The 288358-nt window shown below is 44.0% G+C and overlaps 12 protein-coding genes and 1 long non-coding RNA gene across 19 annotated transcripts; 5 read left to right on the forward strand and 8 right to left on the reverse strand.

Moving 5' to 3' along the window:
- Window positions 1-7315: 7315 nt before the first annotated feature.
- On the forward strand, window positions 7316-12660 carry LOC115202435 (zinc finger protein 180-like). 3 transcript variants are annotated; one of them, XM_029766571.1, is made up of 6 exons: window positions 7316-7466; window positions 7645-7916; window positions 8257-8511; window positions 10286-10422; window positions 10841-10937; window positions 11371-12660. In XM_029766571.1, exons 3-6 carry the CDS (start codon window positions 8292-8294, stop codon window positions 12582-12584), a joined length of 1668 nt encoding a protein of 555 aa, XP_029622431.1. In that variant the 5' UTR covers window positions 7316-7466; window positions 7645-7916; window positions 8257-8291; the 3' UTR covers window positions 12585-12660. The 3 variants fall into 3 exon arrangements, with proteins under 3 accessions (XP_029622431.1, XP_029622429.1, XP_029622430.1); XM_029766569.1 differs by having other exon boundaries at window positions 7645-8511; XM_029766570.1 differs by lacking the exon at window positions 7316-7466 and having other exon boundaries at window positions 7568-8511.
- Window positions 12661-16355: 3695 nt separating this feature from the next.
- Window positions 16356-22461, reverse strand: LOC115202427 (uncharacterized). The gene is made up of 4 exons (XM_029766562.1): window positions 22067-22461; window positions 21450-21592; window positions 21106-21217; window positions 16356-20906 (listed from the first exon to the last, which is right to left on the reverse strand). Exons 1-4 carry the CDS (start codon window positions 22380-22382, stop codon window positions 18283-18285), a joined length of 3195 nt encoding a protein of 1064 aa, XP_029622422.1. The 5' UTR covers window positions 22383-22461; the 3' UTR covers window positions 16356-18282.
- Window positions 22462-26354: 3893 nt separating this feature from the next.
- Window positions 26355-26915, reverse strand: LOC115202437 (uncharacterized). Its single transcript, XR_003879970.1, has 2 exons — window positions 26579-26915; window positions 26355-26423 (listed from the first exon to the last, which is right to left on the reverse strand). It is a non-coding gene; the product is annotated as an uncharacterized LOC115202437 (long non-coding RNA).
- A 14074-nt stretch (window positions 26916-40989) lies between these two features.
- Window positions 40990-46806, reverse strand: LOC115202433 (zinc finger protein 628-like). 2 transcript variants are annotated; one of them, XM_029766566.1, is made up of 5 exons: window positions 46131-46806; window positions 45802-46045; window positions 42728-42864; window positions 42453-42549; window positions 40990-42250 (listed from the first exon to the last, which is right to left on the reverse strand). In XM_029766566.1, exons 2-5 carry the CDS (start codon window positions 46025-46027, stop codon window positions 41025-41027), a joined length of 1686 nt encoding a protein of 561 aa, XP_029622426.1. In that variant the 5' UTR covers window positions 46028-46045; window positions 46131-46806; the 3' UTR covers window positions 40990-41024. The 2 variants fall into 2 exon arrangements, with proteins under 2 accessions (XP_029622426.1, XP_029622425.1); XM_029766565.1 differs by having other exon boundaries at window positions 45802-46806.
- Window positions 46807-53197: 6391 nt separating this feature from the next.
- Window positions 53198-64510, forward strand: LOC115202428 (uncharacterized). Its single transcript, XM_029766563.1, has 4 exons — window positions 53198-53739; window positions 60487-60629; window positions 60984-61095; window positions 61295-64510. The coding sequence occupies exons 1-4, from the start codon at window positions 53463-53465 to the stop codon at window positions 63874-63876; spliced, it is 3114 nt and encodes a 1037-aa protein (XP_029622423.1). The 5' UTR covers window positions 53198-53462; the 3' UTR covers window positions 63877-64510.
- A 2257-nt stretch (window positions 64511-66767) lies between these two features.
- Window positions 66768-80890, reverse strand: LOC115202436 (sal-like protein 1). Its single transcript, XM_029766572.1, has 4 exons — window positions 80238-80890; window positions 68554-68693; window positions 68278-68374; window positions 66768-68084 (listed from the first exon to the last, which is right to left on the reverse strand). Exons 1-4 carry the CDS (start codon window positions 80518-80520, stop codon window positions 66901-66903), a joined length of 1704 nt encoding a protein of 567 aa, XP_029622432.1. The 5' UTR covers window positions 80521-80890; the 3' UTR covers window positions 66768-66900.
- A 4102-nt stretch (window positions 80891-84992) lies between these two features.
- On the reverse strand, window positions 84993-96377 carry LOC115202439 (zinc finger protein 180). Of its 3 annotated transcripts, XM_029766575.1 has the most exons (5): window positions 96285-96377; window positions 95036-95288; window positions 87042-87241; window positions 86603-86699; window positions 84993-86354 (listed from the first exon to the last, which is right to left on the reverse strand). In XM_029766575.1, the coding sequence occupies exons 2-5, from the start codon at window positions 95268-95270 to the stop codon at window positions 85141-85143; spliced, it is 1746 nt and encodes a 581-aa protein (XP_029622435.1). In that variant the 5' UTR covers window positions 95271-95288; window positions 96285-96377; the 3' UTR covers window positions 84993-85140. The 3 variants fall into 3 exon arrangements, with proteins under 3 accessions (XP_029622435.1, XP_029622436.1, XP_029622434.1); XM_029766576.1 differs by lacking the exon at window positions 96285-96377 and having other exon boundaries at window positions 87105-87241; window positions 95036-95658; XM_029766574.1 differs by lacking the exon at window positions 96285-96377 and having other exon boundaries at window positions 95036-95658.
- Window positions 96378-96393: 16 nt separating this feature from the next.
- Window positions 96394-101238, forward strand: LOC115202438 (uncharacterized). Its single transcript, XM_029766573.1, has 4 exons — window positions 96394-96702; window positions 97187-97329; window positions 97589-97700; window positions 97897-101238. Exons 1-4 carry the CDS (start codon window positions 96411-96413, stop codon window positions 100512-100514), a joined length of 3165 nt encoding a protein of 1054 aa, XP_029622433.1. The 5' UTR covers window positions 96394-96410; the 3' UTR covers window positions 100515-101238.
- Window positions 101239-116614: 15376 nt separating this feature from the next.
- LOC115202441 (von Willebrand factor A domain-containing protein 7-like) lies at window positions 116615-141816 on the reverse strand. Its single transcript, XM_029766579.1, has 18 exons — window positions 141719-141816; window positions 140410-140619; window positions 140068-140204; window positions 139550-139694; window positions 136146-136239; window positions 134431-134562; window positions 134090-134276; window positions 133516-133685; window positions 133224-133336; window positions 132986-133102; window positions 132568-132750; window positions 132196-132328; window positions 131768-131920; window positions 126391-126483; window positions 125657-125925; window positions 125164-125297; window positions 124743-124902; window positions 116615-117684 (listed from the first exon to the last, which is right to left on the reverse strand). Exons 2-18 carry the CDS (start codon window positions 140593-140595, stop codon window positions 117283-117285), a joined length of 2808 nt encoding a protein of 935 aa, XP_029622439.1. The 5' UTR covers window positions 140596-140619; window positions 141719-141816; the 3' UTR covers window positions 116615-117282.
- A 6522-nt stretch (window positions 141817-148338) lies between these two features.
- LOC115202440 (von Willebrand factor A domain-containing protein 7-like) lies at window positions 148339-177660 on the reverse strand. The gene is made up of 18 exons (XM_029766578.1): window positions 177569-177660; window positions 174827-175016; window positions 174462-174598; window positions 171640-171784; window positions 164077-164170; window positions 161381-161512; window positions 161040-161226; window positions 160318-160487; window positions 160062-160174; window positions 158897-159013; window positions 158503-158685; window positions 157834-157966; window positions 156833-156985; window positions 154248-154340; window positions 151284-151552; window positions 150973-151106; window positions 150605-150764; window positions 148339-150145 (listed from the first exon to the last, which is right to left on the reverse strand). Exons 2-18 carry the CDS (start codon window positions 175010-175012, stop codon window positions 149744-149746), a joined length of 2808 nt encoding a protein of 935 aa, XP_029622438.1. The 5' UTR covers window positions 175013-175016; window positions 177569-177660; the 3' UTR covers window positions 148339-149743.
- A 1029-nt stretch (window positions 177661-178689) lies between these two features.
- LOC115202018 (prostaglandin D2 receptor 2) lies at window positions 178690-196483 on the forward strand. Its single transcript, XM_029765875.1, has 5 exons — window positions 178690-178907; window positions 189759-189985; window positions 191023-191135; window positions 192791-192939; window positions 195581-196483. The coding sequence occupies exons 2-5, from the start codon at window positions 189807-189809 to the stop codon at window positions 196481-196483; spliced, it is 1344 nt and encodes a 447-aa protein (XP_029621735.1). The 5' UTR covers window positions 178690-178907; window positions 189759-189806.
- Window positions 196484-205332: 8849 nt separating this feature from the next.
- Window positions 205333-241148, forward strand: LOC115202442 (calcium-binding protein 2-like). 2 transcript variants are annotated; one of them, XM_029766580.1, is made up of 7 exons: window positions 205333-205594; window positions 207905-208087; window positions 236686-236716; window positions 237733-237867; window positions 238074-238183; window positions 238396-238543; window positions 240660-241148. In XM_029766580.1, exons 1-7 carry the CDS (start codon window positions 205532-205534, stop codon window positions 240683-240685), a joined length of 696 nt encoding a protein of 231 aa, XP_029622440.1. In that variant the 5' UTR covers window positions 205333-205531; the 3' UTR covers window positions 240686-241148. The 2 variants fall into 2 exon arrangements, with proteins under 2 accessions (XP_029622440.1, XP_029622441.1); XM_029766581.1 differs by lacking the exons at window positions 205333-205594; window positions 207905-208087 and adding exons at window positions 228199-228220; window positions 228778-228978.
- A 2434-nt stretch (window positions 241149-243582) lies between these two features.
- On the reverse strand, window positions 243583-265560 carry LOC115202446 (up-regulator of cell proliferation-like). Its single transcript, XM_029766592.1, has 8 exons — window positions 265466-265560; window positions 261690-262005; window positions 257512-257637; window positions 256628-256925; window positions 252620-252668; window positions 252187-252453; window positions 248581-248850; window positions 243583-247912 (listed from the first exon to the last, which is right to left on the reverse strand). The coding sequence occupies exons 2-8, from the start codon at window positions 261794-261796 to the stop codon at window positions 245328-245330; spliced, it is 3702 nt and encodes a 1233-aa protein (XP_029622452.1). The 5' UTR covers window positions 261797-262005; window positions 265466-265560; the 3' UTR covers window positions 243583-245327.
- Window positions 265561-288358: the final 22798 nt, after the last annotated feature.

Below are 288358 nucleotides of genomic sequence, written 5' to 3' on the forward strand. Positions count from 1 at the left end.
AGGGATATTTTCTACAGGAAGTCTATTCCATCTGCGATATTTTGTTGGGCTTCATCGTTTGATGTAAACTGGCGCCGTGCTTGGCTCACTCCACACAAATTTATGGTGACCAATAAAGTAAAGGAGATCTCCTTTAAGATAATCCATAGAGTCTATCCGTGTAATAGCTTGATTTCTAAATATATACTTGATGTTACCAGTGAATGCAGTTTTTGTGAACTACAAACTGAATCTATTGAACACTTATTCTGTAATTGTTTATATAGTGAAGTGTTCTGGACTGATGTAAAAATACATCTTGTCCTCAAATTGCATACAACCATTAAAATTTCTAAGTTTGACATTTTATTTTACTACACTGATTCCACAATTGAACATGAGTATGTCATAAATCTCTTTATTTTATTAGGAAAATATTTCATACACAAATCAATTTATGAAGAAAAATACCCTTTTCTTAATTCTTTTATCTGGTTTGGAAAACTATTTAGAGTCTTTAAAACGTATACAAAACAAAATGTCAAAAAAATGTATTCGCTATAAGGCTGTATTTGATTTGAAATAATGTGGAATAGTTTTTTTCTTTTTTTCTCACTTCTTTGGAATCCCTCTGGATGTTATGTTTATGTTTTGCATGTTACTGTTAAAAAAATATATATATATATAAATAGTTTCATAAAAAAAAAAAAAATACATATCTTCTGACAGTGACACAGTGCCCCCATGTGGACAGAAGCTGAACTTTACTGAACATTATAATTCACCCTGTTTAAAATTAGCAGTGTTGAGGTGGTAGAACTGACAAAATTAAATGAATCATAGTCTTATAACCTTTTCCATTCTACCAGCAAACATGTTTGGCTCATGTCTTATTTCCATACATTCCATACGTAACTATTTGTAAAAAAAAAAATATATATATATATATATATATATATATATATATATATATATATATTAGTATTACTATTTTTATTCAATTAGCTACATACTTGTTCTATTGTTCTTGCATTGTCGAGAGGTTAACCTGCAAGTCAGCATTTCATTGCACTGAGTATTCCATGTATGTGACAAATAAACAAACTTGAACTTGCTCTACGAATGACACTCTACTACTTTTCTCCTTTCCCCCCCTTCTGACACCCAGGTGGCGACACGCATCTCTGCGTGCCTGGCAGATATCTCAACTTGGATGTCAGCCCACCACGTCAAGCTCTACAAGATGGAACTGCTCTTCCTCCCGGTTGACAACTCCAAAGTGTCCCAAAGAACCCTGGCGTGACCCTGGACAACATCCTGTAGTTCTCTGCCAACATCAAAGCAGTGACCCGCTCCTGCAGGTTCCTGCTCTACAACATCCGTAGAGTATGACCCTACCTCACACAGGAAGCGGCGCAAGTCCTAATCCAGGCACTTGTCATCTCCCGTCTGCACTACTGCAACTCGCTGTTGGCTAGACTTCCCGCTTGTGCCATCAAACCCCTGCAACTTATCCAGAACACAGCAGCTCACCTGGTTTTCAACCTTCCAAAGTTCTCACGTCACCTCGCTCCTCTGCACACTTCAATGGCTTCCAGTCGAAGCTTGCATCCATTACAACACCATGGTGCTTACCTACAGCAAGAGGAACTGCCCCTCCCTACATTTAGGCTATGCTCAAACCCTACATCCCAACCCGAGCACTTTGTTCTGCCACCTCAGGTCTCTTGGCCCTCCCACCCCTACGGGAGGGCAGCTCCCGCTCAGCCCAGTCTATGCTCGACTCTTTCCTGGCACCCCAATGGTAATACCATCTTCCCCCTGAAGCTAGGACAACAGAGACCCTGCCCATCTTCCAAAAACATCTGAAACCCTCCCTCTTCAAACAGTATCTTAAATAATCCTCCTCCTCACCTCGACCCCCCACACCCCTTAAATGTTTTAAATAAAAACTTTACCTGAACTTGGTCATAAAGTCAGTCTCGTCCAAAACAGAGTTTTGTGAGACTTGTAGTCATGATTGTATCACAAAGTAAATTAAGCTTGGGTTTGTTTCAATCCTGCCCACAGTTGGCAGCACACAAGTTATCATCAATTCAGAGTGCAGCTGCATGCAACCCAATTGTAATGCCCGTGGTAGTTAAGTTAAGGACAATTGGTAAATTACATTTAAAATTAAAATTAAAATAGCTTAAAAACCTAGAATCAACTATAAATTGTTGAAATTCATATACAAATATTGAATGCATTTAATTAATTTATAGTCTCATTTAAATTGTGCAATTTATTGATGGTCCCTAACTAGCCCCGGAGATAGGATATCCAATGTCAAAGTCAGGTCGCACACCAACCGGCTGAAGCTAATTTGCAAAATAATTTGGCTAACTCTTCCCACTTGTGAACATACACACAATACACCCACATCAAACCATACCAAAGAGGATGATTTAGGTGACCCGGAAACATGCCCAAAACAAGTTAAGTTATCCCAGTATCTCCTTGACCGTTTTGGATTGCAAAACTAAAGAGACACACCAGACAATACACAGAGACAGCAACAGAAGAATAGGATTGGATGGAAAGAGACACCAGAAGAACAGAACAGGCCATAACAGAAGAGGATAGGCAAAGGAGACCGTAACAAATAAGAACCTGAGACAGCAACCGACCACACACAGACAGCAACAGACAAGACACAGAAAGTGACAGAAGAGGGCAGATGGAGAGAGAACAGAAGTAGGATGAGCACACAATAGACTGTATCACTTCAAGATGCACTATAGATTCTAATCAGTTTTATTTAATTACACAAAGTATAACAGGTTAAATATAGCCAGCGAAAAAGTAAAACATTGTTAACAAATAATTTGCTGGTGAGGTGAAAAGGCCTGTGAAATTACTATAAAAACAATTATTTACTTTTACACTTTTAACAACCATGACAGGACAAGAAATGGTTGACAAGAGACAGCAACATAGAATACTAAGAGACAGTAACATAGAATTCTAGATTTTGCTCGCCTGAAGTAGAGTATCTTGTCATAAAATGCAGACCACACTATCTGCCTAGAGAGTTCTCAGCTATACTTTTCGTGTCTGTTTATTTACCACCACAGACGGATGCTGGCACTAAGACCCCACTCAGTCAGCTGTATAAGGAAATAAGCAAACAGGAAACCACTCATCCAGAGGCGGCGCTCCTAGTGGCCGGAGACTTTAATGCAGGGAAACTTAAATCAGTTCTACCTCATTTCTATCAACATGTTAAATGTGCAACCAGAGGGGAAAAAAATTCTAGATTAGCTGTACTCCACACACAGAGACGCGTACAAAGCTCTCCCTCGCCCTCCATTTGGTAAATCCGACCACAATTCTATCATCCTGATTCCTGCTTACAAGCAAAAATGAAAGCAGGAAGCACCAGTGACTCGGTCTATAAAAAAGTGGCCAGATGAAGCAGATGCTAAACTACAGGCCTGTTTTGCTATCACAGACTGGAACATGTTCTCGGGATTCTTCCGATGGCATTGAGTAGTACACCACATCAGTCACTGGCTTTATCAATCAGTGCATCGAGGACGTTGTCCCCACATTGACTGTATGTACATACCCCAACCAGAAGCCATGGATTACAGGCAACATTCTCACTGAGCTAAAGGGTAGAGCTGCCGCTTTCAAGGTGCGGGACTCTAACCCGGAAGCTTATAAGAAATCCTGCTATGCCCTCCGAAGAAACCATCTAACAGGCAAAGCGTCATTACAGGGCTAAGATTGAATCGTACTACACCGGCTCCGACGCTCGTCTTATGTGGCAGGGCTTGCAAACTATTACAGACTACAAAGGGAAGCACAGCCGCGAGCTGCCCAGTGACACGAGCCTACCAGACGAGCTTCGAGGCAAGCAACACTGAGGCATGCATGAGAGCATCAGCTGTTCCGGACAACTGTGTGATCACGCTCTCCGTAGCCGACATGAGTAAGACCTTTAAACAGGCCAACATTCACAAGGCTGCGGGGCCAGACGGATTACCAGGACATGTGCTCCGGGCATGTGCTGACCAACTGGCAGGTGTCTTCACTGACATTTTCAACATGTCCCTCATTGAGTCTGTAATACCAACACGTTTCAAGCAGACCACCATTGTCCCTGTGCCCAAGAACATGAAGGCAACCTGCCTAAATGACTACAGACCCGTAGCACTCACGTCCGTAGACATGAAGTGCTTTGAAAGGCTGGTAATGGCTCACATCAACACCATTATCCCAGAAACCCTAGACCCGTTCCAACTTGCATACCGCCCAAACAGATCTACAGATGATGCAATCTCTATTGCACTCCACACTGCCCTTTCCCACCTGGACAAAAAGAACACCTATGTGAGAATGCTATTCATTGACTACAGCTCAGCGTTCAACACTATAGTACCCTCAAAGCTCATCACTAAGCTAATGATCCTGGGACTAAACACCCCCCTCTGCAACTGGATCCTGGACTTCCTGACGGGCCGCCCCAGGTGGTGAGGGTAGGTAGCAACACATCTGCCACGCTGATCCTCAACACGGGAACCCCCCAGGGGTGCGTGCTCAGTCCCCTCCTGTACTACCTGTTCACCCACGACTGCATGGCCAGGCACGACTCCAACACCATCATTAAGTTTGCAGACAACACAACAGCCTGATCACCGACAACGATGAGACAGCCTATAGGGAGGAGGTCAGAGACCTGGCCAGGTGGTGCCAGAATAACAACCTATCCCTCAACGTAACCAAGGGTAAGGAGATGATTGTGGACTACAGGAAAAGGAGGACCGAGCACGCCCCCATTCTCATCGATGGGGCTGTAGTGGAGCAGGTTGAGAGCTTCAAGTTCCTTGGTGTCCACACCACCCACCAACCCCTCTTCTATGCTACTGCTACTCTCTGTTTATCATATATGCATAGTCACTTTAACCATATCTACATGTACATACTACCTCAATCAGCCCGACTAACAGGTGCCTGTATATAGCCTCGCTACTGTTATAGCCTCGCTACTGTTTAACCTCGCTACTGTATATAGCCTCGCTACTGCTATTTTCACTGTCTTTTAACTGTTGTTTTTATTTCTTTACTTACCTATTGTTCACCTAATACCTTTTTTGCACTGTTGGTTAGAGCCTGTAAGTAAGCATTTCACTGTAAGGTCTACACCTGTTGTATTCGGCGCACATGACAAATAAAATTTGATTTGAGAATACTAAGAGACAGTAACATAGAATACTAAGAGACAGCAACATAGAATACTAAGCGATAATAACATAGAATACTAAGAGACAGCAACATAGAATACTAAGCGACAGCAACATAGAATACTAAGAGACAGCAACATAGAATACTAAGAGACAGCAACATAGAATACTAAGCGACAGCAACATAGAATACTAAGAGACAGCAACATAGAATACTAAGAGACAGCAGCATAGAATACTAAGCGACAGCAACATAGAATACTAAGCGATAATAACATAGAATACTAAGAGACAGCAACAGAAGAGGGCAGGCAAGAGATACCAACAGATGACACGGAGAAAGTGATGGAGAGAGGCAGAGGAGTGGTGAGCACAGTAGACTGTATCACTTAAAGCTGTTCTGTGCATTCTAATTTGTGTGTGTGTGTGTGTCTGTGTGTGTGTGTGTGTGTGTGTGTGTGTGTGTGTGTGTGTGTGTGTGTGTGTGTGTGTGTGTGTGTGAGTGTGAGTGTGTGAGAGAGAGACAGAGAGAGATAGTGTGTGAGAGAGAGAGGGTGATTGAGTACTGTGGGATTCTTTAATCAGTTTGGCTTATTGCACATATCAGAGTCTATGGTTGAAGTTGTTGAGTGGTTTTTGGCAATACACTATAGATGTACAGTACCGGTCAAAAGTTTGAACACACCTACTCATTCAGGGGGTTTTCTTAGTTTTTACTATTTTCTGATGATTGTGGAGGCCAGGTCTTCTGATGCAGCACTCCATCACTCACCATCTTGGACAAATAGCCCTTACAAAGCCTGGAGGTGTGTTGGGTCACTGTCCTGTTGAAAAACAAATGATAGTCGCACTAAGAGCAAACCAGATGGGATGGCATATTGCTGCAGAATGTGGTGGTAGCCATGCTGGTTAAGTGTGCCATGAATTCTAAATAAATCATTGACAGTGTTACCAGCAAAGCGCCCCCACACCATCACACCTCCTCCTCGATGCGTCACGGTGGGAATCACACATGCAGAGGTCATCTGTTCACCTACTCTGCGTCTCACAAAGACAGACGGCGGTTGGAACCAAAAATCTCACATTTGGACTCATCAGACCAAAGGACAGATTTCCACCAGTCTAATGTCCATTGCTCTTGTTTCTTGGCCCAATCAAGTTTCTTATTATTGTTGGTGTCCTTTCGTAGTGGTTTCTTTGCAGCAATTCGACCATGAAGGCCTGATTCACACAGTCTCCTCTGAACAGTTGATGTTGAGATGTGACTGTTACATGAACTCCGTGAAGCATTTATTTGGGCTGCAATTTCTGAGGCTGGTAACTCTAATGAACTTGTCCTCTGCAGCAGAGGTAACTCTGGGTCTTCCTTTTCTGTGGCGGTCCTAATGAGAGCCAGTTTCATCATAGCGCTTGATGGTTATGCGACTGCACCTGAAGAAACTTTCGAAGTTCTTGACATTTTCCAGATTGACTGACCTTCATGTCTTAAAGTATTGCTGGACTGTCATTTCTCTTTGCTTATTTGAGCTGTTCTTGCCATAATATGGTGTTGGCCTTCCCTGTGGCTCAGTTGGTTGAGCATGGTGTTTGCAACCCAGGGTTGTGGGTTCGATTCCCACGGGAGGCCAGTACAAAAAAAAAAAAAAATGCATGAAATGAAAATGTATGTATTCACTACTGTAAGTCGCTCTGGATAAGAGTGTCTGCTAAATGACTAAAATGTAAATGTCTTTTACCAAATAGGACTATCGTCTGTATACCCCACCTACTTTGTCTCAAACGCATTAAGAAGGAAAGAAATTCCACAAATTAACTTTTAAGAAGGCACACCTGTTAATTAAAATGCATTCCAGGTGACAACTTCATATAGTTGGTTGTGAGAATGCCAACAGTGTGCAAACTGTCATCAAGGCAAAGGGTGGCTACATTGAATAATCTCAAATATAAAATATATTTTGATTTGTTTAACACTTTTTGGGTTACTAAATGATTCCACATGTGTTATTTCATAGTTTTGATGTCTTCACTATTATTCTACAATGTAGAAAATAGTAAAAATAAAGAAAAACCCTTGAATGAGTAGGTGTGTCTAAACTTTTGACTGGTACTGCATGTGTTCCAGAGTAGAGAGTGTTCCAGAGTGGAGACTGTTCCAGAGGAGACTGTTCCAGAGGAGACTGTTCCAAAGGAGACTGTTCCACAGTAGAGAGACCCACAGTAGTAACTGTACTTGAATACTGGCAATGTCTGCTGTTGCAGGTGGGAAGATGCAAGTTAGTTACCTGAAAAATATTAAATCTCTCAGTGTTCATCTTAAAGTGCACCAAATTCATGCATTTAGCTGCTGATATTACTTTTTTGTTGGCAGCGGTTCTCTTCAACCCACACTTTCATATGAATCTACAATCGATTAATATATATATTTTTTTTATTACAGGATTGATCAGAATTGGCCTATGTTGGTGATATGACTTCTTCTTTTATGGACTCGTCGCACAGTGCTTTGTGTGACGCATTGAGTGATGGCTGAGATAAATTGCTTCCCGTGTACATTTCCTGACAATTTATACACAATAAATAAAGGTCGTCTTTTTTTAACTCGAATAAGGTAACGTTCCGATGAAGAATGTCCCACTACCCGACCCGTTGGTTTGTTTTCGGAAGTACATTCTTTGGGGTGGATGCTTATTGTGTTAACTGGCTAGCAAAGTAAGTGCCGAGCCAAATACCATAGCCTTGCTTTCTCTCAATACCACTGGTATTTGTATTTATTCGAATAGCCTCATATACAGTAAATGCTACATCTTATATCTCGAAATTATAAACAATTGCATTAGGTAGAGACCACAACATCCAACAATAACGTTTGCTAGCATGCTAACACAGACAAAAGTGGTTTAGTTACCTGTATCTTTGCTGCTAATTTTAGCGATTTTTCCTTTTGATATACGGAATCGTAACACTGACCAACCTGAACAAAAGTAGCTAAAAGTTACGATCTCATAACTGTAGCTAGCTGCTCATAGACACTTTGCCATGATGTCCGCAGCCATCATAACTTTCCAGTCTCAGCTCTCCGGAGTCATGGAGACGGTCCTTAAGTCAGCTATGTACGAGATCACCAGGCTGGTGGAGGATAGCTTCCTCAAGGAGGTGTCCCGGAGCCGGGAACAGGTCGAGTCACTGAAGACGCGGCTGCAGTGGTCGGAGAGGAACAGAGAGGGAGGCCAGAGGGGGAAGTGTTGGGACTGTGGGAGAGCTGGCAAGGAAGGTGAAGAGATAAGCTTAGGAACTTCACAGACAGGTGAGAAGAGAGACATCTAACGACACAGTACCAGTCAAAAGTTTGGACACACCTACTCATTCAAGGGTTTTTCTTTATTTTTACTATTTTCTACATTGTAGAATAATAGTGAAGACATCAAAACTATGAAATAACACATGGAATCATGTAGTAAGCCAAAAAGTGTTAAACAAATCAAAATATATTTTACATTTTAGATTCTTCAAACTAGCCGCTTTTAACAGCTTTGTGTAACCGATGTGAAATGGCTAGTTAGTTAGCGGTGGTGCGCGCTAATAGCGTTTCAATCACTGACGTCACTCGCTCTGAGACTTGAAGTAGGGTTTCCCCTTGTGTTGCAAGGGCCGCGGCTTTTGTGGCGCGATGGGTAACGATGCTTCGTGGGGTGTCAGTTGTTGATGTGTGCAAGGGTCCCTGGTTCGAGCCCGGGTTGGGGCGAAGAGAGGGACGGAACCTACATTACATTTGCACACACTTGGCATTCACTCTCAACCAGCTTCACCTGGAATGCTTTTCCAACAATCTTGAAGGAGTTTCCACAAATGCTGAGCACTTGTCGGCTGCATTTCCTTCACTCTCTGGTCCAACTCATCCCAAACCATCTCAATTGGGTTGACGTCAGGTGTTTGTGGAGGCCAGGTCATCTGATGCAGCACTCCATGACTCTCCTCCTTGGTCAAATAGCCCTGGAGGTGTGTTGGGTCATTGTCCTGTTGAAAAACCAATGATAGGCCCACTAAGCGCAAACCAGATGGGATGGCATATCGCTGCAGAACACTGTGTTAGCCACGCTGATTAAGTGTGCCTTGAATTCTAAATAAATCACATAGTGTCACCAGCAAAGCACCATTACACCTCCTGGATGCTTCCCGGTCGGAACCACAAATGTGGAGATCATCCGTTCACCTACTCTGCGTCTCACGAAGACATGGCAGTTGTAACCACAAGTCTCAAATTTGGACTCACAAGACCAAAGGAAAGATTTCCACCAGTCTAATGTCCATTGCTCGTGTTTCTTGGCCCAAGCAAGTCTCTTCTTATTGGTGTCCTTTTAGTAGTGGTTTCTTTGCAGCAATTCGACACACAGTCTCCTCTGAACAGTTGATGTTGAGATGTGTCTGTTACGTGAACTCTGTGAAGCATTTATTTGGGCTGCAATTTCTGAGGCTGGTAACTCTATTGAACTTGTCCTCTGCAGCAGAGGTAACTCTGGGTTTTGCGACTGCACTTAAAGAAACATGAAAAGTTCTTGAAATTTCCTGGATTGACTGACCTTCATGTCTTAAAGTAATAATTGACTGTCATTTCTCTTTGCTTATTTGAGCTGTTCTTGCCATAATATGAACTTGGTCTTTCACCAAAAAGGGCTGTCTTTTGTATACCTCCCCCACCTTGTCACAACACAACTGATAGGCTCAAACGCATTAAGAAGAAAATAAATTCCACAAATTAACGTTTAATAAGGCACATCCTGTTAATTGAAACCCGACTTCAACTGGAACGAGTAGGTGTGTCCAAACTTTTGACTGGTTTTATATACATATATATATATATATATATATGAGTGGCAGGCTGCTGTATTGTGTACCTTTCATACTTTGGTGATCACTGATCAGACAGTATTGGTTTAAGAAAAGAGTCAAAGTCATGGGTGGTGGTGGCATCTTAATAAGATGTTTCCTTTCCTTCATCTGATGTGAGGAGACTCCGTTATCCACAATGTTACTTTCCTTTTACTCCAAATTAAATGTTATCTTTGTTTACCTGTGGCCAGGTGTGGAGAGGGGGCGTGGCCTGAAGCAGGAGAAGGTACCAGGGGAGGAGTGGAGCAGCTGTGGGGGCGTGGCTGGGGAAACAACCTTCAATGATCTGGAGGAGGCTGAGGCCACCAGCCCTAGGAGAACCTCTGAGGTAGGTAGGGGACTGACTAAACTCATGGAGGCTGAGGCCACCAGCCCTAGGAGAACCTCTGAGGTAGGTAGAGGACTGAGTAAACTCATGGAGGCTGAGGCCACCACCCCTAGGAGAACCTCTTGTATCTAGGGGACTAAACACCTGTGAAGAGTGGAGTGTTACAGAAAGTTCAGTTAGAAATGTTATTTTAAAGGATATATTAGAACAGATCAGTCTGTGAGGAAGAATTGGGCAGCCTTCTTCAAACCTCTCCTCATATTTGAACTCTTCCAGTTCTGGGCTGCAGAAAAGTTGTGAGATGTCTGGGTGTCCCAGAGGAGAGTCCTGAATAGAGAACCATCATGTCAGCTCTATTCAGTCACTGTCAGTTTATCCATCATTTAGTCAGAATCAACTCATTCATTTCGTCTGGCAGTCCACAGAGGTCGCAGGTCAGAAGCTGGACAGCCTGCTGAAAGAGGAGGCTCTCCACAACACTGAGCTACGGGAGAGATGGGATTTCTGCCTGGATGGTGAGTTGAGGAGTTTACCACCAACATAACAGACAATTGCCTACCTTTTATGATGATGAGAATGATAACAAGAGTAACTTTTATAGTATGCTGTGTCATTTCAAATGTATTCATTATTACACATGTCAACTTGAAACTGTAAGTACACATTTAACATTCATGTTACTCTACTACTGTTTCTACTATTGCCAATGCCTTAAATCACGTGTCAAACTCATTCCACAGAGTGTCTGTGGGTTTCGCTCCTTCCTTGTACTTGATTGATGAATTAAGGCCACTATTTAGTAAGGAACTCCCCTCACCTGGTTGTCTAGGTCTTAATTGAAAAGGAAAATCAAAAACCAGCAGACACTAGGCCCTCTATGGAATGAGTTTAACACCCCTTTCTTAAATGTTAATGCTTCTAATGCCTCATGTACCCTGTGTTCTTCAGAGGCTGATGGTTCAGATGTCTCTGGGCCCAGTAAGAGTTTTATTCAGCAGGAGCTACAGCAGTGTCAGGATGAGTGGGGATCCAGTCTAGACCAGAGGCCTGAACCACCAGGCCCCGAGAGAGACCAAGGGAAACCCATTGACCCTCTCTACCGTCCCCACTACAGCATGGAGGAACTAGGGGGTGACTTTGAGAAGTCTGGTTATGGCAGTCCTAGTAGTGGAGGCCATCTTCTAGACATGGAAGGGCTGGATAGGCTTCCTGGTTCTCCGTCTCGTCTGGGGGCGCTGAGCTACGGAGCTGTGGGTCACTACCAAGTGAACCTGGGGGGGTCTGAGGGGGGAGACCATCACCATCGCTCCCACATGCCTGGCCCCCATCGGAGCCGGAGGAAGCAGGTGGGGTCGCCAACGCCATCACCCCACCCGGAGGTGGGAGACCTGAACTGCCTGTTGATCAACGAGGAAGGGTACCTGCAGGACTCCAGTGTCTTGTACCCTGAACACGGTGTCGCAGAGTCGGGTAACAGAGCTGGCCACAGGGGGCTAACCTCCATCTACTCTGGAAGCTCAGACCACAACAACACAGAGAGCCTGTATGATGCCGCTGATGACTTTGGACACTCTTTAAACCTCAGAGATCGTTCACAAGAGCAGGTAACAGGAGGAGCGGGGAGCCGTCATGCCTGCAATCAATGTACCATGAGCTTCCCAGACTCTGGTTCCCTCAAGGCCCACAAGCAGACACACAAAACGGGGAGAGGGTTGAGTTCATGGTCTGGGCCTCCGTACTCCTGCACCCAGTGCGGTAAGACCTTCACCCAGGCCTGTAACCTTAAGGTCCACCAGCGGGTCCACCAGGCAGAGGGACTCCACCTCTGCAGCCACTGCTCCAAGGGCTTCACCTCCTTCTCCGACCTGAAGAGGCACAAGTGCAGCCAGACGACAGACAAGCCCTACTGCTGCTCCGTCTGTGGGAACAAATTTAGCCGGCTCTGGAACCTTAAGCTGCATCAGCGCATTCACACGCAGGAGAAACCACACCGCTGCAATATGTGTGACAAGAGCTTCACGCGGGTGGACATTTTGAAGGTACACCAGCGCACTCACACTGGGGAGAGACCGTACTGCTGTGCTGTGTGTGGACTCTGCTTCAAACGACTGGCCCATCTAAAGTTACACCAGCACAAACACAGGCCGGATTTCCTGGCCTGAGCGGTGGTCTAGAACAGTGGTTTTCATATTGTGAGGCATGGGGTCCCCCAATTAATTTTTTATATATATATATATATACTACCATTCAAAAGTTTTGACACCTACTCATTCAAGGATTTTTATTTATTTTTACAATTTTCTACATTGTAGAATAATAGTGAAGACATCAAAACTATGAAATAACACATATGGAATCATTTTGTAACCAACAAAGTATTAAACATATAAAAGTATAATGATTTATTTTTCAATATAAATTTTGAAAGTTTCTTCAAGTGCAGTCGCAAAACTATCAATCGCTATGATGAAACTGAATCTCATGAGGAGCGCCACAGAAAAGGAAGACCCAGAGTTTCCTCTGCTGCAGAGAATAAGTTCATAAGAGTTACCTGCCTCAGAAATTGCAGCCCAAATAAATCAAGTAACAGACCCATCTCAACATCAACTGTTCAGAGGAGACTGCGTGAATCAGGCCGTCATGGTCGACATTAGATGGATTGGACATTAGACCGGTGGAAATCTGTCCTTTAGTCTGATGAGTCCAAATTTGAGGTTTTTGGTTCCAACCGCATGTGTGGGTCCCACCGTGAAGCATGGAGGAAGTGGTGTGATGGTGTGGTGGTGCTTTGCTGGTGACACTATGTGATTTATTTTGTATTCAAGGCACACTTAACCAGCATGGCTACCACCGCATTCTGCAGTGATATGCCATCCCATCTGGTTTGCGCTTAGTGGGACTATCATTTGTTTTTCAACAGGACAATGACCCAACACACCTCCAGGCTGTGTAAGGGCTATTTGACCAATAAGGAGAGTAATGGAGTGCTGCATCAGATGACCTGGCCTCCACAAACACGCGACCTGAACCCAATTGAGATGATTTGGGATGAGTTGGACCGCAGAGTGAAGGAAAAGAAGCCAACAAGTGCTCAGCATATGTGGGAACACCAAGACTGTTGGAAAAGCAAGCCAGGTGACGCTGGTTCAGAGAATGCCAAGAATATGCAAAGCTGTAATCAAGGCATAGGCTGGCTATTTGAAAAATCTCAAATATATTTTGATTTGTTTAACACTTTTTTTGGTCACTACATGATTCCATATGTGTTATTTCCTAATTATGTCTTCACTATTATTCCACAATGTAGAAAAAGAGTAAAAATAAAGAAAAACCCTTGATGTGTAGGTGTTCTAAAACTTTTGACTGGTAGTGTGTGTATGTACATACATACATACATACATACATACATACATACATACATACATACATACATACATACATACATACATACATACAGTGCCTTCGGAAAGTATTCAGACCTATTGACTTTTTCCACATTTTGTTACTTACAGCCTTATAAAATTGATTGTTTTTTTTCCTCATCAATCTACACACAATACCCCATAATGATGGGGAGTGTTGCTGCACAGCTATTTTCAGGTCTCTCCAGAGATGTTTGATCACGTTCAAGTCTTGTCTTGGCTGTGTGCTTCGGGTCGTTGTCCTGTTGGAAGGTGAAACTTCACCCCAGTCTGAGGTCCTGAGCGCTCGGGAGCAGGTTTACATTAAGGATTACTATGTACTTTGCTCCGTTCATCTTTCCCTCGATCCTGAAAAACATCCCCACAGCATGATGCTTCCACCACAATGCTTCACCATATGGATGGTGGCAGGTTTTTCTAGATGTGAAGCTTGGCTTTTTATTTTTTTTATTTCACCTTTATTTAACCAGGCAGGCCAGTTGAGAAGAAGTTCTCATTTACAACTGCGACCTGGCCAAGATAAAACAAAGCAGTGCGACAAAAACAACAACACAAAGTTACACATAAACAGACGTACAGTCAACAACACAATACAAAAATCTGTATACAGCGTGTGCAAATTTAGAAGAGTAGGGCGATAAGGCAATAAATAGGCCATAGTGGTGAAATTATTACAATTTAGCATTAACACTGGAGTGATAGATGTGCAGATGATGATGTGCAAGTAGAGATACTGGGGTGCAAAAGAGCAAGAGGATAAATAATATGGGGATGAGGTAGTTGGGTATGCTATTTACAGATTGCCTGTGTACAGCTACAGTGATCTGGCATTCAGGCCAGAGTTCAATCTTGGTTTCATTGGATAATATTGACTCTGAGAGTCTTTAGGTGCCTTTTGGCAAATTTCAAGCGGGCTGTCGTGCCTTTTACTGAGGAATGGCTTCTGTATGGCCACAACCATAAAGGCCTATTGGTGGAGTGCTGCAAAGATGGCTTCCCTTCTGGAATGTTCTCCCATCTCCACAGAGGAACTCTGGAGCTCTGTCAGAGTGACCATCAGGTTCTTGGTCATCTCCCTGACCAAGGCCCTTCTCACCCGATTGCTCAGTTTGGCCGGGCGGCCAGCTCTAGGAAGAATGATGTAGGCCACTGTGCTCATGTGGACCTTCAATGCTGCAGAAATGTTTTGGTACCCTTTCCCAGATCTGAGTCTCGACACAATCCTGTCTCGGAGCTCTACGGACAATTCCTTCGACCTCCATGGCTTGGTTTTTGCTCTGACATGCACTGTCAACTGTCGGACCTTATATAGACAGGTGTGTGCCTTTTCCAAATCATGTCCAATCAATTGAATTTACCACAGGTGGACTCCAATCAAGTTGTAGAAACATCTCAAGGATGATCAATGGAAACAGGATGCATCTGAGCTCAATTTCGAGTCTCATAGCAAATTGTCTGAATACAATTATTTTATTCATTTGCACAAATTTCTAAAAACTTATTTTCGGTTTGTCATTATGGGGTATTCTGTGTAGATTGCTGTGGATTTGTATTTATTTAATCAAGGCTGTAACGTAACAAATTTGGAAAAGTCAAGGGGTGTGAATCCTTTCCAAAGGCACTGTATATACTCAGTCCAGCTCTGAAAGTTGAAACAGTAGAATGCACAAGGTGCAATTTGGAAATTGGGTAGTGCATCATCAGTTCCTCTTGTCATGTCAGTCATTACATAACTCAGAGAGCTATTTATAACTTGTCAGAAATGTCCAGATCAACTAGCCCATGTCAACTAACCTGTTTTTCCATTTATACCTTACAAAAATATAAATAACATGCAACAATTTTACTGAGTTACAGTTCATATAAGGAAATCAGTCAATTGAAATAAATTCATTAAGCCCTGATCTATGGACTTCACATGACTGGGCAGGGGAGCAGCCATGGGTTGGCCTGGGAGGGCATAGGCCCACCCACTGGAAGCCAGGCCCAGCCCAACAGAATGAGCTTCTCCCCACAAAAGAGCTTTATTACAGACATAAATACTCCTCAGTTTCAACAACTGTCTGGGTGGCTGGTCTCAGACAATCCCGCAGGTGAAGAAGCCGGATGTTGAGGTCTTGGGCTGGCATGGTTACACTTGCGGTTGTGAAGCTAGTTGGATGTACTGCCAAACTCTTGAAAATGATGTTGGAGGTGGCTTATGGTAGAGAAATGAACAGTCAATTATCTGGCAACAGCTCTGGTGGACATTCCTGCAGTCAGCATGCCAATTACACGCTCCCTCAAAATCTGAGACATATGTAGCATTGTGACAAAACTGCACATTTTAGAGGCATTTTATTGTCCCCAGCTCAAGGTGCACCTGTGTAATGATCATGCTGTTTAATCAGCTTCTTGATATGCAACACCTGCCAGGTGGATGGATTATCTTGGCAAAAGAGAAATGCTCACTAACAGGGATGTAAACTAATTTGTATACAACATTTGAGAGAAGTAAGCTTTTTGTGTGAATGGAACATTTCTGGGATCTTTTATTTCAGCTCAAGAAACACGAGATCAACTCAGCATGTATTTACATTTTTTTTCAGTATAGGTTATTTAGCACAAAGATCTTGACAAGTTTGTCAGTCAAATAACACATGAATACACATTAGACATGGCCAAATGTATAGAATTGCAAGAAAATTAGCTTTAAAATGGCAACATTCTCTCCACCAACAAGAGCGGTGTGAACAGTTAGTGTCATGAACAGTGCTAGTGCCAATAGAAATAGACGTGTTAGATTCTGGGTTAAACTTGGAACATTGTTATACTCAGAAGGATAGTATCTAACAGTGTGGGACTGGTTTTTACATCAGAAGTTAATGGTTATCTGTAGGAGCCAGATGGCTTTGGTATGTGTAGGGGAGACGGGTGGAGATCTTAGAACCTAACCATGTCACTGAGGGAGAGAGGGTAATGTATAACTTTTACATTGCATCAGGGATCCTATGGAAGGGATCCTCTGGGAGAAGAGACACCGTCTATCAATCACTAATGACAGCCTTGAGTTGAGGAGACTCAGCCTAGGAGAAAGGGTTAAATATCAGTGCTTGTGTGAAATGTTGTCTGAATGCAGCTCTATGGACCCTTTGGGAAGAATTAAACTTGGTTAAGCTTTCCTAGTGTCCGTGGAGTCATTAACTCAAAGAATTAGAACCTAACATGTGGTACACGTTCCCCAATGCTGGAAGGGGGGGGCCCCCTGCGTGAAAAGATTTGGGATCCCTTGGTCTCGATTTTTATTTGACATTGAGAACAATTTTTTTGTGATCAATTGTTTATTAATAAGGACATTGAAAATATAAACTGTTGTAAACCTGACCATGTTTTGAATAAGAATATATGCCTTTTATATCAGGATTTCCCAAACTCTGTCCCCACGTTTTGTTTTTTTGCCATAGTGTAAAGGACGTCATGCTGCTTGCTAAGCGAGCACCACATCCTCCTGATTCGGCCCATACCGGTCTTGAACTCGGGACCTCTGCCTCCCAAACACACGTGACCGCCCTCAAGCGCCTTAGCCGATCGCACCACCTCAACAGTTAGCTAATGAGGCGATGCAAGCAGGACACTTTTAAGGCTGAGGGAGAAAAGTTTGGGAAACACTGCCGTAGATTAGACTGTCTAGGAATTGTCTGTCATGATCATGCCAACCTACCAAACATTTCAAAAGCACTTAAATGGCAGATTTACGACTTCCCACAAGCACATGAATGCCCCATATTCAAGTCTGACTAATTCTTCAACCAATAAGATTTTAGCTAGCTTGATTGCTAGCTAACTTTACTAATAATAGAATTAGCTAGTTTGCTTAACATTGACTATATGATAAAACTAGCGACATTATGCGCATTGATAAGTTTGTAATTGTCAAATTGATTTGTCATGTTTTGGAGGAAAATGTATATGGTCAGTGGTGAACTGTAACAACCTCCACAAGTAAAATTACGACTTCGACGGTTGTTCAAGTGAAACTTCCTATGCCAGACTAGATTTTTACTTACAAATAAAATGGAATAAACACATTTTAAAGCAACGACTTCAAACCCGCAGAACATAAAAAAGCATGATGTGTGACGTGAACACAGTACACCTACATTTAAACTTGGTTTTAGGCATCTAACTTTACTAATAAATAAAATAAAAAACAAATGACAACCAGAATTAGTTTTAATTAAATTAATCAACTCAATTCAAAAAAAATGTTTTTTTACATTTTGCTACATTCTCTCGCGGCATGATTCTTCCAAACAAAAGCGAATTCACAGCAAACAGAGAGAACTATTCCCTCATCACCATCTGACACCCTATTCCCTATATAGTGCTATATTTCTAGTCCAAAGTAGTGCACTATATAGGGAATAGGTTGTCATTTCAGACTCATCCCCTGTCCTCTCTATCTGTCTTTGTGTATTGTCTTCAGGTGTTTCTTCAGATGGCCAGTCTGTTTGAAGTGCTTGCCACACTCAGAGCAGGTGTAGGGTTTCTCCCCAGTGTGGACAAATTTGTGCCTCTTCAGATTATTGTAATCCAGAAAGCCCTTCCCGCAGTACGAGCACCAGTGTCTCTTCTCCCCGTTGTGCCACCTCAGGTGAACATTCAGCTCCACACGCCTCTTGAACCGCTTCACACAGAGGGAGCAGGCAAACGGTTTCTCTCCAGTGTGAACGCGGAGATGCGTTTCCATGTCGCGCCGGATGACGAAGCGTTTGTCACAGATTGGGCAGATGAACGGGCGCACGCCGCTGTGGACCATCTGCTCATGCTTAGTCAGGCCAAAGCGGTAGACAAAGGTCTTGTCGCACTTCGGACACTGGTGGCCACGCTGTTCACCATGGACGCGGGCGTGGCGGTTGAGGCCTTTGAGGTTGGGGAAGTCCTTGCCGCAGGTGGAGCAGGCAAACGGGCGCTTCCCCGTGTGCAGGGATGCGTGGCTCTCTAAAGCAGCGGCGCTGCTCAGGACGCGACCGCAGTCTGCACACTGGTTCTTGGTAAAACGTTTCCGTGGAGACTTGGGAGACTGTTGGAGCTGGAACGGTCCTGGCGGCGACCACATCGGTTGTGACTTGCGATACCGCTGCGCCTGCTGGAACGTCAGCGTGCATGGGGGGGACTTTTTGAATCCGGAGTGAGGGCTGACGGTGACAATGAAGGGGATAGGTTGAGGGGTGGAGGGAGAACGTTTCAAATTCAAAACCGCCGCGGCCGCCGAACGAGGTCTGCCGCGACGAGGGGTGGCGGAAATTACCTTGAACTGGTGAGGCTGTGGGTGAGGAGGGGTGGTAGGAGAAGGGTTCACATTCGCCCCCGTAGCCTGGTGTGGGCTGGGGGCACCGTGAGGGCTGGTGCAACGCGGGCTGGTGCGGCGTGGGCTGAGGCTTGAGGTAGACGCAGCATGAGGGCTGGGGCTGTACGACCGGTGGCGCTGTGGGGTGGAAGGCAGAAACGGTGTCTGTGTGACCAGACCTCTAAGCTCTGACCTCTGACCTCGCTGTGAGGTCTTAGTGACCTTCGACCTACTCCTCTTAGCCTGGGCTAGGGCCAAACCTCTCTGAGCCTGCACCCAGGTCATGCTTCTCTTCTTGGATTTGGACACACCTCCAACACCACCACCAATAGGTGACTGTCTGGTCAGAGAGGTCACATCAGTGTTAGCTCCTCCCTCTTCCTCACTGATGATGTGGTTACTACTTCCTTGTCCACTAGACTTGTCGTCAGCCGTCTCACCGTTAGCGGTGTCCTCTACTACATCCTGGTCAACGTGTGATTCCCTGGACTTTTCTCCTCTGTTCCACATCACCTTTGAGTAGTCATGGTCTAGAGGGGCGGTTCTCTCTCCTCTGGGTTTCTTAGCAACCACTGGAGATGGAGTACTGTCCTGGGGGCGGGGCCTTAAGCGGAGGCGGAGACCAGAGAGGATTGATTCGCGTCGACTCGACTTTCTGCCACCACCTACCTGGACAACAATCTCCTTTTTCTCACCGACAGGGGTCGTCTCCGTAGCAACAGACCTGGTCATCACAGCTTCCGTAGATGTGGCAGGGAGGGGGGAAAGCCTCTCCCCCTCATCTTCCTCCCACCCTTTTTCCTCCACCCTCGGTGGAGAGCGTCCTAGGGGTACTACTGACAACTGAGCTAAAAACGGTGTCTTAAACATCTGACAGGGGCCAGAGGGTGTGGTTACAGCAGGGGCTGACAGCTGTACAGGGGCTTCATCAGACGTCCTCTCTGGGACAGCAGGTGACTTCGGTCGTGGCACAGTGGGGGAGGGTTGCACATGCTCAGTGACCAACAACGCCTGCTTCTCAGGGGGGCCAGCAAGTTCTTCAGACAAAGTCAGCAACAGAGTGGACTGGACCGGCGTTGGCAGAGTTGCCGTGGCAACACCCGACTGCTCCAAAACTGTAGGCGATTGCGGTTGTGTTGGTGGTGCGGCCGGTGGTCCATCAGGTACAGCTGTAGGCCTAGCTGGTTGTGTTGAGGGCACTGCTATTGGACGAGCTACAGGTAGAACGTCTGTGTGAGACTGTGCTGATGATGGTCGAGGAGATCGGGGTGGAACGGGGCTGGGCTGTGTATCCTGAAGAGGGGTTCTGGGTAACCCGGAGAGGACAGGTGGCGGGCGCTCTGACGCTGCTGCTGTCAACTTTACCACTACAGTCGATTGGACCGCTGTGGTCGTTTGGACAGTTTCTTTTGACAGAGTAGTTACCGTGGACTGGGCCATTACAGTAGACAGGACAGTTGATGTAGAATGGATAGTGGCTGCTGATTGAGGAGATGCTGTCAGGTGTGATGTTGGAGACTCTGCTGCTGGTATTACCAGTGACTGCTGTTCTGCTCCAGGGGCCTGGCCTGCACTGCCACTGGTAACCTCTCTGGTCCTGGGCTGGGATGGGCTGAGAGCCTGGGGGACCTCCTGGGTGTCTTGATCTCCCTGGAGGGGGGCCTCTGCTGAGGTAGGCTGGGTGGTGGGAGGCCTGTTGACCAGGGCCCTGGCGGCTCCAGGTGGGACCAGGGCTACAGAGGGAGGGAGATTGACAGGAAGGAGAAAGGTAGAGGGGAAAGTTGAAAGGGAGAGACAGAAAGAACAAAAGACAGAGAGAATAACAGTGTAGAGATTATTATAGATATTAATAGAGCCTGGTTCTCATTCCAATACTGTTTATTACATTGTAATAAGATGTGTGATTCAGAAGCAGGTCTCCCTAGTTCCTACCTCTGCCTGGTAACTCTCTGAGAGGTTGTCTACGGACCAGAGTTGGGGGCTCTCCCCCCTCCTGCTTCAGCAGTATGTACCCGGGGGAGTAGTCATCAGAATAGTCTGCCTCCTGGGGGAGGGGGGGGGGGGGGGGGGGGGGGGTGAATGGGAAAGTCAACAAAAACTCTGACGAAGGCTGTGAGGTAAATATGTACGCTTTAATACACAAGTGATTCTAGGGAGAGCAGTGTTAAGGTTTTTCTTTTCACTGGGGCCGTCAATAACAGGTTGAGTTTAGAGGTAGATTAATTGGCAAGACAGCACCTACAGATCTGGGACTCAGGCTAGGAGCCCCGTCTTACCCAGTCCACCTCCTGTTTGATCAGTACAAAGGCCATCTGTGGGTTGTCCTCCTTGTTGTAGGCCCCACGGTGCAGCTCTGTCCACTGGTCCTCCTCACGCAGGTGCTGTTCCACAGACCGAGGCAAAGCTTGCACTGTCAGAACTGGAAATACCAGATTAGGAGAGAGTGGTTAGGAGATAAGGAAATCTAGAAATGTAGAGGTGAAGATTACAAACCAGCTGATGACATGACAACATCCTGTGTTGCAAAGTGACTAGCATTATTAAAGTTATCAGTAATTTACGAATGCATAATATAGGCTACACCTCTCAAACATGTTCTGTTTAATATTATAGTCTATTAAACATAGGTACATGAAGCACTTTTGTTAAATATTCTCAACTTTGAGCCTTCATATGCTCAGCTATATAGCTAGCTATCAGGATGTGTGATCACTTGAACGTAGCTTAGCTAGCTTGTCCAAAGGTGTATTCATTCCACCAATTCTGTTTCAAAACGTTTCTTGAAAGGGAGCAAACGAAACGGGAGGGACCTATCTGAATTTCTACAATATTTACTAATTTTAAACTCAAAACAAACTGTTTGGAGGGAACAAATAACCCGTTTTCTACTCACCACATTGGACACCAATGTCACGTTTGCCGATATGTGAGGTTGTTCTTTGACTCGGTCCAGGCTCTGCGGTTTGTCTTTCACTTTCACCCGTCGATTTCTTAGCCTTTTCAGGAGATCGAATTCTCGATTTGAGGTCCTCGTTCTCTTCTTTTATTCTAGATATTTCAGATCGCAGTTCCTCAATAGTTGTTTCGAAAAGTTGCGTTGTCTCCATGACTGCCGTCTTCAGCACCTTCTCCATAACAGAGGCGAATTGGGTTTGAAAACCTTCTTTCGCCATGTTAGCGGCGGCCATCTTCATCCCACACACACGCATATAAAATATCTTCTTCTATGGTATATTGGCGATCGCACAATTGAATCTGCATCCCGCCACCTGCTGTGCGGGATGGAAACAGAATTCCCAAAACGTGTAACAAACTACCAAACATAAAAAATTATTATAAAGATGTAAAATCCTTCAGTCCAAAAAACGTTTCGGTAGCAGCCACAATAATGTCCAGTTTCTTAGACCTCTTTGAGACTTGAGCAGCACAGTTTATAAGTGTGGCAATGAACGCCACAAAAAAAAAACATTTTTTCCACACACAGCATCTTTTGACTGGCAGCACACATTTACTACAGACTGTGGTGCTTCCACTATCATATCTCCACTAGCATCAATTGTTCTCAATTATATTAATTGCCTCCGCATAGGAGATTGATAACTTTTGCAACCTCAGTCTCCTTCACCCTGTATACAGGGCACTCGGGATCATGATCCCCACCACAAGTGCAACACCATCCTTCTACACACGTTGAAACATTGGCCAAATCCTTTACCATTCTTAGACTGCAGTGGTTTGGGGATGAAAGCTCTTACATAACCAAGCTTCACATGCATAGGTAGGTGTTCTTTATAAAAAAACAACAGTACTGACAGACTTTCTTCTTTTTCTCCATTCACCCAGCGGGTCAGACGCCGGGCACCAACCACACCAGGAATTCTCTTCAGGTATTCAACCTGAACATCTGTCGTCACCCGAAGTTTAAAGCACAAAATGTGTATTGTCCGGATTCATTTGAGGCCCACTGCAATCTTCCTCTGTTCTTCATAATTACAGTTAATCATAATAAGACCACTCTTGGTCACTCATAGGCCTACTTCACAATTTGTTACACCTCAAACGGGTCTCCCACATATACATCCTTACTAGAAGTGATTCAATATCACTCCAATATCACTCCAGTCCTCCACTCCAATTTTAGACCATTTCCTTTTTGTTCCAGTTTGACACTACTGTTATCTTTCACCCGTTGATTTCGGAACATTCATCTTCACCAACTTTGATTGATGCGCTGCTTGATTCGAACTCAGCATCCACTTCCGCCATCTTACTTATTTTAATTTTTTATTGCAATAATAATAATATTACACATCAATACAGGGACATTCCTGTGAATACAATTTTAAAAAATGAAATAATAAAACACCAGTCAAACCCCCCCAACAACAAAAAATAATCATTTGGAATTTGTGGCTGTGATAACTAGTGAAAACTGAAGCCATGTTCTGATCAATCCTGTCCATTATATTCAAAATAATAATATAGCTACAACAGACACAAAGTCAGAAGGCCAACCTACTCAAACCCGAACAAACAGATGCACAGCCTTTGGCAGGAAAAAAACCCTCAATTGGGAGTGTAGAAGTCTCCCATTCAATGGTGTTCCATTTCAAGATGTGGGCACAAAGACGTCTGAATGGCACCAGGGGAAAGAGGGACAAACAAAAGCCAAAGAGAAAAATGCTGCTGAAATGGCAGTAAATTCAAAGACAGATCATTATAATTTATACCATACCCTTTTCATGAATTTCATTTTAATACTGTACTATCGAAATAAAGAAAGTCGCAAACTCCATGTGTAATCTCCCAGCAATTTAATGGGTGTTACCAACGTTTCGGTATCACTGTGATGCCTCACCCTGAGGAAGGCACAGTGATGCCGAAACGTTGGTAAATACCCATTAAATTGCTGGGAGATTACAGGGAGTGTGCAACTTTATTTTGATAGTTTATTCACCATTAGTCAGCACCTCCACACAAACTATTATTCTGGGTGTGCGCCAGCTCATATTTTTTTTAAATACTGTACTAACAACAGAATGTTACTCAATAAAATTGAAGGTGGGACTTTAAACGGGTGGCCTAACTCTGTGGTCGCTAAAGATCCAACAGCACTTACCAGAGCACGTCATGATGAGTACCATTGTAGGTGTACTGTGTTTATCAAACTGTATTCCTATCAGTAACATGTATGTAAAGTGTATGAATAATGTATATTAAACAAAACATCTGTAAAAAAAATATATATAAATACTCATGTAAAATAGTTAATTTTGTGGATGGGAGGTGGATGGGACAATACAATAAGGTTAGGATGGTGTGTTCCCCTTAAACTGTTAAGAGCTTTGGGTGTCTAGAAAAGTGCTATGTAAGCCCAATCAATTATTATTATTAATAAATGTTTTGCCATCTTCTGTAGCTTGAAGACCAAGTAACATGGTTTAAGTGTTTATCTTAAATCAGCCATAAATCTGCCAATTTCAAACTTCAAACATTTACCTTCATCTGAGCATTTCTGTGAAACCGTGTACGTTTTACTTGTGGATTACGTGTTGGTTTTCATTCGTTTGCCTACATTCCATTTTAAAAACAATGCCGATATTGGAGTAAACCTATTATGGGTTAAGACATGACTCCAACACCATCACTAAGTTTGCCGACGACACAACAGCGGTAGGCCTGATCACTGACAAAAATGAGACAGCCTATAGGGAGGAGGTCCGAGACCTGGCAGTGTGGTGCCAGGATGTCACGAACCGGCTCAAAGTTCGTAACAAAAGGGAGACAACATGGAGACAAGGAATACCAAAATATAAATTTATTAAAGTAAACTAAGTACAATTAACAATGGTGTGTGTAATCAGTAGTGTAAGTGAGTGTTTTGCATGCATAAATGTGATAATGCAGGGTGTTGAAAGGTGCCAAAGCAAACAACCAAAAGGCCACAAAAATACCACAACAAAATCTATAAAGGTGTCTGCATGGAGAGAGTCTCTCCAATGAATAGAGAAGAGGTGCATTTATCCTGGGACACATCCGGGCCCAGGTGTTTCCCATGTCGCTGACGACCCTCCCAACTCCGCCCACCGGCATCCTAATAAGGAAACAAGATCAAAGAGAGAATATGGCAGACAGAGTGGGAGGGTCGTCACACAGGACAACAAGCTCTCCCTCAACATGATCAAGACAAAGGAGATGATTGTGGACTACAGAAAAAGGAGGACCGAGCACGCCCCCATTCTCATCGACGGGGCACGACAACGCCTATTCCCCCTCAGGAGTCTGAAAAGATTTGGCATGGGTCCTCAGATCCTCAAAAAGTTCTACAGCTGCAGCATCGAGACCATCCTGTGACTGGTTGCATCACCGCCTGATATGGCAACTGCTCGGCCTCCGACCGCAAAGCATTACAGAGGATAGTGCATACGGCCCAGTACATCACTGGGCCAAGCTTTTTACCATCCAGGATCTCTATACCAGGCCGTGGCAGACAGTCACCTAGACGAAGGTGTCTGACGGCCCCCCCCCCCCGCCCCCGAGGGGTCCCCGTGTTGAGGGTCAGTGTGGTAGATGTTGGTGCATACCTGGGCACCTGGGGGTGTCCCGTCAGGAAATCCAGGATCCAGTTGCAGAGGGAGATGTTCAGTCCCAGGGTCCTTAGTTTAGTGATGACCTTGGAGGGCACTATGGTGTTGAACACTGACCTGTAGTCAATGAACAGCATTCTAACATAGGTGTTCATCTTGTCCAGGTGGGAGAGGGTAGTGTGAAGTGCAATTGCTTCATCTGTGGATCTGTTGGGGCGGTATGCAAATTGGAGTAGGTCCAGGGTGTCTGGGACGATAGTGTTGATGTGAGCCGTGACCAGCCTTTCAACGCATTTCATGGCTACAGATGTGAGTGCTACGGGACAATAGTCATTTATACAGGTTACCTTGGCGTTCTGGTACAAATGAAACCCTTTGTTTGAGCCAAATTCTACATAAGTGTGGGAAAGCAAATTATTACTTCACTTCATCTAAGGTAAAACATATAGAGGTAATCTACAGAAATGGTTAAAAACCTATTTATTTACCAATGGAACTAATGATTTATATATTAACTGAAAACATGGGGAGTATAATACTTATTGTACAAAAATACCAACTGTAGCTCTCTTCACGACAACAGACACAGGTTGGTTCCTTGAAACGGGCGTTTATTGCATTGCACGTCTTTTTCTCCGATGCATCCACGTCACGCCGTGAGAACTATATGTTTGAATGAACACAGTAACGTTGATACAGTACTGAAACAAAGAAATACAAATGGCGCTCGGCGCAACAATACAAATGGCGCTTGGCGCGACAATACAAATGGAACTTGGCGCGACTATAAACAAAGTTCTATAGGTTGAACAAAATACCTCGTTGGCTGCTTGTCCTGAAAAGAGGTTCTTGAATCCTTAAAGTCCCTTGAAAGTCCCTTTACTGTCTTTCTTAGCCTGTGCCAGCAGCAATTATGACTCAGACTAAGCTTAAGTTAGATTGCACACAGTCAATTAACAAATTCCGTAGCAGTAACACAACAGAGAACGTTAGTTCCGGGATGGAACATAAAAACACAAACAATGGCCTAACTTTAATTTACATGTTACATCACATTTAAATTCTTATCTATACATCAATAAATCATTTATTTATTTACTACATCAAATAAACCTTGAATTATGTATTAATCATGCATCGTGAACACAGCATCTATGTAACAACACACCAACCATGAAACACAATTATGACAATTCAGGTAAGATTTTCCATTCAGTTAATATAAAGTATTACGTACAGTAAGAAAATGTATGGTTATAATATGGTGAGTAATTGGGGGAGAAAGCAAGCATGATGCTTGATGAACAGAAAAAAATACTTATTCTAGTTTGGTTGGTTGGCTTTAGCCTGACTACCCATACACATCACTCTGTCCAAGAGACACGCCCACTAACGTTTCTTCTGGAGCGATCATTAGAGCAGCAGAACTGAATTCAGGATGAGTCGTCTAATAATCAAGATTAGACAAAACTAGAGTCTGCAGAACTTGCTTTTTGGAGTGTGGTGTCAAAAAAGCAGAGCATCTCTTTATTACGGCTAGACCTCTCCCCATCTTTACAACCATTGTAAACTGTCATGGTTAAAACATATAGATTCAATCTAAGATACCACCAAGTAATTTAGTCTCCTCAACTTGTTCAAAAGCCACAACATTCATTACCAGATTCAGCTGAGGTCTAGCACTTGTCGTGGAAAATTGCAAGATTGTTATAATGCTTGTATTGTATTATAATGGTTGTTTTATTCGACATAATAGAGTATTCTGTTAACTATTGGTGTGTGTGTGTTCTACTGAGGATGGGCCTCTATGAGATAGCACTGACAGAGGAGATTTACGATGTCTTTGGGTGATAAAACCTAAAGAGCATTCCAGATAACATGAGGTAATGTTTTTGTGCTATGAAGTACCAGGAACGAGATTAGAACCTGGTTTTAGGGACCAAACTGAACGATAATTTATAGCGAATGCTATCTGGCTAAGGGATACTCCTTTCTCATTATAAAGTATTTTTTTGTGAACTGTTCCTAAGATCTGTTGTTCGTCATGTAGGTTGAGAGGGGTGTATCTTGGCTATAAAAGATCTTTGTACTTTTGTGTTGTCACTTTCAACGGTTCATTAGAAATGGCGAATCGTTGAAAGTCATTGCTAATGCAAAGCTCTTATTATTAAAAATGTAGTTTAAGTATAACTCTGACTGGTGTGTGAAGTTTGTTTCTCCTCATTTGTTAATGCAGAAATTAGCCACCACACACTTAAGGAATGATTTATACCAAATACAATGCTTTTAGTTTTAGAGATGATCAGGACCGGTTTATTACTGGCCACCCATTCCAAAACAGGCTGCAACTCTTTGTTAAAGGGTTTCAGTGACTTCATTAGCTGTGGCTGCTGATGCATATATGGTTGAATCATCAGCATACATGGACACACATGCTTTGTTTAATGCCAGTGGCAGGTCATTGGAAAAAATAGAAAAGAGTAGAGGGCCTAGAGAGCTGCCCTGCGGTACACCACACTTCTCATGGTTGACATTAGAGAAGCTTCCATTAAAGAAAACCCTTGGAGTTCTATTAGATAGATAGCTCGGCAGAAGTTTAAAAGCCATAGCACATATGTTTTTTCAGCAACAGGTTATGGTCAATAATATCAAAGGCTGCACTGAAATCTAACAGTACAGCTCCCACAATCTTCTTATTATCAATTTCTTTCAACCAATCATCAGTCATTTGTGTCAGTGCAGTACATGTTTAGTGCCCTTCTCTGTAAGCATGCTGAAAGTCTGTTGTTAATTTGTTTACAGAGAAATAGCATTGAATTTGGTCAAACAATTTTTTCCAACAGTTTGCTAAGAGCTGGCAGAAAGCTTATAGGTCTGCTGTTAGAACCACTAAAGGCCGCTTTACTACTCTTGGGTAGCATAATTACTTTGGCTTCCCTCCAGTCCTGAGGACAAAGACTTTCCTCTAGGCTCAGATTAAAAATATGACAGATAGGAGTGGCTATTGAGTCAGCTACCATCCTCAGTAGCTTTCCATCTAAATTGTCAATGCCAGGAGGTTTGTCATCATTGATCGATAACAACAATTTTTCCACCTCTGCCACACTAACTTTAAAAAATTCTAACTAGCACTGCTTTTCTTTTATTATTTGTTTTTTTATGCATGAATACAATTGTTCACTGTTTGTTGTAGGCATTTCCTGCCTAAGTTTGCCCACTTTGCCAATGAAATAATCATTAAAATAATTGGCAACATCAAATGGTTTTGTGATGAATAAACCATCTGATTCGATGAAAGATGGAGTTGAATGTCTTTCTGCCCATAATTTCATTTAAAGTACTCAAGTTTTTTTTTCATAATTCTTTTTATCATTGATCTTGGCTTCATAATTAAATACATTTTTGTTTTTGTTGAGTTTAGTCACCCATCTCTTTCAACCATACAGTTTTTCAATTCCTCATCAATACAGTCTTAACAGGTGCATGCTTATCAATAATTGGAAGAAGCAATTTCATAAATTCATCAAGTGCAGCGTCTGGATGCTCCTCATTAATCACATCAGACCAACAAATATTTTTAACATCATCCACATAAGAGTCACAGCACAATATTTTATATTATCTCTTATACACTATTTTAGGCCCAGCTGTGGGAACTTTCCTTTCCTGGCTTTCCTGGATATAGCCACTATACAGTGGATTGCAAAAGTATTCACCCCCTTGGCATTTTTCCTATTTTGTTGCCTTACAACCTGGAATTAAAATATTTTTGGGGGGTTTGTATCATTTGATTTACACAACATGCCTACCACTTTGAAGATGCAAAATATTGTTTATTGTGAAACGAACAAGAAATAACACAAAAAACAAAACTAGAGCGTGCATAACTATTCACCCCTCCCAAGGTCAATACCTTGTAGAGCCACCTTTTGCTGCAATTACAGATGCAAGTCTCTTGGGGTATGTCTCTATAAGCTTGGCACATCTAGCCAATGGGATATTTGCCCATTCTTCAAGGCAAAACTGCTTCAGCTCCTTCGAGTTGTATGGGTTCCACTGGTGTACAGAAACCTTTAAGTCATACCACAGATTCTCAATTGGATTGAGGTCTGGGATTTGACTAGGCCATTCCAAAACATTTAAATGTTTCCCCCTTAAACCACTCGAGCGTTGCTTTAGCAATATGCATAGGGTCATTGTCCTGCTCGAAGGTGAACCTCCGTCCCAGTCTCAAATATCTGGAAGACTGAAACAGGTTTCCCTCAAGAATTTCCTTGTATTTAGCGCCATCCATCATTCCTTCAATTCTGACCAGTTTTACAGTCCCTGTCGATAAAAAACATCCCCACAGCATGATGCTGCTACCACCATGCTTCACTGTGGGGATGGTGTTCTCAGGGTGATGAGAGATGTTCGGTTTGTGCCAGACATAACGTTCTCCTTGATGGCCAAATAGATACATTTTAGTCTCATCTGACCAGGGTACCTCCTTCCATATGTTTGGGGAGTCTCCCACATGCCTTTTGGGAAAACACCAAACGTGTTTGCTTATTTTTTTTTTAAGCAATGGCTTTTTTTCTGGCCACTCTTCCGTAAAGCCCAGCTCTGTGGAGTGTACAACTTAAAGTGGTCCTATGGACAGATACTCCAAACTCCGCTGTGGAGCTTTGCAGCTCCTTCAGGGTTATCTTTGATCTCTTTGTTGCCTCTCTGATTAATGCCCTCCTTGCCTGGTCCATGAGTTTTGGTCGGCGGCCCCTTCTTGGCAGGTTTGTTGTGGTGCCCTATTGTTTCCATTTTTTTATAATAGATTTAAATGGTGCTCTGTGGGATGTTCAAAGTTTCTGATATTTTTTTTTAACCCAACCCTGATCTGTAGTTCTCCACAACTTTGTCCCCAACCTGTTTGGAGAGCTCCTTGGTCTTCATGGTGCCGCTTGATTGGTGGCGCCCCTTGCTTAGTGGTGTTGCAGACTCTGGGACTCTTTCAGAACAGGTCTATATATACTGACACCATGTGACACTTAAATAAAGTCCACCGGTGTGCATTCTAACTAATTATGTGACTTTGAAGGTAATTGATTGCACCAGATCTTATTTAGGGCTTTCATAGCAAAAGGGGGTGAATACATATGCACGTACCACTTTTCTGTTTAATTATTATTATTTTTTTAAATCAAGTAATTTTTTTCATTTCACCAATTTGGACTATTTTGTGTATGTCCATTACATGAAATTCAAATAATAATCTATTTAAATTGCAGGTTGTAATGCAACAAAATAGGAAAAAAATACACCAAGGGGGATGAATACTTTTGCAAGGCACTGTATTGTGATCACGGCATCCAATGGGTACAGATATAGCTTTAGAACAAAGCTCTACAACCTTAGTAAAAATGTGATCGATTCATGTGGATGATCTTGTTCCTGTAGTGTTTGTAAACACCCTGGTAGGTTGATTAAAAACCTGAACCAGATTACAGGCACTGGTTACAGTAAGAAGCTTCCTTTTGAGCGGACAGCTTGATGAAAACCAGTCAATATTCAGGTCCCCAAGAAAGTAGACCTATCTGTTTACATCACATACACTATCAAGCATTTCACACATATTATTTAGATACTGACTGTTAGCACTTGGTGGCCTATAGCAACACCCCAAAAGAAAAGGCTTTAGATGTGCCAAGTGAACCTGCAACCACAACACAAAAGATCTTCTCTAAGCATTACAGGGATATGGCTCTGAATATATACAGCAACACCTCCCCCATAAGCATTTCTGTCTCTTCTATAAATGTTATATCCTTGTATTGCTACTGATGTATCATCAAATGAATTATCTAAGTGAGTCTCAGAAATGGCTAATATATGAATGTTATCTGATGTTTTGCAAGTTATTGATTTCATGAACCTTATTTCTAAGACTGCATATATTAATATTGGCTATTTTCAGCCCTTTCCTGGGTAGCTTATCAGAGATAGACATAATACTGAAAAGAGCAGACAAAGCAAGAGAAACAAATATACATTCAGCAGTCCATTAATCAATTGGTGTGTGTGTGTGTGTGTGTGTGTGTGTGTGTGTGTGTGTGCTGCGGGGTTGAGGCTACGAACCATAGGCTTGGCTCGCTCATCCCTTCCAGTCTTCTGGGAGGGAGGGTGGACAATGAGCCTGTCATAACGGATGTAAGCAATGTCCCCACGCGTTCTTGCCGCTTTCATGGCTGGGATCAGTTCTTTCCTCTTCTGGCGCACAGCTTCAGGATAGTCCTCATTGAGGAAGATGTACATTCCTCTCAAGTTCTTGGCTCTTTCCAGAACAGTTACCTTGTCCTTGAACCTCAGGAACTTGACCACTATCGGCCTGGGCCTATCACCTGGGCCGGTGGTGGGTTTTCCAGTCCTGTGGGTGCACTCCACCTTAATCTTCCTGTGGTCCATCTTAAATTCCTCAGAGATCATTTCCCTCACTTTGTCCTCAGACTCTGTCCAAGTCTCATGTGGAGATTCTGCAATTCCGTCCACAACCATGTTGTTCTGCCTTGATTTATCTGTCATTGCTATTATGGATTCACACACAGAACTGATGTCCTCTCTCAATGACTTACAGATTGCTGTCATTTTGCTGTTCTCCTGTTTCAACCCATCGAGCTGACCCTGGGAGAACTGTAAACTGTTCTTCAGGTCCTGGACCTTTCTGGTCAGGTCGTCCATTCTTTTATTAGTAGAATCCACGAGTATTTGGACAAAACATTTGAAACTATTTTCTTGTAACAACTGCTTGTAGGTCTCTTTTTGTTCGTTTAAAAGATCCTTCACGTGTGATTGAGAGACACCACTGTCTTCAACAGTACTCCTGCCGGCTTTGGTCTTTGTCATGGTAGCTAGCAACGTCTGTTACCCTGTTACTCCTCACAGTTTCAGACAGGGCAGGTCACGGGGAAAATTGAAAACAACAAACAGCAGGGATCTAGACAGCAATAAAAACCCGGGACAATCCGCAGTCCCAGCCACCATGGCTAACCGCATCGCGGGCTGCATTCAAGAGCACCTCGCTAGCTTGATATGCTGCTAGCTAGCAGCTAGGCTAGCTGTGACGCCAAATAGCTCCTCAGACCCGTCCTTTGTCGGCAGTATCACTGGAAAGAGACAAGCCAGCAACTGATGATGCCAACTGCTTCGTGGGGGATTCAAACGATTAAGCTAGGTCGCGACCAAGAACTTTCCAAAATACTTTCAAACAACAAACTTTCCAAACAAACAAAACCGAGCTCTTCCTCATTGAACAGGAAGTTACAGAGTAAGTATCTTTTATAAGTGTGCATGAAATCGATTGTAATTTTATAAGTTGTGACGGAAGTCCCGCCTTCGCGGGAATCCCATGTGGCTTTGGCCTTAGGGATAAGTGGCCCTAGTGGTGAATGTACACTAACATTTGAACTACTGGTTACACTTATGATAATCCAGACAATCTCAATTGATTGGATATCATCGCCTCATTCAATTTAATAAGTTAAATTGTCTAACATACCTTTTCAGGTTCTTCCAGGTAAATTAGACATTTTAACCTTTTCATATTAACCTATATGAAGCAAAACCTTCAGGTTAATCAAAGTTTAATTCCCAGATAGCCTATCCATGTATGATTAATCATTAGCATCAATGAATCAATAAAATTTGCTTTTGCAAATTCATTCACGTTCAACTCCCACATTACGGATACAGTAGTGATGGTTCATTAACGTCTACAAATAGATTAAATTGTTTTTGCAGCTTCCAACGAATTCCAAACCCAAACTTTGAAAAAAATAGGAACAGATTCTCTCAATTTTTTCAAATAATGTGCAAGCTATCAGAGGGGGTGGTCCCCACTCCCCCGCTAATTAGTGAACACTCACAAAGGATTGACTTCTGACCTCAGCAGCGATACCAACCCTAACTATGCCATTAGTGGAAAAACAGTAGAAATCGCTACAAGCGCTCTCCAAAATCAACCATCGGGCGCAGGCCTTGTAAAAGTTCTCTCCAGTTTAGCCCTGATGTCTTGCCATCCAAGATTGGCATCGGTCCAATACCGCAGTGCTCAGCCGAAGCACGAGCAGGAAACGATAGACATAAAAGGGACAGGTGGAGAGAACTGGGAAACTAATGGCAAAAGCAGAAAACGCAAAAATTCTGCTAGCTATGGAACTGCGTTGAAAACTGAACAATTAAATGTAATTGCTAAAAAACTTATGACGACGAACGAGCAAACTCTTCAACAAAATGTTCTTCTACAGAAAAAAAGTTTTCTACAGGAACAACTCGATTTAGCCAAAACTAAATACGACGATGTCCACGCCAAACTAGATAAATCTGACGAGTTATCTGTTAACAAGAGTGAGCAAATTGATAACATGCATGCAGTTTGGTTGAACGTTACTCAAAGTGACAATGTTCTACTCCAAATGCTGCAGGCCAAAGATGATCAGTTAAAGAACACAATGACTAAGTTGGATGACAAATTAGCAGAACTCATTGAAGTTGCTGACCTAATGAATGATGAGAGAACTCATGTGATGAAGATCGAAAGAGTGATTTCTAGACTAGCGGACGAAATCTCATCACTGAATCTCTCGCTCCATACTCAAGACCTCTATCTGCAAACCATGACAGATAAGTATGAGACCGAAAGGAGCAAGCGCGACACTCATGTGTCCAATATTAGTACTCTAAGTGCTCAAGTGGACTGCAATGCAGTAGAATTCCACCCGTAGGTACAATCTGGTGGAATTCCAGAACGGTCACATGCTACAATGTCACTACCCAACCAAGCAACCGTAGCCCGGTACTCAAAGGAGTGAAGACGATAGAAGGTTTCAAACTTTGCCTCCCTCATGTAGCCAACCCTCTCCGCCCACTTGGTGCGGAACGCCTTGACAAACTCATCAAGAATTTCCCCACCTTTGACCCCATTCCAGGACAGCCAAACGCTGAGACGTTCCTAGCTGACGCATTGGATGGCTACCCAAACGCTATGGGTTCTGACAGGGTTTACCTGTTGAAGCAAACGTCGAATAGACACGTGACGAGGTTAATTTGTCTACAACAGCAACACGTGCTAAAGGACTACGCTAAACTTGCCACAGCTTTGAAATTAGAATTCAGTGGTTCTGCGACTCACAAACACGATAGCTCACTGGCTAACACTGTCAATCAAGCTTGGAAAGAACACCCACAAGCTTACTGTCATAGGCTTCGTTCAGCTTACTTTGGCCTACTCACTGAAACAGGAATGGAAGAGCTGTTACCATTCAAACAAATGTTTCTGTTGAAAATGTATCCCACGTTCATTACCTACTTGGGCCCTACAGCCCACGTTAGCTTGCCCATCTTACAACTCAGAGAGCTTGAAGCACAGCTTTTGAAGCATCAAAAGCTCACCAAGCTAAGAGCCCTGACAACTCGGTTTTGAAGTTTGACCAGGAGCACTCACTCCAGTTAGAGGGTGCATTATCAGGTATTGGAGCATTGAGAGATGACGCACAACAACGGTTTCTACCACGAATCCAATAACCACCACGGTCGAAATAACTGTAAAGTACGTCGCCATCGAAAAGACTACAATCGGCCTGTTCGCTACGTTCCTGCACCCAACCCAAACAAAGTGTCAAAGCACGAGGGTAACAAAGAGTTAAAGGACGATCAAAAAGTAGACCAATGTTCTCTAGAAGCGCCACTATGTGAAGAACTAAAGCGAGATTTTTTTTTAGAAAAGGGTAAAAGATAGGTCACAAGGACTAGACGGGGAATTGCCGGACACCAGGTCTGCAGGAATTAACACCCTTAGCAAGTTAAACATTTCTCCCGCTCTCACTCGAGACCCTATCCAGGGCCCGCTTGATCAAGAAACAAGCCCACAGGCTTTGTCTATAGACTCTGATACAAAGGTTGCGAAGAAAAAGGTCAAAAGCTTCGCTAAAACAAAGCCCACTCAAAATCAGAAGTCGATCTGTTTTCACCTTGAACAGAAATGGCACATCACATCATTGTGAATGACCACTCCACTTTGTGGGGAATATGTCCACTAAACGTGACTCTAAACGACCTTACCTGGAAAGTCCTGGAGGACTGCTTAACTTGTCATGTGCTAATGGATTTGGGTGAGACAATATCACTCACCTCTCAAACATTGTTCAATGATCTCAAAATGGCTTTGAAGCCAAATAAACATTGGTTAAAATTGGAACGATCAGATACTACACTTCTAGGTTTCACTCAGACGACCTCACCTCTCACATTGAGAATCATGCTGAAACTAGACTTCCAGGATGTATCGCTTGTTCACCCTGTGTATGTTACCAGCCTCGAATCTGAACCCCTGCTACTCGGAGCAGATTTGATGGATCGATTACTCCCACTGATGGATTGGAAAACCAACCTTGTATGGTCACAAGTCACAGTGCCTTCTCCAGTGACCACACTGTCTTCCCTTAACGCAACTTGCAATGCAGTCATCCACGAGGGGTATCTGTCAAAAGCACACCTTGGTAAAAAGACGTTTAGAAATCTCTTGGTGTAGAATCCGACCCAAGGAGATATTACGATATCTCGACACATTCAATCAGCAAACCTGATTGACCATTCTTTTCATGGTTTTGAGCCAGCAGTCTCTGTGAATGAGCAACTTCCCTCCTCCTTGATGTTGTGCAATTCTGTAGTTGAGATAAACTTCTCTGGCCCTTCGGACACTTCTGCAAGCACTGCGGCTGTCTCAGCAAGTAAAACATCGACTCGCAGAGTGTACTCTGCTTCCGATGATACATATCAGATATCCTCGTCTCAGTCCGCAGGTACTGAAGAAGTTGCCACACGCGGACGCTGTGGTGACTGACAGGCCTTGACAGCCACAGAGTTTTGAAGCACAAACACCAGGAGATTTGGTTGAAAGGTTACAGCCATTCTCATAACAACGGGGAAGCTGACAACTCGTACAAAGGGTCCGAACATTTCCATTGTGCCTTGGACACCAATACCAACCGCTGGTGGGGGGGTCCCGAGACATGAAGGGGGGGAATGCTAGCCCAGACCCATGATAAGCCTCAGGCCGGTGGGGTGGGGGGGGTTGAGACTACGTGCAACACTGTACGAGGCCGCCAGAGCAGAAAACAAATCTAGTTGTAAACTTCCCCATGAGAACAGAGAGGAGTGGACAGGCCCCTTGATGGGAACACTCTTCTGATGTTTAACACACATGCCACTAAAAAATGGAGGGTTCTATTCAGGAGGAAAGTTATTAGAAGTCATGAACCATGATCACACTGCGTACGACTGATTCAGTGCTTAGAGAGTACTTCCGTCATGATGTTAGCTCCTCCGTGGATAACATAGCTATGAAATGGACTCCTTCATATCTATCACCACTACAATGGTGTAAGACACATTGACGTGTAGTAAAACTACTACAGGTCCACCTAAACCGGTCTTGAGTTCGACATCAATTCTTACTGACCTCCATGCATTGACCTGGAAATGATCTGATGACTTCAGACTAATTCTGAACAGGTTGCAGCCTACCCAGATACTTGGTTTCTTTCCCTTGGTATGTACGCTTGTGTAAGCACAAACGCACACCGGAACATTTAATGAGGATTTATGCTCGGATCGCTTAAGGGTCCGAAAAAAATACCAGCCTTAGTAAAGTTGAACATTTTGACTCTACAGCTACAGTACTCACCAGTTTCTCCACAGAGGTCCATAGGTCATCCAAGGTAGACTGCCCGAAGCTGGTGCCTTCCAGCTGTAGACTTATCATGTAGTTATCAACTTAGGATAGCGCCCTAAGCACCACATCGCAAATTAGGAACGCCCTAGATATGACATTAGACAATGCCATGATAGGGTCACTTTGCCAAGACCTTAGACATATATAGAATACAGTTCAATTAGATGACTTTGGTGTGATAACTATATTTTGTATATCTTTTGGTTATGCTTTAATTTCTTTTAGTTTTATTTCCGTTGACACTTATGAAGTTATAAACAAGTTCCCCACACAACCATCGCTTAGTGCCACAACACCGCTCATTTGGCAAGAAATGTAATTATGCATTTCATGAGTGTGTGCGTTGTTAACATCTGCCTAAGTTACTGCCTAGATCCACCAGCCTGGACGATCAGACGACGGGTCCGGAACTGCGACCCCAATCTGGACAGCCGCTGCCCATCCTTGTGGCGGCCTGCTCCATTTGCAGAAATCCTACGTGGGTCGACAACCAGAAGGGGACTGCAACGGCAATCACCAACTGGACATCCACTGCCCATCCTTGTGGTGGCCTGCTCCAGCTGCAGAAATCCTACCCCGGTCGACCACCAGAGGGGGACTGCAAAGGCAATCACCAACTGGACATCCACCTTGCGGTGGCCTGCTCCATTTGCAGAAATCCTACCTGGGTCGACCACCAGAGGGGGACTGCAACAGCGATCACCAACCAGACATCCACTGCCCATCCTTGTGGTGGACTGCTCCGCTCTCAGAGAGCCTACCAAGTTCAAACACCAGAGGGGAACTGCAACGATGATCCAGAACCAGGACATCACGTGGTTGTTATTTTTATGTTGGTTTGGAACTTGCAGGATAATCACAAGATTGAACCCACCAGAGGGGGACTGTCACGACGTGGCCCTTTTGGGTGTATATCGGGGCTCCCCCTATCCCTCTCCCACATCAGGTTTTACAACGTTCATAAATTCCTGGTAGAAACTCTCAGTATGAAGGGAGAGCCTATAGAGAACAAATACAATATCCATGCCAAAACTCCTATCCCAAAAATGGGAGAATTAAACAATATTTATATTTTTGAGAATATGTGAATGGTCCGTGGACACTTAAGGGACAGTCATGTCGAGTGTGTTTCATTTGGTGATCTCATGAAGGACAGGAAACACACATTACTGTGTCTTTGGTTGCATACAGTTCTCAATTATGGTGTTTACATCTAAATGTTGTGAAACGTATATGATTACATATTAATCTATTTGTGAAAAGATGAAATGTGATGTTAGCCTTCTAAATGAGAGTATGGGTTTTCAAATAAAGTTTAACTGGTCAGTGGCCGTGCCCCCGTGAGCACAGCCATGACACAGTGTCATGGAACGCCCCCTTTTCTACAGAGTACATGTTGAAATGGTTAAGAACTACAACTCTCCCAAAGGACAAGACCAGAGAACGTGGAGATCATTCCCACGTTGAAATGGCAACGAAATCTACAAACTAAAGAACAAAACATACACTCGGAAATATGTAAATTACAATTTTTTTTGAATGAGCGGTTGTTCATGTTCAAAGTATTAGCAATTTCTATGAGTGTAGTTATCCTCTATGAGTTTCCCGCTCTTGAGCGGTCCCCACCCCTTTCCTTTGTCTACCAAGCCGTCATATCGGTTTTGTCAGCTAGAGACTTTTTCTTTGTATCATCTAGTAACCAATGTGTGAACTATTTGGGTGTGTTTATGTAATTTTGTGATTGATTAAGTTAGTTAGTAAATAAATAATTAAGCCAAATTTGTATATCGCTTATTCATGATTCTATGCTAGGGTTTGTGCAGATATCCAAGGGTTTGCGACGTTCAGTAATGAGACTGAGGAGGTCAAAATTCATTAATAAGCAACTGTTTTGATAAGATATGAAAATATCTGAAGAGTTATAGTCGGGAAAATGAAACTCTATAAACAACATGTTCCTGTGGTGCCTCGACTTCCTAGTTAATTAAAGTTACATGTTTAGTTTAATCGCAAAATTAAATTACACAGAGAATTGATTTGATAATATACAGTCTTCACATTTAATGATAGTCAACGACACGACATACTCATTCAAGGGATTTTCTTTATTTTGACTATTTTCTACATTGTAGAATAATGATGAAGACATCAAAACTACGAAATGACACATATGGAATCATGGAGTAACCAAAAAAGTGTTAACATACCTTTAGATTTGTTTATCTTTGAGATTCAACGTAGCCACCCTTTACAATGAGGACAGCTTTGCACACTATTGGGATTCTGTCAACCAGCTTCATGGGGTAGTCACCTGGAATGCATTTCAATTAACAGGTGTGCCTTGTTAAAAGTTAATTTGGGGAATTTCTTTCCTTCTTAATGCATTTAAACCAATCAGCTGTGTTGTGACAAGGTGGGGGGTATACAGAAGATAGTCCTATTTGGTAAAAGACCAAGTCCATATTATGGCAAGAACAGCTCAAATAAGCAAAGAGAAACGACAGTTTATCATTACTTTAAGACATGAAGGTCAGTCAATCCGGCACATTTCAAGAACTTTGAAAGTTTCTTCAAGTGCAGTCACAAAAACCATCAAGCCCTATGATGAAACTGGCTCTCATGAGGACCACCACAGGAAAAAAAGACTCAGAGTTACATCTGCTTCAAAGGATAGGTTCATTAGAGTTACCAGCCTCAAAAATTGCAGCCCAAATAAATGCTTCACACAGTTCAAGTTACAGACTCATCTCAACATCAACTGTTCAGAAGAGACTGTGTGAATCAGGCCTTCATGGTCAAATTGCTGCAAAGAAACCACTACGAAAGGACACCAATAAGAACAAGAGACTTGCTTGGGCCAAGAAACACAAAAAATGGACATTAGAACGGTGGAAATCTGTCCGTCTTTGTGAGACACAGTAGGTGAACGGATGATCTCCGCATGAGTGGTTCCCACGTAAAGCATGGAGGAGGTGTGATGGTGCTTTGCTGGTGACACTGTATGTGATTTATTTTGAATTGAAGGCACACACTTAACCAGCATGGCTACCACAGCATTCTGCAGCGATACGCCATCCCATCTGGTTTACGCTTAGTGGGACTATCATTTGTTTTTCAAAAGGATAATGATCCAACACACCTCCAGGCTGTGTAAGGGCTATTTGACCAAGAAGGAGAGTGATGGAGTGCTGCATCAGATGACCTGGTCTCCACAATCACCTGACGTCAACGCAATTGAGACGGTTTGGGATGAGTTGGACCGCAGAGTGAAGGAAAAGCAGCCAACAAGTGCTCAGCATATGTGGGATCTCCTTCAAGACTGCTGGAAAAGCATTCCAGGTAAAGCTGGTTTGTTGCCAAATTATTCCATATGTGTTATTTCCTAGTTTTGATGTCTTCACTATAATTCTACAATGTAGAAAATAGTAAAAATGAATAAAACCCTTGAATGAGTAGGCGTGTCCAAACTTTTGACTGGTACTGTAAATATTTTTTAAACAAATTCATTTCAGGAGATCTGGCCTGTGTTTGCGCTGGTGCGACTTCAGATGGTCCAATTGTTTGAAGCGGAGTCCACATACAGAGCAGCAGTACGGTCTCTCCCCAGTGTGGATACGCTGGTGCACCTTCAAATTGTCTGCCCGTGTGAAGCGCTTGTCACACATAGTGCAGCGGTGAGGTTTCTCCTGTGTGTGAATGCGCTGATGCAGCTTGAGGTTCCAGAGCCGATTGAACTTGTTCCCACAGATGGAGCAGCAGTAGGGCTTGTCTGTCATCTGGCTGCACTTGTGCCTCTTCAGGTCAGAGAAGGAGGTGAAGCCCTTGCCACACTGGCTGCAGAGGTGGAGTCCCTCTGCCTGGTGGACCCGCTGGTGGACCTTGAGGTTACAGGCCTGGGTGAAGACCTTACCGCACTGGGTGCGCGAGTATGGAGGTCCAGACCCTGACCCTGTGCTCAACCCTCTACCCATTTCGTGTTTCTGCTTGTGGGCCTTGAGGGAAACGGAGTCTGGGAAGGTCTTGGTGCATTGATTGCAGGCGTGACACCTCCCCCCTCCTCCTTTTACGTGCTCTTGTGAATGATCTCTGAGGTTTAAAGAGTGTCCAAAGTCGTCAGCAGCACCATACAGGCTCTCTGTGGTGTTGTTGTTTTGGACTGAGTTTCCAGAGTGGATGGAGGTTAGCACCCTGTGGCCAGCTCTGTTACCCGACTCTGGGACACCGTGTTTAGGGTACAAGACACTGGAGTCCTGTAGGTACCCCTCCTCGTTGATCAACAGGCAGTTCCGGTCTCCCACCTCCGGGTGGGGGGATGGCGTTGGCGACCCCACCTGCTCCCTCCCACTCTGATGGGGGCGAGGCATGTTGGAGCGATGGTGATGGTCTCCCCCCTCAGACCCTCCCAGGTCCACCTGGTAGTGACCCACAGCTCCGTAGCTCAGTGCCCCCAGACGAGACGGAGAACCAGGAAACCTATCCAGCCCTTCTATGTCTACAAGATGGCCGCCACCACCACTACCGTCGCAACCAGACTTCTCAAAGCCGCCCACAAGTTCCTTCATGCTGTAACGAGGGCGGTAGAGAGGGTCGGTGGGGTCCCCTGCGTCTCCCTCCGGGCCCGGAGGTTTAGGCCCCTGGTCTAGAACAGGTCCCCAGTCAGCTTGGCACTGCTGCAGTGCTTGCTCACTGAAACTTTTACTGGGCCCCGAGACATCCGAACCGTCGGCCCCTGAAGAACACAGGAGACATGAGGCATTGGCAATAGTAGAAACTGTAGTAGAGTAACTAACGCTCAATTTGAACTTAAAGTTTCAAGTTGACTTGTTAAAATACCAATGACAACATATTAGAAGCTACTCTCCTTATCATTCTCATCATCATAAAAAGGTAGGCTATTGTCTGTTTTGTTTGTTGTAAACTCCTCAACTCACCGTCCAGGCAGAACTCCCATCTCTCCCGTAACTCGGTGTTGTGGAGAGGCTCCTCTTTCAGCAGGCTGTCCAGCTTCTGACCTCCCACCTCTGTGGACTGAAAGAGGAAATGAATGAGTCGATTCTGACTAAATGATGGATAAACTGACAGTGACTGAACAGAGCTGACATGATGGTCCTCCATTCTTCCTGACAATCAGTTCTAATCTGTTCTATACAATATAGTTCTAAATGAACATTCCGTAGCACTGGTGTTTAGTCAGTCCTCTACCTACCTCAGAGGTTCTCCTAGGGCTGGTGGCCTCAGCCTCCTCCAGATCATTGAAGGCTGTTTCCCCAGCCACGCCCCCACAGCTGCTCCACTCCTCCCCTGGTACCTTCTCCTGCTTCAGGCCATGCCCCCTCTCCACACCTGGCCACAGGTAAACAAAGAGAACATTTCATTTCAAGTAAAAGGAAAGGGCCTAGATTGAAACAACAGACTGAGCAGATCAGAGTGCGATGACGGGTAAGTGTAAAAATGTCTACTGAATAGAAACCAAGTAAAAGTATTTTGAGAACCATGAGTCAGTCAGCAGTAGTGAGCACTCTGAAGTTGAGCCAGACCAGGGTGAAGTAGCGCTCTGAAGTTGAGCCAGACCAGGGTGAAGTAGCGCTCTGAAGTTGAGCCAGACCAGGGTGAAGTAGCGCTCTGAAGTTGAGCCAGACCAGGGTGAAGTAGCGCTCTGAAGTTGAGCCAGACCAGGGTGAAGTAGCGCTCTGAAGTTGAGCCAGACCAGGGTGAAGTAGCGCTCTGAAGTTGAGCCAGACCAGGGTGAAGTAGCGCTCTGAAGTTGAGCCAGACCAGGGTGAAGTAGCGCTCTGAAGTTGAGCCGGACCAGGGTGAAGTACCTGCGATTACAGGTGTGGTAGACATTCAGAGATGATTTTGGACCGGTAGGAGCGCGATTTTTGGAAAAAGTGGATTCCTGCTTTTTGGTCGACCCGTACGCTGTGTCAGGTTGGGTAAAGGACAAACTGGGAGCAGTTACATCTGTGAAAGTTTCGAGAAGTGGAATTGTTTAGAGTTTTTGTGCATCCTTCACCCAAAGGCAGGGGGCGCTGCGCATCACGTTTCAACTTGTGTCGTGCTTTGCTCTCTGGAGCAGGACACCACTCAAAGGAGTGATCAGTAGGGTGGCGTTGAGTGCAGAGGTGGATCAGATGAAAAGGAATACTCCTAGTGTTTGTGACGCCCACCGTTTGGTGAGTTGTAGACCCGGTGGCAATGGCGAGACTGAGAATACCCTGTCTGTCTTGTTGAGCTTTGAAACAGAGTTTCTACCTGATAAAGGTCAGGTTAGGTTATATTTGATATTCTGTGAGGGCCCATGTTCCGAACATGCTATGGTGCTTTAGGTGTCAAGGATTTGGACATTGCAGCAGTGTGTAGAAGGGAGATCCCACGATGTGAGAAGTGTGCAGGAGGGTATAGTCAGACAGAGTGTAACGAAGGGATAGAGAAACACTGCGTGTCAACTCTGGGGACGCCCATGCAGCTTGGGATCCCAAGTGCCCTGTGAGAGAGACGGGTTGAGATTGCCAGCGTTCGAAAGGGACAGAATGTTTCCTATGCTGAGGCAGTGATGAGAGTAGAGGATAGCCCAAGGATCCCCCCTCCCCCATCCTCCCAGGCCGACAGAGAGTAGTGGGATGGGGTGGTGGGTTTCTGGAGACAGTGTATAGGTGCAGGGTTAGATGGTGGTGCAATTTAAGATATTCCCCTTCCTCTTTTCCCTTTTTTTTTGTGATCAAAATCTGCACGCCGACCTGCGAACGGCAGCAATCTAGTCTTCAGGAAAAACACACAAAGAAGTAGTAGTAAAAGGAAAGGAAAACAACATTGTGGATAACTCCTCACATCAGATAAAGGAAAGGAAACATGTTTATTAAGATGCCACCACCAATTAAACTGTCTGGTCAGTGATCACCAAATTATGGATGTTACACATTACAGCAGCCCCACTAGAGAGTGATTCTTTCATATATACACTTAAAGTACAAAACATTAGGAACACCTGATCCTTCTATGACCAGGTGACATTCCATACTTACAAAAAAAACATATTTCTCTCAAATTTTGTTAACAAATGTGTTTACGGTCTCTGATAGCGAGCATTTCCACCTGACAGGTGTGGCATATCAAGAAGCTGATTAAACAGCATGATCATTACATAAGTGCACATTGTGTTGGGGACAATAAAAGGCCACTACAATCTGCAGTTTTGTCACACAACACAATGCCACAGATTGGCATGCCAGGAATGTCCACCAGAGCTGTTGCCAGATAAATGTAATGTTAATTTCTCTACCATAAGTCATTTTTGAGAATTTGGCAGTACGTCCAACCGGCCTCACAACCACAGACCAGGCACCCTGACAGCTGATGAAACTGTGGGTATGCACAACCGAAGAATTTCTGAACAAATTGTCAGAAACCATCTCAGGGAATCTCATCTGCATGCTTGTCGTCCTCACTAGGGTCTTGACCTGACTACAGTTCGGCATCGTAACCGACTTCAGTGGGAAAATGCTCACCTTCGATGGCCACTGGCACACTGGAGAACCATCCTCTTTCAACTGTACTGGGCAGATGGCAGACAGCGTGCATGTCGTTGTGTGTTTTGCTGATGTCAACGTTGTGAACAGAGTTCACCATGGTGGCGGTGGGGTTATGGTATTGGCAGGCATAAGCTACGGACAACGAACACAATTGCATTTTATCGATGGCAATTTTAATGCAGAGATACCATGATGAGATTCTGAGGTCCATTGTTGTGCCATTCATCCGCTGCCGTCACTTCAAGTTCAGCATGATAATGCTCGGCCCCATGTCGCAAGGATCTGTACACAATTACTGAAAGCTGAAAATGTCCCAGTTCTTTCATGACCTGCATACTCAGATATGCCACCCATTGAGCATGTTTGGGATGCTCTGGATCGGCGTGTGTACGACATTGTGTTCCATTTCCCGCCAATATCCAGAGAATTCACACAGCCATTTTCTGAGGAGTGGGACAACATTCCACAGGCCACAATCAACAGCCTGATTAACTCTATGTGAAGGAGGTGTATCGCACTGCATGAGGCAAATGGTGGTCACACCATTTTTAATGGTATCTGTAACCAACAGATGCATATCTGTATTCCCAGTCATGTGAAATCCATAGATTAGTGCCTAATGAATTGATTTAGATTGACTGATTCCTTAAATTTACTGCAACTCAACAATATCTTTGAAATTGTTGCAGGTTGCCTTTATATTTTTGTTGAGTAGATATATTGTCTTTAAAAGTCTCTCACTCCTCACCTGTCTGTGAGGTTCCAGAGCTTGTCTCCACCTCAGCTCTGCCACAGTCCGCACACTTCCCCCTCTGGCCTCCCTCTCTATCCCTCTCCTTGCGACTGTTCTCCGACCACTGCAGCCGCTTCTTCAGCGACTCGACCTGCTCCCGGCTCCGGAACACCTCTTCCAGGAAGCTATCCTCCACCAGCCTGGTGATCTCGTATATGGCTGACTTTAGGACCGTCTCCATGACCCCGGAGAGCTGAGACTGGAAGGTTACGATGGCTTCAGACATCATGGCAAACTGTCTACGTGTAGCTAGCTACAGTTATGAAATCGTAAAGTTTACCTACTTTTGTTCAGGTTGGTCAGTGTTACGATCCAGTCTATCAAAATGATATGAAGCTAGCTAATTAGCTAACCTTAGCAGAAAAGATACTGGTTACTAAACCTCTTTTGCCTCCACCAATAACTGTCCTATTGCAATTGTTTTATCATTTTGAGATATAAGCTGTATCACTTACTGTATATGAGGCTATTCTAATAAATATAAATACCAGATGTATTGAGAGAAAGTAAGGCTATGGTAGTTGGCATGCTACTTAGCTAGACAGGCAACACAAAAAGCTTCCATAAAAACAGTCGAACTTCCGGAAACAAACCAACGGGTTGGGTAGTGGGACAATCTACATCGGGTCGCTACTTACTGGAGTAAAAAGACCTCTCTTTAAGCAATGGCTTTGTATGTTACACGTTTACTGTTGACGTTAAAATTATAATTCAGATATTATTATACATTAGGATACAGACACTTACAGTATTTATTGTGTACATTGTTATATATATATAGTTATTACATCACACGAACATTGTACAAAACCAAACAATATACACATATCACAAATCATTTTGACAAATACTGTGAACAGTTCTTTGACAAATTGCTATTTATACCTTTCAAGGATGATAAATAATATTCTAAATAAATTGGAAAAATATTGAACGTTCTTTTTACCCATGAACTTATTTTTATGGATGAAACATTTTCCCAATAAAATGAAAATATTCAAATTCATGTATGTAAAATATAAACGATCAAATGAGGTAATGTTTAAAGGTTTACCCATTTTATCGCTAATGTATATTTTCATATCTGCCCAAAATATTTCGCTATGCAAACAATCACAAAATAAATGCCCTATAGTCTAATTTTACAATTCACAAAAGCTACACTTTTTTTCTACATTAATTGCATATTTAGAAATAAGACTATCACAATGGTAACATCTGTGAAGAATCTTGTAAGAAACGTCTCTTACTTTATTAGTTATCAAATAACTATGTGGATTATGTGAAATGGGAACTCGGAAAAATACGACGTCAATTCATGCCGTCAGTGATCTTCAGGTCGGAGCTCTATAAAGAGGCCCGAGTTGGAATTCTGAGTTGAATGACCGTTCAAATCAATTTTTCAAAGTCGGAGCTCGTTTTTTATTTCTTCTTCGATGAGGTTTAACGGCGGTTGGCATCCAATATGTTGCATTACCGCCACTTACTAGACTGGAGTACAACTCCTTTATACTTAGCTTGAAAATAACAATAAAAAAACAACAACCCTACTCCACTATTTAAATCTATTTAGTCCTACCTCATGCCATCACCCTGAAAGGGACATCACCACTTAACACACCCTGTAACTCTTCTGATGTCAAGTCTCGCACACCCAAATGCTTCTCTGCAGCTGCCACCACAAACTCAATTTTCTGCGACTTACGTTCCATCCCTGCAGTACAGTTGATAACCATTGCTATAAATGCTAAATATCCAATCTTACTGAAACATATAATCACTTGTTGGTTTATCCCTCTGTACTGGTACAGGTCTACTACTACACCACTCCTCTCGGGATCCCTCCCTCTGTACTGGTACAGGTCTACTACTACACCACTCCTCTCAGGATCCCTCCCTCTGTACTGGTACAGATCTACTACTACACCACTCCTCTCAGGATCCCTCCCTCTGTACTGGTACAGATCTACTACTACACCACTCCTCTCAGGATCCCTCCCTCTGTACTGGTACAGATCTACTACTACACCACTCCTCTCAGGATCCCTCCCTCTGTACTGGTACAGATCTACTACTACACCACTCCTCTCAGGATCCCTCCCTCTGTACTGGTACAGATCTACTACTACACCACTCCTCTCAGGATCCCTCCCTCTGTACTGGTACAGATCTACTACTACACCACTCCTCTCAGGATCCCTCCCTCTGTACTGGTACAGATCTACTACTACACCACTCCTCTCAGGATCCCTCCCTCTGTACTGGTACAGATCTACTACTACACCACTCCTCTCAGGATCCCTCCCTCTGTACTGGTACAGATCTACTACTACACCACTCCTCTCAGGATCCCTCCCTCTGTTCTGGTACAGATCTACTACTACACCACTCCTCTCAGGATCCCTCCCTCTGTACTGGTACAGATCTACTACTACACCACTCCTCTCAGGATCCCTCCCTCTGTACTGGTACAGATCTACTACTACACCACTCCTCTCAGGATCCCTCCCTCTGTACTGGTACAGATCTACTACTACACCACTCCTCTCAGGATCCCTCCCTCTGTACTGGTACAGATCTACTACTACACCACTCCTCTCAGGATCCCTCCCTCTGTACTGGTACAGATCTACTACTACACCACTCCTCTCAGGATCCCTCCCTCTGTACTGGTACAGATCTACTACTACACCACTCCTCTCAGGATCCCTCCCTCTGTACTGGTACAGATCTACTACTACACCACTCCTCTCAGGATCCCTCCCTCTGTACTGGTACAGATCTACTACTACACCACTCCTCTCAGGATCCCTCCCTCTGTACTGGTACAGATCTACTACTACACCACTCCTCTCAGGATCCCTCCCTCTGTACTGGTACAGATCTACTACTACACCACTCCTCTCAGGATCCCTCCCTCTGTACTGGTACAGATCTACTACTACACCACTCCTCTCAGGATCCCTCCCTCTGTACTGGTACAGATCTACTACTACACCACTCCTCTCAGGATCCCTCCCTCTGTACTGGTACAGATCTACTACTACACCACTCCTCTCAGGATCCCTCCCTCTGTACTGGTACAGATCTACTACTACACCACTCCTCTCAGGATCCCTCCCTCTGTTCTGGTACAGATCTACTACTACACCACTCCTCTCAGGATCCCTCCCTCTGTACTGGTACAGATCTACTACTACACCACTCCTCTCAGGATCCCTCCCTCTGTACTGGTACAGATCTACTACTACACCACTCCTCTCAGGATCCCTCCCTCTGTACTGGTACAGATCTACTACTACACCACTCCTCTCAGGATCCCTCCCTCTGTACTGGTACAGATCTACTACTACACCACTCCTCTCAGGATCCCTCCCTCTGTACTGGTACAGATCTACTACTACACCACTCCTCTCAGGATCCCTCCCTCTGTACTGGTACAGATCTACTACTACACCACTCCTCTCAGGATCCCTCCCTCTGTACTGGTACAGATCTACTACTACACCACTCCTCTCAGGATCCCTCCCTCTGTACTGGTACAGATCTACTACTACACCACTCCTCTCAGGATCCCTCCCTCTGTACTGGTACAGATCTACTACTACACCACTCCTCTCAGGATCCCTCCCTCTGTACTGGTACAGATCTACTACTACACCACTCCTCTCAGGATCCCTCCCTCTGTACTGGTACAGATCTACTACTACACCACTCCTCTCAGGATCCCTCCCTCTGTACTGGTACAGATCTACTACTACACCACTCCTCTCAGGATCCCTCCCTCTGTACTGGTACAGATCTACTACTACACCACTCCTCTCAGGATCCCTCCCTCTGTACTGGTACAGATCTACTACTACACCACTCCTCTCAGGATCCCTCCCTCTGTACTGGTACAGATCTACTACTCACATCACTCCTCTCAGGATCCCTCCCTCTGTACTGGTACAGATCTACTACTCACACCACTCCTCTCAGGATCCCTCCCTCTGTACTGGTACAGATCTACTACTACACCACTCCTCTCAGGATCCCTCCCTCTGTACTGGTACAGATCTACTACTACACCACTCCTCTCAGGATCCCTCCCTCTGTACTGGTACAGATCTACTACTACACCACTCCTCTCAGGATCCCTCCCTCTGTACTGGTACAGATCTACTACTACACCACTCCTCTCAGGATCCCTCCCTCTGTACTGGTACAGATCTACTACTACACCACTCCTCTCAGGATCCCTCCCTCTGTACTGGTACAGATCTACTACTCACACCACTCCTCTCAGGATCCCTCCCTCTGTACTGGTACAGATCTACTACTACACCACTCCTCTCAGGATCCCTCCCTCTTGACCCATCTTCCTCTACTTTCTTCACTGCCTCAGCATACGACAACTTATGCACTACTCTAACCCTGGAAACCTCAACCTGAGTCTCTCGCACGGGACATTTCTGATTCCCAGCCCCATGGGCACCACTACAATTAACACATACCACTACTTTCCCCAATGCTACACATTCCTTTGTCTCATGCCCTTCTGCACACTTCTCACACCTAGGAACCTCTCTCCTACACACTGCTGCCACATGCCCATAAGCTTGAAACCTGTAACAACGTAATGTATTCGGTAAAAAAGCTCGTACAGGATAACTTGTATATCCTAACATCACTTTGTTGGGCAAAGACTTAACATCAAAACTCAAAAGAACAGACAATGACGCTTCTGTTTAGCCACTATCGCCACCCTGTCTGTGTCGCACCAAACAACGAGCATCACAAACACCGGGAATCTTCCCCTTCAGTTGGTCAACTTTTACATTTACTGCTACACCAGTAATCAGTCCTTTCAATGGCCCCCTTTTCTTGAGAGCGAAACAATTCAAATGTCTTGCCCCCATTCGTTTAATGCCGACCGCCTTCTCCCTCTGACCAACATAAACACAAACAATTATCACAAGACCACTTCTGGTTACCCTCACCGATTCCACAGTACCCGACTCTGTTTTCACCCACCCTGAAACCACAAATGGATCAGACAAAGGGGCAAGGGTCCACCTTTCCCCAAAACTTCACTCCTACTGTCACAGACTCATCTCTATCCTGACCCTCTGTGAAAGCCTCCTTTTTTTATTTTTTAAAATTTTTATTATTAACAGTAACATGCAAAACATAAACATAACAGCCAGAGGGATTCCAAAGAAATGATAATATTTTTTAAATAAAACTATTCCACATTATATCAAATCAAATACAGACATATAGCGACATTTTGTTTTGTATATGCTTTAAAGACTCTAAATAGTTTTCCACATCAGATAAAAAAATTAAGAAAAGGGGCTTTTTCTTCATAAATTTTGATTTGTGTATGAAACATTTTCCTAATAAAATAAAGAGATTTATGACATACTCATGTTCAATTGTGGAATCAGTGTAGTAAAAAAACATGTCAAACTTAGAAATTTCAATGGTTGTATGCAATTTGAGGACAAGATATAGTTTTACATCAGTCCAGAACACTTCACTATATAAACAATTACAGAATAAGTGTTCAATAGATTCAGTTTCTAGTTCACAAAAACTGCATTCACTGGTAACATCAAGTATATATTTAGAAATCAAACTATTACACGGATAGAATCTATGGATTATCTTAAAGGAGATCTCCTTTACTTTATTGGTCACCATAAATTTGTGTGGAGTGAGCCAAGCACGGCGCCAGTTTACATCAAACGATGAAGCCCAACAAAATATCGCAGATGGAATAGACTTCCTGTAGAAAATATCCCTTAATAAACGATTGATGAATTTCGTATCTAGTAGACCAATGCCATTCAACTGAACATTGCTTACAATCGGAGATATTCCAAAATATGTATTATTCTGAAGTAAAGTTTTTATCCCACTAGGTATAGCTTTAATAACAGTGTCATATTCCTTGCTTGAAACCTCAAAGTTGTATCTTTCCATAAATTCTCTCCGTGTAAATAGATTCCCACTAATACTAACTAATTGGCTGACAAGAACAATGTTTTTCGAGAACCATTTAACATCTTGTTTCTATGTAATATCGTTATTAATTATGTAATAACATTATTCCATATAAAACATTTATGAGGTGAAAAGTTGTGTTTATAGAGCAAAGCCCAGCACATTAAAGCCTGCTTGTGAAAACACGCCAATTTCACAGGAAGTTTACCCACAATATATGGACAGTGTAGTAAAAAATTAAGCCCTCCGAGCTTCTGAAAAACAAAATGAGGTATAATATTCCAGAAACTATGAGGATTTTTTATGTACCTTTTAGTCCAGTTAACCTTTGATATCTGATTGAAGAGAGTGAAATCTAAGACATTTAGACCGCCATCACAATCCCTGTTGGTGATAACATCTCTTTTTATTTCACGTGGCTTGTTTTTCCATATGAAGTTGTACAATAGTTTATCTAAGGTCCAGCAAGTGGATTTGGGAATGTCAATAGATGAAAAAAGATAGGATGCACGAGATAGCCCCTCAGCTTTGGATAAAAGCACCCTTCCTTGAAGACTTAAATCCCTCCCTAACCATGAGGATATTTTTTTTTTGACAGATTCAGTTACAGGGTTCAAATTAAGATCATTCACAGCCTTAAGATTTGTGGTAATCTTTACACCGAGGTAGGTTACAGTATCTTTTTCAGAGATGTTACAATCTGCTGGATTGACAGCTCCTTTCAAAACAAACATCTCACATTTGGAAAGATTTAAAACCAAACCTGAGATTTTGGAGAACTGCTTCACGATATCCAATGCTAATCTAGCTTGAGACACTTTTTTTTTTAAAGTGAGGTGTCATGCGCCAGTTGGGATATTTCATACACAAATCAAAATTTATAAAGAAAAAGCACCTTTTCTTAATTTTTTTTATCTGATGTGGAAAACTATTTAGAGTCTTTAAAACGTATACAAAACAAAATGTCAAAAAAATGTATTCGCTATATGTCTGTATTTGATTTGATATAATGTGGAATAGTTTTATTTTTATTTTTTTCTCATTTCTTTGGAATCCCTCTGGCTGTTATGTTTATGTTTTGCATGTTACTGTTAATAATAAATACAAATATATATATATTAAAAAAAAATGTTTGTCGCGGAGGCAGATTTGTTCCCCATCACTCACAGGCGAACATATTGGCCGTGTTCGAGAGGATCAAAACTGTAAAGTATCATGGATACATTTATTGACTAATCTACAAATCATAATTAGTCGTTATTTAAGATGCAAGGTGATTTGTAGATCACTCAGCCTGCAGTTACTTTGTGGCTCTCGAACACGGCTATCGTAGCTGCTCCCGATGAGTGCTAGCGCGCATGTGACGTTGGTCCGTATAAACCGGATGCAAACGGCCAACCCGGATATGGACCGTCCATGAGTCGGCGTATGCGAACGTGGGTAGATTACCTAAAACAACGGTCGGCCATCTTGCACTCAGTCTCCATTTAATATCACACCTCAGTGGTCCACAGAGGAAAGAGAAACCATGGTGTCACGGACGTAGGCCGCCAATTCTGATCAATCCTGTACATTACATTGGAAATAATAATCGAAAGTGTGGGGTGAAGCTGGTTGCCGCCAACATGTCGAAAGAATGTTTTCAAACCCAGTTCGCCTTTGTTATGGAGAGTGTATTGAAGACGGCAGTCACTGAGACAACGAAACTTTTTGAAACAACTATTGAGGAACTGCGAGCCGAAATATCTAGAATAAAAGAAGAGAACGAGGACCTCAAATCGAGGCTTCGATCCCTAGAAAATGTGAAGATATCGACGGGTGAAAGTGAACGCCAAACCGCAGAGCCTGGAACGAGTGAAAGAACATCACGTATCGGCAAACGTGACATTGGCGTTCAATGCGGTGAGTAGAACACGGGTGTATTCATTCCCCCACACAATTTATAATGGTTTTATATCAAATTCGTTTTTATTGAACAAATTCAGGTAGTTCCCGCCCCGTTTGTTTCCGAAACATTTTGGAACAGAATCGGCGGAATGAATACGCTACTGGACTAGTTAGCAAATCTACTTTCAAATGATCAAACATCCTAATAGCCTAGATATTTAGCTGAGCATGAAGGCTCAACGCTGAGAATATTTTCCCAAACTGCTTAATATATACGTTTAATTTGTATACACCTTTTTTTTGGAACGTAACCAGTAAACTCTACATCAGGCTAATAGCTTCCCTGGAGAACTCCACATGTCAGGTGTATGTTACAAGCAGAAATGAAGCCTAGTCAGTGTATGGAGAAGTTGTAGGCGTTTGTCGATAATCACGTAATAATAAGGAATTCCCCTCGACCGCAAATGGGTGGAACCCAACATTCGTCCCTACTGATCACTGCTGTGTTGTTCGATGTACATGTAGCCAGGTCAAAAATCCCGACCTACAGTTCACAAGGGGCGGCAGGTAGCCTAGCGGCTAAGAGCGTTGGGCCAGGAACCGAAATGTCGCTGTACAGTTCACAGGGGGCTGCTAAGAGCGTTGGACCAGGAACCGAAATGTCGCTGTACAGTTCACAGGGGGCTGCTAAGAGCGTTGGACCAGGAACCGAAATGTCGCTGTACAGTTGACAGGGGGCTGCTAAGAGCGTTGGACCAGGAACCGAAATGTCGCTGATTAGAATCCCCAACCCTGCAACGTGTTACAAATCTACCGTTTTTTTTCTTCTGCCCTTGAGCATGGCGCCGTTGATGTCGATTTAATCCTGCACCTCTGATTAAGAGGGGTTGGGTTAAATGCGGAAGACACATTTCAGTTGAGTGCATAAAGTTGCGCAACAGACTCCCTTTTGCTTCCCTTTCATTTTCCCAATGCTCTCACATAGGGAAATAGAGTTTGCGAGAAAGCCCTGTGGCTTCAGGCTAGTCGTTGTGGGGGCACGCGGTGTCCAAGTAGGCTACACATAGCTGTGTGTGTGGAAAACATTGAATCACAGGTCAGACGTTTAACTTGTTTAGTACTGTCCGTTTGGAACTCTACTTGCAGCTGTATAGTCCGTTTTGGTGTTGTTGGTCTTGGCTAGCATTATACTTAAAAAAAATAAAAAAAATAGACCAGAGCCTGTTATTTCCAATGGGAGCAAATTAATCAGAGTGGGCAGAACAATCAAGGAGGAGTGCAGAGCCTTGCACCAGCAAGTGAGATCCTATAGAGTCCCACAGTGGAGGTGTCAATGATGGACTGGCCATCTGGAGCACCAGGAGTTTTCCCAGTGGGTCCGCTTGACAATTGGGGCCGATGCAGTGTAAAATATAAATAGCCCCTGCTTAAATAAAGATAACTAAGTGCTGCGTGTCTGACTGGCCCAGGCGAGTGGGCTGCCGGGCCACTGCCACTGCGGTTGGGTATTACATCTGTCAGCCTCTCTCTCCCAGCCAAATACTTTTGGTCCAGTCCATTCTAACTTTACCTGGGCCCCGCCCCTTTCCCATCTCTGTTAACTGGTGACATTTGGATAAATAGTGCAGTGGAGCAAGATGGCCAAACAGAGAAAAAAACATAAAGGTGGTGCTGAAAAGCAGAGAGAGAAGAGGTTGAAGTCCCTTGAGGCTGATGAAGCCAAATCTTTTAAAGTAACAAATTATTCATTTGGCGCTGTTACCAGTCAATCATCTCAGCCTAGTTAGCCTGAAGGTACTGGCAGCAGAGATGAGAGAGCAGCCCATTGAGCCCAGCAATACCAGTTCAACTGTTAGTCAAGGGTTTGCAGCTGAATCAGTAACACCGAAGACAATAGGGATAAGAAAAGCAATGTTTGGCTAGCTGGCTATTTAGCTATATCGGGTGCCTTTTGTTGAAACAAGCGCTCGTCAATGTCACTTTTTGTGAACCGACCAATCACAGCCTGGATGGGGCGCCACATTAAAAAAAGGTTGCTGTTGAACTCATTGTTATGCATGAATGGTTATGATTATTGTCAAGTTAGTACTTAGCATTAACAAATTAGAGACTAACCACCAATGTAGACCATTTTTCTTGCACAAGGATTTAATGACGGAACAAAACCTACAAAAAGTATAAATGTTGGTTGTGTATTTTTTTTAAGCTGCTGTATTGTTCAATTGGAATTAATATTATACTAGTGGTATATAGTATACGATTATATGAAATGATGAATATACTAACATTATGCATTTAATATATTAATATTATACTAACATTGTACTATTATATTAACATTCTACTTTTTAATGTTTTTATATTGTACTAAATACTCATCCAGGTAGAGGATGGTGCATCTGCAGTGGACAGATGTAGATTGAGCCAGGATGCCACTGCCACCCTAATTTGTGATTTATTTTAAGAGGGTGAAGTCAGGGGACCTAAATGTTTTTTAGCTTCCACCCCCAACCAACAAAAGTGTGAAAAGTCTGTGGTGCAGAAGGTTTTCTTTTGTAAAGATGGGACCAACAGGAAGTGGCTGTCATACAGTGAAGAGAACTGTGCTTTATTCTGCTTCATTTGTTTGGCATTTGCAAAGCCCACCGAGTACAGCCCTTTCATGAATGGAATGGCTGACTGGGAGCAAATCCATCAGAGAGTGGAAGAGCATTATGCATAGAAGTTATGCTGAGGCCTACTTTCTAAGGTCCTCCAAAGGTAACATTGAGAGCCTGTTCCTCGGCAGTCAGATGTTTGCTCATCGAGAGCAAGTGCGCAGAAGGCAAGTGCTAGAGCGCATTATAGATGTTGTTAAAGGCAAGAGGGGTCTGAGCTACAGAGGCATGCAGTCTGAAGCAGGTTATACGCTGGATGACAGCAGCATTGACCATGACAACTTTTTAGAGATGATCATTCTGCTGGGAAAGTATGACATGTGTATGAAAGAGCATCTCACTGCCTGCGTAGAGAAAAGCAAAACTGCATAAGTCTGGGTCAAGAGGCGGCAGAGGCTCTCTAATCACTATTATCAAAGACTACCATCGATAACGTCATTACCACCACCCAACACAATGCAGGCCACCATAGCAAGTGAAACCCAGGAAGCTGGTATGTTTTCAGTCCAGATTGACATTACGCAGGATATTACAACACAAGATCAATGCTCTGTCATAGTCAGATATGTGACAAACGTCATCCATGGGAGGCTTGTGGCTGTGGTGAAATGCGAGGCATCCACTGGACAATAATTTGTCCAGGTACTGAGTGAAGTACTGGAAAACATGAAGCTTGACATCAGCAAGTGCATTGGCAATTCCACTGATGGGAGCCTCCAGTATGCAAGGCCAGTATAAAAGCTTCTCTGCCCAGCTCTCTGCAGGTCCACCAATCAAGTGCATGTGTGGTGCTATGCACACATTTTGAACATTGTTTTGGCAGACACAACAGAAAGTGTCTTGGCAAGTGTGTCAGGTTTCTCTCATTAACAACATAGCTGTGTTCTTCCGTGAATCCTACCAGAGGATGAACATTTGGGAGAAGGAGAGCAAGGACCCAAGACAGAGACGTCTTGCTCCAATTTGAGAGACGCTGGTGGGCTAAATACAGTGCCTTAAAGAAGGTCTCTGGAGCTTTTGGAAATCCAGATGAGTCTGTACGTTGATGTCCTTCTCACTCTTTCAACCATACAAGATCAGAAAAACATCAACACTACTGCACGGGTCAAGGCACAAGGATACTTTGAGGGGTTGCTGAAGTATGAAACAATACTTACAGCTCAGATATTCCTCAGAATATTTCAGGTCACCTCACCAGTCTCAAAATATCTTCAAACAAGTGGAATGGACATTCTGTCTGCGCATCGTATGGTTGTGTCTACAGGGGAGCAGCTGAAAGGAATGGCAAAGAGATTTTGAAAAAGTCAAGGCAGCTGCAGACACATTTGTTCAGTGGGCCAACGGGAAGTTTCAGGAACGGGATGAGAAAACAGAGCTGGAGTTAGGGACCACTCTGCCAACGAAAAGTGCTCGAAAGAAAACTATGCCTGGAGAGAGTGCACAAGATGAGACTTTTACTGGGACAGAGAGTGCATACATACAGGATTGGTGTACATAATCAAATACTGGATACAGTTATAGATGGCATCCATCGACTATTTTTGAGTAATGGCACTTTGTATGCCGACATGGCTCTTCTGGACCTTAACTTTAGTCAGCTAACATCCAGTGGCCTTCCACAGACAGCCCTTCAAGAACTAAGCAAATGTTTGATCAAATTTGACAGCAGAGCAACGGTGGCCAATTTACAGAGTGAGCTCATGAGTCTGGCAGAACAGTGGACTAGGTTAAAACAATTGAGATATGAAGAATACACAACCAGGACTATGGAGGATCATGGACCTGAATGAAATGAAGGCAAGGTGGAGATGGTGAACAAGAGCTGTTCATCTTGCAAGGACTGTCCAGTGTGTTGCTACCGTATTCTTAGTCAGTACAACCTATTGACTGACGCATACCACATCCTGGGCCTTGCTTACAAATTCTTAGTTACCCTGTCAGTAACCCAGGTAGCTTGTGAGTGGAGCTTCTCTACTCTGAAATTCATCAAGAGTAGGCTCAGGAGCACTCTCTCAACAGCACCTGGAGGCTTTTATGCTCATGGCTACTGAGCGAGATGTTTTAATGACCCTGGACAGTGACCTGGTTGTAGATGGCATTGCTGAGAGAAGTGAGCTGCTGCAGAAATTGCTAATTTAAGGCGGTAGGAAATGTTTTATTTTAATTGTATTCTATGACTTGCCTACTCACCAGTTGTTTCACCAACAAATGTCTTCCTGTGTTATTTATTTGAATGGTCAGATGGTTCTTGCCACCTTGCTGGCAGTTTCATTATGTGCTCCTTCCAGCCAGCCTCCTCATAAGAGCAACACGTTGCCCTTGTTCTATTTTACATCTATTTTACCGAAGTTATTGTTATAAATATTGTTCAGTAATCTTGTTTACATAACGTTTTGTTCCGTTGGTGGTGTATTGTTGGTGGGATTTTGGTGGGCCGGTCTGAGTCAAAGTCCAGGGCCATTTTTCATTCCCAGTCCATCCCTGGGAGGTGTCATCATACCCATTTAAAACCTAGCGGTCAAATACAGAAATGTTTTCATTCATTATTCCCATAGAAGTTTTAATAAAAACTTAAAATAAGGCCTGTGTTTTGTCAGTCTTCGCTTGCTATTATGACATATCGAATTCAACAATCCAAATAATGTTTTGAAATCGACTTTTGCTTTCAACAGCATTTCAAACAAAACGTGTAACTACTAACTATAGCCATTGAATTCTACTATGTCAATATACCGTGCATTAGAGGGAAATATACACGCTCTATAACGCCCTTCAAACCAATCATAAAAGAGTATTCAATAATGCCATGGAGAAATAAGAATTTGTCAGGCAGACATCGGAACAACTTCTGGTAGAAAAATACACTTTAGCCTAATTTCTATTTATCTGCTTATAACTTCTGAAATGTGATTGGCCCATGTTTTCATGAGCTGAAATAAAAGATCCCAGAAATTTTCCTATACGGACAAAAAGCATATTCTTCTCAAATTTTGTGTACAAACTGGTTTACATCCCTGTTAGTGAGCATTTCTCATTTGCCAAGATAATCCATCCACAGCATGATCATTACACAGGTGCACCTTGTGCTGGGGACAATAAAGGCCACTCTAAAATGTGCAGTTTTGTCACAATGCCACAGATGTCTCAGGTTTTAAGGGAGCTTGCAATTGGCATGCTGACTGCAGGAATGTCCACAAGAGCTGTTGCCAGAGAATTGAATGTTAATTTCTCTACTATAAGCCGCCGCCAACATTGTTTTAGAAAGTTTGGCAGTACGTCCAACCGAAGACCACGTGTACCCATGTTAGCCCAGGACCTCCACATCTGGCTTCTTCACCTGTGGGATTGTCTGAGACCAGCTACCTGGACAGCTGATGAAACAGGAGTATTTCTGTCTGTAATAAAGCTCTTTTATGGGGGGGAAACTAATTCTGATTTGCTGCGACCCTGTCAAGTCATGTGAAATCCATAGATAAGGGCCTAATGAATTTATTTAAACTGACTGATTTCCTTATGAACTGTAACTCAGTAAAATTGTTGCATGTTGTTTATGTTCAGTGTGTGTGTGTGTGTGTGTGTGTGTGTGTATAGATATTCATATACAAAATACATTTAAATTCAATTTGTCCTTGACCATGTGACCTAGTCACCTCAAACCAAATTTTGATTGTTCAGAGGGTAGGGACAAACAAAAAAAATCATATATATTTTACCTTCATTTCGTAGTCAAATTTTCTTTTTTGACTTCTTGAAAACACCCACAGATGAATTTGTCTCAAGTCAAAACATCCTTTAAGTTTCTCATTCTCATCAATATATATTTATAAACTACTGGACAGATGTGCATGCCACTTTCACGTAGCAGCGCAGTAGTATTGATTGTAGTAGCAGTAGACACATTAGGCTTATGATTATGGGCTTGGATTTCGAGCTAACAGTTGTAGGATTATTATTATTTTTTTCAAAGGTCTATAGACTACAATATTACAGAGAAGAAAATTTGGTTTTGAGGTGTGGTCTATAGGTACGGTGTGTTGCAACACAATGTTCTGTCAGGCTTATGTCCTAACCACTCTCTCTCTCTCCCCTGATCTGGTATTTCCAGTTCTGACAGCGCATGCTTTGCCTCGGGCTGTGGAGCAGCACCTGCAGGAGGAGAACCAGGGGACGGAGCTGCACCGTGGGGCCTACGACGAGGAGGGCAACACACAGACGGCCTTAGTGCTGATCAAACAGGAGGTGGACTGGGTAAGACCTAGCCTGAGTCCCCGATCTGTTTGGGTCAGTGCTATCAAGGATCGTTGGGACGTCCGTATCCTAAACCCCTACCTAACCGTTTTACATTTCAACTTCAATGGGGTGGGGAAGTCCTAAAGATCCCGGATAGCACGGACTGATCTGTTTTCTGTCTTGTCAATTCATCCACCTCTCTACTCAACCTATTGTTGTTGACCCCAGAGAAAAGGAAACACCTGTACACTGCACTTCCTGGAATCTTCTTATTTTTATTTAAATGTACGTACATCGGCCTAACAGCCTTTATCAGAGTTTTTGTTGACACTAATATAGCCTGTTGTTGTTGACATTGCCCCCCCACCCCAGGAGGCAGACTATTCTGATGACTACTCCCCCGGGTACATACTGCTGAAGAAGGAGGGGGGAGATCCCCCGACTCTGGTCCGCAGACAACCTCTCAGAGAGTTACCAGGCAGAGGTAGGAACTAGGGAGACCTGCTTCTGAATCACACATCTTATTACAATGTAATAAACAGTATTGGAATGAGAACCAGGCTCTAATAATATCTATAATAATCTCTCCACTGTTATTCTCTCTGTCTTTTGTTCTTTCTGGCTCTCCCTTTCAACTTTCCCCTCTACCTTTCTCCTTCCTGTCAATCTCCCTCCCTCTGTAGCCCTGGTCCCACCTGGAGCCGCCAGGGCCTTGGTCAACTGTTACACCCAGGAAAGGCCTCCCACCACCCAGCCTACCTCAGGACCTGCAGCGGCAGTCCTCCAGGGAGATCCAGACACTCAGGAGCCCCCCCAAGCTCTCAGCCCATCCCAGCCCAGGACCAGAGAGGTTACCAGTGGCAGTGCAGGCCAGGACCAGGCCCCTGGAGCAGAACAGCAGTCACTGGTAATACCAGCAGCAGAGTCTCCAACATTACACCTGACAGCATCTCCTCAATCAGCAGCCACTATCCATTCTACATCAACTGTCCTGTCTACTGTAATGGTCCAGTCCACGGTAACTACTCTGTCAAAAGAAACTGTCCAGTCGACCGTAACGGTGAAGTCGACAGCAGCAGCGTCAGAGCGCCTGCCACCTGTCCTCTCCGGGTTACCCAGAACCCCTCTTCAGGATACACAGCCCAGCCCCGTACCCCCTCGTCCACCCCGATCATCACCATCACAGTCCCACACAGACGTTCTACCTGTAGCTCGTCCAATAGCAGTGCCTTCAACACAACCAGCTAGGCCTACAGCTGTACCTGATGGACCACCGGCCGCACCACCAACACAACCGCAACCGCCTACAGTTTTGGAGCATTTGGGTATTGTCACGGCAACTCCACCTGTCCAGTCCGCTCCATCTCCTACTGAGTTGACAGAACCTGCCGGCCCCCCTGAGATGCAGGCATTGTTGGTCACTGAGCATGTGCAACCCTCCCCCACTCTGCCATCACCGAAGTCACCTGCTGTCCCAGAGAGGACGTCTGATGAAGCCCCTGTACAGCTGTCAGCCCCTGCTGTAACCACACCCTCTGGCTGCTGTCAGTTGTCTAAGACACAGTTTTTAGCTCAGTTGTCAGTAGTACCCCGAGAATGTGCCCCACCGAGGCTGGAGAAAGACAAGGAGGAGGAAAAAGAGGAGCAGGAAGATGAGGGGGAGAGGCTTTCCCCCCTCCCTGCCACTTCTACGGAAGCTGTGATGACAAGGTCTGTCGCTACGGAGACGACCCCCGCCAGCGAGAATAAGGAGGAGATTGTTGTCCAGGTAGGCGGCAAGCGAAGGTCAAGTCGACGTGAAGCGCTCCTCTCCGGTCTCCGCCTCCGCTTAAGGCCCCGCCCCCAGGACAGCACGCCATCTCCAGTGGTTGCTAAGAAACGCAGAGGAGAGAGAACCGCCCCTCTAGACCATGACTACTCAAAGGTGATGCAGAATGGAGAAGAAAAGTCCAGGGAATCTCACGTTGACCAGGATGTAGCAGAAGACACCGCTAACGGTGAGACGGCTGACGACAAGTCTAGTGGACAAGGAAGTAGTAACCACATCAGTGAGGAAGAGGGAGGAGCTAACATTGATGTGACCTCTCCGACCAGACAGTCACCTATTGTTGGAGGTGTGTCCAAGAAGAGAAGCATGACCTGGGTGCAGGCTCAGAGACTATTGGCCCTAGCCCAAGCTAAGAGGAGTAGGTCAAAGGTCACCAAGGCCTCACAGAGAGGTCTCAGGTCAGAGCTAAGAGGTTTGGTCACACAGACACAGTTTCTGCCTTCTAACCCACAGCGGCGCCGGTCATACAGACCCAGCCCTCAAGCTGCCTCCAGCCCACGCCGCACCAGCCCTCGCCAGGCTACAGGGGACAACACAAACCCTCCTCCTGCCACCCCTCCTCACCCACAGCCTCACCCCTTCAAGGTCACTTCCACCACCCCTCGTCGCGGAAGACCTCGTTCTGCGGCCGTGGCGGCTTTAAATTTGAAACGGTCTCCCTCCACCCCTCAACCTATCCCCTTCATTGTCACCGTCAGCCCTCGCTCCAACTTCAAAAAGTCCCCGCAGTGCCCACTGACTTTCCAGCAGGCGCGCCGATACCGCCAATCACAACCGATGTGGTCACCACCGGGACCGTTCCAGCTCCAACAGTCTCCCCAGACTCCACGGAAACGTCTTGCCAAGAACCAGTGTGCAGACTGCGGTCGTGTCCTGAGCAGCGCCGCTGCTTTAGAGAGTCACGCCTCCCTCCACTCAGGGAAGCGACCGTTTGCCTGCTCTGCCTGTGGCAAGGACTTCCCCGACCTCAAGGGCCTCAACCGCCACGCCCGCGTCCATGGCGACCAGCGGGGCCACCAGTGTCCGCAGTGCAGCAAGACCTTCGTCTACCGCTTCGGCCTGACTAAGCATGAGCAGGTGGTCCACTGTGGTGTGCGTCCGTTCGTCTGCCCAATCTGTGACAAACGCTTAATTACACAGCGTGACCTGGAGGCTCATATCCGCGTTCACACCGGAGAGAAACCATTTGCCTGCTCCCTCTGTGTGAAGCGGTTCAAGAGGCGTGTGGAGCTGAATGTTCACCTGATGTGGCATAACGGGGAGAAGAGACACTGGTGCTCATACTGCGGGAAGGGATTTCTGGATTACAATAATCTGAAGAACCACAAACTGGTCCACACTGGGGAGAAACCCTACACCTGCTCTGAGTGTGGTAAGCGCTTCAAACAGACTGGCCATCTGAAGAAACACCTGAGGACTGTACACAAAGACCGATAGAGGGCAGGGGAGAAATATTCAATGACACCCCATTCCCTATATAGTGCAACTCTTTGGACCAGAAACAGTGGCAGGCCCTTGTAAAGTAGTGCATTAGATAGGGTGTCATAGGAGCTATTGAGGGGGAATAGTTATCTCCATTTGCTGTGAATTCAAAACCCAGCCGTGTTAGTATTAATGAAGCAGGGATCCCAATCTATTCTCACAGTGATTGGGAAGGACTTGTTATTTTATGTATTGATTAATTACAAGTATCAAAGCTTTTGTTTTATAAACATTTGGGCCCGCTTTTGTTGTTTAGAAGAATCATGCTATGAGAGAAGGATGTAGCTAAGTGTAAAAAATGTTTTTACAAATTGTTATTTTAGTTGAGACTGAGTTGGTTATTTGTATTTAAAACAGGATTTCTGGTTATTTGCTATAATTCGTTATTCATTAGAAAGGTTTGAAGCCTAAAAATCAAGTTTAAATGTAGGTGGACTGTGTTCACATCATGGTGTTTATGTTCTGTGGTTTTGAACAAAAATATAAACGCAACATGTAAAATGTTGGTCCCATGTTTCATGAGCTGAAATAAAAGAACCCACAAAAAGCGTATTTCTCTCAAATATTAAACACACATTTTGTTTCCATCCATGTTAGTGAGCATTTCTCCTTTGCCAAGATAATCCATCCACCTGACAGGTGTGGCATATCAAGAAGCATGATCATTACACAAATGCACCTTGTGCTGGGGACAATATGGCCACTCTAAAATGTGCAGTTTCGTCAAACAGAGTGTCCCATGGTGGGGTTACGGTATGGGCAGGCATAAGCTACGGACACAACTGCATTTTATCAATGGCATTTCAATGCACAGAAAGATCATGACAAGATCCTGAGGCCCATTTTTGTTTTATCTGTGATGAACACATGCATATCTGTCTTCCCAGTCGTGAAATCCATAGATTAGGGCCCAATGAACTTAAATCAATGAAACTTACTTTATAATTTTGTTCAGTATTGTTGCTTGTGTTTTTATACAAACATTTGGGCTGGACTTGTAACCCTCCAGATCGTAATTACAAGTGGGGAAACTGACAAAACGTTGTTCCCTGAGTTGTGACATTTTACTACTGCCCTTTCAACCAAAACGTAACAAATACATTTACAGAATCTATTAGGATAGGTTTGACCATATTGTCAATGGTAAGCAAGCTTTTTATTGGTCTGACATCAGAAGCACTTGAACACAATCATGGCAGACTTACATCATCCCATAAGCACATGAATGCCTTATATTCAAATGTTTGTTAGGTTGACATGGTCATTATGACAGACGATTCATAATCTCATTTAAGGCATACAGTGAGGGGAAAAAAGTATTTGATCCCCTGCTGATTTTGATTCGTTTGCCCACTGACAAAGAAATGATCAGTCTATAATTTTAATGGTAGGTTTATTTGAACAGTGAGAGACAATAACAACTAAAAACGCATGTCAAAAACTTTATTAAAATGCAAATCAATTTGAGGGAAATAACTATTTAACCCCTTTGCAAAACATGACTTAGTACTTGGTGGCAATCACAGATATCAGATGTTTCTTGTAGTTGGCCACCAGGTTTGCACACATCTCAGGAGGGATTTTGTCCCACTCCTCTTTGCAGATCTTCTCCAAGTCATTAAGGTTTCGAGGCTGACGTTTGGCAACTCGAACCTTCAGCTCCCTCCACAGATTTTCTATGGGATTAAGGTCTGGAGACTGGCTAGGCCACTCCAGGACCTTAATGTGCTTCTTCTTGAGACACTCCTTTGTTGCCTTGGCTGTGTGTTTTGGGCCATTGTCATGCTGGAATACCCATCCACGACCCATTTTCTATGCCCTGGCTGAGGGAAGGAGGTTCTCACCCAAGATTTGACGGTACATGGCCCGGTCCATCGTCCCTTTGTTGCGGTGAAGTTGTCCTGCCCCCTTAGCAGAAAAACACCCCCAAAGCATAATGTTTCCACCTCCATGTTTGACGGTGGGGATGGTGTTCTTGGGGTCATAGGCAGCATTCCTCCTCCTCCAAACACAGTGAGTTGATGTCAAAGAGCTCCATTTTGGTCTCATCTGACCACAACACTTTCACCCAGTTGTCCTCTGAGTCATTCAGATGTTCGTTGGCAAACTTCAGACGGGCATGCATATGTGCTTTCTTGAGCAGGGGGAATGATTTCAGTCCTTCACGGCGTAGTGTGTTACCAATTGTTTTCTTGGTGACTATGGTCCCAGCTGCCTTGAGATCATTGAAAATATCCTCCAGTGTAGTTCTGGGCTGATTCCTCACCGTTCTCATGATCATTGCAACTCCACGAGGTGAGATCTTGCATGGAGCACCAGGCCGAGGGAGATTGACAGTTCTTTTGTGTTTCTTCCATTTGCGAATAATTGCATCAACTGTTGTCACCTTCTCACCAAGCTGCTTGGCGATGGTCTTGTAGCCCATTCCAGCCTTGTGTAGGTCTACAATCTTGTCCCTGACATCCTTGGAGAGCTCTTTGGTCTTGGCCATGGTGGAGAGTTTGGAATCTGATTGATTGCTTCTGTGGACAGGTGTCTTTTATACAGGTAACAAACTGAGATTAGGAGCACTCCCTTTAAGAGTGTGCTCCTAATCTCAGATCGTTACCTGTATAAAAGACACCTGGGAGCCAGAAATCTTTCTGATTGAGAGGGGGTCAAATACTTATTTCCCTCATTAAAATGCAAATCAATTTATAATATTTTTGACATGAGTTTTTCTGGATTTTTGTTGTTATTCTGTCTCTCACTGTTCAAATAAACCTACCATTAAAATTATAGACTGATAATTTCTTTGTCAGTGGGCAAACGTACAAAATCAGCAGGGGATCAAATACTTTTTTTCCCCTCACTGTACATTCTATTTAACACTGTTAGATTTCCAACAGTTCATATTTTCAATGTCCTTATTAAAAAACAATTGATCACCCCCAAAAATTGTTCTCAATGCCAAATTAAAACTAAACAAAAAACAGTTTTCTAGACCACCACTCTGCTCAGGAGATCCGGCCTGTGTTTGTGCTGGTGTGACTTCAGATGGTTCAGTTGTTTGAAGCGGAGTCCACACACAGCGCAGCAGTACGGTCTCTCCCCAGTGTGGGTGCGCTTGTGCACTTTTAAAATGTCCGCCCGCGTGAAGCTCTTGTCACACATGGTGCAGCGGTGGGGTTTCTCCTGTGTGTGAATGCGCCGGTGCAGCTTGAGGTTCCAGAGCCGACTGAACTTGTTCCCGCAGAGGGAGCAGCAGTAGGGCTTGTCTGTCGTCTGGCTGCACTTGTGCCTCTTCAGGTCAGAGAAGGAGGTGAAGCCCTTGCCACACTGGCTGCAGACGTGGCGTCCCTCGGCTTGCTGGACCTTGAGGTTGCAGGCCTGGGTGAAGGTCTTACCGCACTGGGTGCGGGAGTACGGAGTCCCTGGCCCTGAATTCGACCATCTCCCAGTTTTGTGTTTCTGCTTGTGGGCCTTGAGGGAACCAGAGTCTAGGAAGGTCATTGTACATTGATTGCAGGCATGACACCTCCCCCCTCCTCCTGTTACCTGCTCTTGTGAACGATCTCTGAGGTTTAAAGAGTGTCCAAAGTCGTCAGCAGCACCATACAGGCTCTCTGTGTTGTTGTGGGCTGAGCTTCCAGAGTGGATGGAGGTTAGCACCCTGTGGCCAGCTCTACTACCCAAATCCGGAACACCGTGTTCAGGGTACCCCTCCTCGTTGATCAACATGCAGTTCAGGTCTCCCACCTCCGGGTGGGGGGATGGTGTTGGCGACCCCACCTGCTCCCTCTGGCTCCGATGGGGGCCAGGCATGTGGGAGCGATGGTCTCCCCCCTCAGACCCCCCCAGGTTCACCTGGTAGTGACCCGCAGCTCCGTAGCTCAGCGCCCCCAGACGAGACGGGGAACCAGGAAGCCTATCCAGCCCTTCCATGTCTAGAAGATGGTCGCCACTACCACCACTGCCGTAACCAGACTTCTCAAAGCCAACCCCCAGTTCCTCCATGCTGTAACGGGAGCGGTAAAGAGGTTGGCTGGGGTCCCCTGAGTCTCCCTCAGGACCCGATGGTTCAGGATCCTGGTCTAGACCAGACCCCCAGTCATCCTGGCACTGCTGCAGCCCCTGCTCACTGAAACTCTTACTGGGCCCCGAGACGTCTGAACCGTCGGCCCCTGAAGAACACAGGAGACATTAGGTATTAGAGGCATTGGCAATAGTAGAAACTGTGGTAGAATAACTCATGCTAAATTCAAACTTAGTTTCAAGTTGATTTATTATAATACCAATGACAACATATTAGAAGCTACTCCTTTTCATTCTCATCATGAAGATGGCCTGTTGTGTTTGTTGTAAACTCCAACTCACCGTCCAGGCAGAACTCCCATCTCTCCTGTAGCTCAGTGTTGTGGAGAGGCTCCTCTTTCAGCAGGCTGTCCAGCTTCTGACCTCCGACGTCTGCGGGCTGCAAAAGGAAATTAATAAGTTGATTCTAACTAAACGATGGATAAACTGGCAGTGAATGAATAAAGCTGGAATGATGGTCCCCTATTCCTCGTGAAAAACAAGTTCTAATCTGTTCTGCACAGTACATTTTTATCTTAAGGTTCTGTAACACTGGTGTTTAGTCAGTCCCCTACTTACCTCAGAGATTCTCCTAGGGCTGGTGGCCTCAGCATCCTCCTCCAGGTCATGCGAGGCTGTTTCCCTAGCCACGCCCCCACAGCTGCTCCACTCCTCCCCTAGTACCTTCTCCTGCTTCAGGCCACGCCCCCTCTCCACACCTGGCCACAGGTAAACAAAGAGAACATTTATCTCAACTAAAAGGAAAGTTGAATTGTGAATAATGGAGTCTCCTCACATCAGTGCAGAGGAAGGAAATAAAGCATCTTACCACCAACTCAACTGTCTGGTCAGTGATCACCAAAGTATGGAAGGTACACATTACAGCAGCCAAATTTCAGAGTGATTCCTCCATATATACAGTGCATTCGGAAAGTATTCAGACCCCTTGACTTTTTCCACAATTTGTTATACTACAGCCTTATTTTAAAATTGATTGAATTGTTTTTTCCCCCTCATCAATCTACACACAATACCCCACAATGACAAAGCAAAACAAGGTTTAGAAAAGTTTGCAAATGTATTAAAAATAAACTGATATCACATTTACATAAGTATTCAGACCCTTTACTCTGTACTTTGTTGAAGCAGCGATTACAGCCTCAAGTCTTCTTGGGTATGACGCTACAAGCTTGGTACACCTGGATTTGGGGAGTTTCCCCCACTCTTCTCTGCAGATCCTCTCAAGTTCTGTAAGGTGTGACGGGGAGAGTCGCAGCACAGCTATTTTCAGGTCTCTCCAGAGATGTTCGATCGGGTTCAAGTCCGGGCTCTGGCTGGGCCACTCAAGGACATTCAGAGACTTGTCCCGAAGCAACTGCATTGTCTTGGCTGTGTGCTTAGGGTTGTTGTCCTGTTGGAAGGTGAACCTTCGCCCCCAGTCTGAGGTCCTGAGCGCTCTGGAGCAGGTTTTCATCAAGGATCTCTCTGTACTTTGCTCCGTTCATCTTTCCCTCGAACCTGGCTAGTCTCCCAGACACTGCCGCTGAAAAACATCTCCACAGCATGATGCTTCCACCATGGTTCACTGTAGGGATGGTGCCGAGTTTCCTCCAAACGTGGCACTTGGCATTCGGGCCAAAGAGATCCATCTTGGTTTCATCAGACCAAAGAATCTTGGTTTTTAGGTGCCTTTTGGCAAACGGCAAGTGGGCTGTCATGTGCCTTTTACTGAGAAGTGACTTCCGTCTGGCCACTCTACGATAAAGGCCTGATTGGTGGAGTGCTGCAGAGACGATTGTCCTTCTGTAAGGTTCTCCTATCTCCACAGAGGAACTGTCAGAGTGATCGGGTCACTCCTTCTCCCACGATTGCTCAGTTTGGCCAGGCGGCCAGCTCTAGGAAGAGTCTCGGTGCTTCCAAACTTCTTCCATTTATGATGGAGGCCACTGTGTTCTTGGGGACCTTCAATGCAGCAGAAATGTTTTGGTACCCTTCCCCAGATCTGTGCCTCGACACAATCCTGTCTCAAAGCTCTATGAACAATTCTTTCAACCTCATGGCTAGTTTTTGCTCTGACATGCACTGTCAGAGCAAAAAGCTTATATAGACAGGTGTGTGAGCTTATATAGACAGGTGTCTTTCCAAATCATGTCCAATCAATTGAATTTACCACAGGTGGACTCCAATCAAGTTGTAGAAACATCTCAAGGATGATCAATGGAAACAGGATGCACCTGAGCTCAATTTCAAACCTCACAGCAAAAGGTCAGAATACTTATGTAAATAAGGTATTTCTGTTTATGTTTTAATAAATTTGCAAACATTTCTAGAAACTTGTTTTTGTCATTATGGGATATTGTGTGTAGATTGTTGAGGAAAAAATGTATTTAATCAATTTTAGAATAAGGCTGTAACATAGCAAAATGTGGAAAAAGTCAAGGGGTCTGAATACTTTCCGAATGCACTGTACAGTTGTGGCCAAAAGTTTTGAGAATGACACAAATATTAATTTCCACAAAGTTTGCTGCTTCAGTGTCTTTAGATATTTTTGTCAGATGTTACTATGGAATACTGAAGTATAATTACAAGCATTTCATAAGTGTCAAAGGCTTTTATTGACAATTACATGAAGTTGATGCAAAGAGTCAATATTTGCCGTGTTGAACCTTCTTTTTCAAGACCTCTGCAATCCGCCCTGGCATTCTGTCAATTAACTTCTGGGCCACATCCTGACTGATGGCAGCCCGTTCTTGCATAATCAATGCTTGGAGTTTGTCAGAATTTGTGGGTTTTTGTTTGTCCACCCGCCTCTTGAGAATTGACCACAAGTTCTCAATGGGATTAAGGTCTGGGGAGATTCCTGGCCATGGACCCAAAATATTGATGTTTTGTTCTCCGAGCCACTTAGTTAATACTTTTTTTTAATTTATTTTTTCTACAGTCCTCCACCAGAATAAAAAAAAATACAATTAATTCCATTCCCCACCCCCAAGAACCCCCCAATACACTAACAACCATGAAAATGAACTAAAGAGAAAAAAGGAAAAGGCAGAAGAAAACAGAAAACAACAATGCAAAAAAATAAAACAAAATAATACATTTAAAACGAAGGACATCAAAGACAACTGAAATCATAACAGCAATGCCTACTTTATAAGTTTGTGTGCATGTCTGGCACTATTACATGTATGTATGTGTGTGTTCTTGTATGTGTTTATTTGAATGAGAGTGTGTGTATATGCATGTGTACAAACACCTGCACGGCATCCGCCTCAGGCAAACCGGCATTAGTTGTAAAAACAAAAAAAATACAAAATTGTGAGTGAGCCCACTCCCTTGGCTGAGAAGCAACACCACACATGAATGGTCTCAGGATGCTTTACTGTTGGCATGACACAGGTCTGATGGTAGTGCTCACCTTGTCTTCTCCGGACAAGCTTTATTCCGGATGCCCCAAACAATCGGAAAGGTGATTCATCAGAGAAAATAACTTTACCCCAGTCCTCAGCAGTCCAATCCCTGTACCTTTTGCAGAATATCAGTCTGTCCCTGATGTTTTTCCTGGAGAGAAGTGGCTTCTTTGCTGCCCTTCTTGACACCAGGCCATCCTTCAAAAGTCTTCGTCTCACTGTGCGTGCAGATGCACTCACACCTGCCTGCTGCCATTCCTGAGCAAGCTCTGTACTGGTGGTGCCCCGATCCCGCAGCTGAATCAACTTTAGAAGACGGTCCTGGCGCTTGCTGGACTTTCTTGGGCGCCCTGAAGCCTTCTTCACAACAATTGAACCGCTCTCCTTGAAGTTCTTGATGATCCGATAATGGTCGATTTAGGTGCAATCTTACCGGCAGTAACATCCTTGCCTGTGAAGCCCTTTTTGTGCAAAGCAATGATAATAGCACGTGTTTCCTTGCAGGTAACCATGGTTGACAGAGGAAGAACAATGATTCCAAGCACCACCCTCCCTTTGAAGCTTCCAGTCTGTTATTCAAACTCAATCAGTATGACAGAGTGATCTCCAGCCTTGTCCTCGTCAACACTCACACCTGTGTTAACGAGACAATCACTGACATGATGTCAGCTGGCCCTTTTGTGACAGGGCTGAAATGCAGTGGAAATGTTTTTTGGGATTCAGTTCATTTGCATGGCAAAGAGGGACTTTGCAATTAATTGCAATTCACCTGATCACTCTTCATAACATTCTGGAGTATATGCAAATTGCCATCATACAAACTGAGACAGCAGACTTTGTGAAAATTAATATTTGTGTCATTCTCAAAACTTTTGGCCACAACTGTATAGATAGATAGATAGATATATAGATACTCATTCAAGAGCTTCTTTCTTTGTACTATTTTCTACATTGTAGAATAACAGTGAAGACGTCAAAACCATGAAGTAACACATATGGAATCATGTAGTAACCAAAAAAGTGGCCACCCTTTGACAGATTTGCACACTCTTGGCATTCTCTCAGCTTCTGAGGTAGAGAGTGCATTTCGATTAACAGGTGTGCCTTGTTAAAAGTTCATTTGTGGAATTTCTTTCCTTCTTAATGCGTTTGAGGCAATCAGTTGCGTTGTCACAAGGTAGGGGGGTATACAGAAGATAGCCCTATTTACTTTAAGACATGAAGATCAGTCAATCCGGAGAATTTCAAGAACTTTGAAAGTTTCTTCAAGTGCAGTTGCAAAAACCATCAAGTGCTATGATGAAACTGGCTCTAATGAGGACAACCACAGGAAAGGAAGACCCAGAGTTACCTCTGCTGCAGAGGATAAGATCATTAGTTTTACCAGCCTCAGAAATTGCTGCTCAAATAAATACTTCAGAGTTCAAGAAACAGACACATCTCAACATCAACTGTTCAGAAGAGACTGCGTGAATTAGGCCTTCATGGTTGAATTGCTGCAAAGAAACCACTACTAAAGGACACCGATAAGAAGACTTGCTTGGGCCAAGAAACAGGAGCAATGGACATTAGACCGGTGGAAATTTGTCCTTTGGTCTGATGAGTCCAAGTTTAAGAGTTTTGGTTCCAACTGCCGTGTCTTTGTGAGACGCAGAGTAGGTGAACGGATGATCTCTGCATGTGTGGTTCCCACCATGAAGCATGGAGGAGGTGGTGTGATGGTGCTTTGCTGGTGACACTTTGTGATTTATTTAGAATTCAAGGCACACTTAACCAGCATGGCTACCACAGTATTCTGCAGCAAAACATTAAAATTCCAAGATGGCGTAGCAGTTCAGACGTCCTTTACCCTCCTCTTGTCGTGTCCCGTGTATATATATATATATTTACATATTTTTCTTCGCATATCTTTTTACATTTTTTCTACTAAAAACTCAACCTCAAAACACTCTCCTGCAACCCGCCTCACCAATTTAAAAAAGAAAGTATTATTTACCTCAAATCTGAAATCCACAACAGAAGCTAGCCAGAGGTTAGCCATTTTCACTGGCTAACGTTGGAGTTCAGCTAGCCACGGTTAGCCACGGTTAGCGGTCCTCAGATATCCATTAGCTCGAAAGGCTATCGTCAGTCTTTGTGCAGCGCGACTCGGACCAGAGCATACCGGACCTATTCTCTCTCCTTTCCCCGGATTTCTACCGCAGGCTCTTGACACTTTCACCTGGATCTTGCAGCTAGCTAGCTGCTACCTGAGTGACAATTGGCAACGTCGGTCCCGGAGTTAACACACATTGTTCCGGAGGTAGCCACTCCTGGGCTATTCCTGAGCTAGCCAGCTGAAGTGTCTCCTGCGCTACGGTCGCCTGTCCGGACCCGTTTTGCTGCCGATGCGGAGCTCCATCGGGCCTTCATGACTGGACCGCCGACGTTGTCTGCCCGAGGGAGTTATCCGACTGGCCCCTCCGTCGCGACGTAGCCTGGTCGCCCATCTGCGGCCCGCTGGTCGTTGGCTGTCTTGTCGGCTGCGGTCTGAATAGGTCTGTCGGACACTTTTCTTGGGCCACTGTAACTAACTATTTTGCCAACTTGGACTGGTCCCCCCTTCCACACGGAACCCCACTAATCCACAGACGGAAACGCACGAGGTGGCTAAAAACAGACCTCCCTCCATCTTCCACCAGCTTGCTACCTATGGCCCGGCTAGCTGTCTGAATCTCACTGGACCCTTTGATCACTCGGCTAAGCATGCCTCTCCTTAATGTAAATATGCCTTGTCCATTGCTGTTCTGGTTAGTGTTTATTGGCTTATTTCACTGCAGAGCCTCTAGCCCTACTCATTATACCTTATCCAACCTCTCAGTTCCTCCACCCACACATGCTATGACATCTTCTGGTTTCAATGATGTTTCTAGAGACAATATCTCTCTCATCATCACTAAATGCCTAGGTTTACCTCCACTGTATTCACATCCCACCATACCTTTGTCTGTACATTATACCTTGAAGCTATTTTATCGCCCCCAGAAACCTGCTCCTTTTTCTCTCTATTCTGGACGTCACAGACGACCAATTCTTATAGCTTTTAGCCGTACCCTCATACTCATCCTTCTCTGCTCCTCTGGGGATGTAGAGGTGAATCCAGGCCCTGCAGTGCCTGGCTCCACTCCTACTCCCCAGGCGCTCTCTTTTGATGATTTCTGTAACCGTAATAGCCTTGGTTTCATGCATGTTAACATTAGAAGCCTCCTCCCTAAGTTTGTTTTATTCACTGCTTTAGCACACTCTGCCAACCCGGATGTCCTAGCTGTGTCTGAATCCTGGCTTAGGAAGTCCACCAAAAACTCTGAAATCTTCATCCCTAACTACAACGTTTTCAGACAAGACAGAACGACCAAAGGGGGCGGTGTTGCAATCTACTGCAGAGATAGCCTGCAGAGTTCTGTCCTGCTATCCAGGTCTGTACCCAAACAATTTGAACTTCTACATTTAAAATCCACCTCTCTAAAAACAAGTCTCTCACCGTTGCCGCCTGCTATAGACCCCCCTCGGCCCCTAGCTGTGCTCTGGATACCATATGTGAACTGATTGCCCCCCCATCTATCTTCAGAGCTCGTGCTACTAGGTGACCTAAACTGGGACATGCTTAACACCCCAGCCATCCTACAATCCAAGCTTGATGCCCTCAATCTCACACAAATTATTAATGAACCCACCAGGTACAACCCCAAAGCCGCAAACACTGGCACCCTCATAGATATCATCCTAACCAACGTGCCCTCTAAATACACCTCTGCTGTTTTCAACCAAGATCTCAGCGATCACTGTCTCATTGCCTGCATCCGTAATGGGTCAGCGGTCAAACGACCTCCACTCATCACTGTCAAACGCTCCCTGAAACATTTCAACGAGCAAGCCTTTCTAATCGACCTGGCCCTGGTATCCTGGAAGGATATTGACCTCATCCCGTCAATAGAGGATGCCTGGTTATTTTTTTTAAAAGCCTTCCTCACCATCTTAAATAAGCATGCCCCTTTCAAGAAATTTAGAACCAGGAACAGATATAGCCCTTGGTTCTCCCCAGACCTGACTGCCCTTAACCAACACAAAAATATCCTGTGGCGTTCTGCATTAGCATCGAACTGCCCCCGCGATATGCAACTTTTCAGGGAAGTTAGACACCAATACACACAGGCAGTTAGAAACGCCAAGGCTAGTTTTTTCAAACAGAAATTTGCTTCCTGCAACTCAAACTCTAAAAAGTTCTGGGACATTGTAAAGTCCATGGAGAATAAGAACACCTCGTCCCAACTGCCCACTGCACTGAGGATAGGAAACTCTGTCACCACCGATAAGCCCACTATAATTGAGAATTTCAATAAGCATTTTTCTACGGCTGGCCATGCTTTCCACCTGGCTACCCCTACTGCATTCAACAGCACTGCACCCCCCACAGCTACTCGCCCAAGCCTCCCCCATTTCTCCTTCTCCCAAATCCATTCAGCTGATGTTCTGAAAGAGCTGCAAAATCTGGACCCTTACAAATCAGCTGGGCTTGACAATCTGGACCCTTTCTTTCTAAAATGATCTGCCGAAATTATTGCAACCCCTATTACTAGCCTGTTCAACCTCTCTTTCGTGTCGTCTGAGATTCCCATAGATTGGAAAGCAGCTGCTGTCATCCCCCTCTTCAAATGAGGTGACACTCTTGACCCAAATTGCTACAGACCTATATCCATCCTACCCTGCCTTTCTAAGGTCTTCGAAAGCCAAGTCAACAAACAGATAACCGACCATTTCGAATCCCACCGCACCCTCTCCGCTATGCAATCTGGTTTCAGAGCTGGTCATGGGTGCACCTCAGCCACGCTCAAGGTCCTAAACGACATCGTAACCGCAATCGATAAGAAACAATACTGTGCTGCCGTATTCATTGACCTGGCCAAAGCTTTTGACTCTGTTAATCACCACATCCTCATCGGCAGACTCAGTAGCCTTGGTTTCTCAAACGATTGCGTCGCCTGGTTCATCGACTACTTCTCTGATAGAGCTCAGTGTGTCAAATCGGAGGGCCTGCTGTCCGGACCTCTGGCAGTCTCAATTCTTGGGCCAACTCTTTTCTCTGTATACATCAATGATGTCGCTCTTGCTGCTGGTGAATCTCTGATCCACCTCTACGCAGACGACACCATTCTGTATACTTCTGGCCCTTCTTTGGACACTGTGTTAACAACCCTCCAGACGAGCTTCAATGCCATACAACTCTCCTTCCGTGGTCTCCAACTGCTCCTAAATACAAGTAAAACTAAATGCATGCTCTTCAACCGATCGCTGCCTGCACCTGCCCGCCTGTCCGGCATCACTTCTCTGGACGGTCCTGTCTTAGAATTTGTGGACAACTACAAATACCTAGGTGTCTGGTTAGACTCTAAACTCTCCTTCCAGACTCACATCAAACATCTCCAATCCAAAGTTAAATCTAGAATTGGCTTCCTATTTCGCAACAAAGCATCCTTCACTCATGTTGCCAAACATACCCTCGTAAAAGTGACCATCCTACCAATCCTCGACTTCGGCGATGTCATTTACAAAATAGCCTCCAATACCCTACTCAACAAGCTGGATGCAGTCTATCACAGTGCCATCCGTTTTGTCACCAAAGCCCCATATACTACCCACCACTGCGACCTGTACGCTCTCGTTGGCTGGCCTTCGCTTCATAATCGTCGCCAAACACATTGGCTCCAGGTCATCTACAAGACCCTGCTAGGTAAAGTCCCCCCTTATCTCCGCTCACTGGTCACCATAGCAGCACCCACCTGTAGCACGCGCTCCAGCAGGTATATCTCTCTGGTCACCCCTAAAGCCAACTCCTCCTTTGGTCGTCTCTCCTTCCAGTTCTCTGCTGCCAATGACTGGAACGAACTACAAAAATCTCTGAAACTGGAAACACTTATCTCCCTTACTAGCTTTAAGCACCAGCTGTCAGAGTAGCTCACAGATCACTGCACCTGTACATAGCCCATCTATAATTTAGCCCAAACTACTACCTCTTCCCTACTATATTTATTTATTTTGCTCCTTTGCACCAGATTATTTGTATTTGAACTTTGAACTTTCTTCAAATAACAAATCTACCATTCCAGTGTTTTACTTGCTATACTGTATTTACTCTGCCACCATGGCCTTTTTTGCCTTTACCTCCCTTATCTCACATCATTTGCTCACATTGTATATAGTAGGACATTTTTCTACTGTATCATTGATTGTATGTTGTTTTACTCCATGTGTAACTCTGTGTTTTTGTATGTTGTCGAACTGCTTTGCTTTATCATGGCCAGGTCGCAATTGTAAATGAGAACTTGTTCTCAACTTGCCTACCTGGTTAAATAAAGGTGAAATAAATAAATAAATAAAAAATACGCCATCCCATCTGGTTTGCGCTTAGTGGGACTTTCATTTGTTTTTCAACAGGACAAACACCCAACACACCTCCAGGCTGTGTAAGTGTAACAATTTTGCTTCCGTCCCTCTCCTCGCCCCTACCTGGGCTCGAACCAGGCACCCTCTGCACACATCAACAATAGTCACCCACGAAGCACCGTTACCCATTGCTCCACAAAAGCTGCGGCCCTTGCAGAGCAAGGGGAACAACTACTTCAAGGTCTCAGAGCAAGTGATGTCACTGATTGAAACGCTATTAACACGCACCCCGATAACTAGCTGACCATTTCACACCGGTTACATAAGGGCTATTTGACCTAGAATGAGAGTGACTGAGTGCTGCATCAGATGACCTGGCCTCCACAACCAAATCAAAGTTTATTTGTCACGTGCGCCGAATACAACAGTTGTAGACCTTACAGTGAAATGCTTACTTACAGGCTCTAACCAATAGTGCAAAAAAGGTGTTAGGTGAACAATAGGTAAGTAAAGAAATAAAACAACAGTAAAAAGACAGGCTATATACAGTAGCGAGGCTATATACAGTAGCGAGGCTACATACAGACACCGGTTACAGGGGCGAAAATCTGATATCAACTTTGGAGGGGACAATTACATAACATTTTCTCAAGAGCAATTCCTGAGGGGGACACCAAAAGTTGTGCTGTAACACATAGCCTACATTGTAATATGGTAAATGTATATTGAGGAACCAAAGAAATAAGGTGTTTGCCGTACTCCTAACTACCGGTACCCAAAATTACACAACGAATCACAACAGCAATACCATTGCCTTTAACAAATCTTAGTTCAGTCACCAGTTTAAGTTGAGAGTGGGGGTATCCATGGCATTTTCAATTTATGTTCCTATTTTACAAGTCAAAAAAATTGAGAACCTTTCATAATGTTGCCAAACAAAGACTCAACAAACTTACCTGAGACTCCCTGTCTCTGCAAATCTGTCCCCAACTCTGCTGTCTGTGTGCCATCTGTTGCCTGCTCTGCCTAATGACATCATTGTGAAACATTTCCATTAGAATTTCATTTCTTTCTTATGAACATTTTATCAACTAGTCTTTGAGATATTAGGCTACTAGGGTTCTTACTATGCGTTTTGGTGTATTGAAAAATACTCTGATGTCCGTCTTTTATTTTTCTGCCATTTTTCTACCTGGCTGGCTGGCTACACACACAGTGTGTAGGTTATTTACAGTAGGAGATGGGCTTCTATCATCTTCAATCATTCTATTTGGGCTTCGATCTAAAAGGTAGCTAGCAAATGTGAAACGGATTAAAATGACAAGAGTTGACAGCTGTATGAGTTCACCATTTACACAACATATGCTGCAACCTTTTGTAATTTTAATAGTTTGTTTCATATTGGCTGGCTTCCAACAATAGCTGAATTTGCAAAGCTAGCGAGCACCAATTCAGTTTCAGTGGTGTTTGCTATAATCTTTGCTACCCGGGTTAAATAAAGATGAAATTAAATAAATAAATAAAAAGTTCCCTTGCGACAATTTAGCTTTTGCAACGAGACCATTAAATATATTTAAGACAATGGTAGAAGAGAGTGTAGTTCTGTTCAGTTTGGATTTCAGTTTATCGCTAACCTTATCACAGGGACTTTGAAGCACTAACTTACATCATCTGCATGCTGATCTTGGAATAAATTAACAATAGCAAAGATTCCATCTTTGACGACGCCACAAATGGAATAGGTACTAGCTAGCTTAATAGTTAATATTTGTGCGCTAGCTCTGCATATTCAGCTAGTGTGTGTGCGCGATTGACTGGATTAACCTCATGTCAGTTACGTGCATTGAGTGCCTTTCAGACAGTAGATACGACCTCTCTGTTACCTAGCAAGCTAAAGAACTGGCAGTGGATCAAACCATTGTGAGGCAAAGGGTGGGGGGGTCGCAATCTTTTGAAACTTAAAAACGCGCTATTAAGTGTCTATAATCAGCACAATTGCTTTCATTGCATATTATTAATATTATTTAAATTACATAGTTATGTTTCAGTGATATATTGGGGGGGACAAATCATATTTTTCCCAGGATGGGGGGGGTCGTGTCCCCCCCCGTCCCCCCCGGGATTTCCGCCCCTGACCGGTTAGTCAGGCTGATCACCCAACCTCAACCCAATTGAAATGGTTTTGGATGAGTTGGACCACAGAGTGAAGGAAATGCAGCCAACAAGTGCTCAGCATGTGGAACTCCTTCAAGACTGTTGGAAAAGCATTCCAGGTGAAGCTGGTTGAGATAATGCCAAGAGTGTGCAAAGCTGCCATCAAGGTGGCTACTTTGAAGAATCTAAAATATTGAGATTTATTTAACAACTTTTTATATATATATTTTTTTTTTTATTTGAGAGAGAGAGACTGTCTTTAGATGTCTCTCTCTATACCTGTCTGTGAGGCTCCTGAGCTTCTCTCCTTGGCTTCGTCGTTAGCTCTTCCACACTCTGCACACTTCCCGATACGGCCTCCCTCTCTGTCCCTCTCCCTGCGTCTGTTCTCCGACCACTGCAGCCTCTTCTTCAGCGACTCGACATGCTCCCGGCTCCGGGACACTTCCTTCATGAAGCTATCGTCCACCAGCCTTGTGATCTCGTACATGGCAGCCTTGAATACCGTCTCCATGACTCCGGAGAGCTGAGACTGGAAGGTTACGATGACTTCAGACATCATGGCAAACGGTCTATGTGTATCTAGATACAGTTACGAATTCGTAACGTTTAGCTACTTTTGTACAGGCGAATCAGTCCTGCGATCGAGTCTAAAAAAATTATAGGAAGCTAACGTTTGCAGCAAATATACTGGAAACTAAACCCTTCTGTCTGTGTTAGCAAGCTAGCAAATCTAGCTACTCTTGGAAGTTGTCTGACTCAGTGACTGTCCTGTAATACATGTTTTTGTCATTTCGAGAGATAAGATGCAGCAGTTAATATATATGAGGCTATTCTTATAAATAACAGAGATAATGAGAGATGGCAGTTAGCTTGATAGCTAGTTAGAGCATACACAAAAACAATACAATTTCCGGAAAGAAATCTACGGATCGAGTAGTAGGACAATCTACATTGGAACGATGAGAGAAAATACGACTTTTCTTTGAACGAAACATCTGTACGTTTACTGTAAATTAGATTCGAAATTTAATTCGGCTATTATTATACGATTCGAATACTGATCAGTACCGTAGTAGGCTATTTATTGTGTAAATTATTTACAGGAAATATACACCGAAGCGATTTATCCCGCACCCCACTCAGCCCTATGCGGGCCCTGGTCCAAAGTAGTGGAGTGGACTTGGAATAGGGTGTCCAAAACTAGGTTTCTATCCAATTGGCGACATAACTGTTAGGTTATATCAGTTATCCTGTTAGAGATTTTGTGCCGAATCCACTGCACTGTTTCAGATGCAACGTTTATGGTCATGTTGCAGCAGTGCCCTTACGAAAAAAAGATTGCAGTCAGAGTACAGTATAGCTGCAGTATGCAGCAAATACTGCGTTCAAAATAACCGTTTTTTTAATGTCAGATTTGCCTTGTAATTTAAGCTTTAAGCTGAATCCATTAATTAAATACATGTATATTTATAATTCCATTCTCAGTCCTTTCTTCATTGTCTATTACTGTAACTCAACCATAGTCCTGTGTATATATTAATTATCTTTATGGAGTCAGATAAACATTTTAATAGGCTAACTGCTTAGTCTCATGTCATGTATATATAATATACTGTATGTTCACATATCAAATATTACTGCCCACTATAATGCTCCCTCTCTCTTAGCTGTGAATTCAAAACCCAGCCGTGTTAGTTTGAATTAAACAGGGATCCCCATCTCTCTCACAGGGATTGGGAAGGACTTGTTCTTTTATGTTTTTATGGATTGATTGATTACACGTATCAAAGCTTTTGTTGATTAACATTTACAGTCGCTTTTGCTGTTTGGAAGAATCATGCCATGACAGAAAGATGTAGTAAAAATGTAGAAAATAAATAGTTGATTTAGAATTAGCAGTTGATTAATTGTTTAAAAAAAATAAAAAATCTGGTTTCTTGTCATTTGTTATTCATTAGGTAAGTTAGATGCCTAAAATCAAGTTTAAATTTAGGTGTACTGACTTCACGTCTCACGTCATGGTTTTTATGTTCTGCAGGTTTGAACTAGTTACTTGAAAGACTGGGAAGTTTCACTTGAATGACCCTCTAAGTCATAAGAGTGGGGGGAAAAAATGTTGTTACCCGAGTTGCACGTTTCACCACTGACCCTTCAACCAAAAGATGAGAACAAATACATGTTTGACATCTACGAAATGTAGCAATTTGGATAATGTATACTGAACAATAATATAAACGCAACATGCAACAATTTCAAAGATGTTACAGAGTTACATTTCATATGATGAAATCAGTTTATTGAAATACATTAATTTGGCCCTAATCTATGGATTTCACATTATTTCGAATACAGCTATGCATCTGTTGGTCAGATACCTTTAAAAAAAATGGGCCTCAGGATCTCATCACGGTATTTTTTTGCATTCAAATTGCCATCGATAAAATGCAATAATTGTGTTCGTTGTTCGTAGTTTATGCCTCCCCATACCATAACCCTCTATGGGGCACTCTGTTCACAACGTTGACATCAGCAAACTGCTAGCCCACACAACGCCATACACATGGTCTTCGGTTGTGAGGTCGGTTGGATGTACAGCTAAATTCTCTAAAACAATGTTAGATGCGGCTTATGGTAGAAAAATGAACATTCAATTCTCAGGCAACAGCTCTGATTGACATTTCTGCAGTCAGCATGCCAATTGCATGCTCCCTCAAAACTTGAAACATCTGTGGCATTGTGTTGTGAGACAAAACTACACATTTTAGAGTGGCCTTTTACTTTCCCCAGCACATGGTGCACCTGTGTAATGATCATGCTGTTAAATCAGCTTCTTCATATGTCACACCTGTCAGGTGGATGGATTATCTTGGCAAAAGGAGAAAAGCTCACTAACAAGGATGTAAACAAATGTTAAAGTAAGCTTTTTGTGCATATGGAACATTTCTGGCAACTTTTATTTGAGCTCATGAAACTTTACATGTTGCATTCATATTTTTGTTCAGTGCACTGTAGGTAGTTTGACCATATTGGCAATGTTAAGCAAGCTAGCTTATAACATGCTTTACCAAGAAAGCATAATGTGAAAGAGAAATGAAACATTGCCCCTAAAATCAATGAAAATAATGTGTTGCTGTATGTCCATATTAACACACTGTGTTGGGAATATAATTGCCTATTATGCAGTCGGCCTTTAAGGTTGCAGATATGGGTGTGGTGGGGAGGCGTGTCCAACCCACAAGTGCCATCTTGAATTGACTGCAAGCCCATTGTGAGATAGAGCTAGCATTGTTTGCTGTGTGCTAAGAGGAATTTGTAGGCCTCTTTCCTATCACAGTCTACTGTTTTGGTTAAAATTAGAGGCCTGGATGACACCAGTGTCGTGATAAGGAAACAAAACACTAAAGTGGAGTTAACTTCTTTAGGAAAACAGTCCTTAAAAAACATTATGTTGTCATCCAGAGTCCCATGTATTTCTTTTCCAAGCTATAGCACACAGTATTTTACATACAGCAGGTTTTTAAAGGACTAAAGAGTTAAGTCTGCTTCATGTTTTCATTTTTGTCATGTAAAAAAATATCTCGATACTGGTGTTGTTCTGGCACTAGTGAAAATATCTAGACATTGAATAGTGCATGGGAATATGTAATGGAAATTATATGATTAAAGGTTTGACTAAATGATTTCACCCTGAAAATGTATAACCGAGTGATTATAAGGTTAATGTACTAATGTGTGTGCATGGGACAAGCTGAGACTTTAATGTGTAGCAATGTAAGTGAGACGTTCAAGGAGAAGGGGAACTGTTAACAGACAGCAGACAACTTGTGACCACGGAGGAACTGATAACAGGAAGGTCTCCCTGTCCCGGGGAGGGGAGAAACATTGAGGCTACAGTAGATTGGGTACCAGGTGCAAGATATGAGAAACAATGTATGTGTACTGTGGAAAAATACAGCCGCCTAAACCGGGGTGGAGTTCTCTACTGATGTAAGTTCATTTGTATGACGAAATGTGTTATATAAAAGGCTGTGTGCATTGTATGGATTTTAGAGCTCTCGCAAATAAACGTTCTAATCATTGTAGGCTGGGTCTCAGTCTGTTTCTTTCAACCGGAACCTTACACCTTCTGGTATACAAACTGAGTAGTTAAATTGAAGTTCGGTTTAAGAACATTGACAACTTAATTCCCGTAACAGAATATGGCCCATTGTGTCTTTTCCTTTGGGTTACAAACATTTATTTGGATGAGGACTTCCATTTAAGGACTCACACTCTCAACCAAAGGTTCTGGTAGGACTAAGATTTCAAACTGAGACCGTTGGCTCTGACAGGACTATATTATATTATTGTTGATTGGTTAAGTATTCTTTTGTTGTTTATGCTGAACCATCCTATCAACACGTCACAAGCTAACTTTATTATTAGCAATGTTAGCTCGCAATCCAGCTAGCTAAAATCTTATTGGTTGAAGAACTGGTTAGACTTTAAATGCACTTGAACACAATCATGGCAGACTTACGACTTCCCACGAGCACATGAATGCCCCATATTCAAATGTTTGTTCGGTTGGCATGATCATTTTGACAGACAATTCATAGACAGTCCATGTATGGCGTGAATTCTTAACCAACACACAGATGTCCTACCATTCATATTTTCATCAAAAAGAAAGGAGGACCAAGGCACTCTGAATATAATTAATTAAAATGCCTTTATTTGTACGGCATGTTAAATGATAACAAAGATTACAAACTCTTGACGTGTTTCGGCTGCATGGCCGTCGTCAGGGAGTACAAAGATATAATAATGCATGTCCTCTTTAAAACAGCATTTTCCAATCAAACTTGATTTGAAGAGGGTTACAGGAGTCATTGGACAACACCTAGTAAATACTATACATATTAAAAAGTGAAATACTGTATATGTTATAAAAATGAAAATCAAGGCTAGAAGGATCAGAACTCATAGAAAAGTAGTTCCAACCTTGAATATGACTGGGCAAAGTGGTAAGAATAGATCACAGAAAACATGTTCATATTTTCAAAGTCTTTATTAATAAACAACTGATCACATCAATGTTCTCAATGTCAAATAAAATAATAAAACTAGCTGTCCGAAGAATAATGTAGCAATTGTAAGAGCGTCTGCTTTATAACAAAAAAATGTAGAAATAAAAAATTCAGTCCAGGAGACTCGGCCTGTGTTTGCGCTGGTGTGATTTCAGATGTGCCAGTCGTTTGAAGCTGAGTCCACACACAGAACAGCAGTACGGTCTCTCCCCAGTGTGGGTGCGCAGGTGCACTTTCAAAATGTCTGCCCGCGTGAAGCTCTTGTCACACATAGTGCAGCAGTGGGGTTTCTCCTGCGTGTGAATACGCTGATGCACCTTCAGGTTCCAGAGCCGACTGAACTTGTTCCCACAGATGGAGCAGCAGTAGGGCTTGTCTGTAGTCTGGCTGCACTTGTGCCTCTTCAGGTCGGAGAAGGAGGTGAAGCCCTTGCCGCAATGGCTGCAGAGGTGGAGTCCCTTGGCCTGGTGGACCCGCTGGTGGACCTTGAGGTTGCAGGCCTGGGTGAAGGTCTTACCGCACTGGGTGCAGGAGTACAGAGGCCCAGACCCTAACCCTGTACTCGACCCTCTCCCCATTTTGTGTTTCTGCTTGTGGGCCTTGAGGGAACTAGAGTCTGGGAAGGTCATTGTACATTGATTGCAGGCATGATGCCTCCCCACTCCTCCTGTAACCTGCTCTTGTGAACGATCTCTGAGGTTTAAAGAGTGTCCAAAGTCTTCAGCGGCACCATACAGGCTCTCTGTGTTGTTGTTGTGGGCTGAGCTTCCAGAGTGGAGGGAGGTTAGCCCGCTGTGGCCAGCTCTGTTACCCGACTCTGCGACACCGTGTTCAGGGTACAAGACACTGGAGTCCTGCAGGTACCCCTCCTCGTTGATCAACAGGCAGTTCCGGTCTCCCACCTCCGGGTGGGGGGATGGCGTTGGCGACCCCACCTGCTTCCTCCGGCTCCGATGGGGGCCAGGCATGTGGGAGCGATGGTGATGGTCTCCCCCCTCAGACCCCCCCAGGTTCACTTGGTAGTGACCCACAGCTCCGTAGCTCAGCGCCCCCAGACGAGACGGGGAACCAGGAAGCCTATCCAGCCCTTCCATGTCTAGAAGATGGCCTCCACTATCACCACTGCCGTAACCAGACTTCTCAAAGCCGACCCCCAGTTCCTCCACGCTGTAGCGGGGGCGGTAGAGAGGTTGGCTGGGGTCTCCTGAGTCTCCCTCGGGACCCGATGGTTCAGGATCCTGGTCTAGACCAGACGCCCAGTCATCCTGGCACTGCTGCAGCTCCTGCTCACTGAAACTCCCCGAGACGTCTGAACCATCGGCCTCTGAAGAACACAGGGGACATGAGGCATCAGAAGCATTAATATTTAAGACATTAGCAATAGTAGAAATGGTAGTAGAGTAACTGTAATGTTAAATGTCTACTTACAGCTTCAAGTTGACTTTACATGTGTAATAATGAATACATTTGAAATGACACAGCATACTATAACTTACTCTTGTTATCATTCTCATCATCATAAAAAAGTAGGCAATTGTCTGTGTTATATTTGTGGTAAACTCCTCAACTCACCATCCAGGCAGACGCCCCATCTCTCCCGCAGCTCAGTGTTGTGGAGAGGCTCCTCTTTCAGCAGGATATCCAGCTTCTGACCTGCGACCTCTGTGGACTGGAAGAGCAAATTATTCTGACTAAATAATGGATAAACTGACAGTGACTGAATAGAGCTGACATGATAGTTTTCTATTCCGAATTCTCTTCTGGGACCCCCAGACATCTCACAACTTTGTCGTAGCCCTGAACTAGCATACTTGATTCAAGTAGTTAAGGGCTTGAGGATTCGTTGACAAGTTGAATCAAGTGGGCTAGTTCTGGAACAGTTCAAATATGAGGAGAGGTTTGAAAATGGCTGCCCTATTCTTTGTGACAATCTGTTATATACAATATATTTCCACCAAAACATTCTGTAACACCACACCCACCGCAGGTGATTAGTCAATCCCCTACCTACCTCAGAGATTCTCCTAGGGGTGGTGGCATCAGCCTCCAAGAGTTTACTCAGTCCTCTAACTACCTCAAAGGTTCTCCTTGGAATGGTGGCCTCAGCCTCCTCCAGATCATTGAAGGCTGTCTCCCCGGCCACGCCCCCACAGCTGCTCCACTCCTCCCCTGGTACCTTCTCCTGCTTCAGGTCACGCCCCCTCTCCACACCTGGCCACAGGTAAACAAAGAGAACATTTCATTTGGAGTAAAAGGAATGTAACATTGTGGATAATGGAGTCTCCTCACATAAGATGAAGGAAAGGAAACATCTTATTAAGATGTCACCACCAGCCATGACTTTGACTCCTTTCTTAAACCAATACTGTCTGATCACTAAAGTATGGAAGGTACACATTACAGTAGCCCCACTTCAGAGTGATTCTATATTTATCACAGGAGGTTGGTGGCACCTTAATTGGGGAGGACGGGCTCATATTAATGGCTGGAGCAGAATCAATGGAATGGTATCAAATACTTCAAACACATGGTTTCCATGAGTTTGATGTCATATCATTTGCTCCGATCCAGCCATTATTATGAGCCTTCCATCCCTCAGCAGCCTCCACTGATTGTATGTATGTATGTATGTATGTATGTATGTATGTATGTATGTATGTATGTATGTATGTATGTATGTATGCATGTACAGTACCAGTCAAAAGTTTAGACACATCTACTCATTTAAGAGTTTCTTTATTTTTACTATTTTCTACATTGTAGAATAATAGTGAATACATCAAAACTATGAAACAACACATATGGAATCATGTAACCCCCAAAAAAAGTGTTAAACAAATCAAAATATATTTTATATTTGAGATTATTCAAAGTAGCCACCCTTTGCCTTGATGACAGCTTTGCACACTCTTGGCATTTTCTCAACCAGCTTCACCTGGAATGCTTTTCCAACAGTCTTGAAGGAGTTCCCACATATGCTGAGCACTTGTTGGCTTCTTTTCGTTCACTCTGCGGACCAACTCATCCCAAACCATCTCAATTAGGTTGAGGTCGGGTGATTGTGGAGTCCAGGCCATCTGATGCAGCACTCCATCACTCTCCTTGGTCAAATAGCCCTTACACAGGCTGGAGGTGTGTTGGGTCATTGTCCTGTTGAAAAACAAATGATAGTCCCACTAAGCGCAAACCAGATGGGATGGCATATCGCTGCAGGATGCGGCGGTAGCCACCCTGGTTAAGTGTGCCTTGAATTCTAAATAAATCCCAGACTCACCAGTAACGCACCCCCACACATCACACCACCTCTACCATGCATAGAACCACATATGCGGAGATCATCCGTTCACCTACACTGCGGTTGGAACTAAAAATCTAACATTTGGACTCATCAGACCAAAGGACAGATTTCCATGTCCATTACTTGTGTTTCTTGGCCCAAGCAAGTCTTCTTATTATTGGTGTCCTTTAGTAGTGGTTCCTTTGCGGCAATTCGACCACGAATTCGACGACGAGTAGGTAAACTACCACAACTCCGTCAGGAAGTCCAGGATCCAGTTGGAGAGGGAGGTGTTTAGTCCCAGGGTCCTTAGATTAGTGATGAGCTTTGTGGGCAGTATGGCGTTTAACGCTGAGCTGTAGTCAATGAACAGCATTCTCACGTAGGTGTTCCTTTTGTCCAGGTGGGAAAAGGCAGTGTGGAGTGTGACTGCGTCATCTGTGGATCTGCTGGGGTGGTATGCAAAATTGGAGTGGGTCTAGGGTTTCAGGCATGATGGTGTTGATGTGAGCCATGACCAGCCTTTCAAAGCACTTCATGGCTACAGACGTGAGTGCTACGGGGCGATAATAATTTATGCAAGTTACCGTTCCTTTGTTGGGCACAGGGACTATGGTGGTCTGTTTGAAACATGTAGGTATTACAGACTCTGTCAGGGAGAGGTTGAAAGTGTCAGTCAAGATACTTGCCAGTTGGCCCGCGCATGCTTTGAGTACACGTCCTGGTAATCCGTCTGGCCCAGCGAGTTTGTGAATGTTGACCTGTTTAAAGGTCTTGCTCACATCAGCTACAGAGAGCGTGATCACACAGTTGTCCGGAACAGCTGGTGCTCTCATAAATGCTTCAGTGTTGCTTGCCTCGAAGCGAGCAAAAAGGCACTTAGCTCACGGCTGGGTTTCCCTTTGTAGTCCGTAATATTTTTCAAGCCTTGCCACATCCGACGAGCGTCAGAGCCGGTGTAGTAGGATTCAATCATAGTTCTGTATTGACGCTTTGCCTGTTTGATGGTTTGTCTGAGGGCATAGCGGGATTTCTTATAAGCATCCGGATTAGTGTCCCACTCCTTGAAAGAGGCAGCTCATGCCTTAAGCTTGGTGCGGATGTTTCCTGTAATCTGGTTGGGGAGTGTATGTACGGTTACTGTGGGGACGACGTCGTCGATGCACTTATTGATGAAGCCGGTGACTGAGGTGGTATACTCCTCAATGCCATTGGATGAATCCCGGAACATATTCCAGTCTTTGCTAGCAAAACAGTCCTGTAGCTTAGCATCCTTGTCATCTGACCATTTCGTATTGAGCAAGTCACTGGTACTTCCTGCTTTCGTTTTTGCTTGTAAGCAGGAATCAGGAGGATACAATTATGGTCAGATTTGCCAAATGGAGGGAGAGCTTTGTATGTGTCTCTGTGTGTGGAGTAAAGGTGGTCTAGAGTTTATTTCCCTCTGCTTGCACATGTGACATGCTGGTAGAAATGAGGTAAAACAGATTTAAGTTTGCCTGCATTAAAGTCCCCGGCCACTAGGAGCGCTGCTTCTGGGTGAGCATTGTCTTGTTTGCTTATGGCCTTATACAGCTCGTTGAGTGCGGTCTTAGTGCCAGCATCGGTTTGTGGTGGTAAATAGATGGCAACAAATAATATAGATGAGAACTTTCTTGGTAGATAATGTGGTATACCATATACCATATCATGAGGTATTCTACCTATGTCGAGAAATACCTCGAGACTTCTTTAAAATTAGACATCGCGCACCAGCAGTTGACAAATAGACACACACCCCCCCCCCCCCCCCATCTTACCAGACGTAGCTGCTCCGTCCTGCCGATGCACGGACAAGCCAGTCAGCTTTAAATTATCTGTGTCATCGTTCAGCCATGTCTCCTTGAAACATAAGATATTACAGTTTTTAATGTCCCGTTGGTAGGATATTTTTAGTCGTAGATCGTCCAGTTTGTTTTCAAATGATTGCATGTTGGCCAATAATACAGAGGGTAGCGGTGGTTTACCTATTCGTCTGCGAATTCATGGTCAAATTGCTACAAAATAAACAGTACTAAAGGCCACCAATAAGAAGAAGAGACTTGCTTGGGCAAAGAAACACGAGCAATGGACATTAAACCGGTGGAAATCTGTCCTTTGGTCTGATGAATCCAAATTTGAGAGTTTTGGTTCCAACCGCAGTGTCTTTGTGAGACGCAGAGCAGGTGAACGGATGATCTCCGCATGTGTGCTTCCCACCGTGAAGCACAGAGGTGGTGGTATGATGGTGCTTTGCTGGTGACACTGTCTGTGATTTATTTAGAAAGGGCTATTTGACCGAGAAGGAGAGTGATGGAGTGCTGCATCAGATAACCTGGACTACACAATCACCCGACCTCAACCCAATTGAGATGGTTTGGGATGAGTTGGACCGTAGTGAAGGTAAAGCAGCCAACAAGTGCTCACAACACGTGGGAACTCCTTCAAGACTGTTGGAAAAGCATTCCAGGAGAAGCTGGTTGAGAGAATGCCAAGAGTGTGCATAGCTGTCATCAAGGCATAGGGTGACATTGAAGAATCTCAAATATAAAATATTTTTAGATTTGTTTAACACTTTTTTGGTTACTACATGATTCCATATGTATTATTTCATAGTTTTGATGTCTTCACTATCATTCTAAAATGTTGAAAATTTGATTTGGATCTCTTTTAGTCCCCATTTGGACTAATCTTCCAAGAGTCCTTAAATATTAAAATACAATTTATATACGAACACATTTTCACATATAACACACTATTACAAACATACATAATATACTAACGTAATAAACCAATAAATAATCAATCTAAAAAATATGGATTCTTCATCTACTGTAATCCCACAACATTTCTGTGTATTATATTTAAATTGTTTTAAAATAATGTTTACATTTGTATATTGAAAGGTTTCTGGTTTGCTCAGTTAATTTATTCCATTTCTTTATTGCTCTAAATCGAAATGTTATTTTGCCTATTTCTCTTTTCTGTCTGGATAACGCATAGATGGTGGACAATCTATTCCTAGTATTTACGGAATGTCTGTCTCTTACCAACTGATTACCGTTGTGAATTGTACTTGGCCGTTTTAAATTATGTATATTATGAAATAAAATAAGCATGTTTTTTTCAATTATCTTGTCGATTGATGACCAACCAAGAACATTGCGTATTACTGCAACAGAAAAACCATATCTCCACCGTAAAACAATCCTTGCTGCATTGTTCTGTGCAATCTGCAGCCTCCTAACTTCACTTGATGATGCATTTCCCCAGACCACAGAACAGTAGTTCACTTGACTCTCAATTAAAGCTTGTGTTATTTGCTTAAGAATTTTTCCTGGTAAATATTTAGCTATCCTTCTGATTATACATGCTGTTTTAATATATATATATTTTTTTACATAGATTAGTTATTTGAGATGACCATGATAAGCAGTTGTCTAGCTGCACTCCTAATAGTTTTGTTTCTGCCACTTCTTCAATTTGTACTCCTCCCATACTTAATTGTATCCCATGCTGTTTTGGCCTTTTCCTAGTGGAACAGACAAACATAGCTTTGGTTTTCTTGGTGTTTAAAACAAGTTTATTCTGGCAAACCCACTCCCTAATATTCTCCAAATCTCCTTGTAAAGCTTGCTGTACCTGTTGAACCGATTGTCCTGCTGCATACATTGTAGTATCATCTGCAAATATAGTAGCTTGAGTTTCAGCTAGGGCATAGGAAAGGTCGTTGGTATATATTAAATAAAGAAGTGGCCCAAGGCAGCTGCCCTGCGGTATTCCACAGTTTAAAGCATGAGGGGAAGAAAATGAACCATTGACATAGGTGGACTGTTTCCTGTCAGTTAGATATGACTGTACCCAATTCAATGCTACCTCCTTAAAACCATAATGCATTAATTTTGTCAAAATTATTTCATGATCCACTAAATCAAATGCTGCACTGAAATCTAAAAATAGTACCCCCACAAACTTGCCATTATCCATAGCATTGAGCCACTGGTCAGTCATGTCAACCAATGCAGTGGTAGTGGAATGATTTTTGCGATAAGCATGCCGATTGGCTGTAATCAGATCATTATTTTCCATGTTCTCCCATATTTGTCTAATATCTTACTGAGTGTAGGGAGTAGACTAATTGGTCGACTATTGGCAGGAGGAGCGGGTTCTTTGCAGTCTTTCGGAATAGGACACAGTTTAGCATGCTTCCATACATTTGCAAACATCCCCTTTTCCAGTGACCAATTAAATATGTATCTCAGTGGAACTGCAATCTGGGGAGCAGCACAGCAAAGCAAAAAAATTGTCCATAAGATCATAACCTGTAGATTTCCCATCAGGTAATGACTTCAAAAGGTTTAACACCTCCTCTACTGACACCGTTTGCAGACTAAAAGAGCAGATCTTGTTGCTCATAATATGATCATCAATCCATTGGACAATAGCTTGTTTGGAAGAATGTATGTTTACATTGTTGCTCAGTAAATTAATTTTCTTTGTGAAAAATTCTGCAAAATGATTGGCAATATCAACTGGTTTTGTTATTATTCTCCCGTCAACCTCCACACTAGAAGGGCATGATGAGATAGATGTAGCAAGTAAACCCTTAACTGTATTCCATACCTTTTTAGAATCATTTTTACAATCAATAAAAGCATTGAAAAATAACTTTTTGTCCCTTCGATTCAATTTAACTGCATAATTACGCAATGTTCTAAAATTCTGTTCATCAATTTCTGATTTTGATTTGGCTGCTAAGACTTTTAACATATTTATTTGAGAAAAAGCCTCACCCAGTTCATCATCAATCCATGGAGATGGAAGAGCACCAACTGTACTCTTTCTTACTGGGGCATGATGGTCCATTACCTCAGTGAGCAAATCAATAAAACATTCTGTAGCGTGATTTAAATCATCCTCTAGATAAATCATCTCCCAGGGTACAGCAGCCAAATCATTTAGAAATAGCTCATAATTAAATGTTTTAAAATTTCTCTTGACCACAATCCTAGGTGGTTTCTTTGGAACCTTGGTGTTCATGGTTATGGTCACAATATTATGGTCTGTCCAGCCCACTGGCATTGATCTGGCTTTTAAGCATTGCGATGGTATATTACAGAAAATCAGATCAATGCATGTGTCTGAACGATGACCCAACTTAATTGATGATCTAGTAGTATCATTAACCATTTGTTTCAAACCACAGTTCTCAGCATATCTCATCAATTTTGTTCTATTCGAATTATTGTGATCCTTCCAATTTATATTAAAATCACCCAAGATAAATACATCTCTGTTGCTATCTGTGGCCTTGTCAAACCCAGTACATAAGTCATCCAAATAGGACACCTTAGAGCTAGGAGGTCTATACACACATCCCACCAATATGGCTGCCTGGTGAGGCAGATGTACCTGAGCCCATAGTGCCTCTACTTGATATACATTAAGGTCATCCCTCCTCTTAAAAGGTATATGATTCTTAATGTACAGTGCTACACCCCCACCATTCCTATTCCTGTCCCTTCTAAGTAGACTATATCCATGAATGTTAATTTGCCCATCATTTACAGATGCATCTAAATGCGTTTCGGTAAAGGCCAAACTATGAATATTATTTATCTTGACCAAGTAAAAAACTTCATGTATTTTGTTAGGAAGGCTACATACATTAACCTGAGCTATATGCAACCCTTTCCTTGTCAAGTGAAGATCAATAGAGCATGTATTCGTTATAGTTGAAGTTGTCATGATACACTACAACATACAGACTCAAATTTGAACATTAAATTAAAATAGCCAGGGAGTTACTCTACAGTCCCGAAACAATTGCCCGTTGATATAAAGTTTATCCATCACCATGGAGAATCGTTGATTCAGGCAACGTTTTTCCTTCATGATGGGATATAATTTTTTTCTCCTTTCATTGATCTCGGTGGGGAAGTGATCATTCATTCCAAAATCAGTGTTTCTGAGTTCTCTGCCCATGTTCTTCGTCATTTCCTTTTGCTTAATTTTGTCAAAACATGCAATAATAGCCCGTGGCCTATTTCCAGAGGCCTTACCTATTCTATGGACTCTGGAGAAAGTGACATAGTAAAATAAATAAAGAAAAACCCTTAAATGAGTAGGTGTGTCCAAACGTTTGACTGGTACTGTGTGTGTGTGTGTGATATATATATAAACAGGCAAAGTGTCATATATATATATATATATAAAAAATTGTGTACAAAACATTAGGAACACCTTGCTAATATTGATTTGCAACCCCCTTTCGCCCTTAGAACAGCATTCATTTGTCGGGGCATGGACTCTACAAGGTGTTGAAAGCGTTCCACAGGGATGCTGGCCCATGTTGACTCCAATGCATCCCACAGTTGTGTGAAGTGAGCTGGATATCCTTTGGGTGGTGGACCATTCTTGATACACACGGGAAACTGTTGAGCATGAAAAACCCAGAGTGCCTGGCACCGACTACCATACCCATCAAAGGCACTTAAATATTTTGTCATACACAATCCATGTCTCAAGGCTTACAAATCCATATTTAACCTGTCTCACCCCCTTCATCGACACTTATTAAAGTGGATTTAACAAGTGACATTAATTTGGAGAAATAGCTTTCACCTGCTTAGTCTATCATGGAAAGAGTAGGTGTTCCTAATGTTTTGTACAATCATTGTAGATATGTGTTTTGATGTCTCTCACTTCACCTGTCTGTGAGGTTCCAGAGCTTCTCTCCTCGGTTTCCTCGTCAACTCTCCCACAGTCGGCACACTTCCCCCTCCGGCCTCTCTCTTTGTCCCTATCCCTGCGTCTGCTCTCCGACCACTGCAGCCGCTTCTTCAGTGACTCGACCTGCTCCCGGCTCCGGGACACCTCCTTGAGGAAGCTATCCTCCACCAGCCTGGTGATTTCGTACATTGCAGCCTTGAATACCGTCTCCATGACTCCGGAGAGCTGAGACTGGAAGGTTACGATGGCTTCAGACATCATGGCAAACTGTCTATGTGTAGCTAGCTACAGTTAAGAGTTCGTAACATTTAGCTACTTTTGTTCAGGTGGATCAGTGTTACGACCCAGCACAGAAAAATGCTAGGAAGCTAGCTAGCTAACGTTAGCAGGCTAGCTACTGTTGGACGTCGTCTCTCTCAATGACGGTCCTAATAACAATTGCAATACTTTCTAGATATAAGATGTAGCATTTACTGTATGAGGATATTCGAACAAAGAAATACCATAGGCATTGAAAGAACGCAAGCTTATGGCAGTTTGGTAATTAACGTTTGATAGTTACAGAACCAACACTAAAATCACAGACAGAACAATGAGACATATATTTCACCGGATGTATAAAATGTAAGCATCCGCTTAGCCTTTCCACGCACTACCAAATATGGTAGTGAAAGGAAGCCTAGGCCGGCAGTGGGAGAATATGGAACGACATTTTGCTCGTCGATTAAACATTTGATCTCAAAACAGTTTTCTGTTCCCCAAACGATTATCTGTTATGAACAGAGTGTACCATGTGCGAAAGTTTTTAAAAATCACGTTGTGTAGAAGGAGCGTCAAGGCGAGGAGGGGGAAATAACGGAAATATGCAGATGAATGCTAGAACGCGCCAATAGGATATCACTAGTTCGTGATTGGCTCTGTCCACCTCTTTCCTTGTTCTGACCACTATGACTAATTTGTTCCCATTGGAAACAACAGGCTGTGTCTATCTTGGTCTAGTTATAACAGATCTTTGCTAAAGTCATTCACAAAAAACAATAGCACTTCCGGAAACAAACCTACGGATCTGGTAGTGGGACAATCTACACTACGGTCCTCTCTGGAGAGAAAATGTATTTATTTGAACAAAACCTTTGCATGTTTTCACGTTGACTGTAAATAAGGTTGAAAATATAATACGGCTATTTTTATAAAATTGTGTAAAATATTTACAGGAAATCTACACACCTCTCAGTGTGTCACACAAAGCACTGTGTGCCGTGTCCATAGAATAAGAAGCCATGTTCTGATCAATCCTGTACGTTATATTCGAAATAATAATCGATTTTACAAGTATATGAGTGTTGGTTGAAGATGGCTGCCACCAACATGTCGAACGACGGGTTTCATATTCAGTTCGCCTCTGTTATGGAGAGTGTATTGAAGACGGCAGTCACCGAGACAACGAAACTTTTCGAAACAACTATTGGGGATCTGCGAGCCGAAATATCCAGAATAAAAGAAGAGAACGAGGACCTCAAATCAAGGCTTCGATCCCATGAAATAACGAAGAGATGGACCGGTGAAAGTGAACGCCAAACCGCAGAACCTAGACCGAGTCAAAGTACAACACGTATTGGAAAATGTGACATCGGCGTTCAATGCGGTGAGGTGAAAACGTTAGCTACTGTCGCTAACTATCTCTCTATCTACGTTCAAATTACTCACCCATGATCACACATCCTGATAACTAGTTAGCTGAGCGTGTAGGCTCACAGCTAATATTTTCAAAAACTACTTCATGTAGCTACGTTTAATTTGTATAGACTACAATATTAGGCAGAACATATCGTTTTGAGAGTTGTAGTCTATATTATTATGCATTCATAAATGACTGATAAGAGATCCTTCATAACCTAGGGATTGAAATGTCACCCAAAATGATAGGTATGTTGCAACCATAGAAATATATAACATAGAATGTACTTGGAACCTCAAACACTGGCAATTTGACTGGATTCTATTTGTATGGTTGCAACACAGGATGTTGAAATGTTCTGTCACATCAGTTGGTTTCTAATCTTTAACTCAGAGTTTTTTTGTGTGCCTTTTATCCTAAGTACAACTCTCTCCTGGTCTGGTATTTTCAGTTCTGACAAAGCAGGCTTTACCTCGGGCTGGGGAGCAGCACCTGCGGGAGGAGGACCAGGGGACTGAGCTGCACTGTGGAGCGTATGACGAGGAGGGCAACCCACAGATGGCCTTTGTTCTGATCAAACAGGAGGTGGATTGGGTAAGACAGGCTTCTAGCCTGAGTCCCCACCTAGTCTAAGTCCCAGATCTGTTTGTGCTGTCTCGTCAAGTCATCCACCTCTCTATACTCAACCTGTTGTTGGTGAACCCAGAAAAAAGAAAAACCTTCACTCTGCGCTTGCTAGTATCACTTGTTCATTTAAGCTTATGTACATCGGCCTCACAGTCTTTGTCAGAGCTTTCGATGACCCTATGCTTTTGTGGTTGATTGTGCCATTGTCACCCCACCCCCCCATCAGGAGGCAGACTATTCTGATGACTACTCCCCCGGGTACATACTGCTGAAGAAGGAGGGGGGAGATCCCCCGACTCTGGTCCGTAGACAACCTCTCAGAGAGTTACCAGGCAGAGGTAGGAACTAGGGAGACCTGCTTCTGAATGTCATTACAATGTATTAAACAGTATTGGGATGAGAACCAGGCTCTAATAATATCTATAATAATCTCTCCACTGTTATTCTCTCTGTCTTTTGTTCTTTCTCTGTCTCTCTTTGCGTCTCTCGCTTTCCACTATCCCCGCCACCTTTCTCCGTCCTGTCCCTCTGTAGCCCTGGTCCCTCCTGGAGCCGTCAGGGCCCTGATCAACCGTTACACCCAGGAAAGGCCTCCCACCACCCAGTCTACCTCAGGAGCTGCAGCGGCCGTCCTCCAGGGAGATCCAGACACCCAAGAGCCCCCCCAGGCTCTCAGCCCATCCCAGCCCAGGACCAAAGAGGTTACCAGGGGCAGTACAGGCCAGGACCAGGCCCCTGGAGCAGAACAGCAGTCATTGGTAATACCAGCAGCAGAGTCTCCATCAACATCACACCTGACAGAATCTCCTCAATCAGCAGCCACTATCCAGTCTACATCAACTGTCCTGTCTGCTGTAATGGTCCAGTCCACGGTAACTACTCTGTCAATAGAAACTGTCCAGTCGACCGTAACGGTGAAGTCGACAGCAGCAGCGTCAGAGCGCCTGCCACCTGTCCTCTCCGGGTTACCCAGAACCCCTCTTCAGGATACACAGCCCAGCCCCGTACCCCCTCGTCCACCCCGATCATCACCATCACAGTCCCACACAGACGTTCTACCTGTAGCTCATCCAATAGCAGTGCCCTCAACACAACCAGCTAGGCCTACAGCTGTACCTGATGGACCACCGGCCGCACCACCAACACAACCGCAACCGCCTACAGTTTTGGAGCAGTTGGGTATTGCCAGGGCAACATCGCTAACACCACTGGTCCAGTCCACTCCTTCTCCAACTGTGTTGACAGAACCTGCCGGCCCCCCTGAGAAGCAGGTGTCGTTGGTCACTGAGCATGTGCAACGCTACCCCACTGTGCCACGACCGAAGTCACCTGCTGTCCCAGAGAGGACGTCTGATGAAGCCCCTGTACAGCTGTCAGCCCCTGCTGTAACTACACCCTCACCCTCTGGCCCCTTTCAAATGTCTAAGACACCGTTTTTAGCTCAGTTGTCAGTAGTACCCCTAGTACGCGCCCTGCCGAGGTTGAAGGAAGACGAGGAGGAAGAAGAGGGGGAGGAATATGAAGGGCAGGAAGATGAGGGAGGGCTTTCTTCCCTCCCTGCCACTTCTACGGAAGCTGTGACAACCAGGTCTGTTGCTACGGAGACGACCCCCGCCGGCGAGAAAAAGGAGGAGATTGTTGTCCAGGTAGGCGGCAGCCGAAAGTCAAGTCGACGTGAATCGATCCTCTCTGGTCTCCGCCTCCGCTTAAGGCCTCGCCCCCGGGACAGTACTCCATCTCCCGTGGTTGCTAAGAAACCCAGAGGACAGAGAACCGCCCCTCTAGACCATGACTACTCAATGGTGATGCAGAACAGAGGAGAAAAGTCCAGGGAATCACACGTTGACCAGGATGTAGTAGAGGACACCGCTAACGGTGAGACGGCTGACGACAAGTCTAGTGGACAAGGAAGTAGTAACCACATCATCAGTGAGGAAGAGGGAGGAGCTAACACTGATGTGAACTCTCCGACCAGAAAGTCACCTTTTGGTGGAGGTGTGTCCAAATCCAAGAAGAGAAGCATGACCTGGGTGCAGGCTCAGAGAGGTTTGGCTCTAGCCCAGGCTAAGAGGAGTAGGTCAAAGGTCACCAAGGCCTCACAGAGAGGTCTGAGGTCAGAGCTAAGAGGTCTGGTCACACAGACACAGTTTCTGCCTTCTAACCCACAGTGCCGCCTGTCATACAGCCCTAGCCCTTGTGCTGCCTCCACATCCAGCCCACGCCGCACCAGCCCTCGCCAAGCTACGGGAGCGAACGTGAACCCTTCCCCTACCACCCCTCCTCACACACAGCCTCACCCGTTCAAGGTCACTTCCACCACCCCTCGCCGCTTAACACCTAGTTTGGTGGCTGCGGCGGCTTTACATTTGAAACGGTCTCCCTCCACCCGTCAACCTATTCCGTTCACCGGCAGCCTTCGCTCTGGCTTCAAAAAGTCCCCCCAGAGCCCACTGATGTTCCAGCAGGCGCGGCATTACCTGCAATCACAACCGATGTGGTCGCCACCGGTACCATACCAGCTCCAACAGTCTCCCCAGGCTCCACGGAAACGTCTCGCCAAGAACCAGTGTGCAGACTGTGGTCGTGTCCTGAGCAGCGCTGCTGCTTTAGAGAGTCACGCCTCCCTCCATACGGGGAAGCGCCCATTCGTCTGCTCAGCCTGCGGCAAGGACTTCCCCAACCTCAAAGGCCTCAACCGCCACGACCGTGTCCATGGCAACCAGCGGGGCCATCAGTGTCCGCAGTGCAGCAAGACCTTCGTCTACCGCTTCGGCCTGACTAAGCACGAGCAGATGGTCCATAGCGGTGTGCGCCCGTTCGCCTGCCTGATCTGTGGCAAATGCTTCGCCATTCGGCGCGACATGGAGACGCATCTCCGCGTTCACACTGGAGAGAAACCATTTGCCTGCTCCCTCTGTGTGAAGCGGTTCAAGAGGCGTGTGGAACTGAATGTTCACCTGAGGTGGCACAACGGGGAGAAGAGACACTGGTGTTCGTACTGCAGCAAGGGCTTTCTGGATTACAATAATCTAAAGAGGCACAAACTGGTCCACACCGGAGAGAAACCCTACACCTGCTCTGAGTGTGGCAAGCACTTCAAACAGACTGGCCATCTGAAGAAACACCTGAAGACAATACACAAAGACCGATAGATAGGGCAGGGGATGAGTCTTTAATGGCACCCTATTCCCTATATAGTGCACTATGCAGGCTCTGGTCAAAAGTAGCGCACTATATAAGAATAGGGTGTATAGATGGAAATAATAGACATTCTCCATTTGTCAGTTCAAAACCCAGCCATATAGGTTTTAATGGGATATTGTGTGTAGTTTGGTGAGGAAAAAAATACATTTAATCATTTTTTTAATTCAATCTTGAATTCTCACAGTGATTAATGATGCAGGGATCTCAATCTGTTCTCACAGTGACCGGGAAGGACTTGTTATTTTATGTTTTTCTGTACTGATTGATTACAAGAGTCAACGCTTTGGTTGTGTAAACATTTGGGGCTACTTTTGTTGTTTGGAAGGTTCACGCTACGAGAGAATGACGTACCTAAGTGATGGCGTAGTGTAAAAAAAAAGAATGACGTAGCTAAGTGATGACGTAGTGTAAAAAAAGAATGACGTAGCTAAGTGATGACGTAGTGTAAAAAAATAATGACGTAGCTAAGTGATGACGTAGTGTAAAAAAATAATGACGTAGCTAAGTGATGACGTAGTGTAAAAAAATAATGACGTAGCTAAGTAATGGCATAGTGTAAAAAAAGAATGATGTAGCTAAGTGATGACGTAGTGTAAAAAAAGAATGACGTAGCTAAGTGATGACGTAGTGTAAAAAAGAATGACGTAGCTAAGTGATGACAGTGTAAAAAAAGGAGAAAAATGTTGAATTTACATTTATTGTATTTAAAACAAAATCTGATTATTTGTACATTTTGTTTATTAAGAAGTTGTTAAGCTGAAAGCAAGGTTAAATTTAGTTTTATCGCGGTCATGCACATTATGGTTTTATGTTCGACAGGTTTGAACTAGTTTCATTTAAATTTGTTTTATGTTATCTGTGCTTTCATTGCACTCTTGATCAATGATGTTCCTCATGGTTGGTTTAATGGATCATTTATAGAATGGTGTGGGCTGATAGATTTAGGCCTAGCCGTAGAAGATAGCTTTAAGTTTATTCTAGGGTTTAACCTATTCAGTGCTGTTGAATGTTTAAAACCAGACATTACTTGTTTTAATAATTTTTCAGCGCTATTAGATATGCTTGGGAGGGTGCACTGTCTCAGCGTCCAGGCACATGTTGGGCCCAACACTATCAGTCATTTGAAAGTTTAAACCGTCTAGGATGGGCGCTCTATGACATTGCAATATCAGATTTGCTACTTACACTGAAAATAAATCTGTCTCATCTCTCTGGGTCAGTTAGCAAGAACCAATTAAAGTTCATATTTTGGTTTGGCTATTGTGCTTCTATGTTGGAAATGTATTATTTCTCATATCAACTAATGGCAGTTGGACATCTACAGTGTTTTCAGAAAGTATTCATACCCCTTGACTTATTCCACGTTTTGTTGCGTTAAAGCCTGAATTCAAAATGGCTTAAATGTTGATTGTTTTTTCACCCATCTACACACAATACCCCATAATGACAAAGTGATAACATGTTTTTTGATTTTTAGGCAAATACATAAATATCTCATTTACATAAATATTCACACCCCTAAGTCAATACATTATTATAGTCACCTTTGGCAGTGATTACAACTGTGAGTCTTTCTGGGTAAGTCTAAGAGCTTTGCACAGCTGGATTGTACAATATTTGCACATTTATTATTTTCAAAATTCTTCAAGCTCTGTCAAGTTGGTTGTTGATCATTGCTAGACAGCCGTTTTCAAGTCTTGACATAGATTATCATGCCGATTTAAGTCAAAACTGTAACTAGGCCACTCTGGAACATTCAATGTCGTCTTGGTAAGCAACTCGTGTGTTTTAGGTTATTGTCCTGCTGAAAGCAGAATTTGTCTCTGTGTTGGAAAGCAGAAAACTAGGTTTTCCTCTAGGATTTTGCCTGTGTTTAGCTCTATTCCATTTATTTTTATCCTAAAAAACTCCCTAGTCCTTACCGATGACGAGCATACCCATAACGTGATGAAGCCACCACCATGCTTGAAAATATGAGGCGTGGTACTCGGTGATGAGTTGTTTCGGGATTTGCCCCAAACATAGGGCTTTGTATTCAGGACAAATACAGTTTTGGAATATTTTTTTTCTTTACAGGTTTCCTTTTCACTCTGTCATTTAAGTTAGTATTGTGGAGTAACTACAACGTTGTTGATCCATCCTCAGTTCTCTCCTATCACAGCCATTAAACTCTAACTGTTTTAAAGTCACGATTGGCCTGAGCTGTTTCCTTCCTCTCCAGCAACTGAGTTAGGAAGGATGCCTGTATCTTACCAGGGTCACCAGGGTCTAGCCCGTGCATGTTATTCTTGTTCATATATGGTGACAAATAAGATACAAAAAAATAATGCCAAACAAAAAGTATTCAAACATTGAAAAACCCGGGTGGTATTATGAGAGATTATAAGAACGCTCAAGAAATTGTGTTTTAACCCATATTTGATGTCGCGTTCACGTGCTAGTCGGAACTAGGAAATTCTGAAATGTTCTAACTGGGTGCAGTTAATCACGGGCTGCGATCAACGAATTAGCAAGTCTCAAATGTCGGAGTTTCCTAGTTTTGAGAATGACACAAATATTAATTTTCACAAAGTTTGCTTCTTCAGTGTCTTTAGATATTTTTGTCAGATGTTACTATGGAATGCTGAAGTATAATTACAAGTATTTCATAAGTGTCAAAGGCTTTTATTGACAATTACATGAAGTTGATGCAAAGAGTCAATATTTGAAGTATTGACCCTTATTTTTCAAGACCTCTGCAATCCGCCCTGGCATGCTGTCAATTAACTTCTGGGCCACATCCTGACTGATGGCAGCCCATTCTTGCATAATCAATGCTTGGAGTTTGTCAGAATTTGTGGGGTTTTGTTTGTCCACCCGCCCCTTGAGGCTTGACCACAAGTTCTCAAAGGGATTAAGGTCTGGGGAGATTCCTGGCCATGGACCCAAAATATCTATGTTTTGTTCTCCGAGCCACTTAGTTATCACTTTTGCCTAATAGCAAGGTGCTCCATCAGGCTGGAAAAGGCATTGTTCGTCACCAAACTGTTCCTGGATGGTTGGGATAAGTTGCTCTCGGAGGATGTGTTGGTACCATTCTTTTTTCATGGCTGTGTTCTTAGGCAAAATTGTGATTGAGCCCACTCCCTTGGCTGAGAAGCAACCCCACACATGAATGGTCTCAGGATGCTTTACTGTTGGCATGACACAGGACTGATGGTAGCGCTCACCTTGTCTTCTCCGGACAAGCTTTTTTCCGGTTGCCCCAAACAATCGGAAAGGGGATTCATCAGAGAAAATTACTTTACCCGTCCTCAGCAGTCCAATCCCTGTACCTTTTGCAGAATATCAGTCTGTCCCTGATGTTTTTCCTGGAGAGAAGTGGCTTCTTTGCTGCCCTTCTTGACACCAAGCCATCCTCCAAAAGTCTTCGCCTCACTGTGCGTCCAGATGCACTCACACCTGCCTGCTGTAATTCCTGAGCAAGCTCTGTACTGGTAGTGCCCCGATCCCGCAGCTGAATCAACTTTAGGAGACGGTCCTGGCGCTTGCTGGACTTTCTTGGGCGCCCTGAAGCCTTCTTCACAACATTTGAACCGCTCTTCTTGAAGTTCCTGATGATCCGATAAATGGTTAATTTAGGTGCAATCTTATCTTATTGCAATCTTAGCAATCTTACTGGCAGCAAGTCATTTGCATGGCAAAGAGGGACTTTGCAATTAATTGCAATTCATCTGATCACTCTTCATAGCATTCTGGAGTATATGCAAATTGCCATCATAGAAACTGAGGCAGCAGACTTTGAGAAAATGTATATTTGTGTTATTCTCAAAACTTTTGGCCACGACTGTAGTAGCCTAAACCTATCGCTGTTACATTGAACTGGGTGAATGAAATATGAATGACAGTTATCAAATATGCTGTAATAGAAATAAGTCCATCCTCATCTTAAACGCCATTGACCGCCATTGGTTTGTAGCCCAAACTGTTTGGACGCTACTAACGTTTTCGTGAGAGGACCGATATTTGGGATGTCTGCTGGTCTGACAAACACCGCTGTAGATGTTACCTTCCATCGCACATGAGGAATGCCGACATCGGCGGATTGAGACGCAGACCATGCAAAAAACACATCTTTAGTTTAAACAGATGGATTTTGATGGGGATTTCTTTATTATGCCAATTATGCTGCTGTTCCCTAGGGGTGGGATGTGTGCAGTCAAAGCATTATTTTCTCTAAACTGTGTCCTAAGCACTAAACTACTAGCCTAGTCAAGCAGACTGCCCACTATTTAGTTTCACTGATATGTGAAGTAAAACAGAATGTGAGATCAGACCGGTTTCACATTGCAACTAAACTACCTCAGGTTATTTGTTTTGTTATAATACAGAATCAGTAGGAAAGCAGAGATTTTTATTCATGACAGATGTAAACTAAAGACTTATATTATGCTACAAAAATTAAAACATCTTACAGTGCAAATAACATGTTGAGAAAGTGCCTAGAGAGAGAGTACTGTTGGCACTTTTTTACAAAAGGGACATTCATTTTCATGGTGGCTTTGACCATGTTTCAGGCTGACTACTTTGCAGACGCCTGCCAGATTTCACACATGGATAGGTGTTTAACATTTCAGCTTTCCACATCATACAGCAACCTGATCCATAATTTTGCTGACAATGATGTATCACGCAAAGCATTTGTCGATGCAATGCAATGTCTGCGATATAGTCGGCCTGGAACGTAACCGTTAACATTAAGAGGCAGTGTCGGAAGGCAGTCAATACATACCCTATTATCATTACCAAGTGGGAAGGTGGCATTTACCACATAGCAAAATCCACATGAACGCCCCTCCAACTGGTAATTACTGGTCTTTCACCCCTGAGCTACAACTTCTCCCAAATGCTGACCTCTGATGTCATCTGCTAAGGAAATTAACTCGATAACAGCATTTTCAGCAGTTAAATGAAACAAAACCTTATTAAAAGCAATCTATTAATATGGTTTTTGTAAACTATAATTAGTTGGCAAGCATGATGGCTGTACTTTGAGTTTATGGTTGTCGCAGCTGGTTGGCCATTAGCCAAATCAGTATTTCCCAACAAGTTCTAAGCATGTGAATGCACTTCACAACGTTTAAGAATTAAGTGATGAGGAGAAAGAGAGACGTGTGTTCTATAAGTCTAATTCTGGCCCAGAGATTTGGTAGTACTTTCTCTGACCACCAGAGGACTTGTGCGGCTGAGTGTCAACACTCTTAAAGAGGAGCTGAACTCAAAATACAACTAATTTGGTTGAAAATGGCCTACATGGCATCGCTATTAGTCAAGTACATGTTTTATTTAACAATGAATACATATTATTTAACTAGGTAAGTCAGTTAAGAACAAATTCTTATTTACAATGACGCCTACACCAGCCAAAACCGGACGATGCTGGACCAAATGTGCGCGGACCAAATGTGCGCAACCCTATGGGACTCCCAATCACAGCCGGTTGTGATACAACCCGTTTCCATTAACTTATCAAGATATTTTTTGTTGAAAATTTGCATAGAAAATAGATTCCTGCTACAGTGCGTTTCCACTGAAGGTCTTGTCAATAAAAAAAAGCTGGACGGAATGACGTCACATCTACAACAACTTTTTTGCTAAAATCTTAGTCTTGGTTAAAACAATAAAGTAGTTGAAGTGTTTATCCATTTAGGGAAATTGATGAATGAACTGCAGACAGCTTGTATGCCATCCCACCTATCGGTTTCATGTTTCAGGTAGCCTGCAAAAGCCCGCATGGATAGAATGCAAGATTTTACTAATATTTGGCATATTCTAATAATTCTAATGTGCCAACGTGTCGCCACAGTCAGCGCCATGATGAAACGTGTACTCTAGTAGATCTGAAATAATTGGATGTTGAAACTTGTATCCAGCCAATCAGAAAATCAAGGCGAAGCAATACAGGCATTCTTGAAAGTCAGGACAAGGATCCTGCAGACACATTTTTATAGTTGAAATGTAGATTTAGCAAGCAGTTGGCATTTAGAATCACGTGCCCTGCATACCTTCACAATTATTATTCATCATTTTATGGAGGGGTCGAATTAACCTGGATCAATAAAACCTACCTATTTACTACAAAGTGTAAACTACAAAGTCCTCTGACAAATCAACTGTAAATTTCGGTGTTCCTCAAGGTTCCGTTTTAGGACCACTATTGTTTTCACTATATATTTTACCTCTTGGGGATGTCATTCGAAAACATAATGTTAAATTTCACTGCTATGCGGATGACACACAGCTGTACATTTCAATGAAACATGGTGAAGCCCCAAAATTGCCCTCGCTAGAAGCCTGTGTCTCAGACATAAGGAAGTGGATGGCTGCAAACTTTCTACTTTTAAACTCGGACAAAACAGAGATGCTTGTTCTAGGTCCCAAGAAACAAAGAGATCTTCTGTTGAATCTGACAATTAATCTGGATGGTTGTACAGTCGTCTCAAATAAAACTGTGAAGGACCTCGGCGTTACTCTGGACCCTGATCTCTCTTTTGAAGAACATATCAAGACTGTTTCAAGGACAGCTTTTTTCCATCTACCTAACATTGTAAAAATCAGAAACTTTCTGTCCAAAATGATGCAGAAAAATTAATCCATGCTTTTGTTACTTCTAGGTTGGACTACTGCAACGCTCTACTTTCCGGCTACCCGGATAAAAGACTAAATAAACTTCAGTTAGTGCTAAATACGGCTGCTAGAATCCTGACTAGAACCAAAAAATGTGATCATATTACTCCAGTGCTAGCCTCCCTACACTGGCTTCCTGTTAAGGCAAGGGCTGATTTCAAGGTTTTACTGCTAACCTACAAAGCATTACATAGGCTTGCTCCTACCTATCTTTTTTTCCGATTTGGTCCTGCCATACATACCTACACGTACGCTACGGTCACAAGACGCAGGCCTCCTAATTGTCCCTAGAATTTCTAAGCAAACAGCTGGAGGCAGGGCTTTCTCCTATAGAGCTCCATTTTTATGGAATGGTCTGCCTACCCATGTGAGAGACACAGACTCGGTCTCAACCTTTAAGTCTTTACTGAAGACTCATCTCTTCAGTAGGTCCTATGATTGAGTGTAGTCTGGCCCAGGAGTGTGAAGGTGAACGGAAAGGCTCTGGAGAAACGAACCACCCTTGCTGTCTCTGCCTGGCCGGTTCCCCTCTCTCCACTGGGATTCTCTGCCTCTAACCCTATTACAGGGCTGAGTCACTGGTTTACTGGTGTTCTTCCATGCCGTCCCTGGGAGGGGTGCGTCCCTTGAGTGGGTTGAGTCACTGACGTGGTCTTCCTGTCTGGGTTGGCGCCCCGCCTTGGGTTGTGCCGTGGCGGAGAGCTTTGTGGGCTATACTCGGCCTTGTCTCAGGATGGTAAGTTGGTGGTTGAAGATATCCCTCTAGTGGTGTGGGGGCTGTGCTTTGGCAAAGTGGGTGGGGTTATATCCTTCCTGTTTGGCCCTGTCCAGGGGTATCATCGGATGGGGCCACAGTGTCTCCTGACCCCTCCTGTCTCAGCCTCCAGTATTTATGCTGCAGTAGTTTATGTGTCGGGGGGCTAGGGTCAGTCTGTTATATCTGGAGTATTTCTCCTGTCTGTCTTATCCAGTGTCCTGTGTGAATTTAAGTATGCTCTCTCTAATTCTTTCTTTCTTTCTCTCTTTCTTTCTTTCTCTCTCACGGAGGACCTGAGCCCTAGGACCATGCCTCAGGACTACCTGGCATGATGACTCCTTGCTTTCCCCAGTCCACCTGGCCGTGCTGCTGCTCCAGTTTCAACTGTTCTGCCTGCGGCTATGGAACCCTGACCTGTTCACCGGACATGCTACCTGTCCCAGACCTGCTGTTTTCAACTCTCTAGAGACAGCAGGAGCGGTAGAGATACTTTCAATGATCAGCTATGAAAAGCCAACTGACATTTACTCTTGAGATGCTGACTTGTTGCACACTCGACAACTACTGTGATTATTATTATTTGACCATGCTGGTCATTTATGAACATTTGAATATCTTGGCCATGTTTTGTTATAATCTCCACCCGGCACAGCCAGAAGAGGACTGGCCACCCCTCATAGCCTGGTTCCTCTCTAGGTTTCTTCCTAGGTTTTGGCCTTTCTAGGGAGTTTTTCCTAGCCACCGTGCTTCTACACCTGCATTACCTGCTGTTTGGGGTTTTAGGCTGGGTTTCTGTACAGCACTTTATAATATCAGCTAATGTAAGAAGGGCTATATAAATACATTTGATTTGTAAATAGGATAATTTTGGTCAGAGTCAGTTTTGATCAAAACAGACATGAGTAATTGAGGTCATCGCTTTTTACCTGCGAGTTGGGTTTTGATTTCAAATCTCTTGCCTACATGGGACCACTGCCAGGAACAGTTGACACTAATCAAATTATCCAGAGTACAGGTGCCAGTTGTGCTGCCGCACAATTATTTCACAGCCGATCTATCCATTAGCATGCAGAGCTTTGGAATTGTTCATACAACAATCTATTGTCACAAATTTTAATGTTGAAAGATTATTTTTTTTGTTAAATAAAAGGCTTGTTATTTTCTCCAACTCAAACATCTTCACATTCGTGAGCTACGGTTAGCATCAAACAGCTTTCATCAGAGATATGGATATATGATGATGCTTATGTCTACGCCCTAACAACGGGATTCTTTGTCCACAAAACGGAACCGCGGGCTGTCAAGCACCCGCCTTTTACAGGTTTTGGTGTCTCCATTTATGTTTCGAGGTTGGACTTTAGCACATGAGTGCGTAGGGTGCACCGATTGGTGTCACCTCGATAGTCAGTATGTTACCAGTCTCTTTCTTTGATGACAAAATTTGCCCACGAAGGACCGTCTGTCTCGCTCATTAATGTCTTAATCGAAATTACGCATTGCCTTTTATCCTCGTCGTCCCATTATTTTTGAGTGGCATTTTTAGTTCTCTTGCTGGGGAACATAAAGCCACCTATTCCTCTCTTTGGATTGGTGGATACGTCTCGTTATTAGATTTAAAAATATATATATTCCATAGGAGGTGTTGACGTCAACCGTCTATATCCTCTTACATCTAGACGTTCCGCTAGCGGAACACCTGCTCCAATATCCAATGACAGGCGTGGCGCGAATTACAAATTCCTCAAAAATCCAAAAACTTCCATTTTTCAAACATATGACTATTTTACACAATTTTAAAGACAAGACTCTCCTTTATCTAACCACACTGTCCGATTTCAAAAAGGCTTTACAGCGAAAGCAAAACATTAGATTATGTCAGCAGAGTACCCAGCCAGAAATAATCAGACACCCATTTTTCAAGCTAGCATATAATGTCACAAAAAACAAAACCACAGCAAAATGCAGCACTAATCTTTGATGATCTTCATCAGATGACACGCCTAGGACATTATGTTATACAATACATGCATGTTTTGTTCAATCAAGTTCATATTTATATCAAAAACCAGCTTTTTTCATTAGCATGTGACGTTCAGAACTAGCATTCCCACCGAACACTTCCGGTGAATTTACTAAATTACTCACGATAAACGTTCACCAAAAAACATAACAATTATTTTAAGAATTATAGATACAGAACTCCTTTATGCAATCGAGGTGTCCGATTTTAAAATAGCTTTTCGTTGAAAGCACATTTTGCAATATTCTGAGTAGATAACTCGCCATCACAGGCTAGCTATTTTGACACCCACCAAGTTTGACCCTCACCAAACTCAGATTTACTATAAGAAAAATTGGATTACCTTTGCTGTTCTTCGTCAGAATGCACTCCCAGGACTTCTACTTCAATAACAAATGTTGGTTTGGTTCAAAATAATCCATAGTTATATCCAAATAGCGGTTTTGTTCATGCGTTCAAGACACTATCCAAGGGTGACGAAGGGTTACGCGCCCGACACGTTTCGTGACAAAACATTTCTAAATATACCATTACCGTACTTCGAAGCATGTCAACCGCTGTTTAAAATCTATTTTTATGCTATTTTTCTCGTAAAAAAGCGATAATATTCCGACCGGGAGTCGTTGTTTTCGTTCAAAGACGAAATAATAAAAACATGGTGTCGCCTCGTGCACGCGCCTCCAGTCTCTGTTCTCTGATCGACCACTATCTAAATGCGCTAGTGTTTTTCAGCCAGGGCCTGCAAAGACATCATTCAGCTTTTTGCTGCCTTCTGAGAGCCTATGGGAGCCGTAGGAAGTGTCACTTTACAGCAGAGATCCCCTGTTTTGGATAGAGATGATCAAGAAGGCCAAGAAATGGTCAGAGAGGGCGCTTCCTGTTTGGAATCTTCTCAGGTTTTGGCTTGCCAAATGAGTTCTGTTATACTCACAGACACCATTCAAACAGTTTTAGAAACTTTCGAGTGTTTTCTATCCAAAGCTAATAATTATATGCATATTCTAGTTTCTGGGCAGGAGTAATAATCAGATTAACCTCTTATGGCTAGGGGGCAGTATTTTCACGGCTGGATAAAAAACGTACCCGATTTAATCTGATTATTACTCCTGCCCAGAAACTAGAATATGCATATAATTATTAGCTTTGGAGAGAAAACACTCCACAGTTTCTAAAACTGTTTGAATGGTGTCTGTGAGTATAACAGAACTCCTATGGCAGGCAAAAACCTGAGATGCTTCTGTTCAGGAAGTACCCTGTCAGACCTTTTATTTTCTTTGTTTGACATCTCTTCCAAAAACTCAGGATCTCTGCTGTTACGTGACACTTCCCACGTCTCCAATGAAGTCTCAGAGCCCGGGAAAAACAGGAATGACGTAATTCAAAGCCCTGACTGAAACAAAGGAGAGCAAAAGCTAAGTGGTCACTCAGTGGACTAAGCCTTACGCTCGCGACCCGCCCCGCCCCCGGCTTTCGGTTTTTCCCTCAGTATACAGACAGGCAGATTCCCGGTCGGAATATTATCGCTTTTCTACGAGATAAATTGCATAAAAATTGGTTTTAAACAGCGGTTGACATGCTTCGAAGTACGGTAATGGAATATTTAGAATTTTTTTGTCAAATTCTGCGTCATGCTCGTGGCCGAGATTTAGCGTTGGGATAGTGTCTAGAACGCACGAACAAAACGTCTTGATGGAACATAACGATGGATTATTTGGGACCAAACCTACATTTGTTATTGAAGTAGAAGTCCTGGCAGTGTATTCTGACGAAGAACAAGCAAGGTAAGAACATTTTTCTTATAGGAAATGTGATTTTGGTGAAGGCTAAACTGGTTGGGTGTCTAAATAGCTAGCCCGTGATGGCTGGGCTATGTACTTAGATTATTGCAAAATGTGCTTCATCCGAAAAGCTATTTTAAAATCGGACATATCGAGTGCATAGAGGAGTTCTGTATCTATAATTCTTAAAATAATTGTTATGCTTTTTGTAAACGTTTATCGTGAGTAATTTAGTAAAATCACCGGAAGTGTTCGGTGGGAATGCTAGTTCTGAACGTCACATGCTAATGTAAAAAGCTGGTTTTTGATATAAATATGAACTTGATTGAACAGACATGCATGTATTGTATAACATAATGTCCTAGGTGTGTCATCTGATGAACATCATAAAAGGTTAGTGCTGCATTTAGCTATGGTTTGGGTTTATGTGACATTATATGCTAGCTTGAAAAATGGGTGTCTGATTATTTCTGGCTGGGTACTCTGCTGACATAATCTAATGTTTTGCTTTCGCTGTATAGCCTTTTTGAAATCGGACAGTGTGGTTAGATAAAGGAGAGTCTTGTCTTTAAATAGCTGTAAAATAGTCATATGTTTGAAAAATGGAAGTTTTCGGATTTTAGAGGAGTTTGTATTTCGCGCCCCGCCCATCATTGGATATTGGAGCAGACGTTCCGCTAGCGGAACGTGTAGATGTAAGAGGTTAAATCGGGTACGTTTTTTATCCGTCCGTGAAAATACTGCCCCCTATCCATAACAGGATATTCAACCGAGAGTGAGATGCTAGCCTCATGAATATGCATAGACCGTCTCGAACTTCAACAAGGCCAACTCCAATATAAAGTGTTTTTCTTAAAATTTCTGGGACGTGACATGCATCACTACGCTCCTAACAAGCAAAGCATTACGAAACCATTAGATCACAAGCCTCAAATCAAAATAGCAATTAATGTTGATCTTGACAAAATTTGACTCACTCATTTCCCCCATACAAAAACTCCTCACTTGCTTAATAATTAAGATCTGCTTAACGTGCGTTTCACCTCTTTAGTTAACCTTTATTTAACCAGGCAAGTCAGTTAAGAACCCATTCTTATTTACAATGAAGGCCTATCAAAAGGCCTCCTGCGGGGACGGGGGATAAAAAATAAATTAAAAGACTCACAACTATAAAGCAGGAAACGCATTACGTCACAGATTATCCATTATATTGACCAGATAATCTGGTGGCCGCTCAATGAAAATAAATGTCTTCAAAAAAGTGAAGGGAGGAGGCAAGATCAGGTGGGACCATTCTTGCACACATAGAACAATAAACCAGATATTTCACTGGACGTTTAAATGTGAAGCATCCGTTTGGCGTTTCCACTCACTACCAAATATGGTAGTGAGAGGAAGCCCAGTGGCCGGCAGTGGGGGAAGATGAAACAAGATGGATTTTGGGCGACATTCTGCAAATGTTTTCATCTCCTTGCTTGTTCTGACCACTGACTCTTTGTTCCCATTTGAAACGACGGGCTGTGGTCTATCTTGGTATAGTTATAGACATCTTTGATTCTAGTCAATGAGAGGGCAGATACCTGTGAGAACAAACAACAGGCACAACAGTCACCATACCCAGTCAAAATTGGCTAGTATATCTTCAAAATTCATGAAAAAAATGTGCTTTTTTGTTAATGTAAGGTTAGGAAAAAGGTTAGCAGTGTGCTTAAGGTTAAGATACATTTTTAAAGAAGAGCAATTGTAGAAATAGGCGGGGTTTATGACTTTGTGGCTGTGGTAACTTGTGACCAGGCACAACTCCGATATAAAGTATTTTTTCTCAAAGTTGCAGGGATGTTACATGTCCTACTTATAACAGTACACTCATAAACTAATCATTGTAAAACTTATATTAGATAAAATAAGCCACATGTATCAAATAAGACATTACATTTTCTGTTAATGAAATTCAACACTCATTGTCCTCCATACAAAAACTCCTCGTTTGGTGAGCGAACAAAACAAAAAAACGGTACCTGCTGGAGAAAACAGATTTTGGTCCCAGTTATCCCTCCCTTCACCTCTTCCTCTTTGATTACGCTCAGCGCATGGGATTCTTGACCAATCACGTCACGCTAAGCAATTCGTCACCCAAAGTACTGTGGCCTGTTTGGGACTGTGACTCGAGGGACAAACAACAATTACTGTCAGGATATGATATAGCGAACATAACACACCCACATTGAACCACACCCCCAGGTGGCTCCTTAATTGGGGAGGACGGCTCATAGTAATGGCTGGAATGGTATCAAACACGTGGTTTCTATGGTTTCCATGTGTAGTGTATGATAACATTCCAATCACTCAATTTCAGCCACTGTTATGAGCCGTCCTCCCCTCACCAGCCTCCTGTGATGCCAGGTTACCTTGGTGGTGTATAGACAGGTGCCGACATTCATGGCTTTGTCCACCGCCACCAGCTCCACTGTCAGAGAGCAGCACGAAGCGTTGAACACTGCTGTAACAACCGTCTGCTTTAGGTCCGTGTAGGTGAGGTTGCCCACTCCCTGGCGGTGTTTGAGGCTGACGAACCCCGTGCCATTGACGCCGTCGGTCATGTTGGCAGAGAGCTGCCAGAAGGCGGAGCTGCAGGCTGCTGGGTCAACCGGGCAGTCGACCACCGAGACGCTGACCACCTCACACTGGGGAGGGGTGAAATCTGTCACCTGCAGAAAAGAGAGAGAGAGAGGGGGGAATGGCCCTAGCCCTCACCCTCCGATCCAACAGGTCCCAAGTGTGCTCAATGGGATTGAGATCCGGGCTCTTCGCTGGCCATGGCAGAACATTGACATTCCTGTCTTGCAGGAAATCACGCACAGAACAAGCAGTATGGTTGGTGGCATTGTCATGCTGGAGGGTCATGTCAGGATGAGCCTGCAGGAAGGATACCACATGAGGGAGGAGGATGTCTTCCCTGTAACGCACAGCGTTGAGATTGCCTGCAATGACAACAAGCTCAGTCCGATGATGCTGTGACACACCGCCCAAAACCATGACGGACCCTCCACCTTCAAATCGATCCCGCTCCAGAGTACAGGCCTCGGTGTAACGCTCATTCCTTCGACGATAAACGCGAATCCAACCATCACCCCTGGTGAGACAAAACCGCGACTTGTCAGTGAAGAGCACTTTTTGCCAGTCCTGTCTGGTCCAGTGACGGTGGGTTTGTGCCCATAGGCGACGTTGTTACCGGTGATGTCTGGTGAGGACCTGCCTTACAACAGGCCTACAAGCCCTCAGTCCAGCCTCTCTCAGCCTATTGTGGACAGTCTGAGCACTGATGGAGGGATTGTGCGTTCCTGGTGTAACTCGGACAGTTGTTGTTGCCATCCTGTACCTCTCCCGCAGGTGTGATGTTCTTGCCTACCGTCTATAAGCTGTTAGTGTCTTAATGACCGTTCCACAAGTGCATGTTCATTAATTGATATGGTTCATTGAACAAGCATGGGAAACCGTGTTTAACCTGTCTGGGCTAGGGGGCAGTATTTTCACGGCCGGATGAAAAACGTACCCAATTTAAACAGGTTACTACTCTGGCCCAGAAACTAGAATATGCATATTATTAGTAGATTTGGATAGAAAACACTCTGAAGTTTCTAAAACTGTTTGAATGGTGTCTGTGAATATAACAGAACTCATATGGCAGGCAAAAACCTGAGAAAAAGTCAACCAGGAAGTGGAGGATCTGAGAGCTGGGTCTCTAATTGGAGATCATACTTAAGTAAGTTTTTTTTCCACCTGGTGTTGTGGGATCTTGTTTTTGCACAGCTCTGTAAAGCCTGCAGAACGTGACATTCAGTTTCCGTTATTTGTTGTTCTGCTTTAGTGTTCTGAGTTTAAATAAATATTTATCATGAGCACTCAACATGCTGCACCTTGGTCTACTCTCTACGACGAGCACCTCTATCTATCCTCGTCGACCATCTGATTCCAAAGTCATGGGATAACACTGACCACAGTGGAAGGAGTTGGAATGAGTGGTTAGTCTAACTCCTGTGTTGTTCATACTCTAGGTTCTGAGAGAGTGGTCAGTCTAACTCTGTTGTTTCTACTGCAGGTATTGGAGGAGTGGAGGCCCTTATGGTGGTGGAGTGGAGAACTGTGTGGTGGTACCTTACAGGCTATCAAGCCAAAGAGAATAGTGGGACAATCAGTGTTCATATCCAGAGTTCTGGATATGTGAGGAACTGCTGTTTAAGGAACTCTTCACTGTATGTTAAGCAACATTTGACTGCTGAACTTGTTTGGGCTTGACATAACAAAAGTGATGAATACTTACTGACTCAAGACATTTCAGATGTTCATTTTTAATCCATTTGTAAAATAAAAAAAACTGAATTCTACTTTGACATGACCTTCTACGTACACTTTCTGAAGGTAATTGTAATGTATCCAATGCATAAGAACGTAATTCATAATACATAGCCAGCCTACTGAAACCTACTTTTGGCGAAGTTTGACGAAAACCTTGTCACTCCATATTTGTTGTACACAGTGTATTCACACCCTTTGACTTTTTCCCCAAAATGTTGTGTTACAGCCTGAATTTAAAATGGATTACATTTATATTTTGTGTCACTGGCCTATGCACAATACCCCACAATGTTAAAGTGGAATTATGTTTTTAGAAATGTTTACAAATTAATAACTACTAGCCTAGTCAAGCAGACTAACAGCTGCTTAGTTTAATACGTGACGCGAAACTGAATGTGAGCTATCGAGATCAGGCCGGTTTCACATGGCTACTAAACTAACTCCGTATTATAACAAAACAACTAACATGAGTCATTCACACAGTAGCTTTTTATTCATGACAGAGATGTAACTGGAGACTTACATTATGATACAGAAATTAAACATCAATCTTACAGTGCAAATAACATGTTGAGAAAGTGCTTAGAGAGAGAGTACTGTTGGCAATTTAGTGACATTCATTTAAATGTTGGCTTTGTCACACGAACCATTGTTGATGCAATGCAATGTCTGCGATGTAGCCGGCCTGGAGCATAACCTTAACTTCAAGAGGCAGCATTGGTCAGGCAGTCAATGCATGAGCCTTACCCTGCGTTCATAACCACGTGGGAAGGTGGTATTTACCACATACGACTGGGAAAATCTGCTTGAATGCCCCTCCAACTGGTAACTAGTCTATCATCCCTGAGCTACGTCTTCTCCCACATGCTGACCTCTAACGTCACCTACTAAGGAAATGAACTCAATAACACGTTCAGCAGTTAAATGCAACAACCAAACATTATTATTAAAATGGTTTTTGAACACTATAATATGTTTAAAAGCGTGATAGCTGTACTTTTAGTTTATGATTAAAGTAGCTTGTTGACCAATTTGCGTTTCTCAACGAGTTCAAAGCACATGAATGAATCCAATAGGTATTTACAACTTCACAACGGATAATTTCCACCTTCCCACTTGCTTATTAATGCAGCATTAGATCAGATAAGTAGGTCTCTGAGGGACGTAGTGAAGAAGGCAGAGACCAGCAGACACACCAACAGTGGGAAGGACAGAGCGAGGGAGGGCGGTCCCGCGTTGCGGACGATGGAAAACCGACAATTGCCGACATTCATGGCCTTGTCCACCGCCACCAGCTCCACTGTCAGAGAGCAGCACGAAGCGTTGAACGCTGCTGCAACTACCGTCTGCTTTAGGTCAGTGTGGGTGAGGTTGCCCACTCCCTGGCGGTGTGTGAGGCTGGTGATGCCCGTGCCGTTGACGCCGTCGGTCAGGTTGGCAGAGAGCTGCCAGAAGGCGGAGCTGCAGGCTGCTGGGTCAGCTGGGCAGTCGACCACCGAGACGCTGACCACCTCACACTGGGGAGGGGTGAAATCTGTCACCTGGGGGGGGGGGGGCAGAGAGAGAGAGAGAGAGAGAGGTCATGCATTGTTCAGCATTCAGCATGTTCTTAAAAAAAGATAGATTTAGAGTTAGATAAACTTGGATTTTTTTGTCAGGAACATATACAGGATGCTACCCTCTACAACATAACCTTCCCTCCAAATCAAAACTCAAAACCTACAACCTGATTTTGGACGGAATTACGGAATCACCTGGAAGGCTTACAACTACCAAAGATTATTATTCCAAAGCCATACATCAAATGCTCTGGAAATCAACAGAAACCTGAAACACCATCCAACCTGGAACTGAGTGAGTAATGTTTAGTCTGAAGCTATATTTTATTTCCAAAAGCCAAGAAGAAAAATACATTACATTACTTTATAAGGACTGAAGGCTAAATTAAGTGAGAGGTGTCAAAGCCCTTTAGCCAAACAATGGCAGGAGAGTGGAACAGTCTACTCCAACCAAATGGAGAGGCCTTAGAAGCTGCCCCCCGATGTTCAGATGTAATTAAAATACAGTACCCTGTGTATGTAAAGAATGATAAGGCAAGAAAAGATCCCAAAATGAAGCTCCTTGTGGAAAATCAATAGACACTTTTTGCTGACTATTTTAAAAATGGGAACATCAGCAACCTCACCTTCCACACAAACCATCCCCTGGCATGGCACAGTGCTATACTAACACACTACCCCTCTGTTAAGGGGGGGTGTTAATGAGGGGTGGAAAATCAAGATACTAGACAACGAGAATTCTGAGTCAGCTAATATAAATCGGTACAGGGCAACCCCAATCAGTTTCAGCTGGACTTTCACCTAATCAAAGAATTCGCCCAGCAGGAGAAGCTCTCCCTTGAGAAAGATACCCCCACCCCGGGCGGATCAGACCAGACCTCTTTATTATATAACCCCACAGACGAGCAACCCCAAGTGGAAGGTCAACACAGAGTACTACCCCCTCACTGACATGAAGGATACATTTACCCAGCTGGAGGTAAGGCAGGTGGAGCTGGAATAGCAGGTGATTACACTCCAGTCAGCACAGACCCAGACAACAGTCCAGCACAACAGCACCCCCTTAACCAGACCCGAAGAGCTGGAGGTGGAGAGAAACGTATCTGCACTCTGGACTGTGGTGAGACAACTTCAACAATATAAAAAGCAAGAGCAGGAGAAGAACAGAGCACTAGAGGAGAGGACCAGACTGCTGGAGGAGAGGCTGAGGAGGATGGCGGGTGACAGAGAACAACCCACTAGAGAGGTGGCCACCACCACAGAGAAGCCAGCAGAACAGCCCACCTCAGCTCCCAACAAAAGTATCGACACCACAGCAGAACAGTCCACATCAGACCCTGACCATAGCGTCGACATCACAGCAGAACAGACAAATGAAAAACCCAAAACCCAGGGGATCTCACCCCCTCTGAGCCCCCCCTCTCAGCCACCCTGATAGCCCTCCTGACAACCTCCCCCCCACACCCACTGAGGACATACACAAGACAGATTGTAGTCCTAATGGACTCAAATGGGAAATATATAGAAGAAAATAAACTCTAAACTCACCCAGTGCGCCCTAGACCTTCTGTCTGAGGACCAACTAGGTTCACCTAGCCACATAATAATACACACAGGCACAATTGACCTGCGAACATAGCAGGAAAGGGTGGCCACAGCACTGAAGGGAGTGATTGAAAAATCTTCTTCTACTTTCCCCAATGCACAAGTGGTACCACGAAAATCCACCCTGCTACCACGAAAAAACTTCCACCCTGCTACCATACAGCAGGTAAACACAAGTATTTCCCATGACTGTGCCTCAAAACCAAATGTTTACCTGGTCCACCACTCCACCCTGGACTTGAACAGCCTTTATGACCAGGTCCACCTATACAAGGCAGCAGTGCCCACATCCAGACCACAACACCACCAGCCACATACACATACACATACACATACACACCCCCACCCCCACCCCAACCCCAACTAATCAACACCACCCCAAGCCAACCATGCCCACACCCCATTTAGGCCCCCTCAGATCAGACCTAGTGGAGACGGCCAATACAGTGGAGACGGCCCATACAGTGGAGACGGCCCATACAGTGGAGACGGCCCATAGAGGGGATACGGCCAATAGAGTGGAGACGGCCCATATAGGCCTCTCAGCTCTCTAGTGTATCTTTATCTATACCTCTACTGTTTTACATTTCTACAACCATTGTGATGTCACATTAGAATGCACACACAAAAATATTAACTCAACATGTAAAGTGTTAGTCCCATATTTTATGAGCTGAAATAAAAGATCACAGAAATACAAAAACAAAAAGCGTATTTCTATCAAATGTTGTGAACAAATTTGTTTACATCCCTGTTAGTAAGCATTTCTCTTTTGCCAAGATAATCCATCCACCTGACAGGTGTGGCATATAAAGAAGCTGATGAAACAGCATGGTCATTACACAGGTGCACCATGTGCTGGGGACAATAAAAGGCTACTGGGGATGTCATTCGAAAACATAATGTTACATTTCACTGCTATGCGGATGACACACAGCTGTACATTTCAATGAAACATGGTGAAGCCCCAAAATTGCCCTCGCTAGAAGCCTGTGTCTCAGACATAAGGAAGTGGATGGCTGCGAACTTTCTACTCTTAAACTCGGACAAAACAGAGATGCTTGTTCTAGGTCCCAAGAAACAAAGAGATCTTCTGTTGAATCTGACAATTAATCTGGATAGTTGTACAGTCGTCTCAAATAAAACTGTGAAGGACCTCGGCGTTACTCTGGACCCTGATCTCTCTTTTGAAGAACATATCAAGACTGTTTCAAGGACAGCTTTTTTCCATCTACGTAACATTGCAAAAATCGGAAACTTTCTGTCCAAAAATTACGCAGAAACATTCATCCACGCCTTTGTTACTTCTAGGTTGGACTGCTGCAATGCTCTACTTTCCGGCTACCCAGATAAAGCACTAACTAAACTTCAGTTAGTGCTAAATACGGCTGCTAGAATCCTGACTAGAACCAAAAAATGTGATCATATTACTCCAGTGCTAGCCTCCCTACACTGGCTTCCTGTTAAGGCAAGGGCTGATTTCAAGGTTTTACTGCTAACCTACAAAGCATTACTTAGGCTTGCTCCTACCTATCTTTCCGATTTGGTCCTGCCATACATACCTACACGTACGCTACGGTCACAAGACGCAGGCCTCCTAATTGTCCCTAGAATTTCTAAGCAAACAGCTGGAGGCAGGGCTTTCTCCTATAAAGCTCCATTTTTATGGAATGGTCTGCCTACCCATGTGAGAGACGCAGACTCAGTCTCAACCTTTAAGTCTTTACTGAAGACACATCTCTTCAGTAGGTCCTACAATTAAGTGTAGTCTGGCCCCGGGGTGTGAAGGTGAACGGAAAGGCTGGAGCAACGAACTGCCCTTGCTGTCTCTGCCTGGCCGGTTTCCCCTCTTTCCACTGGGATTCTCTGCCTCTACCCCTATTACGGGGGCTGAGTCACTGGCTTACTGGTGTTTTTCCATGCCGTCCCTGGGAGGGGTGCGTCACTTGAGTGGGTTGAGTCACTGACGTGGTCTTCCTGTCTGGGTTGGCGCCCCCCCTTGGGCTGTGCCGTGGCGGAGATCTTTGTGGGCTATACTCGACCTTGTCCCGGGATGGTATGTTGGTGGTTGGAGATATCCCTCCAGTGGTGTGGGGGCTGTGCTTTGGCAAAGTGGGGTCATATCCTACCTGTTTGGCCCTGTCCGGGGGTTTCATCGGATGGGGCCACAGTGTCTCCTGCCCCCTCCTGTCTCAGCCTCCAGTATTTATGCTGCAGTAGTTTATGTGTCGGGGGGCTAGGGTCAGTCTGTCACATCTGGAGTATTTCTCTTTCCTTTTCCGGTGTCTTGTGTGAATTTAAATATGCTCTCTCTAATTCTTTCTTTCTTTCTCTCTCTCGGAGGACCTGAGCCCTAGGACCATGCCTCAGGACTACCTGGCTTGATGACTCCTTGCTGTCCCCAGTTCACCTGGCCGTGCTGCTGCTCCAGTTCCAACGTTCTACCTGTCCCAGACCTGTTGTCCCAGACCTGCTGGAACCCTGACCTATTCACCGGACGTGCTACCTGTCCCAGACCGGCTGTTTTCAACTCTCTAGAGACAGCAGGAGCGGTAGAGATACTCTCAAAGATCGGCTATGAAAAAGCTAACTGACACTTACTCTTGTGTTACTGACTTGTTGCACCCTCGACAACTACTATGATTATTATTATTTGACAATGCTGGTCATTTATGAACATTTGAACATCTAGGCCATGTGCTGTTATAATCTCCACCCGGCACAGCCAGAAGAGGACTGGCCACCCCTCATAGCCTGGTTCCTCTCTAGGTTTCTCCCTAGGTTTTGGCCTTTCTAGGGAGTTTTTCCTAGCCACCGTGCTTCTACACCTGCATTGCTTGCTGTTTGGGGTTTTAGGCTGGGTTTCTGTACAGCACTTTGAGATATCAGCTGATGTAAGAAGGGCTATATAAATACATTTGATTTGATTTGATTTACTGTAAAATGTGCGGTTTTGTCATACAACACAATGCCAAAGACAAGGAGCGTGCAATTGGCATGCTGACTGCAGGAATGTCCATCAGAGCTGTTGCTAGAGAATTTAAAGTTAATTTATCTACCATAAGCCGTACCATAATGTTGTTTTAGAGAATTTGGCAGTATGTCCAACTGGCCTCACAACCGCAGACCATGTGTATGGTGTCGTGTGTGTGAGCTAATTTCGGATGTCAACGTTGTGAACAGAGTGTCCCATGGTGGCAGTGGGGTTATGGTATGGGCAGGCATAAGCTATGGACAAACGAACACAATTGCATTTTATCAATGGCAATTTGAATACACAGAGATACCGTGACAAGATCCCGAGGCCCATTGTTGTGCCATTCATGTTTCAGCATGATAATGCAGGGCCCCATGTCACAAGAATCTGTACACAATTTCTGGAAGCTGAAAATGTCGCAGTTCTTCCCGTGGCCTGCATACTCACCAGACATGTCACCCATTGAGCATGTTTGGGATGATCTGGATCGACGTATACGATAGCGTGTTCCAGTTCCCGCCAATATCCAGTAACTTCGGACAGCCATTGAAGAGGAGTGGGACAACATTCTACAGGCCACAATCAACAGCCTGATCAACTCTATGCCAAGAAAATGTGTCGCTCTGCCTGAGGTAAATGGTCACACCAGATACTGACCGGTTTTCTGATCCACACCCCTAAGTTATCTGTGACCAACAGATGCATATCTGTATTCCCAGTTATGTGAAATCCATAGATTAGGGCCTAATGAATTTATTTAAATTGACTGATTTCCTAATATGAACTGTAACTCTTTAAAATTGTTGCGTTTGTTTTTGTTCAGGATAATGTACACTGCTCAAAAAAATAAAGGGAACACTTAAACAACACAATGTAACTCCAAGTCAATCACACTTCTGTGAAATAAAACTGTCCACTTAGGAAGCAACACTGATTGACAGTAAATTTCACATGCTGTTGTGCAAATGGAATAGACAACAGGTGGAAATTATAGGCAATAAGCAAGACACCCCCAATAAAGGAATGGTTCTGCAGGTGGAGACCACACACCACCTCTCAGTTCCTATGCTTCTTGGCTGATGTTTTGGTCACTTTTGAATGCTGGCGGTGCTTTCACTCTAGTGGTAGCATGAGACGGAGTCTACAACCCACACAAGTGGCTCAGGTAGTGCAGCTCATCCAGGATGGCACATCAATGCGAGCTGTGGCAAGAAGGTTTGCTGTGTCTGTCAGCGTAGTGTCCAGAGCATGGAGGCGCTACCAGGAGACAGGCCAGTACATCAGGAGACGTGGAGGAGGCCGTAGGAGGGCAACAACCCAGCAGCAGGACCGCTACCTCCGCCTTTGTGCAAGGTGGAGCTGGAGTAGCACTGCCAGAGCCCTGCAAAATGACCTCCAGCAGGCCACAAATGTGCATGTGTCTGCTCAAACGGTCAGAAACAGACTCCACGCGGGTGGTATGAGGGGCCGACGTCCACAGGTGGCGGTTGTGCTTACAGCCCAACACCGTGCAGGACGTTTGGCATTTGCCAGAGAACACCAAGATTGGCAAATTCGCCACTGGCGCCCTGTGCTCTTCACAGATGAAAGCAGGTTCACACTGAGCACGTGACAGACGTGACAGAGTCTGGAGACACCGTGGAGAACGTTCTGCTGCCTGCAACATCCTCCAGCATGACCGGTTTGGCGGTGGGTCAGTCATGGTGTGGGGTGGCATTTCTTTGGGGGGCCGCACAGCCCTCCATGGGCTCGCCAGAGGTAGCCTGACTGCCATTAGGTACCGAGATGAGATCCTCAGACCCCTTGTGAGACCATATGCTGGTGCGGTTGGCCCTGGGTTCCTCCTAGACCAGTCCATAGCATCAATGCTAGACCTCATGTGGCTGGAGTGTGTCAGCAGTTCCTGCAAGAGGAAGGCATTGATGCTATGGACTGGCCCGCCCGTTCCCCAGACCTGAATCCAATTTAGCACATCTGGGACATCATGTCTCGCTCCATCCACCAACGCCACGTTGCACCACATACTGTCCAGGAGTTGGCGGATGCTTTAGTCCAGGTCTGGGAGGAGATCCCTCAGGAGACCATCCGCCACCTCATCAGGAGCATGCCCAGGCATTGTAGGGAGGTCATACAGGCACGTGGAGGCCACACACACTACTGAGCCTCATTTTGACTTGTTTTAAGGACATTACATCAAAGTTGGATCAGCCTGTAGTGTGGTTTTCCACTTTCATTTTGAGTGTGACTCCAAATTTTGAGTGTGACTCCATGGGTTGATAAATTGGATTTCCATTGATTATTTTTGTGTGATTTTGTTGTCAGCACATTCAACTATGTAAAGAAAAAAGTATTAATAAGATTATTTCTTTCATTCAGATCTATGATGTGTTGTTTAAGTGTTCCCTTTATTTTTTTGAGCAGTGTATTTATATCTATCTGTACATATATCTGAGGTTACCTTGGTGACAACAGAGAGGCGCAGGACGGCGTAGTTGGAGTCGGACGCTCCGGGGGCCACAGCCTCGATGGTCAGGGTGACGTCTGTTCCTGAGGGTGTGTTGGCGGGCACCGTGATGGTCATTTCCCCTGTGGAGTTTCCTCCGGTGGTCACAGCGATGCTGTTAAGTTAGCATCAGCAATGGGTTAGCATTAAGTGTCAATACAAATGATGTCAAGAGAGGACAAAATTTGTAATGTTGAGTCATTTTGCTAGGGGAGAAGAAGCTAATTTTAACCAGATAACCTGGTCCCAGATCTGTTTGTGCTTAAATTGCCAACGCCTATGCTCAATGTGCCACATGACAATGACCATAGGAGTTGGCAAGACAGAACAAACAGATCTGGGACTAGTCTCAGGATATTCCAGACCTGATCCCTACCTGCCGGGGACGTTCATTTTGAAGTCTCTGTCATTACTGGCACTAATTTTGTAGCTGCCTCCAGTGGCGTCGGTCATGACGGTGAAGGGAAGGGTGAAGGGTTTACCAGGCTCCATGCTTCTGTCCACCACGGCCTGAAAAGACAAGAACAAGAAACAGGAATTGTTGAAGAGTTGTTGTGAGGTCCACTTTTGAAAATGTCTATGACCATGGTTTTTGTGCAGTTTTTAATGTGCAGTTTGTTTGTTGGCCCATTTACAGAGACACATTTCTGTGCTTAGAAAGTCCATGTTGTAATTTGTAAGTAGGGCCCAAAGTACTACATGTTTAGGGAGTAATAGTCAGTCACTTTTTCCTTTCTGATATTGTCTATAGATGTCTATGACCATGGTTTTTGTCTAACACTATCCCAACGTGCAATATAGGCTCCTTCATAATTTACAAATGAAAGCCGTTTTTCAATGTAAACAGGAAGTGTGTCATCATCACTGACCTTGATGGTAACCTTGGAGACGGACATCTGAGTGGTGGACTGTCTCTGGAACACGGTGGAGGAGACCACGTCTGTCCCATTCAACAGCACCACAAACTCCCCCGCAGGGACCTTAGTTACCGTAACCAGGAAGTCCCCATTGCCCATGTCTTCCAGAGCGCCGCCTACAACCTCTGACCCTGACACTGTCACCAAGGCAACGTTGGCCACCTTGACAGAGGCTGGGCCCTTTCTGCCCAACACTGATACCAACAGCATGGCAGGCATACCTGGGAGAAGGAGAGAAGAGAGGAGGAACGGAGGGAAAGAGAGGGAGAGAGAGAGAGAGGAGGACGAGTGTAGGGTTAGGGAGATAAAAAGAGGGAGAGAGAGAGAGGAGGAAAATTATCTTGAAGGCTGTGGCTATGTAACTGTTCTAGGTTCACATCAATTATTACAAATTACAATCAATGGCTTTTTATGACTTTGATGAAGTAGGCTTTATAAATGAACATAATGCATTGTTTCTACCTACACAACATCAAGGAGGACCAGCCTACTTTCTGATAGAGAATGCGGCGATGAGTGCAAAACCTCTCGCCAGTGAAAAAAACGACGTGCTCAATGATCATCTGCCTCTAACGGTTTTAATGAAGTGGCAGCTGTATTCATGTAGATGATGTCGCCATGATGTCGCCTTAGTAAAATTGTGATTGACAGATTACCTGCTTTTAAGATGATGTTGTAGTGTTTACCTGCTTTTGGACGGCCAGAGATGAGGGCGTATCCTGGGTGAGGTCCCTCGAAGGTCTCCACAAAGTCATAAATGAAGGCAATGGTACTCTGACCTGGACACACACACACACACACACACACACACACACACACACACACACACACACACACACACACACACACACACACACACACACACACACACACACACACACACACACACACACACACACACACACAGTCAGTCAGGGCTGTATTCTCTCCCTTCTCTTATGGCTCTGTCAGACCTGGGTTCAAATACTTTTTGACATATTTGTACATGATTTAAAAGAGTTAAGGTTAGGGTTAGGTAATGAGTTAGCTAAAAGGGTTAAGGTAAGGGGAAGTGTTAGCTAACATGCTAAGTTGTTGCAAAGTTGCTAATTAGCTAAAATTGTTCCTGAAGAGTTATGAACAAGCAACCTTAGGGATGCTAGACGATTGCGTTATAAACCCACCCATCCACCACGACCAAACATCCATCCTCCTTTTGTTTTTGCATTAAGAAACCTTCTGTCTTATGTAACTATACCAAACATAGCATACAGTTGAAGTGGGAAGTTTACATACACTTAGGTTGTAGTCAATAAATCTCGTTTTTCAACCACTCCACAAATTTCTTGTTAACAAACTATGGATTTGGCAAGTTGGTTAGGACATCTACTTTGTGCATGACACAAGTCATTTTTCCCACAATTATTTACAGGCAGATTTTTTCACGTAAAATTCACTGTATCACAATTCCAGTGGGTCAGAAGTTTACATACACTAAGTTGACTGTGCCTTTAAACAGCTTGGAAAATTCCAGAAAAAGATGTCATGGCTTTAGATGCTTCTGATAGGCTAATTGCCATAATTTGAGTCAATTGGAGGTGTACCTGTGGATGTATTTCAGAGCCTACCTTCAAACGCAGCACCTCTTTGCTTGATATCATGGGAAAATCAAAAGAAATCAGCCAAGACCACAAGTCTGGTTCATCCTTGGGAGCAATTTCCAAACGCCTGAAGGTACCATGTTCATCTGTACAAACAATAGTACGAAAATCGTACTTTTTGGAGAAATGTCCTCTGGTCTGATGAAACAAATATAGAACTGTTTGGCCATAACTACCATTGTTATGTTTGGAGGAAAAAAGGTGAGGCTTGCAAGCCGAAGAACACCATCCCAACCGTGAAGCACGGGAGTGGCAGCATCATGTTGTGGGGGTGCTTTGCTGCTGGAGATACTGGTGCACTTCACAAAATAGATGGCATCGTGAGGAAGGAAAATTATTTGGCTGTATTGAAGCAATATCTCAAGACATTAGGCAGGAAGTTAAAGCTTGGTCGCAAATGGGTCTTCCAAATGGACAATCACCCCAAGCATACATCCAAAGTTGCCAAAAATGGCTTAAGGACAACAAAGTCAAGTTATTGGAGTGGCCATCACAAAGCCCTGACCTCAATCCTATAGAACATTTGTGGGCAGAACTGAAAAAGTGTGTGCGAGCAAGGAGGCCTGCAATCCTGACTCAGTTACACCAGCTCTGTCAGGAGGAATGGGCCAAAATTCACCCAACTTATTTTGGAAAGCTTGTGGAAGGCTACCCGAAACATTTGACCCAAGTTAAACAATTTAAAGGCAATGCTACCAAATACTAATTGAGTGTATGTAAACTTCTGACCCACTGGGAATGTGATGAAAGAAATAAAAGCTGAAATAAATCATTCTCTCTACTATTATTCTGACATTTCACATTCTTAAAATAAAGTGGTGATCCTAACTGACCAAAGACAGGGAATTTTTACTAGGATTAAATGTCAGGAATTATGAAAAACAGAGTTTAAATGTATTTGGCTGATGTGTAAGTAAACTTCCGACTTCAACTGTATAATACTAATCTGAGTGTCCCGGATTTACGTTTACTATGTTACGTCAAGTCTATGAGACCAGGCACACAAACACAGTGGAGGAGACTATGTCGGTCCTGTTCAACAGCACCACAAAATCCCCATAGGGACCTCTGTACCATAACCAGGAAGTCAGCCTGCCTTCCAGGGAGTGAGGGCTGTATTATCTCCATTCTCAATATGGTTCTGGCAGACCTGGGTTCAAAGTTGAAATCGATTTGAAATGGTATTACAATTATTTCAAATGGTATAGATTTCAAACACACACTGCTGCTACTCTGTTTATTACCTATACATAGTCACTTTACCCTACCTACATGTACATATTACCTCAATTACCTCGACTAACCTGTACCCCTGCAGATTGACACGGAACCAGTTTTTTTCTTGCTTTTTCTTACTTTTTAAAACTCTGAATTGTTGGTTAAGGGCTCATGAGTAAGCATTTCACGGTAAGGTCTACCTACACACGTTGTAAACTCAGCAAAATAAGAAACGACCTCTCTCTGTTAACTGCGTTTATTTTCAACAAACTTAATGTGTAAATATTTCTATGAACATAACAAGATTCAACAACTGAGACATAAACTGAACAAGTTCCACAGACATGTGACTAACAGAAATTGAATAATGTGTCCCTGAACAAAGCGGGGGTCAAAATCAAAAGTAACTCTCAGGATCTGGTGTGGCCACCAGCTGCATTAAGCACCGCAGTGCATCTCCTTCTCATGGACTGCACCAGATTTTCCAGTTCTTGCTGTGAGATGTTACCCCACTCTTCCACCAAGGCACCTGCAAGTTCCCGGACATTTCTGGAGGGAATGGCCGTAGGCCTCACCCTCCGATCCAACAGGTCCCAGACTTCTCAATGGAATTGAGACCTGGCTCTTCGCTGGCCATGGCAGAACATTGACATTCCTGTCTTGCAGGAAATCACGCACAGAACGAGCAGTATGGCTGGTGGCATTGTCATGCTGGAGGGTCATGTCAGGATGAGCCTGCAGGAAGGGTACCACATGAAGGAGGAGGATATCTTCCATGTAACGCACAACGTTGAGATTGCCTGCAATGACAACAAGCCCAGTCCGATGATGCTGTGACAAACTTCCCCAGACCATGACGGACCCTCCACCTCCAAATCGATCCCACTCCAGAGTACAGGCCTCGGTGTAACGCTCATTCCTTCGACGATAGACGTGAATCCGACCATCACCCCTGATGAGACAAAACCGCGACTCGTCAGTGAAGAGCACTTTTTGCTAGTCCTCCGTCTGGTCCAGCTACGGTGGATTTGTGCCCATAGGCGACGTTGCTGACGGTGATGTGATGTCTGGTGAGGACCTGCCTTACAACATACCTACAAACCCTCAGTCCATTCTCTCTCAGCCTATTACGAACAGTCTGAGCACTGATGGAGGGATTGTGCATTCCTGGTGTAACTCGGGCAGTTGTTGTTACCATCCTGTATCTGTCCCGCAGGTGTGATGTTCGGATGTACCGATCCTGTGCAGGTGTTGTTACACGTGGTCTGCCACTGAGGACGATCAGCTCTCCGCCCCTGTCTCCCTGTAGCGCTGTCTTAGGTGTCTCACAGTATGGGCATTGCAATTTATTGCCCTGGCCACAGTCCTCATGCCTCCTTGCAGCATGCCTAAGGCACGTTTACGCAGATGAGCAGGGACCCTGGGCATCCTTCTTTTGGGTTTTTTCAGAGTCAGTAGAAAGGCCTCTTTAGTGTCCTAAGTTTTCATAACTGTGACCTTAATTTTCTACCGTCTGTAAGCTGTTAGTGTCTTAACGACCGTTCCACAGGTGCATGTTCATCAATTGTTTATGGTTCATGGAACAAGCATGGGAAACAGTGTTTAAACCTGTCATGACGTTGGCCTGTGGGTAAGGTTTATGACCCCCCCCATAAATACCTTTCTCCCTTCCCCTCTCTTACTGACCCTACTGAAGGACTGCTGTCCTGTTAAATATAGAGAGTCTGGGAACATCAAACAAATGGGGAAAGGAACCATATTTTGGTAATAAAACCAGTTGGAAATATGCTTGATAACGTAATGAGTATGTATGTCAGTTCATTGTTATCTGGGACATTATGATTGATGACAGGACGACATAAACTGTACCTGAGAAAGTATACACCCTCTAGTTATCAGAGTCACATGGAATTGTTATGCAATTGAAATGTTTGATATTGAAATAGTTTGTTAGGAGATTAAATGTAATTTTAGCTTCCAAATGAGAGAATTGGGTTTTCATGAGGAAAGTGCCCTGCTCAATCAGTGGCCCAACCCTGTGAAGAGACAGGGGTTATAAACGATGAAACACCTCCTTCCCCCCTCTCCACTATATAAGCCTTTGACGAAAAGATAACCGGGAGTTCCAGTATGGGAGGTCTGCAGCCTCTACGTTAGAAGGACACACATGTAAAGGCCAAACTGGTATGAACTTTGAGCTTATTCACTACAGAAGTGATACTTCCTAGCCGTTGAGTTAGCCGCTGCTAACGTGGGCTAGGAAAGGACGGACGACGGATCCAGTCTAACAACCAGACGAAGATTCCACCACGTATCCAATTTACCACCAGAGACATTCTCCCAAGGACAGGAAGATCTGTTGGCCAACCCGGCCAGCATCTACGACCAATCTACCGAAGCGCAGCTCAGAGTAAATATTTATTGCATTTTCCTTTTCCAAATGGGCGGTAATTTAGAATGCATAAGATAATGTATTTACGATAGCATAGCTGCTGTTTCTTTGTTCCTAAATCTTCCCGCTCTTTCTATCAAGCCCAACCCCCTTTCCTTTGTGTAACCAGGTTCCGTCCACCGGGACGTTTTCTGTATGACATCATTGGTGTTCTGTGTATTTGTAATTCTGTGTGATTAGTTAGGTATTTAGTAAATAAATAATTAAACCCAATATTGTATTGCTGATTCAACTTGTTAGCCAGGGTTCGTGAAGATAACCAAGAATTTACAACTTTCATTATGAGACTGAAAATAAGATAAGGGTTAATATTGACTGCTATCGATGTAAAATATTACTAAGTATTTTAAGAGTTTATTCGGAAGATAACAGCTCTATAAACGTTCTTCCGTGGTGCCCCGACTTTCTAGTTAATTACATTTACATGATTAGATTAATCAGGTAATATTAATTACAGAGAAATCATTTTATAAGTTAGCATGTCATATCACTTAATCCGGCATAGCCAAAGACACGACAAACCCTTTAAAGTGAAGATCTTTGAAGTTATTTGGATTTTTACGAATTATCTTTGAAAGACAGGCTCCTGAAAAATTTAATTTTTTGCTGAGTTTATTTGGTGCATGTGACACTTTTGATTTGATTATTTAAACCCAGGTCTGGGCTCTGTGTGTATCAAGGCTGCCATCTACTGTTGAGTGTGAACATAACACACATATTTAATAAAACAGACGTATCTCTATGGTAACTCACCAGTGACCTTCAGTGTGTAGGGCTGGTTGGAGTTCATGCTGATTTCCCATAATCCCGTATGTTTGTCAGTGGCCAGACGGACCCGGTAGAGGTTACCCACCGTCTGGACAGTCCCCAGTTTCCCGTTGGCCTCATTCTGTTTCTGGGTCACACCTGTAGGGGAAGGAGGGTGACAGTCAAATAGGATGACAGTCAAACATACTGTCAATGTGCTATACCTGGTTCATGATACCTTGTTAAAATATGCTTTGTGCCTTAAAAACATTAGGATAGCTACATACTCCAACACGCAAAACAGGTCAGCTGTAACTATTGAGGGAAAACTAACCTTAGATCAGTGTCTAGGGGAAATGTCATCCTATTCAGTTAGCTGAACCTTTACCTGAAAACTGATATCAGCTCAGTGTGTAGGTGTTGGAGGTTCCTACCTGCAGGGTTCTTCAGGGTGAAGGTGAGGGACTTTCCAGTGATATAGATGGTGATGTTGTTCAGAGACTCATCCAGCAGGAAGGAGAATGTCTCAGCTCTGCCTGGGTTCCTCGCTCGCTGTAGGACTGTCACCTGAGGAGGAGGAGGAGGAGGAGGACAGAATGAGAGAGGAAGATAGAAAGAAGAGGTGATGTAGGGTATGTTGTTGTTTTATTGTAACGTGGAGGATTTAATTATCATAGATAACAATTATGTCTAGGCATTTCTTAAATTCATTATTTATAAAGCACTTGTTTTTTAATTGATCATGTTTTGAATTATTTCAAATCAACTACGGATCTCAAACAAAATGGCCACCACCGTTGACTCACCAGAGCGGAGGTGGAGGAGTCGATGATGATGTCAGTGGCCTGGGGCAGATTTTCCTTGGTGACTCCAATGGCCTGACCACCAGACGCCAGCGCCAGGTCCTTGTAGTTCTCGAACGTAGCTGCCCTGGACTCTACTCCACGCCTACTCCTTCTAGCACCATCACCAGTCATGAAGAAAGACACCTGGAGAGACACATAGGTGTGTTTGAGAGAGTTTGCCTGGTCGTATTCATTAGGCACCAAATGAAGAAAGAAAGAAAAAAGGGAGTGACTACTTGTCCAATAAGAATTGCTTGTTTTCATTTGCCATTGCAAAACATTTTGCTGCGTTTTGCTACTGTGTGCCCATATTAATACGATCCTGTGCTGTAGGACACGGTTACTTCTAAAAACAGGAAGTGTTTGAGGAAGTGCTCACGGTTGACTTGGTGCTCCTGATCAGGGCCACGATGGTGTCCTTTAACGCAATGTCCTTGGCAACGGCATCTGTGAAAACATAGATGTGGGACGACGCAGGGGCACCGGTCAGCGCCAACTGGAGGGAGAGAGAGAGAGAGAGAATGCTTAGTGTCTCTATTTATTGTCAGGTGCACCATAAGAAAGAATGGGATTATATCTGAAAGCTGATTGGAATCTAGCCATGTCAATCACTGTACCTGTAGGCCTGATAGGCACATCTCAGGGAGGTCTCCACCTCCATCAGCCGTGAGTTTAGCGATCTCTGCTTTCATAACATCAGGGTTTGTCGTTCTTATCAGGGGTCCGAACTCTACACACACACACACACACACACACACACACACACACACACACACACACACACACACAGTGATCACTAACCACTTCCTGACTTAACCACAAACCGCACCAGCATTTCGATGACTGCCAGAGTTTGTCAGTGATGTTTTGCTAAGGAGAATGCTTGGTGGAGTGTAAAGCCAGCTTTACTTGGGTCGTTGAATGGGACCAGGATGTACTGGGAGGGCTCATCCTGCGTTCCCTTCTTGCTGTCGATGATCTCATTGACGACTCGTTTGGCTTCAAGGATATCATCCCTCATGCTCCCAGTAGTGTCGATCACAAAAGCAACCACTGACGATCGTGCTATGCCCATGAGGCTGTGGGAGAGAGAGAGAGATAAAGAGAGAGATTGTGAGTAACTTCAACATGGGTAATTCCCTCTTCCCCCCACTCCTGCCCTTCACCCCCTTTTACCCTTCACCCCCCTCTACCCATCTCCTCCCCTTTACCCGCTCTCTACCCGTCTCCTCTGCTTCACCCCTCTCTACCCCTCTCCTCTCCCCCCTCTACCTGTCCAATTCATCCCCCTCTACCCCTATTCTCTCCTTCACCCCTCTCCTCCCCTTCACCCCCCTCTACCCCTCTCCTCCCCTTCACCCCTCTACCCCTCTTCTCCCCTTCACCCCTCTACCCTCTCCTCCCCTTCACCCCTCTACGACTCTTCTCCCCTTCACCCCTCTACCCCCTCCTCCCCTCCACCCCCCTCTACCCCTCTCCGTACCGTAGGTAGTTGTTGTCACCGGCGGCGCCCCGGATGTCGTCCAGCAGCTGGAGGGTGGCGGTCGTTGCCACGGTGACAGCAGCGGTGTGCAGGGCCACGTTGTCAGAGCGACGCTCGTCCTTGCTGATGCCCCCACGAGGAACCTCAGAGCTGGTCAGGTCAGCTGCACCGCCATGACTACACTTACCTGGGAGGAGAGAGGTGATGATGGGTGTTATACAGAGAGTGTGTGGGTATCTGTGGAAGGTAGTGTGTGTGTGTGTGTGTGTGTGTGTGTGTGTGTGTGTGTGTGTGTGTGTGTGTGTGTGTGTGTGTGTGTGTGTGTGTGTGTGTGTGTGTACCTTTAGGCTTAGCTGCGGAGAAGATCCCCATGTATCCAGAGGTGAGTTTCTTCTCATTAAGAATGTTAGGCAGGATGGAGTTGGAACAGAACCCTCCATTGGCACAGTCACTGCAGGTCGGGGTGCTGACATCTACAGAACCAAATCTCAACGTTTAAGAGTCTCACAAAGACACAACTATTGGAACCAAAAATCTAACATTTGGACTCTGTACCAAAGGACAGATTTCCACCGGTCTAATGTCCATTGCTCTTGTTTCTTGGCCTAAGCAAGTCTCTTTTTCTTATTGGTGTCCTTTAGTAGTGGTTTCTTTGCAGCAATTCAACCATGAAGGCCTGATTCACACAGTCTCCTCTGAACAGTTGATGTTGAGATGTGTCTGATACTTGAACTCTGTGAAGCATTTATTTGGGCTGCAATTTCTGAGGCTGGTAACTCTAATAAACTTATCCTCTGCAGCATAGGTAACTCTGGGTCTTCCATTCCTGTGGAATGTTTCATCATAGTTTCATCATAGTGCTTGATGGCTTTTGCGACTGAACTTGAAACTTTCTAAATTCTTGAAATTTTCCTTATTGACTGACCTTCATATCTTAAAGTTGTGATGGACTGTCATTACTCTTTGCTTATTTGAACTGTTTTTGCCATAATATGGACTTGGTCTTTTACCAAATAGGGCTATCTTCAACATAACTGATTTGCTAAAATGCATTAAGGAAAGAAATTCCACAAGTTAACTTTTAAGAAGGCACACCTGTTAATTGAAATGCATTCCAGATGACTACCTCATGAAGCTGGTTGAGAGAAGGCCAAGAGTGTGCAAAGCTGTCATCAAGGGAAAGCGTGGCAATTTGAAGAATCTCAAATATAAAATATATTTTGATTTGTTTAACACATTTTTGGTTACTACATGATTCCATGTGTTATTTCATAGTTTTGATGTCTTCACTGTTATTCTACAATGTAGAAAATAGTAAAAATAAAGAAAAACCATTGAATGAGTAGGTGTCCTTAAACCTTTGACCGCCAGTGTAGATGGGTTTCAGTTTAAAGAGCTTACATATATTTTCTTATAAAATAACAGTTAACCAAATTGTCAAGAGACATCATTTACCACCGCAAATCAAGAATGACCCACACACAAATGCACACCCACGCACGCACACACATACACACACATACTCCTAAATCCTAAACGGGCGTGGTGGTCCTTTCTCTAACCCATATTTCCCTCAGACTATTCTGCTTTATTTGCTCTGTTGAACATAGGAGATGACGTGTGTGTTTGTGTCCCTCTCTGTCTGCCCTTTAGACTTCCTGTAAACCCGTAATGACCTCACTATCGCATGAAGCCAGGTGGCAGCAGATTTCTCTCTTTGTCTCTCCTTTTTAATCTGCTATCGTACTTTTTCTCTAACATTCCAAGCACGCCTCCCTCCTTCCTTCCCTGCCCTACCACCCTCCCTCCTTCCCCCTTCCTCCTTCCCTGCCCTACCACCCTCCCTCCCTCCTTCCCTGCCTTCCCTCCCTCCCTCCTTCCCTGCCCTCCCTCCCTCCCTCCTTCCCTGCCCTCCCTCCCTCCCTCCTTCCCTGCCCTACCACCCTCCCTCCCTCCTTCCTTGCCCTCCCTCTCTCCCTCCTTCCCTGCCCTCCCTCCCTCCCTCCAGTTGGTTCCTAGCTGTCCTCGTTGCTGCATTAACACAAGCCCTCCCTACCTGCCAGGTTTTCCAGTGGGAGATCGGGGCGGATCAGGTTGGTGTAGGGTTCAGTGTATCCCAGATCCACCCAGTTACTGTGGCTGTAGAAGTCCTGACAAAACACAAGCATGTATTATATACCAAGTCTGTGTCTGTGGGAAAGATATCTAATTCCCTATTACAGACACCTCAAGACAGAAGGTAAATTGGTTCAGATGATAACACTTGAGCCAAGGTGAAATATGAAACGAGAGATGAGGTGAGATAGATGTTTTCTGTCTCTCCCCTCCCACCTTCTCCCTCTATCCTTTTATTCCTTACCTTATCTCCCTTCATTCCTGGAAGTTCAGACTTTCTCCCTCTTTTCCTGTCCTCCCCCTCTCCCACTCCTCTCTCTCCCTTTCCCACTCATCTCTCTGCCTCTCCTCTCTCTCCTCCCTCTCCCACTTCCCTCTCTCCCTCTCCTCTCTCTCCTCCCTCTCCCACTCCTCCCTCTCCCACTCCCACTCTTCTCTCTCCCACTCCCACTCCTCTCTCTCCCTTTCCCACTCATCTCACTCCCTCTCCTCTCTCTCCTCCCTCTCCCTCTCCCACTTCCCTCTCTCCCTCTCCTCTCTCTCCTCCCTCTCCCACTCCTCCCTCTCCCACTCCCACTCTTCTCTCTCCCACTCCCACTCCTCTCTCTCCCTTTCCCACTCATCTCGCTCCCTCTCCTCTCTCTCCTCCCTCTCCCTCTCCCACTTCCCTCTCTCCCTCTCCTCTCTCTCCTCCCTCTCCCTCTCCCTCTCCCACTTCCCTCTCTCCCTCTCCTCTCTCTCCTCCCTCTCCCACTCCTCCCTCTCCCACTCCCACTCTTCTCTCTCCCACTCCCACTCCTCTCTCTCCCTTTCCCACTCATCTCTCTGCCTCTCCTCTCTCTCCTCCCTCTCCCACTTCCCTCTCTCCCTCTCCTCTCTCTCCTCCCTCTCCCACTGCTCCCTCTCCCACTCCCACTCTTCTCTCTCCCACTCCCACTCCTCTCTCTGCCACTCCTACTCCTCTGTCTCCCTCTCCCACTCCTCCCTCTCTTTCTCTCCTTCTCTCTCCCCTTACCTGCAGTCAGGGCTCTAATCACACTGGTGCTCCCAACACATTTGTTATTCTATTTATTAATTCATTTGTAAAATAAAATGTTTTAACATTCATTTAACTAGGCAAGGCAGTTACAATGATTACAATGATGGCCTGCCGGGGAACATTGTTCAGGGGCAGAATGACAGATTTTTACCTCGTTAGCGCAAGGATTCGATCCAGCAACCTTTCGGTTACTGGCCCAACACTCTAACCGCGAGGCTACCTACCGCCCCATACACAAGTTAGGAGCAAAACAAAACATTTAGGAGCACAACAAAACATTTAGTAGCACTAGAAAAGAGTTGTACTGTGTGCAGTCCTCTCCCCAGTGTCCCTCTACCTACCTGTACTGTGTACAGTCCTCTCCCCAGTGTCTCTCTACCTACCTGTACTGTGTACAGTCCTCTCCCCAGTGTCTCTCTAGCTACCTGTACTGTGTACAGTCCTCTCCCCAGTGTCTCTCTAGCTACCTGTACTGTGTACAGTCCTCTCCCCAGTGTCTCTCTAGCTACCTGTACTGTGTACAGTCCTCTCCCCAGTGTCTCTCTAGCTAACCGTACTGTGTACAGTCCTCTCCCCAGTGTCTCTCTACCTACCTGTACTGTGTACAGTCCTCTCCCCAGTGTCTCTCTAGCTACCTGTACTGTGTACAGTCCTCTCCCCAGTATCTCTCTAGCTACCTGTACTGTGTACAGTCCTCTCCCCAGTGTCTCTCTACCTACCTGTACTGTGTACAGTACTCTCCCCAGTGTCTCTCTAGCTACCTGTACTGTGTACAGTACTCTCCCCAGTGTCTCTCTAGCTACCTGTACTGTGTACAGTCCTCTCCCCAGTGTCTCTCTAGCTACCCGTAGTGTGTACAGTACGCTCCCCAGTGTCTCTCTAGCTACCTGTACTGTGTACAGTACTCTCCCCAGTGTCTCTCTAGCTACCTGTACTGTGTACAGTACTCTCCCCAGTGTCTCTCTAGCTACCTGTACTGTGTACAGTCCTCTCCCCAGTGTCTCTCTAGCTACCTGTAGTGTGTACAGTACTCTCCCCAGTGTCTTTCTAGCTACCTGTACTGTGTACAGTCCTCTCCCCAGTGTCTCTCTAGCTACCTGTACTGTGTACAGTCCTCTCCCCAGTGTCTCTCTAGCTACCTGTACTGTGCACAGTACTCTCCCCAGTGTCTCTCTAGCTACCTGTACTGTGTACAGTACTCTCCCCAGTGTCTCTCTAGCTACCTGTACTGTGTACAGTACTCTCCCCAGTGTCTCTCTAGCTACCTGTACTGTGTACAGTCCTCTCCCCAGTGTCTCTCTAGCTACCTGTACTGTGTACAGTACTCTCCCCAGTGTCTCTCTAGCTACCTGTACTGTGTACAGTCCTCTCCCCAGTGTCTCTCTAGCTACCCGTAGTGTGTACAGTACGCTCCCCAGTGTCTCTCTAGCTACCTGTACTGTGTACAGTACTCTCCCCAGTGTCTCTCTAGCTACCTGTACTGTGTACAGTACTCTCCCCAGTGTCTCTCTAGCTACCTGTACTGTGTACAGTCCTCTCCCCAGTGTCTCTCTAGCTACCTGTAGTGTGTACAGTACTCTCCCCAGTGTCTTTCTAGCTACCTGTACTGTGTACAGTCCTCTCCCCAGTGTCTCTCTAGCTACCTGTACTGTGTACAGTCCTCTCCCCAGTGTCTCTCTAGCTACCTGTACTGTGCACAGTACTCTCCCCAGTGTCTCTCTAGCTACCTGTACTGTGTACAGTACTCTCCCCAGTGTCTCTCTAGCTACCTGTACTGTGTACAGTACTCTCCCCAGTGTCTCTCTAGCTACCTGTACTGTGTACAGTCCTCTCCCCAGTGTCTCTCTAGCTACCCGTAGTGTGTACAGTACGCTCCCCAGTGTCTCTCTAGCTACCTGTACTGTGTACAGTACTCTCCCCAGTGTCTCTCTAGCTACCTGTACTGTGTACAGTACTCTCCCCAGTGTCTCTCTAGCTACCTGTACTGTGTACAGTCCTCTCCCCAGTGTCTCTCTAGCTACCTGTAGTGTGTACAGTACTCTCCCCAGTGTCTTTCTAGCTACCTGTACTGTGTACAGTCCTCTCCCCAGTGTCTCTCTAGCTACCTGTACTGTGTACAGTCCTCTCCCCAGTGTCTCTCTAGCTACCTGTACTGTGTACAGTACTCTCCCCAGTGTCTCTCTAGCTACCTGTACTGTGTACAGTACTCTCCCCAGTGTCTCTCTAGCTGCCTGTACTGTGTACAGTACTGTTGCATATACCCATATCCCCTCTTTCACCCCCCCACTCTCTCTCTCTCCTTTTACCTGTAGTGTGTGTAGTACTCTCCCCAGTGTCTCTCTGGCAGCCTGAAAGTTCTCCCTTTGTACATTGGCCTTGATGCTGACCACCCCATCAGTGATAAGGCGCCGGCCCTCAGCAAACGCCTCAGAGTTGAAGTGATGGGCTGGGCTGTTATAATAAAGATTATGATCAATTGCTTTTATATAGAAAACGGCTGTAGGAGTGATATACCAAATGTTCACTTGGACTGGCACAATAATGACAATGATTCATTGTTTATATTGTTCATACATTAGATCCACTAGAAGAAGGGTGTGTGAGTGATGCACATCCTAAACCTTTACAATAAGGTTCTTAGGAATAAAGGGTTTCAGAGCAGCATATGACATGTGCTGGATAAGAAAACTCTTTTTTTTTTTTTTTAAACTAGTTGAATAAAGATTGAATAAAAATCGTATGTTGCTTTTCCTGTGCTATTTCCAAGCACTCAAAGCATTTGACATAATAAGGGAACCTCATCCTCTATCAATGTAGAACCAACCTGTTGACAAAGTCTCTGTCCACCTGTCCGTTCTGTATGTAGATCTCATTCAGGGCAGATTTGAACTTAGCTGCTGACACTTCACCTGTTGCTTTGGGTCCCAGGCAGGCCTTGACCAGCTCCTCAGCAGAGTTACCCTAAAGGGAAAGGTCAGAGGTCAAAGGTTAGACATTCTGATACACTACTCTATTTTCTTTCACGCTCTCACACACACACACACACACACACACACACACACACACACACACACACACACACACACACACACACACACACACACACACACACACACACACACACACACACACACACACACACAGAGAGAGAGATACACACACTTACCGTGGGGGTGAAGTCTAGTCCCTCTGACTCTGCGATGGCTCGGCACACGTCCGTGACCTTCTGTAGCACGGCGGTTCCTGTGATGCTGACGTGGGTGGAGGCTCCGCCCCCGATGGGAGCAAACGCCCAGGCTCCTCCTGATAGGACCAGGGCCAGGAAGGACACACCCAGCACCGGTGACATCATCAGTCTTTGGGGAGTGGGGGGTGGCTGGTGGATGGAGGGGTGAGTGAGAGAGAGAGAGAGAGAGAGAGAGAGAGAGAGAGAGAGAAAGAGCGTGAGAGAGAGAGAGAGAGAGAGAGAGAGAGAGAGAGAGAGAGAGAGAGAGAGAGAAAGAGCGTGAGAGAGAGAGAGAGAGAGAGAGAGAGAGAGAGCAAGAGAGAGAGAGAGGAAATCCCTGACCCAGCCCCTGTTGTTAAAGCTCTTGGCCACAACCCAACATGTCCTATAATGAGGGTGTAGTTAGTATGCAGAAGAATCTTTATGATACATCAGTAAAATGTAATTAGACGTTGTCAAAACTGATTAGAGACCAGTGCTTAGCCCCTGTCCTGGCACATACTGCATTCCCTATTACCTGGGAACATACAGAGATGTATATTCATAGCCTGTTATCCCCCCACCATACTTTATTCCCTGTTGCACAATGTTCTCCTCAGAAATACAAAGGGCATCCTGTTGAAGTGTTTGGCAATGGCTCAACTCAACCATGGCCGTTTTTACTCTATATCCTTTAGCTGAATACCTTTAGTTCCTCAAGTGTTAAAAAGCGAACATTGAACTGAAAGGTTGGTGGGAAATGGATCAATACTGCTCCTTACTTCTGCTTTCTGTCCTAGATTGAATGTATGTCATATGTAGAATCCTATATATACTATATATCATGGTCATATAAATGATGTACAATCCTCTCAATCAGCATACATTATTGGTTTATATATATATATATATATATATATATATATATATATATATATATATATATATATATATATATATATATATATATATATATAATCCAAGGGTGTATACAGATAGAGATGATTGTACATATATGACCATTAATTGATTGAAGAAATTAATTGAATACAGACAATCTTTCTACTGAACTGATAAATGCTTAGAAAATATATTTTGACAAAGCACCAATAACCGAGAATATGGTTAAAATATATTATAATCTAACAACTAAAACCATTTGCCATTTAAATGACAGAAATAATGGTAAACAAAATGAAAAGAAAGACCTCTGAATTGTTTTGTGATATAATTGCACCAGTTATGTAAAGAAACCTCAAAGCTTCCATACCTTCTCAGGTTATTTGAGCGTAGTTGGATCTCTTCCTCTTTCGCTGTCTTTGTTGCAGTAGTAACCCAAACTGTAGAGGAACACCCTGGAAGATACAGTACACCTGTATATATACTGGACTGTACCGTCAGGCAGGGATGGAGAGAGGAGGGTGAGGTTTGTGTGTTACAGTACACACTAATCATTAACTTCTAGGGTTTTCCATGGCCACAACATATCCAATTTTCTTATCAGATCTCAATCAATCAATGTGAACCATAAGGGACAGGGCTACCCTGAACCTAACCTGGTAACAACATGTACATCATTACCTACACTACCAGTCAAAAGTCTGGACACACATACTCATTCCAGGGTTTTTCTTTAGTTTTTATATGTTCTATGTTGTAGAATAACGGTGAAGACATTAAAACTATGAAATTACACATATAACATAACCAAACAAGTGTTAAACAAATCAAAATATATTTTATATTTGAGATTCTTCAAAGTAGCCACCCTTTGCCTTGATGACAGCTTAGCACACTCTCTTGGCATTCTCTCAACACACACACACACAGGTAATGATTTTCAATCTTTACTGACGATACTGGCTTGAGTAAAGCCAGTGTGTCTGTGTATGCGGATGACTCAACACTATACACGTCAGCTACTACAGCGACTGAAATGACTTCAACACTTAACACAGAGCCTCAGTCCGTTTCAGAAGGGGTGGCAAGAAATAAGATAGTTCTAAATATTTCACAAACTAAAATCATTGTATTTGGGACAAATCATTTACTAAACCCTAAAGCCCATCTAAATCTTGTAATGAATAATGTGGAAATTGAGCAAATGAAGGAGACTAAACTGCTTGAGGTAACCCTGGATTGTAAACTGTCATGGTCAAAACATATTGATGTAATGGTAGCTAAGATGGGGAGAGGTCTGTCTGTAGTGAAGCGCTGCTCTGCTTTCTTGACATTGCTTTACAAGACAAGTCCTACAGGCACTAGTCTTGTCGCCCCTTGACTACTGCCCAGTCATATGGTCAAGTGCCACAAAGAGGGACATAGACACATTACAATTGGACCAAACAGAGCAGCATGACCGACACTTAGATGTACATTGAGAGCCAGCATTGATAATACGCATGTCAATCTCTCCTGGCTCATGGTGGAGTAGAGATGAACTGCATCACCGCTTGTCTTTGTGAGAGGTATTGACAGGTTGAAATCACAAGCTGTCTATTTAAGAGACTAGCGCTCAGCTCAAACACCCATACATACCCCACAATACATGCCACCAGAGTTCTCCAAGTCCAGAACAGACTATGGGAAAAACACAGTACTACATAGAGACATGACTACATGGAACTCTATTCCACATCATGGAACTCAGTCAAGCAGTAGAATCAGATGTTTTAATAAATATAAAACTACACCTTATGGAACAACGTGGACAGTGAAGAGACACACACACACAGCATTCACAAACACACGCTAAGACACGCACTCTACACACACATACATTTTAGTATCCTTATTTTGCTGTATCATTGATTTGTATTGTAGATATGTTGTGGTAGACTAGTGTGTAATAATGTGTTGTATTGTAGATATGTAGCGGTAGAGTAGTGTGTAATAATGTAGATATGTAGTGGTAGAGTAGTGTGTAATAATGTAGATATGTAGTGGTAGAGTAGTGTGTAATAATGTAGATATGTAGTGGTAGAGTAGTGTGTAATAATGTAGATATGTAGTGGTAGAGTAGTGTAATAGTAGATATGTAGTGGTAGAGTAGTGTGTAATAATGTAGATATGTAGTGGTAGAGTAGTGTGTAATAATGTAGATATGTAGTGGTAGAGTAGTGTGTAATAATGTAGATATGTAGTGGTAGAGTAGTGTGTAATAATGTAGATATGTAGTGGTAGAGTAGTGTGTAATAATGTAGATATGTAGTGGTAGAGTAGTGTGTAATAATGTAGATATGTAGTGGTAGAGTAGTGTGTAATAATGTAGATATGTAGTGGTAGAGTAGTGTGTAATAATGTAGATATGTAGTGGTAGAGTAGTGTGTAATAATGTAGATATGTAGTGGTAGAGTAGTGTGTAATAATGTAGATATGTTGTGGTAGAGTAGTGTGTAATAATGTAGATATGTTGTGGTAGAGTAGTGTGTAATAATGTAGATATGTAGTGGTAGAGTAGTGTGTAATAATGTAGATATGTAGCGGTAGAGTAGTGTGTAATAATGTAGATATGTGGTGGTAGAGTAGTGTGTAATAATGTAGATATGTAGTGGTAGAGTAGTGTGTAATAATGTAGATATGTAGTGGTAGAGTAGTGTGTAATAATGTAGATATGTAGTGGTAGAGTAGTGTGTAATAATGTAGATATGTAGTGGTAGAGTAGTGTGTAATAATGTAGATATGTAGTGGTAGAGTAGTGTGTAATAATGTAGATATGTAGTGGTAGAGTAGTGTGTAATAATGTAGATATGTAGTGGTAGAGTAGTGTGTAATAATGTAGATATGTGGTGGTAGAGTAGTATGTAATAATGTAGATATGTTGTGGTAGAGTAGTGTGTAATAATGTGTTGTATTGTGTATTATATTATTGCATTTCATTTTGATTGGACCCCAGGAAGACTAGATGGTGCCTTTGCAACAGCCAATGAGTATCCATAATAAATACAAATACACACACAAAATACTGTATTCAGTCTTTGTGGGAGGTATTATCCAAGCAGAATCATGAAATATCTTTCTTTACTGTAAATCAGTAATGAGGTTTGAAAGAATTGTGTATGGTTTCATGGTACTAGTTTCACAGGCACTCTGAAGAGATGACTATTGATGTTAGAGAAGGTGATTACTTCGAAAGAAAAATTATTAAAGATATTTTTTCATATCAGCCACGAGGGTGACCAACATAATTCTGGATGGTAACATCATTCTTCATGGTTCAGGACAGGCAGTGGAGACTGATGACTAGGGAGTGGATGGCACTAACGTTAGGGTGGATACTTTATGGTATACTAATATTATTTCACAAGGCATGCAGACAGGTACATTTCTGTGATTGCTATTTGGCGTCGCTAAGGTAATCAGCGTTTATTACCGTTCGTCACAGATAACCCACTGGGCACACACTGGTTGAATCAACATTGTTTCCACGTCATTTCAATGAAATTACGTTGAACCAACGTGGAATAGACGTTGAATTGACATCTGTGCCCAGTGGGTTGCATGGACTTTTCTGAAGAGTTGTTTTGATAACCAGTGCAAGAAGCACCTGACATTAGACTCAGTGACCCATCAGCTAACGTAACAGTTTCCATGGCAACATCCTATGTTCACAGGTTACATGTGTGTGTATGCTTGTGTTTTAATGTGTGCATGTGTTTTAATATGGGCTATACTGTATTTACAAGTTCACAGTCTCATGCTTTCTGCTTAGCTGGGAAGCTCAGCCCAGTTTTATAACAGCAGTTAAAGGGCGAAGCCCCTTATGACGTCCCTAGGAAACCCTGTCCTGTCACTGCCCTGATCACAGATTACCAACCCATATTCACCTCTTTGACTCTGACCCCAGTCTGCAGACACACACACGCACACACGCACGCACACACACACACACACACACACACACACACACACACACACACACACACACACACACACACACACACACACACACACACACACACACACACACACACACACACACACACACACACACACACACACACACAGTACCTGCTGTACCCCTGGGAGTGGAGGGGGAAGGAGACAGAGGGGAGGGGACAGTGACAGTATCAGAGGGTTCTGCCCCCTTGGTGAGGTGTGTATCTGTTATGTTGTCATGGTAACGTTATATGACTCAAAGGGGATTTTATAAGGGATGGTGTTGGACAGGTCACAGGGTCAGAGGTCACAGGGTCAGGGGTAGCAGTTGATAACTGATAACAGTATATTCAGTTGATATCGTGAAGATCATGATAATCACCACTAGATGGAGTCAGAGAGGACGTGTTTCTTTATCATGATAATTGACATTGGTTTGGTAAAAACAGCAGGATAAATACACATGTAGGTAGAGTCCAATCTGTGTTTGTGTTTTGCGTTTGAACGTTTTATTATTCCTAAATGAAATATCTATGAAATATGAATAACAAAAATGATAATGCATTAAACCGATAATGCATCCATTTAAACTCTTAAACTGTCAATGTGTGTATCTTCATGTGTTTTAATGTTCCATCCTCTTGATCCTCATATAATCTGTTCATTATGTTAACCATACATGAGTTCTGCTTATTTTCCATCTTTATTACAATAGTGGATGTATGGACTTCATTACTGTCACCATAATGGAAAAGCTGGGAACATTGAAGAGGGGATTAAAAATAAAGTTTGAAGCTACAGTCTGCGATTGGTACATACATTTTTGGACTTCTAAATGAATTACATATCTATTTTTTTTTTATCACAGACCCCCCCCCCCCCCCGGCTGCCCTCATAAACTGGTTGATAACAGAATCCAACCCTATTGTAATGAGAACCATGCTATTATTAAGTAACTATTACATGATATAATCATACATGCCGTTTAGCAGACGCTTTTATACAAAGCAACTTATAGTCACGTGTGCAAACATTTCACATATGGGTCCCAGGAATCAAACCCACAATCCTGGCATTACAAACACTATGCTCTACAAACAAAGCTACAGAGGACCACACTACACTATGTACAGGGCTGTATTCCGTCATCTGCAGTTTACTAGGGCCGACAGGCTAGGATAAGTGGTCAGGGTGATGATTTGATGCTGCAGAGTGGGTGGATTTATAGTAGTCAATCAGGAAGTAGAAAATATTTTATGAAGCTAGAATGCTACATTTAGTGAATGTCTATTGGTTAACGACATTGGTATTTTGGACTCCATGACATGGTCCTTATCAAGTAGTGGTGTCCCTTCAGTGGAGCCAGGTGGGGAATTGGCCAGAGTGGTGATGTCATGTTGTTCCAGAGTGGTGATGTCATGTTGTTCCAGAGTGGTGATGTGATGTTGTTCCAGAGTGGTGATGTCATGTTGTTCCAGAGTGGTGATGTCATGTTGTTCCAGAGTGGTGATGTGATGTTGTTCCAGAGTGGTGATGTGATGTTGTTCCAGAGTGGTGATGTGATGTTGTTCCAGAGTGGTGACGTCATGTTGTTCCAGAGTGGTGACGTCATGTTGGTCCAGAGTGGTGACGTCATGTTGTTCCAGAGTGGTGATGTCATGTTGTTCCAGAGTGGTGATGTGATGTTGTTCCAGAGTGGTGATGTGATGTTGTTCCAGAGTGGTGATGTGATGTTGTTCCAGAGTGGTGACGTCATGTTGTTCCAGAGTGGTGACGTCATGTTGGTCCAGAGTGGTGACGTCATGTTGTTCCAGAGTGGTGATGTCATGTTGTTCCAGAGTGGTGATGTGATGTTGTTCCAGAGTGGTGATGTGATGTTGTTCCAGAGTGGTGATGTGATGATGTTCCAGAGTGGTGACGTCATGTTGTTCCAGAGTGGTGATGGGACGTTGTTCCAGAGTGGTGATGTCATGTTGTTCCAGAGTGGTGATGTCATGTTGTTCCAGAGTAGTGATGTGATGTTGTTCCAGAGTGGTGATGTGATGTTGTTCCAGAGTGGTGATGTGATGTTGTTCCAGAGTGGTGATGTGATGTTGTTCCAGAGTGGTGATGTGATGTTGTTCCAGAGGGGTGATGTCATGTTGTTCCAGAGTGGTGATGTCATATTGTTCCAGAGTAGTGATGTGATGTTGTTCCAGAGTGGTGATGTGATGTTGTTCCAGAGTGGTGATGTCATGTTGTCCCAGAGTGGTGATGTCATGTTGTTCCAGAGTGGTGATGTGATGTTGTTCCAGTGGTGATGTGATGTTGTTCCAGAGTGGTGATGTCATGTTGTTCCAGAGTGGTGATGGGAAGTTGTTCCAGAGTGGTGATGTCATGTTGTTCCAGAGTGGTGATGTCATGTTGTTCCAGAGTGGTGATGTGATGTTGTTCCAGAGCGGTGATGTCATGTTGTTCCAGAGTGGTGATGTCATGTTGTTCCAGAGTGGTGATGTGATGTCACAGATTTGGTACATCATTGTGCAAATTAAGCTACACATCATTAAATAAGAGACAAATGACAGACAGTAGCGTAGGCTACAAGTATGAAAATAGATTGAACATGAATATATGATTGAAATAGACCTATGACCTAATGTATTTATATTTGAATGCAGTCATCTTTGTATTTGTAGTCAACTTTGTTCTGAAGTTATCGGCACTCACAGAGAAATTGACAAAACACGTGATTCCATGTTTAGCAGTCATCTTCGGTGTATAAAGTGACACGGGAGAGCAACAAAACATTTAATGGCACACTTAGCTGTTGTACGTGTGGTCCGAGGCAGGCCTTAGACTACCAGTGTTTTCAAGTGCAAAGTTAATAACGGCGGGTTTTGGGAAACAGCTGGGATTAAACAATGTTCCTACGAAGGTTCTGAAGATTATTTTGGGAAACCGGGCCCTGGCTGGTTTCACAAGGCTACTAAACTACCTCCGTATCACAACAAAACAAATAACATGAGTCACAAATGCAGCAGGAAAGCAGAGCTTTTTATTCATGCCAGAGAGGTAAACTGGACACTAAAATTAAAACATTAATATTACAGTGCTAATGACATGTTGAGAAATTGCCTAGAGAGAAGCTGCTGGCACTTTTTTACACAAGAAACATTCATTTTCACGATGGCCTTGGGAACATTCCCAGATGAAAACTTTGCAGATGCCTGCCAGATCTAACAACAGCTGGATAGGTGTTAATAAACATATTAGCTTTCTTTATCATATCATACAGCAACCTGATGCCCAATTGCGCCATCACTAGCTATGTTTCCATTAACTTGCCCAGTGATGTTTTGTAGACATTTAGAAAGTTTCCTGCTACGGCGCGTTTCCACTGAACTGTCTTGTGTCGATAAAAACAGCTGGACGTAATGACATCACACCTATAGGGTTGAATAAAAAGGTTGTGGTTGAAGTGTTCCCATTACCCATTTATGCAAATTGGCAATGAATACATTGGTGATAGCCTGTATGCCCTCCGACCTATCTGTTTCATGTCTCAGGCAAAAGCCAGCATGAATAGAATGCAAGAATTGACTGATACTTGTCATATTCTAATAATTATCATCATGTGCCAACGTATCTCCAGGGTGCCATAGTGAAACTTGCACTGTAGTATATCTGAAATAATTGGATGTTGAAACTTGTATCCAGCCAATCAGAAAAGCAAGGCGAAGCAATTCAGGGATTCTGGAAAGTCAGGACAAGGATCCTGCAAAGACACATGGTGTTTATAGTTGAGAAATAGCTTTAGCAAGCAGTAGGCATTTAGAATTAAATGTAGAGGGGAGCTTTATAGTTAAGTGATAACATCACGTGCCCTGTATACCTTCAACATTATTTGGCAATCATCATTTATATATAAAAAAAATCAATTTTCATCATCGTTTGATGAAATAAAGAAAGTTTGAAAAAAGACAACATCCACTCTTGTTGAATGGATAAAACATTGTTGGTCTTTAGAAAGTTAAGGCAAAGCACTCAATATAGGACAGGGGAAACGTCTCGAGTGGCGCAAAAGGGAATATAATATTGCGGATAAAGTTCTGAAAGGCACAATTTCATGTGTACAACATCTAAAGACCTGCATCCCTATACTGAGAGCCTTGCCGTTTCTAAAAGGACATATTTGGGTGTTTTTGGAGCCTTTGTTCATGTTTTTTCAGAGCCCCATACTACACAACGAGGATGAGGAAGTGATTTACTATTTGGGGTAAGTTCTCAAAAACATGTGAAATCACAAAACCGGTATTCTGAACCCTTCTATAACATGCCATTTACATCAAAAATAGAAATTTGGTTGAGAAATGTCTCTTCTCCTTTAAGTTTAAGAGGTAGTATCGGGTTGGCAGTCAGTCAGTCCATGAGGTTAAAATCAGATAAGTAGGTCTCTGAGGGATGTAGTGAAGAGGGCAGAGACCAGCAGACACACCAACAGTGGGAGGGATAGAGCGATGGAGGGCGGTCCCGCGTTGCGGACGATGGAAAACCGACAGGTGCCGACATTCATGGCCTTGTCCACCGCCACCAGCTCCACTGTTAGAGAGCAGCACGAAGCGTTGAACGCTGCTGCAACAACCGTCTGCTTTAGGTCCGTGTGGGTGAGGCTGCCCACTCCCTGGCGGTGTTTGAGGCTGGTGATGCCCGTGCCATTGACACCGTCGGTCAGGTTGGCAGAGAGCTGCCAGAAGTTGGAACTGCAGGCTGCTGGGTTAGCTGGGCAGTCGACCGACGAGACGATGACCATCTCACACTGGGGAGGGGTGAAATCTGTCACCTGCAGAGAGAGAAAGAGAGAGAGAGAGAGAGAGAGAGAGAGAGACAGACACCGTGATCAGCCCATAGAGTGGAGAAGGCCCATATAGTTGAGACAGCTCATATAGTGGAGACAGCCCATATAGTGGAGACAGCCCATGTAGTGGAGACAGGCCATGTAGTGGAGACAGCTCATATAGTGGAGACAGCCCATATAGTGGAGACAGCCCATGTAGTGGAGACAGGCCATGTAGTGGAGACAGCTCATATAGTGGAGACAGCCCATATAGTGGAGACAGCCCATGTAGTGGAGACAGGCCATGTAGTGGAGACAGCTCATATAGTGGGGACAGCCCATATAGTGGAGATAGCCCATATGGTGGACAAAGCTCATATAGGCCTCTCAGGTCTCTAGTGTATCTTTATCTATACCTCTACTCTCTAGCATATCTACTATATCTGTACATATATCTGAGGTTACCTTGGTGACAACAGAGAGGCGCAGGACGGCGTAGTTGGAGTCGGATGCCCCGGGGGCCACAGCCTCGATGGTTAAGGTGACATCTGTTCCCGAAGGTGTGTTGGCGGGCACGGTGATGGTCAGTTCACCGGTGGCGTTTCCTCCGGTGGTCACAGCGATGCTGATAAGATAGCATTAATTGTCAATACAAATTATGCCAAGAGAAGACAATATTTATTAAGGTTTTTGCCAGCATAGAGGAGAAGCTGATTTTGAACACATCTGTTTTGGTCCCTAATCTGTTTATGCTGAAATTGCTCCTATGGCCAATGTGTACAAACAGATCTGGAATCAGCCTCTGGCTTTGATATTCCAGCCGTGATCCCTACCTGCCAGGGATGTTCATTTTGAAGTCTCGGTCATTTCTGGCACTAATTTTGTAGCTGCCTCCAGTGGCGTCGGTCATGACGGTGAAGGGAAGGGTGAAGGGTTTACCAGGCTCCATGCTTCTGTCCACCACGGCCTGAGAAGACAAGAAGAAGAAGATCTGTTGAGTAGTTGTTGTGAGGTCCACTTTTGAAAATGTCTATGACCATGGTTTTTGTCTAACACTATCTCAATATGCAATATAGACTCCTTCACGATTTACAAATGAAATCCGATTTTCAATGTAAACAGGAAGTGTGTCAGCATCACTTACCTTGATGGTAACCTTGGAGACGGACATCTGAGTGGTGGACTGTCTCTGGAACACGGTGGAGGAGACCACGTCTGTCCCGTTCAACAGCACCACAAACTCCCCCGCAGGGACCTTGGTTACCGTAACTAGGAAGTCCCCGTTGCCCATGTCTTCCAGGGTACCGCCAACGACCTCTGACCCTGACACTGTCACCAAGGCAATGTCAGCCACCTTGACAGAGGCTGGGCCCTTCCTGCCCAACACCGATACCAACAACATGGCAGGCATACCTGAGAGGAGAGGAGGAACGGAGGGAAAGCGAGAGGAGGACGAGTATAAGGATAGGGAGATAAAAGAGGAAGAGAGAGAGAGGAGGACGAGTATAAGGATAGGGAGATAAAAGAGGAAGAGAGAGAGAGGAGGACGAGTATAAGGATAGGGAGATAAAAGAGGAAGAGAGAGAGAGGAGGACGAGTATAAGGATAGGGAGATAAAAGAGGGAGAGAGAGAGGATGAAAATGATCTTGAAGGGTGTGGCTATGTAACTGTTCTAGGTTCAGATACATTATGACAAATTATAATTAATTACATTTTATGACTGATTATAAGTAGCAATTATGTTTTGTGACTGATTATAGGTAGTAATGACGTTTTGTAACCGATTAAAGGTAGTAATGACATTTTGTGACTGAATATAGGTAGTAATGACGTTTTATGACTGATTATAGGTAGTAACGACTTGTTATGTTTATGAAAAGTAAAGGTCTCTTTTACAAGGGATCCCTGCATGACAACAATTGTACAATCAAGGCAGCATGGGAGCATAGGAAATACACTAACAAATGCTTTTTAAATACAAAACATGAATCATGAAAAACAACCGCTTTGCTCAGTAGAGTTCCTCAACCAACAATCTGAGTTGCCCGAAGGGCACCAATGCATCCATCTGTACAGTGTTCTGAAGATTGAAGGAAGGAATTTCAAGAGTTATCAAGAGCAGGTCATACAGTACCTGTGATATGTCTATAGGTAAATGCAGTTTTTGCAAATTGACTTTATAAATTAACAGAATGCAATGTTTTGACCTACAATACATCAAAAAGGACCAGCCTACCTTCCGATAGAGAATGCAGTGAACGCAAAACTTGTCGCCCGTGATAAAACAATGTGCACTTTGGTGTAACTGCATCTAACGGCTTTAACACACACACAAAAAAACTTTGTAAAAAGAAGCTGTTATGGGACTGTTTAATATTACTAATCAACTGTATTGTAAGGGAAACGAAAACATGCTACAGGTCTTCCCTGTGGCTCAGTTGGTAGAGCATGGTATTTGCAATGCCAGCATGGGCAAAGGTAGAAATGTGACCATGGACAACTTCTTCAAATCATTTTCCCTGGCAGAAAAGTTGATCGCAAAGAAAACTAGGCTGCTCCGAACAATGAACAAACAAAGGCGGGAGCTGCCCCCCTCTGCGCAACACAACACACCAGCAGAGCTGTCCTCACATCAGTGATGCAGAGAGGCAAAGCAACACTCACGGTGTACAGCTGGTAAAGAAATACGAGTGTTTGTTTGCATCTTCAGCACCATGCATCCCACTGTTGCCATTGGCAGTGACCAGAAGAAGAATACGGAGACATTGACAGATTACAATTGCACAAAGGTATGTATCTCTTCCATATACAGATAGCCAAACACCAAATATTATATTACATTCATATTATTGTTATTGTTATTATTATTATTATTATATAATTCTAACATTTTCTATTCTATTTTATTTAATGCAATAGGTTGGTGTGGATGCACTCGACCAGATGACAAGACTGTACTCTGTAAAAGGAGGTACTCGTCGCTGGCCTGTTGAGGTGTTCTACAACGTGCTCGACATGACCGCTATCAACGCGCACGTGTTGTACAAACAATGCCTCGACAAGACCGTCAGCAAGAGAGATTTCATCACGGAGCTGGCATGTGTGCTTCGTGAGAACCACGTGAACGCTAAGTAAGAAGCTACAGCCGCCCAGCAGGCTACCAAGGCCGCAGCGTGTCCTGCTCTCCCTCTTCCCCAAGCTCCCCAGCTCCCACTGGGAAAAAGAAGACACACTGTCAAGTCGGCAGGTGCACATGAAACAAGGCCCGTGAAAACATTGTTCACTGCAAACGATTTGTTTGAAAGCTGTGTGAGGACTGTGGACCTGAAGCATAAAGAGAAGACGATATTGATTCATGCTAAAGGCACGGGTATACGGGCACAATACTGTGTCTGATACAATCAACAAATGACTGTTTTTATATCTTGTCATTCATATATTTTCATGAATATTTATTTATGCAATTCATCCTTTACAATTGTTCATGCGCTGGTGCTTTTGTTTAGGAATACAGAAAATAATTTCACATGCGCACCTGGCTAGTTATATTATTATTATTATTTTCATCAGCAGAAGCTTTTTGGTTTTTACTTTGACAAAAAAACTACAACTGGACTTCATTAATTATTATAACTCTATTAATAGTCGAATCTACAAATAAAGTGGAAAAATGGATTACACTAATGTTTTTATTGTAAGGGAAACGAAAATAGGCTATAGGCCTACATTTCTTGGAGGACTTTGTAGAATACTACAAAACATATCCTTGGACTCTATCTAAACAAATAACTACAGAAATATATATATTTTCACAAATATTTCTAAATGTAATGAATACTTTAAAATAGTTTATGCAATATTTAACAAGCGTTGGAGCTTATGTTTGGACACCTTGCAGGTTGATATGCATCTGATGGATATGCTAAAATGGACGCCAACATTCTCTAGCGGGTATTTATATGCTGAAAGGCCAGGCGGTTCTAGTGTTTTAAATCGCAGCTGCATTCAAGTAGATTATGTTGTCATGACATCACCATAGTAAAATTATGATTGACAGATTACCTGCTTGATATGATAATGATTTTAAGATGATGTTGTAGTGTTTACCTGCTTGCGGACGGCCAGAGATGAGGGCATATCCTGGGTGAGGTCCATCGAAGGTCTCCACAAAGTTATAAATGAAGGCAATGGTACTCTGACCTGGAGACAAACACACGGACGCATGAACACACATCGACTTGGTCTCACAATTTTGTATTATTTTGTACGTAAATCCGAACACTCCATTTAGTGTTATATTTCCTATGTTATGTCTTAATTTGTGGATGTCCATCATCCATTTCGGGTGATATGTTACAAATTGCAATTGGTACAATATGTTAGAATTGTAAATATGTTACGAAATTACAAAACATTCAATATGTTACAAATTTGTAAAACCTATGATATATTACTATTCCAAATTGTTGTGGCTAACGTTGGCTAGGTGGTTAACACGCTCCAGCAGGTATATTTCACTGGTCACCCCCAAAGCCAACATCTCCTTTGGCCGCCTTTCCTTCCAGTTCTCTGCTGCCAATGACTGGAACAAATTGCAAAAATCACTGAAGTTGGAGACTTATATCTCCCTCACTAACTTTAAGCATCAGTTATCTGAGCAGCTTACTGATCGCTACAGCTGTATACAGCCCATCTGTAAGTAGCCCATCCAATCTACCTACCTCATCCCCATATTATTTTTATTTACTTTTTTTGCTCTTTTGCACACCAGTATTTCTACTTCCACATCATCATCTGCACATCTATCACTCTGGTGTTAATTTGCTAAATTGTAATTACTTCGCTACTATAGCCTTTTTATTGCCTTACCTCCTCACGCCATTTGCACACAATGTATATCAACTTTTTCTGTTGTCTTATTGACTGTACGTTTGTTTATTACATGTGTAACTCTGTGTTGTTGTTTGTGTCGCACTGCTTGGCTTTATCTTGGCCAGGTCGCAGTTGTAAAATGAGAACTTAACAACGTTAAGTAGCTGGCTAATGGTAGCTAGGCTAGGGGTTAGGGATACCAGTAGCTCGCAGCCCACCTAAGAGTAGCTCGCCAAACAATTCTGAAAGTACATGCAATTTGCAGTGTTCCACTGCAAACTGTCATTAACAAAAAACATGTATCTACAATTTGTTATTTGCAAACTTTGCCATGAAATGAGCAGTAGCAGTACAGAACCATCATTAGACCGACCAGTTAGATGGCACATTCCTCACTTGCTAGATATGCAATTAAAGGGCCAGATGCGCAATTAAAGTGGAATTACACAACAAAAATATATTACAAATATTTTTGAAAATTCAGATGTGATTCAAGCGTTGGCATGGACTCAGAACATTCCCCTTTGTTATTTCGTTGGCATGGACTCAGAACATTCCCCTTTGTTATTTCGTTGGCATGGACTCAGAACATTCCCCTTTGTTATTTCGTTGGCATGGACTCAACATTCCCCTTTGTTATTTCGTTGGCATGGACTCAGAACATTCCCCTTTGTTATTTCGTTGGCATGGACTCAGAACATTCCCCTTTGTTATTTCGTTGACATGGACTCAGAACATTCCCCTTTGTTATTTCGTTGGCATGGACTCAGAACATTCCCCTTTGTTATTTCGTTGGCATGGACTCAGAACATTCCCCTTTGATATTTCGTTGACATGGACTCAGAACATTCCCCTTTGTTATTTCGTTGGCATGGACTCAGAACATCCCCTTTGTTGTTTCTCTACGAACAATTGTAATTTTGAGAGTGAAAAAAAGTATACTCTAAAACTAGAAGAAATAAAACTGAAAAAACATAATTTGGAAAATAATCTATAAATAATAAATAAAAAAATAATTGACAGTTGTTTATTAACCATTATTTTACCAGATACATTGACAGAAAACAGAGCTTTACTTTCTCTTGTACATTAAAGGCCCGGGGAAGAGTCACAGGGGACATGACAAGAATGTGTCTATTTGAAAGCTATATAAAAATGTTGTAGCTTGTGACATTTACATTTTTTGTTTAAGTAGCACTCATGCTAGAAAAGGTTGGAGACCCCTGGATTAGGGTTAAGGTTAGGAGTTAGGTCAAATAGCTACGGTTAGGGTTAGGGGAAGAGTTAGTTAAAAGGGTTATGGTTCTGGTTAGGTTTAGCTAACATGCTAAGTAGTTGCAAAGTTGCTAATTAGCTAAAATGCTAAAGTTGTCCATGGTGAGATTTGAACACGTAACCTTTGGGTTGCTAGACAATTTGCATTATACACCCATCCACCCTCTTTTTGTTTTTGCCTTAAGAAACCTTCTGTCTTATGTAACCATACCAAACGTATACCAAAATGTAAACGTAACATATCATACTAACTTGAGTTTCCAAGATTTACTTTTACTATGTTACATCTAGTCTATGAGACCAGACTGCAGACAGACACAGTGAGTGAGGGCTGTATTCTCTCCCTTCTCTATATGGCTCTTCCAGGCCTGGGTTCAATTGTTAAATCGTTTTGACATGGTTTTAAATAGTATTTTAAAGTATTCTAAATGATTTAAAAACAGTTTTTGAACCCAGGTCTGGGTACTGTATGGCTGCCCTCTAGTGTTGAGCATGAGCATAACACACATAATTAAACAGAATAGGCTATCTCTATGGTAACTCACCCGTGACCTTCAGTGTGTAGGGCTGGTTGGAGTTCATGCTGATTTCCCATAATCCCGTATGTTTGTCGGTGGCCAGACGGACCCGGTAGAGGTTACCCACCGTCTGGACAGTCCCCAGTTTCCCGTTGGCCTCATTCTGTTTCTGGGTCACACCTGTAGGGGAAGGAGGGTGAAATGGGATTATTGCAGGATGCCAGTCAAACATACCTGGTGGAACACATTCAAGCCTGGTTGGCTCACACACAGGGGTGTAAAGTACTTAAGTAAGTTGTTTATTGGGGGTATCTGTACTTTAATGTGCTATTCATATTTTTGATAACTTTTACTTTTACTCCACTATATTCCTAAAATAAATAATGTACTTTTTACTCCATACATTTTCCCTGCAGCTAAAAGTACTCGTTACATTTAGAATGCCCAAGCAGGACAGAATTATGGCACCTATCAATATAACGCTTTGTCATCCATACTGCCTCTGATCTGGCGGACTCACAAACACAAATACTGTGTTTGTAAATTATGTTGGAGTGTGCCCCTGTCTGTCCATCTGGTTTGCTTAATATAAGGAATTTGATGTATAGCATTTACTTTTACTTTGTACTTCTACTCAAGTATGACTATTGATTACTTTTTCTCCTACTGTCCTTAAGTATATTTAAAACCAGATACTTTTAGACTTTTATTCAAGGTTACTGGATAACTTTCACTTTTAATTGAGTCATTTTCTGTTAAGGTTTCTTTACTTTTACTCAAGTATGACAGTTGAGTACTTTTTCCACCACTGCTCACACATCCCCATCGCACCGGCTGGCTATAGGGCAGCAACCAAGATTTCCACTTCTGACCTTAGGTCAGTGTCCAGAGGAAAAGTCATCCTACTCTGTGAGGTGAACCCTTACCTAAAACCTTACCTTAGATCTGTCTAGGTGTTTGAGGTTCTTACCTGCAGGGTTCTTCAAGGTGAAGGTGAGGGACTTTCCAGTGATGTTTGAGGTTCTTACCTGCAGGGTTCTTCAGGGTGAAGGTGAGGGACTTTCCAGTGATATAGATGGTGATGTTGTTCAGAGACTCATCCAGCAGGAAGGAGAATGTCTCAGCTCTGCCTGGGTTCCTCGCTCGCTGTAGGACTATCACCTGAGGAGGAGGAGGAGGAGGAGGAGGGCAGAATGAGAGAGGAGAGAAAGTGGAAGTAACAGAAATAGTTACCTACTGTTTTCATTTAATGTATTTGATTGAACCTTTATTGAACCTTTATTTAACTAGGCAAGTCAGTTAAGAACAAATTCTTATTTACAATGACGGCCTACAAAGAGGCAAAAGGCCTCCTGCGGGACGGGGCTGGGATTACTGGTTTTGTTATGCGATGTTATTTTATGTTATGCTACAGTATGCTATGTTATGCTATGCTATGTTATTTTATGTTAAGCTACAGTATGCTATGCTATGTTATGCTATGTTATTTTATGTTATGCGATGTTATTTTATGTTATGCTACAGTGTTCTATGTTATGCTATGCTATGTTATGCTATGATATTATGTTATGTTATTTTGACATGCCTAGGCATTTTAAAAGTTCATTAAGCACATATTTGTTTTTCATTCATCAAGTTTTGAATGATTTTAAATAAAAAACGGATCCAAAACAAAATGGCCGCCAGTGTCGACTCACCAGAGCGGAGGTGGAGGAGTCGATGATGACGTCAGTGGCCTGGGGCAGATTTTCCTTGGTGACACTGATTGCCTGACCACCAGACGCCAGCGCCAGGTCCTTGTAGGTCTCGAATGTAGCTTCGCTGGACTCTACTCCACGCCTCCTCCTTCTAGCACCATCACCAGTCATGAAGAAAGACACCTGGAGAGACACATAGGTGTGTTTGAGAGAGTTTGCCTGGTCGTATTCATTAGGCACCAAATGAAGAAAGAAAGAAAAAAGGCAGTGACTACTTGTCCAATAAGAATTGCGCATTTTGCTGCATTTTGCTACTGTGTGGCCTAATGAATACAATCCTGAACTGCAGGAAATGTTTTCTTCTAAAACAGGAAGTATTTGAGGAAGTGCTCACGGTTGACTTAGTGCTCCTGATCAGGGCCACGATCGTTTCCTTCAATTCAATGTCCTTAGCAATGGCATCTGTGAAAACATAGATGTTGGACGACGCAGGGGCACCGGTCAGCGCCAACTAGAGAGAGAGAGAGATATCAAAATCCAGAAAAGAGCTGTTAAATTCAACAACCACCTAAAAGGAAGCGATTCCCAAACCTTCCATAACAAAGCCATCAACCTGGAGAAGAGTCCCCTAGAAAAGCTGGTCCATGGGGTCTGTTCACAAACACAAACAGACCTCACAGAGCCCCAGGACATCAACACAATTAGACCCAACCAAATCATGAGAAAACAAAAAGATAATTTCTTGAGACATTGGAAAGAATTAACAGAAAAACAGAGCAAACTAGAATGCTATTTGGCCCTAAACAGAGAGTACACAGTGGCAGAATAACTGAACACTGTGACTGAACCAAAATTAAGGAAAGCTTTGACTATGTACAGACTCAGTGAGCATAGCCTTGCTATTGAGAAAGGTCGCAGTAGGCAGAGAAGAGAGAAGGCAGGCTATGTAAACACTGTCCACAAAATTAGGTGAAAACTGAGCTGCACTTCCTAACCTCCTGCCAAATGTATGACCATATTAGAGACACACTTCTCCCTCAGATTACACAGACCCACAAAGAATTCTAAAAAAATCATATTTTGATCAACTCCTGTATCTATTGGGTGAAATACCACAGTGTGACATCACAGCAGCTAGATTTGTGACCTGATGCCACAGGAAAAGGGTAACCAGTGAAGAACAAACACCATTGTAAATACAACCCATATTTACTTTGATTTATTTTTCCTTTTGTACTTTAACTATTTGCACATCGTTACAACACTGTATATAGACATGATATGACGTCTGAAATGTCTTTATTCTTTTGGAACTTGTGTGAGTGTAATATTTACTGTTTTTATTGTTTGTTTCACTTTTTTTATCCAACGTAAACATATGTGTCCCATGCCAATAAAGCCCCTTGAATTTAATTGAAATGAGAGAGAGAGAAAGAGAGAGAGAGAGAGAGAGAGAGAGAGAGAGAGTATTTCATGTCTTTATTTATTGTCAGGTGCACTATAGAGAAAGGTATTATATCTGAAACCTGATTGGAAGATAGTCGTGTCAATCACTGTACCTGGAGCCCTGATAGGCACATCTCAGGGAGGTCTCCGCCTCCATCAGCCGTGAGGTTAGCGATCTCTGCTTTCATTACATCAGGGTTTGTCGTTTTTATCAGGGGTCCGAACTCTACATACACACACACACACACAGTGCTCACTAACCACTTCCTGACTTAACCACAAACCGCACCAGCTTTTCGATGAATGCCAGAGTTTGTCAATGAGGTTTTGCTAAGGAGAATGCTTGGTGGAGTGTAAAGCCAGCTTTACCTGGGTCGTTGAATGGGACCAGGATGTACTGGGAGGGCTCATCCTGCGTTCCCTTCTTGCTGTCGATGATCTCATAGACAACTCTCTTGGCTTCAAGGATGTCATCACTCATGCTCCCCGTGGTGTCGATCACAAAAACAACTACTGACGAACGCGCTACGCCCATGAAGCTGTGGGAGAGAGAGAGAGATAAAGAGAGAGAGTGTGAGTAACTTCAACATGGGTATTTCCCTCTTCCCCCCCTCTCCTCCCCTTCACCCCCCTTTACCCTTCACCCCCCTCTACCCATCTCCTCCCCTTTACCCGCTCTCTACCAGTCTCCTCTGCTTCACCCCTCTCTACCCCTCTCCTCTCCCCCCTCTACCTGTCCAATTCATCCCCCTCTACCCCTATTCTCTCCTTCACCCCTCTCCTCCCCTTCACCCCCCTCTATCCCTCTCCTCTCCTTCACCCCCCTCTACCCCTCTCCTGCCCTTCACCCCCTCTACCCCTCTCCTCCCCTCCACCCCCCTCTACCCCTCTCCTGCCCTTCACCCCCCTCTACCCCTCTCCTGCCCTTCACCCCCTCTACCCCTCTCCTCCCCTCCACCCCACTCTACCCCTCTCCTCCCCTTCACCCCCCTCTACCCCTCTCCTGCCCTCCACCCCCCTCTACCCCTCTCCTCCCCTTCACCCCCCTCTACCCCCTCCTCCCCTTCACCCCCCTCTACCCCTCTCCGTACCGTAGGTAGTTGTTGTCACCGGCGGCTCCCCGGATGTCGTCCAGCAGCTGGAGGGTGGCGGTCGTTGCCACGGTGACAGCAGCGGTGTGCAGGGCCACGTTGTCTGAGCGACGCTCGTCCTTGCTGATGCCCCCGCGAGGAGCCTTGGAGCTGGTCAGGTCAGCTGCACCGCCATGACTACACTTACCTGGGAGGAGAGAGGTGATGATGGGTGTTATACAGAGAGTGTGTGGGTATCTGGGGAAGGTAGTGTGTGTGTGGTGTGTGTGTGTGTGTGTGTGTGTGTGTGTGTGTGTGTGTGTGTGTGTGTGTGTGTGGTGTGTGTGTGTACGTGTGTGTACCTTTAGGCTTAGCTGAGGACAAGATCCCCATGTATCCAGAGGTGAGTTTCTTCTCATTAAGAATGTTAGGCAGGATGGAGTTGGAACAGAACCCCCCATTGGCACAGTCACTGCAGGTCGGGGTTTTAACATCTACAAAATCAAAACACAATTTTCAAGGGTCGTTCTTAAATACGGTGACATAAAAAACATATTAGATGTATTTTTATATGAATGCATTTGGGTACATCTTCCCATTCTAAATGAACTAATATGGGACCTTAATAACTTTAAATAGTTTTAACCATTATAATAACATTCTGCCACCAGTAGGAGTAGTAACATCAATGATGGTAACACCAATGAGACATTTTAAGTAAATGTGGATTTTCTGAAATGGAGGCCACAAATGCTCAAATGTCATCAAATCTTTAAAAATGATTTACTAGTTATGTGATTAATGATTTTACATTTAAATTGGCTAACACCAAGTGACACATTGGAATGAGACACACCAAATTATCCACGGAATCCTCAAATGTATGTCATACTAAAAGGGTGTGATTAGCTAATAATTTTTTTAAACATAAACCCTACCCAGATAACCCTTTGCCATCGGAAAGGGGAATACCTAGTCTGTTGTACAACTGAAGGCATTCAACTGAAATGTGTCTTCCGCATTTAACCCAAACCCTCTGAATCAGAGAGGTGCGGAGGGCTGCCTTAATCAACATCCACGTCTTCGGGGCCCAGGGAACAGCGGGTTAACTGCCTTGCTCAGGGGCAGAATGACAGATTTTTACCTTGTCAACCTTTTGGTTACTGGCCCAATGCTCTAACCACTAGGCTCGAACGCTCAAGGTCATTGTATATCTGTTTCATCTGTGATTTTCAAGGGGGTAACACAAATGACAAAACTGAGGGACACACATTATATTCATAATAAAATAAGTATTTTATTAAACTTCTTTGTTTTTATTGCTCTATACAATATATGAAATACTTTTGTTCATTGTCATTCAAAATAATAGAAAGATATCTCTAAATTCCCCAAAACATATCACTACACCTCAACACATCACCAGTGAGACAAGCCAATTTGCAAGCCCCCAGTAGTTTCTACAACGCATACAAATACACTACATGACCAAAAGTATGTCGACACCTGTTCGTCGAAAATCTCATTCCAAAATCATGGGCAATAATATGGAGTTGGTCCCCCTTTGCTGCTATAACAGCCTCCACTCTTCTGGGAAGGCTTTCTACTAGATGTTTGAACATTGCTGCGGGCCTTGCTTCCATTCAGCCACGAGAGCATTAGTGAGGTCGGGCACTGATGTTGGGCGATTAGGCCTGGCTCGCAGTCAGCGTTCCAATTCATCCCAAAGGTGTTCGATGGGGTTGAGGTCAGGGTTCTGTGCAGGCCAGTCAAGTTCTTCCACACCAATCTCAACAAAACATTTCTCTATGGATCTCGCTTTGTGGCATGGGGTCGTTGTCAAGCTGATACAGGAAAGGGCCTTCCCCAAACTGTTGCCACAAATTCAGAAGTACAGAATCATCTAGAATGTCATTGTATGCTGTAGCGTTAAGATTTCCCTTCACTGGAACTAAGGGGCCTAGCCCAAACCATGAAAAACAGCCCCAGACCATTATTCCTCCTCCACCAAACTTTACAGTTGGCACTATGCAATGAGGTAGGTTGCGTTCTCCTGGCATCCGTCAAACCCATATTAGTCCGTCGGACTGCCAGATGGTGAAGCGTGATTCTTCACTCCAGAGAATGCATGTTCACTGCTCCAGAGTCCTATGGTGGCGAGCTTTACAACACTCTTGGCATTGCATATGGTGATCTTAGGCTTGTGTGAGGCTACTCGGCCATGGAACCCCATTTCATGAAGCTCCCTACGAAAAGTTATTGTGCAGTAGTTGCTTCCAGAGGCAGTTTGGAACTCGGTAGTGAGTGTTGCATCCGAGGACATACGTTTTTTACACGCTTCAGCACATGGTCCCATTCTGTGAGCTTGTGTGGCCTACCAGTTCGCATTGTTGCTCCTAGACATTTCCACTTCACAATAACAGCACTTACAGTTATCCGGGGCAGGTCTAACAGGCCAGAAATTTCACAAACTGACTTGTTGGAAATGTGGCATCCTATGACGGTGCCACGTTGAAAGTCAGTGAAGTCTTCAGTAAGGCCATTCTACTGCCAATGTTTGTCTATGGAGATTGCATGGCCGTGTGCTCGATTTTAAACACCTGTCAGCAACGGGTGTGGGTGAAATAGCCTAATCCCCTTATATAAATAGTGTAGATGTGTTGCAGTTTAAAGGACTTCCATTTGTTATATTTTTGGCATTTACATTTTTTTTTCTTTATATTTAATTTTTATATTTAATTTTTGTATTTATCCCCCTTTTTATCTCCTCAAATTCCTGATATCCAATTGCGTTCCAATTACCTTCTTGTCTCATCGCTGCAACTCCCCAACGTGCTCGGGAGAGGCGAAGGTCAAGTCATGCGTCCTCATATTTATCTCTTTATCTCGTCTCCTGTTTTTATCTGCTATCGTTCTTTTTCTTCACATTCCATATCACCCTCCCTCCTTCCTTCCATCATTCCCTACCACCCTCCCTCCTTCCCTGTCCTACCAGCCTCCCTCCCTCCAGTTGGTTCCTAGCTGTCCTCGTTGCTGCATTAACACAAGCCCTCCCTACCTGCCAGGTTTTCCAGTGGGAGATCGGGGCGGATCAGGTTGGCGTAGGGTTCAGTGTATCCTAGATCCACCCAGTTACTGTGGCTGTAGAAGTCCTAACAAAACACAAGCATGTATTATTTACCAAGTCTGTGTCTGTGGGAAAGATATCTATCTAATTCCCTATTACAGACACCTCAAGATAGAAGTATACTTGGTTCAGATGATAACACTTGAGCCAAGGTGAAATATGAAACGAGAGATGAGTGGTGAGATAGATGTTTTCTTTCTCTCCCCCCTTCTCCCTCTATCCTTTTATTCCTTACCTTTTTTATTCTTTTAAATTGTATTTAACCTTTATTTTATCAGGGACTCAAACTGAGACCAATGTCACTTTTACAGATCAGCCCTAAATTACATAAATTACAGAAAATCCACACATCAAAAACAGGGGCACAACTTTTACTGGAGAAGGGAGGACATGTCCCCCCCCACATTCTGAAATTATATTTTGTCCCCCCCAGTTTTATCACTGGAATGTGATACAAAAACGTGGCGACGGTGTACTTTAGGACCATGCGGACACCTCCGAGCGGTCAGTAGGTTGTTTGGAGTGTTTATCCGACAAAAAATGTAAATATAATATTAATTTGATGTCCCCCCCACTTATTAAACCACTTCTATATGCTCCCCTAAATCAAAAACATGGTCATAAAAAAAACACATTCATCAGTAATAAGGTCCTCAATCAGCTTTCTGAACTGACCTAGAGGCACCAAAACATCACATTTAACAACATTTAGAATAAAACAAAATGCTGATTAACTTAACTCAGTAGAGACCAAAGGACAGTATGCCATCCCTGAGACCAGGTGTGTTAACTCGTATGTCTAAAGTTTAGTAATGATTTAAGGTATAGTGGGATTTTTTTGTAAAAGGGCTTTAGAAATTAAAACATAGCAACGTATCAACCTATGTGACATCAAAGAGGTCAAACCAACTTTCTTGTAGAGAATACTGTGATGAGTAGTAAAATTGTCGCTTGTAATAAAGCGCAGTACGCTATGATAAACTGCATCTAATGGCTTTAATGAAGTGGCAGCTGCATTCATATAGATGATGTCGCCATAGTCTAGGACCGATAGGAACATCAGTTGAATAATCTGCTTAAGCACAGGCAAGGAGACATAAATATATACTAAAAAAAATGTACCCCCAATTTCGTGGTATCCAATTGGTAGTTACAGTCTTGTCCCATTGCAGTAAATCTTTTACGGACTCGGGAGAGGCAAAACATGACCCAGCCAAGCCGCACTGCTTCTTGACACAAAGCCCGCTTAACCCGGAAGCCAGCCGCACTAATGTGTTAGAGGAAACACCGTACACCTGGTGACCATGTCAGCATGCATGCTCCCAGCCCGCCACAGGCCTACCAAACCCTCTCCTAACCCAGACAACACTGGGCCAATTGTGCGCCACCTTATGGGTCTCCCCATCACAGCCAGGGATCGAACTTGGGTCTGTAGTGACACCTCAAGCACTGCAATGCAGTGCCTTAGACCACTGCACCATTCGGGAGGCCGATTCAAATAAATTTTAACAAACAATTGGACCCTCAGAAAATGCGTCCTCAGTTGAATTTCAAAATCCCGATGTGGCCCTCGAGCCAAAAAGTTTGCCCACCCCTGTACTAGAGTCTATTGAAGGACGGTTGCATCGATCTAAGTAACATAATAAAAAATCCCCATCAAAATCCGTCAGTTTAAGGTAGAGATATCTGTTTTTTGCATGGGCTGCCTCTCAAACCACTGCATCCGCCTATCTGTGGTCAAAGGTGTTTGTCAGACCAAGAGACATCCCGAAAATCGGTCTTCTCAGGAAAATGTCTGTAGCGTCCGAACGGTTTGGCTTACTTACTATAATAACCACTCTATGAAAAGATGAGACTCTCACGAACATAATGGCAGTCTCCATTTTGCCCCACGAGACTCATCTGAAGTCGGTACCATTGATGTACCAACTTCTGTTGGTAGCGTCTGAACCATTTGGGCTACAAACAAATGTGACCCCACGTGGCACGGGACTCGTTACCGGTTCAAATAAATAATGTCAGTATGGAGGTAGTTTTGTGCATACCCCCCAAAAAAGGGGTTTAATATGCATAAAAAATACATATTTCCTGAGCTTTCTTTTATCTTCTAGATATAAGATAGACACTTCAATCGACCCCTACGGGACCCCTTTCTTAATATCCAGGAAACCTGAGTAGGTATGCATTAAGTTCCATCTGTTAAGTGGTTTTGAAAGCAATTCCATGCAGCCTATTCACGGCCAGTTGAGGAAAGCGTCTGAATGAGCAGTGACTGGTCAAAAGGATCAAAAGCCTTTGACAGGTTGATGACAGAGAGCAGCACAATGTTGCCTTTTATCCATACAGTTAGCCACATCATTTAGAACCATGGATGCAGCAGAGATAGTGCTATGACCTGGTCTAAAACCTGACTGATGTACGTTTCAAAGAAAGATCTTAGCTTGAGAATGAATCAAGAATTCTAACATTTTTAGCTAGGCAAGAACGTTTAGGGATAGGGCGATTCATTATTTAGCTCACAAGGCCATCACTTTTGTGAAAGGGGAGCACATGGGCCGCCTTTCAAACCTTGGGGGATAGTATCATAAATAATCTTTCATTTTTAACCTTTATTTAACCAGGCAAGTCAGTTAAGAACAAATTCTTATTTAGAATGACAGCCTACCCCGGCCAAACCCGGACGACGCTGCGCCAATTGTGAGCCACCCTATGGGACTACCAATCATGGCCGGATTGTGATACGACCTGAAATCAAACCAGGGTCTGTAGTGACGCCTGTAGCACTGAGATGCAGTGCCTTAGACCGCTGCACCACTCGGGAGTCCATCAGATTAAAAATATAGGTTTATGATTCAACAATAAGGGGGGCAGAGTGGATGGATCAAGCATATCAGCCCAGTGGATTATTTTACATGAATCTTAAGCAAGGCATCTAGCACATCACAGTGAGTTGTTGCAATGACAACAAAATATTTACGAGAAGTTGACGGGTTAACAGTCAAGTCAGCTAGAGGGCTGGAATAGGGAAGAGCAGTCGATTGATTGACCAGTGTAAATTAAACCACAGTTTCTCTCAAAATAAAAAGCCTGCCGAGATAAAATGATGATAAAAAAGCACCACGTATCCCAGTGTTCTCAGTTATGACGCCAGAGTCAGACAGAACTTGCTGAGGCAGGAAAGAAGAGGAATTTGTACGTTTCAGTACATTTACTATTTTCAACAAAAAACATTACGATCACCAGCAGAGCCAGAGATAGAGCTGAACAAGCTTTCTTAACCGAGATAGTACGTCTGTTTCTCAGTTGTCTGAGAGATTTCCAGACAACTACACAGTCACTTTTCCTTGCTTTGGCCCAGGCCTGATTTCTCATCTGAATGAGCTCAGATAGCTCAGAAGAAAACCAAGGGTTAGATTTATTTTTGACTCAGAATTTTCTGAAAGGGGACCGGAGTGGCTGCAGGGTAACCAGAGTAGCTGCAAGGGACCGGAGTAGCTGCAGGGGACCGGAGTGGGTGCAGGGGACCGGAGTGGCTGCCAATGCTCCATTCTGGATGTGCACAGGAGGCCTGCGTGTGGCTCCTGTTGCAGGGTTGGAGCTGCCATGGGGGGCAGGAATGATACATGTTGTGGACTGCATCATGCGGTGCACTACCCTCAACATTGTTTTACCAGACCCTAGGGTAGTGGTCGGTGCTGTGTAGAGCTGGGCTGAGTTGAGGTGGGCCTGGTCTGATAGAGCTTTGCTGTGATGGGCCAGGTCTGGTTGACCATGTCAGAGGCAGGTCTGGTCTGGTCGCATGGGAGGGAGGTTGTAGGGGGATTTGAAGAGGGTACTGTAGAGGGGCCTCTTTGACTGTGTGCGGCTTGGGCATAGCTCATTGTATCTGCATGCAGTTAATTAGGGAAAAGTGGTGGGGGGGCAGTGTTGCTGGCTGTTCTCCAGTCTCTGTGAGGCGCCATCAGATGCAGGTCTAAAGAAATGTCTGATTTATCTCAGGGTGTTGGTGGCTGGTCTGCAGCTCCTGATCTTATCTCCCTTGATTCTTGAAAGTGTTGGACTTCCCCCCTCTTTTCTTTCCATCCTCCTCTCTCTCTCTCTCTCCCTTTCTCTCTCTCCCGCTCCCTCTCTCTCTCCCTTTCCCTCTCTCTCTCCCACTCCCTCTCTCCCCTTACCTGTAGTCATGGCTCTACATCAGGGGTGTCAAAGTCAATCAGAAAACGGGCCATATTGAAAAAACGAAAGGAATTTGCGAGCCAGACATACGTAACTTATTGTTTGTTTTTACCAACAAAAAAAAACTGAATACAACTGCTACCCAAACTGGCCATAGTTTTATTCTGAAAAATATGACACTTTATAATGTCCACTTACATATTAATGTGCCCTTGAGCAATGCAGTTAACCCAAATTGCTCCTGTGTAACGGCCGTCGTTGAAGAGAGTAGACCAAGGCGCAGCGTGATTAGTGCTCATCATGAATTTATTAAAGATAGAACACTTTAAACAAAGAAACAACAAACCGATAGCCAAACAGTTCTGTCAGGTGCAAAACACTAAACAGAAATGAACTACCCACAAACCCCAAAGGAAAACAGGCTGCCGAAGTATGACTCCCAATCAGCGACAACAATGTACAGCTGCCCCTGATTGAGAGCCATACCAGGCCAAAACAAAGAAATACAAAGCATAGAAAAACGGACATAGAATGCCCACCCAAATCACACCCTGACCAAACCTAAACAGAGACATAAAAAAGGCTCTCTCAAGTCAGGGCGTGACAGTACCCCCCCCCCCAAAGGTTTGGACTCCGGCCGCAAAACCTGAAAGTATAGGGGAGGGTCTGGGTGGGCATTTCTCCACGGTGGCGGCTCTGGAGCGGGACGCAGACCCCGCTCCACCACAGGCTCACCCCACTTAGGTGGCGCCTCTAGAGCGGGGTCCCTCGCCGCGGACCCCGGACTGGAGGGCGACTCTGGCTGCGCCGGAGGACAGGCGGGCGACTCTGGCTGCGCCGGAGGACAGGCGGGCGACTCTGGCTGCGCCGGAGGACAGGCGGGCGACTCTGGCTGCGCCGGAGGACAGGCGGGCGACTCTGGCTGCGCCGGAGGACAGGCGGGCGACTCTGGGAGCTCCGGACTGTAGGGCGACTCTGGGAGCTCCGGACTGTAGGGCGACTCTCTCAGTTCCGAACTGTGGGCCGTCTCTCTACGGGGCACTGTCGCCGGACACTCTGGACGAGGCACTGTCGCCGGACACTCTGGACGAGGCACTGTCGCCGGACACTCTGGACGAGGCACTGTCGCCGGACACTCTGGACGAGGCACTGTCGCCGGACACTCTGGACGAGGCACTGTCGCCGGACACTCTGGACGAGGCACTGTTGCCGGACACTCTGGACAAGGCACTGTTGCCGGACACTCTGGACAAGGCACTGTTGCCGGACACTCTGGACGGGGACTGCGCACTGAAGGCCTGATGCATGGGGCTGGCTTAGGAAGCGCCAGACTAGGGACATGCACCACTGGGCTAGTGCGAGGAGCAGGAGCAGGACGAGCTGGACTGGGCTGACGCACTGAGGGCCTGGTGCGTGGGGCTGGTACTGGAGGTACCAGACTGGAGACACGCACCTCAAGGCTAGTGCGAGGAGCGGGAACAGGACGTACCAGACTGGGCTGACGCACTGGAGGCCTGATGCGTGGGGCTGGAGGTAACAGACTGTAGACACGCACCTCAGGGCTAGTGTGGGGAGCAGGATACACTGGACCATAGAAGCGCACTGGCGGTCTCGAGCGCAGGACTGGCACCGCCCCTACTGGTTGGGTGCCCACTTCCCCCCGGCAAATGCAGGACGCTGGCACCGAGCACACCGGCCTGTGGATACTCGGCCTCGACTCCATGCGCATCACCCCATAGCACGGGGCCTGACCAGTACCACGCTGCCTCTGGTAAGCACGGGGAGTTGGCTTAGGGTTCAACCCTGGCCCTGCCAAACTAACCGTGTGCCCCCCCAAACATTTTTTGGGGGGCTGCCTCTCAGGTTCCCATAGCTCCCTTCGCTTGTCCTCCGAGAGTTGACGCTCCAACTCCCATGTCCATCTTTCCCCCCGATGCTCCAAACCACGCTGCTTGGTCTTCTGTTGGTGGATAGTTCTGTAACGGCCGTCGTTGAAGAGAGTAGACCAAGACGCAGCATGATTAGTGCTCATCATGAATTTATGAAAGATAGAACACTTTAAACAAAAAAACAACAAACCAATAGCCAAACAGTTCTGTCAGGTGCAAAACACTAAACAGAAATGAACTACCCACAAACCCCAAAGGAAAACAGGCTGCCTAAGTATGACTCCCAATCAGCGACAACGATGTACAGCTGTCCCTGATTGAGAGCCATACCAGGCCAAAACAAAGAAATACAAAGCATAGAAAAACGGACATAGAATGCCCACCCAAATCACACCCTGACCAAACCTAAATAGAGACATAAAAAAGGCTCTCTCAGGTCAGGGCGTCACATCCTGTAAGTCGCTCTGGATAAGAGTGTCTGCTAAATGGCGTAAATTTTAACATTTATCCTGGACACTGAAATGAACACAATGAACATATATTACATTTGGTATGGTTACATGAGACAGAAGTTTACTTAAGGCGACAATGAATAGAGAGTGGTTGGCCGGGTATATAACGCAAACATCTAGCCACCCAAAGGTTTTGTGTTCGAATCTCATCACAGACAACTTTAACATCTTTGCTAATTAGCAACTTTTGAACTACTTACTACTTTGTAGCTACTTTGCAACTACTTAGCATGTTAACTAACCTTATAACCCTAACCTTAACCCTTTTAGCTAACCCTTCCGTTATCCCTGACCCTTACCTTAACCCTTTGACATAACTCCTAACCTTAACCCTAACTTTAACCCCAACCCCTAACCCTAACCTCTAGCCTAGCTAACATTAGCCCACTAGCTAACGTTAGCAATAACAAATTGAAATTTGTAACATATCATATGAATTGTAATTTGTAACACATCATACCAAATGGATGAAGGACATCCACAAATTCATAAATACCATATGAAACATAATATATCATGCTAAAAGGACTGTATACAATGTAACCTGCAGATATACATTTCATGCGATTTACACATTTATGGCATTTTTATGGTACAGTTTTCTCTTTAGTCAACCCGCCCACCCCCCACCCGCCCTTCATTCACAGAATATTTCATAACCCTTAACACCCCCCTCCCTCTCTCTCTCCTCTTACCTGTACTGTGTCTCTCTCTAGCTACCTGTACTGTGTACAGTCCTCTCCCCAGTGTCTCTCTAGCTACCTGTACTGTGTACAGTCCTCTCCCCAATGTCTCTCTAGCTACCTGTACTGTGTACAGTCCTCTCCCCAGTGTCTCTCTAGCTACCTGAAATGTTTGCCTATCCCCTCTTTCACCCCCCCCCCCCCCCCCCCCCCACTCTCTCTCGCTCCTCTTACCTGTAGTGTGTGTAATACTCTCCCCAGTGTCTCTCTGGCAGCCAGGAAGTTCTCCTTTTGTATGTTGGCCTTGATGCTGGCCACCCCATCAGTGATAAGGCGCCGGCCCAGAGCAAACGCCTCAGAGTTAAAATGATGGGCTGGGCTGTTATAATAAAGATTATGATAAATTTCTTGTATATAGAAAACGGCTGTAGGATTGATATACCAAATGTTCACTTCGACTGGCACAATAATGACAATGATTAATTGTTTAAATAGTTCATATATATTAGATACGCTAGAAGAAGGGCGTAGGAGGGATGCACATCCTAAATGTTTACAATAATGAGCTTAGGAATACTAGTTAAAACTAGTTAAATTAAGATTAAAAAAAACGTAAACTCAGCAAGAAAAGAAACATCCCTTTTTCAGGACCCTGTCTTTCAAAGAAAATTCGTAAAAATCCAAATAACTACACAGATCTTCATTGTAAAGGGTTTAAACACTGTTTCCCATGCTTGCTCAATGAACCATAAACAATTAATGAACATGCACCTGTGGAACGGTTGTTAAGACACTAACAGTTTACAGACGGTAGGCAAGGAAAACTTAGGACACTAAAGAGGCCTTTCTACTGACTGAAAAAAACAAAAGAAAGATGCCCAGGGTCCCTGCTCATCTGCGTGAATGTGCCATAGGCATGCTGCAAAGAGGCATGAGGACTGCAGATGTAGCCAGGGCAATAAATTGCAATGTCCATACTGTGAGACGCCTAAGACAGCGCTACAGTGAGACAGGACGGACAGCTGATCATCCTCGCAGTGGCAGACCACATGTAACAACACCTGCACAGGATCGGTACATCTGAACATCACACCTGCGGGACAGATACAGGATGGCAGCAACAACTGCCCGAGTTACACCAGGAACGCACAATCCCTCCATCAGTGCTCAGACTGTCCGCAATAGGCTGAGAGAGGCTGGACTGAGGGCTTGTAGGCCTGTTGTAAGGCAGGTCCTCACCAGACATCACCGGCAACAATGCCGTCTATGGGCACAAACCCACCATCGCTGGACCAGACAGGACTGGCAAAAAGTGCTCTTCACTGACGAGTCGTGGTTTTGTCTCGCCAGGGAATGATGGTTGGATTTGTGTTTAACGTCGAAGGAATGAGCGTTACACCGAGGCCTGTACTCTGGAACGGGATCGATTTGGATGGGGAGGGCCCATCATGGTCTGGGGCGGTGTGTCACAGCATCATCGGACTGAGCTTGTTGTCATTGCAGGCAATCTCAACGCTGAGGAAGATATCCTCCTCCCTCATGTGGTACCCTTCCTGCAGGCTCATCCTCACATGACCCTCCAGCATGACAATGCCACCAGCCATACTGCTTGTTCTGTGCATGATTTCCTGCAAGACAGGAATGTCAGTGTTCTGCCATGGCCACCAAAGAGCCCGGATCTCAATCCAATTGAGCACGTCTGGGACCTGTTGGATCGGAGTGTGAGGTCTAGAATCATCCCCCCAGAAATGTCCGGGAACTTTCAGGTGCCTTAGTGGAAGAGTGGGGTAACATCTCACAACAAGAACTGGCTAATCTGGTGCAGTCCACGAGGAGGAGATGCACTGCAGTACTTAATGCAGCTGGTGGCCACACCAGATACTGACTGTTACTTTTGATTTTGACCCCTGCTTTGTTCAGGGACACATTATTAAATTTCTGTTCGTCACATGTCTGTGGAACTTGTTCAGTTTATGTCTCAGTTGTTGAAAAATGTGTTATGTTCATACAAATATTTACACGTTTGCTGAAAATAAACGCAGTTGACAGTGATAGGACGCTTCTTTTTTTGCTGAGTTTATGTTGCTTTTCCTTTGCTACTTACATATTAAGGGAACCTCATGCTCTATCAATGTAGCACCAACCTGTTGACATAATAAGTGAACCTCATCCTCTATCAATGTAGAACCAACCTGTTGACATAATAAGGGAACCTCATCCTCTATCAATGTAGCACCAACCTGTTGACATATTAAGGGAACCTCATCCTCTATCAATGTAGCACCAACCTGTTGACATAATAAGGGAACCTCATCCTCTATCAATGTAGCACCAACCTGTTGACATTATAAGGGAACCTCATCCTCTATCAATGTAGCACCAACCTGTTGACATAGTAAGGGAACCTCATCCTCTATCAATGTAGAACCAACCTGTTGACATAGTAAGGGAACCTCATCCTCTATCAATGTAGCACCAACCTGTTGACATAATAAGTGAACCTCATCCTCTATCAATGTAGAACCAACCTGTTGACATAATAAGGGAACCTCATCCTCTATCAATGTAGCACCAACCTGTTGACATATTAAGGGAACCTCATCCTCTATCAATGTAGCACCAACCTGTTGACATAATAAGGGAACCTCATCCTCTATCAATGTAGCACCAACCTGTTGACATAATAAGGGAACCTCATCCTCTATCAATGTAGCACCAACCTGTTGACATATTAAGGGAACCTCATGCTCTATCAATGTAGCACCAACCTGTTGACATAGTAAGGGAACCTCATGCTCTATCAATGTAGCACCAACCTGTTGACATAGTAAGGGAACCTCATCCTCTATCAATGTAGCACCAACCTGTTGACATAATAAGGGAACCTCATCCTCTATCAATGTAGCACCAACCTGTTGACATATTAAGGGAACCTCATCCTCTATCAATGTAGCACCAACCTGTTGACATAATAAGGGAACCTCATCCTCTATCAATGTAGCACCAACCTGTTGACATAATAAGGGAACCTCATCCTCTATCAATGTAGCACCAACCTGTTGACAAAGTCTCTGTCCACCTGTCCGTTCTGTATGTAGATCTCATTCAGGGCAGATTTGAACTTAGCTGCTGACACTTCACCTGTTGCTTTGGGTCCCAGGCAGGCCTGGACCAGCTCCTCTGCAGAATTGCCCTACAGGGAAAGGTCATAGGTCAAAGGGTAGAGGTTAGAAATCAGCCAATCAGAATTGAGGGAAAGGTAGATAAAGAAAATCACATTTAGATAAAAGAAAATCTTAACACTCATTCTGACACACAACTCTTCCCTCTCTCTCTCTCTCTCGCACACACACACATTCACACTCACACGCACACGCACACGTACACACACACACACACACACACACACACACACACATACCGTGGGGGTGAAGTCTCGTCCCTCTGACTCTGCAATGGCTCGGCACACCTCTGTGACCTTCTGTAGCACGGCTTTTTCCGTGATGCTGACGTGGGTGGAGGCTCCGCCCCCGATGGGAGCAAACGCCCAGGCTCCTCCTGATAGGACCAGAGCCAAGAAGGACATACCCAGCACTGGTGACATCATCAGTCTGTGGGAGTGGGTGGGGGGTGTGAGTGAGAGTGAGAGAGCAAGAGACAGAGAAAAAGACAGAGAGAGAGTGAGACTGCCATCATCATCATTATCATCAGGAAGTGGGATTTCATTATCAACAACTGTAAGGAAATCCCTGACCCAGCCCCTGTTGTTAAAGCTCTTGGCCACATCCCAACATGTCCTATAATAAAGTTAGTAGACAGTAGCATCTTCACGAAACATGATTAAAATATAATAAGACATTGGCATACCTAATTAGAGACCGGTTTTTAGCCCCTGTCCTGGCACATAGTCCTGGCACATAATACATTCCCTGTTACCCCACTTCAATCAGTGTAGATGAAGGGGAGGAGACAGGTCAAAGAAGCCTTGAGACAATTGAGACATGGATTGTGTATGTGTGCCATTCAGAGGGTGAATGGGCAAGACAAAAAAAGTGCCTTTGAACAGGGTATGGTAGTAGATGCCAGGTGCGCCGGCTTGTGCCAAGAACTGCAACGCTGCTGGATTTTTCACGCTCAACAGTTTCTGGTGTGTATCAAGAATGGTCCAACACCCAAAGGACACACCTTGACTTATTAAGGTTGTTCTGAGGGAATCTCAATATTAATGTTCCTAATGTTTGGTATACTCTGTGAATATCCTTTAGCTGAATAGCTATTTATTGAACACCTTTAGTTCCTCAAGGACTTGAACCCGATCGACCATCTCTAGAGAGACCTGAAAATTGCTGTGAAGCGACGCTCCCCATCCAACCTGACAGAGCTTGAGAGGATCTGCAGAGAAGAATGGGAGAAACTCCCCAAATACTGGTTTGCCAAGCTTGTAGTGTCATACCCAGGAAGACTCGAGGCTGTAATCGCTGCCAAAGGGTGCTTCAACAAAGTACTCAGTAAAGTGTCTGAATACTTATGTAAATGTAATATTTAAGTTTTTTATTTTTAATAAAAACAGTTTTTGCTTTGCCATTATGGGATATTGTGTATGGATTGATTGGGGGGGAGGACTATTTAATACATTTTAGAATAAGGCTGTAACGTAATGTAACATAATGTGGAAAAAGTCAAGAGGTCTGAATACTTTTCGAATGCACTGTATGTAGATATATAGATACAGTACCAGTCAAAAGTTCGGAAACACCTAATCGTTTATTATATATTTTTACTGTTTTCTACATTGTAGAATAATGGTGAATACATCAAAACTATGAAATAACACATATAAAATCATGTAGTAACCAAAAAAGTGTTGAACAAATCATTTCATTTTTGAGATTCTTCAAAGTAGCCACCCTTTGCCTTGATGACAGCTTTGCACACTGTTACTCAACTGTAAATCCATAATAAGGTATATTTATGGTTTTAATTTCACAGGAAGTCTGATGAGATTACTATTGATTTTAGAGAAACGTGATTACATTGATTATGAAGGGTATATTTTTTGTGTGTGACCAAACTAACTCTGGATGATAACATCATTCTTCAACCAGGGAGTGGAGACAGATGACTTGGGAGAGGAGACCGATGACCAGGGAGTGGATGGTTCCAACTTTATGGTGGATACTTTATGGTGTAATATGGTTTCCTTTACTTCACAAGGCAGACGGTGACAGTATCAGAGGGTTCTGCCCCCTGAGTGAGGTGTATCTGTTATGTTGTCATGGTAACATAGTAGGACTCAAAGGGGATTTTATAAGGGATGGTGTTGGGCAGGTCACAGGGTCAGAGGTCACAGAGTCAGGCATAGCAGCTGATAACTGATAACAGTATATTCAGTTGATACAGTGAAGCTACTGATAACCACCACTAGATGGAGTCAGAGAGGACATTTTTCTGTATCATTTTTATGGGCGTGGTGGTGCATGCTTTTGGTTGTTTTTTGGGGGGGGATTTTCTTCTTCTTTCTAAATGACACATATAAATAATATGTTTAATTCATAATGCATCCTTTTAACCTCTTAAACTGTTGATGAACGTATTTCTTCCTGTGTATTGATTTTCAAATCTCCTGGCCCTCATATGATCTGGTCTTGCATCAAATAAACATTTGTTCTGCTTATTTTCCATGCTTAGTACAACAACAGTGTGTGTACACATTACTGTTCCCATAATGTAAAGATGAGAACATTGAAAAGGGGACAAAATGTAAGTTTAAAGCTAAATTCTGCGATTGGTACATCATCATGAGAATTACTTTAAATAAGTTTTTTTGTTTTTACAATGGCAGACTGCCTCTTTAATCTCATGAAACTGTCCCAGTATTTTGTTTCTGTACTGTAATGTGTCCTAGAGCAACAGGACTCAAGTCATATGACTGCAGTGCACTTTGGCATTCATATACAACAATGATTTTGGCATTTGCAAAAACGTATGACGAACATCAACTAACACAATTAAAATGAAATTATTCACACGGTCTTTATTTCTCCCTTCAAAAGACACGTGAAACCTGAAAACTCTCCTTCACACATGTGCACGTTACACACCATCTGTCAGAATTAAAACATGTTCATTTTCTATCTTAAAATGCACAAACATTCATCCTTACCTTGTTTTTCACGCTTTTACTTCCTCTAAACCCCTTCAATCTCTACCCATCCCCAACCACACAGACCCCGCCCTCTCTTTTACACATACCACAGCCCCTCTTTCACACACCCACCCCTCACCCCTCTTTCACACACCCACCCCTCACCCCTTTTCACACACCCACCCCCTCATTCTCTCATTGGTCTCTCTCCCCCCTTTCCTCTCTTCCCCTCCTTCCCTCTCTCACTCCACCCCTTATGGTGACGTGCACTGAGATAATGAGTGAGTGTCTGTGTGAAACGGGGTAAGAGAAAGAGACAGAGGAGTAGAAAGAGACAGAGGAGTAGAAAGAGACAGAGGAGTAGAAAGAGACAGAGGAGTAGAAAGAGACAGAGGTGTAGACAGAGACAGAGGAGTAGACAGAGACAGAGGAGTAGAAAGAGACAGAGGATTAGAAAGAGACAGAGGAGTAGAAAGAGACAGAGGAGTAGAAAGAGACAGAGGATTAGAAAGAGACAGAGGAGTAGAAAGAGACAGAGGAGTAGAAAGAGACAGAGGAGTAGAAAGAGACAGAGGTGTAGAAAGAGACAGAGGAGTAGAAAGAGACAGAGGAGTAGAAAGAGACAGAGGAGTAGAAAGAGACAGAGGAGTAGAAAGAGACAGAGGAGTAGAAAGAGACAGAGGAGTAGAAAGAGACAGAGGTGTAGAAAGAGACAGAGGAGTAGAAAGAGACAGAGGAGTAGAAAGAGACAGAGGAGTAGAAAGAGACAGAGGAGTAGAAAGAGACAGAGGAGTAGAAAGAGACAGAGGAGTAGAAAGAGACAGAGGTGTAGACAGAGACAGAGGGGTAGACAGAGACAGAGGAGTAGAAAGAGACAGAGGAGTAGAAAGAGACAGAGGTGTAGAAAGAGACAGAGGAGTAGAAAGAGACAGAGGAGTAGAAAGAGACAGAGGAGTAGAAAGAGACAGAGGAGTAGAAAGAGACAGAGGAGTAGAAAGAGACAGAGGAGTAGAAAGAGACAGAGGAGTAGAAAGAGACAGAGGAGTAGAAAGAGACAGAGGAGTAGAGACAGAGGAGTAGAAAGAGACAGAGGAGTAGAAAGAGACAGAGGAGTAGAAAGAGACAGAGGTGTAGAAAGAGACAGAGATGTAGAAAGAGACAGAGGTGTAGAAAGAGACAGAGATGTAGAAAGAGACAGAGGATTAGAAAGAGACAGCAGGAACCATAGATGTCTGTGACAGAGCGGGCAGGATCACCATGCACTGAGGAGGGGGACGACTTTAATCAAACCACCTGAATACTGGAATGACTGAAGGAACACAACACTCCTACAACTGAGAATACTACAGTTTACTTGGTGAGTGTAACCAGAGCTAACTCATCATCAGTAGCTACAGGTGCAGAGAGATAGTCTCAGTATCAACAGTAGTTAGTATGACTACTCTAGTTATTATTCCAGGTCTCAGTATCAACAGTAGTTAGTATGACTACACTAGTTATTATTCCAGGTCTCAGTATCAACAGTAGTTAGTATGACTACACTAGTTATTATTCCAGGTCTCAGTATCAACAGTAGTTAATATGACTACACTAGTTATTATTCCAGGTCTCAGTATCAACAGTAGTTAGTATGACTACTCTAGTTATTATTCCAGGTCTCAGTATCAACAGTAGTTAGTATGACTACTCTAGTTATTATTCCAGGTCTCAGTATCAACAGTAGTTAGTATGGCTACTCTAGTTAATATTCCAGGTCTCAGTATCAACAGTAGTTAGTATGACTACACTAGTTATTATTCCAGGTCTCAGTATCAACAGTAGTTAGTATGACTACTCTAGTTATTATTCCAGGTCTCAGTATCAACAGTAGTTAGTATGACTACTCTAGTTATTATTCCAGGTCTCAGTATCAACAGTAGTTAGTATGACTACTCTAGTTAATATTCCAGGTCTCAGTATCAACAGTAGTTAGTATGGCTACACTAGTTATTATCCCAGGTCTCAGTATCAACAGTAGTTAGTATGACTACACTAGTTATTATTCCAGGTCTCAGTATCAACAGTAGTTAATATGACTACACTAGTTATTATTCCAGGTCTCAGTATCAACAGTAGTTAGTATGACTACAATAGTTATTATTCCAGGTCTCAGTATCAACAGTAGTTAGTATGACTACAATAGTTATTATTCCAGGTCTCAGTATCAACAGTAGTTAGTATGACTACACTAGTTATTATTCCAGGTCTCAGTATCAACAGTAGTTAGTATGACTACACTAGTTATTATTCCAGGTCTCAGTATCAACAGTAGTTAGTATGACTACACTAGTTATTATTCCAGGTCTCAGTATCAACAGTAGTTAGTATGACTACACTAGTTATTATTCCAGGTCTCAGTATCAACAGTAGTTAATATGACTACACTAGTTATTATTCCAGGTCTCAGTATCAACAGTAGTTAGTATGACTACAATAGTTATTATTCCAGGTCTCAGTATCAACAGTAGTTAGTATGACTACAATAGTTATTATTCCAGGTCTCAGTATCAACAGTAGTTAGTATGACTACACTAGTTATTATTCCAGGTCTCAGTATCAACAGTAGTTCGTATGACTACACTAGTGATTATTCCAGGTCTCAGTATCAACAGTAGTTAGTATGACTACACTAGTTATTATTCCAGGTCTCAGTATCAACAGTAGTTAGTATGACTACACTAGTTATTATTCCAGGTCTCAGTATCAACAGTAGTTAGTATGACTACACTAGTTATTATTCCAGGTCTCAGTATCAACAGTAGTTAGTATGACTACACTAGTTATTATTCCAGGTCTCAGTATCAACAGTAGTTAGTATGACTACACTAGTTATTATTCCAGGTCTCAGTATCAACAGTAGTTAGTTGCCAGAGAGCAGTATTATGGAGAGCAGTGTTAATGTGTTGTTAATAAGCAAGTGTTAATCTGAATTTTACCACTTTCATTCTAATATTTAGAACAACATATAAACAATCTGTAGATATAGAAAACACAAAGATGTAATATAAATCTGGTAGCATTTCCACCCTGGCCCGTTAGACACCCGGCTGCTCATCTATGAACTGGTTGATAAACTACTGATGACGGAGTGTAACCCTATTGTAATGAGAACCATGATGTTATGTAATAACTATTACATGATGCAATAATATCTGCCATTTAGCAGACGCTTTTATCCAAGGCGTACGTGTGGGTGGCCATGGGAATCAAACTCACAAACCTGTAATCTCACTACACCATGTACAGTGCTATATTCCGTCATCTGAAGTTCATTAGGGATGCCAGGCAGTGTACATTTTGCAGTAGCTTGGTGGTAGTTAAAATAGTAAATTAAAATCTAGTTAGTGTTTTCAGTAGTTAATTGCTTTATGGGTGAAGTAGGCAAGAATTTCCTTTCAGACCTGGCAAATTCTCACTCGAATCATTGTTTTTTTTGTTATTTAGGCTAAATGACATGTTCTGTTAACAGATGACCTCAAAGGGTTCTGTTCTTACAATTTGTATAGTATGACATTTCAGATTTACATATGATAATCTTTCGCTGAGTATTTTGGATGTAGTGAACTACTTTTTCAGTGTAACTTAAGTGAAGTAAACTATACTGAACAAAAAATATAAACGCAACATGTAAAGTGTTGGTCCCATGTATCATGAGCTGAATAGAAGATACCAGAAATTTTCCAAATGAACAAAAAAGCTTACGTCCCTGTTAGTGAGCATATCTCTTTTATCAAGATCACCTATCCACCTGACAGATGTAGCATATCAAGAAGCTGATTCAACAGCATGATCGTTACACAGGTGCAACTTGGGGGTCATTGGTAGCCAGCAGCATACCACACTGCATCCCACTGCTGGCTTTCCTCTGAAGCTAAGCAGGGTTGGTCCTGGTCAGTCCCTTGATGGGAGACCAGATGCTGCTGGAAGTGGTGTTGGTGGGCTGGTAGGAGCCACCCTTTCCTCAGTTCTAAAATTAATATTCCAATGCCCCAGGGCAGTGATTGGGGACATTGCAGGGTGCTGTCTTTTGAATGGGACTTTAAATGTGTGTCCTGACTCTCTGTGGTCACTAAAGATCCCATTGCACTGATTGTAAGAGTAGGGGTGTTAATCCTGGTCTCCTGGCTAAATTCCCAATGTGGCCCTCATACTGTCACCTTATCACCCCCAGCTTATGACTGGCTCATTCATCCCTCTCCCCTGTAACTATTCCCCAGGTTGTTGCTGTAAATGAGAATGTGTTCTCAGTCAACTTACCTGGTAAAATAAGTGATAAATAAAAAGGGGCTTATGGTAGAGAAATGAACATTCAATTCCCTGGCAACAATGTTGTTTTAGAGAATTTGGGAGTACGTCCAACCGACCTCACAACCGCAGACCACGTGTAACCACGCCAGCCTAGGACCTCCACATCCGGCTTCGTCACCTGCTGGATCGTCTGAGACCAGTCACCCGGACAGCTGATGAAACTGAGAAGTATTTCTGTCTGTTATAAAGCCCTTTTGTGGGGAGAAACTCATTCTGGTTGGCTGGGTCTGGCTCCCCTGCACAGTCACAAAATCTATAGATTAGGGCCTAATACATTTATTTCAATTGACTGATTTCCTTATATGAACTGCAACTCATTAAAATTGTTAAAATTGTTTCATGTTGCATTTATATTTTTGTTCAGTATACATTTTTCTTAAGGGTAGCTTAAGTGTAGCTTAACCTCTTCCAGTGTGAATAAATTGGTAGCTTGGTAAAACTATACTTTCAGAGTAGCTTCTCCAACACTGCTGCCAGGTTAGGAGAAGTGTGGATGATGGGATGTTACTCCCGAGTGGTGATGTCATGTTGTTCCAGAGTGGTGATGTGATTTTGTTCCAGAGTGGTGATGTCATGTTGTTCCAGAGTGGTGATGTCATGTTGTTCCAGAGTGGTGATGTGATTTTGTTCCAGAGTGGTGATGTGATGATGTTCCAGAGTGGTGATGTGATGTTGTTCCAGAGTGGTGATGTCATGTTGTTCCAGAGTGGTGATGTGATGTTGTTCCAGAGTGGTGATGTGATGTTGTTCCAGAGTGGTGATGTGATTTTGTTCCAGAGTGGTGATGTGATGTTGTTCCAGAGGGGTGATGACATGTTGTTCCAGAGTGGTGATGTGATGATGTTCCAGAGTGGTGATGTGATGTTGTTCCAGAGTGGTGATGGGATGTTGTTCCAGAGTGGTGATGTGATGATGTTCCAGAGTGGTGATGTCATGTTGTTCCAGAGTGGTGATGTTGTTCCAGAGTGGTGATGTCATGTTGTTCCAGAGTGGTGATGGGATGTTGTTCCAGAGTGGTGATGTGATGATGTTCCAGAGTGGTGATGTCATGTTGTTCCAGAGTGGTGATGTGATTTTGTTCCAGAGTGGTGATGTCATGTTGTTCCAGAGTGGTGATGTCATGTTGTTCCAGAGTGGTGATGTGATTTTGTTCCAGAGTGGTGATGTGATGATGTTCCAGAGTGGTGATGTGATGTTGTTCCAGAGTGGTGATGTCATGTTGTTCCAGAGTGGTGATGTGATGTTGTTCCAGAGTGGTGATGTGATGTTGTTCCAGAGTGGTGATGTGATTTTGTTCCAGAGTGGTGATGTGATGTTGTTCCAGAGGGGTGATGACATGTTGTTCCAGAGTGGTGATGTGATGATGTTCCAGAGTGGTGATGTGATGTTGTTCCAGAGTGGTGATGGGATGTTGTTCCAGAGTGGTGATGTGATGTTGTTCCAGAGTGGTGATGTGATGATGTTCCAGAGTGGTGATGTCATGTTGTTCCAGAGTGGTGATGTTGTTCCAGAGTGGTGATGTCATGTTGTTCCAGAGTGGTGATGGGATGTTGTTCCAGAGTGGTGATGTGATGATGTTCCAGAGTGGTGATGTCATGTTGTTGTTGTTCCAGAGGGGTGATGTCATGTTGCTGCAGAGTGGGTGGATTTATTTAAGTCAACTAACCAGGATGTCTAGCTGTTCATGTACAGGCATGGCATACTAACCTGTATTTAGTCTGGGTACTTTATACCGCAATTTGACAGGAGTGTGTGTGTGTGGGGGGGGGGGGGGGGGGGTGAGAGAGATGAAAGACTTGTGTGACAGAATGAATGTTTATATGTTTTAATCTAAGTGAGATTTTTTGTTATATATACGCTGCCTTCAATGCTGATTGGCTGACGTCTAACCTCTAACCGCGTGCGCACACCCCCATCCCATCCCCACCTCACCCCAAATGAACTTGCCATGACACGGTTCTACTGTTGTTATGTTGATTTCATAGTCTGATTTAAACATTAAATGGTATCTTTAAACCACTGGCTTTCACCCCCTGACTTTGGCTTTGGCATGCCTGTGTGTTTTTAACACGCTCTGTCTGTCAGAATTGCACAAGTGTTCAGTCATACCTGGTCTGGTATGCAGCTAGGGAATATACTACAGCAACAAGTTCTGACATGTTGTTGCCACAGGAGGGAAAACCAAATGTTTTGACAGAGATCAGATCATCCACTGATATTCTACTCCTAATGAAGTGCTAGAGAAAACATGAGGAGGATATAGAGACAGGAAGTGGCGCTTCAACAGTAGTAAGAGGCTATATATAGTAGAGGGGTGGGATTCATATTCACACACTCCTCATGTTTTCTCTTACTTCTACATCATCAGAGTAAACAGAGACCTAACAGCTGGGGAGAGTTAACAGCACATGTTTCATTTGCTGTGGGCATTACTGTAAGTACTCAAAGATGAAATGACTCTACTGTTTGAGATTGTTTGACATTTTCATCACGTTTTCTCATTAAAGTAGATACAAAACACCCACAGTCAGTGGATGATCTGATCTCTGTCAAAACATCCCTTTTTAAGGAGTTTTTGAAAATATTTGGTTTTCCCCACTGTGACAACATGTCAAAACATGTCACACACTCCTTCCCTGCTTCCTCGGTAGCCAACAGTAAAAAGTCACATCATAGCCCGAGAGATACAGAGTAAGAAAAATACTTGAATCACCTTTTACTGTCACACTGCTGTTCATTTCTTTGTCTGAGTAGGTCTTTTTCCAGTTTGCATGTTTCATGTTTCAGGTTATTACATGATTTACATATTCAGGTTACTTGGTACAGTTGCAGACAGTTAGATGGGTCATGGACACCCATCTATCTATCATAGTGTAGGACCACTCCACTGACCACCACCACCATCAATCTATCATAGTGTAGGACCACTCCACTGACCACCACCACCATCTATCTATCATAGTGTAGGACCACTCCACTGACCACCACCACCATCTATCTATCATAGTGTAGGACCACTCCAATCACCACCACCATCAATCTATCTAGTGTAGGACCACTCCACTGACCACCACCACCATCTATCTATCATAGTGTAGGACCACTCCAATCACCACCACCACCATCTATCTATCATAGTGTAGGACCACTCTAATCACCACCACCATCTATCTATCATAGTGTAGGACCACTCCACTGACCACCACCACCATCTATCTATCATAGTGTAGGACCACTCTAATCACCACCACCATCTATCTATCATAGTGTAGGACCACTCCAGTCACCACCACCATCTTCTATCTATCTAGTGTAGGACCACTCCACTCACCACCACCACCATCTATCTATCATAGTGTGGGACCACTCTAATCACCACCACCACCATCTATCTATCATAGTGTAGGACCACTCCAATCACCACCACCATCTATCTATCATAGTGTAGGACCACTCCACTCACCACCACCACCATCTATCTATCATAGTGTAGGACCACTCCACTGACCACCACCACCATCTATCTATCATAGTGTAGGACCACTCCAATCACCACCACCATCTATCTATCATAGTGTAGGACCACTCCAATCACCACCACCACCATCTATCTATCATAGTGTAGGACCACTCCAATCACCACCACCACCATCTATCTATCATAGTGTAGGACCACTGCACTGACCACCACCACCACCATCTATCTATCATAGTGTAGGACCACTCCACTCACCACCACCACCATCTATCTATCTAGTGTAGGACCACTCCACTGACCACCACCACCATCTATCTATCATAGTGTAGGACCACTCCAATCACCACCACCATCTATCTATCTATCATAGTGTAGGACCACTGCACTGACCACCACCACCACCATCTATCTATCATAGTGTAGGACCACCACTCACCACCACCACCATCTATCTATCTATCTAGTGTAGGACCACTCCACTCACCACCACCACCATCTATCTATCATAGTGTGGGACCACTCCACTGACCACCACCACCATCTATCTATCATAGTGTAGGACCACTCCAATCACCACCACCATCTATCTATCATAGTGTTGGACCACTCCACTCACCACCACCACCATCTATATATCATAGTGTAGGACCACTGCACTGACCACCACCACCACCATCTATCTATCATAGTGTAGGACCACTCCACTCACCACCACCACCATCTATCTATCTAGTGTAGGACCACTCCAATCACCACCACCACCATCTATCTATCATAGTGTAGGACCACTCCAATCACCACCACCACCATCTATCTATCATAGTGTAGGACCACTCCACTGACCACCACCACCATCTATCTATCATAGTGTAGGACCACTCCAATCACCACCACCATCTATCTATCATAGTGTAGGACCACTGCACTGACCACCACCATCATCTATCTATCATAGTGTAGAACCACTGCACTGACCACCACCACCATCTATATATCATAGTGTAGGACCACTCCAATCACCACCACCATCTATCTATCATAGTGTAGGACCACTCCACTGACCACCACCACCATCTATCTATCATAGTGTAGGACCACTCTAATCACCACCATCTATCTATCATAGTGTAGGACCACTCCACTCACCACCACCACCATCTATATATCATAGTGTAGGACCACTGCACTGACCACCACCACCACCATCTATCTATCATAGTGTAGGACCACTCCACTCACCACCACCACCATCTATCTATCTAGTGTAGGACCACTCCAATCACCACCACCACCATCTATCTATCATAGTGTAGGACCACTCCAATCACCACCACCACCATCTATCTATCATAGTGTAGGACCACTCCACAGACCACCACCACCACCATCTATCTATCATAGTGTAGGACCACTCCACTCACCACCACCACCATCTATCTATCTAGTGTAGGACCACTCCACTCACCACCACCACCATCTATCTATCATAGTGTAGGACCACTGCACTGACCACCACCACCACCATCTATCTATCTAGTGTAGGACCACTCCACTGACCACCACCACCACCACCTTATGTCTATCCATCACAGTCATTCATAGACACAAGTTTAACTACCTTTAGCGTCTATTCATGAAGGTATCTTCTGTCCGGGGGAGTTTTGTTAATTAAGAGCCCTGATGCTCGTTCTGAACATTAAAACGCATAGCTTGCGGTATGGTTTTGGAAACATAAGGAACGTATAATATCTTTCATGTCAGCGGGAGAAAAAAAGGAAAAAAAACTTCACAGGGTTACGGTTAGTGTTCCCACACAGCCACATCGCCACGTTACAGCGCTGGTTTACAGAAAGACAGATGGAAGACAGACGACCACCTGTGTTAATTAGCCCTCTAGCTCCAAAACCTGTGTGTAAGCTAACTGGAGAGGAAGTGGAGAGGAAGTGTAGTCGGCCGGCTGGTGGCACACAGCTGTATGGATCTGTGCTAACCTGCTATCTGTGCTAACCTGTAACGTTCAGTGTCTCTTCCTTATTTGAAGGATTATTTATTACTGATATGGAACATGAGTTTCATATGTTTCGAAAACCGTATCGCAACCAATGACGTTTCTATAGTTAAAACTGTATCGCGACCAATAACGTTTCTATAGTTAAAACCGTATCGCAACCAATGATTACGGACGTTTCTATAGTTCAAACCAATAAGGAGAGCTCACAGCTGACAACCCTTGGGATAAGGCAGAATGCCTCGTTAGTGCCATGGGTTCTCGAGAGCAGTGTGATCATGCTCCTCTCTGTCTTCTTCTCTGACTATGGGTCTGTCTCTGAGCGTGCGGACGTGCAGATGTGCATGACTGTGTCTGTGTCACTGACTCACTAAATTAAATCGACTCACTGGTGCAATTAGGCAACAATGTCTGTCTTCCAATGAATTAAAATTTTACATTCAATTCTGTTCAAAATCCATCAAGACAGAAATTCCAATGATTCCAGCAGCAAATCATTTGTAAAAGTATGGATGTCACCAGTTCTGGTCAGTCAGTATACAGATGTCCAAAATAAATAATCCACATGATGAAACCCCAAATATATTCCAGTAGGACTAAAGGCGTCCACATACATATGTAGCAGAACTTGGCTAGGCAAAGCGGCTGTCTCATACTCCCTGAAGACCTTCGCTTGTAAAATTTGAAAAAAGCAGAAATATTACTGTTGTTTGTCCCTCTTGAGCCAGAACAGCATAGCCAGAAATAGCCAGAAACAGCATAGTCAGAAACACTTCCTCAAAATTAATCTAAGCTAAATCAAGAAATCTGTCATTAATTTTGACGTTTTAGCCGAAAAGGTCTTAGTTGCCTAATTTTACATCTAGGTAACACTTTATGTTCCCCCAGTCCTACTAGGAGTAGTACTTCTGACCAATCACCAATTACTTCAGTTTCCTAACCCTAACCCTAACCCTAACCTAACCTAACCTAACCTAACCTAACCCTAACCCTAACCCTAACCTAACCTAACCTAACCCTAACCCTAACCCTAACCTAACCTAACCCTAACCCTAACCCTAACCCTAACCTAACCCTAACCCTAACCCTAACCTAACCTAACCCTAACCCTAACCCTAACCTAACCCTAACCCTAACCCCTAACCCTAACCCTAACCCTAACCCTAACCTAACCCTAACCCTAACCCTAACCCTAACCACTAACCCTAACCCTAACCCTAACCCTAACCCTAACCCTAACCCTAACCCTAACCCTAACCCTAACCCTAACCCTAACCCTAACCCTAACCCTAACCCTAACCCTAACCCTAACCCTAACCCTAACCCTAACCCTAACCCTAACCCTAACCCTAACCCTAACCCTAACCCTAACCCTAACCCTAACCCTAACCCTAACCCTAACCCCTAACCCTAACCCTAACCCTAACCCTAACCCTAACCTAACCCTAACCCTAACCCTAACCCTAACCCTAACCCTAACCCTAACCCTAACCCTAACCCTAACCCTAACCTAACCCTAACCCTAACCCTAACCCTAACCCTAACCCTAACGAAAAAATGTATGTGCACGAACAGCCGAAGACCAATACCAACAAAAACATCACAAAATGTTATCAGAATATATGCGAAAACTGTTTCGGATGTAAAACATACAGTAAGCTTAAGAAACAGCCATCCAAACTTGCAGTAACAGTTACAGGTGTGAGCAATCAGTTGGCACAGTCATTCCCATGAAGGACTACAATACTTGCCATTGTTTAGTACAGTGTTCTTCCCAGTAAGGTTTTGCAAGCAGCATAATAAGGGTTCCAAAACACATAAACAGGAAAAGACTTGGTCCACCCCACATCAATGATGAGGATCTTAAAGTTGTTAATACTGTAGATGAGTGTAATCACAGTTAATGTCATGAGTCATGAGTACCCTATTTACAAGCCATAAGTGGATTATTTCATGTAATGGAAAAAATATAGGCCCAGTAGTGGATTTCTGCCCACACAGTACTGTATGGTACCTGTCTGTCTGCCTGTACATGGAACAGACTCATGGTTAATGTCACCAGATGTCACAATGACATTACATGTCACTCATCTAATTCTTCCCACCCCTCTCTGTCACTCTCTCCCTCACTATTTCTCTCTTTCTGTCACTCTCTCTTTGTTCTTATCTGTGTCTCTCTGTCTCTCTCTCCCCTCTCTCTCCTCCCTCTCTCTCCCCTCTCTCTCCTCCCTCTCTCTCTCTCTCCCCTCCCCTCCCCTCTCTCTCGCTCTCTCCAGAGCCATAATGTCTAACTCCTCCTCCTCTCTGGTCTGCCCTTTCTACAACAGCATAAACACAACCCATTCATCTCTCCCTCCCTCTCTCTTTCCCTCCAGAGCCAAGACTTCCAACTCTCCTCCACTTCCTCATCACTCTCCTCCAGGATGTTCAACTCCTCCTCCTCTGCGGTCTGTCCTCTCCTCCAGACCATGCTGGACCACTCTCTAAACAACAACACGGGGGTCAACCTGGTGGTGGTGTGTGTCCACGGGCTGGTCTCCTGTCTGGGTATCCTGGAGAACGCTCTGGTCCTCTGGGTGCTCGGCTTCCGCCTGCGCCGCCGGTAGGTTGGCTGGTGGTGTGTTGTGGGGGGGTTGCTGTGTGTGTGTGTGGTGGGGGGGTGCTGTGTGTGTGTGGTGGGGGGGTGCTGTGTGTGTGTGTGTGTGGTGGGGGGGGTGCTGTGTGTGTGTGGTGGGGGGGTGCTGTGTGTGTGTGTGTGGTGGGGGGTTGCTGTGTGTGTGTGTGGTGGGGGGGGGGGGGGGGGTGCTGTGTGTGTGTGTGGTGGGGGGTTGCTGTGTGTGTGTGGTGGGGGGGTGCTGTGTGTGTGTGGTGGGGGGTTGCTGTGTGTGTGGTGGGGGGGGGTGCTGTGTGTGTGGTGGGGGGTGCTGTGTGTGTGTGGTGGGGGGTTGCTGTGTGTGTGGTGGGGGGGTGCTGTGTGTGTGTGGTGGGGGGTTGCTGTGTGTGTGTGGTGGGGGGGTGCTGTGTGTGTGTGGTGGGGGGTTGCTGTGTGTGTGGTGGGGGGGTGCTGTGTGTGTGGTGGGGGGGCTGTGTGTGTGGTGGGGGGGTGCTGTGTGTGTGGTGGGGGGGGCTGTGTGTGTGTGTGATGGGGGGGTGCTGTGTGTGTGGTGGGGGGGGTTGCTGTGTGTGTGTGTGGTGGGGGGTGCTGTGTGTATGTGGTGGGGGGTGCTGTGTGTGTGTGGTGGGGGGTGCTGTGTGTGTGTGGTGGGGGGGTGCTGTGTGTGTTTTGTGGGGGGGGTTGCTGTGTGTGTGTGCGTGTGTTCACAGCAGGGTTTGGCTCAATTCTAAATGAAGGCAGTCAATTCAGGAAGTGATTTGAATAAATAATGCAGAAATGTAAAAACGTCTGAAAGAAATAGTTTCTGCTTTTCAGTTTATTGAGAAGTTACTGAAAATGAACGTAATTATTTGATACTATTGAATTGTAATTTTAGTTTACTTTCTTAATTGGCTGCTTTCAATTCTACCCTGGTTCACAGGTTGTCTCAGTGTGGTGTTTTCTGCTTAGACAGTGTGTGTGGTGTCCGGAGGGACAGGAGTAACACTGGGAATAACGTGAATCCCCTTCTTTTTTCTTCACAGGACTGTGGCCTCTGTCTGGGTTCTCAACCTGGCCCTGTCAGACTTCCTGGCTACGCTGACCCTCCCTCTCTTTACACACTACCTGCACTCCTCTCACAGCTGGGAGCTGGGAGGTACGCCCATAGACCATATATCAGTCGCCGTTAGCGCAGTTGCCAATAACCAGGTGCATCCGGTTTTCCGGGATATAGCTAACTCAACCTAACTTCCTTCTCTGCTCAAATCCAGAGGTTGGAACTCCGCGCTCAGGCATTTTCTTTTCTAACCGCTGCGTTGGGTAGATGTGAATTCTTCTATGTGACGTCCTAGTAATAGCGGGTCCCAGATAAAATGGCTGACAAATTCTGCCATTCTGATGACTAGGGGCTATATGATATCAGCTTCTCCATTGTTGTGTCTATAGGTACATTGAAATACATTAACAGAAAAATGTAGGAGCTAAACTAGTAAGCCACTGACAGAGTGTGAATTAAATATATATGTATACTGTATGTACAAGATATGTATAACATGGGTATTGGTAATGTACACTACATACACAAAAGTATGTGGACACCCTTTCAAATGAGTGGATTTGGCTATTTCAGCCACACCGTTGCTGACAGGTTTATAAAATCAAGCACACAGCCATGGAATCTCCATAGATATTTGCATTAGAACGGCCTTACTGAAGAGCTCAACGTGGCAACGTCATAGGATGCCACCTTTCCAACAAGTCAGTGTGAAATTTCTGCCCTGCTAGAGCTGCACCGATCCACTCTAAGTGCTGTTATTGTGAAGTGGAAACGTCTAGGAGCAACAACGGCTCAGCCACAAAGTGGTAGGCCACACAAACTCACAGAACGGGTCCGCTGAAGCGCGTAGCGCATAAAAATCGCCTCTGGAAGCCACTTCAGCACAAGAACAGTTCGCCAGGAGCTTCATGAAATGCGTTTCCATGGCAGAGCCTAAGACAAGCCTAAGATCACCATTCGCAATGCCAAGCATCGGATGGAGTGGTGTAATGCTCGCCGCCATTGGACTCTGAAGCAGTGGAAACGCTTTCTCTGGCCTGATGAATCACGATTCAACATCTGTCAGTCTGATGGACGAATCTGGGTTTGGCAGATGCAAGGTGAACACTACCTGCCCCAATGCATTGTGCAAACTGTAAAGTTTGGTGGAGGAGGAATAATGGTCTGGGGTTGTTTTTAATGGTTCGGGCAAGGCCCCTTAGTTCCAGTGAAGGGAAATCTTAATGCTACAGCATAAAATGACATTCTAGACAATTCTGTGCTTCTGACTTGGTGGCAAAAGTTTGGGAAAGGCCCTTTGCTGTATCAGCATGACAATGCCCCCGTGCGAGTGGAGGATGTTATAGCAGCAAATAGGGAACCAACTCCATATTGATGCCCATGACTTTGGAATGAGATGTTTGATGAGCAGGTGTCCACATACTTTTCATCATGTAGTGTATAGATAGATATGCTAAATAATAGTGTATGTGTCACATTTTTTATTTAACCTTTATTTAACTAGGCAAGTCAGTTAAGAACAAATTCTTATTTACAATGACGGCATACCCCGACCAAACCCTCCCCTAACCCGGACGACGCAGGGCCAATTGTGATCACGGCCGGTTGTGATACAGCCCGTGATTGAACCCGGGTCTGAAGTGACGCCTTAGACCGCTTCGCCACTCGGCCCCACATGAGATACGCCATTGTTGTTTACTGTACAGCAGCACTGTTTTCCCTTCGGGAACAATAAAGTTGATCCTATCCTCTAGGTCTGCTGTGTACGGCCCAGTCCTCAGTCTTCTTCCTCAACATGTTTGTGTCAGCCTTCCTCCTGGCGGCCATTTCTCTAGACCGCTGTCTCCTGGTGGCGCGGCCCGTCTGGAGCCAGAACCACCGCTCCATTAGCGCCGCCTGGAAGGTTTTACATTCTGTTTTGTTCCATCATTAGTTCTGTTACGTCATTAGTTCTGTTAAGTCATTAGTTCTGTTACGTCATTAGTTCTGTTAAGTCATTAGTTCTGTTAGGTCATTAGTTCTGTTCCGTCATTAGTTCTGTTAGGTCATTAGTTCTGTTCCGTCATTAGTTCTGTTAAGTCATTAGTTCTGTTACGTCATTAGTTCTGTTACGTCATTAGTTCTGTTACGTCATTAGTTCTGTTACGTCATTAGTTCTGTTAAGTCATTAGTTCTGTTAAGTCATTAGTTCTGTTCCGTCATTAGTTCTGTTACGTCATTAGTTCTGTTACGTCATTAGGCCTGTTAAGTCATTAGTTCTGTTAAGTCATTAGTTCTGTTATGTCATTAGTTCTGTTAAGTCATTAGTTCTGTTATGTCATTAGTTCTGTTAAGTCATTAGTTCTGTTAAGTCATTAGTTCTGTTACGTCATTAGTCCTGTTACGTCATTAGTTCTGTTACGTCATTAGTCCTGTTAAGTCATTAGTTCTGTTAAGTCATTAGTTCTGTTATGTCATTAGTTCTGTTACGTCATTAGTTCTGTTAAGTCATTAGTTCTGTTATGTCATTAGTTCTGTTACGTCATTAGTTCTGTTACGTCATTAGTTCTGTTAAGTCATTAGTCCTGTTACATCATTTGTTCTGTTACGTCATTAGTTCTGTTAAGTCATTAGTTCTGTTAAGTCATTAGTTCTGTTCCGTCATTAGTTCTGTTACGTCATTAGTTCTGTTACGTCATTAGGCCTGTTAAGTCATTAGTTCTGTTAAGTCATTAGTTCTGTTATGTCATTAGTTCTGTTAAGTCATTAGTTCTGTTATGTCATTAGTTCTGTTAAGTCATTAGTTCTGTTAAGTCATTAGTTCTGTTACGTCATTAGTCCTGTTACGTCATTAGTTCTGTTACGTCATTAGTCCTGTTAAGTCATTAGTTCTGTTAAGTCATTAGTTCTGTTATGTCATTAGTTCTGTTACGTCATTAGTTCTGTTAAGTCATTAGTTCTGTTATGTCATTAGGCCTGTTACGTCATTAGTTCTGTTACGTCATTAGTTCTGTTACGTCATTAGTTCTGTTACGTCATTAGTTCTGTTAAGTCATTAGTCCTGTTACATCATTTGTTCTGTTAAGTCATTAGTTCTGTTCCGTCATAAGTTCTGTTAAGTCATTAGTTCTGTTACGTCATTAGTTCTGTTAAGTCATTAGTTCTGTTACGTCATTAGTTCTGTTACGTCATTAGTTCTGTTAAGTCATTAGTTCTGTTACGTCATTAGTTCTGTTAAGTCATTAGTTCTGTTACGTCATTAGTTCTGTTACGTCATTAGTTCTGTTACGTCATTAGTTCTGTTAAGTCATTAGTTCTGTTAAGTCATTAGTTCTGTTCCGTCATTAGTTCTGTTAAGTCATTAGTTCTGTTACGTCATTAGTTCTGTTACGTCATTAGTTCTGTTACGTCATTAGTTCTGTTAAGTCATTAGTTCTGTTCCGTCATTAGTTCTGTTACGTCATTAGTTCTGTTACGTCATTAGGCCTGTTAAGTCATTAGTTCTGTTAAGTCATTAGTTCTGTTATGTCATTAGTTCTGTTAAGTCATTAGTTCTGTTAAGTCATTAGTTCTGGTATGTCATTAGTTCTGTTAAGTCATTAGTTCTGTTAAGTCATTAGTTCTGTTACGTCATTAGTCCTGTTACGTCATTAGTTCTGTTACGTCATTAGTCCTGTTAAGTCATTAGTTCTGTTAAGTCATTAGTTCTGTTATGTCATTAGTTCTGTTACGTCATTAGTTCTGTTAAGTCATTAGTTCTGTTATGTCATTAGGCCTGTTACGTCATTAGTTCTGTTAAGTCATTAGTTCTGTTACGTCATTAGTTCTGTTACGTCATTAGTTCTGTTAAGTCATTAGTCCTGTTACATCATTTGTTCTGTTAAGTCATTAGTTCTGTTCCGTCATAAGTTCTGTTAAGTCATTAGTTCTGTTACGTCATTAGTTCTGTTAAGTCATTAGTTCTGTTACGTCATTAGTCCTGTTACGTCATTAGTTCTGTTAAGTCATTAGTTCTGTTACGTCATTAGTTCTGTTACGTCATTAGTTCTGTTAAGTCATTAGTTCTGTTACGTCATTAGTTCTGTTACGTCATTAGTTCTGTTACGTCATTAGTTCTGTTATGTCATTAGTCCTGTTACGTCATTAGTTCTGTTAAGTCATTAGTTCTGTTACGTCATTAGTACTGTTAAGTCATTAGTTCTGTTACGTCATTAGTTCTGTTACGTCATTAGTTCTGTTAAGTCATTAGTTCTGTTAAGTCATTAGTTCTGTTAAGTCATTAGTTCTGTTAAGTCATTAGTTCTGTTAAGTCATTAGTTTTGTTACGTCATTAGTTCTGTTTTCGTACATTGATGATGTAATTATATAATGTATTATGATGACCTGTGAGTGTTTACAGTGTCTCCGTGTTTAATCTGCAATAGGGTGTTGCCCGTAGTGGTAATATTGTAGACACTTTGATAGTAGCTATGTCTTAAGAGCATAAAGCAGAAGACAAGTTTCTGCGAGACATCCATGCACTGGACAATAAATTCATCTTCTAATCTTCTTTCTGTTCTTCCAAGGTGTGTGCTTTGGGCTGGTTGTGGGCGGCGGCCAACACCTTCCCTTACTTCCTGTTCCGGGCGGTGACGGAGAAGACGGACGGAAGGAAGCTCTGCTACCACCATTTTGGATTGTACTCGTCACCAGGGACGCTAGAGAGGGACTGTAGGGTACGGCAGGCGGCGACCGCCGTGTCCAAGACGTTCCTGGCGTTCCTACTCCCCCTAGTGGTGATTGCAGGGAGCTATGCCCTCTTTGGCATCAGTCTGAGCCAGAGGAGGAAGAGGAGGAGGAAGGACAGCAGTAGTAGACTCACCGGGGCATTGATTGTTACCAACGTGGAACGCAGAGAGTTAAAACCCAACACAAACACCAAAAGCTCCACCCCCAACCCAAAAGGCTCCACCCCTATCTCCACCTCCATCAAATTGTCTTCTAGACGAACCGAGCCCGGCCTATCCCGTGGCTTCACCAAAATGGTGACATCGGTCATCGCGACGTTCGCCCTCTGCTGGGCGCCCTATCACGTGTTCTGCCTCATCGAGGTTGCCGCCCAGTACTGGCCGACCAAGGTCGTGTTGGTGGAGGTGGGGTTGCCAGTGGCGACGACCTTTGCCTTCCTGAACCCAGTGTTAAACCCAGTGCTGTACGCGTTCAGCTGTCCCAACTTCTGCATCCGGATCAGACAGAGTCTGGGGTCGCTGATGGAAGGACTGGTGGAGGAGGGAGGGATGGGTGGAGCAGGAGGGGGGGGGCTGGGGTTGAGTATCAGGAAGGGGAGGAGGAAGGGAAGGGGGAGCCTGGGGGGGAACTCATCATCGTCACCAAGCTGTCTGGGGACTCCAGACTCTCCGCATCTGCTTCCATCAACCACAACTTCAAAGCCAGTTGTGGACACCTGGAGCAAGGAGAGGACACTCTGAACTGACTATATACTCTGAATGAGAAAACGTTGTTGACATCAACTGAGACAATAAGAATCACCTCTCTTGTTCTGCTGGCCTACAGGAGTGCTTCCTGTGTTGTATGTTACCACATCCTGTCCTAATGTTTAACTGCTCCTCAATAACTGGGAGTGTTTAACTAGTTGATTCTGTTTAACTTGAATTAGATTTTTTTGTGACCGTTTATAGAATATTAATATGATAACAAAATGATCTGGCACTTCACAAAGAGTTAATTCTCTGAAATCATTTTGGTGGATATTGTGTGTGTGTGTGTGTTCTTGAAAGCAGTTGTCTATCAATAAAGGAATCAATCAGAATTTGATTATCAATCCCTTTTTACATCAGCAGTTTCACTCTCCAGAGCTGTCTGTTTTCTGTATTTATATTGTGTATGATGCTGTTGACTATGTTGACTGCGTGTCTGTACTCTGTCTGTGCGTTGTCTGTTGCTGGCAGCACCTGGATGTTATCACACCCAGAGAGCAGTAGATACATAAAAGTAGGACCTGTCACATCCCAGACCTCTAGTGTAACAACACTTTCAGTTCAAACAGCTGACCCTTTCATCACATTTCAGCACCATTGGTTTTGATGAATTAAACATATGATCCTCTTTAGCTTCTACCTGTTTCATCCTGCAATTGCTTTCTGCTTAACCTCTAAATGTCTAAGGCATTGGGGGGGGGGGGGGGGGGGCTCTTTCAGGTAATGTAAAATAATGTAAAACATGTTTTGATAAATTATTGAATTTGGCCTTTATTACTAAAGCCTATAGAAACACATTAAATAACACATTCATCATGTCAAAACAGAAGGTTTTAATGTGTCTGTCCTATATCTAGGAGATATAAGAAAGCTCAGGAAATACAGTACCAGCCAAATGTTTGGACACACCTACTCATTCCAGGGTTTTTCTTTATTTGTACTATTTTATACATTGTAGAATAATAGTGAAGACATCAAAACTATGAAATAACACATATGGAATCATGTAGTAACCAAAAAAGTGTTAAACAAATCAAAATATATTTTAATTTGAGATTCTTCAAAGTAGCCACCCTTTGCCTTGATGACAGCTTTAGACATTTGGCAAAGAGTCCGGTTTTTGGGATGTCTTCTAGTCTGATAAACAGCGCTGTAGCTCTGCTATTTTCCACCTCAGATGTGAAAGGCCGGTACAGGATTGAGACGCATTCCAAACCCCTGATATGTGTAGTTAAAACTGACAGATTTTGATGGGTATTTTTGCATTATGTTCAATAGATTCTTCATCAACACTATCGCTTCTCTCTCTCCGCCTCTCTCTCCCTGCCTCTCTCTCTCCGCCTCTCTGTCTCTCTCTGCCTCTCTCTCCGCCTCTCTCTCTCTCTGCCTCTCTCCCTCTCTCTCTCCGCCTCTCTCTCTCTGCCTCTCTGTCTCTCTCTGCCTCTCTCTATCTGCCTCTCTCTCTCCGCCTCTTTCTCTCTGCCTCTCTTTCTCCGCCTCTGTCTCTCTCTGCCTCTCTTTCTCTGCCTCTCTATCTCCGCCTCTATGTCTCTCTCTGCCTCTCTCTCTCTACCTCTCTCTCTGCCTCTCTCTCCGTCTCTCTCTTGCACCCCTCTCGTGCTCTCTTCCTTTCTCTTTCTCTCTACAAGTAGTGCACCATTGAGGGAATAGGGCCATTTAGGACACAGGCAGACAGAGAGTGGAATCTCTAATCCCTGTGGAGGCGAGTCAGGTCAGCACAACACAGAACCATGTTCACTCCACTCTGCTTTCACCCAGCATGGACAGATTATCCTCTCTCTCAATTCAATCTCTCTCTCTCTCTCTCTCTCTCTCTCTCTCAATTCAATTCAATTCAATGGGCTTTATTAGTATCGGAAAAATGTGTTAACATTGCCAAAGCAAGTGAGGTAGATACAGTTTTTCTCAATTGCTAAAACACAATTTCTGAAACCTTGCTCCATTTCCTGAAAACATTAAACACAAAACCTCATCTTCAAGCACTATTTATATAACCTCTGACTCCTCTCGCAAAATGAAACATTCGCCTCAAAACAGTTTTTACCTGTGTTCAAAATCAAACACTGCTCTCAAATCATAAACAAAGTGATCAAAATGATATACACTCTCAAGCAGTCAGTAAACAATACACCGAAAAATAGAAAACACTTTGTTGAAAACATACAATTCTCAGGGAGAAGTACATTTTTAATCTAAAAAAATATTCATATTTTTCCGTCATTGTCTTTTGATGAACGAAAACATGTTCTATCATAGTAGCTCAAAATTGATCAGAAATTACTACTCTGCTTTGCTCTTTGCAATTTTGTTTTTTGTTCTTCCTCCTCCTTGTACCCCTATTTTTACAGTACTGTACCCTGAATCTCACAAACTTGTCCTTTGTCTCTGTGATACTGTAATTCTTGTTCTTTGTTGATATGACCCTGCAACCAGTCAAAATCTATTGAGCAGTCAGTACTGTTAATAAATGGAAAGCACAATGTTCAGGGCCATACAATTTGTCCATTGTACAGTATACAGCCTACAATGCACTGTACTATAGTATACAGCCTACAATGCACTGTACTACAGTATAATACTAAAAGGGACAAAAATCAAAGGAGTAAACATGTGATCAATGTGCTTCTTCTTGTCTTTGGGCTGGGTCAGGCCAGAGCACTTCGTTGACATCACAAGCAATATTGTCCCTCCTGAGGCAACGGGGGAAGAAGCCTCTTGTGTGCCGTATCCAGCCCTGACCTGATTCCTCACCTATATCACCACAGGCTAAATCCATGGCTTGCAGCAGATTTACTCTGGTGTAGGGTTGTCTATCATACACTTTCCATCTCCAAGAGGAGAAAAACTCCTCAATCGGATTCAGGAAAGGCGAGTATGGAGGGAGGTACAAGTTCATAAACTGCCCATTGATGTTAAACTATTCCCTTACCTGAGCAGCTCGGTGGAAACTGACATTGTCCCACACTATCACATAGGTGGGAATGGGATTCTCATTTAGCTCTTGACCCTGCTGCTCTTGAACCTGCTGCTCAAATAAAATATATTTTAGATTGGCAATAAATCTTAGAAGGTGCTGGGTGTTATATGGCCCGAGTGTAGCATGGTGATGTAGAACACCATGGTTGCTGATAGCAGCACAGATTGTGACATTGCCACCTCGTTGACCAGGGACTTCAACAATGGCCCGCTGTCCAATCATGTTTTGGCCTCTCCTTCTCCTCTTTGTTAGATTGAAGCCTGCTTCATCGACAAAGATGAACTCATGGGGTCTGTCCAAGGATTCCAAGTCAAATATTGTCTGTGTAGAAATGCAATATACTGTATGTAGGATTTTGTAAGACATACAGAGACAGTGCTATACTGTAGAGTACAATTAGTCCTACTGTATGCACTTCTGATTCACATACATTGTATGTACTGAAGAGTAATGTCATTCACATAGTATGTGTTAGTACTGTAGACAATCTGGATTACAGTAAATGTTTCTGAATGTACACTTACTTGCACATACTGAGCTCACAGTTCTTTCACCCTTGGTGAGTTGCGCTCAAAAGGTACTCTGTATACTTGTTTCATTCGCATCCTGTTACGATGGAGGACACGGTCAATTGTGGAAATGCTCACACTGTCGATTCCCTGGAAGTGTGTGTTGTCTTGTATCACTCGTTCCTGGATTTCTCTGAGTCGTATTGCATTATCTTGAAGGACCATGCCAACTATAACGGCCTCTTGCTCCCAAGTGAATATAGCTGTCCTTCCACCTGCATGTGGCAGCCTTGTAATTCTACAAAAAGTAGTTGTGCAGTTACAAAACATATTCATGCAGTACAATACATACAGTGATTAACTTTACAAATGTCTATTGAAACAGCTGCATATAGTGTAGTACAGTAAATTTGCAATTACAAAAATACAGTAGTATTTCGTCTCAAATTGGGTTGCACTCTAAGTCCTGCTTCCCTCACTGTCAGTCCATGGACAAGAACATGGTCTATAACTGTTGCTCGAATTTCATCAGATATTTCCACTCTGTCTTCCTCTTCGTCCTCCTCTTCCTCCTCGTCACCCACCTCGCATACGCACTCGTCCTCGTCCTCTCACATTGTTTCTTCTATCCATTCTCAGACTTTCTCCTTCCCACCTTCAACAACCTGTTTGCTCTCTGAACTGGCTTATATTGTGTCGCATCATTTGAAACAGGTTAAATCAATTTTGAGTGGTTGTGTTCAATCAATGACATGTGTTCTCTATTTGTATTTGATTGTTGCCACTTGTGTTTACCAGTATGGATGACATGTGCATTAGAGTGCAGAATGTGTTTTGAGAATGAGAATGTGTTTAGAGTTTTGCTGAAAAGTCTAAGTGAGATCTGCAAATTGTGTTTTACCATGTGAAATGGTTTAAGGTATTGATAACAGACTGCATAATTAGCTAAATGAGTCCAGGCAACTGAGAACTTTGTTCAGCCAATGGGTTTTAGTGTTTTAGCAATTGAGAAAAACTGTAATATACAAAAGTGAAATAAACATACAGAAGTTCCAAAAGAATAAAGACATTACCAATATATATACAGTGTTGTAACAATGTACAGACCTGGACCTGGACCTGCTAGAGCAGTACTCCCAGACCTGGACCTGCTAGAGCAGTACTCCCGGACCTGGACCTGCTAGAGCAGTACTCCCAGACCTGGACCTGCTAGAGCAGTACTCCCAGACCTGGACCTGCTAGAGCAGTACTCCCAGACCTGGACCTGCTAGAGCAGTACTCCCGGACCTGGACCTGCTAGAGCAGTACTCCCAGACCTGGACCTGCTAGAGAAGTACTCCCAGACCTGGACCTGCTGGAGCAGTACTCCCGGACCTGGACCTGCTAGAGCAGTACTCCCAGACCTGGACCTGCTAGAGCAGTACTCCCGGACCTGGACCTGCTAGAGCAGTACTCCCAGACCTGGGCCTGCTAGAGCAGTACTCCCGGACCTGGACCTGCTAGAGCAGTACTCCCAGACCTGGGCCATGGCAGTAAACCCCAAGAATACTAAAATAAAGATTTTCCAGAGAAGATCTAGATCTCAGGGAATTAGACCTAAGTTCTCAATTGGTAAAAAATATATAGAATACTGCACACACTACAATTACTTAGGTTTAAAAATAAGCTCAACTGGACACCTTCATGATGCAGTGAATGAACTGAGAGAGAAAGTACGCAGGGCATTCTACACCATTAAAAACAAATTCAAATTGAAAAACCTATTAAAATTTGGCTAAAATGAATTGAATGTGTCTTTGAACCAATTGCACTTTATGGCAGCGAGGTGTGGGGTCCACTTGCAAAACAAGATTTCACCACATGGGACAAACACCCCATTAAAACCCCACATGCAGAGTTCTGTAAGATTCTCGTACATGTCCAGAGGAAAACTACAAACAATGAATGCAGGGCAGAATTAGGCCAATATCCACTAATAATAAAAACTAAAAAAGAGTTATTCAGTTTTGGAAACGTCTAAAATACAGTGACCCCCTCTCATATCATTACCAAGCCCTGCAATGCCAAGAGCTGAGCAAAGAAAAGAGTCCCCTCATCCAGCTGGTCCTGGGGCTGAGTTCACAAACCTGTTCTACTAACACACTGAAGCCTCAGGACCAGAACATCCAATCAATCAGAATAAACCAAATTATAACACAGTCAAAACAAAACTACATTGCTTATTGGAAACACAAGCACAAGCACAAAGCAAAATGCAGTGCTATCTGGCTCTAAATCGACAGTACACCGTGGCTAACTATTTGGGGGGAAGCAGAGAGCTGTGGGTTGGCAGCGCACTACATTGCTGCCTGCCATAAGTTGAGGGACAGTGTGTGACAGAACAATCAACCTGCACATGTCCTCTATGCTTATTGTTATTGTTATATGTATGGTTATTTTGACCTTTGGATATTGTTGTTACTGTTGTCCTGTTGACAATTTTGATTCTTATTATTCGAATGTTCTAAATATCAAAAGTAAGCTTTGGCAATATGTACATTGTTACATCATGCCAATAAAGCAAATTGAATTGAATTGAGAGATAGAAAAAAGGGTGAGAGAGAGAGATAGAAAAAAGGGTGAGACTGAAAAATAGATATACAGAGAGAGGTAAAGGGAGACAGAAATAGACAAAAGGGAGTGAGAGAGAGACTGAAAAAGACAGGAAGGAAAGTGATATAGAGAGGGAAACGCAGAGAAAGTGAGGAGAGAGAGAGTAAAGGGAGACAGAGAGAGAGAACAGAGGGAGAGGGAAGGAGATATGGATGGATGGATGGATGGAGGGAGAGGTCTGGAGTGCTTTTTAAATAGGAGTTAATGCAGAGGGTTCACTTACTTATAGACAGACAGATGCACATGTGGTATTAAGGCTGAGTCGTGTGTCAGAGATACTGCTTAGATCACACACACACACACACACACACACACACACACACACACACACACACACACACACACACACACACACACACACACAGAGAGAGAGTGACGCACACATGCACATACACACACACACACACACATGCACATACACACACACACACACACACACACACACACACACACACACACACACACACACACACACACACACACACACACACACACACACACACACACACACACACACACACACACACACAGAGAGAGAGAGTGACGTACACATGTACAGTGGGGCAAAAAGGCATTTAGTCAGCCACCAATTGTGCAAGTTCTCCCACTTAAAAAGATGAGAGAGGCCTGTAATTTTCATCATAGGTACACTTCAGCTATGACAGACAAAATGAGAAAAAAAATCCAGAAAATCACATTGTAGGATTTTTTATGAATTTATTTGCAAATTAAGGTGGAAAATAGGTATTTGGTCAATAACAAAAGATTATCTCAATACTTTGTTATATACCCTTTGTTGGCAATGACACAGGTCAAACGTTTTCTGTAAGTCTTCACAAGGTTTTCACACACTGTTGCTGGTATTTTGGCCCATTCCTCCATGCAGATCTCCTCTAGAGCAGCGATGTTTTGGCGCTGTCGCTGGGCAACACAGACTTTCAACTCCCTCCAAAGATGTTCTATGGGGTTGAGATCTGGAGACTGGCTAGGCCACTCCAGGACCTTGAAATGCTTCTTACGAAGCCACTCCTTCATTGCCCGGGCGGTGTGTTTGGGATCATTGTCATGCTGAAAGACCCAGCCACGTTTCATCTTCAATGCCCTTGCTGATGGAAGGAGGTTTTCACTCAAAATCTCACGATACATGGCCCCATTCATTCTTTCATTTACACGGATCAGTCGTCCTGGTCCCTTTGCAGAAAAACAACCCCAAAGCATGATGTTTCCACCCCCATGCTTCACAGTAGGTATGGTGTTCTTTGGATGCAACTCAGCATTCTTTGTCCTCCAAACACGACGAGTTGAGTTTTTACCAAAAAGTTATATTTTAGTTTCATATGACCATATGACATTTCTCCCAATCCTCTTCTGGATCATCCAAATGCTCTCTAGCAAACTTCAGACGGGCCTGGACATGTACTGGCTTAAGCAGGGGGACACGTCTGGCACTGCAGGATTTGAGTCCCTGGTGGCGTAGTGTGTTGCTGATGGTAGGCTTCGTTACTTTAGTCCCAGCTCTCTGCAGGTCATTCACTAGGTCCCCCCGTGTGGTTCTGGGATTTTTGCTCACCGTTCTTGTGATCATTTTGACCCCACGGGGTGAGATCTTGTATGTCTTCCATTTCCTAATAATTGCTCCCACAGTTGATTTCTTCAAACCAAGCTGCTTACCTATTGCAGATTCAGTCTTCCCAGCCTGGTGCAGGTCTACAATTTTGTTTCTGGTGTCCTTTGACAGCTCTTTGGTCTTGGTCATAGTGGAGTTTGGAGTGTGACTGTTTGAGGTTGTGGACAGGTGTCTTTTATACTGATAACAAGTTCAAACAGGTGCCTTTAATGCAGGTAACGAGTGGAGGACAGAGGAGCCTCTTAAAGAAAAGTTACAGGTCTGTGAGAGCCAGAAATCTTGCTTGATTGTAGGTGACCAAATACTTATTTTCCACCATAATTTGCAAATAAATTCATAAAAAATCCTACAATGTGATTTTCTGGATTTCTTTTTCTCATTTTGTCTGTCATAGTTGACGTGTACCTATGATGAAAATTACAGGCCTCTCTCATATTTTTAAGTGGGAGAACTTGCACAATTGGTGGCTGACTAAATACTTTTTTGCCCCACTGTACATACACACACACACACACACACACAAATGCAAACACACACGCATGTTTGATTGATGATTTGGGAATGGCCTGAACCATCTCTAACTCCATCAGTTGGAACATCATTTGAGTGTTTAAATGCTCCAAATGTTAAATACGCAAGTGTATACACATGCGTATATGTGTGTGAGTGTGTGTTGGCACGTGCGTGTGTGACTGTCTGTGTGTGCGAGCATTGTGTGGATTGACAAACAAACCCAAAAAAATCTGCAAAATAACAATACACAGGAGTATGGAAATGTAAGAGGATTGGGGACAAATCGAGAGCGACAGAAAGCACCGCTGCAACACAGAAAATAAGGGATTAATAGTGACATGTCACAGAGAGAGAGAGAGAGAGAGAGAGAGAGAGAGGGAGGGAGGGAGGGAGGGAGGGAGTAGGGGGGAGAGAGAGAATAGGGGAGAGAGAGAGAGAGTAGGGGAGAGAGAGAGAGAGAGAGAGAGTAGGGGAGAGAGAGGAGAGAGAGAAAGGAGGGAGGGAGGGACAGGTGACAGAGATGTGAGAGATGCTCCACAGATGATCAACAGTGGCAGATGTACAGGGAGAGATATAGACGGAGTGAATAGAAGAACGAGAGAGTGACAGAGACTCTCAGATGAGACAGAAAGACAGAGTGAACAAACGAACTCGAGTGAGAGTGGCAGAACGAGTCAGAGAAACACTATATGAGTGATAGAGGAAGTTAGCCTGATATTTGTCTTCATTTGTCTAGAAGGATGAGTGAAGCCGGAAGCATCTTAAACCTGGAAGACATCCCTGAAGGAAGGTTGGAGAAAAAGGTAAGAGTGTGTGTGTGTGTGTGTGGTGTGTGTGTGTGTGTGTGTGTGTGTGTGTGTGTGTGTGTGTGTGTGTGTGTGTGTGTCATTTATGAGGTAAAGTCATTTAGACACTCCAATCATATCCATCTCCCGCAAAACAAAGCTCAACGCCTTATTTGAAATGCCAAGCCAATGATTCCATTTAAATGGTCATCTCTGTTAGGGTCATATACTGTCATGGAACATTTCCCATAATGCATTCCGTAATCCTTGTTAGACACTGAATTGTTCTGTGTTTGTGTTTAAAGCTAGAATCTTCATCTGAAACAATAACAAAGTGTATTCCCCACCCCTGTTGGGATGGGATGGGTCTGGAAAAATGTAACCACTCTCAAATTCATAGACAGAGCCATGGATGCAGGGGACTGACAATTCATAACATAATAATTACAGATTTAACCATGTTTTGAGGCTGTTTGTTTACATTTACATTGTTGAAAAACAGAGTAAACAAGCTTACTTTGGGTTCTGATGGGGTACGACAGTTGAACTGAGCTCATGAGGCATTTCTAAGTCATATTCTTCAACAATCACTTGATATAAAGTATATCATTACTTCATACATCCCAAAATGTACGTAGAAATTCTATCTTTAAGATTAAGAAATATGCACGATCCTGTTTTAATGCATGAAATAACTTAGCAACTTCTAGTACAGTAGTATAGTGTCCTATTGTGAGTCTTCTAGTACAGTAGTATAGTGTCCTATTGTGAGTCTTCTAGTACAGTAGTATAGTGCCCTATTGTGTGTCTTCTAGTACAGTAGTATAGTGCCCTATTGTGTGTCTTCTAGTACAGTAGTATAGTGTCCTATTGTGAGTCTTCTAGTACAGTAGTATAGTGTCCTATTGTGAGTCTTCTAGTACAGTAGTATAGTGCCCTATTGTGTGTCTTCTAGTACAGTAGTATAGTGTCCTATTGTGAGTCTTCTAGTACAGTAGTATAGTGTCCTATTGTGAGTCTTCTAGTACAGTAGTATAGTGTCCTATTGTGAGTCTTCTAGTACAGTAGTATAGTGCCCTATTGTGTCTTCTAGTACAGTAGTATAGTGTCCTATTGTGAGTCTTCTAGTACAGTAGTATAGTGTCCTATTGTGAGTCTTCTAGTACAGTAGTATAGTGCCCTATTGTGAGTCTTCTAGTACAGTAGTATAGTGCCCTATTGTGAGTCTTCTAGTACAGTAGTATAGTGCCCTATTGTGTCTTCTAGTACAGTAGTATAGTGTCCTATTGTGAGTCTTCTAGTACAGTAGTATAGTGTCCTATTGTGAGTCTTCTAGTACAGTAGTATAGTGTCCTATTGTGAGTCTTCTAGTACAGTAGTATAGTGCCCTATTGTGAGTCTTCTAGTACAGTAGTATAGTGCCCTATTGTGTCTTCTAGTACAGTAGTATAGTGTCCTATTGTGAGTCTTCTAGTACAGTAGTATAGTGTCCTATTGTGAGTCTTCTAGTACAGTAGTACAGTGTCCTATTGTGAGTCTTCTAGTACAGTAGTATAGTGCCCTATTGAGAGTCTTCTAGTACAGTAGTATAGTGCCCTATTGTGTCTTCTAGTACAGTAGTATAGTGTCCTATTGTGAGTCTTCTAGTACAGTAGTATAGTGCCCTATTGTGAGTCTTCTAGTACAGTAGTATAGTGCCCTATTGTGAGTCTTCTAGTACAGTAGTATAGTGCCCTATTGTGTCTTCTAGTACAGTAGTATAGTGTCCTATTGTGAGTCTTCTAGTACAGTAGTATAGTGTCCTATTGTGAGTCTTCTAGTACAGTAGTATAGTGTCCTATTGTGAGTCTTCTAGTACAGTAGTATAGTGTCTTATTGTGAGTCTTCTAGTACAGTAGTATAGTGCCCTATTGTGTCTTCTAGTACAGTAGTATAGTGTCCTATTGTGTGTCTTCTAGTACAGTAGTATAGTGTCCTATTGTGAGTCTTCTAGTACAGTAGTATAGTGTCCTATTGTGAGGCTTCTAGTACAGTATTATAGTGCCCTATTGTGTCTTCTAGTACAGTAGTATAGTGCCCTATTGTGAGTCTTCTAGTACAGTAGTATAGTGCCCTATTGTGTCTTCTAGTACAGTAGTATAGTGCCCTATTTTGTCTTCTAGTACAGTAGTATAGTGCCCTATTGTGATTCGTCTAGTACAGTAGTATAGTGTCCTATTGTGATTCTTCACTCACACCTACTACATAACTGGAGGCTATATACTTTACTGTATCAGAACATCAGTTAACTCTGTTTGGGTAATTTCTGTCTCTGTCTGTCTCTGTCAGGGCTCCATCAAGAAGAAGATAGAGAAGTTAAGGAGATGGAGCTCCTGCAGCATAAAGAGGCCTTCTAAGAAGACTAAGACCAGAAGCCTGTCCACCGCTACAGAGGCACCAGAGGAGACCTGGGGGCTCAAGACCCCCGAGAGGAGGAGGCTCAAACCCATCATCGCCTCCGTCTTCGGACAGGTAAAATACTGGGACAGGTGGAGTGACTCAACTGTTGGAGTCTTTACCTAGTCCTTACCTGTGGGAGTTCTTACCTGAGGAAGTCCTTACCTGGGGGAGTCCTTACCTACAGACGGCCTTACCTGGGGGAGTCCTTACCTGGGGGAGTCTTTACCTGGGGGAGTCCTTACTTGGGGGAGTCCTTACCGACGACCTTACCTGGGGGAGTTCCTACCTGGGGGAGTCCTGACCTGGGGGAGTCTTTACCCGGGGGAGTCTTTACCTGGGGGAGTCCTTACTTGGGGGAGTCCTTACCTACAGACGTCCTTACCTGGGGGAGTTCTTACCTGGGGGAGTCCTTACCTGGGGGAGTCTTTACCTGGGCGAGTCCTTACTTGGGCGAGTCTTTACCTGGGGGAGTCCTTACTTGGGGGAGTCCTTATCTACAGACGTCCTTACCTGGGGGAGTTCTTACCTGGGGGAGTCCTTACCTGGGGGAGTCTTTACCTGGGGGATTCCTTACCTATGGAAGTCCTTACCTGGGAGAGTCCTTACCTAGGGGAGTCCTTACCTAGGGGAGTCCTTACCTAGGGGAGTCCTTACCTAGGGGAGTCTTTACCTGGGGTAGTCCTTACCTGGGAGAGTCCTTACCTAGGGGAGTCCTTACCTGGGGGAGTCCTTACCTACAGACATCCTTACCTGACAAAGTCCTTACCTGGGGGAGTCCTTACCTACAGACGTCCTTACCTGCGAGAGTCCTTACTTGGGGGAGTTCATATCTGGGGGAGTCTTTACCTGGGGGAGTCCTTACCTGGGGGAGTCTTTACCTGGGGGAGTCCTTACCTGGGGGAGTCCTTCCCTACAGACATCCTTACCTGAGGAAGTCCTTACGTGGGGGAGTCCTTACCTGGGGGAATCCTTACCTGGGGGAGTCCTTACCTGGGGGAGTCCTTACCTGGGGGAGTCTTTATCTGGGGGAATCCGTACCTGGGGGAGTCTACCTGAGGGAGTGCTAGCCTGGCAGTGTACTTGTCAAGGCATTTACTTGTAGGTCACTTGACTTGTGAGAGTCCATATACTTCTGGGACATCTTAACTGTTGGTCTGTCTCTGTACCTTTGGGTCTCTTTACCTGTGACTTCTTTCATTCTGGTTTCATGTGGTCGTATAGAAAAGTAGTTGAAGCATTCTGTTGTGATAAAATTAAATGAAAGAAGACACTCACACACAAATAACAATTGTTTAGTCTGTCCAAACACTTTTCCTGGGTATAGTTCCCAGATGTGGAGTACCTTCACCAAGACCAGAGACAGAGAACAAAAGAACGAGAGCTACACAGAGAGAGAAAGACACAGAATCTAAGAGAGAAAGATAATGAAAGAAAGAGTGTGTGAGAGAGAGAGAGAGAAAGAGAGAGAGAGAGGAGAGGGAGAGAGAGAGAGAGAGAAGAGAGAGAGAAAGAGAGAGAGGAGAGGGAGAGAGAGAGAGAGAGAAGAAAGAGAGAGAAAGAGAGAGAGAGAGAGAGAGAGAGAGAGGTAAAGGGTGACAGATATAAAAAAATGGAGTGAGAGAGAGAATGAATAGAGAGGGAGGAGAGCGATATAGAGATGGGGAAATAAAGAGAAAGAGAAGAGACAGAATGAATGTCAGTGTCACTGACCCATTGTTCCCTGGGCCCAGTTTTTCTGCAGGATTAAATGCGTTGAAAAATTATGAATAGAACAGGCATCCCCATTGAAGTCAATGATATGACCGTTCTATTAATTCTATTTCTAATCATTTAATCCTATCAGTGACCTCTTGTTCTCAGGGCATAATGAGTCGGACAAAAGTAATCACCCCAGAGTTGGGATGCTGCTAAATCAGACCTAATCAAATGCTCTCCGCACCCAACTGCCAGATTGGGAAAAAGCTGCCTCAATAAAAATTCTGATTATGACACCAGGGTTGACTTTACGTAAGGAAGTGTAGTTATCTTATGTAAGCACTGTTCTTAGGGTTTATAGACAGAGGAAGCAAAATAGCGTTTATAGAGAAAGTAGTATAGTGTTTGTAGAGGAAGAAGTATAGTGTTTATAGAGGAAGAAGTATAGTGTTTATAGAGGAAGAAGTATAGTGTTTATAGACAGAGGGAGCTGTATAGTGTTTAACGAGCAAGCAGTATAGTGTTAATAGAGGAAGAAGTATAGTATTTATAGAGGAAGAAGTATAGTGTTTATAGAGGAAGAAGTATAGTATTTATAGAGGAAGAAGTATAGTGTTTATAGACAGAGGACGCAGTATAGTGTTAATAGACAGAGGAAGAAGTTTAGTGTTTATAGAGAAAGCAGTATAGTGTTAATAGAGGAAGAAGTATAGTGTTTATAGAGGAAGAAGTATAGTATTTATAGAGGAAGAAGTATAGTGTTTATAGAGGAAGAAGTATAGTATTTATAGAGGAAGAAGTATAGTGTTTATAGAGGAAGAAGTATAGTGTTTATAGACAGAGGGAGTTGTATAGTGTTTAAAGAGCAAGCAGTATAGTGTTAGAGGAAGCAGAATAGTGTTTATAAAGAAACCAGTTTAGCGTTCATAGAGGAAGCAGTATAGTGTTTATAGACAAAGGAAGCACTACAGTGTTTATAGACAGAGGAAGCAGTATAGAATTTATAGAGGAAGCAGTATAGTGTTTATAAAGAAAGCAGTATGGTGTTTATAGACAGAGGAAGCAGTATGGTGTTTATAGAGGAAGAAGTATAGTGTTTATAGACAGAGGAAGATGTATTGTGTAGTGTTTATAGAGAACGTGTTTTACTGTTTGTAGACAGAGCAAGCAGTATAGTGTTTATATAGGAGGAGTATAGTGTTTATAGAGGAAGCAAAATAGTGTTTTTATAGGAAGCAGTATAGTGTTTATAGAGAAAGTAGTAGTGTTTATAGAGAAAGTAGTATAGTGTTTATAGAGAAAGTAGTATAGTGTTTATAGACAGAGGAAGCAGCATAGTGTTTATATAGGAGGAGTATAGTGTTTATAGACAGAGGAAGCAGCATAGTGTTTATATAGGAGGAGTATAGTGTTTTTAGAGGAAGCAGTAAGCCGTTTACAGAGAAAGCAGTATAGTGTTTATAGAGAAAGCGATATAGTGTTTATAGAGAAAGCAGTACAGTGTTTATAGAGGAAGCAGTATAGTGTTTATAGAGAAAACAGTAGTGTTTATAGATAGAGAAAGCAGTGTAGTGTTTATAGACAGTGAAAGCAGTATAGTGTTTGCAGACAGAGGAAGCAGTATAGTGTTTATAGAGAAGCAGTATAGTGTTTATAGACAGAGAAAGCAGTGGGGTGTTTATAGAGGAAGCAGTATAGTGTTTATAGAGGAATCAGTATAGTGTTTATAGACACAGGAAGCAGTATAGTGTTTATAGAGGAAGCAGTATAGTGTTAATAGACAGAGGAAGCAGTGTAGGGTTTATAGAGGAAGCAGTGTAGGGTTTATAGAGGAAGCAGTATAGTATTTATAGATAGAGGAAGCAGTATAGTGTTTATAGACAGAAAAAGCAGCATAGTGTTTATATAGGAGGAGTATAGTGTTTTTAGAGGAAGCAGTAAGCCGTTTACAGAGAAAGCAGTATAGTGTTTATAGAGAAAGCGATATAGTGTTTATAGAGAAAGCAGTACAGTGTTTATAGAGGAAGCAGTATAGTGTTTATAGAGAAAACAGTAGTGTTTATAGATAGAGAAAGCAGTGTAGTGTTTATAGACAGTGAAAGCAGTATAGTGTTTGCAGACAGAGGAAGCAGTATAGTGTTTATAGAGAAGCAGTATAGTGTTTATAGACAGAGAAAGCAGTGGGGTGTTTATAGAGGAAGCAGTATAGTGTTTATAGAGGAATCAGTATAGTGTTTATAGACACAGGAAGCAGTATAGTGTTTATAGAGGAAGCAGTATAGTGTTAATAGACAGAGGAAGCAGTGTAGGGTTTATAGAGGAAGCAGTGTAGGGTTTATAGAGGAAGCAGTATAGTATTTATAGATAGAGGAAGCAGTATAGTGTTTATAGACAGAAAAAGCAGTATAGTGTTTATAGACAGAGAAAGCAGTATAGTGTTTATAGACAGAGGAAGCAGTATAGTGTTTATAGAGGAAGCAGTATAGTGTTTGTAGAGAAACCAGTACAGTGATTACAGAGGAAGCAGCATACTGTTTATAGATAGAGAACCCAGGATAGTGTTTATAGAGGAAGCTGTATAGTGTTTATAGACAGAGGAAGCAGTATAGTGTTTATAGAGGAATCAGTATAGTGTTTATAGACAGAGGAAGCAGTATAGTGTTTATAGACAGAGGAAGCAGTAGGGTGTTTATAGACAGAGGAAGCAGTTTAGTGTTTATAGACAGAGTAAGCAGTATAGTGTTTATTGAGAAAGCAGTATAGTGTTTATAGAGGAAGCAGTATAGTGTTTATAGAGGACACAGTATTGTGTTTATAGAGGAAGCAGTATAGTGTTTGTAGACAGAGGAAGCAGTATAGTGTTTATAGACAGAGAAAGCAGTATAGTGTTTATAGAGGAAGCAGTATAGTGTTTATAGAGAAAGCAGTATAGTGTTTATAGAGGAAGCAGTACAGCATTTATAGACAGAGGAAGCAGTATGGTGTTCATTGATAGAGAACGCCGTATAGTGTTTATAGACAGAGGAAGCAGCATAGTGTCTATAGAGGAAGCAGTATAGTGTTTATAGAGGAAGCAGTATAGTGTTTATAGACAGAGAAAGCAGTATAGTGTTTATAGATAGAGAACACAGTATAGTGTTTATAGATAGAGAACACAGTATAGTGTTTATATACAGAGGCAGCAGTATAGTGTTTATAGACAGAGGACGCAGTATAGTGTTTATAGACAGAGGAAGCAGTATAGTGTTTATAGAGAACGCAGTATAGTGTTTATAGAGGAAGCAGTATATTGTTTATAGAGGAAGCAGTACAGTGTTTATAGAGGAGGCAGTATATTGTTTATAGACAGAGAAAGCAGTATAGTGTTTATAGAGGAAGCAGTATAGTGTTTATAGAGGAAGCAGTATAGTGTTTATAGAGGAAGCAGTATATTGTTTATAGACACAGAAAGCAGTATAGTGTTTATAGAGGAAGCAGTATGGTGTTAATAGACAGAGGAAGCAGTATAGTGTTTATAGAGGAAGCAGTATAGTATTTATAGATAGAGAACACAGTATAGTGTTTATAGACAGAGAAAGCAGTATAGTGTTTATAGACAGAGGAAGCAGTATAGTGTTTATAGAGGAAGCAGTATAGTGTTTGTAGAGAAACCAGTACAGTGTTTACAGAGGAAGCAGCATACTGTTTATAGATAGAGAACCCAGGATAGTGTTTATAGAGGAAGCTGTATAGTGTTTATAGACAGAGGAAGCAGTATAGTGTTTATTGAGAAAGCAGCAGAGCAGCATAGACAGTAGGATTGATTATTCTTTCTGTTTAAATCGCTGTTCATCAGCCATTCATGTTAACACACCGTACACTGAGAAACAACAGATTACATGGTGCTGGAGGAAATAAACCGTAATCCTTTGACCATGAAAAAAAGCTTAGAATGAAACACAATGTCAATGTTCACTAAAGGAAGTAAGGAAGAAACCAGGATATAGTATGATGCTCTTCAGCTCTTTATGTTCAAACTCCAGTTAGGAGTCCTCTGATCTGATATAGAATGAATGAAGATGAATGGACAGACACCTGAAGTAGACGGAACAGAAGATGAGATGAATGCGAGACACTCGGAGAGAGAGAGGAGAGAGAGAGAGAAAAAGATGGAGGGAGAGAGGAGAGAGAGAGAAAGAAAGAAATAGAGAGAGGACAGCGAAAGAGAAAGAGAGAAAGGGTGAGAGAGAGAGGAGAGAGAGAAAAAGAGGGAGGGAGAGAGAAAAACAAAGAGAGAGAAAGAGAGAGAACGAGAGAAAGGGGGAGAGAGAGCGAGAGAGAGAGAGAGAGGGGAGAGAGAGAGGGAGAGATAGAGAGCGAGAGAGAGGGAGAGATAGAGAGCGAGAGAGAGAGTGGGAGAATAGTCATGTTCTTTATCTAGCATGTCCACAGATGTTCTACTGACTCATTTGACTCCAACTACAACACCATGATCAATATGTTACTACATTTACATGACAACATAAGACTACCCATATATCATCAGGAGTCATGTAGAGAATAGACAGGGTTCTCACTGAGTCACTGTAGTTATTTAACACTTCCAGATCTAATAGGGTGACACACAAGTTAACAGAGAGAGAGAGAGATGGACAGTTGTCATTCAGAGAGAGAGAGAGAGTTGGACAGTTGTCATTCAGAGAGAGAGAGAGAGAGAGAGAGAAATGGACAGTTGTCATTCAGAGAGAGAGAGAGATGGACAGTTGTCATTCAGAGAGAGAGAGAGATGGACAGTTGTCATTCAGAGAGAGAGAGAGAGAGAGAGAGAGAAATGGACAGTTGTCATTCAGAGAGAGAGAGAGACGGACAGTTGTCATTCAGAGAGAGAGAGAGAGATGGACAGTTGTCATTCAGAGAGAGAGAGAGAGAGAAATGGACAGTTGTCATTCAGAGAGAGAGAGAGAGAGAGAGAGAGAGAGATGGACAGTTGTCATTCAGAGAGAGAGAGATGGACAGTTGTCATTCAGAGAGAGAGAGAGAGATGGACAGTTGTCATTCAGAGAGAGAGAGAGAGATGGACAGTTGTCATTCGAGAAGAGAGAGAGAGGAGAGAGAAGAGGAGAGAAATGGGACAGTTGGTCATTCAGAGAGAGAGAGAGGAGAGAGAGATGGACAGTGTCCATTCAGGAGACGAGAGAGAGATGGACAGTTGTCTATTCAGAAGAGAGAGAGGATGAGAGGAGAGAGAGAGAGAAAAATGGACAGGTTGTCATTCAGAGAGGAGAGAGATGGACAGTTGTCATTCAGAGAGAGAGATGCGAGAGATCCAGGACATTGTTCATTCAGAGGAGAGAGAGAGAGAGTAGAGAGAGATAGGAGAGTAGAGAGATAAATGGACAGTAAGTTGTTCATTCACGAGAGATGAGAGAGAGAGAGAGAGAGAGAGAGAGAGAGAGAGAGAGAGAGATGGACAGTTGTCATTCAGAGAGAGAGAGAGAGAGTTGGACAGTTGTCATTCAGAGAGAGAGAGAGAGATGGACAGTTGTCATTCAGAGAGAGAGAGAGAGATGGACAGTTGTCATTCAGAGAGAGAGAGAGAGAGAGAGAAATGGACAGTTGTCATTCAGAAAGAGAGAGAGAGTTGGACAGTTATCATTCAGAGAGAGAGAGAGAGATGGACAGTTGTCATTCAGAGAGAGAGAGAGAGAGTTGGACAGTTGTCATTCGGAGAGAGAGAGAGAGAGAGATGGACAGTTGTCATTCAGAGAGAGAGAGAGATGGACAGTTGTCATTCAGAGAGAGAGAGATGGACAGTTGTCATTCAGAGAGAGAGAGAGATGGACAGTTGTCATTGAGAGAGAGAGAGAGAGATGGGCAGTTGTCATTCAGAGAGAGAGAGAGAGATGGACAGTTGTTATTCAGAGAGAGAGAGAGAGAGTTGGACAGTTGTCATTCATAGAGAGAGAGAGAGATGGACAGTTGTCATTCAGAGAGAGAGAGAGAGAGAGATGGACAGTTGTCATTGATACTATGACTCCTGAGACTTCTCCTGAATGGATACAATGCTAGGGGCCTGCCAGCAATACGGACAATCAGACTGAATGGTACCATTGAATGTGTGTTGTTATGGTAACAGTCATGGGTCCAGATTAGTGTTTTAGTGAGGGATAGGAGAGTGTCTCAAATGGCACCCTATTCCCTACATAGTGCATTACTTTGAAGGAGATCAAATTGGGCTCTGGTCAAAAGTAGTGCACTGTGTAGGGTATAGGGTGCCATTTGGGACGTAGATGGGTCAGTATAGATTTTCAGCAACAAAAAAAACATTTCAAAACATGATTTCAGAAAAGGGTGATTTCTATCTTTCATTCTTTCATTCTGCCTGTTGCTCTGCAAGTCATTGATCTCCATGGCAACAGAGATATTGACAGAAGGACAAAAACAGGAAAAATGGACAGAAAAGCTTTACATTGACATTTTAGTCATTTAGTATACGCTCTTATCCATATAGACTTAAAGGAGCAATTAGGGTTAAGTGCCTTGCTCATGGGCACATCAGCTGATTTTCCACCTAGTCGGCTCTGGGATTCAAACACTCTCAACCGCTAGGCTACCTGCTGCCCTGGGGTGAGGGAAAGGTGAGAAAGGGAGGATAGATTGATTGGGAAACATTGAGAAGGATGGAGGGAGGGTTATGGTGGTGAAATTAAACCACTCAGAGGATAAAATGATCCCTTTACAGACAGATTCACTCTCAGCTGAGACTAGGAGACGGTTAAAGACTAGTCTTAGGACCTAGCATAGGAAAAACTACAGGAAATAGTTAAATATAACACTTAGGAAAAACTACAGGAAATAGTTCAAAATAACACTTAGGAAAAACTACAGGAAAAGTAACATTAAGGAAGGAGATGGTTAAAATCATTAATAAGAGTGGATTGACACACTTGTCTGTTTAAGCTAGAGATATCTAACACGATGGGGTTCTCTGTAAGACCCGGGACGGGACTCGTCTGAAGGTGACCTGAAGGTAACCCAGTACCGGTTCAGATAATGAATGGAAGTAACACAAAAAAGGAGATAAATATGTGTCCAAAAAAGAAATATATACAGTATTTCCTGAGCTTTCTTCTGTCTCATAGATACTAGACAGACACTTCAAAACCTTCTGATTTATTTTTGCACTGTTTGTTTTGCCTTTTTATGAACGTGTTAATGAATTTGTTTCTCTGGGCTATAGTAGTAAAGGCCAAATTCCATAGCTGTGGGAAGTAAGGCTGCTGAAGGTGCTGTAAAAATAAGATAAATCATATATATATATATATATATAGACAGACAGTGCAAACAAGCTGAGCTGATCTGACATGGTCGTTTGACAGCTGTCATACAGAATATAAGTGTTTATCTCTCTCTATTTCTCTATCCCTCCCTCCCTCCCTCTCTCTCTCTGTCTTTCTATCCCTCTGTTTCTCTCTGGTCTCTCTCTCCTATCATGTCCATCCCTCTGTTTCTCTCGGGTCTCTCTCTCCTTCTGTCATCGTGGCCCTATTGTAATCCATTCCAATCATTCTAGAACATACCAGACAACCCAAATCTCAAATACTGTAGATGAAGGAAACACAATCACACTACACACTACACACTGCAGGTCTACAGGTCTACAGAGAATTATGGAGAAAGTGGGAGTATCAATGGGAAATATGGAACAATCCAGTGAGAGAGAGAGAGAGAGAGAGGGGGAGAGAGAGAAATAGAGTGAGAGAGAGAGACAGAGTGAGAGAGAGAGAAATAGAGAGAGAAATAGAGTGAGAGAGAGAGACAGAGAGTGAGAGAGAGAGAAATAGAGAGAGAAATAGAGAGAGCGAGTGAGACGGAGATAGAAGAGAATAGAAGAGAGAGAAAGACAGGAAGAGGGGCCAAATTGTTAAAAAGTAACATAGACTAGATCAGGGTTACGTAACCCTGTACCAGGAGTATCACAGGAGCTGCAGGGTTTTGTTCCAACTGGGCACCACACCTGACCAACTGAGCTATTTGATCAATTCAGTGATTGCCTAAATTCAACACAAATAAATACATAACCTAGACATGTACAATATTAAGAAAACACATCACTGTTGTGCTACAGCTTCCATCCACAATGGACATCTTTCACATCATCTACATGTAAATAGATAGATAAACACATGGGAGGGATATTTACATTTTAGTCATTTAGCAGACGCTCTTATCCAGAGCGACTTAGAGTAGTGAATGCATATATTTCATACATTTATTTTAAATTTTTTGTATTTTTTTGTACTGGCCCCCGTGGGAATCAAACCCACAACCCTGGTGTTGCACACACCATGCTCTACCAGCTGAGCCACAGGGAATCACAAAGCAGTGGATTAAAGGGGTGATAACAGAAGGCCTGTGAGTGTTAGTAATAAAGAGGTAAGACAACTTGAGGGGAGGCGTTCTAGCAACAAGGGGTGGAGTTAGGGTAGATAGCCCATCTAGTCTGTTACACTCCAAGGACCAGGTACTGCCAAATATAGTAACCATAGGGTATATGAGTTATTATGTGAGGGCTTATGTACCAAAGCCTTTAAGATGTTATAACTGCCAGAGGTTTAGGCATGTGGCAACAGCCTGTAAAGAGGAAAAGAGATGTGCCAGGTGTGGAGGGGAGCATGAGTATGGGAAATGGTGTAAAACTGATATCCCAGTGTGTTAATAGTGTATGCATTAAACCTGCCCACAGTGTACAAAGCTATACATGCATGTACCTACACATGCAAGAGCAAACACAATATATATATATATATATATTGTGTTTCGATGGTGTTATCTTCTGTGATGACAATCTAAAACCTGTCAACTTCCATATGAACCAGCAATGACATGCTGCTGCTGCTGTTGGCCTCAATTATTATACTATTTGTGTGAGTGTTTGATTCACTGTTCATTCTGAGATATCTGATGCCTGGATATGTGTACTAGAGAGAGAGGAGAGGAGGAGAGGAGGAGAGGAGGAGGAGAGAGAAGAGAGGTAGGAGAGGAGAGAAAGGAGAGGAGGAGAGAGAGGAGAGGAAAATGGGGAGGAGAGGAGAGGAGAGGTAGGAGTGGAGGAAAGAAGAGATGAGAGGAGGAGAGAGAGGAAAGGAAGGAGATGAGGAGAGAGAGGAGAGGTAGAAGAGAGACAAGAGGAGGAGAGAGACAAGAGGAGGAGAGAGAGGAAAGGAATGACAGAGGGGAAAGTAAGGAGAGGAGGAGAGGAGAAGAGGAGGAGAGGAGAAGAGGAGGAGAGGAGAAGAGGAGAAAGAGGAGAGTAGGAGACAGAGGAAAGGAAGGAGAGGAGGAGAGAGGAGAGAGTGGAGAGAGAAGAGAGGAGGAGAGAGGAAATGAAGGAGAGGAGGAGAGAGAGGAGAGGTAGGAGAGAGAGGAGAGAAGGAGAGAGGGGAGAGAGGAGAGGTAGGAGAGAGAGGAGAGAAGGAGGGAGGGGAGAGAGGAGAGAAGGAGAGAGGGGAGAGAGGAGAGGAGGAGAGAGAGGAGAGGAGGAGAGAGGGGAGAGGAGGAAAGATCAGGGAGATGTATCTTGCTGTGGAAAATATACAAATGTGTCTTTTGATGGAAAACCCATGAGACAGATGAACTAGTGTGAGTGTGAAGTGTGAGTCAGTAGGACTAGACAGATGATGACTAAATGTTACAACAGATGACACACACACACACACCCACACACCAAACACAGCAGACTATTGCATTTAACTTGATTAAAGTTCCGCTCAACCTTCAAGAGGCTCAGAGGAAAGGGTCAGGAAGCAGTCACACACGGAGACAGACGCAGGCTCACACACGTAAGAACACACACACACATAGTTACGCAAGCTCTCTGTCTCTCTCTCACATGCACGCACGCACGCACGCACACACACACACACACACACACACACACCAGGGTCAGGATGGCGTGGTGGGAAATCCTTTCTTCTGAACACCGTCATAAAGTTGTTGACTCTGTGATATGAGATTATTATTAAAATGTGTTTCTACCCTCTCTCCCGTCATCCTACTATGTCTAAGCCTGCGTCCCAAACTGGCACCCTATTCCCTACATAGTGGACGACAATTGGGCCCTGGTTAAAAGTAGTGCACTATATAGGGAATAGGGGTGCCTTTTGGGATACATACTAAGACATCTGGTGTGTTTAATGCCGTTGAAAAGAGGAGACAATCACATTTCCTCAGCTGTTTGATCCAGGGTTACGTGTTGTTACTTGACTGTAGGCTTATTCCTCAGCTGTGAATACAACATGAAATTACACCGAGGAGTCCGAGGACTATGATTTTACATGTGAAGTTCTCTGCTGTTTGATGAATGTGGACTTTCTTTCGCTGTTCTGTACGGCGCCCTTCAGTTATTGGACATTGTCATTCAGGGGTCGTTCCAAGAAGAGTACCTTTTGCATCGTTTTGATATTTTAAGTAGAAATGATGCACCAATATTGAATTGTAAAATCTTGTTACATTAAATGAAGTGCCCTTTAATATAGACCACATGGAGAATTCAATACATCAGATTTTCTTTTACGAATACAGACTTGCTCCGTGCACCCTCTGTGACCTCTAGGAAAATTTTAACCCACCTAACCCCGACATTTCTCTGCGTTTTCAGCATCATTGTAAAGCCCTATTTATTTGTTGCTTTGAGAAAGTAATTTCTGAATATTATTATTTATTTGATCTGATAAGTAATTAATTTACATCTGTCTCTCATTTAAAATCAACACTGTTACGTGAACTGAACTCTCCTTTTAATATGGTGAAACTATTCTCTTTCTTTTCAAAAGAAACGAGAAACCATCGTGTAAAAGCAGGTGAGCTGGTTCTACTCTTCCTGGTCATTTTCTGCTGTTTTGTTTTGTCGAGCGTCGGTGTTTGTTTTGTAAGCTTCCATTCCTCCTGTCACAAGGAGATTTACGGCAGATGAAATCGTCAACCCTGTTACGGTCAACCCTGTTATTTTATTTGACACTTACTATAGTCATTTTTTTACCCCCTTGAGATGGAAAACATGTTTTTTATGGAGTTGAACATGTGCTCTTTACAGTGGTGGCTGCTGTGGGGAGGACGGCTCATAATAAAGGCAGGAAACCATTTGTTTGATGTTGTTGATACCTTTACACTTATTCCGCTCCAGCCATTACCACGTGATCGTCCTCCCCAATTAACGTGCCACCAGCCTCCCGTGGCTCTTTATGACAGAATGTTACAATTAAATCTGATCAAAAGTATTTTTGGGACCAAAAAGCTACAATTCTCAAAAGGTACTGAACTGGTGCAACCATCCTCATAATACGAAAAAAGTACAATCTTTATTTCAGGTAGGCTATCCTAAGAATGGATCAACCGGAGGAAGACGTATATAAATTGCTCAACAGCATTCACTATGATCTGACAGCGCTGGCCTGGTTGGAACCCACGCCGGAAAACTCAGTGGTCCTCAACCGGAGTCAGCCAGTGACCATTGATCTTCTGATTGTGTTAGACTCCCACCTACTGGGGATTCTCTAAAATGACTGCTTCTAGTGGTCTAGATTGAGTACTGCAGCCTCTCATGCAAAACTGGGCTTGGTGCTGTAGTTAGTGTTAGGACGTTCCATTGCAGTTTGCTATAGATTGATACAGAGAGGGGGCGAGGGAGGGAGGGAGCTCTATCAAAAGATGGAGATACAGAATATTGGAAGGGAGAGAGGGAGAGAGGGAGACAGAGGGAATGATAGAGGGAGAGAGAAGTGACAAGGGGGTGAGAGAGAGAGAAGAAAGAGAGAGGGGGTGATACAAAGAGCGATAGAACAAGAGAGAGATACAGAGGGAGACAGTGGGAGTGAGAGAGGCAGTGATAGAGGGAGAGAGAAGAAAGAGAGAGGGGGTGATACAAAGAGCGATAGAACAAGAGAGAGAGAGATACAGAGGGAGGAGTGTGTGTGATTGCCTTTCCAATGTGACAATAGGGATTAGTGTTGTGGTGCCCAGCTCTACTCTAATGGCCTGGACACACAGCTACTCTCTACTGTAGTCACCACACTGCTGGGGGAGCACACACACACACATACACACACACACACACACACTTTCAGCAAATTACAAATTACATTTACGAGGAAAGAAATTGACAATTTCTGAAACGATCATAATGTACAACTTGAACATATTTCAGGGCTTATTTGATCATGAAGATATGAAGTACATAATCGTTTTTCATAACACAACTATTACATCATAATTCACTGTGACATTTTCACCCTCATATTCTTCATCCATTTCTCATAATGCTGATACCATCTGTCTCATTTGTGCCGGAATCTTCTTCCCAATCATCCACGGCAAAACGAGACAATGTTGGCTTCTAACTGTTCCTAGACATTCTAACCGTTCCCAGACATTCTAACCGTTCCCAGACATTCTAACCGTTCCTAGACATTCTAACCGTTCCTAGACATTCTAACCGTTCCTAGACATTCTAACCGTTCCTAGACATTCTAACCGTTCCTAGACATTCTAACCGTTCTTAGACATTCTAACCGTTCCTAGACATTCTAACTGTTCCTAGACATTCTAAATGTTCCTTGACATTGCATTCTAAATGTTCCCAGACATTCTAACTGTTCCTAGACATTCTAACTATTCCTAGACATTCTAAATGTTCCTAGACATTCTAAATGTTCCTAGACATTCTAAATGTTCCTAGACATTCTAACTGTTCCTAGACATTCTAACTGTTCCTAGACATTCTAACTGTTCCTAGACATTCTAACTGTTCCTTGACATTCTAACTGTTCCTTGACATTGCATTCTAACTGTTCCTAGACATTCTAATTGTTCCTAGACATTCTAAATGTTCCTAGACACTCTAAATGTTCCTAGACATTCTAAATGTTCCTAGACATTTTAAATGTTCCTAGACATTCTAACTGTTCCTTGACATTGCATTCTAAATGTTCCCAGACATTCTAACTGTTCCTAGACATTCTAACTGTTCCTAGACATTCTAACTGTTCCTAGACATTCTAAATGTTCCTTGACATTGCATTCTACATGTTCTGAAGCAGTACTCTCATGTAACCCCTGCTGGTTTAAGCAGTATTAAACTGTATTACTACGGTGGCTGTTTAAATCCAAGTAATGCCTTTATCTTCTGTTGGAACCCAAGTCCTGCTGGATAGATCCACACAGAAAGAACAGCAGGCCAAGAACCCAAAACATCTGCAAGAGGAGAATATAGAAATAGAATGGATAGAATAAAAATGTGGTGTGAGGTTGACCATGAGGTTAGATTTTGACAGTTCGGAGGCAAAATGAGGTGTGAGATTGACCACGAGGTTAGATTTTAAAACAGCGAGGAGGCAAAATGAGGTGTGAGATTGACCATGAGGTTAGATTTTAACATTGAGGAGGCAAAATGAGGTGTGAGATTGGCCATGTGGTTAGATTTTAACAATGAGGAGGCAAAATGAGGTGTAAGGTTGACCATGAGGTTAGATTAGGTCCCGTTTGGCTCAGTTGGTAGAGCATGGTGTTTGCAACGCCAGGGTTGTGGGTTTGATTCCCATGGGGGACCAGTATGGATAATTTTTTTTAATGAAATGTATGCATTTGCTACTGTAAGTTGTTCTGGATAAGAGCGTCTACTAAAAAATGTAAAAATGATTATGCTTTATCTTGCCAATATGAGGCTTTTTATTTGCAAGGTGAGGATAAACGAGCCGGGGAACAGTACAATTACTTACAAAATCAAATAGGACGATGAACAGAAAGGTAGGTCTAATAAACTGACATGATTAACATAAAACTCTAACAGAAGAACACCAAGGCTTCACTGCCTGTAAAGCCAGCAGCATGCCACCCTGTTAATGTCTGTCCTGTCTGTCTCTCTCCAACAGTGGCTTGCTTCTTGTAGCGATACCCATTACCCAGAATGCATCACAAACCCTACCAATTACCTAATTGACAATCAACTTCAATAAAGGCATGAAAATGGTACACAAACATGTTCAGGTCATTTACATTTAAGTCATTAAGCAGACGCTCTTATCCAGAGCGACTTACAAATTGGTGCATTCACCTTATGATATCCAGTGGAACAACCACTTTACAATAGTGCATCTAAATCTTTTAAGGGGGGGGGTTAGAAGGATTACTTTATCCTATCCCAGGTATTCCTTAAAGAGGTGGGGTTTCAGGTGTCTCCGGAAGGTGGTGATTGACTCCGCTGTCCTGGCGTCGTGAGGGAGCTTGTTCCACCATTGGGGTGCCAGAGCAGCGAACAGTTTTGACTGGGCTGAGCGGGAACTGTGCTTCCTCAGAGGTAGGGAGGCGAGCAGGCCAGAGGTGGATGAACGCAGTGCCCTTGTTTGGGTGTAGGGCCTGATCAGAGCATGAAGGTACGGAGGTGCCGTTCCCCTCACAGCTCCGTAGGCAAGCACCATGGTCTTGTAGCGGATGCGAGCTTCAACTGGAAGCCAGTGGAGAGAGCGGAGAAGCGGGGTGACGTGAGAGAACTTGGGAAGGTTGAACACCAGACGGGCTGCGGCGTTCTGGATGAGTTGTAGGGGTTTAGTGGCACAGGCAGGGAGCCCAGCCAACAGCGAGTTGCAGTAATCCAGACGGGAGATGACAAGTGCCTGGACTAGGACCTGCGCCGCTTCCTGTGTGGGTCGTACTCTGCGAATGTTGTAGAGCATGAACCTACAGGATCGGGTCACCGCCTTGATGTTAGTGGAGAACGACAGGGTGTTGTCCAGGGTCACGCCAAGGTTCTTAGCACTCTGGGAGGAGGACACAAGGGAGTTGTCAACCGTGATGGCGAGATCATGGAACGGGCAGTCCTTCCCCGGGAGGAAGAGCAGCTCCGTCTTGCCGAGGTTCAGCTTGAGGTGGTGATCCGTCATCCACACTGATATGTCTGCCAGACATGCAGAGATGCGATTCGCCACCTGGTTATCAGAAGGGGGAAAGGAGAAGATTAATTGTGTGTCGTCTGCATAGCAATGATAGGAGAGACCATGTGAGGATATGACAGAGCCAAGTGACTTGGTGTATAGTGAGAATAGGAGAGGGCCTAGAACAGAGCCCTGGGGACACCAGTGGTGAGAGCACGTGGTGCGGAGACAGATTCTCGCCACGCCACCTGGTAGCGACCTGTCAGGTAGGACGCAATCCAAGCGTGGGCCGCGCCGGAGATGCCCAGCTCGGAGAGGGTGGAGAGGAGGATCTGATGGTTCACAGTATCAAAGGCAGCAGATAGGTCTAGAAGGATGAGAGCAGAGGAGAGAGAGTTAGCTTTAGCAGTGCGGAGAGCCTCCGTGACACAGAGAAGAGCAGTCTCAGTTGAATGCCCAGTCTTGAAACCTGACTGATTAGGATCAAGAAGGTCATTCTGAGAGAGATAGCAGGAGAGCTGGCCAAGGACGGCACGTTCAAGAGTTTTGGAGAGAAAAGAAAGAAGGGATACTGGTCTGTAGTTGTTGACATCGGAGGGATCGAGTGTAGGTTTTTTCAGAAGGGGTGCAACTCTCGCTCTCTTGAAGACGGAAGGGACGTAGCCAGCGGTCAAGGATGAGTTGATGAGCGAGGTGAGGTAGGGGAGAAGGTCTCCGGAAATGGTCTGGAGAAGAGAGGAGGGGATAGGGTCAAGTGGGCAGGTTGTTGGGCGGCCGGCCGTCACAAGACGCGAGATTTCATCTGGAGAGAGAGGGGAGAAAGAGGTCAAAGCACAGGGTAGGGCAGTGTGAGCAGGACCAGCGGTGTCGTTTGAGGATCGGATGTCATCAACCTTCTTTTCAAAATGGTTGACGAAGTCATCCGCAGAGAGGGAGGAGGGGGGGGAGGGGGAGGAGGATTCAGGAGGGAGGAGAAGGTAGCAAAGAGCTTCCTAGGGTTAGAGGCAGATGCTTGGAATTTAGAGTGGTAGAAAGTGGCTTTAGCAGCAGAGACAGAAGAGGAAAATGTAGAGAGGAGGGAGTGAAAGGATGCCAGGTCCGCAGGGAGGCGAGTTTTCCTCCATTTCCGCTCGGCTGCCCGGAGCCCTGTTCTGTGAGCTCGCAGTGAGTCGTCGAGCCACGGAGCAGGAGGGGAGGACCGAGCCGGCCTGGAGGATAGGGGACAGAGAAAATCAAAGGATGCAGAAAGGGAGGAGAGGAGGGTTGAGGAGGCAGAATCAGGAGATAGGTTGGAGAAGGTTTGAGCAGAGGGAAGAGATGATAGGATGGAAGAGGAGAGAGTAGCGGGAGAGAGAGAGCGAAGGTTGGGACGGCGCAATACCATCCGAGTAGGGGCAGAGTGAGAAGTGTTGGATGAGAGCGAGAGGGAAAAGGATACAAGGTAGTGGTCGGAGACTTGGAGGGGAGTTGCAATGAGATTAGTGGAAGAACAGCATCTAGTAAACGTACATATTACCATCAAACCACACTTTAAATAATGGTGTTCACATGCTTTAAACAACATCAACAACATACGTCCCCCGGGAATAAGCTACTACTGCAATAACCCTTACCATAAAAACCCTTGCCTCCATTTGATGTCACAACTATGAGCAGGAAATGGACCAAACCCTCTTGCGTCAATGAGTCAATTAAAGGTAATCGTTTACATTTATTTTGATCTACTATACATGCAACTTGTGATCACTGAATGCACCCACAGAAAGAGTTATATTAACTGGAGACGCAACAGCGCAAATTTGGTTTTAGAAATGGGGGGGACATAACTGCTCCCTGAGGCGTCCGCATGGTCCTAAAGCACACCGGAGCCACGTTTTGTATCACAGTGCAATGATAAAACTGGGGGGGGACAAACATGCAATTTGAGAATGGCCCTGTGGAGATGCACAACAAAAGGTTTCAGCGCCAAACCAATAATCCTGACGCTCCAAAGTCAAACTCATAACAGGCAGGTTTCTTTCACAGGTGATCAACAATAACATGACTAACCCCACATTATTACAATAAATACATGTGATTCTCAACCCCTACACCATGTCTGGTCATTTATAACAGCAAGTCTTTAGATCAAGTCACGTATGACATTATGACAATAGTCACATGAGGATTCTTATCAAAAGGCTTTAGGAAAGGCAAAACGCTTGTTCACTGAAGTAGCGACAACAGTATTTGTGTATAGGATAATCAGCCTCACCTTTCTCCCATCCGATCTACAATGAACTCATCTCATATCCTTTCTTTCCTTTCCACTTTCTTTTCCTTCTTCCTGGTGAATTCACTCTTCCTATAGTGTACGTCCTGTTAGTGTCTCTACATGTCCTTCCTTCCTCTCCTCTCTGATAGGTTACACTACCTATCATTCCCTCGTCTCCAACCCTGTGTTGCTCTCTTCTCAGGGCCAACCCCTCACTTTACCTCCCCCTCCACTCTATCCCTCCCTTTCCTCTTTCTGGCATCCCCTCCTCTCTATCCCTCCCTTTCCTCTTTCTGGCATCCCCTCCACTCTATCCCTCCCTTTCCTCTTTCTGGCATCCCCTCCTCTCTATCCCTCCCTTTCCTCTTTCTGGCATCCCCTCCTCTCTATCCCTCCCTTTCCTCTTTCTGGCATCCCCTCCTCTCTATCCCTCCCTTTCCTCTTTCTGGCATCCCCTCCTCTCTATCCCTCCCTTTCCTCTTTCTGGCATCCCCTCCTCTCTATCCCTCCCTTTCCTCTTTCTGGCATCCCCTCCTCTCTATCCCTCCCTTTCCTCTTTCTGGCATCCCCTCCTCTATATCGCTCATTTTCTACTAGTCCCATCGCTCTATTCCTTTAATCTGAAATGTTGAGGATTAAAAAGGCATCCCGTTTTCCCCTCTAATTCTCCCCCCTCCCCCCTCCCTCTCAATTCTGTCAACCTGGTCATTTGCAGAGGGAGTGAGTGAGGAAAAGAACGGTAAAGGGCTGATATTGACTAAATTGAGGGGTAATCAAGGAAACATGAGAGAGAGAGCGAGAGAGAGAGAGAGAGAGAGAGAGAGAGAGAGAGAGAGAGAGAGAGAGAGAGAGAGAGAGAGAGAGAGAGAGAGAGAGAGAGAGAGAGAGAGTAGGGGAGAGAGAGAGAGAAATAAACCGACAATAGAATCACCCTGCTCTCCTAACTTATCCTGCCGGTAGCACCATGTGTGAGGGTTTCCACCAATTCAAGGAGGTTTGACCAGAGACACATGGCGACCGCATGGCAACCTAGTCTCTCAATAGACCAATTGGATCTTTGATTCAGCATTTAGGAGGACCTCATTGGCTGGATTATCATCTTCATTATCATCAACATCAGTAGTGTTCTATTGGTGGCTGACGAGCTTAATTCTGGGATAGATTAGAACTTTAGGTTTGGACCGGGACTTTGGCTGGAGAGTTTATGTAATAGCTAACCGGAGAGAGAGAGGGAGGGAGAGAGGAAAGGAGAGGGACAGTGCATGGGACAGAGGGAAAGAGAGGGGGAGGAGAGGAGGACTCAGAGAGAAAGAAAAGCTGATGGGAAATAAGAGAAGCAAAATGAGGAAGGTAAGGGATTATTCCTCAATTATATATTGTCGTTTAGATTACTTTGGGATTTAGTATCGGAGATCTATTGATTCTATAGATGTGTGAGAGACAGACGTATGTTTTTTTTTTTTTTTTTTACTGTAGGCGGTGTAAAAGTAACGTTTCTACGACTTGCAATGTGCATGATTTTAACAAATCGACATTGGTTCTTGTACATTGACTTTTAGCTGAATCAGAAATATTTTTAAATGTTAATTAGCATTGACGACACTGAGTTAACTGTACAGAGTACTGGTTCATACAGGCTGCTAGGAATTACTGAAACTAGGAAGCATTGCTGATTTAGTGACAGCATACTGGTTCATACACACTGCTAGGAATGACTAACAAGGAAGGAAGCATGACTACTTTAGTGATCTAGTCTACAGCCTAGTGTGTCTTAGAACAATAAGGAACAGGGCTGAAAAACTAATTCACTCACCTGCCATTTCTATTGGCCGAACACACCTTTTCTGATCATTCTGATTGGTTGGCATGTGGTTGGTTAATCGATTTGATTGGTTCCCCTCCTTAAGGGGGTGTTGCCCTCGGAGGGGAGCGGAGCCCCATTGGCTGCGGCGGCAATGCTAGGGGGTGTGGGGGCCCTGGAGGAAGAAGAGAAGGAGGAAGATGAAAGAAGAAGAGTGTTTGCTGTGGTCCAGAACTGCACCGTGATACACAACATCGTGGGCCCCGCCTGCATCTTCCTCAGAGAGGCGTTCATTCAGAGCCAGCTCGTACGTAACCTTACAGAGATGCACACACACACACACACACACACACACACACACACACACACACACACACACACACACACACACACACACACACACACTTTCTAATGTAGACTACATACTATACCGATATAATAGTCATCCATTTATCCATTTCAGACATTTTGTCTGAACAAATCACGAGTTCTCTGTGGTCATTGACTAGCTTTTACAAGAGTGTAACACCATATGAGCTTGTACGTTCACCAAGACCTTACATCCATCCCATAATATCATTACCATCATGATCACTTCATCAAATGTCACCCTGTCCACAGTTCTGACCCTATCCACCTGGATCACTTCATCAAACGTCACCCTGTCCACAGCTCTGACCCTATCCACCTGGATCACTTCATCAAACGTCACCCTGTCCACAGTTCTGACCCTATCCACCTGGATCACTTCATCAAACGTCACCCTGTCCACAGTTCTGACCCTATCCACCTGGATCACTTCATCAAACGTCACCCTGTCCACAGTTCTGACCCTATCCACCTGGATCACTTCATCAAACGTCACCCTGTCCACAGTTCTGACCCTATCCACCTGGATCACTTCATCAAACGTCACCCTGTCCACAGTTCTGACCCTATCCACCTGGATAATTTCATCAAACGTCACCCTGTCCACAGTTCTGACCCTATCCACCTGGATCACTTCATCAAACGTCACCCTGTCCACAGCTCTGACCCTATCCACCTGCATCACTTCATCAAACGTCACCCTGTCCACAGTTCTGACCCTATCCACCTGCATCACTTCATCAAACGTCACCCTGTCCACAGCTCTGACCCTATCCACCTGCATCACTTCATCAAACGTCACCCTGTCCACAGTTCTGACCCTATCCACCTGCATCACTTCACCAAACGTCACCCTGTCCACAGCTCTGACCCTATCCACCTGCATCACTTCATCAAACGTCACCCTGTCCACAGTTCTGACCAGTGGTGTAAAATAATTAAGTAAAAATACTTTAAAGTAATACTTAGGTCGTTTTTTGGGGTATCTGTAATTTACCTTACTATTTACATTTTGGACTTTCACTTTTACTTCACCACATTCCTAAAGAAAACGATGTACCTTTTAATCCATACATTTTCCCTAACATCCAAAAGTACTCGTTACATTTTGAATGCTTAGCAGGACAAGAAAATGGTCCAATTCACAAACTTATCAAGAGAACATCCCTGCTCATCCCTACTGCCTCTGATTTGGCGGATTCACTAAACACAAATGCTTCGTTGGTAAATTATGGCTGAGTGTTGGAGTGTGTCCCTGGCCGTCCATCAATTAAAAAAAGAAGAAAATGTGTTTAATATAAGGAATTTGAAATGATTTATACTTTTACTTTTGATACATTTTAGCATTTTAGCAATTACATTTACTTTAAATACTTAAGTATATTAAAAGCCAAATACTTTTAGACTTTTTCTCAAGTAGAATTTTATTGGGTGACTTTCACTTTTACTTGAGTCGTTTTCTATTAATGTATCTTTACTTTTACTCAAGTATGACAATTGTGTACATTTTCCACCACTGGCTCTGAGCCCATCCAAACGTCACCCTGTCCACAGCTCTGACCCTATCCACTCACCACCCTGTCCACAGCTCTGACCCTATCCACTCACCACCCTGTCCACAGCTCTGATCCTATCCACTCACCACCCTGTCCACAGCTCTGACCCTATCCACTCACCACCCTTTCTAGAGCTCTGTTCCTATCCACTCACCACCCTGTCCACAGCTCTGATCCTATCCACTCACCACCCTGTCCACAGCTCTGATCCTATCCACTCACCACCCTGTCCACAGCTCTGATCCTATCCACTCACCACCCTGTCCACAGCTCTGAACTTTTCCTCTCACCACCCTGTCCACAGCTCTGATCCTATCCACTCACCACCCTGTCCACAGCTCTGAACTTTTCCTCTCACCACCCTGTCCACAGCTCTGATCCTATCCACTCACCACCCTGTCCACAGCTCTGATCCTATCCACTCACCACCCTGTCCACAGCTCTGATCCTATCCACTCACCACCCTGTCCACAGCTCTGAACCTTTCCACTCACCACCCTGTCCACAGCTCTGTACCTTTCCACTCACCACCCTGTCCACAGCTCTGAACCTTTCCACTCACCACCCTGTCCACAGCTCTGAACCTTTCCACTCACCACCCTGTCCACAGCTCTGATCCTATCCACTCACCACCCTGTCCACAGCTCTGATCCTATCCACTCACCACCCTGTCCACAGCTCTGAACCTTTCCACTCACCACCCTGTCCACAGCTCTGATCCTATCCACTCACCACCCTGTCCACAGCTCTGATCCTATCCACTCACCACCCTGTCCACAGCTCTGATCCTATCCACTCACCACCCTGTCCACAGCTCTGATCCTTTCCACTCACCACCCTGTCCACAGCTCTGAACCTTTCCACTCACCACCCTGTCCACAGCTCTGATCCTATCCATTCACCACCCTGTCCACAATTCTGAACCTTTCCACTCACCACCCTGTCCACAGCTCTGATCCTATCCATTCACCACTCTGTCCACAGCTCTGATCCTTTCCACTCACCACCCTGTCCACAGCTCTGATCCTATCCACTCACCACCCTGTCCACAGCTCTGACCCTATCCACTCACCACCCTGTCCACAGCTCTGATCCTATCCACTCACCACCCTGTCCACAGCTCTGACCCTATCCACTCACCACCCTTTCTAGAGCTCTGTTCCTATCCACTCACCACCCTGTCCACAGCTCTGATCCTATCCACTCACCACCCTGTCCACAGCTCTGATCCTATCCACTCACCACCCTGTCCACAGCTCTGATCCTATCCACTCACCACCCTGTCCACAGCTCTGAACTTTTCCTCTCACCACCCTGTCCACAGCTCTGATCCTATCCACTCACCACCCTGTCCACAGCTCTGATCCTATCCACTCACCACCCTGTCCACAGCTCTGATCCTATCCACTCACCACCCTGTCCACAGCTCTGAACCTTTCCACTCACCACCCTGTCCACAGCTCTGAACCTTTCCACTCACCACCCTGTCCACAGCTCTGTACCTTTCCACTCACCACCCTGTCCACAGCTCTGATCCTATCCACTCACCACCCTGTCCACAGCTCTGAACCTTTCCACTCACCACCCTGTCCACAGCTCTGATCCTATCCACTCACCACCCTGTCCACAGCTCTGATCCTATCCACTCACCACCCTGTCCACAGCTCTGATCCTATCCACTCACCACCCTGTCCACAGCTCTGAACCTTTCCACTCACCACCCTGTCCACAGCTCTGATCCTATCCACTCACCACCCTGTCCACAGCTCTGATCCTATCCACTCACCACCCTGTCCACAGCTCTGATCCTTTCCACTCACCACCCTGTCCACAGCTCTGAACCTTTCCACTCACCACCCTGTCCACAGCTCTGATCCTATCCATTCACCACCCTGTCCACAATTCTGAACCTTTCCACTCACCACCCTGTCCACAGCTCTGATCCTATCCATTCACCACTCTGTCCACAGCTCTGATCCTTTCCACTCACCACCCTGTCCACAGCTCTGATCCTATCCACTCACCACCCTGTCCACAGCTCTGTACCTTTCCACTCACCACCCTGTCCACAGCTCTGTACCTTTCCCCTCACCACCCTGTCCACAGCTCTGATCCTATCCACTCAATATCAGGTTCTATTTCTATGACACCAGCATCTCCCCTGTGTATTATCACCATTACAATTCTGAGCAGCATGATTGGAGGAATCCACTACTACATCATCTCCACCAAATATCATCTGCCAACCCTGTGAGTGTCCCATATCCATTGATGCTACTATACATTGTTTTTAGTGATGGCTTATTTACTTTAAACTTAGAGCACCGTACAACATTATCTTAGCAAGCAAAACTTTCTATGGTAGACCACATCCTGCTGTGTTTTACAGTACCTTGCAAAAGTATTCACCCCCTTGGCATATTTCTTATTTTGTTGCATTACAACCTGTAATTTATAATAGATTTTTGTTTGGATTTCATCTAATGGACATACACAAAATTGTCCAAATTGGTGAAGTGAAATGAAAAAAATAAAAAAGGGAAAAGTAGTGCGTGCATATGTACTCAACCCCTTTGCTAAAGCACCTAAATAAGTGCAACCAATTACCTTCAGAAGTCACATAATTTGTTAAATAAAGTCCACCTGTGGGCAATCTAAGTGTCACATGATCTGTCACATGATCTCAGTATATATACACCTGTTCTGAAAGGCAACACCACTAAGCAAGGGGCACCACCAAGCAAGTGGCACCATGAAGACCAAGGAGCTCACCAAACAGGTCAGGGACAATGTTGTGGAGAAATACAGATCAGGGTTGGGTTATAAAAAAATATCAAAAACCTTGAACATCCCACGGAGCACCATTAAATCCATTATTAAAAAATGGAAAGAATATGGCACCACAACAAACTTGCCTAGAGAGGGCCGCCCACCAAAACTCACGGACCAGACAAGGAGGGCATTTATCAGAGAGGCAACAAAGAGACCAAAGATAACCCTGAAGGAGCTGCAAAGCTCCACAGCAGAGATTGGAGTATCTGTCCATAGGACCACATTAAGCTGTACACTCCACAGAGCTGGGCTTAACGGAAGAGTGGCCGAAACAAAATAAGCAAACATGTTTGGTGTTCGCCAAAAGGCATGTGGGAGACTCCCGAAACATATGGAAGAAGGTACTCTGGTCAGATGAGACTAAAATTGAGCTTTTTGACCATCAAAGAAAATGCTATGGCTGGCACAAACCCAACACCTCTCATCACCCCGAGAACTTCATCCCCCCAGTGAAGCACAGTGGTGGCAGCATTATGCTGTGGGGATGTTTTCGTAGGCAGGGACTGGGAAACTGGTCAGAATTTCAGGAATGATGGATGGTGCTAAATACAGGGAAATTCTTGAGGGGAGCCTGTTTCAGTCTTCCAGAGATTTGAGACTGGGACGGAGGTTCACCTTCCAGCAGGACTATGACCCTAAGCATACTGCTAAAGCAACACTTGAGAGGTTTAAGGGGAAACATTTAAATGTATTGGAATGGCCTAGTCAAAGCCCAGACCTCAATCCAATTGAGAATCTGTGGTATGACTTAAAGATTGCTGTACACCAGCAGGAACCCATCCAACTTGAAGGAGCTGGAGCAGTTTTGCCTTGAAGAATGGGCAAAAATCCCAGTGGCTAGATGTGCCAAACTTATAGAGACATACCCCAAGAGACTTGCAGCTGTTATTGCTGCAAAAGGTGGCCTCTACAAAGTATTGACTTTTGGGGGGGGGGGGGGGGGGATAGTTATGCAGCTCAAGTTTTCATATTTTTTGGTCTTATTTCTTGTTTGTTTCACAAGAAAAAATATTTTGCATCTTCAAAGTGGTAGGCATGTTGTGTAAATCAAATGATACAAACCCCCCCAAAATGTATTTTAATTCCAGGTTGTAAGGCAACAAAATAGGAAAAATGCCAAGGGGTGAATACTTTCGTAAGCCACCGTATATTATAATTTCCCTTCATGAGGTTGGAATAATACTGTGAAATTGTAACAATGATGATAATGTCCTATTCGTGTAAGAGCTGTTGAAAAGACCACCTTAAATCTCAGCTTGTTTTGCCTGGCGACATCCCTAGTTGATCTAAGTTAATAGACCAATAGCAAAGGGAGTTTCAAACCTCACTGCCAATAACAACAATTTTTCAGGTTACATATCCCTCCTCCAATTAGACCCCTTACTCAAACCACTCCCAGACATTCCTAGCAAAATTCTTGCTTGAGAAATGTAATTTTGGTAAAAAGCCATTTTTGTTTATTTTGGACCTTTTTAATTAACAGTTACAGTAAGGGATACTTCGGGATTTTTGCACTTCCCAAGAGTTAGATGAACTTGTGTAAACCATTTTTATGTCTGCAATCAGTTTGAAGGAAGTAGCTAACTAGCATTAGTGCAATGACTGCATGCTAGCTGTACCTGTAGACTCCCAGCCATTGCTCTAAAGATACTTAGCTTTGGCTCGCAAAACTACCTCTAACTTCCTTAATTCTGGACGCTGAGACATTAAAAAAAAGTCTCCACGAGTTTATCTGACTCTGGGGAAGTAGATAAAGGGAACATTGCCAACATCTCGCAGGATCCCTTTCATTTATACCAAGAAAGAATTTTTATAGACAAAGAAAGTAGAACAAAGAAAGATAAAAGAGAACGACGGCCTAGAACAGATTGTACTGTAGATGTTGTCAAAGACAGAGTGTGTGGCGATGACATGGTCAGTGCTCAGCCTGTTCCTCAACGTTGTAATTTAGATGAGGGATTCATCTCCTGCTCACCGAGCGAGCAGCATCTGATATGTCCTCTTATTCCAGATTAATGTATTTGTTCGAGTGAGAAGAGATCATATTTTCTCAGTCCCAAGTGGCACCCTATTCCCTATTTAGTGCACTACTTTTAACCAGGGCTCTGGTCAATGACCCTGGCTGCATGGTAACTCTTGCCCTGTAATCTGTTTTGACCTATGACCCTGGCTGCATGGCAACTCTGGCCCTGTAATCTGTTTTGACCTATAACCCTGGCTGCATGGCAACTCTGGCCCTGTAATCTGTTTTGACCTATGACCCTGGCTGCATGATGAAATGTTATTTGTCACATGAATGAAATATTATTTGTCACATGCTTAGTAAACAACAGGTGTAGACTAACTGGCAGAACCCACTGTGTGTGTGTGTGTGTGCGTGTGTGTGTGTGTGTGTGTGTGTGTGTGTGTCCAGTCATTGGCAGAACCTACTGTGTGTTTGAGACTGACTACAGTCAGATTGCACAACATCACTGATTACTCTACAAATCCCCTTGCAACAAACTGATCCCCTCTAACACGCTGCCTGTGTCTACCACACACTGACTACATCCCAAATGGCACCCTATTCCCATATAGTACACTGCTTTGGATTGATGAGACCTGGTCAAAGTAGTGCACTATACATGGAATGGGGTGTCATTTGGGACATAACCACTTCGATGTAGCCTACCACTGACAGACAGAGCAGTGCAGCCAATAACAGGGGACGGAATAGGACTGTGTTGAGCGAACTGAGGGGTTGCTAAAGCCAGTCGGATCACATGCTGTGTAATCCTGTAACAAATCGCCGGTCTGGCTGCGTAACATGAATTGATGGGGTTTTAGAGATGAGGGAGGGAGGGAGGGAGGGAGGGAGGGAGGGAGGGAAAGGATGCAACTTGTATGAGAGAGAAGTGAATGAATCCTCTGTATTTTGGTTTTTGCCATCTCTCACTCTCAAATGATTCCCTATCAAATGGTTCTCTATCAAATGAGTCCATATCAAATGAGTCCATATCAAATGAGTCCATATCAAATGCTTTACTTACCTGTCCAGTTCAGTCCGCAACATTCAGCTGGAGCTAAATCAAAGATGTGCAGTTCTCTTTGTTTTTATGAGAATGTTTCCCTGTCAGTCATTGTGTGTGTGTATTTCTGTTCATCTACACTACAGTATATTCAGTGTCCTTATCTTTGTGTGTGTGTCTGTGTCGGTGCGAGCTAACACACTGTGTCTGTCACTCTGTATGTGTTCCCTCCAATCTGAAACCCTGCAGGACAGAGACCTACGGCCAGAAGAGATTGAAGGTACAGATAAGAGACATTACACAGAGCCAGTCAACACTGTCATCCTCCCTCTGTCCCTGTTCCTCTCAGTCAACACTGTCATCCTCCCTGTCCCTGTTTCTCTCAGTCAACACCGTCATCCTCCCCCTGTCCCTGTTTCTTTCAGTCAACACCGTCATCCACCCTCTCTCCCTGTTTCTCTCAGTCAACACCGTCATCCTCCCACTCCCTGTTTCTCTCAGTCAACACCGTCATCCACCCTCTCTCCCTGTTTCTCTCAGTCAACACCGTCATCCTCCCACTCCCTGTTTCTCTCAGTCAACACCCGTCATCCACCCTCTCTCCCTGTTTCTCTCAGTCAACACCACCATCCTTCCTCTCTCCCTGTTTCAATCAGTCAACACCACCATCCTCCCTCTCACCCTGTTTCTCTCTCCATCTTCCTGTCTTTTCCATACATACTCATATTTTCAACATACTGTATTTACTCCCAAAGAACAATAAATCCCAGTGTTCTGGCTCTACTGTGTTGTCCTCCCTCAAACTTAAAGACACTTTGATGTGGCTGCAGGTTTTTCCACCACCCATACAGGAGTAATAGAGCCCTTGTTCACAATTGTATAAAATAAAAATGTATCAGGGGGGCTGCAGCACCTCATCACTCCTACTTCCTGCAGCTATGGGTGTGGCTTGTCATCAAAGAGTCTAAAATTAATATAAGAATCAATGTCTATTTTTCTCATTTCTATTCAACAACCCCCCCCCCTGCTCTCCTCTCCCCCCATTCCCCATCCATCTCTCCTCATCCTTATCTACCCCTCACCCGTCTCTCCTCTCCCCCCATTCCCCCATCCATCTCTCCTCATCCTTATCTACCCCTCACCCGTCTCTCCTCTCCCCCCATTCCCCCATCCACCTCTCCTCATCCTTATCTACCCATCACCTGTCTCTCCTCTCCCCCCATTCCCCCATCCATCTCTCCTCACCCTCATCTACCCCTCACCCGTCTCTCCCCCATCCCCCTCCTCCCTGTGCAGAGCTGAAGGAGGCGTTCGGGGAGTTTGATAAGGATAAAGATGGCTACATCAGCTGTAAGGAACTGGGAGAGTGCATGAGGACTATGGGGTACATGCCTACTGAGATGGAGCTCATCGAACTCAGCCAGAACATCTGTGAGTCACACACACACACACAATATCACACACACACACACACGGACGTAAAGACATACGTTCACACATTGTGAGTGTGCACGCATGCAGCACACACACATTAACCAGAGAAAGCGAGGCCATACCCTCTGTGTATAGTATTTGAAGCTCTTTAGCTCTTCATCACCCCTGTGACCATTTCTGTAATGACTCTTGTTTCCATCTAGGTGGCGGCAGAGTGGACTTTGAGGACTTTGTGGAGCTGATGGGTCCTAAAATGTTGGCGGAGACAGCAGACATGATAGGAGTGAAGGAGCTCAGGGATGCTTTCAAAGAAGTACGGAGAGACAATATTCATCTTATTATATCTGTTTATAATATAAGACCACAAATTAAATGACAAGTTATTCTCTTAACCTGCTCTCTCTAATCTATCCTCTCCCCTCCCTTTCTACTCCACTCTCCCCCTTTTTCTGTCCCTCTCTCCCTCACCTCACTTTACTTCCTCCTGTCCTCCTCCTCCTCATCCTCGTCCTTCTTCTTCTTCAGTTTGACTCTAACGGGGACGGTCAGATCAGCCTGGCTGAACTGAAGGAGGCCATGAAAAAGCTGGTGGGGGAGCAACTCAACCAACCAGAGATCGACGAGATCCTCCGAGACGTCGACCTCAATGGGGACGGCCTGCTCGACTTCGAGGGTGAGGGGAGAGAGGGGGATGAGGGGGAGAAGGTGAGGGGAGAGTGGGAGGAGAAAAGGGGACAGTTTGGTGGACTTTGAGGGGAGGATGGGAGAGAGGAGTAAGGGGGAAGAGAAAAGGAGACGATTTGGTGAACTTGAAAGGGGAGAGAGGAGGGGAGAAAGAGGGAGGGAAGGCAGCAGGAGGAAAGGGTGTGGAGAGAAGTAATAAGAAACTAATAGAGAAAGGAGAGAGAGGGGATAAGGGGAGAACCAATGCATCAGAGAGGAAAATGTGGCATTGAGATATGATGAAGGTTGCTCTCCACTACAACACTATGTTCACCCTGTTTCACCATACCAAACTCACTATGTGGTCACTATACTAAACTCACCATGTTGTAACTGTACTAATACTCACCATGTTGTCACTGTACTAATACTCACTATGTTTACACTATACTAATACTCACTATGTTGTCACTATACTAATACTCACTATGTTGTCACTGTACTAATACTCACCATGTTGTCACTGTACTAATACTCACCATGTTGACACTATACTAATACTCACTATGTTGTCACTATACTAATACTCACCATGTTGTCACTGTACTAATACTCACTATGTTGACACTATACTAATACTCACCATGTTGTCACTGTACTAATACTCACTATGTTGACACTATACTAAACTCACCATGTTGTCACTATACTAATTCTCACCATGTTGTAACTGTACTAATACTCACCATGTTGTCACTGTACTAATACTCACTGTGTTGTCACTATACTAAACTCACCATGTTGTCACTATACTAATTCTCACCATGTTGTAACTGTACTAATACTCACCATGTTGTCACTGTACTAATACTCACTATGTTGACACTATACTAATACTCACTATGTTGTCACTATACTAATACTCACTATGTTGTCACTGTACTAATACTCACCATGTTGACACTATACTAATACTCACCATGTTGTCACTATACTAATACTCACTATGTTGACACTATACTAATGCTCACCATGTTGTCACCATTCTAATACTCACCATGTTGTCACTATACTAATACTCACCATGTTGACACTATACTAATACTCACCATGTTGTCACTATACTAATACTCACTATGTTGTCACTATACTAATACTCACTATGTTGTCACTATACTAATACTCACTATGTTGTCACTGTACTAATACTCACTATGTTGACACTATACTAATACTCACTATGTTGTCACTATACTAATACTCACTATGTTGTCACTGTACTAATACTCACTATGTTGTCACTATACTAATACTCACCATGTTGTCACTGTACTAATACTCACTATGTTGTCACTATACTAATACTCACTATGTTGTCACTATACTAATACTCACTATGTTGACACTATACTAATACTCACTATGTTGACACTATAATAATACTCACCATGTTGTCACTATACTAATGCTCACCATGTTGTCACCATACTAATACTCACTATGTTGACACTATACTAATACTCACTATGTTGTCACCATTCTAATACTCACTATGTTGACACTATACTAATACTCACCATGTTGTCACTATACTAATACTCACCATGTTGACACTATACTAATACTCACCATGTTGTCACTATACTAATGCTCACCATGTTGTCACCATTCTAATACTCACTATGTTGACACCATTCTAATACTCACTATGTTGACACTATACTAATACTCACCATGTTGTCACTATACTAATGCTCACCATGTTGTCACCATTCTAATACTCACTATGTTGACACCATTCTAATACTCACTATGTTGACACTATACTAATGCTCACCATGTTGTCACCATACTAATACTCACCGTGTTGTCACTATACTAATACTCACTATGTTGTCACCATTCTAATACTCACTATGTTGTCACCATTCTAATACTCCCTATGTTGACACTATACTAATACTCACCATGTTGACACTATACTAATACTCACTATGTTGACACTATACTAATACTCACCATGTTGACACTGTACTAATACTCACCATGTTGTCACTATACTAATGCTCACCATGTTGTCACCATACTAATAAAAATGTAGCTCATATTTTGTGTTCTTTCTACAGAGTTTGTCAGGATGATGTCTCGCTGACTCTCCTGGCCAGAACATCATGATGACATGACTTTTAGAGACTAGTAAACAACAAAACCTCCTCAGTCCTCAGTTTGTTGTTGAACATGTAATTACAGTATTATTGATGTACAAATATTTCATGTTGTTTTTAGGGTATTTGTTCTTATTTTTTTCATTGCTATAGCAACAATCCCTCCTAATACTGTATGTTTTTGTTGTATAACTGTAACATTGTAATAATAATAATATTTGTTAAGTGGTTTTCATGTATTATGTTCAAAGTGCTACATTATGTTATCAGTTAGTGATGCTTTTGTGTAGTTTCAGCCAGTAATTTTAAAAGTAGTGCTCACGAGCCACAATGGGTCCCGTTAAATGTGTAATACAGCATCCATTTTGTATGATATGTTACATCCTACAAAATATCCATATATATATCAATATAAACACAGTTGAAGTCAGAAGTTTACATACACTTAGGTTGGAGTCATTAAAACTCGTTTTTCAACCACTCCACAAATTTCTTGTTAATGAATTTTGGCCCATTCCTCCTGACAGAGCTGGTGTAACTGAGTCAGGTTTGTAGGCCTCCTTGCTCGCACACGCTTTTTCAGTTCTGCCCACAAATGTTCTATAGGATTGAGGTCAGGGCTTTGTGATGGCCACTCCAATACCTTGACTTTGTTGTCCTTAAGCCATTTTGCCACAACTTTGGAAGTATGCTTGGGGTCATTGTCCATTTGGAAGATCCATTTGCGACCAAGCTTAACTTCCTGCCTGATGTCTTGAGATGTTGCTTCAATATATCCACATAATTTTCCTGCCTCATGATGCCATCTATTTTGTGAAGTGCACCAGTACCTCCTGCAGCAAAGCACCCCCACAACATGATGCTGCCACCCCCGTGCTTCACGGTTGGGATGTTGTTCTTCGGCTTGCAAGGCTCACCTTTTTTCCTCCAAACATAACGATGGTCATTACGGCCAAACAGTTCGATTTTTGTTTCATCAGACCAGAGGACATTTCTCCAAAAATTATTTTTGTCCCCATGTGCAGTTGCAAACCATAGTCTGGCTTTTTTATGGCGGTTTTGGAACAGTGGCTTCTTCCTTGCTGAGCGGCCTTTCAGGTTATATCGATATAGGACTCGTTTTAATGTGGACATAGGTACTTTTGTACTTGTTTCCTCCAGCATCTTCACAAGGTCCTTTGCTGTTGTTCTGGGATTGATTTGCACTTTTACGTTCATCTCTAGGAGACAGAATGCATCTCCTTCCTGAGTGGTATAACGGCTGCGTGTCCCATGGTGTTTATAGTTGCTTACTATTGTTTGTACAGATGGACGTGGTACCGTCAGGCGTTTGGAATTTGCTCCCAAGAATGAACCAGACTTGTGGAGGTCTACAATTTTTTTCTGAGTTCTTGGCTGATTTCTTTAGATTTTCCCATGATGTCAAGCAAAGAGGCACTGCGTTTGAAGGTAGGCCTTGAAATACATCCACAGGTACACCTCCAATTGACTCAAATCATGTCAATTAGCCTATCAGAAGCTTCTAAATCCATGACATAATTTTATGGAATTTTCCAAGCTGTTTGAAGGCAGTCAACTTAGTGTATATTAACTTCTGACCCACTGGAATTGTGATACAGTGAATTGTAAGTGAAATAATCTGTCTGTAAACAATTGTTGGAAAATTACTTGTGTCATGCACAAAGTCGATGTCCTAACCAATTTGCCAAAACTATAGTTTGTTAACAAGAAATTTGTGGAGTGGTTGAAAAATGAGTTTTAATGACTCCAACCTAAGTGTATGTAAACTTCTGACTTCAACTGTGTATATATATATATATATATATATATATATATATATATAAAATATATATATACATACACACACACATATTCATACATACATACACATATTTATACATACAATATATATATTATGAATTGGAGGTGCTCCTCTTAAGGATCGGCCCCTTCTTTTCAATTTTCGCCTAAAATGACATACCCAAATCTAACTGCCTGTAGCTCATGCCCTGAAGCAAGGATATGCATATTCTTGGTACCATTTGAAAGGAAACTTTGAAGTTTGTGGAAATGTGAAAGGAATGTAGTAGAATAAAACACAGATCTGGTAAAAGATAATACAAAGTAAAAACCAACCAACCGTTTTTTGTAAGTTTATTTGCACCATCATCTTTGAAATCCAAGAGAAAGGTCATAATGTATTATTCCAGCACAGCTGCAATTTAGATTTTGGCCACTAGATGGCAGCGGTGTATGTGCAAAGTTTCAGATTGATCAAATGAACCATTGCATTGCTGTTCAAAATGTATCAAGACTGCCCAAATGTGCCTAGTTTGTTTATTAATAACTTTTCATGTTCAAAACTGTGCACTCTACTCAAACAATAGCATTGTATTCTTTCACTGTAATACCTAATGTAAATTGGACAGTGCAGTTAGATTAACAAGAATTTAAGCTTTCTGCCAATATCAGATATGTCTATGTCCTGGGAAATGTTTTTGTTACTTACAACCTCATGCTAATCGCATTAGCCTACGTTAGCTCAACCATTCCTCAGGGGACCCACCAATCCTGAAGTAGATCCTGGACTGCATCTTTAACAAATACTGATTTATTGACAAATTGTACATTCTTCTCTGATTATTGATCAGATACACTGTTCTTAGTAACTGTCTGATTATATTATAGTGATGTAATTCACTAGAATTACAATGAATGTTCATTCAAGTAGTTTCATACATTTGTTTATTTATGTATTTCATTTCCTAAAAGGAAATGAATTAAAAATAACTTTGTGTCAATATTATTATTTTTTTAACAATAAATGTTGAACTATACATCCTTGTTCGTTTGATGTTTGGGAGAGGAATCATAGAATGTTACATGCATTTTTCTACAGTAAAATAATGCTGCAATTTTTTATTAAAATCAGAGGTAAACACATTCTTTACGTTTGACAAAACTGACAAAAATAAACCAAAGTATAATGAACTTGTTACATAATCTTTTAGCATGCATGCAACTACAGTAGCCCTTAATACAATACATCTCAATTGTATCAGACGAAGACCAGGACAATAAAAGCCTTTTCCAATGTACAGTATGTATGCATCTATTTCAGAGGCTTGTTGTCATGGTAATCTAAACATAATCACATTTCCATAGGTATAAAACTCTAATGGACCATTGACAATAACATGATGTACATTCTGCATGACGTTAGGATCCCTTTCAGCCCATCATTGGGCTGGTCTTTCAAAGACTAGATGAATAAAATACAATATCAAACTAAATCAAATCAAAGACAATACACAATATCAAAGATCAACCAAAAAAATGACCTTTACTTCATTTCTACAGTTACACTTCTATCTTGCACTGATATACTTGTTGTAATCACAATGAAAATTATCTACATTTACTTCTAATCAAGATGGCTATTAAAACAATTGTGAATATATTTGTCCAATGTTGAGATTAGACTTCATACTCCAGTCCAAGTCAACTAGTCGTCAACAGTATGATTATAATCTCTACCCGGCACAGCCAGAAGAGGACTGGCCTCCCCTCAGAGCCTGGCTCCTCTCTAGGTTTCTTCCTAGGTTCCTGCCTTTCTAGGGAGTTTGTTCTAGACACAGTGACTCTACATCTGCATTGCTTGCTGTTTGGGGATTAGGCTGGGTTTCTGTATAATTATAATCTGCTCAGGTAAAAAGGGATTTATTAAATACATTTGATTAATTGTGTATGTATGGTATAACTCCTTCCTTCCTATACTGCAGGTATCTGTCAGTCTACAGTATGGTATAACTCTACCTTCCTTCCTATACTGCAGGTACCGGTCAGTCTTATCCACTGAAAGCGTTTTTTCCATCCTGACTGTATACACTGATTATACAAAACATTAAGGACACCTGCTCTTTCCATGCCATAGACCAGGAATGGGCCACAAAACTATCTCATATGGGACCACAGTTGCTCGAAGGTCTGTATACCCACATCCATACAATAAAATGTATTGCATTTTGACAGCAGAGATACAATTTGTATACTTTTTAGTTAATTTCGTGCAATTTCACACCTTTTGCCATGGGGTTTAGAGAAAATGTGACAAATTTAAAGCAGGTTTACTGGAATTCTACACATCTTGCCATAGGGTGGTGAAAAATGTTAGCATTTTTTTGTATAATATCTGAGTTAGACTGACTAACAAAATCAATAGGAGACCCCATCAGGTAATTAAACCATAATAGTTTAGATAGCTGGCCGCTAAACTAACTTAGCAAACTAAAAGAAAATTTCTGACATGGGCTAAATGACTGACTATCAGTGACTTACATAACAAGAGAAAAACTGCTGATGCAAAACCACATTTCTAAATTGCACCTTGTGTATTCTACTATTCTACCTGGCAACTTAGAACCCTTAGAACCTGATGGGCAGGGATTCTGCTGTCCTAGTGACAGGAATAAGCTGCTTCCACCATTGGGAAGAAAGGACAAGTCTTTCAGCACGTTTCATATGCTCATTTGGGGGTTTGGATCTGTTTTATATTCTGCTTTCAGCACCCATTATCCAGGAATAAACGTCCTTCTGGAAGGACCGTTCCCAACCATTGTACTCAGAGCATTAACTGGAGTATGCATCTGCAACCAAGCTGTTTCTGACACTGAAGATTAATTTTTCCAATTTGACAGACTCCCACAAGCTTTGTGTCCACTTCAGGAAATGTGTCATGTCATCATTACTCTGGCATTTTATTAAGTCTTGTATCAAGTTCTCTTTTAAATCATACACAGCCTCACTGTATCCAGCGTTGACTGGAGACATAGGGGGAGTCCCATGCCAGAGTCCTGGGATGTAGCAGCTGCTTGTGTCTGGATCATACTCCGTAACATCAGTGAACTTGGTGATATTCTCCTTCTTCTCCATTCTGGCTGCTGCCTGGGTCATTTCATTCAACTGTTCCAACAACTTCTTCCGCTCTCTCATGTTGTTGTCATGAGCAGACATGTCTGACACATTCTGGTGCACAAAATGACATACTGGCTTCTTCCCCACTTCCTTCATCCTGAGGAAGGTATGAACAACAATCTGCAGAATGTCTTTCATCTCCGTGGAGTTCTCCATGGAGATGTTGATGATAGTGACATCACTGAGTCCAATCACCAGTGTGGCCAGTTCATTGTCATGTTCATAGCTATCATCTAGTTGAGCCAACTCTGGTGATTTCAACCCCTCTGTGTCAATCACCATGATGAAGTCACATTTCAGCTCCTCCTTGAGTTCTTTGTTGACTTTAATCAGTAGCATGAAGGCCCCTCTAGTGCATCTTCCACTGCTGACAGCAAACTGGACCCCAAACATGATGTTGAGGAGAGTGGACTTCCCAGTGCTTTGGACCCCTAAAACTGAGACAACCAGGATATTGCTGTTAGAGTCCACAAGAGTATGAAGCTGAGTAAGAACAGCTGATATCCATTTCAGAGGGATATTTGATGCATCTCCATCCACAAGCTCAATGGGGAAACCATCCAACAGCATCTGAGCACACAATCCAGGGAGTTGCTCCATCTGTTTCCTTTGAGGGCTGTCTTCAGGGAGGGAGCAGGCAGCTTCATATAACTGGCCCAACTCACGCAGGAAGTGTTCAAGACCTAAGGAACAGTCAGATACTTGCTTATCCAAATCTTTAATGTCGTCTTTTCTCTCCGGAGAATATTGGCAAAGATCTTTGTACCGGTTCCTCAAACCAGACAGGTTCTTCGGTGACAGATTGTCCAGATTTATCCGCATCCATTTGAGGAAATAGGAACGCTCAGGTCCTGATCTTGACATTCCTAAAATGAAGCTTGTCATGGCATCTGACATGTCAAATGTATGTTGCTTCCCTCTCAGCTCTTCCTTCTTTTTATTCAGAGAGCTCTTGTAGGGTTCAATGTCTTGATCCCCTGCTTTTCTCAGTCTACATCTGTCTTTCTCCAACTGGGAAAGCTCTTTCCAGATTTGCCCTTGTAAGGGTAGTTGTTTGTCTTTGAATTTGACTGTGTCTGTGATGTTCCTGGTGATTTCATCTGCTCTCTTCCTGGCACTCTGACATTCATCACTGTCTTCATCAACCAGAATCCCATGGTGACGAGCCACGTCAGTCATGTTTTCCACTGTCAACCAGTTTTGACTTTTTTCAATGATGTCACCAACAGATGATTGCAGGGTTTGAACAAATTCTGCATCTTTTTTCTTTTTCTTCACAATCACATTTTGGTCATTGATACTGCCGTTTGTGATCATTTGTTTCAATGTGTCTACTCTGAACGATTTTCCTTGAGAGTTGACGACCAGAAATAACTCTGCTTTTGTGTTTTTGCTTTTCAACAAATTGAGATATGCCTTTAAATCATCAGTGAAAATGTAAACTGCAGCTGATGTTTGACACAGAAACGAGAACTGTTTTTCAAAAGACCTGATGTCTCCTCTGAGATTGGCAACAGACACAGGCTTAGTGAAGATGTCGATGTTTCTGTTCCCACATGGAAGGTACCAGCTGATTTCAACCAGACCATCTGAGATTCTATGAGTGATGTCACCACATTCCATATCATGATGAATAAATGTGTCATGGTACTGCTGAGGGTTACTAAGCAACTTGTTCAAAATATGAGACTTGGACACACTAATCTCTCCTAACCTAACAAAAGACACCATGGGAATGTCAGAGAGTACAATTCTTTCCTCCACAAAAGCCTTTGTGGATGTTTGGGAAGAGAGTCTAAACTTCTTCACTATGTCCCTCAAGGCCCACAGCATCAAAGTGTTTTCTTTTGTGTCACAGTTCGGTAGCAGAAGAGGAACAGCAAACTGACACATGGACATTTTCTGGACCATCTCCTGCTGCAGGAAACCATCTGAACACAGAAACAGGGCTGTAATCAGGTCCAGTGGATTAATTACATTGCTGCTATCAGTGTCATTGTCCAGGTTGTCTACACCATAATTGGAAACCTCCTGGTCAGTGGTCATACATTTCACACTCCTAGCATTTACATTTGCCATCATTAATTTCTTAAGGAAGGCCCCTGGAAGTGACTGCATAGTGGTAAGTGATTCATCTGATGTAGTATTAGCATTTATCTCAAGGACAGAACTTAACGTCAGCTTGTTTTCATAATGATCTTCTAGTCCAGTCTTTGACAACAGCTCCCTCAGACAGGATCCTGTAAATAGAAAAGGAAGATCAGGAAACAGGAAATATTCAGGGAAATCACCATCATATATTTCTCATCAGGGAAGATACTGTACCATCACATCCCATGTTGACACATCCATCATGATTAGTTCATTTACATTACAGTCATTTAGATAACTAGTCAGTTTGACACCAAAGATAATACTTTGGTAGGTTACTTCATTACAACGTACACTTAAAATGAACCTTACAAATAGCAGTGTTGGGTGATATGGAAAGCCATATTCAATAAATAATATAATAATACTCGTAGGAAAGGTTTTCATCTTTAGCTCACAATCTGTGGATACTATTTGACTAGAAAGGTTCTAAATGTTTGTAAAACATCACAATTGAAAAATAAATGGCACAAGGAAACCAAACGAGGGTGGTCTATGGTGATGGGTGGGATGGGCTGAGAGTGGCTGAGGGGTGAGATTAAAGAGCTTATGTTTGGTCATGTATTATTATGTGATTGCTGTATATAAAAGTACCAGATATGTACAATGTATATTTAAAATGTATATGTAAAATGTATGTATATGTAGCAGAAAACCTGTAAAAAAAAAAAAAAGATGTGTCCTCCGAAGAGGTGGGTGGTGGAAGGGTTAATAAACATTACTTTTTAAATTTTTTATAAGTAGGGTACTTCCTTACTTGTGGTGAGGGTTGTTGACACCAGTTGACTTTGCCTTCCATCTTCCAGCATAGTGCAGACAGAGACAGAGTACTGAGTACTACCTTGCAGGTCAGGGAGAGTGATGCTGTGTGAAGACGTGGTAGTGATGTGTGGTTCTGTCCCTGGACAGCGGTAGGAGATCTGGTAATGATGTTGGGTTTGGTCCAATCCTGGTGGCTGGTTCCAGCTAACAGCAGCTGATGTGGTGTCCACTGAGTCAACAGTCAGCTGGTCTGGAGCAGGGGGTACTAAGGGAAAATACATTATTGTCAGGCTACAGTTTAACTCCAGAAACATATTACAGGAGTGTTATACGTAGGTTTTGGGGTTTTGCTCATTTTTGTTTTTGAGGTTGGTTCTGTTTGGGTGTGGTTTGACCTGATTGGAATCATCCTCGTTGTTCAGGATGTGTTTCACCTGTTGCCTCATTAGTCAGTCTTACTGGCACAGGAAATATTTAAGAGCAGCTGACCCGGTGCTCCATTTGGCATGAGAGACATTGGAAATGCTTGACCACGGTTGAGCTCTTACTCTTTGAGTGTGATAAAAACAAAGTATTTTATCCTGTGTTCTCCCCATTGATTTGCTCCACTTGCTATTAGCTCCATATTATAAGTTCGTGTGGGTTTTTATTTTTGTTTGCCTTTTCTCGGGACAACTTAAGTGAGCACTTATGGGGGTGTCTTTTAGGACACAGATTCTTGTTGCTAGTCAACTTTCAGGGAACACGCCATGGATGTCTGAGAACCCCTCCTAAAACCCCACCTGTTTCATTCTGGTTGTTCAGGGCTTATTTGTTAGTTCCCTATTTGTGTTGAGCAGCAATATTATTGGTTTTCTTATTGGGGAACGTAACTGGGCTAGTCCGGGATATTGTTTTCCATGAGTATGATAGTCACTAATCACCTACTCTGAAGCTCTACTGTGCCCAAAGATTTGAGTTTTCAAAATACACTTTTGGGGTAGAGCTTCACCACCCTCAGAGGGTGGTGAAATCTGTGAAAAAGTGCATAAACACACAGGCTAATAAACAAAACAGATGGACTTTTATTTGGGAGCATTTGTGGGGAACCCTACTTGGGAGTTACTTGATACATGTACAAAGGCAAATCTTCTCATTGCAAAGCATTATGACATCAAAGTGGTACATGTGTAACCGATGTGAAATGGCTAGTTAGTTAGCGGTGGTGCGCGCTAATAGCATTTCAATCAGTGACGTCACTCGCACTGAGACTTGAAGTAGGGTTTCCCCTTGCGTTGCAAGGGCCGCGGCTTTTGTGGCGCGATGGGTAACGATGCTTCGTGGGGTGTCAGTTGTTGATGTGTGCAAGGGTCCCTGGTTCGAGCCCAGGTTGGGGCGAAGAGAGGGACGGAACCTACACGGTTACACATGCTGATCCAAAAACAGTAGTCAGTGTTAATTGGTGGAGAAGGAAATCCTCCCAGAGAGGGAGGATGATGAAAAGGGTCCTACAGGTGGTAAAATACACCACGTAGACTTGCAACTGCCAGAGGTAGAACTAAAGGCAAAATGGGAGCAAAAGAAATTAGAGCTCCAGCAGGCCATTCAGCAGGCCATTCAGCAGGCTATTCAGTTAAAACAAAACAATAAGAACATTCTCTGCTGCCAGAGAACAAGAACATGAGCCAATCGATTAAAATAGATAGAGATGGTAGCATGCCAGAGAGATAGAGCTGGAAGCACTTTGAATCAGGTCAGTCTATCCTGCACCCTCAATAGTGTTTGATCTGAGTCGGAACAGCCAGCTTGTACCGCCTTTCAGTGGAAAGGAGATGGACGTATATATTTTACTTGTTTGAGTGGATTGCCACATCCCTAACATGGCCTCGTGATATCTGGTCACTGCTCCTCCGAAGTGTTCTTGTGGGGAAATGTCTGAAAGTGTACGCCGCTTTCTCTTGAGTTCAGATCATGACACTATTAAAGCTGCTATACTACCAGCTTACGAGTTGGTCCCTAGGGCATACAGAAATATTTTGTAAATTACAAAACACAGAATCACAAAGCCATGTTGAATTCGTAAGGGAACAAGCATATCTTTTTGATCAGTGGTGTGGTTCTCAAGAAGTCAAGGACCTTGAGGATTCAAAGACTCATAGTTCTCGAGTAGTTAAAGAATTTATGAGCACAAGGATCTCACACTTGAGAAAGCTGCAGCTGCTGATTAGTTTGTGTTGAAACATAAAACTACCTTCACAAACAAAGCACCCAGTAGTTATATCCGATTTGGCGGAAGTGAATGTTGTGCCAAATCATGTTGTTTGTAAGGAACCCAGAGTAGAGGAACCTGATGGGTTATCAGTATAGTAGTGCTATGTCTAAGAAGATTGCCAAGAGCAAGCAGTGTTGAGGAGGATGTCAGCGATTCCACCATGTTCGATCTATCTGAGACTTTTGTGTGTGGTTCTGATTTCGGTAAACCTCCTGAGTTGACTTCTCCTTTGAAAACCCCAAAGGTGAGTGAGTTTGTAGGACTTATAAAAGAAGAGAGGGTTCCTGCAGTTGACACTTCGATGTCTAGGAAGCAGCTTATTGCTGAACAGAGTAAAGATTCTTCCCTCGCCCCTCTTTTTGCTGAGATACGTCCAGAGGAGTTTGATAAAGTTTGTGTGGGTTAATTTGACAGAGATGATGTGCTGATGAGGAAATGCCATTCTTTGGGGTAATGGCTGAACTATGCCTCTTTCAGCCTCCCCAAGAGGCCAACATCTCTTGATTAGGTTGCTCGGTGTTGCACTAAGATTGCTCACTTAAAAAAAAAAAAATGAAACCCGTTAAACATTTAATAAAATGTGTAAAACCTTACGGGAGAAAAGGTCAAATAAGGCCAGAGCTTTTGATATGGTTAGAAATAAGCTCAGAACAGAAGCAACAAAACAAATTAGATTTGTAATGTAACAAAATCGCTCTAGTTACTGGTAAAGAGACGATGAGTTGTAATTGGGGGAAAATCTCTTACTAGTGCAGATTGTTGTAGAGACAGGTTCACTCTGTTCCCCATTGTTCAGCACAGTTGCAACACTAACAGTGTACTCGGTGCCGGGTTGCAGGTTTGAGAGTGTATTGTGGCAGTCGTCAGTCAGTATTGGCTGCACTGGGGTCTGTTCCTGGGCTGCAGTAGGATATGGACTTCCTCCATCTCTTCAGCCTTGATCCAGCTGAGATTAAAGAAGGTCTCTTCCAAATGGAACATCTTTAAATCTGAGTGCTAGGAGCACTGTAATAAAATCTATATTTGTTTAGAAGAGATGGGCTGATGGTCCCAAAATGTCTCTAGGAATGAATGAATGATGTAGTCTGCAGGTAGGTAATGATGTAGTGAAGGATGTGGATGAGAGGTAGTCTAGTGGTTAAGCGCGTTGGGCCAGTAAACGAAAGGTCGCTGGTTTGAATCCCACAGTCTGACATCAGCAACAGGACCTGGAATCCCACTCTGTGAAAAATCTGTTGATTTTCCTTTGAGCAAGGCACTTAACCCTAATTGCTCAGGATAAGAGTGTCTGCTAAATGACTAAAATGTAGTCTGAATAAAAACACAAGTTGTCCTACTGTACTACTGTACCTGCTGATAGGGATGCTGAGACACATCTGCTTTGGCTTCCATCTTCTCCCTCTGTAGCCACGTTGAACTGGTACTTTTTACCAGGGTTGAGTCTGCTTATTTCAACTTCATGAACATTTTTCACCCCTAGACTGCACGGTTCCACGTCGCAACCCCAGGTCACTCTGAACTTCTGTGGTCCCTTCAGCCCTTTAGGAGGACCCCAGCTCAGAGACACAGAGTCTGACGTCAGCAACAGGACCTGGATGTCACCAGGAGGGGGCAGCACTGGTGAAGGAATAGCGGGTGTTGAAAAACAGACTTCATTGACATTACATTTGTACTATTCACAATTGACATCTTACAAAATGTATCCTATAAAATTGAGATTCAAATTAAATAATATTGTTTTGGTCAGTTTATTCTGTTTCCACATACTGTATACTGTACCTACCATCATCTGAGGCCAGCGTAGTGTGTTGGTCTCCATCAAAACTCTTAGGCTGCGAGAACAAAATAAGAATTAGTCATTTCTTTAAAAACAAAATATTTTGCTAAATGTAAAACAGATGTTTTTTCAAAGATACATAACTGCTTTTGATATTCTTCTGTAACACTTAAAGTGCAGATGAGGTATTTTGAACGACGTTGTGAATTTAACATTGTAATAGCTAGTCCCATTTTTTGAGTCACGTCCACCTCCATCCTTGACTTTTCCTAAATAAGTAAATGTATCACACTGACGTTGTTAGAATGACGATATCACAACTTTTACAATGCATGTTTACTTCAAATATGTCTATCTGCATGGTATTTGAGGGAGCGGTGAGATACCCAATGGGGCGGACCATACAGTACCTTTCTCGTCAATGATTTTGAAAAGACTTCCTACTTAAACTGGAAACCAAATGATGCTCCATCACTACAACAGTGGATGAATGAAATGCATTATTATTTAAATATTGAAAAGGTGTGGGCTCCAGAGAAAAGTAGAACAGTGTAATTTGAGGCCATAATGCCCAGAGTGCTACAAGCACTGGAAAGTTCAAGGAGATGGAGGGGGAGTGTGGTTCTGAGACATACATGATGTGTATGGGTGGGAACATGTGGGTCTGAGCAGGTGTGATGTCATTGATGTTTGTTGAAATTTCTGTGCGTCTGTTTATTGTATTTTGTTTAGTTGTTATTGTTTGAGAAAAATACACTGAACAAAAATATAATCGCAACATGTAAATTGTTGGTCCCATGTTTCATGAACTGAAATTAAAGACCCCAGAAATGTTCCATAAGCAGAAAAATATTATTTTTCAAAATGTTGTGCACAAATTTGTTTGCATCTCTGTTAGTGAACATTTCTCCTTTGCCAAGATAATCCATCCGCGTGACAGGTGTAGCATATCAAAAATCTGATTAAACAGTATGATCATTACACAGGGGCACCTTGTGCTGGGGACAATAAAAGGCCACTCTAAAATGTGCAGTTTTGTCACATAACACAATGCCACAGATGTCTCATGTTTTGAGGGAGCGTGCAACTGGAATGCTGACTGCAGGAATCTCCACCAGAGCTGTTGCCAAAGAATTGAATGTTAATTTCTCTACCATAAGCAGAGACGGCTTATGGTAGAGAAATTAACATTAATCATTTTAGAGAATTTGGCAGTACGTCCAACAGGCCTCACAACTGTTTTGTGGGCGAGCGGTTTGCTGATACATATAAATATAGGGATGAGCAATGGCTGAACGACATAGGCAAGATGCATTAGATGGTATAGAGTACAGTATATACATATGAAATGAGTAATGTAGGGTATGTAAACATTATATAAAGTGGCATTGTTTAAAGTGACTAGTGATACATTTATTACATCCAATTTTTAATTATTAAAGTGGCTAGAGATTTGAGTCAGTATGTTGGCAGCAGCCACTCAATGTTGGTGATGGCTGTTTAACAGTCTGATGGCCTTGAGATAGAAGCTGTTTTTCAGTCTCTCGGTCCCAGCTTTGATGCAACTGTACTGACCTCGCCTTCAGGAAGATAGGCTGAACAGGCAGTGGCTCGGGTGGTTGTTGTCCTTGATGATCTTTTTGGCCTTCCTGTGACATCGGGTGGTGTAGGTGTCCTGGAGGGCAGGTAGTTTGCCTCCGGTGATGCGTTGTGCAGACCTCACTACCCTCTGGAGAGCCTTGCAGTTGTGGGCGGAGCAGGTTCCGTACCAGGCGGTGATACAGCCCGACAGGATGCTCTCGATTGTGCATCTGTAAAAGTTTGTGAGTGTTTTTGGTGACAAGACAATTTTCTTCAGCCTCCTGAGGTTGAAGAGGCGCTGCTGTGCCTTCTTCACCACGCTGTCTGTGTGGGTGGACCATTTCAGTTTGTCCGTGATGTGTACGCCGAGGAACTTAGAACTTTCCACCTTCTCCACTACTGTCCTGTTGATGTGGATAGGGGGGTGCTCCCTCTGCTGTTTCCTGAAGTCCACGATCATCTCCTTTGTTTTGTTGACATTGAGTGTGAGATATTTTCCTCCAGGACACCTACACCACCCGATGTCACAGGAAGGCCAAAAAGATCATCAAGGACAACAACCACCCGAGCCACTGCCTGTTCACCCCGCTATCATCCAGAAGGCGAGGACAGTACAGGTGCATCAAAGCAGGCACCGAGAGACTGAAAAACAGCTTCTATCTCAAGGCCATCAGACTGTTAAACAGCCATCACAAACATTGAGTGGCTGCTGCCAACATACTGACTTTACTCCAGCCACTTTAATTACGGGAAAATTGATGTAATAAATGTATCACTAGCCACTTTAAACAATGGCACTTTTATATGTTTACATACCCTACAATACTCATCTCATATGTATATACCGTACTCTATACCATCTACTGCATCTTGCCTATGCCGTTCTATACCATCACTCATTCGTATATTTTTTTATGTACATATTCTTATTCATTCCTTTACACTTGTGTGTATAAGGTAGTTGTTGTGAGGTTGTTAGGTTAAATTGTTAGGTTAGATTACTTGTTGGATATTACTGCATTGTCGGAACTAGAAGAACAAGCATTTCGCTACACTCGCATTAACATCTGCTAACCATGTTTATATGAGACAAATAAGTCTGCTAAATGACTTAAATGTAAATGTAAATTTGATTGGCTCAGCATTCTGTCACTCATGGGACACCACGTCACCCGCCTTTAGTAAGAGGAGACATCAAGAATGTGAGCCCTCCAGCGTCCGGCCATAGACTAAGATTAGAAGTGCCTTTCCAAGAAGGCTCAAGGTCATTGGCCACAGAAATTACGTCAAATCACGTTACATGTACAGTAGCTTTGATTGGACTGATCATGTCAACATCTTACTTTCAACATCTTAGCTAGCAGTCATCATCATGAATCATGAATCAAGTCTACTGGCAAATCCTTTTTAATCCTTGTCATATGAAGAGAAATAATGAAGAGAAATTATAGATAAAACGTATCGATGACGTTGGACATAAAGATTACACAACAAATTGCAAATCGCAAATGCAACAATGAGTCGTTTGGAAGGAATCAGTGGCTAACTGCAAGCGTTGCAAAGAAACCGCTAACGTTAGCCTGCTATTCAATGGAGTGGCTGTGTTTTTTTCCCAGAGTTCCCACCATCAATCCAGAGAGCATCGTCTGTTTATATTGTACAGGACGTACACTGTAAGAACGGCCCATGTTCTGAATTCTGTCGCTGTACATTTCAAAAGTGCTGAACAAATAGATACATTGACTACGTCTGTCGTCGCTTGCTCATTAATGTCTTAATCGAAAGTACGGATTGCCTCTTATCCGCTTGTCATCCCCTTATGCCATAGTTTGTACATCTCAATTGTCAGTAGAAACCACATTTTTTTAAAGAAAGTCTGCCATGGGCGGCAGGTAGTCTAGTAGAACGCTGGACCAGTAACCAAAAAGGTTGCTGGATCGAATCCCCAAGGTAACAAGGTAAAAATCTGTCGTTCTGCCCCTGAGCAAGGTGTTGGGACCCTGCTGTTGGGATTATAGTGCAATTAATGTGTAGTTTAGTGTTATGTTTGCTGGCATACATCCCACATATTTTTTTTCCCCCACCAAGATATACAGCACATGCTAAAATCGCTATTGCTATTATGTATTATATTGGTTGTGTTTTGTTTCCTGTTTGGACCCCAGGAAGAGTAGCCACTGCCTCAGTAGTAGATAATTGCAGATCCTAATCAGAACTAATTTTACTAAGACCTTCATAAACACAGCCAAAGGATTATTGTTGCCGTAGCACATATCAAAGGTTTTTATTAGGCTGTTAGACTGTTGACGGCCCAAACTGGGATGCCTCGAGTCCCAACGGTTCTTGTGTTAATTAAGGAGCGTCCAGACATTTACTGGCCCTGGAACTGTACTGTACAAACCCGAATAAAGAAAAGAGAACCCCAGGAGCTACCTGTCTTCCTGCTTTCTTTGTCTCAAGGAGGATGGTATCATGTCCTTTGTGGTTAGTCTCTGCACACTGACTGCAGATCAGCATCTGGTCTGTCCTGCAGAACACATCCAGAGGACTGTAGACATGTTGACAGAGTTTCTCCTCCAGGTCTCCAGTCACATCCACCAGTGTGTGTCTCTTTAGTTTAGGTACTGTGTAGTGCTGTCTGATGTGGGTCTCACAGTAGGACACACTGCAGGTCTGACAGAACTTCACAGCTTGGACCTCAGAGCAGATATCACAGGGTACCTCTACTGGCCTGGTGGGAATTAGAAATAACAGTTATCAAATACATTGATCACAAGAACCTGACCCATTCAGTTTAACACATAACGGCCTGATAATATAACACATGGTAACCTTCCTATAACTATCTGTTATCATGATAATACAACACATGGTAACCTACCTATAACTATCTGTTATCATGATAATACAACACATGGTAACCTACCTATAACTATCTGTTATCATGATAATATAACACATGGTAACCTTCCTATAACTATCTGTTATCATGATAATACAACACATGGTAACCTTCCTATAACTATCTGTTATCATGATAATATTACACATGGTAACCTACCTATAACTATCTGTTATCATGATAATATAACACATGGTAACCTACCTATCTGTTATCATGATAATATAACACATGGTAACCTTCCTATAACTATCTGTTATCATGATAATATTACACATGGTAACCTACCTATAACTATCTGTTATCATGATGTGTATTTTTGCTTTACATTAAGTCACAGATATTTTATTTCATGAGGTCAGCATTATTACAACATAGACCTGTATTTACAGCTGGGTGCACATCAGAATCTCACCCTTTGTTTTGTAGAGAGTCTTCTTTGAAATGAAGAGGGTATTCCATGGATCGGTCAGTCTTCATTGATAGAAAACCAGAGGAAATAGACTCAGCTCTCTCTGATTGGCCCCTAGTAGTACAAGACCTTCACACAAAACACACAAAAACAAATAAAACACTAAATACTAAAATTACAATTAAACAATTTATTATATTCCTCTCTTCCACATAATAATAATCTGAATTACCATAATGTGAATTTTAGCTTCTTCTTCTCGCCAACTACATAAATTAACACTAATTGAAGGAACTTATTGACTTTTTGTCACGAATCCCACCGAAAGTGGCTCCCCTGCCTGCTCGGGCGGCGCTCGGCGGTCGTCGTCGCCGGCCTACTAGCCGCCGCTGATCCCTTTTTCCTTTTCGTTTGGTATGTCTTATTGTTTGCACCTGTTCCTTATTTGTGTCTCTTTATTTATGGTTATTTAAGACTGTTTAGCCCGCCCAGTTTTGTGCGTGGTTATTTTCGTCAGTGTTTTTGTTGTTGGATGTGCTGGCGATCTGCTTGTGTTGTTTTATATGCGTACTGTGGACCCGTTGTATTTGGGCACTTCGCTATTCACGCCGGTTGTTGGCGTCGACCGTTTTTTCATAATTAAGGAATAAACACATTTTTCCTTACCTCTGCTCTCTGCGCCTGACTCCTACCACCACTCCTAGAAATCGCTGACACTTTTCCAGGTAGAACATAGAACGTAGAATCTAACCCTTCATTTTGCTGTAAGGTCCCCTCCTTGAAACATAGGGATATTCATTGATTGGTTACTCTTCATTAAAATATACAACCAGAGGATAGAGACTGCTCTTTCAACGTGGCACCGTCATAGGATGCCATCTTTCCAATAAGGCAGTTTGTGAAATTTCTGCCCTGCTAGAGCTGCCCCGGTCAACTGTAAGTGCTGTTATTGTGAAGTGGAAACGTCTAGGAGCAACAACGGCTCAGCTGCGAAGTGGTAGTCCACACAAGCTCACAGAACGGGACCGCCGAGTGCTAAAGCACATAGCGCGTGAGTGGTGTAAAGCTCGCCGCCATTGAACTCCGGAGCAGTAGAAACGCGTTCTCTGGAGTGATGAGTCACGCTTCACCATCTGGCAGTCCGACTGGCAAATCTGGGTTTGGCGGATGCCAGGAGAACGCTACCTGCCCCAATGTATTGTGCCAACTGTAATGTTTGGTGGAGGAGGTATAATGGTCTGAGGCTGTTTTTCATGGTTCAGGCAAGGCCCCTTAGTTCCAGGGAAGGGAAATCTATAGCATACAGTGACTTTCTAGACGATTCTTTGCTTCCACTTTTGAGGCAACAGTTTGGGGAGGGCCCTTTCCTGTGTCAGCATGACAATGCCTCCGTGCACAAAGCGAGGTCCATACAGAAATGGTTTGTCGAGATTGGTGTGGAAGAACTTGACTGGCTTGCACAGAGCCCTGACCTCAACCCCATCGAACACCATTGAGATGAATTGGAACACAGACTGCGAGCCCTAATTGCCCAACATCAGTGCTCGACCTCACTATACGCTATGTGGCTGAATGGAAGCAAGTCCCTGCAGCAACGTTCCAACATCTAGGGGGAAGAGTAGATGCTGTTATAGCAGCAAAGAGGGGACAAACTCCATATTAATGCCCATGATTTTGGAATGAGATGTACTTTTGGCTATGTAGTGTATCTACCCCAAATACCTCATACTTCCGCACATTGATCTGGTACTGGTACTCCCTGTATATAGCTCCACATTGATCTGGTACTCCCTGTACAGTGGATTCGGAAAGTATTCAGACCCCTTGACTTTTTCCATCACAGCCTTATTCTAAAATTGATTGAATTTGTTTTTTTCCTCATCAATCTACACACAAAAACCCATAATGACAAAGCCAAAACAGGTTTTAGAAATTTTTGCAAATGCATTAAAAATAAAAAACAGAAATATTACATTTACATAAGTATTCAAGACACTTTACTCAGTACCTTTTTAAACACCTTTGGCAGCGATTACAGCCTCGAGTCTTCTTGGGGATGACGCTACAAGCTTGGCACAGCTGTATTTAGGGAGCTTCTCCCATTCTTCTCCGCAGATCAGCTCAAGCTCTGTCAGGTTGGATGGGGGGCATCGCTGCACAGCTATTTTCAGGTCTCTCCAAAGATGTTTGATCGGGTTCAAGACTGGGCTCTGGCTGGGCCACTCAAGGAAATTCAGAGACTTGTCCCGAAGCCCCTCCTGCATTGTCTTGGCTGTGTGCTTAGGATTGTCCTGTTGGAAGGTGAACCTTCACCCCAGTCTGAGGTCCTGAGCGCTCTGGAGCAGGTTTTCATCAAGGATCTCGCTGTACTTTGCTCCGTTCATCTTTCCCTCGATCCTGACTAGTCTCCCAGTCCCTGCCGCTGAAAAACATCCCCACAGCATGATGCTGCCACCCCCATGCTTCACCGTAGGGATGGTGCCAGGTTTCCTCCAGACGTAACGCTTGGCATTCAGGCCAGAGAGTTTAATCTTGGTTTCATCAGACCAGAGAATCTTGTTTCTCATGGTCTTTTGGCAAACTCCAAGCAGGCTGTCGTGTGCCTTTTACTGAGGAGTGGCTTCAGTCTGGCCACTCTACCATAAAGCCTGACTGGTAGAGTGTTGCAGAGATGGTTGTCCTTCTGGAAGGTTCTCCCATCTCCACAGAGGAAGTCTGGAGCTCTGTCAGAGTGACCATCGGATTCTTGTTCACCTCCCTAACCAAGGCCCTTCTCCCCCGATTGCTCAGTTTGGCCGGGCAGCCAGCTCTAGGAAGAGTCTTGGTGGTTCCAAACTTCTTCCATTTAAGAATGATTGAGGCCACTGTGTTCTTGGGGACCTTCAATGCTGCATACATTTTTCTTTACCCTTCCCCAGATCTGTGACTCGACACAATCCTGTCTAGAGAGCTATACAGAGAATTCCTTCGACCTCATGGCTTGGTTTTTGCTCTGACATGCACTGTCAACTATGGGACCTTATATAGACAGGTGTGCGTACCTTTCCAAATCATGACCAATCAATTGCATTTACCACAGGTGGACTCCAATCAAGTTGTAGAAACATCTCAAGGATGATCAATGGAAACAGGATGCACCTGAGCTCAATTTTGAGTCTCATAGGAAAGGGTCTGAATACTTAGATAAATAAGGTATCTGTTTTTTATTTTTAATACATTTTAAACAATTTCTAAAAATCTTTTTAGAAAGATTTTCCTTTGTCATTTTGGGGTATTGCATGTAGATTGATGAGGGAAAAATTAAAAATAATAATTTGATCCATTTTAGAATAAGGCTGTAAAGTGACAAAATTTGGAAAATGGTAAGATGTCTGAATACTTTCCAAATGCACTGTATATATGTGTATATAAATATAATGTGTATTTATTTTATTTCTCCTGTTACTATTTCATTTGTTCATTTTAGTATTATTTTTAAACTGTATAGCTCGTAAGCAAGCATTTCACGGTAAAGTCTACACCCGTTGTATTCGGCGCATGTGACAAATAACATTTGATATGCACTACCACTGGCCCTTGATTTCTCCTCACAGTTATTTACACCAACTATATTGATTAGAATTAAAGGAATTAAAACATTCCATCATGCTTAGGGTGACTATAGGGGAGGCAGGTAGCCTAGTGGTTAAAAACATTGGGCCTTTAACCGAAAGGTCGCTGGTTTGAATCCCCGAGCCGGCAAGGTGGAAAAATATGCTGTTCTGCCCTTGAGCAAGGCAGTTAACTCCCAACAACAACTGCTCCCTGGGCACCGATGACGTGATGTTGATTAAGACAGCCCCCCACACTGCTCTGGTTCAGAGGGGTTGGGTTAAATGTGGAAGACACATTTCAGTTGAATGCATTCAGTTACACAACTGACTAGGTTTCCCCTAGAATAAAATGTTATATTTACTATGCAGTAACTCAATATCTTTCATAGAAATCATATGAACATATTAGTATATTTTAGAGATGTGTGTTGTATTTCTGGTCAAAATCCTCATGTAAATCTTTTACATAATTATAGCATAGGATCTAAAAGTATTCAACAAGAACACAAACACACCTCATATCCTGACAACTGCAATGGAAACAGACATCATGAGAAGTGCTACACATGCTTAATTGGACACACCCACCTCTTCATATCAGGGTCCATGGTCTCATCAAGATCCTTGTTTGGTGACCCAACTTTACGTCTTCTTTTAGGGATGGCTCCACCCTCAGACCCCTGATGATAACTCATTATAACTCTCAGAGAGGAGGCTCACAATCCTGAAGAGGACTGGTCTGGTCCCATATCAATCTGATGATAACTCATAACTCTCAGAGAGGAGGTCTCATAATTCTGAAGAGGACTGGTCTGGTCCCATATCAATCTGATGATAACTCATTATAACTCTCAGAGAGGAGGTCTCATAATCCTGAAGAGGACTGGTCTGGTCCCAGATCAGTCTGTAAATAAGAAGAGTAAACACCATTATATTAAAACGTTTAAACACAAAAGCAGAGTAGGCCTACTGTTGACCTGCAGTGCTGGGGATTTAAATTGACATTATAATGACATTCTGTAAAGCATTTTGTACCGAATACAATTGTGAAAAACACTAAAGGCTGAATGTTTTTATTTATTTATTATTATGTAAAAAAAATAAACGATTTAACCCAGTAATGTGGCATAATTATAGTGATCATGTAATCAGGTTATTTCGTTGTCTTTTTCGTGTTGTTCTTCTTTTAGGATATTGTATTATGCCTAGGCTGGACACGCCCCAACCTGGTCATGGTTAGACGGGATACTGTTTATGCCAATTTGACATCAAAAGTACATTTTTGCATTTTAGTTACCCCTAACACTTTTCTTAACTTTAACCTAATTTTCCCAACCTACTACGTTAAATATACTAACCTGCGAAGTAATTTCTCCAACCCTGCTAGGAAAAGTAAATCCTGTGGTCAATTCTGACATAATGTCACGTCCTGACCAGCAGAGGGCGTAAATGTATTAGTTTTGGTCAGGACGTGGCAGAGTTTTTGTGTTATGTGTTAGTTAATTGGGGTTGGACTCCCAATTGAAGGCAGGTGTGTTGAGTTGCCTTTGATTGGGAGTCCTATATAGTAGTGTGTGTTTTTCCTTGGGGTTGTGGGTAATTGTTTCTGTTTAGTGTGTTTCACCTGACAGGACTGTTTGGCTGTCAGTTTTCTTGTTTTGTAAATTGTATAGTGTTCGTTCTTTATTAAATGATGATGAACACTAACTCTGCTGCATTTCGGTCCACTTCCTCAGACAGCCCTTACAGAATTACCCACCACAACAGGACCAAGCAGCGGAGGAATTCTGGCGAGAACTGGGGAACACAGCGGGTAAGGGAACCCGAGAGGCAGCCCCAATAATTTTTTTTGGGGGGGCACAAGGGCTGTTTGACGGGGCGAGGATGGAGCCCCAGGCCAGCTCCCCGTACCCTGTTTAGGCTGAAACAGACTGGACAGGTCCCGTGCTTTGGGGTTGGGGCTGTGGTGAGGCCGGTAGGCACAGTACCAGCGCCCGCATGTGCCAGGGCGAAGTGAGCATCGAGCCTGAAGGGGTGATGCCAACCCTGCGCTCAAGACCGCCAGTGAGCCTATACGGTCCGGTGTTTCCCGCTATACGCACTAGCATGGAGGTGCGTGTCTCCAGGCTGGCACGTCCAGTACCAGCCCCATGCATCAGGCGTCTAGTGCGTCAGCCCAGCCTCGCCAGTCAGGAGCCGCCAGAGCTGCCCGCCAGTCAAGAGTCGCCAGAGCTGCCCAACAGTCAAGAGACGCCAGAGCTGCCCGCCAGTCAGGAGCCGCTAGAGCTGCCCGCCAGTCAGGAGCCGCCAGAGCTGCCCACCAGTCAAGAGTCGCCAGAGCTGCCCGCCAGTCAGGAGTCGCCAGAGCTGCCCGCCAGTCAGGAGTCGCGAGAGCTGCCCGCCAGTCAGGAGTCGCCAGAGCTGCCCGCCAGTCAGGAGTCGCCAGAGCTGCCCGCCAGTCAGGAGTCGCCAGAGCTGCCCGCCAGTCAGGAGTCGCCAGAGCTGCCCGCAAGTCAGGAGTCGCCAGAGCTGCCCGCCAGTCAGGAGTCGCCAGAGCTGCCCGCCAGTCAGGAGTCGCCAGAGCTGCCCGCCAGTCAGGAGTCGCCAGAGCGGCCCGCCAGTCAGGAGTCGCGAGAGCGGCCCGCCAGTCAGGAGTCGCCAGAGCGGCCCGACTGCCCGGAGCCGCCCGCCTGCCCTCCGGCCCAGCCCGAGCGGCCCGCCTGCCCTCCGGCCCAGCCCGAGCGGCCCGCCTGCCCTCCGGCCCAGCCCGAGCGGCCTGTCTGCCCGGCGTAGCTATCGTCGCCACCGAAGTGGACGACGCCGAAGGTGGAGCAAGGTTCACGTCCCGCACCTGAGCCACCTCCAGGATAGGTGGGTTGGGGGAGGGAGGGTGTAGCACAGTGCCGTCGTTGACGGCAGCCACCCTCCCTTCCCTCCCTTATTGTTTAGGGGGTATTGTTTATTGGTTTTGTTGCGGTATTGGGGATTTTTGTGTTTTCTTTTTTTAAGGTGCATTCCGGGGTCTGCACCTTGAGGGGGGGTACTGTCACGTCCTGACCAGCAGAGGGCGTAATTGTATTAGTTTTGGTCAGGACGTGGCAGAGTTTTTGTGTTATGTGTTAGTTAATTGGGGTTGGACTCCCAATTGAAGGCAGGTGTGTTGAGTTGCCTTTGATTGGGAGTCCTATATAGTAGTGTGTGTTTTTCCTTGGGGTTGTGGGTAATTGTTTCTGTTTAGTGTGTTTCACCTGACAGGACTGTTTGGCTGTCAGTTTTCTTGTTTTGTAAATTGTATAGTGTTCGTTCTTTATTAAATGATGATGAACACTAACTCTGCTGCATTTTGGTCCACTTCCTCAGACAGCCCTTACACATAAACTGTAGCCCTTCTAACCAAAAGGCCTCAACGTGCCCCAACCTTAGAGAATGTTAGAGGCCAAAAGGCTGTATCAGCATGGGCAGCGCTTCGACCATTTTAATGTGGTCAACTGGGTGGGACTTCCAACTTCCTTGGCTTACCCTTCCTGGTGACCGTGTTGGAGTCATGTCCAGCCGGGTCATCAGGAGGGATCAGCCAGTCCTGAAGAAGAAAATGTACTACTTTAAAAAAGAGATAGACAGCAGGGGCAGCGCCAGTGATGCTATCTCTATGGCCCAACACAAAACCAAAGTGGCTGCCTTTTTAGGAATCCATTTTGTCAAGGTTGGATGGGAGTCATAGGCTTGTGTCCAAAGTCTGTATTGCCTACTACTTACTAAAACTACATAATATGTACTACTATATACTATTTAGAAACGTAGTATTTGCTAAAAATGTATGCAGTAAGCACCAAATATCAACTACTAGACTCACCTTTAATTTGGGTACAGTGCGTCCTACCTCAAAAGTGCGCAGCGAATTATAGCCGACATTTGTACAACATCATTACATTTAAAGCATACTCGATTTCCAAATTTCACATATAAAACGATATATTTTCGCATACCTAAAATACCTACTATTTAGAACGCAAGTATGGGTATTCGGACATAACAAATAAAAAAAATTGAGGAAATACATGTATACAATACACACGATTGTCTATTGTTTCTTTCCTCATAAGCATCTCTTATTTTAGGATAAATATATCAATATATCTGCAAAATTGCTTAAATCTCAGCGTCAGGTAGCTGTGTAAAAGAGAACACTTTTCGTGTTCTTCCTTGTGCGCACTTGGCTTAGTGGGGTACTAGATTTTTTACTTGCCATTTATTAGAAAGAATTTGAAAAATCGGGCCTGTATTATATATGCAAGTTTTGTTGAATAATAATCGACTCCCAAAGAATCTTACACCTGACTTTCATAATAAAAACATGAACCTACCATTTCTGCTGCTGTCTTGCAAGTCGAAAACCCTGGGCTGAAGCCACTGAAAGAGAGAAAAGTTGTCGAATTTACTTTCAGTTTCTAACAGGAAAGAACTTCAGGAATAGGAATAGACACAAAGAAATGGAACAAAATATAGCATTTAGTTATTTAAGAACTGTCATTTGTCATAAAATAAAATTCAATTGTTGAGGTTGATTTACTTCGAATAATCTGTGTAAATCATTAGAATGTGTCCACAGATAATCCTTAGACTAACTGTGAATCAAACACCAAGCAACCAACCAGCAACCCAGCAACAAACCAGCCAACCAGTCAAAACAATGACAGATGGTAATGTTAGATTCTCAGGTACCCAGCATTCCCTTTGTTTTACTACTTCCCTCTCTCAGCCTCTTGAAACATCTCATTGTTGTAGTGGCTTGTTCTACAGCATTACATTTTTATTTATTTTATTTAACCTTTATTTAACTAGCATTAAACAGGAACAGGCAAAGCAGAGACACTAGTCAAAGTCAGAACATTGACTGATATAATAATATAGACTAAATAGCAGCACTGTTTATTATTGACTCTCATTGAGTCCTGCATCTATTCACTACAGCTTCCACTGTAGTTCCCTCCACTGCCATCACAACTGTACTTTCAACATCAAATTATGTGATTATATTGGAGACACGTTTATAGCAGTGACAGTCATCTATTCATTTACTCTTGTAGTATTTATATGTAGAAGCCATATCAGCCAGGGAAACGAATTGTTCTCACTTTATGATAGAACATTCAGATTTGTCTGCCTGCCTGTGGGGCTCTTTACTTCAACTATTAGGATTGTATTGTGATCACAACTAGGTATTTTGCTCAAATGGAGATATAATTAAATTGTATTTTCTTTGAAAAGATGGGCCTGGCTGAGAATATAACATTCAGCGTGACCCTGTTTACTGTAATTTCCTGGATTATTTTGTGACCAGAACAAAACTACTTATTTTTCTCAACTAGAGATTGTAATAAATGGTGTTCAGAAAAGTAACATAAGTAGTCCTACAGTATCACAGAGGTCAAACAGGTGTGGCCTGAGGCCCATGGACCGTGACTGAGTACACCCTGGCCTGACACCTGGACGTGCCTGGCCCAATCCCACCTAGCCCCACTCTACCTGACACCTGGACATGCCTGGTCCAATCCCACCTAGCCTCACTCTACTTGACACCTGGACGTGCCTGGCCCACTCCACCTAGCCCCACTCTACCTGACACCTGGACGTGCCTGGCCCAATCCCACCTAGCCTCACTCTACCTGATACCTGGACGTGCCTGGCCCAATCCCACCTAGCTCCACTCTACCTGATACCTGGACGTGCCTGGCCCAATCCCACCTAGCTCCACTCTACCTGATACCTGGACGTGCCTGGCCCAATCCCACCTAGCTCCACTCTACCTGCTACCTGCCTGTTGCTTCCCCTCAAGAGAGAGCATGACTAAGACCATAGTACACCACATGTACTGGGGATAGAGAATAATCAATAGTGTTACCGTGGACACTGGATAATATGACTAATAACACCTGTTTGACCTCACTGTGATACTGTATTCCTACTTATGTTACTTTTCTGAGTTAGTTCGGGTATCATTCAATGTCCTGTGTTTTTTTTTTTTTTTAAGAAACACCATTTATTTCAATCTCTAGTTGAGTAAAATAAGTAGTTTTGTTCTGGTCACAAAATAATCCAGAAAATTCAGCAAACAGCATCACACTCAGGCAGAAAGTGAGAACAATCAGTTTCCCTGGCTGATATGGCTTCTACTTAGAAATATTATAGGAGTAACTTAATAGATGATATTCACTGCTATAACCCTGTCTCCAATATAATCACATCATTTATACAGACCCACCGCAGACCTTGGTCTGAAAAGGCGTTCCATGGTCTGTTTTGTCAACGAGCTCAAAGTATTACAAATACTTGTGGTGACCAGATGATCTCAATAATGTAGGTAGCCTAGTAAACTATGACCTCCTCTGGTATGTTCTATTGTGAACTGGGACTCGTTGTTTCTCTGTTTACTACTCAAAGATATTTTACTTATGAAGTCAAAGATGAAATTAACTGCAATACACTGGTCTCGAGCATATTAGCATAACTAGGCTACACAGAACCAAGGTGGACCCATTGCAAAACGAGGCTTTTCATCATATTAAAACGTGTCCCAGTCCAACATGCCTAGCTCTGCCCACTGGGGGCGTGGCTTACAGAGAGCTCTCTGAAATAAGAGCTTCTATCATCGTGTTCCACCGGATCAAGTTATCTCTTCACACCAGAGTCTGCAGCTTAAACATCTCCCATCCACAACACCCTAGCAAGCCTCACGTCAACTAGACGGTAATAGGTGCTCACGTTGCCCCTTCCACATTTCGCCAGGTCCAAACGTAATCTGATACCTGCAGAATCGGCACTACCTGGTATATTCAATAAGAAAGTGGACTAAATCTATACCTGTCCCCTTTACCTGGTGATGTTCTCAATGGGTCTCAGAGCATCTCATATCCATCAGGTGATGACCTGAGGAATACTGACTGATCAGCTGTTATTCATAGATACAGCCAGATGATGACCTGAGGAATACTGACTAATCAGCTGTTATTCAAAGATACAGATAGGTGATGACCTGAGGAAGACTGACTAATCAGCTGTTATTCATAGATACAGCCAGATGATGACCTGAGGAATACTGACTAATCAGCTGTTATTCATAGATACAGCCAGATGATGACCTGAGGAATACTGACTAATCAGCTGTTATTCATAGATACAGCCAGGTGATGACCTGAGGAATACTGACTAATCAGCTGTTATTCATAGATACAGCCAGGTGATGACCTGAGGAATACTGACTAATCAGCTGTTATTCATAGATACAGCCAGGTGATGACCTGAGGAATACTGACTAATCAGCTGTTATTCATAGATACAGCCAGGTGACGACCTGAGGAATACTGACTAATCAGCTGTTATTCATAGATACAGCCAGGTGATGACCTGAGGAATACTGACTAATCAGCTGTTATTCATGGTATGAAGGCAGGTGATGACCTGAGGAATACTGACTAATCAGCTGTTATTCATGGTATGGAGCCAGATGATGACCTGAGGAATACTGACTAATCAGCTGTTATTCATGGTATGCAGCCAGGTGATGACCTGAGGAATAGTGACTAATTAGCTGTTATTCATGGTATGCAGCCTGGTGATGACCTGGGGAATACTGACTAATCAGCTGTTATTCATGGTATGCAGCCTGGTGATGACCTGAGGAATACTGACTAATCAGCTGTTATTCATGGTATGCAGCCTGGTGATGACCTGAGGAATAGTGACTAATTAGCTGTTATTCATGGTATGCAGCCTGGTGATGACCTGAGGAATACTGACTAATCAGCTGTTATTCATGGATACAGCCAGATGATGACCTGAGGAATACTGACTAATCAGCTGTTATTCATGGGATGCAGCCAGGTGATGCAATCATAAATTGCAGTCTTTGGAACTCGAACCAATCACATTAGTTCTGCCCTAATGAGATTGGCTGAAGATAAACTTCACTGAGCAAGACCCATTTAAATTGAGAGAAAGGTTGTTTTCCAGGTTGTCTGTTTTTGCAGTCTTGTTGTGCACATTATCTGATGTCACAACACCTGGAGAAGTGTTTTCAGCAACCCCATTCATGTGATATAACACTCTTCATGCACGTAACTGCAAAAAAAAGATTATCAGGAATGCCACCTATTCCTTTAACTGTTAATATAGTCTCAAACATGGCTAAATAACAGTTGGCAAGTAAAATGTCAAATCATCATCTTTAATTATTATAGTTTTTTGCAAGTCAGCTTGCAGACACCCAGCCCTGTTACAAGGAGTTGCTAGACTATGGTGAGCCCCACTAGCCAAACCCTCCCTTACCTGGACGACGCTGGGCTGAACACCAGGCTGTAGTGGTGCCTCAGCACTGAGGTGCAGTGCTTTTGACCGATGAACCACCCAGGACTCAGCCCAAATTATCTAGTAGTTTAAAACTAATTTATTGAATAACACAATCCATTTGAGATGATTTGGGTATGACATTTAAAACATGCTCAACAGAAGAGATCGACTTGCAAGGGGATTGAGCCTAAAATATATGTTTCGTTTTTTGTCTAGTTTAACAAAACCAGTGTGAATTGCAGTCACTCATTCTCCATAGACTGCTTTCAGGGTAAGAAAACACATTTCTAAATAGAAAAAATCAGACCTACTCTATAAAGTTTGTATGAAGGTTGCACTGACAAATGTGACATAACCCACTATGTACATTTTCAAAAAGCTACGCTTTAGAAAAGGTGACATACAGTAGCTAATTGCAGATAGCTAATTGTGTTCTGGCAACACACACCTGTATAATAGCGGAGGTGCATAAAGATTGCGGCTCCCATGCATTTACCACAACTTCCTTGTTTGCTAAGTTCTCTGTATTGTCCATTTGTCACGGGTGTCGTAGGGTTGAGACCAAAACGCAGCGGGAAAACGTATACTCATCTTCTTTTATTAACGGACAAAGAAGGAAAACCAAAACAAACACAAAAAACACAAACGAACTTGACAGTCTTGTCAGGCGCACACACACACACACACACACACACACACACACACACACACACACACACACACACACACACACACACACACACACACACACACACACACACACACACACACACACACACACACACACACACACACACACACACACACACACACACACACACACACACAGCTAAACAAGAACAATCTCCCACAAATACTAAAACAAACACATACCTATTTATAGAACCCTCAATCAGAGGCAACGAGAAAACACCTGCCTCCAATTGAGGGTCCAACCCCCAATTAACTAAACATAGAAATACAAGTGACGAGACTGAACATAGAAATACATAAACATAGAACAGTGCCCAAAACCCGGAATAATAAATCAAACACTCCTCTAAACACACATCCACACCGAACCACATAAAACAAATGCCCCCTGCCACGTCCTGACCAAACTACAATAACAAATAACCCCTATACTGGTCAGGACGTGACACCATTCCTCTCCGTTACTCTTGTTTAAATCATCATTAGCAAAGTATACATGATCCCAATTCTAGCTCCAAGAGGGCGACAATTTGAAAAAAAAACGAAATAGTAGATTGTGCTAATGTATTAGCACATTGAACCAAGTCGCGCGCCATAGTTTAAAAACTGGACAGAGCTAAAACAATGAAGTCATATCTGAATTCTGCCATCTTTATGCACGTTCGCCATTGGTCTAAAGCTTTGCTTGCAGAGCCTATTGCTTCTTCAACAGGTTCCATTGGAGTCTCCATTTGCTTTGATGGGGGTCTCCAGCCCTCTCCTCTGGTCCCTGCATTAAGCTCATCTAACCTTCAGACCATGGAATCTAGATCACAGCATCTAGATTCCATAGATTCCAACATTCATATCACTGACATTACAAAGTACAGTACACGATAACATGTACCATAATACCTGACCATATAATAATGAAGCCATCTGAACATATGATAACTTTACCGTGTTGTCTATGATTCTGATTAAGAAAAGTAACGATGTCAAAAGTATTTTAACAAATATATTATTTCTAAATATAATGCTCTGATGTCAACAACAATTTGGCATGATTGTCATAACAGACTCAAGTCATATGTTGTCATAGTTTTGACTGACTGAAATACATTTGGTAAAAATAATGATCAACAATATAATTAACATAACATTAATCTTCCTTGAATAGTTTCAAGTTGAATTGTCTTCATGCACAGTATATCTTAACTTTTAACAATCTTTGCCATTCTCCCTGGCACCGTTTTGACGGTAGACTGAGGGTCACTTTCAATGACCCGTTAGTACGGGAACTGTTTGATCAACAACAGTAAACAATTTACTAGTTACAAAACACATATAGTAGAAACACATTAGAAACATATTAGGAACACATTAGAAGCAATAAATAAGATGAGGTAGTTAATGTTTTAGAGATACATGTGTAACAATTCAGGCTATGCTTCAATCCACCTGAATGGAAAAAGGGCAGATGGTTCATACCTACAGTACATACAGTATATTTAAACTATATATAGCTAATGTGAAATGATTGATCACATGAATACCTGGGAGAAGTCCACCCTGTGCCCCTTTCTCTTGACCAACTAGATGAGCTTTCCAGTTGTCTGCTATGACCTTCCCTGTGGCTCAGTTGGTAGAGCATGGTGTTTGCAATGCCAGAGTTGTGGGTTTGATTCCCACGGGGGGCCAGTACAAAAAAAATAATGCATGAAATGTATGCATTCACTACTGTAAGTTGCTCTGGATAAGAATGTCTGCTAAATGACTAAAAATGTAAAAAAAAATGTTTTAAAAAATGCTAACATAATTGGGTTGTGCCGTGGCGGAGATCTTTGTGGGCTATACTCGGCCTTGTCTCAGGACGGTAAGTTGGTGGTTGAAGATATCCCTCTAGTGGTGTGGGGGCTGTGCTTTGGCAAAGTGGGTGGGGTTATATCCTGCCTGATTGGCCCTGTCCGGAGGTTTCATCGGATGGGGCCACAGTGTCTCCTGACCCCTCCTGTCTCAGCCTCCAGTATTTATGCTGCAGTAGTTTGTGTCGGGGGGGCTAGGGTCAGTCTGTTCTATCTGGACTATTTCTCCTGTCTTATCCGGTGTCCTGTGTGGATTTAAGTATGCTCTCTCTAATTCCCTCTTTCTTTCTTTCTTTCTTTCTCGGAGGACCTGAGCCCTAGGACCTTGCCTCAGGACTACCTGGCATGATGACTCCTTGCTGTCCCCAGTCCACCTGGCCGTACTGCTGCTCCAGTTTCAACTGTTCTGCCTCCGGCTATGGAATCCTGACCTGTTCACCGGACGTGCTACCTGTCCCAGACCTGCTGTTTTCAACTCTCTAGAGACAGCAGGAGCAGTAGAGATACTCTCAATGATCGGCTATGAAAAGCCGACTGACATTTACTCTTGAGGTGCTGACTTGTTGCACCCTCGACAACTACTGTGATTATTATTATTTGACCATGCTGGTCATTTATGAACATTTGAACATCTTGGCCATGTTCTGTTATAATCTCCACCCGGCACAGCCAGAAGAGGACTGGCCACCCCTCATAGCCTGGTTCCTCTCTAGGTTTCTTCCTAGGTTTTGGCCTTTCTAGGGAGTTTTTCCTAGCCACCGTGCTTCTACACCTGCATTGCTTGCTGTTTGGGGTTTTAGGCTGGGTTTCTGTACAGCACTTTGAGATATCAGCTGATGTAAGAAGGGCTATATAAATACATTTGATTTGATTATTATTTGCTGTAAACAGAGCTCTATAAACTGTGGAGAATGAAATGTGTTCCTTCAATACAGGTTGGGTTTGATAAGATTTATAGTGATGCAAAGTGTATCTGTTAATGGTTAAGTCATTCCTACTCCTTCACTCATGTCTTCTAATCCCTCTCAGCCCCCAATGAACTGAACATGCATCCAGGTGGCGGCAGAGTGAATTTTGAGGACTTTGTACTGCTGATGGGTCCTAAGATGTTGGCAGACAGCAGACATGATAGGAGTGAAGGAGCTCAGAGATGCTTTCAACGAGAAAAGGGGACGGTTTGGTGAACTTCGAAGGTGAGAAAAGGGGAGGTTGGGGGAATAGGCGAAAGGTGAGGGAGGGAGAGAGAGATGAAGGAGGAGAGAGAGGGAATGAGGGGAGAACTAAAGGATCAGAGAGGACAATGTGAGAAGGACATTGAGATATGATGAAGGTTGCCCTTTACTACTACCAATACTATTGTCATCCCGTTTCACCATAATAATACTCACTATGTTGTCACCATACTAATACTCACCATGTTGTCACTATGCTAATAATCGCTATGTTGTCACTATACTAATACTTCCATCCTCTCAGTCCAATGTATGAATTTATGGTTGGATCAGAATTGCAGTTCTAATCATTGGCCAGTATGGAGAATTAAGTAAAACCTCAAATCCCTATCTCCCTCCATGGCTAATTTAGGAAAGGGCCAATTTTAGTTAGCTAGCTAGCCACAGGAGGACAACAACACAACGAGATGCAACAATTCAAGTTGTTTCTGTCAATGACGTATGCTGTTCTTGGTGCTATGTGATAGGAGGGAAGCCAAATCCAAACTTTTTTTGGTGCGCCAGGAACATGCATAGTTGAGCTCACTCAATTTAGCTCAACAGTGATTGGCTAAAATGCTCGCTGGCTTCCCTTGCATTCAATGCTAAGCCGGCAACAATGTCATACCCTTTATGACCAGTCAGAATCAGATAGATGGCCAACACACACAGAGACAGAGGGGCGCTGTTTCGCTCGCTCGGATGCTTTCTCCGCTGAGATATATTCAGTCTCTTGCGAATTGAAGGAAAATTATGAAACCACAGAGAGACGAAAGATAAAAATATATACACTGCTCAAAAAAATAAAGGGAACACTAAAATAACACATCCTAGCACAGAAAAAAAAAATGTATGAAATTGTATGAAATGTATGCATTCACTACTGTAAGTCGCTCTGGATAAGAGCGTCTGCTAAATGACTAAAATGTAAATGTAAATGTAGATCTGAATGAATGAATGAAATAATCTTATTAAATACTTTTTTCTTTACATAGTTGAATGTGCTGACAACAAAATCACACAAAAATATTCAATGGAAATCCAATTTATCAACCCATGGAGGTCTGGATTTGGAGTCACACTCAAAATTAAAGTGGAAAACCACACTACAGGCTGATCCAACTTTGATGTAATGTCCTTAAAACAAGTGAAAATGAGGCTCAGTAGTGTGTGTGGCCTCCACGTGCCTGTATGACCTCCCTACAATGCCTGGGCATGCTCCTGATGAGGTGGCGGATGGTCTCCTGAGGGATCTCCTCCCAGACCTGGACTAAAGCATCCGCCAACTCCTGGACAGTCTGTGGTGCAACGTGGCGTTGGTGGATGGAGCGAGACATGATGTCCCAGATGTGCTCAATTGGATTCAGGTCTGGGGAACGGGCGGGCCAGTCCATAGCATCATGCCTTCCTCTTGCAGGAACTGCTGACACACTCCAGCCACATGAGGTCTAGCATTGTCTTGCATTAGGAGGAACCCAGGGCCAACCGCACCAGCATATGGTCTCACAAGGGGTCTGAGGATCTCATCTCGGTACCTAATGGCAGTCAGGCTACCTCTGGCGAGCACATGGAGGGCTGTGCGGACCCCAAAGAAATGCCACCCCACACCATGACTGACCAACCGCCAAACCAGTCATGCTGGAGGATGTTGCAGGCAGCAGAACATTCTCCACAGCGTCTCCAGACTCTGTCACGTCTGTCACATGTGCTCAGTGTGAACCTGCTTTCATCTGTGAAGAGCACAGGGCGCCAGTGGCGAATTTGCCAATCTTGGTGTTCTCTGGCAAATGCCAAACGTCCTGCACGGTGTTGGGCTGTAAGCACAACCCCCACCTGTGGACGTCGGGCCCTCATACCACCCTCATGGAGTCTGTTTCTGACCGTTTGAGCAGACACATGCACATTTGTGGCCTGCTGGAGGTCATTTTGCAGGGCTCTGGCAGTGCTCCTCCTGGTCCTCCTTGCGCAAAGGCGGAGTGAGCGGTCCTGCTGCTGGGTTGTTGCCCTCCTACGGCCTCCTCCACATCTCCTGATGTACTGGCCTGTCTCCTGGTAGCGCCTCCATGCTCTGGACACTACGCTGACAGACACAGCAAACCTTCTTGCCACAGCTCGCATTGATGTGCCATCCTGGATGAGCTGCACTCCCTGAGCCACTTGTGTGGGTTGTAGACTCTGTCTCATACTACCACTAGAGTGAAAGCACCGCCAGCATTCAAAAGTGACCAAAACATCAGCCAGGAAGCATAGGAACTGAGAAGTGGTCTGTGGTCACCACCTGCAGAACCACTCCTTTATTGGGGGTGTCTTGCTAATTGCCTATAATTTCCACCTGTTGTCTATTCAATTTGCACAACAGCATGTGAAATTTATTGTCAATCAGTGTTGCTTCCTAAGTGGACAGTTTGATTTCACAAAAGTGTGATTGACTTGGAGTTACATTGTGTTGTTTAAGTGTTCCCTTTATTTTTTTGAGCAGTGTATATAGTTTTTTGTACATTTTTTGGGGAAGCCTGGCTTCCTTGGCATCCATTAACCTCTCTTGTGTAGGGAGCGGTATTTTCACGTCCGGATGAAAGCATGCCCAAAGTAAACTGCCTGTTACTCAGGCCCAGAAGCTAGGATATGCATATAATTAGTAGATTTTGATAGAAACCACTCTGAAGTTTCTAAAACTGTTAGAATAATGTCTGTGAGTATAACAGAACTGATTTGGCAGGCAAAACCCCGAGCACAATCCATCCAGGGAATTTTTATGTTGTTGAGGTCATTGGGTTTTCCAATGCTTTTCTATGGGAATCTTGAATTATTAGGGCCCAGATTGCAGTTCCTATGGCTTCCACTAGATGTCAACAGTCTTTAGAAATTGGTCAATGTTTTTTTTTTGAGAAATGAAGAAGTAGTGTTGTTCTTTGTACGTGTCACTCTGAAGGACTCTAGTATTTTGGTGTGAGTGAACAGGAGCGTGCCCCGTGATATTTTTCTTCGGTATTGGAAACAGATTATCCCATCTTAAATTTTATCGATTATTTACATTTTAGGATACCTGAGGTTGGATTGGGAACGTTGTTTGAAATGTTTGGACCAAGTTTACAGGGAACTTATTAGATACTTTGTAGTCATGTTGGGAGAGTTGGAACCGGTGTATTTCTGAATAAAACAAGCAAAATAAATGAACATTTTGGGGATATAAAGAAGGAATTTATTGAACAAAACGGCTGGATTAACAACAAGTTAAGTTTTTGATGTATTACACTTGTGATTTTATGAAAGTTGAATATTGAAAATACTTTCAACTCAGAATTGTAAATCAAGCATCTTTCTCTTTGATGACAAAATTTGCCCATGAAGGACCGCCGTGACACTTTCCTGTTCAAGCAAGTACATCACAACAACGTAAAAAAATGTCTTATGCTTCTGTAACAGGTGTGAAAAGATTAGCTAGTTAGCAGTGCGCTAGTAGCGTTTCAATCTGTGATGTCACTCTCTCTGAGACCATGAAGTAGTTGTTTACCTTGCTCAACAAGAGCCAAGGCTTTTGTGGAGCGATGGTTAATGTTGCTTCGAGGGTGACTGTCAATGTGTGCAGAGGGTCCCTTGCTCGATCCCAGGTAGGGGTTCGGAGAGGGATGGAAGCAAAACTGTTAGACTGCTTCATAAATTATGTAGGATGCCAGAGAGATATGTATATTGTAGCTAATAGTAATACAAAGTGAATGTTGTGTAGTAAGCTGTTAGTAGCCCATGTACCTCACCCTAATAATTTGGTATATTTTCACCATTGCGGTATTGTAAACACATCGTTCGTGACCAGTGTGTGATTGTTTACAGACTTTTTTGTACAGCTTTGATAGTGACTTGCACATGCAAATTTAGCACACATAACATTCTAGAATCGAATTGTGTTATTTGACGTGTAAAATTAAAAGCTTACTTAGCCTCTATGGGCTAGGCGGGACGAATTCGTCCCACCTACGCAACAGCCAGTCTAATCCAGTTGCGCGATTTTCAAAACGTTTGAAATGCTATTACTTCAATTTCTCAAACATATGACTATTTTACAGCTATTTAAAGACAAGACTCTTGTTAATCTAACCACACTGTCCGATTTCAAAAAGGCTTTACAACGAAAGCAAAACATTAGATTATGTCAGCAGACTACCCAGCCAGAAATAATCAGACACCCATTTTTCAAGCTAGCATATAATGTCACAAAAACCCAGAAGACAGCTAAATGCAGCACAAACCTTTGATGATCTTCATCAGATGACAACACTAGGACATTATGTTATACAATACATGCATGTTTTGTTCAATCAAGTTCATATTTATATCAAAAAACAGCTTTTTACATTAGCATGTGACGTTCAGAACTAGCATAACCCCCGCAAACTTCCGGGGAATTTACTAACAATTTACTAAATTACTCACGATAAACGTTCACAAAAAGCATAACAATTATTTTAAGAATTATAGATACAGAACTCCTCTATGCACTCGATATGTCCGATTTTAAAATAGCTTTTCGGATTAAGCACATTTTGCAATATTCTAAGTACATAGCCCGGCATCACAGGGCTAGCTATTTAGACACCCAGCAAGTTTAGCATTCACCATAATCACATTTACTATAAGAAAAATGGTCTTACCTTTCCTGTTCTTCGTCAGAATGCACTCCCAGGTCTTCTACTTCAATAACAAATGTTGGTTTGGTCCAAAATAATCCATCGTTATATCCGAATAGCGTCGTTTTGTCCGTGCGTTCCAGAAACTATCCGAAATGGTAAATAACGGTCGCGCGCATGGCGCATTTCATGACCAAAAATTTCTAAATATTCCTTTACCGCACTTCGAAGCATGTCAACCGCTGTTTAAAATCAATTTTTATGCCATTTTTCTCGTAGAAAAGCGATAATATTCCGACCGGGAATCTCCTTTTCGGCAAACAGAGGAAAAAAATCACAAAGACGGGGGCGGCCAGGTCACGCGCCTAAGCCCACAGTCCCTTGATCGGCCACTTGAGAAAGGCGATAAAGTGTTTCAGCCTGGGGCTGGGATGACGACATTCTGTTTTTTCCCGGGCTCTGAGCGCCCATGGAAGACGTAGGAAGTGTCACGTTAAAGCAGAGATCCTTTGTAAAAGATAGAGATGGCAAAGAAGTTCCAGAAATGGTCAGACAGGCCACTTCCTGTAAAGGAATCTCTCAGGTTTTGACCTGCCATTTGAGTTCTGTTATACTCACAGACACCATTCAAACAGTTTTAGAAACTTTAGGGTGTTTTCTATCCATATATAATAAGTATATGCATATTCTAGTTACTGGGTAGGATTAGTAACCAGATTAAATCGGGTACGTTTTTTATCCAGCCGTGAAAATACTGCCCCCTAGCCCCAACAGGTTAGACAATACATGCATTTTTTGTTCTATCAAGTTCATATTTATATCCAAAAACAGCATTTTACTATGGCGTTGATGTTGAGGAAATATTTTCCCTCCAATACCGCCAGTCAATCAGCACAACAAATTAAATAATTACTATTCGAAAACATTTGTAAAATATTATATTGTCATTCAAAGAATTAAAGATTAACATCTCTTGAATGCAACCGCATTGCCAGATTTAAAAATAACCTTACTGGGAAATCACACTTTGCAATAATCTGAGCACTGCGCCCAGAAAAATAGGCTTTGCGATACAGACTAAGCGCCATGTTGGAGAGATCTAAAATCAAAAATAATATGTAAATAATCCCTTACCTTTGATTATCTTCATCAGAAGGCACTTCCAGGCATCCCAGGTCCAAAACAAATGTAGTTTTGTTCGAAAAAGCTAATAATTTATGTCCAAAAAGCTCCGTGTTGTTAGCGCGTCCTGTAGGCTATTCAAAAAAATGAACTACGCCTGCCGGACTTGTCTTCATGAAAGAGGGGGAAAAAAATATTTACGTTCGTTCAAACATGTCAAACGTTGTATAGCATAAATCATTAGGGCCTTTTTCAACCAGAACTTCAATAATATTCAAGGCGGACAATTGCATTCTCTTTTAAAACGTATTGGAACGAGAGTACCCAAACATGAACTCGCGCGCCAGAGTCGAATCGGCCACCGCTTATGATCAACGTTCCAAGGCTCTTGTTCGGTCTGTTTTCACAGTAGAAGACTCAAACCACTTTGTAAAGACTGGTGACATCTAGTGGAAGCCATAGGAAGTGCTCAATGATTAATAAGCCCCTGTGTGTTTCAATTGCATAGGCTTAAAGGTAATTCAACACATCAGGTATCCACCTCCTGTCAGAATTTGTCTCAGGGTTTTGACTGCCATATGAGTTCTGTTTCTATCCAAATCTGTTAATAATATGCTTATCCTAGCTTCTGAGTTGGTGTAAGAGGCAGTTAAAAATGGGCACATATTTTTTTCAAAATTCGCAATACTGCCCCCTATCCCCAACAGGTGTTAATCAACGTAAGAACACTATACAAAATGAAACCACGAAAAGAAACGACAGCCAACAGTTCTGTCAGGTAGCACACTAAACAGAAAACACTAGAGAGAAACAATCGCCCACAAAAACCCAAAGGAAATACAGGCTACTTATGTGTGACTCCCAATCAGCAACAACAAACTACAGCTGTGCCTGATTGGAAGCCACATGGCCAAAATCAACGAAACAAACCAACCTAGAAAAAAGAACATAGAACGCCCACCCAATGTAACACCCTGGCCTAACCAAAATAAAGAACAAAAACCCATCTCTATGGCCAGGGCGTTACAGTACCCCTCCCAAAGGTGCGGACTCTGGCCGCAAAACCTGACTCTGAAGGGGAGGGTCCGGTTGGGCCTTCTTACGGCGGCGGCTCAGGTGCGGGATGTGGCCTCCGCTCCACCCTCGGCGTCGTCCACTTAGGTAGCGCCCCTGGCCGCGCCGGAGGACTGGTGGCCGACCCTGGCTGCGCCCGGCTGGCGGGCGGCTCTGGCGGCTCCGGACAGGTGGGCGGCTCTGGCGGCTCCGGACAGGCGGGCGGCTCTGGCGGCTCCGGACAGGCGGGCGGCTCTGGCGGCTCCGGACTGGCGGGCGGCCCTGCCGGCTCCGGACTGGCGGGCGGCTCCGGACAGGCGGGCGGCTCTGGCGGCTCCGGACAGGCGGGCGGCTCTGGCGGCTCCGGACAGGCGGGCGGCTCTGGCGGCTCCGGACTGGTGGGTGGCTCTGGCGGCTCCAGACTGGCGGGCGGCTCCGGACTGGCGGGCGGCTCTGGCGGCTCCGGACAGGCGGGCGGCTCTGGCGGCTCCGGACAGGCGGGCGGCTCTGGCGGCTCCGGACAGGCGGGCGGCTCTGGCGGCTCCGGACAGGCGGGCGGCTCTGGCGGCTCCGGACAGGCGGGCGGCTAAGGCGGCTCCGGACAGGAGGGCGGCTCTGGTGGCTCCGGACAGGCGGGCGGCTCTGGCGGCTCTGGACTGGCGGGCGGCTCTGGCGGCTCCGGACTGGCGGGTGGCTCCGGACTGGCGGGCGGCTCTGGCGGCTCCGGACAGGCAGGCGGCTCTGGACAGGCGGGCGGCTCTGGCGGCTCCGGACAGGCGGGCGGCTCTGGCGGCTCCGGACAGGCGGGCTGCTCTGGCGGCTCCGGACCGGCGGGGCGGCTCTGGCGGCTCCGGACCGGCGGGCGGCTCTGGCGGCTCCGGACCGGCGGGCGGCTCTGGCGGCTCACTGGAGGCCTGGTCCATGGAGGCGGCACAGGAGAGACCAGGATGGGGAGACCCCCTGGAGGCCTGGTCCGTGGAGGCGGCACAGGAGAGACCAGGATGGGGAGACCCACTGGAGGCCTGGTCCGTGGAGGAGGCACAGGCTTGACCAGGATGGGGAGACCCACTGGAGGCCTGGTCCGTGGAGGAGGCACAGGCTTGACCAGGATGGGGAGACCCACTGGAGGCCTGGTCCGTGGAGGAGGCACAGGCTTGACCAGGATGGGGAGACCCACTGGAGGCCTGGTCCGAGGAGGAGGCACAGGATAAACCGGGCTGTGGGGGAGCACTGGAGTTCTGGTACGTAGGCTCTTTACCCACACTCCAGGCTGAATGCCCACTTTGGCCTGGCACGGGCGGAGCACAGGCATTGGGCGAACTGGGCCCTCTCAGCACCCTGGAGACACAGTGCACAGAGCCGGTGCAGGATAACCTGGACCGAAAAGGCACACCGGAGACCAGACGCGCTGAGCTGGCACAATCCGTCCTGGCTCGATGCCTGCACTCGCATGGCACTTGCGGGGGGCTGGGCTATAGCGCACCGGGCTATGAACGTGCACTGGAGACACCGTGCGCTTCACAGCATAACACAGTGCCTTACCAGTACCACGCTGCTTCCGGTAAGCATGGGGAGTTGGCTCAGGTCTACCGCCTGACTCCGCCAATCTCCATGTGCCCCCCCCAAAGAATTTTTGGGGCTGCCTCTCGTGTCTGTTGCATTCACCTTTCCTCATACCAGCGCCTCTCCGCTATCGCCGCCTCGAACTCCCACTGCGGGCGGCGATACTCCCCAGCTTGAGCCCATGGTCCCTTTCCATCCAGTAATTCTTCCCACTGCCAAGAATCCTGAATGCTCCTCTCCTGGCGCTGCTCCTTCCTCCGCTGCTTGGTCCGTTGTTGGTGGGTGATTCTGTAACGGCCGTCGTCAGAGTTAGACCAAGGTGCAGCGGAGGATGTCTTCATCGTAATAGATTTTAATCAACGTAAGAACACTATACAAAACGAAACCACGAAAAGAAACGACAGCCAACAGTTCTGTCAGGTAGCACACTAAACAAAAAATACTAGACAGAAACAATCACCCACAAAAACCCAAAGGAAATACAGGCTACTTATGTGTGACTCCCAATCAGCAACAACAAACTACAGCTGTGCCTGAATGGAAGCCACACGGCCAAAACCAACGAAACAAACCAACCTAGAAAAAAGAACATAGAACGCACACCCAATGTAACACCCTGGCCTAACCAAAATAAAGAACAAAAACCCCTCTCTATGGCCAGGGCGTTACAGTACCCCTCCCAAAGGTGCGGACTCTGGCCGCAAAACCTGACTCTGAAGGGGAGGGTCCGGGTGGGCCTTCTTACGGCGGCTCAGGTGCGGGATGTGGCCTCCGCTCCACCCTCGGCGTCGTCCACTTAGGTAGCGCCCCTGGCTGCGCCCGGCTGGCGGGCGACCCTGGCCGCGCCCGGCTGGTGGGCGACCCTGGCTACGACTGGCTGGCGGGCGGCGACGGCTGCACCCGGCTGGCGGGCGGCGAGCCGGGCGGCTCTGGCGGCTCCGGACAGGCGGGCGGCTCTGGCGGCTCCGGACAGGCGGGCGGCTCTGGCGGCTCCGGACAGGCGGGCGGCTCTGGCGGCTCCGGACAGGCAGGCGGCTCTGGCGGCTCCGGACAGGCGGGCGGCTAAGGCGGCTCCGGACTGGCGGACGCCCACCCAATGTAACACCCTGGCCTAACCAGAATAAATAACAAAAATCCCTCTCTATGGCCAGGGCGTTACAGATGCATGCCAGCAAAGCCACTACACAACACAACACAACACTAAACAATAAACTAATTGCACTATAACGGTGACAAACGGTTCCCACAAACTGTACATAAAGCTGTCCCAACAGCAGAGTCCCAACAGCAGTCACAACACCTTACCACTGATACACCTCAATCAATCAATCAATCGATCAACCAATCAAATGTATTTATATTTAAAAATCTAATGTATTTCTCCCTGGCTATCAGTGGAGCCTTGTCTGGCAGCGAAACAGTTCATTCAGCCTTATTTACTGCCTTTTAAAAAAATATTTGGCTGACTTGCTTAACAAATGTGGTTTCTACTGACAATTGCGATGTACAAACTATGGCGGAGAAGAGGTAATCTGTCATTTCAATTAAGACATTAAGTGGGAGAACTTGCACAATTGGTGGCTGACAAAATACTTTTTTGCCCCACTGTACTTCCAAGTGTATTACTCGCTAATGTCCATTCCTCAGTTAACACAGTCGACAAAATCAGGGCAAGAGTTGCTTTCCAAAGTGATATCCCGGATAGTAACATATTATGTTTCATGGAAACATGGCTCGCTTGGGATACGCTGTCGGAGTCGGTACAGCCAACGGGATTTTCAGTGCATCGCGTCGTTAGGAATAAACATCTCTCCAGGAAGAAGAAGGGCGGGGGTGTATGATTAACAACTCATGGTGTAATTGTAACAACATCCAGGAACTCAAGTCCTTTTGTTCACCTGACCTAAATTTCCTCACAATCAAATACTGACCGTATTATCTCCCAAGAGAACTCTCTTCGGTTATTGTCACAGCCGTGTATATCCCCCCCTCAAGCTGATACCAAGATGATACTGTCATGTCTTTGGCATCATTAAACTGAAGACTTATTTTTATAAAAAATTCTCTGTAATTATTATTACGTGATTAAACTAACTTAATCATGTAACTGTAATTAACTAGGAAGTCGGGGCACCAAGGAAAATATTCAGATTACAAAGTTATAATTTTCCTAGTATAACTTTCAGGTATTTTAATATCTGATCAATTAGTCTTCTGATTAATGAATTATTCTTTACCTCACATTAGTCTCATTCCAAACGTCGTAAATTGTTGGTTATCTGCACGAACTCAGTCTTCACTAGCTAACTCTCTCTCCTCTGCTCTCATCCTTCTAGACCTATCTGCTGCCTTTGATACTGTGAACCACCAGATCCTCCTCTCCACCCTCTCCAAGTTGGGCATCTCCGGCGCGGCCCACGCTTGGATTGCGTCCTACCTGACAGGTCGCTCCTACCAGGTGGCGTGGCAAGAATCTGTCTCCGCACCACGTGCTCTCACCACTGGTGTCCCCCAGGGCTCTGTTCTAGGCCCTCTCCTATTCTCGCTATACACCAAGTCACTTGGCTCTGTCATATCCTCACATGGTCTCTCCTATCATTGCTATGCAGACGACATACAATTAATCTTCTCCTTTCCCCCTTCTGATAACCAGGTGGCGAATCGCATCTCTGCATGTCTGGCAGACATATCAGTGTGGATGACGGATCACCACCTCAAGCTGAATCTCGGTAAGACGGAGCTGCTTTTCCTCCCGGGGAAGGACTGCCCGTTCCATGATCTCGCCATCACGGTTGACAACTCCATTGTGTCCTCCTCCCAGAGTGCTAAGAACCTTGGCGTGACCCTGGACAACACCCTGTCATTCTCCACTAACATCAAGGCGGTGACCCGATCCTGTAGGTTCATGCTCTACAACATTCGCAGAGTACGACCCTGCCTCACACAGGAAGTGGCGCAGGTCCTAATCCAGGCACTTGTCATCTCCCGTCTGGATTACTGCAACTCGCTGTTGGCTGGGCTCCCTGCCTGTGCCATTAAACCCCTACAACTCATCCAGAACGCCGCAGCCCGTCTGGTGTTCAACCTTCCCAAGTTCTCTCACGTCACCCCGCTCCTCCGCTCTCTCCACTGGCTTCCAGTTGAAGCTCGCATCCGCTACAAGACCATGGTGCTTGCCTACGGAGCCGTGAGGGGAACGGCACCTCCGTACCTTCAGGCTCTGATCAGTCCCTACTCCCAAACGAGGGCACTGCGCTCATCCACCTCTGGCCTGCTGGCCTCCCTACCTTTGAGGAAGCACAGTTCCCGCTCAGCCCAGTCAAAACTGTTCGCTGCTCTGGCACCCCTATGGTGGAACAAGCTCCCTCACGACGCCAGGACAGCGGAGTCAATCACCACCTTCTGGAGACACCTGAAACCCCACCTCTTTAAGGAATACCTAGGATAGGATAAAGTAATCCTTCTAACCCCCCCCCTAAAAGATTTAGATGCACTATTGTAAGGTGGTTGTTCCACTGGATATCATAAGGTGAATGCACCAATTTGTAAGTCGCTCTGGATAAGAGCGTCTGCTAAATGACTTAAATGTAAATGTAAATGTAAATAACCCTCCCGTTGTCTCGGCCGGGTCAGAGCGACCCGGGCCCGGCCATGTGTTAGGAGCAGTTCCCCCGTGTCCAGGCCGGGTCAGAGCGACCCCGGGCCCGGCCGCAGCGTTAGCAATGTGTATGTTATAACCCCCCTGCCGTTGTCTCGGCCGGGTCAGAGTGACCCCAATGGCACCACTCGTCCCCAAGAAGTCAGCGCACGACCTCTGTGCTATCACACGGGGGGAGGCCAGCGGCAGTGCGTCAATGTGCAAGAGGGCAGCGGCCGTTCACGTGGCCACTGTCGGCCGGCCGTAGAGAGGCTACTAATATTGTCAGGAAGAAGAAGAAGAAGAAAAAGAAGAAGAAAAAAAAGATGAGGATGATGAGGACGGTGAGGAATTTGACCCTGCCGAGCGTGAGGCCGCCACCGCCGACGCCTCGCAGCCCTTGTTTCAGCGTGGCTCTGGTCCTGGAACAGATAGCCTCCAGTGTCGACCGAGAAGACGAAGAACACTACTGCGATTCCGAAGAAGAGGACATTTCGGAAGACGAAGAGGGCGAGGAATACGACCACGAATGTGACGCGGATGACTCGGCCTCGTGGTCGTGCTCCTCTTCGGAGGAGGAGGAAGAGCGAGAGGGAGACACGGCCGCTCCCCGAGAGCGAAACAGAGAGCCAGAGCGAGAGCGAGAGGACACAGCAGCGGCCACGGCCGGCCACGCCTAAAGGGAGACGTTGCTGTCAAAAAACTGCAAAATCAAATGGTCCTCCGTGGCCTATCGCAGCCCGGACCTGCCCCGCGCCGTCCGCCACCCCGGCCCCGCGGTGACGCCTGGCCCCACGGCCTACGGCGCGACGTCGAGTCCACATTTCGGCTGTTTGTCACGCCGGCGATAGAAAGGATCACTGTGGACTCAACAAACCTGCACGGGGTGAGAAAATACGGAGACGGCTGGCGAGCCATGGACTACACCGACCTGCATGCCTACCTAGGGCTGCTAATCCTAGCGGGCGTCTACAGGTCCTGAGGCGAGGCCGCGGCCAGCCTGTGGGACGCGGAGAGCGGCAGGACCGTGTTCCGAGCCACCATGCCGCTCAAGGTCTTTCACAAGTACTCGAGGCTGCTGCGATTCGACGACCGCCGGTCGAGACCCGCGAGACTCGCCACCGACAGACTGGCGGCCATAAGAGAGGTCTGGGACCTGTGGGAGGAGCGGCTGCCGGCCTTCTACAACCCGGGGTCCGACTTGACGGTGGACAAACAACTGGTCCCGTTCAGAGGTACTGTCTGTGTATGTGTGTATCTGTGTGTATGTATGTATGTATGCGTAGTATAGAGAGGTAGCATCAGCGTGTAACATAAACACCATGCGCCCCAATGATGAGCCAGCAGTAGTATAAAGAGGTAGCATCAGCATCAGCAGCAGTAGCATCAGCAGCATCAGCAGCAGCATCAGCAGCAGCAGCAGCAGTAGCATCAGCAGCAGCAGTAGCATCAGCAGCATGACGCTGCTAACCTCCTTCCTCTCAACCCGGGGTCTGACTTGACGGTGGACCAACAACTGGTCCCGTGCAGAGGTACTGTCTATGTATCTGTGTATGTGTAGTATAGAGAGGTAGCATCAGCAGTAGCAGCAGCAGCGGCGGCGGCGGCGTGTAACATAAACGCCGTGCGCCCCAATGATGAGCCAGCGGTAGTATAGAGGGGTAGCGTCAGCAGCAGCAGCATCAGTAGAGGCGTCGACGATGACGCTAATCTCCTCCCATTCCCTCTCCCAAAAGGACGCTGTCCTTTCCGACAGTACATTCCCAGCAAGCCGGCCAAATACGGCATCAAGTCGTGGGTGGCCTGCGACGCCAAGTCCAGCTATGCTTGGAAGATGCAAGTCTACACCGGTAAGGCGGCCGGCGGAGCCCCCGATCTCACGCAAGGGCAGCCGGGTGGTCACAACGTCACCTGTGACAACTTCTTCACCTCCTACGAACTCGGGCAGAGCTCCTCGAGAGGAACCTCACCACGGTCGGCATGGTGCGAAAGAACAAACCCGAGCTCCCTCCCGCGCTGCTCCAGTCAAAGGGCAGACAGGTCTCGTCCTCCAGGTTCGCCTTCACGCCCACCGCCACTCTATTGTCCTACCTGGCAAAGAGAAATAAGAACGTGCTACTCCTGAGCACGCTGCACACGGAGGCCGACGTTAGCGATCGCCGTGACCGGAAGCCTGCCCTCATCCTAGACTACAACTGCAACAAGGGCGGCGTGGACAATGTAGACAAGGTGGTCGGCACCTACAGCTGCAGACGGATGACTGCCCGCTGGCCCCTGGTCATCTTCCACAACATCCTCGACGTGTCCTCCTACAACGCCTTTGTCATATGGTGATAGATCAAGCCCGACTGGATGCCTCGGAAGTGGAACAAGAGGAGGGTGTTCCGGGAGCAGCTGGGAAAGGCACTTGTCAAGTGTTTGATACAAAGAAGGCAGCGTCTCCCCCGCACCGAAGCCGCGTCCGCGCTTGTCAAAGTCCTACAGAGTGCTACTGACGCGGCTCCTCCACGAGGCCGGGAGCACGCCACTGGCCCGGCTGCCGCTGGCCCGGACGCCGCCCCGCTAGTGGTGAGTAAGAGGAAGAGGTGTCAGCTCTGCCCACCCAAGAAGGACGCCAAGATACACACGGCGTGCTGCAGGTGTAAGAAATACATCTGCAATGGCTGTTCACACATATACTGTCACACTTGTGCCCACTGGGCCTTTAGCCGAGATGGGACAGGGTGACCCGTTGGGGACACTAGCCAAGACGGGACAGGGTGACCTGCCGGGGACACGGGGAGTAGGCAGAATGGGAGGACAACGGGAGGGTTATGGGAATCTGTCCTCACCTCCTGACCTCAACCCCTCCTTCACCTAATCCACAGATATCCATCTGTCTCCCCGATATCAACACATTGTTCTTCTCCCGTCCCCTCCTATCCCCTCCCATCCACCCAACACATTCCAACCCATCTGTCTTTCTACAGAGACCCAGTCTCTTTCACTCCTTAAAACCTGTTAGGGCTAATGGGCAGTACTGAGAATTTTGAAAAAAATATGTGCCCATATTAAACTGCCTCCTACACATACTCAGAAGCTAGGATATGCATATTATTATTAGATTTGGATAGAAAACACTCTGAAGTTTCTAAAACTGTTTGAATGGTGTCTGTAAGTATAA

This window comes from Salmo trutta, chromosome 11 (genome assembly GCF_901001165.1).
Source record: "Salmo trutta chromosome 11, fSalTru1.1, whole genome shotgun sequence".
NCBI classification, from domain to species: domain Eukaryota; kingdom Metazoa; phylum Chordata; class Actinopteri; order Salmoniformes; family Salmonidae; genus Salmo; species Salmo trutta.

Bases quoted from the DNA above. Each gene is read 5' to 3' on its own strand.
- LOC115202435 (XM_029766569.1), top strand. From the start codon at position 8,244: ATGATGTCCGCAGCCATCATAACTTTCCAGTCTCAGCTCTCCGGAGTC. The intron at 8,512-10,285 runs GTGAGAAGAGAG...ACCTGTGGCCAG, and splicing joins CTTAGGAACTTCACAGACAG to GTGTGGAGAGGGGGCGTGGC. The intron at 10,423-10,840 runs GTAGGTAGGGGA...TTCGTCTGGCAG, and splicing joins GCCCTAGGAGAACCTCTGAG to TCCACAGAGGTCGCAGGTCA.
- LOC115202427 (XM_029766562.1), bottom strand. From the start codon at position 22,382: ATGCGTGTGTGTGGGATGAAGATGGCCGCCGCTAACATGGCGAAAGAA. The intron at 21,218-21,449 runs GTAAGACGGGGC...CCCCTCCCCCAG, and splicing joins TCAAACAGGAGGTGGACTGG to GAGGCAGACTATTCTGATGA. The intron at 20,907-21,105 runs GTAGGAACTAGG...CTCCCTCTGTAG, and splicing joins CAGAGAGTTACCAGGCAGAG to CCCTGGTCCCACCTGGAGCC.
- LOC115202433 (XM_029766565.1), bottom strand. From the start codon at position 46,075: ATGATGTCTGAAGCCATCGTAACCTTCCAGTCTCAGCTCTCCGGGGTC. The intron at 42,865-45,801 runs GTGAGGAGTGAG...ACCTGTGGCCAG, and splicing joins CTCTGGAACCTCACAGACAG to GTGTGGAGAGGGGGCATGGC. The intron at 42,550-42,727 runs GTAGGTAGAGGA...TTCCTCTTTCAG, and splicing joins GCCCTAGGAGAACCTCTGAG to TCCACAGAGGTGGGAGGTCA.
- LOC115202428 (XM_029766563.1), top strand. From the start codon at position 53,463: ATGTCGAAAGAATGTTTTCAAACCCAGTTCGCCTTTGTTATGGAGAGT. The intron at 60,630-60,983 runs GTAAGACCTAGC...CCCCCACCCCAG, and splicing joins TCAAACAGGAGGTGGACTGG to GAGGCAGACTATTCTGATGA. The intron at 61,096-61,294 runs GTAGGAACTAGG...CTCCCTCTGTAG, and splicing joins CAGAGAGTTACCAGGCAGAG to CCCTGGTCCCACCTGGAGCC.
- LOC115202436 (XM_029766572.1), bottom strand. From the start codon at position 80,520: ATGATGTCTGAAGTCATCGTAACCTTCCAGTCTCAGCTCTCCGGAGTC. The intron at 68,694-80,237 runs GTATAGAGAGAG...ACCTGTGGCCAG, and splicing joins CTCAGGAGCCTCACAGACAG to GTGTGGAGAGGGGGCGTGGC. The intron at 68,085-68,277 runs GTGAGTTGGAGT...TGTGTTCTTCAG, and splicing joins ATGGGAGTTCTGCCTGGACG to GGGCCGACGGTTCAGACGTC.
- LOC115202439 (XM_029766574.1), bottom strand. From the start codon at position 95,318: ATGATGTCTGAAGCCATCGTAACCTTCCAGTCTCAGCTCTCCGGAGTC. The intron at 87,242-95,035 runs GTGAAGTGAGAG...ACCTGTGGCCAG, and splicing joins CTCTGGAACCTCACAGACAG to GTGTGGAGAGGGGGCGTGAC. The intron at 86,700-87,041 runs GTAGGTAGGGGA...TTGCTCTTCCAG, and splicing joins CCCCTAGGAGAATCTCTGAG to TCCACAGAGGTCGCAGGTCA.
- LOC115202438 (XM_029766573.1), top strand. From the start codon at position 96,411: ATGGCTGCCACCAACATGTCGAACGACGGGTTTCATATTCAGTTCGCC. The intron at 97,330-97,588 runs GTAAGACAGGCT...CCCCCCCATCAG, and splicing joins TCAAACAGGAGGTGGATTGG to GAGGCAGACTATTCTGATGA. The intron at 97,701-97,896 runs GTAGGAACTAGG...GTCCCTCTGTAG, and splicing joins CAGAGAGTTACCAGGCAGAG to CCCTGGTCCCTCCTGGAGCC.
- LOC115202441 (XM_029766579.1), bottom strand. From the start codon at position 140,595: ATGATGTCACCGGTGCTGGGTGTGTCCTTCCTGGCCCTGGTCCTATCA. The intron at 133,686-134,089 runs GTACGGAGAGGG...TCTCTCCCACAG, and splicing joins GGTGACAACAACTACCTACG to CCTCATGGGCATAGCACGAT. The intron at 132,329-132,567 runs GTGAGTCAACGG...CCTCCTCCTCAG, and splicing joins ACTCCTCCACCTCCGCTCTG to GTGACAGTCCTACAGCGAGC.
- LOC115202440 (XM_029766578.1), bottom strand. From the start codon at position 175,012: ATGATGTCACCAGTGCTGGGTATGTCCTTCTTGGCTCTGGTCCTATCA. The intron at 157,967-158,502 runs GTGAGTCGACAC...CCTCCTCCTCAG, and splicing joins ACTCCTCCACCTCCGCTCTG to GTGATAGTCCTACAGCGAGC. The intron at 151,107-151,283 runs GTAAGTGATGCT...TTGTCTTCTCAG, and splicing joins TCTCCAAGGTTACCATCAAG to GCCGTGGTGGACAGAAGCAT.
- LOC115202018 (XM_029765875.1), top strand. From the start codon at position 189,807: ATGTTCAACTCCTCCTCCTCTGCGGTCTGTCCTCTCCTCCAGACCATG. The intron at 189,986-191,022 runs GTAGGTTGGCTG...TTTTCTTCACAG, and splicing joins GGCTTCCGCCTGCGCCGCCG to GACTGTGGCCTCTGTCTGGG. The intron at 192,940-195,580 runs GTTTTACATTCT...TGTTCTTCCAAG, and splicing joins CCATTAGCGCCGCCTGGAAG to GTGTGTGCTTTGGGCTGGTT.
- LOC115202442 (XM_029766580.1), top strand. From the start codon at position 205,532: ATGAGTGAAGCCGGAAGCATCTTAAACCTGGAAGACATCCCTGAAGGA. The intron at 205,595-207,904 runs GTAAGAGTGTGT...TGTCTCTGTCAG, and splicing joins AAGGAAGGTTGGAGAAAAAG to GGCTCCATCAAGAAGAAGAT. The intron at 236,717-237,732 runs GTACAGATAAGA...CTCCCTGTGCAG, and splicing joins ACGGCCAGAAGAGATTGAAG to AGCTGAAGGAGGCGTTCGGG.
- LOC115202446 (XM_029766592.1), bottom strand. From the start codon at position 261,796: ATGAGTTATCATCAGGGGTCTGAGGGTGGAGCCATCCCTAAAAGAAGA. The intron at 252,454-252,619 runs GTAGGTACAGTA...TTCCTTCACCAG, and splicing joins TACGCTGGCCTCAGATGATG to TGCTGCCCCCTCCTGGTGAC. The intron at 248,851-252,186 runs GTACAGTAGTAC...ATTTTCCCTTAG, and splicing joins CTCAGCATCCCTATCAGCAG to TACCCCCTGCTCCAGACCAG.